This window comes from Indicator indicator, chromosome 5 (genome assembly GCF_027791375.1).
Source record: "Indicator indicator isolate 239-I01 chromosome 5, UM_Iind_1.1, whole genome shotgun sequence".
NCBI lineage: Eukaryota > Metazoa > Chordata > Aves > Piciformes > Indicatoridae > Indicator > Indicator indicator.
In genome coordinates this window covers 16,168,207-16,421,634 of record NC_072014.1, presented here as the reverse complement: position 1 = coordinate 16,421,634, position 253,428 = coordinate 16,168,207, and the positions used below count along the sequence as shown (strand labels likewise).

At 40.1% G+C, this 253,428-nt stretch overlaps 5 protein-coding genes across 51 annotated transcripts in view; 3 read left to right on the top strand and 2 right to left on the bottom strand.

Moving 5' to 3' along the window:
* Positions 1–5,431: 5,431 nt before the first annotated feature.
* LOC128967166 (alpha-aspartyl dipeptidase-like) lies at positions 5,432–12,593 on the bottom strand. The gene is made up of 8 exons (XM_054381207.1): positions 12,493–12,593; positions 12,313–12,401; positions 11,046–11,120; positions 10,407–10,486; positions 8,876–9,049; positions 7,467–7,526; positions 6,609–6,691; positions 5,432–5,627 (listed from the first exon to the last, which is right to left on the bottom strand). Exons 1-8 carry the CDS (start codon positions 12,591–12,593, stop codon positions 5,549–5,551), a joined length of 741 nt encoding a protein of 246 aa, XP_054237182.1. The 3' UTR covers positions 5,432–5,548.
* A 141-nt stretch (positions 12,594–12,734) lies between these two features.
* LOC128966980 (cytochrome P450 20A1) lies at positions 12,735–26,119 on the top strand. Of its 3 annotated transcripts, none has more exons than XM_054380949.1 (13): positions 12,735–12,806; positions 13,467–13,516; positions 13,604–13,770; positions 17,029–17,174; positions 17,805–17,972; positions 18,649–18,727; positions 20,309–20,424; positions 20,831–20,885; positions 22,214–22,334; positions 23,055–23,166; positions 23,807–23,871; positions 25,569–25,658; positions 25,816–26,119. In XM_054380949.1, the coding sequence occupies exons 1-13, from the start codon at positions 12,735–12,737 to the stop codon at positions 25,964–25,966; spliced, it is 1,392 nt and encodes a 463-aa protein (XP_054236924.1). In that variant the 3' UTR covers positions 25,967–26,119. The 3 variants fall into 3 exon arrangements, with proteins under 3 accessions (XP_054236924.1, XP_054236922.1, XP_054236925.1); XM_054380947.1 differs by having other exon boundaries at positions 17,805–17,976; positions 18,617–18,727; XM_054380950.1 differs by lacking the exons at positions 12,735–12,806; positions 13,467–13,516; positions 13,604–13,770; positions 18,649–18,727; positions 20,309–20,424 and having other exon boundaries at positions 17,038–17,174.
* Positions 26,120–43,484: 17,365 nt separating this feature from the next.
* On the top strand, positions 43,485–102,950 carry ABI2 (abl interactor 2). Of its 45 annotated transcripts, none has more exons than XM_054380750.1 (12): positions 43,485–43,601; positions 68,898–69,065; positions 78,111–78,287; positions 81,571–81,588; positions 88,063–88,160; positions 88,935–89,081; positions 90,102–90,223; positions 91,177–91,359; positions 92,591–92,749; positions 97,936–98,022; positions 98,348–98,521; positions 102,744–102,950. In XM_054380750.1, the coding sequence occupies exons 1-12, from the start codon at positions 43,485–43,487 to the stop codon at positions 102,917–102,919; spliced, it is 1,626 nt and encodes a 541-aa protein (XP_054236725.1). In that variant the 3' UTR covers positions 102,920–102,950. The 45 variants fall into 45 exon arrangements, with proteins under 45 accessions (XP_054236725.1, XP_054236726.1, XP_054236724.1 ...); XM_054380751.1 differs by having other exon boundaries at positions 90,099–90,223; positions 98,354–98,521; XM_054380749.1 differs by having other exon boundaries at positions 90,099–90,223.
* Positions 102,951–115,514: 12,564 nt separating this feature from the next.
* Positions 115,515–161,906, bottom strand: RAPH1 (Ras association (RalGDS/AF-6) and pleckstrin homology domains 1). The gene is made up of 13 exons (XM_054381177.1): positions 161,787–161,906; positions 159,460–159,565; positions 158,114–158,631; positions 133,716–133,793; positions 132,244–132,403; positions 131,977–132,098; positions 130,296–130,361; positions 128,796–128,939; positions 127,514–127,624; positions 123,458–123,556; positions 122,771–122,891; positions 121,102–121,244; positions 115,515–117,476 (listed from the first exon to the last, which is right to left on the bottom strand). The coding sequence occupies exons 1-13, from the start codon at positions 161,904–161,906 to the stop codon at positions 115,515–115,517; spliced, it is 3,750 nt and encodes a 1,249-aa protein (XP_054237152.1).
* A 90,389-nt stretch (positions 161,907–252,295) lies between these two features.
* CD28 (CD28 molecule) overlaps positions 252,296–253,428 on the top strand; it is a 9,383-nt gene continuing 8,250 nt past the window's right edge. Inside the window, exon 1 of the mRNA XM_054381333.1 lies at positions 252,296–252,359. Within this exon, the coding sequence (XP_054237308.1) occupies positions 252,305–252,359 (55 nt within the window). The 5' untranslated portion in view covers positions 252,296–252,304. The remainder of the gene's footprint in view (positions 252,360–253,428) is intronic.

Sequence of the window (253,428 nt, the reverse complement as noted above, 5' to 3'; positions counted from 1 at the left end):
TGTATATACATGTCTGTTCAAAGGAGAAAATACCATGGGCTTAGGGGAATATAGATAAAAGGCAGAGCTATAAGTGATGGTTAGCTAGTATGTTCCCTTTTGGCTACCCCTTTTTTCCCTCTACTGTCATTTTTCTTGTTATTTTTATTTATTTATAGGAACCAATGTGTGTTGTATCACCTGTAAATGTTGTCAGATACTCCCTGTGGCTGGGGAGCTGTTGAACTACCTGAGGAACTCCATCATGTGTAAACTCATTTCATGAACTTCTAGCACAATATTTCTTAACTTTGTAGAAATGGTAATACCTACTTACCCCACAAAAGGATAATCTTTACAAGTTCTGTTAGTCTCCTTAAAACTGTTTTCTCCTCATCTTTTTTTTTTTACTGGAAAAAAGACATCTTTCTTAGTGACTGATTAGTGTGCTGTGTAAACAAAGTTGTGTTGCTTTTTTTAACTTTTGTAGATGAAATAATAAATCAGACTAGTGAACAAGTGGGTCTATGCATAGTTGCAATATTGTAAGTCATCACTGTGACAGACTGGATCATCTGGAAAGTTAGGAGAAAATAATTTTCCCTGAGTCACTTGCCAAGAGAGTATTAAATTTCCAAACTTAGAGTAGTGTGGTTTTTGCAGACTCCATGAATGCAAAAATCCCCACATCTTATATTTTTAAATAAGTTATAGAAAAGTGAAAAACACTATTTTTAATCAATTATGTATCCAGTAAAAATACTAAGGATACCCTAGAAGTATTAAGTGTGTATATGAGAATGTGAAGTATGTTTTTTTCCATTATGATTTCATGAAGGGATTTCAGGGGAGCCTGTTCAAGAGTGCTTTAGAAGAATTTCAGCTCAGAATGTGAGATTTATTTGTATTATGGGAAGTTGAAAAGATAATTGATTTGGGACATTGAGTTGATAGTTTTTATAAGCATGCATCTATGTTCTGTTTAAATGCATATATGAGGTTAAGTATTTACTTGCAGGAGAAAGGGGCAGGAAATTATGATGCCTTGGGCTATCAGAATCGAGTGGAAAAATGGAGAAGATAGGTCTTTCGTAGTGTTTGGTGAGAGCAGTTTTCTTTTTGTCAGTTGCACAGCAGCGTTTGCACATGGATTTGAAAATGTCCTTAGGTACGGTTATACAACAGTTGAATTAATGTTTTTAGTAGTTTAATAAAGAATATTGAATACACTGTGTCAGTTAAAGTAAAATATAATAGAGTTGCAATAATTGGAGATAAAAGAGTTTAATGGTGAAGAGTTTCGACATTTGAATGCCATCATTTCAGTGCATCACAAACATTGGGTGATCTTCACAAATGCCTGTGACAGGTTTAAATGTGAACAGTTCTTAAGCTTTCAAACTTAAGGCTGGTTTGTGTTCAGCACAAAGCAGCAGCAGAATGAGGGGGTGAGCTCTGAGCTGCTTCATGCTGTACACAGAATGGCAGCACCTTCTGCCTTTTAATCTTTTATGTGGTCCTTGAGGATGGGAGGTATACACCATCACACACGTAGTGTTCTTGCTAGATGCCCTCTGAGAAGATCCCCATAGGTTTGAAGATCTGCACTTTGCCTTTATTTAAAATCAGCTTTAAATAAAACATACAGGTCCTAATTGTGAGCATTAGCTGGCATGTCGTTTCTTTGGTTTTAACTTATTTGTATAAATCTCTTTAAAAGTAGAAAATTTCTCTGATCGGCAGTTTAGGTTGGGTCAATTGCAGTCCATTATGCAATGCACAGTAAATCAGTAAACTGACTTGGATAATTCTTTGAGTCAGTAAAGCTTAGGATCACTTCTCCCCCCATAGTATTGGTGAAATAAGATTCTCCTTTGCTTTTGAAATAAGATTTAAGTATAAAAAATAAAACTGTTAGATGAGAGAATTCTGATTAGAATTCAGAATAAACAAATCTTAAGCAACAATACATTTGTCAAGATCTTCTCGCTGTTAATTTTTGGAACAACTCCAATGATACTTATCAAAGTTTAAGATATGCTTATCTTTGAAGCTGAGTAAAGTAAGTGGGAGTGTAAATATACGTGTCTAAAAGAAACTGAAAACTGAGTCTCTTTTCATACCTGTACATAAACGAGATCAAGTAGTTACTATTGAGCAACTTCTCCAAAACAGTTTTGAACTTGCATACCAAAGGATGGTATTTAGAAGACTCATCTCCTTTCTTTCAAGTAAAATGTGTTTAAAATTTCTCTTTTTCAGTTTCCTTTTAGTTCTTGATAGTATTTTCAGTTGTCTTTTAATCTACAGTGAAGAATCTCATCTAATTTATGCAATTTTTGGTACTATACAAGCCTTCAGAAAGTTAAACGTTTGCTGTCCAAGTTAGCATGTGAATTATTCTGTATCAAGATACTTATCTAATATTTGCTTATATGATATCTAGAAACCATGTCTTCTATCATCCATGTACTTTACCAGCACCAGCACAAAATAATAGTCCAAATCTTAAACTATCTGTACTTTTCCTGATGGCTAATACATATCGTGGAAATTCAGTTTTAGGAAGCCTGTTTGGTTTAAAAAGAAAGCAGTATTTTAAAAAACCCAAACCCCAGCAAACAAATGAAAAAAAACCAACCAAAAAAAAAAAACCCAAACCACCCAAAACCAAACCACCACCCCTCCTCCCAAAAAACAAAACCAAAACCAAATAAACCAAAAACCCAGCAAACCTCTACCAAAGCAAAACCAAAGCTATAACACCCCCATGCATACTTGAAGTTGTTTTGCTGTTACGTATATGATATATAAACAAGCTGGTTTATTTTTTAACTCTGGTATACCTTAGGTTGTCAATATTATCACAAAACTGGTTTACCCAAGTCTTCACATGCTTTAGTCAATTGGCTGCTTTATAAGGATCTTGTTTAAAATGGTATTTCTGGGTCTTAAGTGAAGTACAAACTTTCTGCACTGTAAAAATTCTGTATGAGACTGGTAACAGTCCTACATCAGCTTGCTTTAAGGTAGATATTACTGCAGGAATGATAATTTAATTCTATTTCTAATGCACAATTAAGTAGTCGTTTTAATTTTTGCCTTAGTGGGAGCTGTATACCTCACATCCCTAGACCATGTCTCCCTCCTCCTGTTTTTCTCTGCAAAATCACTAGAAAATACAGGTTCAGCAAGCAAATGCCTCACAAGGCTTTTACTGTATATGTGTTTAGTTGAAAATGTGTATCTGTGTATGAATTACGGTATGGTAAGGAACTTTAGAGATAGGGAGGGGAGGAGCAGTCAGCCTCCTTCTGCTCCTACATTGAGAATCTGTGTACACACTAACTCTGTATTGTCACCTGAAGGCACTCCTCTCTTCCACTGTTAAAAATACATGTTGCTAGGTTAGATGCTGAGGTTAGGTGCTGTGAATTTTTCTTTTCCTGTTCAAAGAATTATTTTTTTTTAAGTCACATATAAGTACATATCCTAATGTTAACCTAAGGGCTGATCTAATGTATACTGTTAGATTAAAGCACTACTTTAGGGTTATGTTTGAGCAGAGATTCAAGTATGTGCTTCAGTGCTTTCCAGGATATTTGGTGTAAAAGCTATGGCTTCAATCTTTTTAGTTTCAGTTCATGACACTTAAGGTTTAATAATCTCCTCTTGGGAAGAGCAGTAGTTTTTGTGCAGTGGTTTCATTACATACCATGTTAGACTCGTGTTTGGAAGACCTCTTTCCTTCCATCCCAAGAAATCAAATTCTCATTCTAACTGCTCCTGTTAGCACATACTTTAAAGGGAAAAACAAAAAGAAAAAAAAACCACAAACAAACAATTTGTGCTCTTCTTCACTATTATAGTCATCAGATGCCTGAATGCAGAAATGCCTGAGTAGCAGTATAGTGTGATCTGCCCATGGGCAAGTGTTGTTCACCTTACTGCAGTCTTGAACACTTCATGTGTAAGGAACTACTTGTAGTGTTTAATTAAAGGTACTCTTTGTTTGATTTTAATTCACCTTTCTGCTGCGCATCCATGGAAAGCTGCTGTGTCTATCTTTTAGTTACCATTTACCTAAATGGCCAAATAAAATCGGTGTATCATGTCTTTTCTTCAGGAGAGAGTTCCTCCAGTTGTGTGTTCTATTTTTGTCTACAGGACTTGGGAAATTTGGCAAGTATTTCCAGAGCTTAGGTCCATGATTATACTCGGCACAGGCACAATTTCCTAACATGTCTTCTGTCCCAAAAGCATGACAGTCAGTATAGGTTATGTTTAAAGCTGCTGTTTTGAGCTTGAAATAAAAAACCATCCAGCCATATGTATCATAGCTCTAACAGAACTTAAGAGGCCACTTCTTCATTTAGTTTCCAATCTACTCTTTCCCCGTTGACTGAACTGTATTTTTTACCTTAGAGTAACATTTTAAAAGAAACTTAGTGTTGCACCTGCCAGTACTGCTTTAGTCATGCATAGCTATGAGCTGTTGCTTAAAGCCGTGAAAGGGAAAAAAAAAAAACATCAAGAACTTGTGCTAGATGTTTTGATCCAACCCTTCACTATGCAGGAGCAGCTTAATATACAATTAGAGAAATGCTGCTTGTAAAACGTACCTGCCTTTGGTTAGTGTTTGCAAGGAAGCTATGATGCTACTCAATTTGCTTGATGAATTTTTTATTAAAGCTGGTAAGGGAGTGGAAGCAAAGCCCTTACAGCAACAGTTAACCATATCTTCTGATAATTCTTAGAGATTGTGCACTTATGTGATTACAAATGGACTTTTAAATGCCAAAAAATGCCTTTAAGAGTTAAAAGTTAGGTCTGAGGAGTGTTGGAAGTACCTACTTTCAAAAATGAGCCTTCAGGCACTGTAATGAATTTGCTGTCAGTCTTCTGTGCAATATCTTTTTCCCTTCTGGGTGCTTTAAGAGTACGCTGTATGTCTTACTTTGTTTTGATCAGTATGTTTAAAGAGTGTGTATATTGGCTAATGATGGATTTTCTGTACAGCATGGTGGAAGATGTTTTAAAATTTTGCACTTTTCTAGGATTTGCAAATTTGTAACCTGACAATTTTTAACATGCACACTTTTGTACATAATTAGCATTGTATATACTAAACATGAGTCTGAAGCAAATAAAAGTAATTGAATGCATAACTTCTCCCTTTATTAATAGCACAAAAAATGAAACTCAGTAGTGTGGGAGTACACTAAATTAACAATTCTTTCATTTAGCAGCAACAGCTGAGTCAGTGTCTTAATCACGTTAAAGTAACTTTTGTGCAGTGGGGAAGGAATCAAGGTGTATACATGAATGCCCAGTCCCTTTCAGACTAAGCACAATTATGATTACTCACTTATTCCAATCAAAATTGTCTTTTTTGCTGGGAAGAAGTGATGTCAGAGATGTGAATTAGGGTGGGGGGAAAAGCCTACTAGTGCATATTTATCTTTATTTATAAAGGTAAAGTTCTCCACCCACCCTGGGACTAGAACATCATCTTCCCTCCTCCTCATTGTCTTCCAGTATAGTGACTTTTGCTGCAGAAGATGCAAGGCTACAGATTCTGAAGATTACTGTCAATCAGGAGGAAACTGAAATCTGTTCCAGGCTCATGTTCAGTTGGTTTCTTACCCCTGTAAACAAGACAAACCATGCTGTGAGCTTTAAGAGGAGCTCACTGGGGATAGAACAAGGCATCCTTATTCATAACAAGTAGTTTTAACTCCCAGTATCACAGTATATCAGAGGCTGGAAGGGACCTCAAGAGATCATCAGGTCAAACCCCCCTGCCAAAGCAGGATCAGTTAGGGTAGTCTGCACAGGAATGCATCCAGATGGGTTTTGAAAGTCTCCAGAGAAGGAGACTCCACAACCCCCCTGGGCAGCCTGTTCCAGTGCTGTCACCCTCACTGTAAAGAAGTTTCTCCTCAGGTTGAGATGAAATCTGTGTTCAAGTTTGAACCCATTGTTTCTCTTTCCTATTGTTGTGAACCACCGAAAAGAGCCTGGCCCCTTCCCCTTGACACCCACCCCTCAGATATTTATACATATTGATGAGATCCCCTCAGTCTTTTCCTCTCCAGACTAAATAGCCCCAGGGATTTCAGTCTCTCTTCATACGGGAGATGCTCAAGTCCCCTAATCATCCTTGTGGCTCTCCGTTGGAATTCCTCCAGCAGGTCTCTGTCTCTCTTGAACTCCCTTCCTTGCCTGCATCCCAGGATGTATATCTTAGATTTACAAGTCAAGTTTATAAGACCAAAGATGAGAGTCATTTCCTTCTAGAGTTCAACTCATTAGGGCCAAACTGGCACACTCTGGACCTTCAGTAACAGAGCTGACTAGGGCCTCTTTCTGTGAACAGTAGCTATAGTTTGAAAACATTAAGTATCAATGGATGTAATGCCATAGCACTGACTGGCTAAGTTATACATCCTTTGTAGTGCTGTTGTACAGACTGCTCCTTTGGAGTATAAAGCAGTACTTACTTTTCCCAAAGAGAAATGGAGCAGAGGATTAAATAACTTCTGATGTGGGAGACAGGCAGCATCTGCCAGGAGTCTAACAGAAATCTCCTATTTGAAGGAAGATACCAATTTAAATGAAGCATTTACCTCAAAAACAGACGTGCTCCTGTCACTCCTTGCAAAGTGGCTTTGTCTCCTTCCACTAGCAGCATTGCACCTTCCCGCAAGCCCTGACGTAGGTGGAAACATGTAACATTATTTTCAAGCTATCTGAAAGGCTGGAATGCTTGTCACAAGCAGGCCTGTCTTAGAGCAGCTTGACATGACTGCAGGGAAGATTTTCTCATTTACCTATTTCTGATAAAGAAGCAAAGACAAAATTAGGTGAGTTATCTTGTTTTAGAAGCTGGCTTTCTTGTTTATTTTTTACTTTTAAAGGAGAAACCATTAAGGAGAAAAGTAGTGGGTTTTTTGCTACCACCATTCTTGGATCCTGTTTGGGCCTAGCAACAGCCAGCTGGATTTGTCAGAGCACAAACCTTACACTCCAAGCTTAAGCACAGGGACAGGAAACCTAGAGGTCCCACTTCCCCAGACAGACATACTGTAATTAAGAATGTATTACTGAATGAGCAAATTCAGAAGCCTACACTGATGAAAGCAAAACATGAAGAATGTGTGCAGAAAGATTAAAAGGAGGCACCACACCATCTGCATGCAGACCATTCCCCCAAAATATGGTGGACAGTGACTATAAAGATCAGAGCTGCCTGAAGTTACAGGTTTTGGCAACAGGACTCCAAACAGCTAATACGCATTTCACTTGTTCAAGCCCATTTTCTGCAAGTGAGCAAAATCCAAGGTTGAAGATCTCAGCAAGAACATAACTGGCCTTCCATGCCACTGTTCTGTAAGGCTTGGCAGGCAGGGAACCCACACTGAAAGCAAGAATGCATTTAAAATGTTTACCACACTGCAGCCATGAAGTTCATGACTGCCACTCACCAGAACTGGAGGGGTGTTTGGTTCTTCATGATACTGGCGAATTCTTTCCTCTCTTGTCTCCTGCAACAATGAGTGTAGATTTAGTGACTGAGGCAGCAAGGCAGGACATGGAGCTACCCAAGTGGCATGGCACTGAGCAATTTCATAGCATTAAACAAAGGAGGAGCTTCCTCTCCATCAGCAGGATTGACTTTAATACACATTTTACCTGTTATCAGTAGTAATTGCTGCCGATTGGTCAAAAAGTCGGAATCCCAGCCCTGAAAAGCCTTAAAACTTCCACTCAATTCATCCAGCCTTTTTTTTTTTTTTGTTTTTAGTATTCTATGTCCTCACCCTCAGAACAAGAGCACTGAGGAAGATGGTGGAAGCAAATGCCCAAGATCTCACCTACACCAAAGAGACAGTGGTGAACCATGGATTGCCACTGATTAAATATCTGCTTGTTTGTTCTCAAGTAGGTATTATACTAAAGAATTTTCTGCTGTGAACAGCTCTGTTTCCTGGGGCTTTGCTGCTGAACTGAGAAACAGTAGTTAAACCAAACCAGAAGGATTTGTTGGTAAGGAAGCAGGAACACAGCAAGGGCTTGGTGCAGCACAGAGCTTATGGTCACCTCAGAGAAACTGCAGAAGTTACCTATATGGAAAAGACCACCTGCTAGGGACAAGCTGGTGAAATGAGTACCTACAACTTCATCTGAATTCTAGAAGCACACCCTGATCTTCCCATCTCTGGGCTGTTAAATGATGCACCACAGGAGCTGCTGCTTGAGAAATTACCTCCTGACAGGCTATTCAAGAATCATCTCCTCCATACAGTGGAGATGGCAGTCTTTGTGCATGATGATTAAAGTGTTTTTCTTCCAGTGGCACTTGTACAGGTGCTTGCTCAGTACTGGACATTAGAGGGTGCATTCTCTACACTCGTGCCTATTTTCCTACATAAGATTGCATGCAATCTCAAGATCTCCCTGTTCTGATGGTTCCTTCAGACCTTTTGATATTTGAGCCTCTTAATATACTTTTCAGTTAGGTCTTCTCAAGCAGCAGGCAAAACAGACTATGGCTGGACTTCTGAGAAACATAGTGCATTGCATCTTAACACTTCAAGCTTCTCTCTCTTCTCCTCAATTCCATGCCAGGTATGAAGCAATGGTGTTTCAGACATTGCAAAATTTCTCTTTCTGAAAAACACTTTTTTCCACCTCAGTAATATTGTTGCCAACTCCTCCTCCCACTCAAAAAAAAAAAAAAGTTTTCGAAGGGAGTAAAATGGTCCATCCTCACTGACATTTGCTCTAGGGAGCAGCTGTTAGACATTCTATTGCTTTGTAAGGCCTCCCAAATGGACACTTGTTCCAGCTCTGCATTCTGGTTACTATGTTGGCTCTGGCATGCTTTACTTACACCCATGTGAGTACTTTTAACATCTGGGTCCAGGTAGTGGGGGTTAATATTAAAAGGAACTAAACCTAGGGCCTGCAGGGAAGGTGGGTAAACAATCGGCATGTCATTGGTAGTATTGATACTGATGGTTGCAACATTAGTTCCTGCGCTGGACCCCATGTAAGGGATCCCATCCTGAAAGACAAAAGCAATCATCAGTACACAGCATTGTAACTAAGAACTGCATTTTGTAACATCTTCTATCTGTCTCAGAGACTCAACAATCAGATCAGAACTTAGTCCTTCTAGCTCATCTCACTGCTTACTTTATAGGTATAAAACAGCATAATTCAGGTTTTTAGGTGGGCAATAATTTATACACATCATGGCCATCAGAGAACTAGCTGTTGCATGTCCTGCACTCACAACTCTCTGCCCCCATCACAAGAGAGAACACAGATCATCAGTGCATATATTGGACTTAACTATTACCGGGCGAGACTTGTCTACATCGAGTTACAGAAAATACCTTCTCTGTCTTTTAACTAGCTTCTGCAGAGAGTAGCATCACAGCATTAGCTTACCTGTACTGTGACCAGCTGGCTTAACACTAGTTCAGGCGTAACTACCCTATGTGTAGTACTATATACTGTGCTATACATGGAAGGATTCCACACAAACATGCAAGTATACAGATAATGCTGCACAATTTGTGAAAATAAGTTCTCTTGAGCAAGGTGATAGTAATATAATCAAACAGTTATTTAGACTTCACTGAGACTCAAATATTTACTGGCTTTTCTGCCCAGAACAGGCAGGGAGTATCTGTGTATTAAGATAGCTGAGTTAACCTTCGTGGCTGGCCCTTCCAAACATACTGTGCTTGAGTAAATCTGCTTGAAGTCATTTGACAGTTTAACATTACGAGGGGAACACTGTGGTTCTTTTCTCCTTCATGAATGGACTATTTTTGATATGCCTTACAAGATTCACCAGCCAGAATGGGGCTGCTGACTGGAAGGGCTCAATGGCACATTCATCACTCAACTCCAGGTCAAGGAGGTACCCACAATAATAACACCATTTTCAGTGTCAACAGGGCACTGTCTAAAAGGCATGTATTAATCTAACTCTATTGTCAGTTTATTAGTAGATAACCTGTAACTTGAACACATCTAGTATATATTAACAAAGTACAAAGTGAACACCTCACGCTGAAAACAGTTCGTTGCTCTTCATTGGTATTTTAAGTTGAGAGGCTTACTTCTAAGGTACTATGCAGCGTTGTACATCCCAAGGTCTTGTGGTCCTACATCTAAGAAACTGCCCTAGAAAGATAGATTTCTGACCTTAGTCTTTTCAGGCTTCAATAACTAAATGACAGCCTTATCTGACCATAGTTTTCAGTTCACCACATTTCATGAGATGGCTCAGCATTAGAAGTATATTAGAAACAAAGATATAGAATTAACTTGAATGAACAAATAGAATGAGCAGATGCTTATACACAAGACCCTGCCATTCTGACTTGGTCTAAGTTCTGTAGTTTTACCTCAAGAACTCTTTTCCTGATCTCCTGTATCAGACAGTTATCGTAGAGAGCTTTCAGGAGTCTGAATGTGTTCCCACCTCCTGCAGAAAGAGATTCCAACTTATTTAACATGCTTTCACCACCAATTTTAATTGAAGCCTTTACAAATGTGGCAGGCTCAATGATTTCTATGTTATATTCAGGGTACCCTGCTTTGAGCAGGAGTAAAACCAGAAGCTTCAGAAGAATGGTCATTGGGCAGGCCATGGGCTCCTGCCCCAAGTGATGCTGGGCATTTGAGAGCAGACACTTCCAGTACCCAGAACCATGGTATTAGGACTACACTCAGTGTGAGCATAGTAGCCCTGAATCTTCCTACACTTGATAAAGTGATGACACAGCTTTTAACACTGAAGTGCTGTTGAAACTAATAAAATGAAACTTACTGGAGATGAAGTTCCATTAATAAATCTCTCCAACTCCCTGCCTCACCACTACATTTAGAGTCTTACTATACTCAATTAAAAGTACAGTTTTGTTTAGTTTTCAATAATTTCTAGGACCAAATTTTAAATTATTGTCTCTACAGTGCCATGTCTAAGCAGGACTAACTCTGTGCACTATATAAATCCTCAATAGGAAGCAAGAGGTAAAACTTACCAATAAATATTGCTTCAGACTTCCTTACAGCTTCCACTGGATCACAAGATTCATGAATGCTGTCCAGTCCATAACCTTAAATGAAAAATATTTACCTTTGCCACTTCAGTTTGAAACAAGAATGTGGTATGTTCAGTCCCCCCTGCTCTAACCTTGTCCGTCCCCCTCCAAGACAAACGTCTCACCAGACAACCAGGGAAACTTCAGAGAATGCTACAACGCGAACCAGTGTATACATCCTACACTAGTGCAGGGCTTCTGCTGTACTAAGCAAATACCTGCTTGAAGGATATATGTGCTCAAAGAGCAGAGCCTTTCACTCAGCAGGTGAAGGCTGAGACACAAAGTCCTGCTGAATATACTAGCCATCTAGAAAACATGAGATGGCAAAAAACTGTCAGTCTTTAGCTTGGGTGCAAGTCTGAACAGGATGTACCATCATTGGTCTAGTATAAATGTCTGATCTGAGTATTTTTTTGGTAATGGTTAACATGTCTGGCTTCGACAGATTTGTCTTGCTGGGCTTCACCAAGTACAGAAACTGCCAGGAGAGCCTGGTGAACATGCACAACTGATATAGCAGCAATCTGCAAGACAAGGAGCAAAGTGTGCTGCCCAGGGAATTGAGTACTTATTATTACTAAAGCAACACATCCTAAGTTATCCTGTACAGTGATAGGTGGAGGTGTTGCTGTAGGCTGCTCTGGAAAGACCTTTGCTCAAAGCAAAGATCAGCTGCTGTTCATCATGGAAATATCTGGCTGGTTGAAGTGCATTACAGTAACGGTCTTCATTTATCAGCAGTAGCTGCATGGTTTGAGCAGAGGTTTAAGATGTACAGGAAGAGATGATCCCCCGTATAAGGAAGCTAAAAGGGTGCCACTTAATATTCAGGAATAAAAACTTCCTCCCTGAAGTGGTTAGAAGTGCTGAAGCAAGATTTCTTCCGGAGGCCTGTAATGCATCTCTGCTAGGCAGAAGTTAGCCAACAGCTCCCGGTGCTGCACTCGCTGCCACTGCTGACCCTGCCTTAAGCAAGGCCAGCCAAACCCCTCCCCACGGCTGCCTGCAGCACTAGCCAGTTCGGACTCCAGTAAAAGGCCCGGTGCAGAGATGCTCGCCTAAGGGCGCCCCCCGCCCCGTCCCTGTGCCCGCCTGGGTGCAGCCCGGCATGGACAGCCCGTGAGGCACAGCTGCCCCACAGCAAAGGCGGCATTTCCGTAGCAACTGCCCGAGGAGCAAGGCGCCCGGGGCGGGCCGGCCTTACCCAAGCTCTCAAACTTCTCCCTCGCAGTGCGGGCGTAGGCGTCGCGGTCGTGCAGCGCGTAGGGAACGAACAGCACCCGCTTCACCTTCCTGGCAGAAGAGAAGGGAGAGAGAGAGCACTTGGAGCCGTGCAGGGGTGGGCGGCCTGGAGCACACTCCGCAGCACCCGCCCAGCACTTACTCCCCGAGAAAGCTCTGAATTTGCTGCTGGCAGTGGCCCAGGTATCCCCCTCCATGCAGGGTAGAGTTGGAGACCAGCAGCAGGCGCCGCGGGCCTCCCATACCTCCCGGTGCCGCGACCGCGACTGGCGCGCTCAGTCCTGCCCGCCCTGCCCGGGCCCGGCCCGGCCCGCCTCTTCCTGCGCCGCCGGCGGGCTGCAGGGTGCGGCCCAGCCGCGCCTCTCCCGCTGCCTCGGCCCGGACATGCTGGACTTCGCTATCTTTGCCGTCACTTTCCTACTCCTTTTGGTGGGCGCCGTACTCTACCTCTACCCGGTAATGCAGCCGGCGGCGGGGGGCGGTGCAGGCCCGGCCTGGTGCCCGCTGCGGGCGGGCAGGGAGCAAGTGGCCCCAGTCGAGCCACCACCGCGTCCCGGGCGGCCCCTTCCCAGGGCCCCTGGACTTGGGTGGGGTTTCGGGTCCACCCTGGTAGTGCCCTCTGGCAGCGTCTGGGGGCTCAGGTCCAGCCGCGACGTGGCGGACGCCTGTGGGAGCGCTGCTTGTGCTAGACGGCCCCGCTGGCGGCAGGTCAGCCCGGCCCGCAGGCTCCGACCCGCCTCAAGGGCTGCGTACTCTGCAGAATCCCTCTTGGAAAGGCTTTCTCTTCTCGCCTTGCGGGTTTGCACGTGTGCAGATCTCCAGGATAAAATCTGAGTGTAAGATCCACGTTACAAACCTCACCCTTCAAATCGTTATGCAAGGATCTCTGATCTAACCAGATGACTAATCCTGGTTTAGACAGCGGGACCAGGCACACAAAGTTGATAAGCTTCATAAGCCTTAGCAGGTTTGAGGCCTGAAGATGCGGCTTGTCTGGCGTTTGTTTGATTTTAAGTAGTGTTGATGTGGAAAATCCATGGTTTCCACTGGAAGGTTGTGGGGCTTTCATAAAATCTTCAGTTCAAGGAGTTTGATGCATTTTCTTTCACTCTCTAGGCATCAAGGCAAGCATCAGGTATCCCCGGGCTGGCTCCAACTGATGACAAGTGAGTGGTTTCCATGTCCATGTAGATCAAGTTTGGTATCGGCAGAGAATGCTGTTCATGACCAGATAACTTTTTTGTGTCTATTAGGGATGGCAACCTGCCAGATATCATTGCCAGCAGCAGTTTGCATGAGTTCCTGGTGAATCTTCATGAGAAATATGGCCCACTGGTCTCTTTCTGGTTTGGAAGGCGTCTTGTCGTCAGCCTTGGCTCCATTGATCTCCTGAAACAACATATTAACCCCAACCGGTTGTGTAAGTGTTCTTTGCTTTGAGGCCATTTGTTCCTTCTGGCTTTGCTGGGCATCCTGTGTCAAATGAAGGTGGAGTTTCATTCCAAGTAGAAAGAAAATGAGACTTAATTTGCAGGTAACACAGTATTTCTGGTGTGTTGTTGGTCCTGCTTGTTGGATTTGAGTATCTGACCAAGAGCTGATCCTCTCCAGTGGCCATCAAGAAATCAGTATTCTTGTTTTTTACCTTCTCCCTGCAGGCAAATGTTTATGGAAAGCATCATGCTTATTAGTCACTTGAAAGAGCATGGTGAATATCCTGTAGCCACTTGGTACATGTTTTAAAAGCAGCTTGAAATACAATTTTAGAGGGGGAACTTTGTTAAATTAAGTCTGAAAACAGATGTGCTAGTTTGTGGTAGCTCCCTTGTGTGGTTCAGTTTGGAGGGGTTTAAGATATTATTTCAAGAAGTTTGTTAGCTTTTGGTTTTCTTTGTTGTGTAGAATTTTGTGCTGGAAACCTTTAATGATCTTCCAGTCAGTGGTACTGGTAGCTGACTTGACCATTTAGTCCTGGAATGGTATTTTAATCTATGGTATCAGCCTCTTAGGTGTGTGTTTTGCTTCCTAAGGTGATCACAGACAGTAAGTTAACTCAGGTGATATTTGGTTTTAATCAGTTTTCTTCTTACAAGATTGAATGAGGTGCTGGTTGCACACCTCTCAGCTGATCCTGTAGGCTGTCTTTAGGTATAGGTGGATATCTCAGCACCACTTTATGTTGGGGTTATGATGGGTAAGCTTCTTGTACAGTTGCACGACAGACTGAAAATAAAATGGTGACAATCTGAGAAAGGAGTAGGAGTTAATGAAAATCAGCAAGACACAGTGGATAGCAATGACACTCCAGAAGGTGGAAACCCACCCTGGAAGATCTGAATGCCCTCAAGGGTGTTTGGGGGAAATTGAGCAGACAGTCACTTTCTGAAATCTTACAGAAGCAGTGACAGGCCTCTCAGCAGGCAGGCTCTCAGAAATGTACTGAATTTGGGAGTACTCAAATATTGGGGAAAAACAAATGCAGTGCCTAGACTTCACTAGGAAATGAAGTGACTCAGGCATCTGCCTACAGAATAGTCTGGTGTCCTCTGTGTGAAGGGGTAAGCATTTTTTTTAAGGATTGGAATAAATAGGAAATGCATGTTGTGCTGCTTTGATAATTACACTTTAGACAAAGAAAATAATAAAATTGTGTTTCTGTTGCTTGGGTCATCAATTAATTAATATGGAGTTAATGGGATACAAGAAGTGAAAGAGGGAGCGAGGCTGGATTGTATTGTGAGGCTGGATGCTGGGTTGGGGAGGTGAGATACTCCCATTTATGTTAGCACTTGCCTGGATGGTGTCATGCTGGGATGTCTTGTCAACACAGGGAAGCACTGGAGTCCAGGAAAGCACTCTGAAAGTTTTGGAATGAGGAAGAAGATTTCCTTGTAGTGGAAAGAACAGTTACAATTTTGATATGCTAAAGATAAGGAAGAAATGAAGACCATGGAAGATCCAGTGGTTTTCTTTCATGTGCATCAGGAAAACTTTGTAGTTTCTGAAGCACAGCTCAGATTCCAAATTGCAAGGAGAGCAAGGCTTAGCTTCTTGGGCTTGCAGGGCTAAGGCTTGTGGCTTCTCCCAGATTTTGGCAAGGCACTCACTCTTTGGGCTAGTATTTATAGATTTCCCAAGACAATGATGGCCAATGACAAGATTAAGAGATAGAAACTTTTAATCTATAGAATCAGTTTTCTCCAAATGTGGCCAAAGGCACACACACCTGGCTCACTTTGACATCAGGGCATGTTCAGACAAGCCTGGGCAATGTGGGCAATCTCCTGGAAAAAACAGTCCTCCTGGCTCCTGCTCCATTGTCTAGTTCAGGGCATTTTTGAGGCTTTTGTCTCTTCAGGACAGGTAGTAAGTTGTCCAAGTAAGTTGTCCTCAGGTGGGAACTGTCTTGTATGTTTGTCTAGTAGCATAATGAGGCCCTGATCTCTGCTGGGAATCCTAGATAAATCCACAGTTGGTAGAATCATAGAATTGTTAGGGTTGGAAGGGACCTCAAGGATCATCTAGTTCCAACCCCCATGCCATGGGCAGGGACACTTCACACTAGATCAGGTTGCTCAGAGCCTCATTCAGCCTGGCCTTAAAAACCTCCAGCCTTGAAGTTTCCTAGTGTCTTAGAGGTTTCACTCTCCCTCTCGGAGAGATAACATATTGTGATAAAGAGTGAAAATACCCCTCTTGAAAACTCCCTGATTATTGCTTCCAAAGAGTACCTTAAAGATTCTGTCAGTTCTGCAAGGCCCACAGCAAAGTCTACAGAAAGGCAAAGCATATGCCATGCTTTATTGCACCGTTTTGCAGACACCCAATATACTTTAGCAAATGTTTTAAGTAGATGTGCCTGGTGGTGAAATTCAGAGGTTTAGAGGTTTTTGTCTACCTGAAGTGAGCCATGGATATGGAAGATGGAGGATATGTGATTCTGTCTGGTTTGTACACTGCTTCAAGTGTCTGTGGAAGGAAGATGGAAGGTAAGGTGGATAGAAGTAGAAAGCGTTCTGTAGCTTAGAGGGTTACTGTTTTCTCGAAGAGCTGCTGTGGTGGAGGCAGCCCTGACAGAGAGGTAGGTGTTAGTCTGAAAGAGCTCATCAGCAGGGAACTCAGTGCATGCAAGCAAAATTATGCAGGAGCAGCAGGGTGTCAAATCAGGTTTTCTGGGGCTGCGAGGCAAGATAAGGAGTGCAGAGCTGATGTGTTTTGTGTGTACAGCCATAGTTAGGGCCGGTGGGGTGTACCAGAATTCAAGGAGGAATGTGCTAGAGGGGCTGTAGATAGGTTAGAGGAGAAGGAGAAATAGTATGCTACTCCCACTGTTGACAGCAAATTACTGGCACAACCAGCTGGAAACTGGCAAGCTGGGAATAAGCTTCCAAGGTGTTACTACTAGTGAGTTACTTGGTAGAGCCAGCAGACAACCTCTGTGGGGGGGAGCTAATCACAGGATAGTATCCTGACACAGAGAAGAGATCCTATGAGGTCTCAGTCCACTCTGAGCAAGAGAAACTTGACACCCCAAAGAGACTGTTCCAAGGGTAAAGGAGCTATGCCTTGCTCACTGCCTAGAAGTAGCAGTACCCTACTGAAGAGGTTGCAGCGTTCATCTTCCTTTTGTGGCATGATTGCCTGACTTTCAAATGTCATTTCCTTTATTGGCTTTCAGTGGATCCCTTTGAGACAATGCTGAAGTCCCTCCTGGGGTACCAGTCCAGCCTGAATGGGAATGCAGGAGACAGCCACATAAGGAGAAAGCTGTATGAAAATGGTGTGACCATGTCCTTGCGAAGTAACATTGCTCTCATCCAGAAGGTGTGTAACTGCCTGTGTATAGCAGAGAAATCCTTGTGGCTCACAAGGGAAAGTTTAGTGAGAACAATGACTAGGATTAAGGAGCTGCCTTCAAATTGGTGCTGGAACTATAAGCACCTGAGACAGCAAACAGCTTGATGTGAATATTTGGTTTCTCTTAGCTACAGTGGGTTAAGGGGAAGGGCTGAGCTTGGTGACCTTTTATGCCAAGATACCAGATGCAGTTAAAGATACCAGAGCATCTTGATTATAGATTTATTTCCCAGGACTGGTGGGAGGAGCGAGGAATCAGCTGTTGAAACAAACAGCTGAAGAACTGTTCTGTTGACTCAGGCAGAATATGGTCTGTTTTACAGTCCGGAGCTACTAGTATTAAAAGTTTCTTTTGTGACAAGAGGGAACAAGAGAGGAGGATGGAGGGGAAGCCTATTGGGGGAAATCATTGGGAAGAGGCAGAACGTTTGAGATTAAAATGTTATTGTTTAACAATGGAAGCAAACCCTGAGTAGCTTTATTTCATAGCTGTGGCAGTGTGGTCTGCCTGAGGAACTGGGTGGGAGTCGCTTCAGAGTATATTTGGTAAATAGGCTGCTGATACTAGTGCCAACTAATGGTTCCTCCCCTTTCAAGCTATCAGAAGAGTTGCTGGCCAAATGGCTCTCTCTGCCTGAGGCACAACATGTGCCACTCTGCCAACACATGCTGGGCTTTGCCATGAAGTCTGTCACACAAACAGCTATGGGCAGCAGCTTTGAAGATGACCGGGAAGTCATCCGATTCCGCAGGCACCATGATGCAGTAAGTGTCACAAGGAGCCAGGAAATCTCCTATAACTTTTTTCCATGCCCAAAGCACATGGCATGTTTCTGTGTAGTTTAGCACAAGCTGCTGCTGAAATTTGAACATGGCTAGCACTAAGTGTAAGAGCTTGAGGGCTCTGCCTCAGTTGTCCCAGGATGAAACTCACAGAAGGATGCTACTGCTGATCCTGGAGTCATTACTCTGAGGTGTTTCTTAAAAGATACATGGGGATCTGGAACCTTGATCCAATGGCAGTTGAGAGGCATTCAGTACCTAAGTCAGTTAAACTCTACTGGGAATGCCAGTGGAACCTTCTCCTTTTCAAAGTTCTTCTAAAGGCTCTCTGACATTGTGGAGAAAGAAAAATCTAAGGAGGTGCCACATTTTGTCCAAATCTGTGGGTGACAGAATGGGAAAGAAACAGTTCAATTTTCCATTGAAGATTTCCATGCCTTGTCCCCTGCAGTTGTAATTACAGTTTCATTTCAACTCAGTTTCAGCTATCATAGGTGGAATGAGACATGATGTCCTAAAGAGGAGGCCAGTTCTGTATTCACAGGAAATCTAAATTTTATTTGATATTTCCGTTTTCCCGAATAAGGAAGACTGGAAGAGTCCCAGCAGTCTCAGCCTGCACTGAGTGATGGTGTTCTTCTCTCTGTCCTTCTTTCAGATCTGGTCAGAGATTGGGAAAGGTTTCTTGGATGGGTCCCTTGACAAAAACATGACTAGGAAGAAACTCTATGAAGACGGTAGGTTCCTCCTAAAATCATAGTATTCCTTTCACATTGGATTAATACTTTGAGTTAGCTATCATATGGAAGCACTTCATTTGTGCAGCTCTTGGCTTTTCTGCAGAGTTGGTCATTGTGCCATAAGATACCAGATGTGTCTTTACTCTCACATAAGATCATTGTTTTGGAGTTGAGTGACAAGCCTCCCACCGCACAAAATGTTTCTAGGCCTAGAACTCTAGTTCCAGGTCTAGCTCCGAAAGAGGATCCTGAAACTATCAGTGTGTGCTTGCTCCCCTTCTGTTCTGTGGCCTAGCATTGACTTTTGACCTTTCTTGGAGTTAGACAACTGTGCTAGGTGGAGACAGCTGGAGCTGCTTGGTTTGGCTGCATGGTCATTCTTACGATGCACCATTTGGTGAATGTGCTGCCAGACAGTTTGCTCATGGGCTGGAAGACACAAGCACAGAGGTGCTGCTTTGATGGATACTTGCCACATGATAGCTTCTGATGTGCTGTTCCAAGGTAACATGATTTTCAGGTCTGCTGTGGCGATGCTTTCATTTTTTCATATATTTCATAGTGAGTTATTTTTCGATTGTCCTGTCCTTTTTGTGTTAATAGTTAAACCCTTTCAGTACTGATTGGTAAGATGTTAGACAAAAGTAGCTTGTATCTAGAACTAAGGATTTGCTTGTAAATCCTCCAGACTCAGTGTTTACTTTGTCTTGCTGGTTCTGTGAGTTTCAGAGCCTGAGGACAACTGCCCTGTTAAAATGGGCTTCTGCCGTGGGCACCTGTTGAGGTCTGTACCTGAGTTATGGTAGGATGTTAGTAAGGCTTGGTATTTCAGTGTTTCTGGCCTTTCTCTGCAAAGAGGAGGAAGGAAGGATAGTTCTAAAATGAGGGAGCTGAGCTGGGCCTTGGTAAATTGAATTTCAGATCCAACTTCTGTTTCATGTTTCCTGGATAGTCTTGAGTAGGTCATTTAAATCACACAGCCAGTGGCATTAAGGTTTGTAACTTTCCTCAGTTTCCACAACAGCCACCAGAATTTACACAGCCAAATATCTTCAGAAGTGTGGACTCTCTGAGCCAAAACACTCCCATGTTTTCTCCTCCCTTCTCTGTTTATGCAGACTCTTTAGCACAGAGCCATCTTCTTGCACCATGTTTGTAGAATGCCTCACAAGATGGGGTCACCATCAGTGACTGGAGGTACTATAACACTTCAGTAATTGAACTAGTGTTGCCTGGCTCACACATTTTTCATGGAGGGCTGATTAACCATTTTCTGATGGTTCAGCACTACTTGTTACTTCACTTCCCCTAATGTGATTTCAGCTCATTGAGTACATCTCAGTTACACCTGTAAGGGTGATGTTTTGTAGGCAGCCCGTCTTACTTGGTTCCTACATTTTCAGCTAAACTGGAGATACTGCTTTGCAAATTGACAGTAACATCTAACAGAAGCTGCTTCTGTAAGTGAGCCCAGCAGGGACAGCTGGTCTGAAAATTTGCTTGGGGAGATGGATTTGCTTCTCTGCAGCAGTCAGGAAGACCAGGTTTTAAAGTAAACATTTCTTTTTGCTTCCAAAGCTCTGATGGAGATGGAATCCACCTTAAGGAAAGTTACCAAGGAGCGCCGAGGCAGATCATTCAACAGGCATGTCTTTATAGACACCTTGCTGCAGGGGAGCCTGAGTGACCAGCAGGTCTGTGCAGCTGTTATGGCATTACACAGTAAGGGAGTTTTGCTGGGAGGGCAGCTCATTGCATTGTAGCCTTTCATTATTTTTTTTACATCTTGGGTCAGATTCCTTACTATAGTTGAATTCCTTGGTTTTTTTTTCTACTCCTGCAATGTTTAATTGTATTTGACTTTGGTAGCTTTCCTTGCCACTGCTTCATTGCTGTTTTTGTGAACCAGAAGTATGTTAGTATTAAGCATGTCTCATGTACCATTCCAGTGGAAGTTCTACAGAGTCCAGTCCTTCTAGGTGTATTTCTTGCCCTCTGCACTAAAGGGATTTGATATGCTTCAGTGGAGAATGTGCTACTTCTTTTTTTATCTTTACAGTCTTACAGACTTTATTCTCTAAAGTAGATTTTATTTCCTAGATTCTGGAAGATACAATGATTTTCTCCTTGGCAGGATGCATAATCACTGCTAACTGTAAGTACAGATTGTTTGCAACTTTCCATCTTTACACTCAGCTGTCTAAAACTGTCTGTGAGGGTATCTGAGGCTAATAAAAATATATTCATTGTTCTTTTCCTCCTAAGCTACAGATGTATAGAAGCAGCTAATTTTTACATCAGACTCTCAACAGAGCTTCACAGCTGGTGAGCTGAAACTAATCTGTGTTTTACAACCTTCCCAGTCTTTTGGTGAACCTTAGAATTTCTTCCCACAACTGATGCTAAATTTGATGACAAAGCACCAAAAGACGTAAACCACAGAGATCATGTTGTAAAATAGATTATGGCACATGGGAAGGAAATTAGAGCATAATGCTGGAATCTGTCTGCTTTGAAGTTTGGGAGGATAGGTGTGTTGCATGTGTGGAAGACTTTCAAAGGAGTTACTTTGGGATTTGTGCAAAGATCATGGGGGAAAAAAGCAAAACCAACAGCAAGCAAAATAAACAGCAGGCGTGGAGCTGTGTAAAATCTCTTATGATACTGGGTTCATTATTAGGTCCTGTATCTTAGCCGGTGGGGCTGGAACTCCAAAGAAAATCTTCAAGGTACAGCTGGGTGTTAAAGAATCTGGAAAGTCAATTTGGCAACTCTGATGATACTTCTCATCAGAGAATATCCTCGCTATGTGCTCCAGGAAGACTTATTTTAAGGGCCTTGATTCCTCAAGGATTCTAGGTAGTTCTTACAAATAGACACTTAGGAGTGGTACATTTCCTTGTACCTTTAGGGAAACTGCATCTTACATTCTTATTTCTTATGCAAGGTTTCTTTTTCTCTCTGCTACTGAAGGTATCTTTTGACTAACTTACAAAGTAGATGTAGAGGAGACAAGTGCTGGCCAGCACGCTGGAGAAAGCTCTACTGTTCTTGTTTTTCCATGTCAGAAGCCCCAGATGTTGCCACCTGGAGCACACACTTGTGATATGCTGAGGAAGCCCCCTCTGATGCTTTGGACAAACTAGCCTTTCATCTGCCTGGTTGGTCTAATAATTGTGGTTCCCCAGAGTTTGCTGAGCTGTGTGATCCCTTCCCCGGAGCTGTGAGGCTGAATGGCTCAGTCTCTTGCACAGTTCCATAAGCTCCTCATAGCATTGGAAAGAGAATTTTAGCTTGCAAGGTACCTTGTTACACCGGAGTTCAGCCTCTACTCCTACCACTGAATACGGAATCAGTATAGCCTGCTGTGAACAGAGGTCCTCCTTTTCTGGGTCAAAAGGAATGTTGCAAATACAGGAAGTAAGAAAACAATGCAGTTTGTAAAGGACTGAATTTTCAGTCTTATCTTGATTTCTTCCCCAGTGTGCACCTGGGTGGTCTACTTTCTGACAACCTCGGAAGATGTTCAGCAGAATCTCTACAAGGAGATGGACCATGTTTTGGGAAAGGGGCCAATTACACATGAGAAAATTGAGCAGCTCAGGTGGGTTATGAGGTTCTCATGGTGGGAGCAGAGGCTTCATGTGCTGGAGCCTGATAGCCAGCCTATATTTGACCAGGAGAAAGCATGCAAAAGCTACTCTTTATTTTTTTCCTGAAAGTGATCAATGCACAAGATGACTTTCAGCACAGAGAGAATTTGTTGTAGGGCTCCAGACATAAGGATCAAGCTGCGCTCTTCAGGGTATCTATATGAAACCCTTTAGGATATATTTAGAGAGAAAGCATGGTATAGTCTTTCCAAAGGGTCACAGAACTAGGATGACTGCTTAACGGTGTGCCTTTATTTTTCATGCATCTGTTGGTTCAACTGAGTGTATTTTGTATTTGGATTAGCGTTGGAGTTTCAGTAAAGGAGTGTTGAGTATGTGGGCTTCTTGCTGCTGCTTGTATGGATGACAGGTGCAGGCAAAGGGCTGCTGTGTTCGTGATTTTCAGCAGTTAGTTTTGTTTAAAATATGAAAAGAAGTGTGGGAAAGAGGGATTTCAGTAATCTTCACTAAAAGTTGATAATTCAATCTAATGCTTCTGTGAATGATGCTGGGACTCCTTTCCAGAAAAAATGAAGTGCCTCACTGAGGCTTGAGACAGCTGCAGGAGCAGACTGTGACCCTAAATGCTGCTGGTCACTCAGCTTTCCTTGCTGTCACAAGGACAAGGACAAACTGGGACAGTTAAACTTACCAAGTCTTAATGGTTGCAGATACTGTCGGCAAGTCCTGTGTGAGACAGTGCGAACAGCAAAGCTTACTCCCATTGCTGCACAGCTTCAGGAGCTGGAGGGCAGAGTCGACCAACATACTATCCCTAAAGAGGTAGGGCAGTACTGGGAGAACTAGGTCACTCTCTTTTTCTGAAAGGAAATTTTCTGATTCCTGTTCTTGTAGAGGGGTGAGACAGGAAGAGCATTTCTTCTGATGCTTTTGAACCTGAGCAGCTGCTCTGTCATCTGGAAGTACAGTTTGGCTCAAAGTTTGCCCAGCAGCTCTTCTGTGGGAGAGGCTCTGGGAATTCATGTTCTCTTGCTGAGCAGATTTGCTACCACCTCTAGGTCCACTAGGAATGAATCAACTTTTGAAGGGGCTTATGGGATCAGTTGTGTGTGAAAGAACATGATTTTGGGCCTGATCATATGACTAATATTTTCCACACAACGTGGTACCTTCCATTGCAGAAAATAAAGTAATCCATACATGCATGCCAGCAAGAGTAGAGGAATGGAATCAGACCCTCTTTAATCACCACCAGTTGCAACATAGGCCTTAAAAGTTGAAATCCTAACACATGGACATGGATTGTGGAAATCTGTAGATGAATATAGCATATTAGCTTTCAAAAGTAGCTAATAAATGTGAACAGTCTACAGAATAATTGTCATCCAGCAGGGCTGTCCAGAGGTGTCTCTGTTTCTGCGTTTGTTCTGCTCTGATGTACATGTCCTAATTCTCTTTGCAGACACTTGTGCTGTATGCTCTTGGTGTGATGCTGCAGGATAGTTCATCGTGGCCATCACCATACAAGTATGTAGAATCAAGAATTTTATTGCAACTAATTCCTTTTAAAAATTTTCCATAGATGTTACAGCACAGCCTGTTTGGTTGCAGGCCTGCTTTAAGCAGATTTTGAAGATGAAAGGCAGTCTGTAAGAAAATCAGTTTATGAAGGTCTTGGTTTGTTTGTCTCCATGAATAGGATTTTGGAGCAATTCAAGTAATGATCCTCCCATGTTCCAGTCTGCGTGTGCCCGAGTGTATTTGTTAGAGTTGAACAAAAACCTCTTTTGCACACGCATTCTTTTTCAGGTTTTCTGTGAAAGAGAAACAGTGATTTGAATGGCTTTGGAGCCACTGCTTCTCATCATGAAACAGTGATGTAAGGGAGAAAATGTCAGTCTGAAGTTTCATTTTTTGCAGCGGGGTGGGAAATGCTACCTCATTACCTCTAGCTATGAAAACAAAACTGCATCCAGGCCAGAATTTCAGACGATAAAGAAAAAAATTGCTGTAACTTTCTCTGGCCTCCAGGTGGCAAATATTAACATGTATCTGACTTCACTTGGGCTGGGAAAGAAATGTGGGTCAGTTATTCTAGACATAAAGGACAAACAGCTGAGATGTGGGAGAAGGAATAGAGCCTTTGGAACAGCATTTGTCCTCTCCTGCAAGTGCATCTTGGCAAGAATTGCCTGCTAGGACACTCTGGCTAGGAAGGATATGCTGTGGCCTCATAGGAGGGACAGTGAGGGCTGCTATGAACAAAGTGTATTTATTCCAAGGAGAAGGAGGTTGATGTTTAGCCTGAGGCAGATGTGTATTACTGTGGCAGAGACAGGAGATCAGTTCTTTGTTATCTTTTCACATATCTACTCTACAAAAACGTGTGTGGCAGTTCACCCTCCCTGTGTTTTCCCTAGGCAGCTGTATTTTTTTGCTATTACAACATTTCTAATTTAGCACTACAGTTCATGGGGAATGTAAGTTTGATACTGGCTTTAGAAAGAGTTAGCATCCACATGTCCTTTCACCTTGGTAGAAACAGAGCTTGGATGTTTAAGCATGGAGCCAAAGGCTTGAAGTATATGCAGAAAGTGAAAGATCCATCCATCAGACTTCCTGATGGTGGTTATATATTTAAATGGAATGATACCTTATTAGCCTCCCTATGGTTAGTTGATAATGGGAATCTTGTTTTAACTCATGCCAGCCTTGGGTAATAGTTTTCTCACAGCCTCCACCATCCTAATGCTGAAAGCTCCTTTTCTCACTTGAACGAGTCACCAGCTTCCCTCCCCAGTACATACACATACACACACCAGCTGCTTGAAGAAAAGGGTGAGGGCAAGGAGAAAAGGCAAATGTTTTGAAAGTAAGAGAGGAAAGGACACAAGTGGGGAGAGAGAGACAAATCAGACTGTGTGTGTCCTGGAGGAGAGTAGAGGGCAGGTAGCAGCATCAGCTCAGCTACACGCTCAAGCTGAATACCTGTTGCTGAGAGGTAATGCAGGTTAGTTCCAGCCCTGTGTCACACTAACTCAGTTTATGAGGATTTTGACCAAGATGGGACACAGCTGACTGGCTGGGATCATAGATGAAGTTGCTTTCTTGTTGGAGTTGCCAGCAAGATCTAGAAAGACCAAGTTAGTGAGACTCTGTTTTGTTGGCAGTTTCTTGTGTATGTGCCTGCACAGAAAGCCTCCACGAGTTTCTTTCTTTCATAGGTTTGACCCAGAGAGATTTAATGATCAACTGGCCATGAAAAACCTCTCCCTGTTGGGTTTTTCAGGAAGCCAAGAATGCCCAGAGTTGAGGTGAGTATAGGAAAGGTCTTTGTGTGTCTCTGTGGCAGACAGGAGAGAAGAGGCTTTCAGTTTCTTCTTGCAGCTGCTGAGACAGTCCAAGATGGCAGTTGTCTTCAGTCAGATTTACATCACAGCAAGGGTTTCGTTCTTCTGCCTCTTCCCTCAGGTTTGCTTATATGGTGGCTACAGTTCTGCTCAGCGTCCTGGTAAGGAAACTGTATCTCCACCCAGTGAAAGGGCAAGTCATGGAGACCAAATATGAGCTGGTAACCTCACCAAAGGAGGAAGCCTGGATAACGGTGTCTAAGAGAAGCTAAGAGCAACCAAAACAAGGGACTGAAAGTGCCAGCAGTGAAGTTATGAGCAAGGGTCTTACAGGGAATTGCTGGTACCACACTGCTTCAGCCAAAGATTTTTACATTCAGATTTTGTTACCTTCCATGTTCTTAACCACATGCCTCCCTCATGTACTTTTTCTAACTCAACTAATAGTCATATTAAAGTAGATTTAATCTGTCTGCCTTTTTACATTTGCTTTTGGATCTCTGGTCAAATCATTGCAAAGGGAGGAACAAAATCTTGCAGTGCTATATGTATGAGATATTTGGTGTTTGCTAATCAAAGGCTAGACCTCTGGTTAATCCAACCTCTTTCCAAGAGCAGCTAGAGCTGGAGAAATGTGCCTGTCTTATCCAGTGAAATGCTTCTTACTGGGTTCCAGCTACATAAGACCTTGGAGACACAAGGACAAAGCCTTTCTTTCTCTATATATAAGTATTTTTATTCAGTGTCTTTCCTTCCTTTCAGCTATAGCTATAACTGTCAAGAAGAGAGAGTTACATCTTGTGAGAAGTATGTGCGAATGTGTGTGTGTGTGTGTGTGTGTGTGTGTGTGTGAGAGAAAGAAAGTGGGGCAGGAACTGCACCACTGATTCTCTTGCTGTGCGATCTTGCCATGCTTTGGGATTGCAAGAGAAAGAAGGACTAAGAAATGCTAGTAAACTGAGAAGAATAAATTTGGTTTGGCCCCTGAGAAAACAGAAGCATCAGTAATAATATAATGAAATGAAATAAAACCACAGAACAAAGCCCTGAGATAGAGATTCTCTGTCCTGACAGTTCTGAGGGCAGTGTCTAATCTAATCAGCATCAGAAATTGACAAATGCTTTCAATTTATTCAGCACTGGGTCAGCACAAGTCTGGTCATGCAAATACTGGAAAGAGAGAGTGCTGATTTTATAGGGCTCTGGATTAATGTTGTACTTAATAACTTAAAAGCCTTTCAAAGAATCATTTTCCTCCTCTAAAATAGGTGCTAGCCAAAGCAGCATCACGTGCCACATGTTTGCATGCCTTTCCCTGTTTCTCTCTTTCCCTTTTGGCCATCATAGGCCAGCTCCTGAAAGATTTTTCAGAGCCTTGCTGAGTGGCTTGTAAGGTAGGAGCCTCTTACCCTGTCATCTCATTGGAGTGATTGCCATATGACTTCCTTTTCAGGTTGTGTTTCTTCCACTTTTTTTTTTCCCTCTCACATAGTTTCACCCGTTACCTGATCTTTTCAAGTCTTTTCCTCATAAACATGACTGCTGTCTTTTCCAACCAAAACACAGCAGGGGGGTTTGAGCTAGATGATCCTCGAGGTCCCTTCCAACCCTAACAATTCTATGATTCTGTTAGTTCCAGTTCCTAGCCTTCTAACCATGCTGTGAAGCTATCTGGTGGAAGGTGAGGTGTTGCTCAGCCCGCAGCTGTGTATGCCTGAGCTGCTTTTGTGCACAACTACCAATGCACCACAGAGCAGAGTGTGTGGCACCCATTAAAGCTACTTTCTATTGCCTCTGCAGACATTGGGCACACACACCTGTGACTCTCACTTCTGCAGACATTCCTTCTACTGGCACCTTCCAGGTCAGGAAATCTGTTGCTTTTATAAAAGTGTTTGTGCTCTGGTATTGCTGCCAAGTGGCAGCTTTAATGCAGTCCTGTAATTTATTATGGGGTTAACGTCTAATAACAGCTTTTGTGGGTACCAGACAAGGAAAATTCTGCTCTTGGGTCAGCCTCACTTTTGGTGGAGCTGTAGAGAATCTAATCTCTCCCCAGTGCAGTTATGTTGAGGAAGAGGTGAGACAGAGATGCTGTTCTACTGTTTTTTTGTCTGCCAGGCAGAAAAAGGGTTGTGCAGTTCAGCTTGCTGCCCCTCTTGCATTTGTTTTTGTAATGAACTGCAAGAAAGCTCTTGCTAATTTGACCTCCATTTAATCAAAGGTTGGTCATGTCCCCAGATGGCAATTCATGTTAGGCTTTGCTTCACTGCTTACGCTAAAAAGGCCTGTTTTTCTTGAAGGTTGCAGATGTTTCCTAAACCTTCCAGAGAAATGAGTGTGGTAAAGGATTTTACTTTAAAGCATCCCTGGTGTGCAGAGGAGGCAAAATAGAGGCTAAGTTATTACCTTCTTGGGAAAAAATGGTACACATACTTGTTACACACACTTGTGACTGCTAGGAACTTGACAAGGAGTAGCTGAATGTCATAGAACTGAGGGGCGAAGATCTGCTTTCTGGTATTTGTGTTGTAGGAGTAAACCTTTCAGACACCAGCAAAGCTTCCCAAATATAATTGTCCAGACTTCTGTTACAGCGTTTCTCTGCCTTGCTGGAGCCGAAGAGGCCAACTGCCTTGCAACAGCCCTTCCCCAGTTACAGAATCACAGAATGTTAGCAGTTGGAAGGGACCTTGAAAGATCATCTAGTCCTCATAAAAGGCAGCCATGTTGGTTAACCAGGACTTCCCCTTGATAAAACCACGTCGACTGCTCCCAATGACCTTCCAGGTACAGAGGTGAGACTGACAGGTCTATAGTTATCCAGGTCCTTCTTCTTGCCCTTTTTGAAGACTGAAGTGATGTTTGCTTTCCTCCAGTCCTCAGGAACCTCTCCTGTTCCCCATTTCGTATCAAAGATGATGGAGAGTGGCCTAGCAATGAATTCCGCCAGCTCTATCAGCAATCACTGGTGCATCCCATCAGGATTCATGGATTTATGGATGTCTGAATTGATTAATTGCTCCCTAACTCAGTCCTCATCAACCAAGATAAACTCCTCCTTTATCCTGACTTTCTTTGAGGCCTCAGGGGACTGGGCAGTCTCCAGCAGTATAGACAGAGAGAAAGAATGCATTCAGTAGCTCTGCCTTCTTTGTATCCTCTGTCAGCAGTGCACCCACCTCATTCAGCAATGGGCCTACATTGCCTCCAGTGTTAGTTTTGTCTGCAGTGTACTTAAAGAAGCCCTTTCTGTTGTCCTTGACATTTCTTGCAAGGTTTAATTCCAAGGAGGCCTTAGCTTTCCTAGTTGCCTCCCTACATCCTCTGACAACAGTTGCTTTCCTCCCAAGTGGCCAGTCCCTCCTTCCATGATCTGTAGACTCTCTTCTTCCACTTGAGTTTGGCCAGCAGTTCCCTGTTTAACCATGCAGGTCTCCTGGCTCCCTTTCTTGATTGCCTACCCATTGTGATGCTCTGATCCTGAGCTTGGAAGAAGTGGTCCTTGAATGTTAACCAACTGTCTTTGGCCCTTTTACCTTCTATTTCCCTGTCCCCTGGGATTTCCCCTAGCAATTGCTTGAAAGGGCCAAAGCTGGCCCTGCTCAAGTCCAGGATTGTGATCCTGTTTTGGTATTCTGTTCCTACCACACAAGATCCCGAGCTCCACCATCTCATGGTCGCTACAGCCAAGTCTGGCCTCAACCTTCACTGCTTCAACCAGACCCTCCTTGTTCCGAAGTATGAGATCCTGCAGCACTCCTCTCCTAGTTGGCTTGTCCACCATTTGCATCAAGAAGTTATCATCTGTGCACTAGAGGAACCTCCTGAAGTGGTGAAGGCAGTCTGAGTAGGCCTTCCAGTAGTTCTACCCAGCCTTCTGGGTAGTTAAAATCACCCATGAGAACCAGGGCCTGGAATTGTGAGGCTGCTATCAGCTGCCTGTAGAAGGCCTCATCAACTTCCTTGTCCTGATCTGGTAGCCTGTAACAGACACAACAGTAACACCCACGCTGGTCTGCCCCTTAATTCGCAACTGCAAACTCCTCAACTGGCTCCTCATCTGCCTCCGGATAGAACTCTCATGTGAAGAGCAACTCCACCACCTCACCTTGCTGTCCTATCTTTCCTAAAAAGGACATATTCATCCATGACCACACTGCAGTCATGTGAGCTGTCCCACCATGCCCCTGGCATTGCCACCTCAACCACACACAGATTTCTAATTCTTCCTGTTTATTTCCCATGCTGCATGCATTGATGTACAGCCATTTCAGGGAGTGAGCTGAGCACACTGATCCCAGCCTAGCAGGGTAGGAGGCCTTCTGGTCTTCATTAATACTGGAACACTGCCCCACTGGTGCAAACTTGGCTACAGCCACATCCCCCTTTGAATCCTGAATGAAAAAATAGTATAATTCCATGTAATTTGTTACAAATTTTCTGTCAGCCTGCACAGGTATTGCATCCTGAAGGACTGTTTCCAGTCTGCACCAGTAACCAAGCATGCCACCAGAGTCTCAGAACTGTAGCCCAAAGTGCTGGAGAAAGCTGATCATTAGTTTGTGTTTGCTCAAAACTGCTGTCAAAAATATACCCTGACTCATCAGTTAAGGAAATGCATTGAGCATGGAGGGAAAGGAATTGGGTAAGGTGTTCTCAATCATTTGTTATGCACTGCTTGGAGTGACACTGAGGTCATAGCCACATTCTTTGTGGAAGTCTGTAAGTTTCCTTCCCTCACTGTATATGTGCTGGTCATTTCAAACAGCCTAACTATGAAGATTTAGTGCAACTCTTACCAGCCCAGCTATGGATCCATTTCCTGTGGTATGTGAATATTCATGGATCAGAATTCTCTCAAAGTTTTAATTTATTTTGATTGGAAATGTGAAATACTAGTTTTGTCCCATGTCTTCCCTCACCCCTTGTTCAGCATATACTGTGAGACGGTTCTTGTTTGACCTGGTTTCCTAAGCAAGACTTGTGTTCATAAAGTGCGCTTCCCTCCACACTGAGGTTTGGTCATTTTCTCTTTTCACCAGAAAAGAGAACTCACACTTCTGAGCCCTTGGGCCAAATCAGCTGCGTTTGACAGGGATTGGGGTTTGAAATCTTAATACTATTATGTTCCTACAAATTTTGTATGGAAAAAAAAAGACTGGGCATAGGGATTCTCTGCTAGATGTGTCACAAGATTGCAGTCAAAGCCATGCAGTGTTAGATGCCAACCTGGGGAAAAGCTTGAGTCAGCACCTTAGCAGATGCCAATCTCAGGAGTCCAGTTAATATGGAATAGGTTTTTATCAGTCTACTGCTCAGACCCACACACTAAAGATGCATCTAAGGCCCAGGCGTCCCTTCTGGCTATAACATGGGGAGGCATGTAAGCATTGGAAAAAAATGCCTTGGTCTAGGATCAAAGCCAAGAGAGGAAGGCTGCTTCTATAATATAGAGAGTTACTGCTTTTTGTGTTTCATATTTCTGCTCCACACTGGAAAGATGCTTCACAAGTTCCACTGGATGGTTTTGAAAAGCATACAGAAAAGCTGTCATTCAATTCCATGGATTCTTACTGTAGAACAAGCTTCTACAAAGGGATACAATTTCATAGAGGGTAAGAGGCTAAATATGTTGCTGTTCCTATGCAGCCTGCTGCTTTGAGGAGCAGACAGACAGAACAGGTGCCAGGAAGAGTCAGGCCATTGCTAATTGATTGCCATGTCTGTTTCTGGCTGGCAAAGCTTTTTGTGCCTTGTACTGGTGGAACTGGTGAGACAGTTAGTTACTAACGTAATTTTGAGAAAAGTAGACAGTGTATTGAGATAGTCTTTCACAAGCTCCAAAATATCCATGAGGTGTTACCCCTAGATTTTAACTAACCTGGGCTGCATAGAGAGCCGTTATTGCAAATTAGTAATATCCTTCTGTTCCCAACAGTTTGAGGACTTGCTGGTAATGGCTGTGGCATGCAGCACAGAGTTTTGGGCAGTATGTTTTATTTTCTGTCATTAAATAGAAAGGATGGTCTTGGCAACTTCTGTCTCACTTGCTGCAAAAATAAATGTTGGCTGTTGGGCAGAGTGGACATTTGCTGATTTAAAATACCTTGAGCAGCATTCATGCCAGCTCCCCCATTAGCTGTACAGTTATGTGAACCTGGGGCTGCTCTCAATCCAAACTGGGAAAGTGTATCTGTCTCTCACCTGCATAGTACCAAAAAGTTCAGAAACAAACTAAGTCACGGATGAGTAGCATTGACTTCTCACAAACTGTGCACACATTTCTCACTGACAGCAAGAGCTGTCTCACCCCTCAAGAGGGCCATGTATTACCTTCCCAAGGTTTCTGTTACTGATACAGAAGATACAGATACATCTTGATCAGCAGAGTGAAATCTACAATTTATTGACTTACTTTTTTCTGCTTGGATTCTCTTATAGCTTTGGGACAAAATGAAAACACTTTGAGGTGTTGAGGTGGTTTGGCCCTGGCTGGGGGCCAGATGCCCTCCAAAGGTATTCTGTCACTCCCCTTCTTAGATGGACAGTGGAGAGGGAAAATACAACTGAATGCCTGCGAGTCAAGACAGAAGCAATTTAATAGGATGAAAAGCCAAAGCAAGAGTAACAAAGCAAGAGTAAACAAAGATGTTATTCCCTGCTTCCCAACAGCAGACGATGTTCGGTCACTCCTGGGAAGCAGGGCTCCAATATGCATAGTGGTTGCTCTGGAAGACAAATGCCATCAACAGATATCTCCACGCTTCCTTCTTCCACTTTTATGTCTGAGCTGATGTCATATGGCATGGAATACCCCTTTGGTCAGTTTGGGTCAGCTGGCCTGGCCATGTCCCCCCCCAATCTCTTGCCCACCCCTCAGCCTATTGTGGGAGTAAAATGTTAGAAAAGCACAGCCTTGGTGTGTGGCTTAGCAGTAGCTAACACACTGGTGTGTTATCAACACCCAGCTATATCACTGGAAAACACAGCACTAGAAAGATGCTATGGGAGAATTAACTCCAGCTCAGCCAAACCCAGTATAGGAGGATACATAACTTTCACTGCTTCCCTACCTGTTTTATCAAGGGTGACAAGGGAGAAAAAACTTCCAATAAGAAGGAAAATCTTGATCGCTTGTGCATATGCCACAAGGAAGTGGAACTGTTGTAATTACTGTGGCAGCTCTTGTTGCTTCTTTTCACTTGCCCAAAGCACAAATTGCTGGAAAATATTCCAGGCATCTTTTTCTGGAGCCTGAGAGTAGAATAGAATAGAATCAAGAATCAAGAAGGTTGGAAGAGACCTCAAGGATCATCGAGTCCAACCTGTCACCCTACACCTCATGCCTATCTAAACCATGGCACCAAGTGCCACGTCCAATCCCCTCTTGAACACCTCCAGGGATGGTGACTCCACCACGTCCCTGGGCAGCACATTCCAATGGCCAACCACTCTCTCTGTGAAGAACTTTCTCCTCACCTCCAGCCTAAACCTCCCCTGGCGCAGCTTGAGACTGTGTCCTCTTGTTCTGGTGCTGGTATGTACCCATCTTGGCATTTCTCTCTAGTTGAGCTCAGGACTGGTTTTTAGCAATTGCTTTTCAGCTAAACAAAAGGCCTACTTGTCATCCCTTAAAATTCAATGCTGGGTTTTTGGTGGTAGCAGACCGGGAAGAGGAACTACCGCGTGCAGGAAAAAAAATGTTCCTCACATATGAAGGGTGGGGAAGGAAAGAAGATAAGGGTTTCCATGGCAACATTCCTTAAAGATAAGTATTTTTAAATCTCTGTGAATTTTAGCATTCAAAACACAGTTGTGTTTCCCACAAAAAGATTTGGAGGAGGGCTTGAGTGGAAAGAATTTTTCCCCTGCTTTTCAGATAATTTCTGTTTCTTTTACAGAGGAGCTTGAACACAAAAATGAAGTACATGTGATTGCTCCAATGGTAATTCTCATGTAAAGAAAAGCCATGCTTCTAGAAGGCAAAAAGCGTCAGTCATAGTTTTGTATCTGCACCAACATCTCTGGCACCAGCACTTGATCATCTCTTTAATGGGAAAAGTAGTTTAAATAGATCAATGCCAGGCCAGTAAAAAAAGTCACAAGGACAGAACTTGCAGGATTCTACATTAAAACCAGTGTAACTCGGAGCAAAGTCTTAATTAGAAATGAGATACAGATAAATGATAGTAGTGATTATAAGGTAGCCTTTTGCCTTGGCCAGAGAGGAGAGAATGCAGTGCTGGAAGGGCAGAGGAACTAGAACAGTGTGTCACCGGTGTCACTTGACTACAGTGAAACATTGCTCCAGGTGAGCAACTGATGTTCCAGTGACACTATTAGGTAGGATGTGTTTGCTCTCTGTATGGGGTATTAGTGCTGAAGCCACCTCTGAACCTCTCTGAAGCTAATCTGCTTTAGTCTCTGCAGTGACCAACTCACGGGCACTGGCATGCTCTGCTCTCATCTTCCTGCTGGCATCCAGGCAGGTCAGCTCTCTCACAAGCTTGGCAGTGAGATATCCAATGCTGTGTCTGCTTGGCTGCCAACTTTCTAGTTTCACCAAAAAAAGCTTTTTTTTTTTTTTTTTAACAGTTGCTTCCAACTCAGTAATGACTCAGACACTGCAGCAAGAGTAAAGTGATCATCTTCCCCTTCAGAGCTTTCAGCAGAAGGCCCTGGATATCCTTTTTAAAAGAGAGCTTGCTGGGCCCAGCCATCAGCTAGATTCAGTTCTTCAATTTAATTGATGGAATGAGATGCTCCAACATCTGTAGCTGCTGGCTCAGGGGCTGTGTTTCAGCAATAGACTGAATGATTTCTACAAGTACTTTGTGTTCAGGAGCCTTGGGAAGGGGAGACTGGGAGGGAATGAAGAGCCACACGTAAAAAACAAGGTGCTGTTCACATATTAAGACTCTTGTCCTGACCACCACATTTCCCTAGGTCATGAATCCAGGAAAGAACAAGTGTCTACTGGAACAGTAAAAGGAAAACCAATCATATTTGGCCATTTTGTCTTTAGGGGTGAGGGAGGGGAAGCAAATAAGGATGTCTGAAAAAGCAAAGTTCATAATACAAGGGCTTGTTAGCTGTGAGTTATTGATTACATATATCATGTTTATCCTCCCCCTTTAAGACCACTGTGGTATTTTGTGTTGCACACTGATGACATAGCTCCATGTATTTGCCTTACAGCTGAATCCTGGAAGATGCAGGAGCTCTGTGATACCTAAATAACAGCAGTTGCAGTTCCAGTCCCTGCTTAGCAGCCTTAGTATCCAGTGTGTCACAAGCTGAGTCTTACTCCATTGTTGGGTGGTTGTAAGTCAGCCTGGTACGGTGACAGAGTTCAGGGCAGCACGTGCATTAGACGGCAGTAACTGGATTACTGCAGTGCGAGGGAGAGGAAGAATGCTGCCCTGGTGCTACATACATGAGCGTTCTCACATAGCTCTAAGCTTCCACAAATGCAGTTTCCAGACCCAAACCCCCTGCCTTCTGGCAGCTTGGCTACCACCTGCAACTGTCCTTCTTGGGGAGAAAGGTATGGCAGGTTCATTTCTGAACATGCTTGGGTTTTGTCAGGTTGCTGTCCTGCTTTTGCAAGCTCTTCCAAGACTCTGAGTGGGGCAGAAGTACCTTGGGAGGAGAGAAGTCAGCCATGTGAGTTAATGGTAACTGACAGGGATACCTGCAAGAATACACCATCACATATGATGGGAAACCAACTGGACCAACAGTTGCAGCCATCCTACATTAACTGGTGAACAAGATGTTTGGGAACAGAGCGTTTGAAGCTCTTAGTCCTTCTGCTGTGCAGAGTCCATATTAAATTTGCCAGATTCACCTTGATTTGATGATACTGTTCTTTGAAAAGGGAAGAGCAAATTGTTTGCTTGCTAAGACTGCTCTAAATTAACCACAAGCATAGGCCTGGGGCTGCAAACCTTTGCATGACTGTGACTCCTATTTATGCTGTGTGATTGCATTGCATACACTGCCTATTCATATGTTGGCCTAGCACAGTTGCACTGTGGCTTTCAGTCATTAGAAGCCAAATTTTGGAAGCTGTTTAGGTATTTGGATTTTGAATACCCCAAAATGCACCTACTTGGCTATTTAAATGCCTAGATGTCTTTGTAAGTCTAGTATTGTAATGCAAAGAAGAAGGAAATGATAGGGAGGTTTTGCTGCATCAGTTCCACATCCCAGCAGTGATAACTATAGGCAGGGTCTGTTGCTTTATATATACACCATAGTTCATAGTGAATCTCTTTTGTGCTTGAGGAAGCTTGACGGTGACTTTTATATAATAAAAGCAAAATACTGCAAACATACTTCCTGCATTAGTCTTCATGTATTTTACAGCTGTACTGTTCCAGTGTGGAAAACCAAGCTGAGCAATCACATTTTCTCAGTTACCCTCAAGAACTGGAAATCCTATCACCTCTGTGTTTCTTTCTCCCACTACTGCAGCACTGGTCTTGAAATTGTTACCACAGCTAAAAATCCTCATTCTGTAAATTAAATTGTGATTTTAAAAAATTTTACAGTGCAGCCTCCTCATAAAACTTCACTAAATCTTTTGCTGATGTGACTCACTCAATTACTCATGTAGGCAGACGTTCAGATAATAAAAGTAGTTAATGGAAAACTGTGAGAAATACTGCTGGTTTCTCGGGAGGCAAGGGTGGGGGAAGGCTACTGCAGGTATTTTATCCTAAGAGCTGCTGAGTTCACTGAGCTCCCAGCCATTTTTTAAAGATAAGTGTTTCTCCGTTCTGCTTTTTCCTTTGTGTAAAAACAGCTTCAAAAATCAGATTGTCAGCAGAGGAGCAAAAGCACACCATATGTATATGTTTGCTCCTCTGCTCCTCTTCCTACAAATCAGAGATGATAGCAAATCTGTGCCCTGAAATAATCTTTTCATGCTAGCAATGCATATACTTAAACAACACTCGGTACTCTAATAAACGGGATTCTTCAATCAAGGAGTACAGCTAGCAAGTGGCTAAATGAGCCCCTTGATTGGAGGTGTCACATATCATGAGAAAGACCAGGTTTTTCTGGAATGAATAATAACAAGCCTTTGAGATTTGGTGTACAATAGGTTAGGTAATACAACAGGTTAGGTAATACAACTAGAAGGTATATTTCAATGACATTTCAGTGAGCTCACACTGGAGGAATACAGCACTTTGTGAAGCTGGTGAAGCAGAGACGTACTATAGAGTAGTAAGATAAGACCTCAGTGTGAGAGCCCCTTTATGCAATGGAATTGTACACGTATGATGGCTTCAATGAGACTTAGAATTAAGATAAAAGTGGAACTAATGGAAGGGGCGAAGGGATTAGAACTGAAGGCTAGCCGGTATTAGCAAAACAACCAGAATAGTTAACTCTTGGTTATGTGGCCCTGAGTCTGATAGATTTTTGAGGGATGTGCTGCTGCAAATGGCTGTGAGCCCCTTCCAGCAACAGTGATGGGTATGAAAAGAGAGATGACATGAGGATGTGCTCATTCTTCATGCAAGATGAGCTGGGAGGGAGACTATGGCTTGACTGTGAAGTAGAGCTCTTGGCACAGAGAAACTGCATGGGTGTTGAGACCGTGGACCTGAGAAAGTAAGCTGTCAAATTATATTTAGCAAAATACTGCAGGAAGGCACAGAGAAGGGAGGAGGGGAACTAACATGTATCTGGGCCCCACGGGTAGTGTGCACACAGAGTAGGGAATGAGGCTGTTTAGAGAGGATGAATTGCCTTGCTGTTCCTGATCCAGATAAATCTCCGTGAGGCAAAGGGTCTGCATAGAGTTGTATGATTACTCTGAACAGCAGAGCTTAGCTTCATTTATCCATCAGTAATGGCTCAACCCTAGACTCCATTAAGTGAAGGGTGACCAATCTGTGGCCTTTCAGTCACTCACCTCTGACCCTATGCTTGGGATGTCTCCCACAGCAATTTAATTCCCTAGCTGGGGAAGCAGTAGTCTGATCAGGGCTCTTGAAATGAATATCACAAGCTGCTGTACATCCCAGCTGCACACTCAGCTCAGCTCCATCCCAGTAGAAGCTTACAAGCTAAGGCTGGTATCTGACTAGCTGAGGAACCTGAATATAAATAAGTCTATCAGACCTGACATGGGGCCTCACAACATCCTTCACTCTAAATCAGATATGGATTTGATGGGTTGGCTGTTCAGTGGAATATGGTTGGATGGTCACATCCAAGGGTCGTGGTCAACAGCTCAATGTCCAGATGGATACTGGTGACAAGTAGTGTCTCTCAGGAGTCTGTACTGGGACATGTTTAATATCTGCTTAATATTCAAGGTGAGGCTTGACAGGGCTCTGGGCAACCTGATCTAGTTGAAGATGGTCCTGCTTACTGCAGAGGGGGTTGGACTAGATGATCCTTGGAGGTCCCTTCCAAACCAGACCATTCTGTGGAGATATATTCATCAATTACATAGTGTGATCAAGTACACCCTCAGCAAGCTTGCAGATGACACCAAGGTGAGTGGTGCAATTGACACACCTGAGGGATGAGATGCCATCCAGGAGGACCTGCACAAGTTCGAGAAGTGGGCCTGTGTGAACAGGCATGGGGTTAGAACAGGTCCAGAGGAGGACCATGAAAATGATCAGAGGTCTGGAATACCTCTCCTGTGAAAAATGGTTGAGAGAGTTGGGGTTGTTCTGCCTGGAGAAGAGAAGGCTCCAGAGAGACATTACTGCTACATTTCAGTACTTAAAGGGGACCTGCAGGAAAGATGGGGGACAATCTTTTTATCAGAGCCTGTTGGAACAGGATAAGTGATTATGGTTTTAAATTAAAAGAGGGTAGATATAAGGGAGACATTTTTTACAATGAGGATGGTGAAACACTGGCACAGGTTGCCCAGAAAGGTGGTAGAAGCCCCAACCCTGGAAATATACAAGGTCAGTTTTGAGGAGACCCTGAGCAACCTGATCTCCTTAAAGATATCCTTGTTCACTTGCAGGGAGGTTGAACTAGATGACCTTTAAAGGTCTCTTCCAATTCAAAACATTCTATGATTTTATGAAAATAGGCTACCCTGCCCCATCTGAATCAGGGCCATTAACACCTTGCTCCATTGTGTTCCCTGGAAAGTCCAGTCCTAGAGAGACAAAGATGGCAAAAACCCCCTTATACCTGTATGAATCAGATCAAACCTGGTAATTTGGGTCTTGTCTTATATTCCAGGATGCAGATATTGTGACTTTGATTAGTTTGTAGTAGGATGGGTACAGCTTAGACTCTCTTTCCTGCTAATTGCTCATATGAGTCAGAGATGTCTTTACTTTTAAAATAAATGAGTCCTTTACATTTCCTCTGAGAGCAGACAGCCTGGGGAGGCCTGGCTGCCTTCTGCACATAAATACTCTGCCAAATCACACTGAGGCTGAGGTGGATGAGGCTGCTGCGACTGATGGGGGGCCATCAGTTAGGTATTATTGCATCATTGAGATTTGTGCTTTTACCATACTGTCAGAAATAGCTGTGGGTGAGAGAAAGGGCTGAAATGGTCCTGTGTGTTAACCAAGCAGCAGTCCAGAACAGTTTGGAGGCAAGAGATGCAGACTGTGATAGTGAACACAAGCTGTGCAAAGAGGAGCTGCCTTCACAGCCTTGTGAAAGGAGATTACTCAACCTGATCTGTAATGGAAGGAGGAAGGATGACTTCACAGATGTCATTTATTATCTTTCCCATGCAAGGGAGTTACGATAATTCTAGGAACACCACACAATGATTTGATGGCTCTTCCAAATATGCAAAGCCATAAAAAACTTTTTAAAAATGGTTTATGTGGTAAATGTATGATTACAAAGAGGACAGGATTAACTGAGTTCCAGAGGCCAAGTTCCTGGAGTTATGAAGGTACCTAGAAATCTGAACTTTAATTACAAACAGGAAGAAACAAAGACTTCAGAAAATGGTTCTAACTGTTGTAGCTGCAAAGCAAACTTGCAAATGTGAAAAAAGAGCATAAACAGGCCAGTAGCATCTGCTCTAGTCTGTAGTGAGACAGAATAAATGTTTGAGAGAGGATGAATTTTCTCATGTGCTATAGTGGAGCATTACTTCTACTATTGTATCATTTATGTTCTGTCTCCTCAGCAGCCTGTATCAGACCTTACCTGGGGGATACCACAAGGGTCAGGACAGTTAGTCTGGGTTGACACCTTTGAGAAGGAGTACAGGCAGGAAAGAAAAACAAATTAGAGCAGTTCTTTCCTCCCTGCCTCCCTGAGTGCTTTATGGTTTGAACACTTGGAAGGAAACTAATGAGCAACTATGCTTTGTACTGGCTTGTCTTTGAGACCATTTGTTGCCTATTCTCTTTTAAAGTCTGAAATGTGAGAAAGAGATCATTATTTTTTTGTATTTAACTTGACCTCTTCCTCTTTTGAAGAGTTTTTCCCCTTGTACTGGCTCCATCCTTCCCACACAGTGTTGTGTTGAAATGAAATTCAAGAGAAAACTTGAATTCCTAGAAAATAGCCTTGGTATTTGGAATGAGACATGTCCTTATCTCTGCAATATGTCCTGTCCCTCTCTGGAGGTGCTGTCATGTTGTTTATCTGAATTTTAGTAAGGCCTTTGACACCATTTCCCACTGACTGGGACGTCTGGGCCCAAAGAGTGGTGGCAAATGGAGGTAAATCCAGCTGGTAGCCAGTCACTAGTGGTGTTTGCCAAGGCTTAGTATTGGGGCCATCCAGAAGCAGATCCAGACACCATATGAAGAGAGCAGGATGGCATGAATATGTTCAGTTACAGACCATTTTCTTTGCCAAATTTTCCCATAGGCATGAGCCTATGTACATGGTCAGTACACACACTGTAAGATTGGAGTCCTCTGACCTTTTTTCCAGCTGCATATCTATCTGCTCAGCTCCATATGATGCAGCTTTTTGTTTCTAGGGTTTAGAAAAGGAAAAAAAAAAGGTGGTGGGGGGGAAATTGCTTAGAAATGGGAACCTCATCAAACTAGAGCTGTGTTATTTATACGAGTGAGAACGAGAACAAGAACCTGCAGCAGGATCTGTCAGAGATCTGGTCTGTTTACTCACATATCCCAGTGTGGTGACTGTACTGTTCAGTTTTACATATAGGAAAGAAAATGGAAGAGGCTTTTGACTGTGACTTCTTACTTACTGTAGGTGGCCTATGAACTGCCTCATTATGACTCTTCTCTAATTAAGAATCGGTAATTCGAACTGTGGTATGTGGGACATGCACACAAAGTGCCCAGCTGCAAGATTGCTCATGACCGAAGGATTGGCTTGTCTGTACAAGTTTTTGTGAGCAGGGTACTTGGGTGATTAGTAGAGGTAAAAACCTAATGCATGCAAGAGAACTTGGAAGATCAGTGGTGTCCCTGTGTTCTTGGACTTCGACCTCCAGTTTGGAGTCTCTTGCTAGTTGCTTGCTTTTCTATTTATTGGTAACTCTCTGAACAGCACATTTAGATGAAAAATATGTTTGCTTTCTAGTCTTGAAGATACTGATCCAAGGTAAAATCCAAGGATTAAAAAAAAGTTGGAAAAGTTGGTGTGTAATACTGCAATTAGGGCTGAGGGAGCATAAAAAACTTAAAATTAGTTTAGCATATCACTTGGCAGATGGGACATCACTTATGTAAATTTAGGGAAGTGGTAGTCGGATTGTTGGTCTAATTTAAACACAATTTCTAATTATTTTTGGTATGTGTACAGAGGATTATAGGATGGCCATTATTCTGACAGGAGGGCTCTTCATATTTAAATTTAAATACACAAAAGAGTACTCCATTAAAATGTAAACATGCTGTGATAACAAGCACCTAATTATGCAGACAAGTAAGTCCAGCTACTCTGGTGAACAGCTGTGTGCACATATTTCAGAAAACGCTCTTTCTTACACAATAAAAACCACCAGCAGGGCCACTGATGGGTCAAGAGGTGACAGACCTGCAAGTGGGAGCTTCCTGTAAGAAGATTTGCTGATGCTGAGTTCAGGTCTGAGAGCAGTCGGGTTCTTGCAGGCTTCCACTAGGTACCTAAAAGCAGAGAGGGAAGATGACACAACAGTTCCTCCTCCCTACAGTCTGGTGCTGCTAATCCAAGTTAAACTCCTAACAGCACCTTTAGAGAATCTTTTTCTCTATATCTTCACATTGTTTTCTTTTTGCCAAGAGAAGGATCATAAAGGTTTACTGTGGAGCTGCCAAACAACAGCTTGACTTCACACCTGAGAAGTGAATGAAGAGAGGAAAACCTCAGCCTGCTTCTAGCCTGGCACAAATGTGAAGAGTCCTGAGAGTGTGGGCATGAACAACCCCCACAGCTGCAGCAGCAGCAGATGTGATGTGAGAGCTAAAGCTACTGTGAAGGGAGTGTGGACCCCAATGCCAAGTGCAAAAGTGTTGTTTGCTGCAGGCCCTAGGGTGAGGTGGGGAGGTCTGGCTATGGCTGATTCATGGTGGTGTTGGACAAGGCTCGAAGCTTCACACTGTACAGCAGCCCTGTGTTAGTTGATTTAGTTGACTTTTCTTTCTGGAGACTTTGCAGCAAAGGCTCAGGTCAGTTCTTTCAAAATGCACATTAACAATCAGCGGCAGGGCTGACACCAGGTCTTTAACTACAGCCAACATCAGTATTTTTGGATGCGTAACTCATGGTTTATAAACTTTGGGGATAGAGGGCACCAAAAACGAGGCTGCATGACACCTCCTCAGGCCTGTTTTAGGGCAGAGGATGCCAGCATCTGTTGTGGAGAGCAGCAGGCAGCCTGACACCACAGCCCTGCACTGGAGCATGGGTGCTCGGAGCATGGGTGCTCGGAGCAAGATAAGAAGAAATGGCACCAGGCAGATATCCCTCAGGGCAGTGATTTCCCATCTCATTTTTATGGGAAGACATGTCCAATGGCTGGGCCAAAGGCTAGGCCATTGCAATCTGTAATTCTAGAAGTCATCTGGAGGCCAAGCATCTCCAGCTGGATGCCTTTGTAACAGCTTCCACGGTGTGGGAACAACTTCCTACAGTACCAGCTCTTCTCTAGCTGCCGACTACGACAGAACATCGGTAACATGAAGGCTGGGAAAGTGATTATCAAGAGTGTCGCATCAGTGTCGCATCAGAGTACGTAATGGATATCAAGTAACCCAGAGCTGCACTAGAGACAGCCGGCCTGAAGAGCCTCATGGGAACACAAGCTGAGTAATCACAACTAACGCTCATTTCAGAGACAAATACGCTCCACTTAGAGAAAGCTGGTATACTTCTGCAGCTGTCTCCGTACCCCTCCCCTGTGCGGAGAGAGTGCAGGCGCCGGGCCATCACCTGCAAACGGACATTAAAAAACATCGACAAAAGAACGCCGGAATCACTCGTTCCAGCGGTTTATCTTACGAGATGCTCACAGGGGAGGCGGAAAGGCTGCGGGTGCCGGCTCCACCTCTTAAGCTCGGCCTCAATGCCATCCCCCGCTGCGCGCCGCTGTCCCGGACCCTGCACACCGCCCCCTGCCACACCGGAAGTGGGTGTGAGCTGCCGTGCGCGTGCGCAGAGGGTGCTGTCTGGCCGCGCCCCGCCCCCGCCGCGGTGGGGGTCTGGCGCGCTCCCTGCCCGCGGCGCGAGGCCGGGCCCGGGCGGCGGCAGCGCCGGGGGGTGGGAGGCGCGGCGCGAGAGCGCGCAAGGTGGGCAGGTGGCGGAGAGGGGTGTAGTAGGACGGTCGGACGTACGGACGGTTCGGGGTGAGAGGATGTGAAGATGGCGGAGCTGCAGATGCTGCTGGAGGAGGAGATCCCGGGGGGGCGTCGGGCCCTGTTCGACAGCTACACGAACCTGGAGCGGGTGGCCGAGTACTGCGAGACCAACTACATCCAGGTGCGGCGGGCGGGGCGGAGCGGGCCGCGCGCAGCCTAACGGTCGCCGTCCTCGCCTAACGGTCGCCGTCTCCGCTTAACGGTACTCGGCCCTGCGGCGGCCCCGGCGACGGGGAGCGGGCATGGGGCCGCTCCGGCTGGGCAGTGTCCTGTTCTTCTGTGTCGTTTGCCGTGGGACTACCTCCGCTGCCCGACCCTAGGGTCGGCGGGCGGATGGAGGGGAGCAGGGTTGTGGCACCTCCGTCGTCTTGGCGATGGGAGGTTGGTAGGTGAGTGGCACCGGCTGCTGCAGCCTGGAGAGGAGGAAACCTGGTTCACCTCCAGCATGAACTACCCCTTCGTGACGAGGCGTTTAAATATGTAATTGATTTCTAAATTAAATCTCTTAGTGAATATATTGAATATTTATTGCGAATTGTTTCCCTGTTGCTCCTTTTCATTCGTTCCTTTCCCACCTTCCACTCCTTTTTGCTGACGCTAGGAAGATGCTTCATTCCTGTAAATACAGTGTTTCTGCTTGTTAATTTAGAGCACAATGACATGTGTTTTAATTGGGATATGCCTGTCGGTTTATATTTCCCTTCTCAAGCAGGACTGCAGTATTCGATAGGAAAGGCAACTACCAAGTCATAGGTGCAGGATCTAGTAACGATTGATAGAGAAATGGGAAGAAAGAGATAATGAACAAATTGTGATTTTTGTGGTGTGTGATTTGCAGAGGTCACCACTCTGCAGCCAGGTTAGTGTTAGGACTTTGGTTTTCCTTTCTGTTTTCACTAGGAAGAGAAGTAAAATGTTGTTGGTCTACTTTGATAAGCCAAATGAAAGAGTTTCCACCAAAACGAAACAAAAAAAGGCCCCCTAAGAAGAGTCTGAGTGCATAAGAAAGAAAGGAGGGGAACATGGGTTTGTGGTGTCAGTGCCTAAAGTACAAAGGGTCTGTGCTTTCAGGCTGCTAAGTGGAGAGTGCTTGTGTGTTTCGAGAGGGCAAGCGGGGATGAGATCTGTGGCAAGATTGTTCAGCCCGTAAAAATGGGAAAGAATATTTAACCACTAATAGCGGAATACTTAACATGTCTCACTGAAAAAGCTCTGATTGTTTCTTTTTGGTTGTTGAAAAGCTGTCCTTTAGAGAGAAGACTGTGTGTATTTTGGGTTATTTACAAAACTTATCAATTAGAATGATGTTATATAGATGTATTATGTAATAACCTTTTCTATATTGAATTAGCATGACTTTTGTTCTTTAACAGAAATATATTGAAATATTTTCATAACATTATAACCTGACATACATGTATTTAAATTTATGCTTTTTTTTTTTAGAAAACTGGGAAGCTGGTATTTCTGGAATAGTACTGTTGGAAGGCTGAACTGGATGTAGCTTGGGATTTTTGTTCTTTCTCTGCCCTTTTTCGTGTTCTTTGTATAAACCAAAGTTTTAAATAGTGCTATTCACAGTATTCTGTGAATTGAGCAGCTCCATTTTGATTGTTTTAATAAAAACTACAAAGGACTCCATGCTTTTTTGTATAAATAAAGAATAAAAAAGGTGGGTTATTGCCCCAGACATTATACAGTCTGTAAGGGCAGCCTAAGATAATAAGAGATAGATACAGACAGATGGTGAGTGAAGGAAAAGAATGAGGCACTCTTGGTCAGCCTGATGGATTCTGGCCACCACAAAGCAATACCCTGACTGCTGGCAATTTATTCAAGCATTGTGACAACAGAGAGCTTTATGGGGGAGGTGAGAATGAAAGTAGGAAATTGCGTTGAGCATTGACTGTGAGGTGTAGCATGGGTCACAGCATGAACATGTCTAAATTTTAAACAAGCAGAGAAGGAGGACATCAGCCAGGCAATAGGCTGACAGACCATAGAGTAAGATTGCTGTAGAGAAGAGGAGCTTCTGGATTTAGTGATGTGAGTGTTTCAGTAATAAATCTGTCAGGGAATAAACTTCACAGTGCCAGAGATACATAAACTCCTGCACAAGATATGTATACAAAGATGGATTTTTGTTTTTATTCCCCTTCAAGAATAGGAATAGGTAAATGGATGTAACTATTGGTTAGTCGGGTATTGGTGATATTGCTTCTAATAATACTTATTCCAAATATATTCTAATTAAGTCCAAATATATTCAAAATATTGGCCTTGGATTTTGTGGTGAAGATGCGCTTGTGATTGCTTGGAGCACGTGGAAGAGATTGTCCAGAAAGTTACATAGTGAGCATGAATTAATTTGTCTGTAATCATGCAGTGTTTCATTGCTGACAGAAGGTTTTATTGTGAATATTCTTGAGATTAGAGAAGGCAGATTCAAAGTAATTGAATGTGTGATCTCTTAATGTGGAAATTGCTGGCTCATAGTAGAGTTGTGCTGGCTGTGACTCATTTCACTTTTGCTTACAAAATGCAAAATCCATTCTTGAAAGTTTTGGCAGTGTTTATCCAAATGATGATTGATACTGAGCGAGCACAATTACTTTAGCAACAGGGAATGTTATATAAATTTTTATCCTTCCCTTGAGTCAGTGATACATCAGAGCACATCAGCTTAAAATTTGGTGGAAAATGATAGGAAATGTAGCACATATGTAATAAATGGACCTGCAGCAATGAAAAAGGAAAGGCTGCTGTTTGGGAGGAAAACAAAGAGTTTTTCTATTCATTTTTCTTCACCAATTTAAAATTATTTTCGTTTAAGCTTTCTCACAAGTCAATCAGTTACCTAGAAAGGTGATATGCTTTTTCAAGAGACACTGCTGTGTTAAATAGGAAAATAAATTGCTAGAAGAAAAACTTAGTGTAATTTCAACTTGCATACTACAGCAGTTAGTTTAATAATTTTTCTGCAATTATGATTCTACTTTAATAATTCAGCTTTAAGCATAATTGCTCATTTTAATTTGCTTGTGTTACTACAGAAATCAAATAACTTCTTGCCAAGAAGGTCTTAATTTTTCTAGTAACTTGGAGAAATCATACGGTTATTTTTACATTATGCTTCTTCTAAAGATAGGCATTTTTATTTAGGAGGATGTTTTTGTGGTATCTGACATAATGTCAGTCACAGGTTAAATTCTATACTGTCTGTTCAGTGCTTTATGTAGTAGTCCTGTGTATTCTGTTACCAAGTTCAGTCTCAGTCTAAACTGTAACAGAGTAATTCTATTCAATTTATTTGATGTTTTCGATATAGAAAAATATATTTGCAGTCTATATTGATTTATCTGGGTTTTTCATAAAAAGCAGAAAATTGTTTTACTCCACAGTGTGTCATGTTCTTCCTGCATTACTTTTGTTCAGCAGTATTCCAAAGAAAATGTCTACTTATGAACTAACAAGACCAAGGAATTATGTAATTTGCACATCTTGTTACTGGTATCCCAGCATAAATCCCAACATTATTTTGGCCCATCAAGTTTCTTTGAGTGTGTCCTTGTACAGGCCTGTTCTGGAATAATCTTCTGTCTGTTTCTCATGATCATCGTTCGTTTAAAAACTCAGCTTTTTTATTTTGTGAAGCTTTCTAGAGTAACTGAATGCTTTTGTCTGTTAACTCTTTGTCGCAATACTCAGGAAAAAATTACCAGATGGAGGCATTTCAGCCAGTAACTGTCTAGCATGAACAGATTCAGGGTGGGAGGAAGACCTGCCACCAAGTTTGCATGTGAAGTTGAGTGAAAAGACAAACCTCTGTGCCCTGCTCAGCTTTCAGATGGAGCATAGGATTTGTGTGTACTATACTATCCAGATTCCTCTATAAAAGGCTCTGTATTTCTTAGTGTTTCAAGATGAATGTGCTTTATTTCTCAGCAATAGAGACCATAAAGGATGAGTGAGCTTCTGATTTTCCACTCTTCATAGTCCTCAGGTTACCATGACTGTGTTGTGTTTCACATACAGAAACAGCCTTCTGGTGTTTGAGAGGGAAAGGATGGGAAGGGGGTTTTTATTTCTGTTCTTAATATTCCATCTTCTGGTTATTAGATGTCCCTACTTTCAGCTCCTGTGGATACCTTTATTTAAGTAGATCACTTTATTTAAATAGACATAGAGGTGAAAACTACTTGTTTTTCAGTGATTTGACTACATTCCATAGATCAGTGAGTTTCATAGTTGTTTTCCACGTATCTGTTAGTTTTACGTAAACCTTCAAAGCAAAACCAAGTAGCTACAGGTTTGGAAGCATTTTCCAGTAAGTTAACAAGAGAATAAGGCATCTCTTGGCATCTGTTGGTCTTAAATCACAGAAATGGTGATCCTTTCAAATAGCAACTTCGTGGTTACAGCTTTAGTAACAAAATGTGAACTTTCTGTGGAGTTGCTTGTAATGACCAGTACTAGTATATAGCTTGTGTCCATAGGGAATTTCAGGTATTATGGTTTACAAACAAATTGAAGAGAGATCCCTGTTCTCTTTGCTGAAGATGTGTATCACCTTAACAAATGCAACAGTTTGATTTGTAAATTTAACTGTCAGAAATGTGAGTATCACAGGATAGTTCTTTTCAACCTGTCTGTCCTTAACTTGTTTCTTTTGTAATCCATCTTTGGTGATTAAACTGAGGAACACTTCTGCAGGCATGAAAGTGGATATTGATTAGCTCAAATTAATATTAGTGCAGAACTTCAGGAAGATGTTGACAAGTTGAAAGTCTTTGAAAATACTAGGAAACTGGTAAACCAGTGATAATAGATACATGGACAATATGTTATAGCATCTTGTAAGTGAAATGAATGAATACATAGGTATATCTGGCCCACCAAACTGTTGGTAGGACTTCATAAAAATAATGTAATTTTCAAATTGCAGTGGTATGTTAATCTTGATTGTCTGCCAGGTACTCACCAAACCATTCTCTCGCACTCCATCCTCAGCAGAACAACAGGAGGAAGTAAGAATAAAAAGCTTGTGGGTTGACATATGGACAGGGAAATTGCTCACTGATTATCATCATGAGCAGAACAGATTTAACTTGGGGAATATTAGTTTATTGTCAATTAGAAATAGAGCAGGATAGTGAGAAACAAATGCAAAACTAAATTCACCATACCCTCACCCCTTCCTTCTTCCCAGGCTCAGCTTAACTCCTTCATTCCCAACTCTTCTGCCTCCTCATCAGTGCTGTGGGGTAGGGGAGGAATGGGGGTTGTGATGAATTCACAACAGTTCTCTGCTGCTCCTTTCTCCACACACTTTTCCTGTTCTGGTGTGGGATCCCTCTCATGGGATACAGTCCTTCCCAAAGTGCTCCAACATGAGTCCTTCCCATGGGTTGCAGTTCTTCAAGAACTGTTCCAGTGTGGGTCCTTCCCAATGGTGTACAGTCCTGCAGGAACAGAATGCTTCAGTGTGGGTCTTTCATTGGCTGTGGTTCCTGCTGGAAAACCTGCTCCTGCATGAACTTCTCTCTATAGGCTGCAGCCAGTGGTGGGTCTTCTTGGAGCTGGTTTAGAACTGGTTCTGTCTGACTTGTGAGAAGCTCCTGATCTCTTCCCGTAGAGAAGCCACCTTGCTACCAAAACCTTGCCACATAAACCCAAGACATATGCTGGAGAAGATATCGCTTGAGTCCACTCCATTTATGCTAGCATTTACTTGTGTTGTAGAGAGAGAGGTGGTGTTCTCAGAAATCAAAATTGATAGGACAAGAGGCATTGGGAAGGGGAGTTTAGGGTTGGACATTAGGGAAAACTTCTATTCCAAAAGGGTTATCAAAGACTGGAACAGACTGCCCAGGTAACTGGTTGAATCACCATCCCTGGATGTATTTAAAAGATGTCTAGGTATGGTGCTGAAGGATATGGTGTAGTAGTGGCCCTGGTAAGAGTTAGATAATGGTTGAACTTGTTCGTCTTGAAGGTCTTTTCCCATGGTAGTGATTCTGTGTGTGATTACCACTAAATCCCCCAAAATAAGGGGAAACTAAGCTTAGCGAATAATAAGACACCACATGGCCAATGCTCTTCTGATTTCAAGAAATGACATTTTCTGCAAATTTGAAGTAATTGGCTAAGTGAGTGAGAGTCTTACTACTTTTTTCGGTGTCTCCTGTCTGGTGCTCTCTGAATGTTAAGCCTGAAAGTGGTTTCACAATCCTTTTTTCTCCATTGTCCTTTGAGGTGGTGGCAGACTGGTGTTACTGTAACAGAACCAGCTTGAAGGAGCTAGGTAGCTTCACTTGCATTGTCAGGATGTATGAAAAGTCTTCTGAAGTGATCCAGTATATGCCTATTGGACTTGTAACTATATTAAATGGTTGCACAAATTGTTATTGCATGTCTCTCTATACTCAAGTTTTACAGTGAGCTTATTAGGTTGGTAGGTTTAGGTGCAGCACCGTCCTTGACTATTTCTTTTGAGTGAGTCAATGTAGCTGGCAAAGTTGAAGTATTAGTCACTTAACAAATCTACTTTTCCTTTGCATTAACTGTACTGTGTTTTGCCAGGAAGGCTAATTTAATACATTTAATGGTGTCGGAAGTTCAGCCTGGAGTTCAGGAAGGATAGGATTGATTCTCTATTGAGTAGATGTGAAAATAGCATAAGCTGTTTTATTAGTGGTAATGGGAATTGCTGGTGGTAATACTGTATACAGAGGGAAGAAAATAAAACTTGTAAATAGGTGGGTTTCTCTATAAAGTTTTGTAACCTTAAATGTTTGTTACAAGTGGCATTCCGGTTGTTCTTTTCTGTAGTTTGATTTTCAGATTGTTGTCATTGAATAATATTGATCAAGAATTGTAATTTGGAGAAGCAGGCTTCTGCATCCAACAGTTAATGAGCTCTCTAAAATTTATTGTCTCTTGCTCATGTTTTAACTTGTGTTTGCAGCCATTAATCTTTGTGGCTTAGTGCTGTAGGTTTTAAGGCAGGAGGGGGAGCTTTGTGTAAGATAAGAGCTTCTCCAGTCAGTGCTTTAGGCAAGTGCAATCTTACTCTGTTATGTTCAACAGCATATATTCTTGGAGAAAACATTAAGTGCCATGGTTTGCAGCAAATTTTCAGTAAAGTCTATGTCTAGAGTCCATTCCAGCTGGCCTGCTTTTTCTTGGATTTTTTTTCAAATACTCTCTTTTTACACTTAAATCATGCACCTGAAATTAACCTGTTGCTTAGTAATATAAATTTTGTAAATTTTCTTGGATACTTGTACTCCATTGAGGTACTCCAACTTTATTAAGTAGAACGGCATGTATGTAGATGAAGCATGTAATCACAGCACAGTGAATTTAGAAGCGTTTTCTATTTTCGGGGATCTTACAAGTTAGGCTGGCATTTTTTACTTCATGTGAATGAACTATGTTCTTGCAAATCAGTTGTGCCAGTTTCAGTGAGAAATCTTAATTTTCTGGTTCCCAGGTATGACGAACAATTTGCTCTGTCAAATTTATAGTGATGTACTCTGAACTATGGACTTGATACATGCTATTCACTTTTCCTCCTGCTTATTTCCCAGTAGGTGCCATTGTAATATCTATTTTTACTTTCAGTTTGAAATGTAAGTGCTTATTTTATTATTGGCTTAGTGTTCCTGTATTGAAGTTTTATGCTCAGTGAATTGCAGAATGAGGAAGAAATACTGCCTGGTTGCAATTTTAGTAGGCTCTATGGTGGTTGTACACATGGGCCAAGGTAGTTTTGTGCAGAACTCATAAATCAGATTTTTTTTTTCCTTGAAGCTCAAAATTCCTGTAGGCAAATGTGATTTTTTTTTTTTTTTTAATTATGGCATTTGGAAACTTTGTTGTGAATTTACTGCTTTAATATATATGAACTCTGTCAAATTTTTTTGGGATAACTTTGGCATCTTGTATCTATTTTTGAGCTGACTACTCTTTTGTCAGCATTGATTATACTACAGATAATATTAGGTTTTAAAAACTACTTTTAGATATCAGATCATATCTATTAAATTGCTATTTCAGCCAATATTATTAACAGATTATAGGGATGCCTGATATGCTTTTTTTGAAGAAGGTTATTTCAACCTTGATGCATGCTTTCATTATCAAAATGATTTTATTCTTTTCAATTTTAAGATTTATGTTTACATGAACAAATGAATGAACTTCAGAAGAACTGTTTGTGATTTAGTGTTCTTTTATGTTTGTATTACTATCAGACATAGAATTCTCTTGGAAGTAACTGATAAACTGACTATACTGATTTTTGATATTTTATGGGAAGTATTTTATGGGCAAATTATTGTGAGGTTGATAAACATTGTTTAAAAGCAGATATTATTTTCATTATTATTTTTGCTGAATATTTTTGGTAAAGAATTAGGATAAACCTTGCAAAAATTTCTCTTGAGGTGGTTTATTTTTTTTTTTTTTAGTATTAATGTAAATAGGTTCACTGGATTTAAGGGAAAGGTGAGAAAGTGGTTTCAATTTTCATTCTATAGTTTAGGGAGAGCTTTCTATTATAGCCACACAGAATAAAAATTAAGGACTTTTGCTTTTGAGTGGCTTATGAAGGAGAGATTTGAAAAACATGACTTTCTTGCCAGTGTTAAATAAAGTTTCACTGATGGGATTGAGGGCTTCAGAAGACTGACCCAGTCTTTCCAGCAGTGGATGGCAGAGAGCAATGCGTTACCAGCTGGGTGGTTTAGGCAGTAGATTGAAGTTTTGTGCTAGGTGCAGGAATACCAAGAAACATTCATATTGAGATTTATGAAGGCCTGACCTAACAGGCTCATCCAGTGTTGTGGTGTTGAGATTGAATGGGCTACCTGCTGGACCATCCTGAAAAAGACTGGTTTACGTAGATTTGAAAACCTGCATTTAAAATTGCTAAGGGCATGAATTCTTCCTGTTGCCCACCTAGAAACCTTTGGAATGTAAAGTACCTACAAATTAAAGCAGCACCTGTCAAAAGCTTCAAATATTAGACTTTTATGTTGTTTAGGGGTAATATTGCTGAGCCAATCTCACGTCTTTCTGCTTCTACTTCTAACTATGTCCTTGTCCTGGTTCTGGTCTTCATCTGATCACTTGTGAGCCTGTTCAGTGATCTAAATCAATAGAAACCTAAATAGGACAAGAGCATCATCATTGCTTTGCTCAGTGATGGTGAGAGTGTGAAGTGAGGGAAGAGGGTGAAATGAAGGAGTGGGATGGTCCTTGCTGAGAGCAGTGGGATGTTAGATTGACTATTCTAAGGCAAGAGAAAAGTTCTTCAAGATTTCAGGCATCAAATTTGTTTATTTCAAGCTTTTGTGCAGCCGTGGTCCTGCTTTTTGGGTCAGAAAATTAGTAGTGAAAATATGAGGTGTTGTTCCTCCCCTCTCCTGATAAAGTACAAGGATATTAAACTTAGTTTGAAAGGTAATGCTTCTTTACATAATCTGTGTAATTATGGCTATGAGTTAAGGCCCAGGACTTAATGGTGTTCTCAAAAAGACAACATTTTGAACAATAAGAATATCATAGAATCATAGAATGGCAGGGGTTGGAATGGAGTCCAATTGCCCTGCTAACATTGGTATGCCTAGAGCAGGCTGCACAGGAATGCGTCCAGGTGGGTTTTGAAAGTCTCCAGAGACTCCACAGCCTCTCTGGGCAGCCTGTTCCAGTGCTTTGTAGTTTCTAAATGGTAGAGGAACCAATGAGAAAAGGTGCCATGCTGGACCTTATTCTCACCAAAAGGGAAGGGATGGTGACCAATGTGAGGCTCAGGGATAACCTTGGCTGCAGTGGCCATGAAGCAATAGAATTTAAGATCCTCAGAGCAGCTAGGAGGACGTATCTCAAGCTTACTACCCTGGATTTTAGGCATGCAGACTTTGATTGCTTCAGGGATCTGCTGGCCAAAGTATTGTGGGACAAAGCTCTAGAGGGAAAAGGGGCCCAGGACAGCTGGTCAGTGTTCAAGGATCCCCTTCTCTGTGCCCAGGAGCAAAGTATCCCCACAAAGAGGAAAGCAGGAAAGAATGCTAGGAGACCTGACTGGATGAGCAAGGAGCTCCTGGACATGCTGTTGCACAAAAAGAAACTTTATAAGGAGTGGAAGAAAGGACAGCTAGAATGGGAGGCATATAAGGAAGCTGCATGAGCTGGTTAGAAAAGCTAAAACTCAGCTAGAATTAAATCTAGCCAGGGAGATCAAGGGGAACAGTAAAAATTTCTGTAGGTATATTAATGGTAAAAAGACGACTAGGGAAATTGTGGGTCCCCTCAGAAAGGAAATGGGTGAACTAGTGACAAGTGACGTGGAGAAGGCTGAGGTTCTCAATGACTTCTTTATCCCAACCTTCACTGGCAAGGGCTCCAGCTGCACTCCCAGTATAATGGAAGGTGATGGCAGGGACTGGAAGAAGGAACTGCCCATTGTGAGGGAAGATCAGGTTCGTGACCATCTGAAGAACCTGAAAGCGTTCAAGTCCATGGGACCCGATGAGATACACCCACGGGTGCTGAGGGAACTGGCAGATGAGGTTGCTAAACCCCTCTCTATTATATTCCAGAAGTCATGGCAGTCCGGGGAGGTCCCTACTGACTGGAAAAGGGGAAACATAACCCCATTTTCAAAGAGGGAAAGAAGGAAGAACCAGGGAACTATAGCCCAGTCAGTCTCACCTCTGTGCCCAGTAAGATCATGGAGCAGATCCTCCTGGAGGCACTGCTGAGGCAGAAGAATAATGAAGAGGTGATTGGTGGCCTTCTACGAACAGGTCACAACATTAATAGATGAGGGCTGAGCAACTGACATCCTTTACCTGGACCTGAGCAAAGCCTTTGATGCTGTCCTGCATGACATCCTGATCTCCAAGTTGGTAAAGTCTGGGTTTGATGGATGAACCATTCAGTGAATAAAGAACTGGCTTGATGGCTGTACCCCAAGAGTGGCTGTCAATGGGTCCTTGTCCCAGTGGAGGCCAGTGACAAGCGGAGCCCCTCAGGGGTCAGTCCTGGGACCAGTCTTGTTCAACATCTTTGTCGGTGACATGGACAGTGGCATTGAGTGCACCCTCAGCAAGTTTGCTGATGACACCAAGCTGTGTGGTGCAGCAGACACGCTGGAGGGAAGGGATGGCATCCAGAGGGATCTGGAGAGGTGGGCACAAGCCAACCTGGTGAGGTTCAACAAGACAAAGTGCAAGGTCCTGCATCTGGATCAGGGCAATCCCAAGCACTGATATAGGCTGGGCAGTGACTGGCTTGAGAGCAGCCCTGAGGAGAGGGACTTGGGGGTGCTGGTGGATGAGAAGCTCAACATGAGCCTCCAGCACTTGCAGCCCAGAAAGCCAATCACATCCTGGGCTGCATCAAGAGAAGCATAGCCAGCAGGTTGAGGGGAGTGATTCTCCCCCTCTGCTCCACTCTGGTGAGACTCCACTTGGAGTACTGTGTCCAGTTCTGGAGCCCTATTACAGGGAGGATCTGGACCTGCTGGAGCATGTCCAAGAAGGGCCGTGAAGATGATCAGAGGGCTGGAGCACCTCTCCTATGAGGACAGACTGAGAGAGTTGGGACTATTCAGACTGAAGAGGAGAAGGCTCTGAGAAGACCTTATTGTGGCCTTCCAGTATCTTAAGGGCCTTACAAGAAAGCTGGGGAGGGACTCTTTATGGTGTAAGGTAATGAGAGGACTGGGGGGAAAGGAAAAAAAAAATAGAAATGAGTAGATTCAGATTGGATGTTAGGAAGAAGTTCACCATGAACATGGTGAGACACTGGAACAGGTTGCCCAGGGAGGTGGTGGAAGCGCTATCCCTGGAGGTTTTTAAGGCCAGGCTTGATGTGGCTCTGGGCAACCTGATCTAGTGTGAGGTGTCCCTCCCCATGGCAGGTGGGTTGGAACTAGATGATCCTTGAGGTCCCTTCTGTGATTCTAAGTTTCTTCTTAAGTTCATGTGAAACCTCCTGTGTTCCAATTTTTACCTGTTGCCCCTTGTCCTATTGCTGGTCACCACTGAGAACGGCCCAGCCCCATCCTCATGGCTTCCACTCTTTTCTTTCATATATTTTTGCCTTTTATTTATTCTGAATTTGTCAATGATGGATTTTTATGCCCATATATGAGAAGTTTTGTGTTGTGCACCGTAACTCATTTTGCTGGATTATTGTGGATATTGCTTCTATTTCACAGAAATCACAGAAACATTGAGGTTGGAAAAGCCCCTTGGGATCACCAAGTCCATCCAATAACTCTACTCTACAAATCCATATGACTTGTATCCTTTGAAATGCTTACTGCAGAAATTGGTGTTGGTTTGACTTTCCTAGCAGAGAGAATTACAGCGTCAAGTTGTTCATGTCAATTACATAAGATCTAGATAAATTTCATTTGTGGGAAAGAGGAATAAAGATTTTTGTGGTGGAGTATGTATTTAAGTGCTGAAATGATAGTGAAATTATTTGGATTTTCCCACATTGGCTGATAACTAGAGAATGGGGATTAAATGGAGTTGTAGAGAAGCATTAAAACTAGAACATTAGGTTTATTTGTTCTTTATGATAAATCAGTGTGCAGTGTTTTCTGACATGTGAGTTTTCTCACTTCATCCAGCTGTTGGTGATCCCAGAAATAATCTTGAAAGGTTTAGGCCTGTTTGTGTGCTTAAGGAAATGATGCCCATGGAGTGACTGTCTCAGAAAGGGAAGAATGAATGTACAGGAGCTCCAAGAAGCCAACTCTGAAGAGTGAGTAGAGTGCTGTTAACCTAAGCTAGTGAGGACATTGTTTTTGTGGCTTTTTTTTTTTTTTGCATAAAATTAGTCCTTTAAAGGAGGAAGAAATTCTTTCTGACTATATGTGCATCTGTATCAATCAATCAGAAGGTAAAAAATGATCTGTAGATTCTGAATCTCCGTTACAGTTGTCTGGTGGTGGTAAGCATAAAAAGAAAATATTTGTAAACTGAGGGCACTTCTATAACAACTTGATGTGATGAGTTAATAGAACTATTGATTTATTGTTCTATTCATCACTATCTTGCTGTGATCTGCTAAAAATGTAAATTCCAGTTTTTTTAAATACATTTTCAGTCTTTATTTTTAGTCAATAATTTGTTATTTAATACAAATACAGTAGGGCAAATCCAGTTTTGGTGACTGGAGCAAGAAGGAGGGATAAAAGTCTAATTTTTGTTTTCCTCATTTGTATACATGAATAATATACCAAATGCAGGGATCCTTGAAAACATTCTAGCATATTAGGAATCCTCATTTAACTAAGATTTATAAAGAGTATGTGGGTTTATAGGTTTAGGAAATATGTGTGTTATGTAAGACAGGGTCTTATGAATTATCTCATTTGATCAACAGATGGATAATTAATGCAGAGGTATAAATTATTTAGCCACTTATATGTATACAAAAATAAATTTTTCATAAAATGAACAAGTGGGTAAAATACAGTGCTGATAATCAACTTGTTCTTTGGAAAGGCTGTGCTTAGAAGTAATATCAAGAGGAGGGGATTTTGCCTTTGCTTAATTTCTTACGATGAGCTAATGCTTAGATTTTCCTTGTTTCACCTTCCAAAAAATTTGTTTTCCTTTTTTTCAGTTGTATCTTGTTTTAAGGATACAGAGAAGAATGAGAGATTTCTTTGCCTTTGTTGAGGGTTCAAAGTATTATATTTTACTAAATTTAGCTTATTTTATAAGCAGCATGTGCAACTTTTTAATCTTCAGTGTAAAATCTCAAATCACATTCTGTGTGATGTGATACCTTAAAAGAAAAACATAAGGAAGTTATTTAATTTCAGTTTTAAATAAATTCTAAAAAAAGAAAAAGAACAAAAAACCCAACCCAAACCAAAGCATTAAAAACAAGCAGCGTTTTCTTCCATTTTCTGTGCAACCCCTGAGGTTGCATAATGATAGTGGCATCAGTAGAAGTTTCTATGGACCTTTCTTTTTCTGTAAGCAGTGTGATGTGTTTCATCATTTAAGGGAGAAAGGTGTTCTGAACATAAAGTATGAATTTTAGATCTGAAGTTTAGTTTGGGGGTCTGCTGCAGTTACTATAGGAATACAACTTCAATTTGCCTTGTGATAAAGGGGACCAAAAATACATCCTTAGTGATGTATTTTATGCCTTTCTGAGAGGTACCAGAATGTGTGAAAATATCTATTATTGCTGCGGTAGTTTGATACTCTGAAATTTGTCCTGTGTAGGGAATAGCATAATAATTGTTAACTGCAGAATTAAAATTGTATAGTGGGAAGTGTTTCACCTATTTGAGACAACTGTACTCTGTATATCACTTTTCTTTGAAAATTGTGTATAAAAATTGACTTTAGAACTGTTGCGTTTGAAATAGTTTGTTAGTAGTGATTTTGTTAGGTGAGGATAAAGAAATTTCTGAACTTAAGTTTTATTGGGCTACTCTGGATGTGGCTGTTGTAAGAGGAAAATAACAGTACATTTTTAGCTTCTGCTGAGATGCATTTGACAGATGGTGTCGTCTGTCCAATCTGATTTCTTCGTGCTCTATACATATTAATTGGAGAAAAAAAAAATGGAGTTCCATAGCTTTAAAAAAATGTGTCATGGTTGATACAGAAGTGATTAAGGGATATTTTTCCAGGTCTTGGTCAGAACAGTACCAGTAGGTGCAGAAATCAGTCTCTGAACAAATCTGATAGAAATCTGGCTAGTGTGAGACATATAGAAGAAAAAAAATCTATGACTTTCTACTTGAAAGGACATTGTGGAGGGAGAGTTTGGTGCTGGCCTCTTCTCACAGGTAATTAGCGATAGAACAAGAGGGAATGGCTTCAAGCTAAACCAGGGTAGACAGGACATTTAGAAAAAAATTTTCACAGAGTGAGTGGTCAAGCTCAACCCACCAGGGAGGTGGTTGAGTCACCAACCGCGGATGTGTTTAAAGGTTGGATAGATGTGGTGCTTGGGGATATGGTTGTGCTGGTTTGAGGCCAGACAGATCCTCTCTTGCCCCAAGAGGGACAAAAGAATGACACTCACACAAATGGATTGGAGAGTGATGGAAAGGTTAAATGGAAAAGCAATTGGTGAAGCTACAGAAAACTACAAGCATAGTGGCAAAGAACATCCTAAAGCATACAGAGCTCCTTACATAACACCCAAAGGCTTCCCAATCCTTCCCTTCTCCCCACCTGAGGGTCTATCTAAACCCCCAGGGCTCTTTCTTCCCCCCTCCCACTACTATGCAAGTCTCAGGCTGTCCAGGTCTGAGACTGCCCCCCCCCCACCCCTCTTTCTCCTCGTGGCATTAGGCCTAGACAGGCCTAAGAGGCCTAAAGAGATACTCCCCCACTGTTACCCGATAAGAGAGCATCTCCCAGGGAGCAGAGAGGAAAGAAAGAGGCAGGGAATGACTCTGCAGATGGATTTATAGGGTGTGTCGGTGTGAGCCGAAAGAGGAAGAGCCCTGAGGGATTGGGTAGACCCTCAGGTGAGAGGAAGGGAGGACTGGGAAGCTTTTGGGAATCCTGTGAGGGGATTCTGTATGCTTTAGGATGTTCTTTTCCACTATGCTTTGTAGTTTGTAGTTTTCTGTAGCTTCACCAATTCGCTTTTCCATTTAAACTTTTTCCATCACTCTCCAATCCGTTTGCGTGTGTCATTCTTTTGTCCCTTTCGGGGCAAGAGATGTTCTGGCTGGCCTCAAACCAGCACATAGGGTGCAGGATTTCTGGGTAGAAATACGCCGTTTCCTGTGTCCACCTGATTGGGTGGGCATTCAGGACACCGGAGGTGTAGCTTATGTGGCAGCAACAGGAGGCACCCAGCCTAAAGCGCCACATATTCCACCCCTTATTTCATACCCGTAATTCCTGCACCCAAAACATATCACCAAATTAGGAACAATCCTTAGATGACATGTCTGGCAAAGTCCAAGTCTTCATCTGGGTGTCCTTCTGAAAGGTCTCTCCCTCGGGCTCAGGTAACAGTTCATTCCAGCTCTTCTCCCTCATCCTGGTGGAACCTCCCAGGGACGGGTGAACTTTGTAGACTAGGGTTATCAGTTGGACCTGATGATCCTAAGGGTCTTTTCCAACCTGGATGTTTCTGTGATTCTGTGGTATGTTCATGTTAAAAGTGCTTTTGTAGTAAAAAATGTTTGGTGGAAGCTGAGGTTTGAAATGTCATTAATACATGTGTGAAGATAGGCAGCTGCTAATTTTTGGGCATTGCAGGTGCTCTGTAGTACTTTTTTACAGCCCTTGTTGAATGCATTCACCTTTAATTTTCTGAAGCACCCTTTCAGCGTTTGTGGTAACTGACTTGTTCTGGACAGACTTGTGTGGACACTTCTTGTGCCATTGTATGTGCTGCTTATCTTTCATTTTAGAATTCAAATTTAAAGAGCTTTGTCTTGGGTTTGATGCCAAATAACATCTGATTCTTCATGAGGTGTGCTGATAGAGATTTGCTTCTGAATGTTGACTGGAATGTTGCTGGAGTTGTTTTTCAAACAGGCTTAGAATGTAATTTTGTGTGACATTTACACAAGTTATAGTTAAGTGCTGTCTTCAACTGACATTGAAGTATTAGAAAAAAACTTAGACTGTTTCGAAGTAGAAGCTCTTGTTTGATATTGCTGTCATTCCCATGAGATTAGTCATGTTTGTTTATTAACCTATACTTTTAATTCAAAGAAGGTACTCTGTATGTAATCTACTCTGAGTAAGTTAAAAGAACCATGTAGATTCACAGAGCTTCTGCTGAGGTGGCCCATTCCATTATTTTGGCTATCAAGTAATGTCACTGCTTTGCTTTAAGACAGCAGTCCTAAACATTTACTTCATGAATTCTCTGCTATAGTTCCAAAGGAATTTTCAGAAAAATAGTCTCTTCAGGCTCATCCTGAGTTGATGTTCTAAAACCCTGGTCCTTGCATGGTCCATGGGTAAGCAAGAAGACCCTGGTAGATCGTTTTGACTTCTGCCTTTTCTTTAACAGACAGAAACTTCTCCATGTTACTAGAAACTCTGAAATTACTGTGTCCTGCAATCATAGTGTTTTCCAGTCTGGGAAGTATAAGAATTATTGGATGTGGAGAAAGTTTGCCCAAGCTGGATTTGGTTATCAGGCATTATCGTGGCTAATTTGCAGAAAGAAATAGTATTTAACTTGTGGGGAGATGACAACATTGCAGTTGCAGTGTATTTAATGTGAAGATAAGTGCACATCCTTTTATGCATGTAAAATGTCCTTTATATTACTTTTAAAAACTGAGCTGCTGCTTGCACGGAACAGTGTCTGGCCAAGCAGCACTGCAGTTAAAGTAGGTCAAGCTTAGGAAACTGTGTGTGTAAAATGCAGATCCGACTGGAAATGATTACAGAAAATTTCATTGCTGTGGTGTTAAGTTACATGCTGCAGGTTGAATATGGCAACTTTGCCTTCTGTTGTTGAGCTACATAGCAATTGAAGGAAGATTTACTTCTAATTTTGAAGTAAATAGACCAAAACTGCTGGTTAAACTGGTAAAAGGAGAATAACTACTCGTTACAATGCCTGCAGAAATGGTTTTCTTTCCGCTTGTTTTCTGAGATTCTTAAATTGTAACAACATAGAGAAGTTTGAGTCTGCTTAAAACAAAAGCCTCCTGCAACCTTCTGGTCTTTTTACATGTTGACAGCTCTATTATGAACAATGAACAAAACTGATAAACTGAACCCCCTGTATTTCTGGCAGTCTACCCTTGGGAATTAGGCTGGGACTCTTTTGAGGACGTAACTTTCATAGTTCTAAAATGTTCAGTAGTTACTCAAGGAGTGCAGAAAAGAGATTTGGTTGGCTAACAGTCTCTGTATGAGAGGCTAGAATCCTGTTCCCACTCTGCCAATATTGTGTTTTGTCCAGCACTATGGTAACAGGAGCAAAAGGTTGTGAAAACATTCTTTGCTAGAAAAAGTGAGCAGTTACAGCTCTCAGGGGACATGTGGGGAACAAATCTCTTAAGTAGACACTGGTTCTGCTTAGCAGTTTTCAGAGAGAACTTCTGTCTTTTTCGGCTTTTTGTTGATCTTGGCAGTCTTCATCCTTGGTTCAGTTATGGATGGGTATCACTGAGTGTTACCACCAGTGTCATCAGATGGGTAGTACAGCAGAGGTCAGCTTTTAGCAGGCTGAACATGGATATCAGTAGCAAACGGACCTGTTGGCTGCTTGTTTCTAGTCTCTTTTCCAATAAGGACATGGTAAAAGTCCTGGGAGTTGTGTGGATGGTTGTGATTTTTCAGAGTCAGCCAACAGTGTATTTGCATTATAATGGTCATGTAATGCACTTTGTGTGACGGAACTGGCACGGGTGATGATGTAGCACTGAAGAAGCCAGAGACGTCAGCCTTTAGGTTATTCTGCAGTGGGAAAGGAAGGCCGTCCTCTAGAGATAGATCATCATCTGCCACTGGAGCTCTGTTAGGTTTTGCTAATTTGAGCGTAACTCTCTAGGTTTTGGAGTTCTAGTATGCTGCCAATGGTTCTTTTGCTGCCTAGAGGAGTATTGTGTGTTGCAGCGGTTGTGCAAAGGTTACTTACCTACTTTTTTATCTGAAATAAAGAAGTTGGTTTTGTTTTGTCAGATTGTGGACATGTATCTGAAGACAGTTTGTTCCTTTCAGTATGTCCGAATTGGCAGCAACTGTAAAAAGTGCCAAGTAAGAATAATTTCAAATTTAGAGTGAACTGATCACTATGTAGGAAGTGTGGTTATTTCCTAGAAATATGGTTATGCAAATTCTAACCCCCAATTAGTTTATGCCCTCTCTTCTGTCTGCTGTCTTTGAAATGGCATAATCCTGTTACCTGGTAGCCATGCCTCTGTATTTCACCAGATATGGTTTTTTTAGACATAGTTATCAAAGTGGCTAATTTAAAATACAAATTCCAGAATGATAAAATTCTGGGGCATGCTCGTGTGAGGAATCAAAACAGTGAACAGCAATTGATAGACTTGTGTCAGTTGGCTTGACAATGTGGAAGAGTTCTGAAAAATCACAAAATTGCTAATTGTGGACAGACAGCTTTCCAGTAGGTGGTTCTTTGGGCCACTTTACTTTTTTTTTTTTTTAACAGGCCTAGTGGAATGACTGCAGCACATCTCAGTGGCAGCCTCATGTAGCTGTGGTAACTGATGCAGATGTGGACTTAACTTTTGCCTGCTTCTTTTTTGGGGAGCTGTCCTCTGACTAGGATGTCTTATATGCTGCAATTGCACACTGGCAATTACAAGCTGTCCTGCTCTCTGCATTATCTGATTGCATTAGTACATGAGACTATGAACTGTGATTGTGAATTACGTGGCTGTACATCCTACTTAGCTTTCCTTGCTGTGAGATTGTAATGTTTGGCAGTGGACGCTTGGTAGCAGAACCCTGCTTCTACTGCCACAAGATATCTCTGCCTGTCATTCTAAATTAAAGCCATTGGTTGACCTCAGTCATTGCTGTGCAACGAACTGAGAATTTATAGCGGAAGGAAGAAACTGGCAAAGTTGGGAAATAACTCAGATGTTATGTAAACCCCTGTGACTGGATAATGTTTTGGGAAATAGAAATAGACATCCTGTGTTAGAAAGTGTAGATTTCATCAGATTTCTTGAGAGATAGCTTTGCATCTGATTTTTGCCAAGGAGAAAACAATTGATGCAACTAACTTTTTTTGTACAGCAGAAATTAATTACTATGTGATTGTACTTTGTTCTAACTGCTGAAAAACACTTCACTGACTTGTGAATGCTATGACTTGTTTTATCAAGTAGTTGTGAAATCAGATGGGAATTGATTTTTACTTGTGCTCTCAGTGAAAACTCCACTCACTAAAGTGTCCTTGGTGAGTGAAGAATTGTAGAACAGCAGATACATGAGAGAGTAAAGCCTGCAGATCTTTGCTGTTTCTGAGGTTCTTGCTTTAGTATATTTGTATTGGCTTAGTATTATGGTCACAAATTCGTTGATTTTTGTACTGGTATTAAAGCCAAAATTGGGCTTGCATTTGGAACTCTAGTAATAATTGTTGTTGTATGAACTAGAAAATATTCCACTTCTCTTAGCTGTGTTACTGAGAAGAGCTAACTGTAAGGTGAAGCTTGCATTGAGTAACAGAAAGAGCAGAGTCTTAAATGCACATGGGGAATAATGGGTTTGTCCAACTGCTGCTTGCAAGGGCTACATCTGATAGTGTAAACCAGTGATGAATAACTGGTAATATAACTACATGTTAACTATATTTTAGATGTTCGGTTTCTTGTGATCTATTATTATAAACTATATTAGTTTGTGTTGAACAAACCTTGTCTAGTAGATTTATATGAATGCAAGGTGCTCTGGGTGTTTTTTTGTTTTTTATAAACAGGACTTTGGCTCCATTTTCAAAGAAAAGGAACATGCTGGTTTTGATGAGAGCAGGACATTTGATTGTGAAAATTGGTCAGTTGTGATTGTGAATGAACAGAAATAATTGTGGTGATGGTTAAGGGAAACATGACAGGTTTGTTTCAATGATGCCTGCAGTATGAAAGCAGTAGTGCAAGTTATTAGATGTCAGGAAAGTTGTGTTTATCTACAGCTATTGTTAGTTATCTTTTACCTTTGGGTGTAGTAAACTGATAGTCTTGTTGTAGAATTCAAACCGGTGAGTTAGTTCTGCCCTCACTGGTAGCCTTGAGTGCTGTATTTTTAAAAGTTGCTTCTCTGTTTAGAAGGTAAGGCTTGATGTATATTTCTTTCAAAGGTAGCTTACCTAGTTGATAATCAAACCTACCTTTTGTGGCTGAGCACAGAAATAAAAAGATTAAATGAATCAACTGCAACAAACCCAAAACACTGCAACTTAATGCCTGGGACCTGATACTGACTGCAGTGGATTTTTGAAACCGAGTTTCAGCTGGCTTGAAAATAAGGAAGTCACATACAACCAAGAAATTTTAGTGACAAGTAATGTATCTCTTGGTAGTCTGAAAAACAGAACAACCTGATGTGAAACACTTCACAAAAGTGTGAATACCAGTGTTGGGTTGTTTTGGGTTTTGTTGTTGTTTGTGTGTTTGTTCTTTTCTTTTCTTTTTTTTTTTTTTTAGGAGATCTGGGAGATCTCATTTCCTTCTGTTCTAAACATGTCAGTGGTTGCTTTTGGTTTTCTTATACTTGTTTACCTGCCTGTTACAGACCAGCTGTATGAATTGCATGGTACGTTTTTCATTCTAGGACTGAGCAGTTCTGGTAGTGAAGAAGTAAGGGATGTTCTTTAGCAAATAAATATTTCATGAGGTAGTTTGTTAAAACAGAACGCTGTTGTATTTTTCACTGGCAGTTATGTAACTTTTTGGCATGATTTTGGCATAATTATTAGATTAATGGTGTTCAGTTTTCTTCTCAATCAATTTTTCTAGATTACAAAAGGACCTCAGAAAGCATTTGGATGGGTTATGCAAATACCATCTGTGCAGTTGAATAAATGTGTAAAATATTTAATTATGTATGAAGCTTTCAGTACCTTCAAGGAATTCAGCAACAATTAAAACAGAAAGGATGATATAAGAGCTCAGCCTTCTATTTTTCACAGGAAAACTGAAGTGTCAGTGTCACAGTTAGGCATGTTTCAGGCTGAGTAACACAAGCTTGTTGAACTCACTTTTTGTCATGTACATTAAATTTGAATTTTGTTTCACTAAACTGTATGTTTTGAACAGTAGCAAGAGATGCTGTGTATGTTGGGGAAGTGATTATATTGGATTCTTGACACACCTTTAAGTGGTTGCTCCATGTCGAACTGTTCAACCTCAGCTTCTACTTTCGTGTCTAAATATTACTGTTTCAGTGGCAAAGAATGCCAGTGGTGCTAAGCGCATCTACAAGAGCATTACTAGCAGAGATAAAGAAGTCGTTGTCCTACTCTACTCAGCGCTTGTCAGGCCACACCTGGAGAAATGCATGCAGTTTTGGTCCCCACTGCACAAAAATTCAGTGGTCTGTTTCGTGGCATTTAATTTAGGTCTGTGCATTGAAAACATACTTGCTACCAGTTGTTGATCATGTTGAGTGCAAGGCTTCTGACAACTGAAGGACTTCAAGGACTCTGGTTAAGGGTAATGATTAATGGTAATGACTCCTCATTTTATTACAATGAACATAGCAGAATGTTTCTTTTGTTTTCAATATTCTGTATAGAAACAATATTTTATATGTTACTGAAATTAGTGTAGAGAGGCTATGAGTTTGATTTGGGCCAAATTTGACTAGAGAATTTTGGTAGGTGTGGACATGGAAATAACTTTCTGCCTGCTTTGCACTCAGTTATGAAGCATATTGGTTGGCATTTTGGTATTCTGAAGATCAGAGTATCAGATCTTAGTCTGATGAGGGTTCTGTTTGAATTTGGTTTACTGAAATCTTGAAATAATTATCTTTGCATAAATCCCTTTTGTTACGTAGTTACATCCTCAGTTTTCAGGGTACTAGCGTATAATATGTCTGTTGCTAGATTTGAGCGTGGCAGCAGATGTCAACAATAGAATTTGATGTCAATTGTGGTGGACATCATGAGAAGCTTGTTAGATAGGGGCATATGATAAGATACTGTCTCCGGACATTGGCTTTCTGAATTAAAATTTTATATACTAAACACAATATGCAATTTCAAGCTGAATTTTAACTGGCATTTATTGTTACATATACCCAGGGAAACTTCAGATTTGCTGTAAGTATTTCAGACTTTTTCCTAGTCCAGGTATGAGACTCAATTTTTCATCTGTTGAAAGGTCATTAATTATTTTTTGGGGCGAGAGTTGTGAAATGGCTTGCCAATAGTAGGTCCAAATACTCAGTTTGACAAATCAACACATTCTGCATCTTTCAGTATACAAGGAGAAAGTTCAAACTTCAATTTTGCTGTGTCAAGCGTGAGTGGGCTTTGCTTGAGAGAATTTTGGGCTCTCTGTAAAGGCAAATAGAGCAAATCATAGTTGTTCAGTTTATCAGCCATATGTATAAAGGAAACCCCTCAATCAAAAGGATTTTTGTTTTATAGGATAGTTGTTTTATGGTATTTTCAATGTATTTGAACATGAGAAGCCAGCTCCTTGTTGAAGTGGTCTGAATTAGGGTGACTTGACTTTAGCTACGAGGTTATATCAGTGGAAGGGCTAGCTCTGAACACGTACTCGTATTTGAGCTTCTTTAAGCACTAAAACTATAGCAGAGACTCATTATTTCTAAAGTGATAGATTGCTTTCCTCTCAAACGTTTTGGCTACTAATGGAAAAAATACTGGGTTTGCTGGCTTCTACCCAGCTGTTCTGGATATAGAATGTGCTAATGTAAATCAGCCATTTTTGTTTCTATAAATAGACTTTGTCAGCAGCTGCAGAGCAAAAATGACAAGCTTCTGGTCATTTTTATTATTGCCATTCAGAAGTTGTTTGAATAGCTGTGAAAGCGTGCAGTAGTATGTGTGCCTGTTGTAGTGATACTTGCAGACTGAACTGAGGTTGTGAGCAGGCAGAGGGAAATAAAGAGTGCATTTGTAGGTCAGCAGTGTCAGAGAGCAGAGGCAAAGAGTTCTATGTTCCTTCATTCAGAAGTCCTTAAGCTGAGTTTGGAGCTTTTTTATATAAAAATCATGCTATCCCACTGGCTATAAGTCATGAGTTCATAAATGCTCTCTCCCCAGACCCGATTTATCTAACTTCTCTGTGGCTGGTCATAAGGCAGCCTTTAGAAGTGTGCTCAGCTGGTGAAGAGCATCACACTGTGCTCTTAGAGAAGCTGTCTCCTCTGCGATTGGGTCTGGTTTTGTCTGCTGCGTGGGAAAGAAACAGCTAGGCAAGAATGCTTGCCTTCTAACTGTGATAGCATTCCTCCCCTCCAGCACCATTGTGGGAGCTATTCAATGGCTGAAGAGCATCTTCTTTTCTAGAAGCAAGCTACGAAGTGGTACTAATGTAGCTTGCAAGAAAAAGGAATGCTAACAAGCAAACCAAATTGCCATTGCTGTTTGGACAGAGGAGAGGTTGCCACGGTAAAAAAACCTCAAACCTTGAATATCTTTAACATGAGCCTTTAACTGAATTCCTGGCTTTGTATTTTTATGTGTGTTGTGTTGTTTGTCTTTTTTTTTTTTTCCCCCCCTTCAAAAGCTAGCAATCTTGTACAAGGCCTCAGGAAATATCTTGGGCTGTAAGAATCATTTTACTGCAACAGAGATAGGCTTACTTTCAGTGTTTCCCAAAGTAACGTAGGATAAGATGGATGGTCATATTCAGCCTGTGCTGAAAGATATGGAGCGACTTCATATTTCCCCTCTAATAAAAGCGCATTTCTTGAGTCTTGATACCCAGTCTTCTGTCAATAATGTATAAAGGAGAAAAAGTGATGAAATACAGTATTACAATGGCAGGTGGGAGTAGAGAACGTTTGTCAATTGTTGCTTTAGAAACAGCACCATCAGCCTAAAGTGGCTAAAAATCACTTAAAAGTGACACTTAATGTAGTCTTGGAAATGCAAAAGTTTCTTGGCATCTTAATTGTATCTTTTACTAGTTCTTCAATCTCTATTCTTTGTACAAATTAGATCTTAGTAATGTTAACTGTTACTCACTGAGAAACACACAATCCTGACAACTAGACTCTTAGCTTATTATTTTTGATGTTGTTTGAAATATGTGTGTTTTAAACTTTTAGTAGATGTCTTATGGCTTGATAGCCTAAATATTTTTAAGTGCTCCATTACTAGAAAAAATGGATCATGCTAATTCTTCATGGAATAAAATACTGGCAGTGTGGAAAAACACATGTATTTAAAAAGATAAAAAATTAAAAAAAATATAAAAAAAAAAATTACCATTTTAAGGGAGAAATTATAGTTCATTTACTGAACAACCATTGTTGGTAATAATGAGGTCTAAATAGTTGGGAGAGATGAGGAATAGGGTGTTTGGCAGATCCTTGCAGGCTGTTAGATCTAATTCCAGTACAAAATTTAGAGAAACAGAGTAATTCTCAAGAGTACAAAGATTAGAAAAAAAAGAGAACAAGTATCTCAAAGTGCTTTTAAAGTATATTGCTAAAATACAGTATAAAGGTTGCACTGCAAGTATTTCAAGAAAAGGTAAGCATGTTGTATACTAGCTTAATTCCTTTCAGAAAGTATAGAAACATAGAGTATAAAGTTAGTTATCTTTTTTGAAATGACTGGAAAGGACGAAAAATGGTAACTTGGGTGTAGAATTAGTGTAACTTGTATAATTTTGTCCTTTGAAGACAGGCAAAAGGAGTTAATTCCAAGAATCTGTGTGAGAGACTTTACTAAATAAATCTTTTATTTTTGCTTTTAGTCAACAGATAAGCAGCGAGCTCTGGAAGAAACCAAAGCCTACACAACCCAGTCATTAGCAAGCGTAGCCTATCTGATCAACACTTTGGCCAACAATGTTCTCCAAATGCTGGATATCCAGGCATCCCAGCTTCGGCGCATGGAATCGTCAATCAACCATATTTCACAAGTAAGATGTTTTTCCTGATTACTTTTTTCCCCTCTCATGATTGAAATTGTACAGCAAGTAAAAGTCTGACTTGACATTGTGTGAATGAAAAACATAGTTGCGTTTGAAATAGAAGGATGCATTTTTTAATGAATTCTGGGAATGGGTCTCATTAAGTCATTGTGTATCTGTGTTAGTGTGAGCATTTTACATAGAATAAGAGATTAAATGCATCATTGGCAGGTTTATGGTTTGGAGAGGGGGCCATTCTGCGTAAGTGAAAAGCACAGAAAAATCCTAATGGAAAAACGAGAATATTATGTTAGGGCAGAGGTTAAGCTTCCCATCTCCTGTTTGGTGACTTACTGTACTTGATATTTTTTGACTACAGGCACTTAAAGGAAAGAATTATGAAATGGATGCTGGAAAATGTCCCTTGCCTTCTTTTTACTTTCCCTGTTGCTATAATAATGACATGTAATGACAAAAGCATAGATGACAAACAGTTTGCATCTGGCTTTTCTTAATAAAATGTGCTTTGCAATGACATGAACAGAAGACAAAGTTAACTTTTTAAGTTTGTGAATGACATGAACAGAAGACAAAGTTAACTTTTCAAGTTTGTGAATGGCTGCAGAACTCTGGCTAATTTTTGCAGTTTTTCTGAGCAGCAGTACACTGACTATTAGGAGGAACCTGTGTTTTGTCACCACAGTGATGAGAGAATTTTGCTTACCAGAATGGGCTGAGGATGGATAGTAGATTATGTGCCAGTGATGGATTAAAAGAGAAATTAAGAACAATGAAACAGCACTTTCTGTTTTTCTGTTACTGGGGAGTTGGTTGACATCCTTACTGAATATTTTGTGTCTTATTTGGATGATACATTTTGGCTGAGAGGATTTTCTGATGTCATGTGGTAATGTCATAAATTAAAATAAAGAATATTGTGCCATTTAGAAATACATTTGAAAATAAGAGTTGTGTAAGGTAGGAAATAAGAAGATTAAGCTAATCTATTAGTTTGCTGATGCTGAAAGGATTGCTAAACTACTAGGGGTTTGAACTGGCAAAAGTAGTGAACAATTTCATGCTATCTTAATGGGTTGAATTGCCTCACTGAGGGGTCATATGAATTGCAGAGCGGGTACAAGGGAAGGCGTGGGGAGGATTTTCCCTTCTGGTTGTAGTGGATTGCCTCAATTATCTCATGCAGCTGCAAAAATAAACTGATAAATTTGGTTTCTTCAGCTACATGCTTTCCATGTATATGCCTCTGTCTGTGTGTGCTTGTGTGTGTATGTATGTGCTTCTTCAAGGCTGGTGCCAGCTGACAAGTATTTGAGCTATTTGATATCCTGAAAAAAAAATATAGCATATGACTAAAAATAATTACGAGTTCACTGTATTTTGCATTTTATAGGTGTGGAAAGTTCATTTTGTTACACAATTTGTGTAAAGTAGCTTTTGGAGGAAGGGCCACAACATTTTCATATTTATTTTCCTTCTGAGATTTATGCAGCTTGAGATGCTGTTAAGGGATTGTACTTAACCAACAAGTGATATGGCAAACGGGTATTAATAAAAATACTAGTAACCCTTTATTAATATGAAAAATTGCCAAAACTTGTTAAATAGGATCATTGTACGGTTGGAATATATATTTACAATAGGAATGTACAGTCTTTAGGCAAAATACAACAATTTTATGCAAACCTGGAGGAAATAACATGGAAGGAGAGGATCCCCAGTAGCGAAATAGTGCTCACCCACAGTGTGGCGGGGAGAGACTTGGTAAGAACCCTTAAGCCCAAGAGGCAATGAATTAATTACTCACAGCTGATTCTACCCATGCAGGGAATGCTGCTGCTATGTTAGCTATGAGGCTTTGGGGTGCTCTCATGAGGTGCTGGCACAGCAGGTTGGAGGGGTACCACACTGTCCCAGGGCTGATCTGGCTTCCACAGACAGCAGGCGGTTTATGACGCGTTCTTCATGATGGGCACTTGCTTTGCCCTGGGTAAACTGAGGTGCAGCATGATTCCAGTGGCAAGGGGAAGCAGGCTTGGCTTCTAAGCTTGTGGCTTCTCTGGCTTGCTGTATTGTGGGCTCATGGCTTTATCCCAGGCTTTGGACCAGGCACTCAAGGCAGGGACAGGCAACTCAAGGTAGCTTCATGCAAGACGGGTCCAAGAAGGCAATTCAAGCATGGTTTGAGCAAGGCTTGAGCAAGGTTTAAGTACAAGCCTTGAAGGCAAGGCAAAGGCGACTACAAGTTAGCCTGTATATATATCTTGCCTGAGATCCATTTAGGCCAATAGGGGCAACTGAAACCAGCATATAGCTGCCCAATGAAAATGGTTCTGCCAGGTTGTGGCCATAAAAGGCAGAAACCAAAGGCCTTGTTTCTGGGGGAGTAGTGGCCAGTGCACATGCTCTTACCCCAGGTAAACAACTTGTTTATCAGACATGTCCCCTTTCTTCTTTTTCCCACATTGCCCTGACTTTTTGCAAGAAGGAGGGGGGAGAGTGGGACCATGTCTAGACACCTTAGGGCCTGTCTGGGTTTGTGCTGGGCCTGTTTTGGCCCTACTGTGACAGATGCTAGGTTACATGGTCTTTGGAATTTATATGAAATGATCGGTTATTTAAAACAGAGCAATAAATTATTAATGCCCAACACCTAGTGAAGATGTATCTGCAGAAAATCATAGGCTTCACTTGAACAACAACAAAGAAGTTACCTTTTTTTTTGTTTGTTTGTTTTTTGTTTTGTTTCGATTTTTTTTTTTTTTAATGTGTCCTTCATGTGTAGGATCCTCCCCAAGTTTTCATAGAATAAATGATATCAGAGGAGGAGACCTAATTAGAATTTGGGATATGACATGCACAAAGTGTGTTGAACCAAGGAACTTTATTAATTTGCATAGAGTACATAGAGGAATGGTACTGTATTCCGTGATTACCAGTGTTGTAGATAGTTGTATTATCTGTCTTAATTTCCATTATTTTTCACTTTTATAAAAAAGTGAATTTATTTTATCACAATTTCTCTGTATTGTCTTTTCAGGAAGCTTGATTGTACTTCTCCTAGAACAAGCTTAATACTGGGTGTAAAGTTTAGTTCATTATTTTTGGTATCACTCAAAGTGCCTCATTGCCAAATTATGATTTCAGCCAGTCTGGCTTGAAGTGATGTCATTAATGTTTAAGAGAAAACAGGTTGGTAATTACCATCTGCTCACAGTGCAGTATTGAATTAATGCTTTGTTCAGTAAGTACTGATATTTAAGTTTAGAAAAATTAAGGCAAATTATGGTATCTGGATGTGTAAACCTGGTTTTAATTCTGATTTGGAATGATGCCAAAAGAAGGAAGCAAAATAATTTGGTTCTTGGAAATTTTTTTCAAAAGTGGTTTTTTTTTTTTTTGTTCAAGTGTAGCTGAAAGTAGAAGACAGATGATAAAATATGTATTCTAGTTCTCTGTTCATTGATAGAATGCAAATTTATGTCAGTTTCTACGTTTTCTTCTAAATGGCAGCTTAAAGAGCTGAAAAGGAAGCTGATAATCATTTGTGTTTCTTCAGATTATATATATGTTCTGAATAGGGAAATCATTACTATTGAGACTATTTTTATGCAAGTAATTAAATTTTCTTGGTTTAAAAGTTAGGCTTGCTTTGATTTTGTCTGAAAGTTGGTGAATCTATTTTTATTTGCCTTCTTGAGCCTTGTCCAGAACTAGATGATATGCAGTGTTTCATATCTGAGTGAAAATCTAAATCCTAAATCAGATCACCTGTATAAATATTTATACTTGGGGGGGAAAAAAGTGCTTATTTTCAAGTTAGTATACACTGTGAAATGTTGCTAGTGTCCACATTCTTTAAATTTATCTGGCAGATTTTAAGGTTTTAATCTTTGTATGATAAATATTTTTTCAAGTTCGGTTATAGAATACACTTAGTTAGCAGGGTAATGTTAAGAATTATCTAAACAAGCATGTTATCACAAAGATGAGTTGTAATGGTGAATTATCACCAATGGCACTGCATGATAGAGAAATCTGCTTCATCCTCTTACAGAATTTGACTCCAATGGCATTGGTTGTGAGAATAGGTACTGATAGATCACTTACTTGAAATGCTGTAGCCAGCATTTGTTGTTTAGCTGAACTGTAGCAGCATGTGTGAGCTAATTGGTCTCTGCAGGGAAGCTCATGTAGATCTTCCATTGTTGTCATTAAAGGCTTGTAACTATTTTCTGTGTCTTATTCTTGCAAGTTAGAAGAATATCCAAACTCTTTCAAAAACATTAATGCTAATTTTCCACAGTATATATTACCTGTTTATGGAGCAAGTGGCTTTTCAACATTTTTGTATCATTATGACCGTTGTGTATAAATTACACACAATTTGAACTGAGGCAATTAATATCACATTTTTGGTGTAAAAATTAGATAAATAGATACTCATTTAAAAATAATAACCCTGTTTTCATGGCAATTTGCAATCAGTTTGTTTAAATTCTTTCAAATCAGATTTTTTTTTTTTTTAAAGCCCAGGGACACTAAGCAATGTTTTCTTCTAAGATGTTTTTTTTTTTAAACTGAATTTTCAAAGCCCTGGCTAATGTACTAGTAATAAATTTATAATTTTAAATGTTTTGAGAAGAGGAAGTAATAAAGGTTTATAGAGACTTTTAATTTCCAAAATTTCTCTACTATTTAGACTTCCAAGTGGTAGTTTTAACCCCAGCTGGAAACTAAACCCCACACAGCCCCCAGCTCATTCCCCCTGTCAGCAGGCTGGGGGGAAAGAATCAGAAGGGTAAAAGTTAGTAAGAGCTGTGGGTTGAGATAAAAGCAGTTGAGTAATTAAAGCTAATAATAACAACTGTAGTAGTAAATTGTAATGAAAGAGGAAATGACATAGAGAAATAAAACCAAAGAAAGAGTAGTGATGCAAATGAAAACAATTTCTCACCATCAAATGATTGATGCCCAGCCAGTTCCTGAGCAGCAGCCCTCCTGCCAAACTCCCCACAGCTTTTATATGGCTGAACATGATATGAAATGGTATGGAATATCCCTTTGGTCAGTTGGGATCAGCTGTCCTGGCTGTGTGCACCTAAAACTTTCTGTGCACCCCAGCCTACTTGCTGATGGGGTTGCTGTGAGAAGCAGGAAGGGCCTTGACTCTACTCCGTAAACACTGCTCAGCAATAACAAAAACATCCCTGCATCATCAATGCTATTCCCATCATGGATCCAAACCCACCCCATGCTAGCTACTGTGAAGAAAATTAACTTTATCCCAGCTGAAAACAGCTGAAGTACTGACTTAATACTTCAAGGAATTTCACTTGCAGATAGAAGAGAATATATCTCTAAACTCTTGAGTTCAAAGTGAAGGGGTAAATAATGTGTCCCAGAAATGGTTTAATATTTTTTCTATTTTAATCTTTACAAATATTGAGGCTATTTTTATTGAATTCATTATGGAAACTCGATATTTCAAAATGACCAGAAAAATTCTAATTAAAAAATGCAGTGGTTTATCTCTTACCCCTGCAATTAAGCTATCTCTTGGCTTATTACAGGCAGCCTAGAAAGCATATGAAAAGATGATAGTAATGAGCCTAACCTCTAACAAACTGTCATTTAAAACTTTTTGCCAAAGGTAATGGAGATATGGGGAAAAATGCGTAATAATATTGTCAGGAATTTGAAATTTCTTGTTAGAAAATAGTGTTCTGTGTTATAGAACAGAGCACAGTGTATCTCATCTGCTTTTCCTGACAGACTTTTTACACCAGGTGCTTTGTTAGTCCATGTCTAGCCTCAAGAACTTCTCAACAGAAGTTTCTGAACTGCTGAATAAACGCTCTGCAAGCATTCTCCTGTAGCACTTAAAGGATTTATGCAGTCAGTAATTGTGTTTAGGAGAAATGTTTTCATTTACTTTAGTGGCAGGTTAATCTTTGTTCCTCTCTCTGCTAATCAAATAGTCAATGTTCCTTTCTGCTGTTTTATAGATGTCTTAAGATGTTACAACTCCAGTAGTCTACTAAGCAAGAAAATGAAATTATGGAAAAAGCAGCCAACAATGCATTTTTTTCAATACAGTTTTAGGAATATGTACCAGAATTATGTGCCGTTTTTATACTCGTAGCCATTCTGTAGCCATTTGAGGTAAAAGAGATGTTCTGAATCATCATGAAAGAGAATTCTTATTAGATGGGCTTCAGGTTTTAATTATCATTCTTTGCTACTGTAGTCATGTCTTACTGATCATTGTAGTCCTTAAGGAAACTGGTTGTACTTAGAATTCTTAGGAATAATTAAAATCCCATACTTTTCATTCATGGAAATAAATTTTCACAGTGCCAAGGTACAGTTACTACTCTTAACATGCACGTTAACTATCTGCACTCACATTGTATTTGTAGATAATTGCATAAGAAAATACTAAAAGACCATCAAGTTGCAGAGGTTGAGTACTTGAAATGGAGAAAAAGGAAAAGGTCATCTTGCCAATGCTGCACTAATCGCTTTTCTTTCTGATTGTTGACTGAAATCAAGGCTCTGAGAGGCATAAACTAGTTTTGAACAACCAGGTTCAGACCGTAAGATTTCAGTGTTTCAAAAACTTTGAAAAGTCATCTAGCGTTTGAGGTACAGCTGTTAACAGCTGTGGTTAACATTCTAGCAAATGGAATCAGAAGCCTGTGAGACAAACCATACATGAGCTTGTAGACTCATAGAATGGTTTGGATTGGAAGGGACCTTAAAGATTGTCTAGGTCCAGCCCTCCCTGCCGTGGGCAGGGACTCCTTCTGCTAGATCAGGTTGCTCAAGGCCTCATCCAGCCTGGCTGTGAACACCTCCAGGGGTGGGGGCAGCCACAACCTCCCTGGGCAACCTGTTCCAGTGTTTCACCATCCTTAATGTAAAGAATTTTTTTCTAATATCTAGGCTAAATCTACCCGCCTCAAGAGTTGATGTAATGTTTCGGCATTTCTTAGAGATCTACCTATTTCACAGATGAAGTCTGAGATAATCATAGAGATTGAGTGCTTCAGGGTATTATAAATACGAGACTGTCCTCCAAGTTGTTGCAATCTCATACTGTTATCTTTTCAAGAAGGTCTGTGCTAACTCCTCAGCAGATGCAGTGAGGATTCTCTAGACAATCTCTTGGTATGACTGCTATTAATTCCAGAAATTGTTCTTCCACTACACTGCAAAAGCAAAGGTTTGTCACAGAGAAGTGAAAATATTAAATCTTACCACAATGCAGAATGGTACACTTTTGATATTCTGGCCTGGAACATGCTCTGTTTGCATTGGTGCTTGTACAATCAATATTGTAAGAGTTCGGAAGACCCGATTTGCAGTATGGTTTTGGAAGATGATATATAGATCTAGTTATCACAAGGAACTTTATCAAAACTGGTCCAAGAGAATTGTTAAGTAGTAACTGAAATACAGATGTTTCTCTTAAGCTTGTATGAATTATGAGTTTCTGCAGAGTTGATATACTGGCCAAATCTGAGTGGAGTTTTCTTGAGGGTGGTGGAGGATGTGTCCCAGTGTCACTGCCTCCATTAAATTTCAAATCATGGCTCAACAAACTCGAGCTTTCCAATGAGAGGAGTGCTGACACATCTTGACAGTGAATAATCTATTTTGTAGCTTTATTTTAAGGTAGCTGTGGAGCTTTAATACAAACTGAAGTTTTAGTCTAGCGGTACTGGAGGTGCAGAAATGCACATGACAGAGATGTATGCAGTCCTTAATTGTAGCGAAGTTGTATGATCTTGAAAATACAGTGTTGGGAAATGCTAGGTTATCTTGATAGATGGTAATTTAAGATTCCTTGTAATGCCCTGGTATTTGTGGAAATTCTTCTCTGGAATGAAAGTGTTTTTGTAAAAAATTTTGTAGTTTTAAAGGTTGTGGTGAATGCACAAGGTGACACAGGATTTTGCTTGTTTTGTTATCAGAACACAAAGGGGACAACCCCATTATGTCAGTCCTTGCCTACAGAAGAATAAAATTTTAAGAATGTGTTATGAAAATGAGTTCTCATTTGTACCTGTTCCTTGGATACTACAGGTTATGTCTCCTAACTGAAACGCCTTTATGGTGCCATTCATCACCACTGAAGTGGTAACAAATCCTATGAATATTTAGAAATCATAATGGTGGTTTTATTTTTTTATTTTTTAGCCTGTGGCTAAAATGCAAATTTTCTATAAGAAAAGCTGTTTTGTGAGTAAGGAATTATTTTTGTTTTAAATGACAGGATCAACTCCACGCACCATGATTTAACAGATTTTATTTTCCTGGAAGGGATAGGTAAACTTTTTTGTAAGTTTTTCCTAGTCTTATTACCAAACAAAATTTGAGTACATGTGTTTAGGCAACAAATTTTTGGTGGGTTTTGTCTTGAATTAGAGATTCACCTATGGTAGTCATTGTGGAGGGAGGGATTTTCAGTGTTGGCCTTACGTGTTCTAAGTGAAGGCAGGGGGCTTAACCGGTGGCTTTGTTGTGGGTAAGTTAGTACTGAGCACCTAAATTTAGTCATTGCCGTGTAGTGAGTGCTAGTTAATGACTGAAATACTTTGTCAGTTTCTCTGAGGGAAATTTTGTTCTAGGATATGACTACCAATTCCAGCTTAGCAAAGTGCTTTACAGTGTGAGAAAACCCACTTGTGTTTTGGTTTTCAGATCATAAGGTTTGGAAAGGTAGGCTTATGCTTCATCTATCTAGAGCATGTTTCAAAGACCAGCTTAGGGAGCAATTATAAAATTAAAAAGGATAATTGAAGGAATCATATAAAGCAGTGTCTGTAAATTAATGGGAACTAATAAGAATTGAAAGGAGAAGGAAGTTAACAGTAAATTGATCAAAGATGATGTAACCAAGTATATGTAGTGATATGTTTAGCAGAATACACAGAGATCTTTGAAACTTTGGAACTAATTCAGTTTTTTTTAATATACTCTGTATTCAAATGCATACAACTGTTAGTAAATACACTGCGTCTTTTGTAGACGGTGGACATTCACAAAGAGAAAGTTGCTAGAAGAGAAATTGGTATCTTGACTACAAACAAAAACACCTCAAGAACTCACAAAATCATTGCACCAGCTAACTTGGAGCGACCAGTTCGCTACATCAGGAAACCTATTGATTATACAGTTCTAGATGATATTGGACATGGAGTGAAGGTAGGTGATGTTGTTAAAACAGCCAAAATGCTGAAAATACCTTGTCTTTGTATATTTTAAAAATAACCTGATGCTTTTCGTGGTAATATACCAGGTTCTCATTGCCTGGCCAATCTGTCTAAAAACGTAAGAGAAGTTGGGTCAAATTTACAGTTGCTCTTTCCCATTCTCTTGCCCTAGTTGTTCTAAACCTTGTGACCCCACTAAATCTTTCTTCTGAGGATATTCAGGACTGTGTGTCTCACCTTCTAAAAATGCTTCTAAATACTTTCTTGTGTGATGCTGCTGATATACTGTCACTTTTCTGCCTGAATTAGCACCACAAAGTATGATCCAGCTGTAATTGCTGCTGGTTTACTTTGAAGTTCACCCAGAGAAAGGGTTTGCATGAGAAGTATTCCGTACTCCCTTTTCTTCTTTCTGTCAGTGTCAGTTATACCCATATCCTGTGATGTGCTTTGCTAAACTGAGCTCTCTACACCTTCTGTGCCATATGAGGTTTCAGAATGGAAATATGGCTGCCAAGTTCAAAGCCAGTTGGTTCTCCTATTTTGACTAACAAAAAAGGAGTTATTTCGGGGTGAAGATCATACTGAGATGCAACTAACTGGTGCCTATTGTATACAAGTGGTAGATCAGTGTACACAACAGTGGTAATATCATGTGTAAGATGAGACAGGCATTTTAAAAAGCACATCTTGCATGTAAACATAGTCTTAGGAGGTGTGAGCACATTGTTAACTTGTTAACTGCCAAGAAAACAAATACGGAAATGAGAACACTGCCAATGTTAAAGTTTCAGGAGAAGAAAGGTAAATAACACAAAATGGTGGTGTTTTTACCAGACAGACTAACAAATCTGTAAACCTGCTAAGTAGCAGTAAGGTAAGATGCTTCTTCCAGTCAACGTACGCCAGAATTTATTTTGCTTGACACCTAACTGCATTAGATTATCTAAATTGTTCAACTTGAACTGTCTGCTTTGAATAGTCATTTAAATGGCAATAGATTGCTTAACCAACTTAAAATTCAGATTCTGAACAGTTTGATTTTACTCAAGGTCTTCTCAACATCCTGTTCATTAACAGAAAGTCTTTTTTTCCCATTCCTTCCCAAAAGAGTCAACCTCAGTTTGTAACTCTAAACAGATTTTAAAAAGAAAAGAAAAGTGACTCTAAGCTTAATTTGGAAAGCCAAGCCAAACAATAGAAGCCCAGCATTAATAACTACAATTTTGACCGGCAATTTATTATCAGTCTTTGGTTAAAGTCTAGTTCTTAAAAATTTTGAGATTTCGCAGGTCAGCGGAACTCCTTCTGGATATGGATGGAACACATTAACCTGTAGGATTACTGTTGCTAATACTGTAGTGATCACTTTTTTTAAAGGAGATTATATTTGAACTTGTTAAAGAATTGCTTTGCAGCACAGTATTATCACTGACTCTAAACCATTATAAATTGGTGCCCCGCTTGCCCCAATGTAGCAGAACCACGCTGACTGTGATGCAGTGAATTATGTTCTTTTGAAAGAATATGGTTCATCAAATGGATGATGACTCAAATGTGTACTTGGATCTAATTAAAGTTCCAGTTAGCATCACAGTGCCTTAGTCTACATTTTTTGTCCTCTTTCTGATTTTTCTGCTGTCAGGATTTCCTTCTGCTTCTTGAACACACAATTAGGCATTGTCAGGACATTGAAAGAGCTAATGTAGCAGGCATTTATTGTAAGCTCTGAGAAAAATGTCAAACCGGACAGAGAATAGTACAGGACAAAAAGGGAGCATCCTTATTCAAAAAATCCGGTATGCCATGTTGAGAGATGTGGTATAGGCATTTGATCACCTATTCTTTCTGTTTAGAAATTCAAAGCACAAGTAGATACCATCTTCAGGGAAAAGGGCTTTACAATATGGTTTCTTAACAGATGAGAGGAGAATTTAAGTGCCACTGTATCATTCCAGCAATTCCTTCTCATGTTCCTTCCCTGAAGCAACAATGCTACAAAAATCTAAAGAGCCTGTTCTCCAGGAGAGACTTACTTTCATTTTTTTTTTTAATGTTTCCTGAATTAACACGGTTTTCCAATCTCTCCTTCCCTCTAAAGAGATCTTCAGTCAAGAAGATGGGGAAGGAAAAAAGTTAGGTCTGATCCATTCCAAGTGCTGCGTACTGAGGCACTGTAATTACCAGGCAGTAATTACTGTTGTGCAAAAAGTCTATGCTCATGGGCCCTCTAATGTAGCTGGCCGCTCTGACAGGTATAGGGGCACCTGGTTTTTCAGTGTAGCTTTATGAAACAGACACTGTTTTAGTTAATAGATCTCTTAAACTTTAAACTCATACCCAGGATATTTTTCTAGTAAATGAGATTGTTTCTCTTTTAATACATCAGGATCTTTTCTAAATGGGTGAAACAGAGCAGTTATGGATGCACGACTGTTGTGATTCTGCATGTTTAATATCAGATATGTAATGATATGTTTAGATTATCTGAACAGAAAACAGATCAAATTATGTTCAAATGGAAAGATTAATACTTTTGAAAACATTGAGGAAAGAAGATGGTCTTGTGCTAATAAGATACAGGACTTAATGTCAAAAAGCTAGCACATAAGTTTTAAAAAATATTTTGCTGTTTGTTAGTGTCTTACCAGTATTTTCTAAACTATGTACTATGTGGTGCAGTATCCATATGGAGTGCCGTACATATAAGATGTCATGATTTGCTCTTGATCTTTGTTCAAGAGAACAAACTTCAGGGCATCAGGTTGAGTTAACTAACAGCATTGTCTAGGAAAGAACGTATATTAGCTTATTCTAGAGGCTTTTGTTTCAACCAGTTATAAATATGCTAATGCATGTAACAATTTAAATGAACTCAGGGTATTGACAAGACTATCCTTTGACAGTTCAAATACATTAATCTCTGAAGTTAATCCATCTAGATCTCATAGTCCATTCTGAAAGAAGCTGACTTAGCACTGTAAGAACTTGAGTGAACTGTGTACATGCAATTAAGCATTAATTTTAAGCTGTTAACCTAAAGCCTTTGTGGTCAATGTGTATATTAAAAGTTTCAGTTTGAAAATCTTTTGTTCATGACACATTCTGCTTTAACCACTCGTTCTATGATCTACTGATACATTATTTCGTTAATGCTGAATGCTTAACTTTTTTCTTTCTTTTTCCTTTCTCTTCATATCCTGAAGTTCCAACTAACCTTTCAATGCTTTTTTTTTTTTCCTTACCTCTTTTATTTGCTCCATTTATGCATTAAGTGGTTGCTTAGATTTAAGGTAAGAAACCCCAGGGCTGGATTTCCATTCTTGTTCTTCTGAGACTATTACACACGGGGAGATGATTAACATGTTAGTGATTGTAGCAGAGAGAGCAACACCTGCTCTCCCTCCTGTGTATCAGACCCTGTGTTGAATGATTTCGTTGCAGGTAAATGTTTTGTGATATAAACTGATGTATTTATGTAAGAAGCTAACACAGTTAATTTTAAAAGCTTTGTGGCAAAACGCTAACTGCCTTCGGCATATCCACCACATCATTTACAAGGGAGAAATGTTGTGCTAACCTTGTGTAGACAAAAAGATACAGTGAACAGGCAACGGCTGAATATGAACCTCCCCCTGTGTAATATTCTTTTTATCCTATATACGGTGTAAGTTAAGATTTGATTTGGATTCATTTTTCAGTGTGAGATTGCTCAGATAATGAGCTCCAAAGATGCGTTAAAAAAATTAAGATCTGAATATTATTTTTTAAAGTTGCAGTATCCTTAAGTTTTTCAGAAACTTCTAGTACTGTTTAAATACCAAGACACACCTGTATATGGACATTTTTACAAATTTAATAGTTGTGTGAAATATTTAATAACTCTTAAACAGCAAACTAAGTGATTTATTTAGTTGAATATTAAATGAATCAATGAACTCAGACTGAAGTATGAATTATGTAAAATTCTCAAGGATCTCAGATTTAAATGTTAGTAGCATTAGTGGCTGCAGAAGTATCAATAAAAAGCATCAAATCAATTAGACAAGCAGTTAAAAGAAATTACATGATACTCTGTTGGAGTTCATAACACATTAATTCATAGACAGGTTATAGCCTGTACTGAGATATCGTCCTCCTCCTGAAGAGCAGCTGGTTGGGGGAAAGAGGGAATGAAAGGTTTTGAATAGCAGCTGGCATAGTTTTAAAGAGGGAACTGTGTTTTAGAACATAGGAGATGAGTATGTAGTATGAAATATTTTTCATAATTAAGTATTTTCCATGACTGGAAAAAGCTAAAAGAAAATATTCATTCCTGAAAAGATTGACTGTAAAAGCAGGTATTACTGTAGATATCCCAGTAATGGCTAGATGATACTTCTGGCAAGGTGTTTAAGTGTATGTAGCACATGTGATCACAATGGAAAATGTTTCATAGATGAGAGATTTCTTGCATGTCATTTTAAATTTTTTACATGAATGTGTCAGGTAGAGAATTTCAATTCACATAGTGTTTGACTGCTTTTTGTTAGTGGATTGCAAAATATATCTCCTCCTGGCTTTATCTTTCTGACTGTTTTAGAGAATGAGAGAGTGGCTACTAACTCTAGTTCTGTGAGAATAATAAATTTATTTTATTTACAAGAGATTAGATATGAAGTCTTTACCCTGCATTTTTTTGTGGCTGCAGAGGAGCCTTAGTCTTAGCTAAGAGTTACACTATTAAACTGACTGACTGTTGCAGGGCTAACTGTGCTTTTGTCTGGATAGGTAACTTAAATTTAAATTCTAAACAAATTTTGAAGAAAATTTCAGTTAGAAGTCAGAGGAATATTAATTGAAATTGACATTAAGTTGTTTTTGTCTCCCAGACTTGGTTCTTCAATTACTTTAGGTAGGTGGATGTTGTTTAAAAAAAAAAAGGTAAACACGCTTGCTGAAGCTTCGACTTGCAGTCATTTGTCAAGACAACGTTGAAATTTAGATATTTCACTTCCCTATCAACTGGTTAATCAACTGACAAACATATAGTTTGATTAGATATGCAGAGTAAGTATTCAACTGGCTGAGCACATCCTGAAAAGGAATTTACTTTGAGGCAGCAGATGATGAGCAAAGAAATCTGTTCATCCTGTCATCCTCGCTGTAGCATTACTGAGGTGAAGCAAGGCATGGAAAGGTAGTTTTGATTCAACTCTAAGTTGTTTTTCTGAAGTTGGGTATAGAATTGCTCAAGAAGGTTGGATAGCTGCTTGAAGTTTTTGAGTATAATCCACTGATGCAACACTTTCTAGATTTTTGGCAAAGGTGATTCTTTTGAAGTCCTTAAAGTTCTAGAAAATTTGATGTGACTATAAGGCACCCCTTAAAGATTTTAGGACTAAGTCCAACTTTAGCTTTAGAAAGTTGCTCCTCCTTAGGTTTGATTATGTGAAATATCTAGTATTCAGGCTTTTGGGGGAGAAAAAAAAAACACAAACAAAAAAACCAAACCCACTTTGTTTTGATAGTTGAACTGGCAATGAGCTGTTTTTTCAGAAAAATAAAAACGTCAGTTGAAATACTTTTTCTGCAGGCAAGTTCCTAAGCTCCTTACAGGCATGTAAATATATAGTGCATCGATGCAAATACTTATTGCATACCTGATGACCAGCTTTTATATCTGACCAACTGTGTATCTCTCCACTTTGTGTTTGAATTTTTTTGATGATGAAAATGTTGCCAAGAATTTAATTGAAAGGACTATAGGGTTTGTCAGTTTTAATGAGTTTATATCACTACAAATTTCTTACATAGTGGAGTGATAAAGAAGTTCAATCTGTTAAATGTCTATAAAAACGCAACTATGAGGGAAATTCAGTCTTATGTTAGGACTGTAAGGAGGTGATTTAATCAGTGGGATATATGAAAAAAAAATATTGCCATAAACAGAAATTGGACAAATAACTTTTAATTATTTAAAACAAATCCCCAAACTTAAAATTTTTGTTTTCTAAGGGCTCTAGTCAGCCCTGTATCATGTCTTGAAGTCATTCAGATATTACCTTTCTAAAACCGAAATACTAACGTACCCTTTTAAAATGGAATAGTCTTGTTCCACAGAGGTCCATTTCTTTACAGTTACTTTTGTGGCTGTTACTGTGCAGCTGGATCTCAGAGTGTCCTCTGGGATCTGTTATGTAGCAAAGATTTTCTTCCTTAGCAGATCTTCAGATTACAGCTCCAGTGTTGTAAGAGTTACAGCTTTGGTGAGAGATGCTTCTGTGGTCCAGATGCTTGCTAACTGACATAGAAAAAGCTTCTGCAAGATATCCTGTAAAAAAAAAAAAAAACCTTATCCAATATCTCCAAAATTTTTAAATGATCTTCCCTGTAATTTCAGTTGGTAATATTTTCGACTTCTGTGGGAAGAGGCAAAAAAAGAATTGGAAAATCAACTGCATGCATTCTGCATAGAACCTGGGTACTACTTGTCTGTTCACAGGGCTGTCTTCTTGCTTTTAGAACAGTCAGATGTTTGGGGTTTTTTCCTGAGCTTTGTACTTGAATCATTGCTCTGTTGTTTTTCTTCTCTTTTAGTATAGTGCTTAGCTGTTCTGGTAGTGGTGAACAAAGGGGAGGTGGTACTTTGTCTTTCTTGGTTGCAGGCTCTGTTTTGCCACACAGTTTCCGAAAAGAATCTGTGAGGTTTAAACTACAAACCTACCAGATTTTTGGGTTCCTGCAGTCAACCAACCAACCAACCAAGAGATGCATTCCTCTGCTTTCACCCTCTAATTAAAGCAGTTGCATCTGGATAGTTCCAGCTGTGCAGAGCTAGGGGAAACATCATCAGAAACAGTGCAACTTTTGGTAAATTCATACATGCTTCAAAAAATGTTTGTTGGTTTTTTTTTTTTCTTTAATTTGACAGCAAATGCAAATGTGACCTTGAGTTTTGTGCTTTGGATTTTAGAAATTTGTAAGAAGGATGTGTGTGGATGAAGATTTGTGTATGGAAGCTATCTTTACAACTATGTGCAAAATAGATAAGGCAGTAAAATTTTGCAAGAAAGGAGGTATTAGTGGCTTTCCTCGCCCCACCCTCACCCCTTCATGTTGCAAATTGTATAGATTTCAATTTTATTTTTCTTTCTTAAGACAGTCTGTAACCTTTTTTAGTGCCCTGCATGTTGTTATTTATACAGATCTGTGCATTTGGATCAGAACTGTTAGAACAATTTTGTATTCTTCATTTCTCTTCTGTGATTATTTGATCCTAACCAAAGGAGAAATTACTCAGGGATGTTTAACTTAAAGTAGCTGATCTTAAAGCCATCTTGAGATTTGAAGACAGCCTTGTAAACTTAAATTAAACTCTCAGTGTAAATTAAGACACCCTTATAAGCTTAAACTCTTAATGTAAACTCTCAACATTTCAATTTCAGTGTTGAAAAGTCATTTCAAAGAGTCTGAAGCAGCTTATTGTTGATGCAATTCCCCATCTTTCAGTGTAATCTTAAGGATGACTTCTTTGTGACTGAAGTCCCTTGATTAAACAAGTATCACTTTTTTTTGGTCACGTTTTTTTTAAAGCTTTCTTCCATCCTCCGTCAAGGATATGTTCCTTCTCAGTGTTAAAGAAATTAAGTCACTGGAGTTCTGTGTTAGGCAAGTATTACTTACACTTCTTACTGTATACTGTCTTTCACTTCTACTGTTCTTTCTTTTCATGTATCTTTATCACAGTGGAAGCCTGAAACTTGGTATTTATTCCTGCCATGATTGTACACAAATAATAAGAGTCTTTATGGAATTCCATATTCTGTATGGAATCTCAGTAATAACTAGTGGTTACATCACCTGTCCAGAAACAGTAGCATAGCCAAACACCTAAATGAACTGTACAGGGGCACATGAATAGTCTAAGTTTGCTGTCATCTAAAGACATCCAAAACCCCTCCCCAACTATGCTTAATGGGCTCTTTGAAATACAGCAAGTGACAATGCAGTGAGTGTTTAATTAAAGTGGTGTTTTTTCCTTTGTGGGATTTTTTTTTCGGCAACTGAAATAGGCAGGTGGGGGAAACAGGTGTCTTTGAAAGAGGAAATACAGGGGGTGCTGCAACTTTAAAAAAAAAATCAGATTGTGCTGTTTCTTAATGTTCCGTGTATAGAATAAAATACACTTAATTTTACACTTTCCCTTCTTACCTTCAAGTAGTTGTAGTTCAGTGCTTACTTCATCCCTCACTTGAATTAACTTTGGATTTCTCGTTGCTTAGAGTTGGCTTAAAGGACTTTATAGTGCTGTGCAAAAGAATTGTCTTAAATTTACTTTTGCACAACTAAATATGAACATCTGTTTTTGAATCTGACAAAAAAAAATCCCAAACCCAAACAAACCCTAAAAACTCTCCCAGCACTTAGTTTTCTTTTCCTCCCAGCAGACTGAAAAACGTGATAGCTCTGGGATTATTTGGAGCTAGGGATTCAAGTTTCAGTGGACTAGAATACAGAATATGTTACCCTTTACACTGTATTTATTAATGCACAAATCTAAACATTGTCAGGATTTTTAGCAAGTTGTTGTAGTCAAATTTTTAAAGAGTAATTTGCCTTTAATGATGTTTGCAAATACTCTTAATGCCTTGATCACTGTGATTTAAATTTTTTATATGGGAGGTAGAGGCAGGAGGCAAGACTTAGGTTTTGGAAATAAGTGCTCTGAAGTAGAGCATGACAGGAACAACAGAAAAAAATATGTAAGCATACAGATTTAAGTTTGTTGAATATCTCTGTAGCTAAGCAGTAGTTTGAACGTTCATAAATCCAAGCTGTTTAACAGAGACTTCCATGTAAGAAGACTTTGTAGTGATTCCTGTAAGGATGCATACTTTGAGAGAACTATGCTTAGCTGGCAGTGCACAGAGGAGCAAAATGCCTACATTAACAATTGTTTATGATGCCTGGATTGGTCAGTTAGTCAGGAATGCAGGGGATGTCTTTTTTTTTTTTTTCAGAAGTTAGAGTAAATTTTTTAATGTAAAAGTTACTTCATTATTACTTTATTCTTGAAGAGAGGCAGGGGCCAACAGGAATTGCATCACATCACTGCTGGGTATTTTTCTCCCCATCCATTTATTTCCTAAGAGATTAACTTGCTGCAAATTTGGTGGGGGGAAAAAAGTACATATTTTAATTTTTCTCTATATAGCTTTCTTTTTATGTTTATTTATACATAAATAATATTTACTGTGAGTTAATTTACAATGAAGACAATTACAAATGAAAACTTTTGATGTCATACTGTGAAGATATTTAAACATTAATGGATCATATTTGGAGATTGATTTCTCCAGATTTGTATGAATTACATTAAATTGTGACCTATTGGGTATAATTTAAAGTATTAAATATATTTTTGTGAAGTTATCGTTCAATAGTGTAACATGAAATAACTGCCTTTGTCTCAAGAGATGACTGGAAGGTTTAATCAAGTTTGATATGGTGTAGGTATTATCAATCATTTAATGTTTCTTTAATAGCCTAAAGGCAAATTCACTTTTTGTATATACGATTTTAAAAAAAACCTGTGTAATAGAGTCCTTTGAGCACAACTCTAGACTTCTAGCAGAGTGGAAATCGCATATAAAGTGCATGGCCTCTCAGTTTTTTTTGTTTAGACCTTCCTCTACTTAGAGTTAATTGCTCGAGGCATCTTAGTGTTTCTCACCCAAGAAACCGAGCTTAGTGAATGTTGTTCTTCTCCCCATTCTCTTATGCAGGTCAGCACACAGAATATGAAGATGGGTGGACTGCCTCGTACAACACCACCCACACAGAAGCCGCCAAGTCCACCGATGTCAGGAAAGGGAACTATTGGGTAAGTGCAGTTACCAAATGTGTAATTTGCTGTAGTGAACAGAAGGGGGGGGGGAAAGGGGAAGATTCTTTTTCTGTAGTGTTGTTTTTATTGTTGTTTGGTGGTTGTTGTCATTTGGCTTGTTTATTTGTTGTTTTTGTTTGTTTGAACCATTCACAAAGGTGAAGAGGTATTATATCCACATCCTCTTACACTGATCACGTTTTATATATCATTTAGCATGTTTCTGCCAGAAGACAGCAGGCATCAGCAGCCTTTCTGAACAGGAACCTTTTATCATTGCAGAACACTTTAGAGCAAAAAATCATTAACTATGGGGCTTTGACAAGTGGTGCTAAACAACTGGAAAATCAGCATGTGGCACTGTTCATTATTTGTGCTGTGTGTGATAAAAGTACTTTCCTGTTAAGTCTGTGAACTTGACTTTGACCTTAATAAAACATGCTAGAGCTGGGATGAATGTGGTTATTGGTATATGATTAACTATATACATACAGACCATGGTGTTTTATTTTATAACAAGGTCTGAATTGCTTTTAGAACAAGAAGGGGATGTGTGACAGGGAGTTTATTAATAGAAAGACTGAAGTACGTAAAGGACGTTGTTAAATTTTTTTTTTCTCGTCCTATGAAGTGGGTACTACAAACTTTTATGGAAAAACATTTTATCTCCAATTATTGATTGGTATGTAGCTGTCTTTTAAAGAATGAAAAATCATTGGTTTTGTCTGTGTTAGCTTAATTCATTTCTGAAATATATTTGTCCCTGTGTAGCCGTCACTCTCCCTATCGTACGCTAGAGCCAGTACGTCCCCCAGTGGTACCAAATGACTACGTGCCTAGCCCAACACGCAATATGGCTCCCTCACAACAGAGCCCTGTTAGAACAGCTTCTGTGAATCAGAGGAATCGCACATACAGGTATTCGGTGTGGTGGTGTGCAGGGTCTGTTTACTATTGTATAAGCATATGGGGAAAAATACTATGATAACTATCAAATCCGTCTGCAGTTGTACAGTGAGGCAGGCTAATTCATGACACGGACTAGGAATGTTACTTGGCATGACGGGAATGCACTCTAATAAAACTAGAATCATGAATCATGTTAAGATTGTTGACTTCATCCCCTAGTCATGTTAATTTTAGTGCTAACACTTAGTTACAATGCTTAATTACTAAAATTGTGGTCTTTCAAGCAGGTAGATCATTATATTACTTTAAAGAACGCTTACAAAACAGGAAAAAACTTTGTACGAAACTTTCCTCCTACGTGTTGAAGGAATGCGTTTATAGTATGCTTATAGTTCACACTGTTCTTTGAGCAGCCATTGATCTTAATAGATGGAGTAGCTGGAAAGAGCATTGTATTTTGAGAATACCGATAAATTTGAAATAGAATAAAGCTAAACTAGAAGGCTAGCATTTTCACTGGGATAATTAAGAATTTCATGATGTAACAGGTCTAAATACTTCCCTTGAAATTTTTGCTTTTTAAGCATTGTAATTACTTGAGGGTGGCTAAACAGATGGACTTAAAGTTTTAAGAGAATTTAATTTTACTATCTTAAAATTTCCACATTTCAATAATCTCATGTGAAAGCATATAAATCACTCTCAACAGGCTCCATGTTTTATAAGTTATGGGAAAATGATCTGTATTTGCTCAATAGGGGGTTAACAATATTGGAGTGATGTACTTTGAGCAAGGTTCTGGAAGCGTTTAATTTATGGGCAAGTTCACTGACACTAACTGGAAAACTTGTGTTGTTGCCAAAGTGAAGAGTTTTAAAAAAAAATTAACTTTATGTAGAATTACATCATTGTTTCTTTCCTCTTGTTCCCTGCTACTTTGAAATACTAAGGTGCTCTTTGAAGGATCTTATACTTAAATATGCACAGCAGCATATTCACATCCTGGGTTATTTTGGTTTCTTACAGCAGCAGTGGGAGTAGTGGAGGAAGCCACCCAAGTAGTCGGAGCAGCAGTCGAGAGAACAGTGGAAGTGGAAGTGTGGGTGTTCCTATTGCAGTTCCCACACCATCTCCTCCCAGTGTCTATCCAGGTAAACGAAAACTTCCTCTTTCTGACTCACCATTAATCTTTAGCATTTGCAAGTCTCTTAAACCCCAAGAAAAGTCTCAAAGTTCATTATCCAGAAGCATGCAAGCCTTGAAAATTGCTTGCTATTGATAGTATGAGTTTGAATCAAGTAGTATTTTTTTCAGGGAGTGTCTGATATATTTTGTCAGATTTTTTTTGCCTGGCTGTCTCCATGTGACTGAGTAGGACACAACAGCCTTTTCACTGGCCTGGGGCAAACTTCTCCCTTATGCTTTTAAGCATAAGATGGGGTGGTTGGTTTTTTTTTGTTTTTTTTTTTTTTTTTCCCCTCTCCTTTCCATTGGCTGTTTATGCAGATACATAGAAGCATGTTTTTAGAAAATTAGATGAAATGAGAGACAGGCACCAAGTATATATTTAGTACATTTATACATTTTGTTGTCACAAAAAGATGCTTGTTCTATGTAATTACCCCAGAAATAGGAAGCGATATTAGTGCTTCTTTTCCCTTGCTCAGCCCTTTCACTCTAGAAGAGTGTACAGTTGGCTTACAGTGTGATCTGAAATACATGATATTTCTGAACCAAGGAACTTGGCACTTTTTGCTTTCCTGTTTGTATTTTCCAACTTGTACAAAAGCTACAAGCAGCAGTGCTACAGAGCAAAGCCTAAATAAAGAGATTTGAAGACATCTTTCAAAAGCAATGGCTTTCATTGAAAAGTTCTGGGTTGTTCCCTTCAGATCTGAAAAGAAGTGAATTTGCTTAACCCTCATTTACCATCTACATAGGAATGAGCCTTCTTTTAACAGCTCCATTTTTCTCTCATCTCCTCGTGCATTCTATAATGCTATGCGCCTAATAAACAGCTAACACTAAACAGTCAAAGGCTTTCTCCAGTCCTTGCTAACATATCTCCTTATTAACTTCACCTCTTCCTCCTCTCTTCACTTAGCCCCTGCTGGCTCTGCTGGCACTTCTCCCCTTCCTGCTACCTCTGCTCCTGCCCCTACTCCTCCTGCTCCTGCCCCTCCCTCTGCTGCCCCAGATGCTGCTGCTGCTGCTGCAGGAGCTCAGCCCCTTGCTGATGGCTTCACCTCTCCAACTCCCCCTGCTGTTTCTTCCACACCCTCTACAGGTGAGTAGCTGCTCCAGCTGTTTGCACAGATGAACCCAGATGTGATCACACTCCAGGGCTTTTCAAAGTTACTGCGGAAGCAGGAATTTTGTGTGGCTTTTTAATTTTTTTTTTAAACTTAACTAGAAAATATCTGCTAATACCTATCTATAGGGTCATGGTTATAGTAGATAATTTAAGGCGTACTACTTTTATAAACATCAATCATTTAACTTTATAGTTTTAACATTTATATATTTTTTATAACATTTAAATAATTTTAACATTTATGTAAATATTTATTGCATTAGCACTGTGATGTGGTTTGGATACTGAGAAACTCAAAAATTGCATGCAGATGTTCTGTTTCCCACTGCATGCATGTCTCCTCAGCCACAGTGAAACATCCCTTCTTTCCTTGTTTTCTTGCAAACTCTGAAACTTACCTCTAGCACAAATGGTGAAGGCAGAACAGTTAGGGAGGGTAATAACTCATATGGGTATAATAAATTCAGTTTACTGTTAGACTGTATAAACCAGAGAACTCTATGTGAATACAGCAGATCACCTAATAGTCTTGCTTTATTTGTTGCTTAGATTCAGGATCAATTACTTTGAACAGGATGTGATTTAAATGTAGAGTGAGTTTTTTTTAGGACTTGTCTCAGTTGCCAGATACCCAAAAAGAGGGTCTTTGAGTATGCTTTCATTTATTCCTTCCTAGAAGTAGTTTCTAACATTCTCTTCTCCCTGGGTGATTCTCTGCCTATTTCCTGTACAGCACTAAGGTAGTTAGTATTGTGTTTTTGAGCTGCAGAAGATAACAGCTTTAAATCTTGGAAATGGCATACATTTAGTTTGTACTGTACATTGATTAATTGCTGGACTGCAAAGTGTTACTTTTTTGCAGGTTTATAACTAAATAAACTTACTGTTCTTAAAATATATTGTATATAATGGATAAATTGGAATTTTTTCTTTCATTTTGTATTTTAGACACCTTTATATTTTCATATTGGCTTTTGTCAGCAGTCCTCAATGCAGGCAGTTGGAGGAGTTGTTTGTGTATTGCTGTTGAGACATCCAGTGTCTTGCCAGTCTGGCAGCTGAACTGACAGCTCCTATGACGCAGACTGTCTTAAAAACCAAACCAACAGAAAAAACTTTCCAAGCCTTTGATTCTCGGATGTAGATACAAAAAAAGGCAAGCATCATTCTTCTCTCTGCTGATAACTTTCCCATTCTAACCTAGGTCACCCAGTTCAGTTCTACAGCATGAACAGGCCTGCCTCTCGACACACACCCCCAACAATAGGGGGATCTTTGCCATATCGGCGTCCTCCTTCTATCACATCACAGACAAGCCTTCAGAACCAGATGAATGGAGGACCATTTTATAACCAGAACCCAGGTAAGAAAGTTTTTCTGCTCTATTGAATTTAACACAGTGGTGAATATATTCTATCTCCCTTGCAGATCTTGCAGTTAATCTGAGGTAACTTCCAGTGTGTTGCTAGTAGCCTTGCCAAAGCTGCGGTCCAAGTACAGAGTATTCACCTTCCATTATGGCAAGCAGCTTTGTTGCCATATATGTTTTGATCTCTCAGTCCCTATTAGACATGCTGTAATCCTTTATCTATGCCATGTGTCACGTTTCTGCTTTGGTGTGGGACGTACATTTGCTTTTGCAGTAGTACATTGATTCTTCATTAATCCATCTTTATCATGTATGCTTTTTTCCTCTCATCAAGAAACTGTTCTTATACGAGGGTAAGCATTAGACACCTTAGAAACTTCAGTGGTGTGTGGTGTGGGATTGAAGGGAGCTGTGCCATCTGCTAAATCATAGAATTGCAGAATGACAAAGGTTGGAAGGGACCTCCAACCCCCCTGCTAGAGTAGAATCACCTAAAGTAAATCACCCAGGAACATATCCATGTGGGTTTTGAATGCTTCCAAATACAGAGGCTCCACAGCCACTCTGGGCAGCCTCATCCAGTGCTCTGCAACCCTCAAAGTGAAGAATTTGATTTCTTACGTGGAACCTCCTTTTGTTCCGATTTGGGTCCATTTTCCTTGTCCTGTTACTGGACAACACTGAGAAGAGTCTGGCTCCATCCATCTGACACTTGCCATTTAGATATTTATAAGTATTAATGAGATTCCCCCCTCAGTCTTCTCTTCTCCAGACTAAAAAGACTCAGCTCTTTCAGCCTTTCCTCATGAGGTAGGTGTTCAAAGCTCCTTAATCATCTCAATGGCTCTCTACAGGACTCTTTCCATTATTTCCTTGTCCTTCTTCAAGCGGGAAGCCTAGAAGTGGTTGCAATAATCCAGATGAGGCCTCATCAGGGAGAGAACTTTCCCCAGCCCGCTGGCACAGTCATCTTAAAGCATCCCAGGATGCCATTGGCCTTCTTGGCCACCTAAGCACACTGCTGGCTCATTCAGCTGGCTGTCAACCAACACCCCAGGCAACTTTCTAGCCACCCTGCTCTCCAAGCCTGTAGTGTTTCACGGGCTTGATGGTGACCCAAGTGCAGGACCCAGCACTGGGCCTTGTTAAACCTGCTACTGACCTTGGCCATTGATCCAGCCTGTCCAGGGCTCCTTGCAGAGCCTTCCTACCCTCATGCAGGTCAACACTCCCACCCAGTTAGTGTCATCTGCAAACTTACTGAGGGTGCACTCGATGCCCTTGGCCAGATCATAAAGATATGAATTGGCCCCAATACTGAGGGCCTGGAGAACACCACTAATGACTGCCCATCAGCTGGATTTAACTCCCTTCACCACCACTCTCTGGGCTCAGCCAGCCAGCCAGTTCTTAACCTAGCAAATCATTCACCCATCCAGGCCAGTTTCTCCAGGAGGGTGCTGTGGGAAATGGTGTCAAAGGCTTTACTGAAGCCCGGATAAACAATATCCACAGCCTTTCCTTCATCCACTAAGATGTTGGAGAGTGGCCTAGTAATGACTTCTGCCAGCTCCCTCAGCACTTGTGGGTGCATCCCCATTGGGGCCCATGGATTTGTGGATGTTCAATTTACTTAATTGATCTCTAAGCCAACTCTCTTCACCCAAGGCAAAATCTTTTGTCCTGACTTTCTTTGTGGTCTTAAAGGTCTGGGATTCCTGAGGGGCCAGGCATTATCTTAATGGTTGACTATCTTAAAAAGCAGGATGAGTTTTTATAAGGATTGCAGCCTCCTGTGTAGCAGGCAGAATGCAGTAGCTTTGAATCTAAGGAGTCCTTTTTCCTGTGCTTCTGGTGTGATGTGAAGGCTTTGATACCAGAGTAGGGGAAAGTTTATTTTTTGACAAAGCTGTAGAAAGATGCAGGGGACAAACTGAAAGTTCCTTGTTAGGAATTGCCCTACCACCAGCAAGACTGAATGTTGGGTTGTAAGTGCTACAGTGTGTTTGTGGTTTTTGGTTGTTGTGGTGGTTTTTGGTGTTTTGTGTTGTCTAAATTGAGCACTGAACATAAAATTAGGTCAGACACTGAAACCTGTGTTTAAGGGATTTGTTGAGGATCAAATATTACTGCTTATGAGTTATCCTTGTGAAGAGATGCTTAACTTGAAAAGCAAATTGATGGTCCTGCTGGGGACAGGGTTGTGTTGCCTTAAATGCATCATATTTGGTAAGCACATAGAAAGCAGAAGGGGAATGGGCAGGAAGGAAAGGGTAATAACAATAAAAGAAACCTTTTGGATTATCTTTGCAACAAAGAGGATTTTCAAGGATAGCTACAGAGTTTCTGGGAACTGCTGTACGTTTCTGCATTAGCAAAGGGAACATTGTCTGCAAGATACCATTGCATTGTTAAGAGGTAATCATAGAAGATGCCAAATAGACTTTAAGTAAGTTACATAACCACAACTCCATCGTGTGTACTCAAAGAAAAGATAATGATTATGGTGATTAGTTACTTGAGCTGTAAATGGCAGACAGAATACTTCAGTTACACTGGCATACTCGATACAACATAAACAAGCAGGTGTATTAAGGGACTTTTTTAATATACCAAGCAGAATACAGAATTTACTATCTTTTCAGTTATACTAAACCAACATTTTTTTGTTCTGTGCCTTAAAATGAGAGATGTATAACTGATGATGATGATAAGAACGGAGAAACTGTTGTGTCTGCACGGAGTAGTAGTGGACAGGGGCCACAACTGCTTTTCAACATTCCTGAAGAGAAGGAGAAAGCATGAACTTGTTAAGGTCTCTTTTTCACCTCTTAACAGGCAAAGTTTTACAGCTATGGCTTGTTGTTCTTTGAAGATTGTTTGATAATAAAGCAGTAATGGCTTTTCCACCCTTTTTTTTCTTAGTATGTTGACAGAGTTATTTTTGTTTGCTCACCTCATGGGAGGATGAAAGATGGTTGCCTTGCCCTCTTCTTTTGAATGCCCTTTCTAAGATAATACAATTTTTCTACTTCATGGTGAGACCTTTTTAACGACTGAAAAGAAAATATCAATAAATGCTGTCAGCATATGGCTGCCCTGAAACCACTCTTGCCAGCCCTGCTACCTAATGAACATTTTAATGTTGCAACCTTAAGATACCATTATCGAAGCAGTATGGAGCTCAGGAGAGGTTTTAAAAAGCCTGTGGGAGAAACTGGACAACTGTTGAGATGGTGGTCTGCACTACACACTGTTTGTATAGCTGAATTCTTGCTATCTAGTAGAAGGTGCTCCTGAGCATTTCTGAATTAATTTACAGCAACTGTATAACTACTAGTGATCTGTATGGAAGGAAGCTGAGAGGGAATATTGAAGCTGCTGTTAATTTAATCTTTTGAGATAGCAGAGGTAAAAATCTTCTGGTGCACTTTATAAACAAGGTAATTATTAATAAAATATTTGTTATATTGTCTCATAAAGGTCAAAACTAGCTTAGAGTCATTATATATCATATAGAGACAGTACAGTAGGATAGTCCTGCACTGTGCATAGACTGAAGCATAGGCTAATTGGTTCAAGTAAACAAGGAATTATGTCAGCTATTGTTAGCATCATCATTTTGATTAAACTATACAACTGAAACTAAACAAGGGATAAGGGATTTTTTTTTTTAATTATTTGCTTGGAGCGCTTGTCTACAGTGATTATTTTTTCTACATGGAAGGCTTCATTATTTCTTTCCAAGAAATATGTATAGCATATGAACAAAGTACACTAAAGGGATCTGCAAAACTGATGGTAGTCTTGTGTCATAGATATAAATTGTATGAATCCATATGATATTGAATAGAGGAAATGTTTTGAAACTGAATATTTTTATGGTGTATATAATTATAAAAGCAGGGGCTTCACAGTTGCACAGCAGTGCTGAATTCATTAATATTGCTGCATTTCAGAAGGACTTCCAAATTCCCTTTTCCTGTTTTTGAAAAAAACAAAAAAAAAAGCAAGTCCAAATCTTTTTCCAGCTGCTGTCATTACACTTGAAGGAATGAATGAAATGACCTCTCAGAGCATTTAAGTCACAGAAGCTGTAATTAGAAATTTCATTTTTTCTCAAGAAATTGAAATTAAATGGTGAGATAATGGAGCTTGCTTTATATGGGGGTACAAGGATATTTTTGCAACAAGAAGGACGGTTGTTCTGGTTTTGGTTATTTTGTTTTCTTTGGGGTGTATGATTGTGAAAGGAATGTAAATGTGAGAGAGGGAGAATAAATTTAAAGCACTTCAGATAATAATTGCCAAAATAAGAAAGCAGAATAAATTTTGAGACATGAATTTTAAATGCCCTGGAGTTCTTTTCATTTTCTATGATGATGTGAATTAATTCTGAAAATGACTACATCATACCTGGCAGTCGTCTTACTGGCTATGGAGCTAGTCTGAAATTTAGTTTTGTTCTTCAAGCTAAATGAATGTACTGGTACATTAAGTGCAGACTTCTCCCCTCATTGTTTTGGACCTGACTAAAGATTTTTTTTTTTCTGTATGCCACTGCTAACAAGAAAATTAGTTAGTTGTGCTTTTCCTGAGGTATGCTTTTGGAGAAATAATCTCATAATTCATTTAAAGAGTATTACTGCATTACTCTTGCAAAGTAATATTAAAACTAGATAAAACTAGTGAACTATGTGTTTTCACTAAACCAAAACTTTCATTCCTGGCTTAGATCAGTACTTTGAAACATTTGCATCTGGCTGAGGGCATCTTCTTTAAATATGAATTCACATGTATTGTACAAGACAACTCTTCTGGAGGGAGAGAATCCTCTTGCTATGTTAGTTAGGTCTGTTCATATAGTGCTATATTGCTGTAGGAGTAAACATCAACCTAAGGGAATGTTATCATCAGATCAGAAAAATACTTCAGCATGGATTCTTAATCTCAGGAAAAAGAGCTGGGTTGGAAATATTAAAAATGGAGAAGTTTCCTTGAAGTAAAGATTAGAAATGTGCTTAAATCACCTGAGCTATTTTTCCTTGACTGTCACCATATTTATCTCAGCTGCTTGGCAGACTGCTGCAGTGTCTGAGTGCTGATGATGTCTGCTTTCCTGTTGGCTGCTTCCTTGTGTTTCTAACTGAATGCCTCTCTCTTTTTAATTTCTGTGGCAGCATCCCTTGCTCCTCCTCCCCCCTCCATTCTACAGGTAACTCCACAGTTACCACTAATGGGATTTGTGGCCAGAGTTCAAGAAAACAGTAAGTTTGCTGCTTCCTTGTGCTATGATTTATTACTGGATGTGAACTGGCTTCTGTTTTGAGTGGCTGAAAGATTTGTGTGTATATGGCTAGAATTCTGTCTTCTCTATTGCCTCTGCAAGTTCATCTGGAACTGTGAAGAGAGGGAAAAGGAATTAATTTTATTGGAGGAACCTGATTGTTCCTTCTTGAAACTGAATGTCTCTAGTGTATTTCCACAACTTCTAACTGTTGGTCCCAGTGCAACTGATTGGGATAAGGACTATTATTTCAAACTGCTGTCATGATTCTAGAGACATTTTCATGGTTATGCTCTTATTTTCAGTTTCAGATACTCCTCCCCCACCACCACCTGTGGATGAGCCAGTGTTTGATGAATCTCCGCCTCCACCCCCACCTCCAGAGGATTATGAGGAAGAGGAAGCAGCTGTGGTGGAGTATAGTGATCCATATGCTGAGGAGGACCCTCCTTGGGCCCCGAGGACCTACTTAGAAAAGGGTAGGTTTAAAGCTTGTAGAGATGGTACGGTCATGTTTGTAATGTTCTGTACAGGCTCCTGCCATCCCACTTTGGGCGCAGAGTCTGCCTAGACTTCTTCTTAGCCAGTATTTGGTATTGTGGTAGAGATGCTCCTCCAAATGGTATCTTACAGAATGAAAATTAAGCTATTCTGAGTCTGATTCTTTCACCCCTTTCTCCCCAAAAGGAAGATAATGATTAGTTGGCTAATTACGTAGTTTTTTCAATCCTCCATAATCTATTTAAGACTCACCTTTCAGCAGCCTGTTTAATTCTAATAAACTCATATGAGAGAAAAGGTTAATTATTTGTTTTTGCAGTTGCACTTTGACTGTATGGGTGTGTGTGAAGAAGTGCTGTAGCATGTATTTGGGGCTCTGGAAGCTGTAATACTGTGACAGCGTGGAGCCATGCTAAGCTAGAAAAGCACTGTGTCTGTGCAGGATTGAGTAACTGAGGCACTGCTGCATGGCTGCATTTAGATATATTCCAGTTCTGAAGCAGATGTGTAGAAACATGCTGGAGTAAAACTACAGGTAAAATCAAATGAGGAGGTAAGTGGCTCTTGAATATGAAAAAATCCACTGCCTGGTGTTCTCCTGTGAAACAGGATTGTGTACCTCTTAGCAAAGAGGATTATAGAAAGCAACCAAACATCTCAGCTGAGTGACTTACAGATATATTCAGTCTGCATCAGGGAAGAAAACTCAAGAATGCTGCCACAAAGTGGCATCATGCCTTAATCCTGGTGTGGAACTTGAGAGAAGGGAAGAAATAAAAAGATGCAACAGGCACTTTCTGCCAACTCCAGCACAAAGGAAATACTACTATTCCTGAGGGAGGTAGAGGAATATGTGGAAGTTTTTGTTATTCCCCTACGTTCTCTCTAGCTGGAATAAGTGCAAGGAGTACTCAGGCTTTGCTGACAAGCTGAGACCGTTTGCCAGACAAAGTGGCTGACTTACAGGGTGTTCAACATGACTCACTTTATCTGTTGACCTCTCCACATCCCTGATTGACAGCAAGTGTCACTATTGTGTTGATGCACACAGGCTCTTTGATTAAAAGGCTGTCCAGGACTTGTAGTTTGATATTTGCAGAGAAAAGCACATAGAGTAACAAAGATATAGTAGAAATCTTTAAAGATGAGCTGGAGAAATTTAGGTTTTTAGTCAGAACTTTTTTTTTCTGCAGAAAAGCAAAAATACAGGAAAACAAACATTTGCTTGTATTGATTTAGAGTCTGATGCAAAAATATAACTTTGTGTATTTTGAAAGCTAGATGACAGTAACATTGAAGAGGTTGAGCTGTTCTTAGAAACACTCATTAAAGTAATAAATTTAAGTGCTTAGAGGCATGAAGAACTGTTAAATAGTAGGTTTAGGATACTGGAAAAAATGAGACATTGACTAGGTGTGGATTCTGTTGTAGTTCTGTGGATAACTCTGCTTATATTTGGCCCATGTCTTGAAATTTGTCTGCTTTGCTGGAGTTTGGAGAGAATTGCACGACTGGTTTTTGGGGTTTTGTTTTGTTTTTTTCCATTTAATTTTTTTTTTTTTTTTTTTGGTCACAGGGAAGCTTTAAAGTTGATGAAAACCCCCATGCTAAAAGAAGACTTTCATACTCAAAAAATGTGCATGCTTACCCTGCTGTGAACTAATAATGTTTTAGTTTGGCAAAATAATCGTTCCTGTGTCAGCTCCAGAAGTTCCTATAGATGGTATTCTGTGCCACAATGCAAAGCAACAGAACTGATGGAGGGAAACAGCTGTTCAAACACCATTACCCTCAATAAGTAGAGTAGCAATTCCTAGGATTTCTGCTTGTTTTGTTTTTGTGGCTGGCTGTTCACTTATTTACACTCATAGGAAAGCATTTCTAATAGGATTAGATTTGCGTAAGTGAGAGTGTAGAAGCTGGGACACCAAGGAGATGTCAAATACAGATTAATGTATGTTGAGATGGGATTCAGTATGATCCTGTTCTGTAAAGAGGTCATGCACTGTCAGAGATATATTTAACATTCAGACATGCTGTAGCCTACAGCTAAGGAAGGAAGTGAGTAGCAGATCCATTCTGAACATATGGAAAAACTTAGATTACAGCATCCTGTTAAATTACTGGGGATGTTGAACTTGAGGGCCCTATCACATGGCTGTAACAGCAACAGTCCACCCGCACTGTCCAGGAAGGTGCTGTGCAGTTTTTTACTGAGCTGCATGTCTGGGTGTGTGGCATGAAAAAGTAAGAAAATGGCCTGATTTTGCCAGTCAGATGAACAGAAATGGGTATCCAGAGGGGAAAAAATGCCCTTATACCACACAAAGGAAGTATGGGGTTACAGCTATCAGATTTCAGTTGGATCATCAGTCTGGCCTACGTTCATGGTCTGCTGTATGTAAAAGAGTTCAGACAAACTCTGTGTCGAAGAATCAAAGATCACTGATTGGAAGAATACCAACCTAAATGAGTAATTCTGGTTTTCATATCTGCATTGAAATGTGCTCAATAGAAACTAAAAGAGGTCCTCGCTCAGTCTCAAAGAATGTTCCCTTCTGAGTCAGTATTGCTGCTTCCTGTGTCATATGGAATCTTTTTTGCATCACTCACCTGGGTTCCTAGTAACTCATTATGTGACAAGCTCACAGCTTGAACCAATGGGATTACAGACAGAGGGATTAAACAGTCTTTTAGAAACAGGAGCATTGCCAGTAGAAAAGTAACATGCAGGAGGCTTCAGGGAATTTTATAAGAGGCTTAAGAAGTTAATTTTCATCACAAACCTAGGGAAGATTTTCCTGCTTTTGATCATGAAATAATGAATCCATTCAGTACCAAAAAGGACTCAAAGATGAGGGGAAGAAATGAATTAAAAGTCACTATGATCCTTGGATGATTATCAAGAAAATGAAGCAAATAGCACAGCGACTCTAGGAATAAATATTTTTAAATGAACAAGTGTAGAAGGCAGTTAAAAGAACTTTGAAGGACTTTAAATGAGCGTACCATGCATTCACATAGTGACTTCTGTTTTTTAAGCTAAAACTTTGCTGACTTTACCATCTATGTTTTGCTTCCTTAGAATGATGTGTCTGAAACTACTTAGAATGAGTTTCTTAATAACTGCTGGCATAAGTGTAGAGCCAGTGACTAGTGCTTCTTAAACAGAGACTGGTCAACTGATACAAATCTCTGTGCATACTCTAATTCTCTACCAGGCTTGGCTTGTATGTGTTACTTCCTAATATTGCCAGGATCCAGGTTTCCCTAGTAAATATTTTCACTGATTCCTTTGCTCCCTCAAAAGGAGATGACCTCTTTTCTTTTGAAAAGAATGATGAGGTAAAGTACTCTTAGATACTGTGCTCATGAACACATGCTGTTAATTTTCTCTTGTTGCTTCATTTTAGGGTATCTTCCTTGGTACAAGATTTTAGGATCTCTGTCCAGCATCCATTTTGTTTTCAGTGGCAGCACTGCACATTTTATTGCCAAGTGCTCAAAGCAATGACTGATGCTATTTGTTAGACTATTCAGGAGCGCAGCATAGCTAATTTTCTGTATAGAACACATAATGATAGGACTGAGAATGGAAAATCTTGCCATTTAAAGACAGTGCTCTCTTCAATATTTCCAGTGCTTTGTCCAATTTCTTTGACTTTTAACAGCTATAGTGCCTACAGTAAAATATTCTGCAGCTGTAAGAAAAATGTCCCAATGTAGTCATACGTTTTGTTTCAGAGAACCACCTTACTTTTTCCTCACTCCTAACTGGGATTCACTTACCCTGGCACTGTGTATTCTGGAAGTGACTTCTAGCTACTGGGACTGCACAGATGTCTTTTACAGATTTAAATGTGGAGGTAGCTAAGACGGGTGGAACTCTGGCACAAGCCTTGGCTTATTTTTGCAGTTATCTGAAGAGAGCTCTTATAATTCTTCCTCTTCCATGTTTTTTGTTAGTTGTGCAGAGATCTGATTTAGCACATGTATATAATACATGAATCTTGGAATAGATCTGAATGGTTATAGCCATAGGGAATTAAATCCATATCCTTGTATAATACCACACCAGAAGAGGTGAGACAGTGCAGCGCTATGAGACTGCCTTGAAAATGGAGAACTTGGTAAAAGACAGGTTGGTGTTCCTTCTCCTCACTGTACCTCTCGTAACACTCATGCTCTGTTCTTTCCTAGTGGTGGCGATTTATGATTACACGAAGGATAAAGAAGATGAGCTCTCGTTTCAGGAAGGTGCCATCATTTATGTCATCAAGAAAAATGATGATGGCTGGTATGAGGGAGTCATGAATGGAGTGACAGGGCTCTTCCCAGGGAACTATGTGGAGTCGATCATGCATTACTCGGAGTGAAGAATAGAGAACGGAACACTGCATCTGCTGCTGCAGGAGCTGTCAGGGCTTCCCAGATCTTCACCAGCCCAGATCTGGGGCCTCATCCAGTATAACTGAATGAAGGATAATTCTAACAACCGCTCTTTTTCTTATTTTTTTTCCTTCTTTTTCTTTTCAGTTTTCTTTTGTTGTTTATTTGTTTGTTTGGGGTTCCCCCCCTCCATTATAAAACAATAGTGATTTGAATTGTTTGAACAAATGGCTTCTCCAGCTGCCATCTGATGTTGAATTAAGATGACCCATTCAGTTGTTACAAACTCCTTGAGTAGCTGATAATTCATTCGAATTCTGAGGACTGCTGACAGGCTTTGGGATCTGTCTCAGGAATCCTGTGTGCACTTGTGGTACTACCCTTGGCAGCAGTGACTGCCCTTGGGATGTCCCGGATGCTTGTGGTGAAGGGTGGACACCCCTCCTGTTTCTACACTGCACTCCTGTGCAGCTGGAAGAACAGTTGTGTGCTAGCAAACACTGGGATTTTTGCACTGAGCCGTTCCTGTAACTGACTTCCAGATAGCTGGATACATCTTTAGCATAAACACTTCTGCAGCTGCTCTGCACATGTAGGCTGACACAGGGGCACACAGAGCTGGCTTTCATTCACTCACCTTTCAGTTTAGACAATTAAGATGGCTGCAGCCCAGAGGACCCTCACCCTGTTTCCTTATCTTTGAATGCCACAGATTTGTTTTGTGTTCTGCACTGATGTAAATGCCCTCCTCTCCACAGCAAGCTACTCACCATGGGTGCTGCTGCTTTAAACAGAATTCACAGATACTGTCGATGGCGAAGGCAAAACACAGTTTACAGGTCCTTTGGGGGTCTGAGGATAAACTCTAGAGGCTGTGATTTAAGGTTCAAATCTATTCATGCCTGCTTGCACTAGAGAAACTTAACCCCAGCTTTAGTCTTATGCACAATATAATCTTAAAAAATCCAATCAGGTATTGTAAATTGGCTATTTTGTACTTGATGGCTAGATTTGCATATGTACTGTGAGAGCCCTGTGCAGAGGCAGGACAAACGGCAATTGTCGTCTTCATGTCTGTTGCCAAAATCTCTTCGGTGGAAGTAAAAAGGGCTGTTGTGTGTACTGGTTTCCCATGGAAATCCAAGCAGTAACTAGTAGTAGTCTTAGCTCTTCCCCCCAGCCCTCTCCATTGTTTATTATAGAGAAATAGGTATTTTGGATCTGGGGTGGAGTAATAATACCAAGTGAAGGCTCTGTAGCCCCCTGTCTTGATAGTTTTCTTTTAATCTAGTCTCAGTTAAAAATGCTGCTCAGTGATTCTGCCCAGCAGATCAGAGTAAAGTGATGGCTGTACTAGTCTGCCCTTTGGAAGGACTATACGTTATCATGGAGTAAATGTCATGCATTAACAGAGTGAACTGATTAAAACCTCCTGTTGCAGATCTGTTAGCCTGCAAATTCAGCCGACCCTGTATCATCAAAGTCTTCTGGGCCAGGGCGTCTTTCTGGGCAGCTTTTGACTATCGCCTGGCTGAATTCCAGCTGGCACCAACAGTGGCTTGTCTAAGGTGAGGCAGTGCTGCAGCTGTCTTCTGAGGCCTGGGTGTAATCCGGAGCACTACTGAAACTCGGTTTGTGGCAGTGCTGGCAATGATACAGGTAATTGACCTAGTCCCTTTGCTTGGCAATCACTGCAATATCGAGATGGATGGTGCAGGCTTGGTGCAGACCTGGGCAGGGAGGTGCCATAGCTGCTCATGGGGGGAGAAAGAAGAAACAAACAGGTGAGGTGTGTTTGTGGGATATGGATGAATGTGATCCTCTGCTGCAAGCTTGTGAAAGAGCACACTAACTCTTGTGACAGTGTGTAAGGAACGAGTTTGGTTGAAGCCTGCAGGAGGTACAACTTTGAAGACACTGGTGCAAAGATAAAGTTGCTTTCTTCCCTGCTCAATCCATAGCCCTGCAGCAAAAGCACTGTTGTCTTCTTTCTGGAAGCTGACAGTATTATTGTTTGGGATGAGAGCCAGAACAGATACCCTTCTACCTTTCTCTATGAAAACTCGTGTCTTCTGGCAAGAGTAACAGAAGCAGCCATGTTCAGTTGCCTCAGCTCATTGTTTCTCTGGGATCACGTCTAGAAACATTGTGCAGTCACAGAAATGAGCATTTCTAATATCATAGGGTAGGTCTTAATGCTTTTTGCACAGGAAGGTGGTGCTTGCAGCCCAGATAGCAGCCCTGGCAATTGAACAGTAGTAATGCACAAGCCTTTGGTGCTCACAGGGTGACTGTTTTCCAGGAGTAGCAGGGCTTTCATGTTTTCTCTTGCCCTGGGTTGTTTGTGGTAAAGTGTGAGCACACAGTGCTCAGATGTTTTGCTAGGACATCTTAGTGAGTCACTAAATGAACTGAACCTCTCTCCCTGTGCACCTGTGCTCTAGCTGGCAGGTCGCATGTTAGTGAAATATGTAAGAGCATGTGCTTGAATACTTGTGACAGGTGGGTGAGCACAGTGTGTATTTCCACTGTGTGATACACACCTGTTACCTTAATTTTCATTCAGCTGCTTGGTCATCAGTAAGAGCAGAGTAGTATGAACTCTGGGAAGGGCTGAATCCTTGCCAAAGCTTAGCACAGAAGATGAGGCTGCAAAACCTCCAAAGTGAAATGTGTGAAGCTCCTTAACTGACTTTGGTCTGATGAACCAGGGCTTAGTTTGTTCCCTGCTGCTAACATGTGGAATTTTGTCCAAGAGCTGCTGTGGATGGAATTTTTGGGTCACCTCCTGTTGGTTTTATGCTTTATTATGCAGTAGTAATGTAAAGAGTTTTAGGCATTTTTTTAAATTTTGTACATATTTTAATTCTGTGGCTTGTTTGGGGATGATGTGATGTAATGGTCATAGACCAGGACAAGGTAAACAGGCGTTATATATTAATGTTAACATAGATTGCATGCTAGTAAAGTCTGTGGCGGTTGTGTTTCCAGGTTTGTCCCTTGTACTTCTCCTTATCCAAAAACCTCTTCCCCCAGCAAGCTTCTCTTTTAATTTACATGTTTACTTTGAAAGGGGGTGGAGAACAAAGGGGAGCAAACAGCTCAGTATTTCATGTAAGTGCACTGAGTTCTTCTGCCACAGCTGAAGGTGTTCAGTGTCACAGACTGATGAAGCAGCAGTGCGTATGCATGAGGGAGAGGTGAGAGTGCTGTATGGCCAAAATTAGTATGTTTCTTCCTTTCTGAGAGCTGCCTTAGCCCAGACAGAAGGTTTCATTGTGCACAGAAATCAGTCAACATCTCTAGCACTGTATTTTGCCTTGGTTTGTTCTATTGGAGATGTGTTGCCTGTCCTTGGCCCCAGTGACAAGGGCCTCTCTGCAACATGCCTGCTTGAGAGGCCAGCTGCCTGAGTCTGTCCCCACTTAGTGCTGAAGCAGGTTCTTTGGGTGCCTTCTTTCCAGCTAAGGTTACATATGTCTGTCTCAGTATTTTTTCCCCCTCCTTTATCTTGTTTTATTTGTTTCACTATTCCCTATGATGGATTCATGTTCTTTGTGTCTGTCACTGCCTGTTGCAGCAGAGGGCTAAGAGGGCAGGAGTAGGAGAGACAAGTGGCAAAAGGATGTGTCCCTGTGCAGTGGCTGGAGTAGGCACAAGAGCTGAAGCAATGTCTCAAGACTTGCTGGCCTGCCTAATGCCATGGGCACCAATACACTGAAGGCCCATTGCTCTCACTGGAGGCCAAGAGACACACCCTCCCCCCCCCCCCTCTGCATGGCCCTGGGTTAGATGGCAGCACTTAGTCAGACTCCTGGTAACACACACTACATTCCTGGGACGCAGTTTGTCCTTGTGGTTAATTGAGCTGGATGTTCCAGAAAGGGCTGGCGGCTGCTGCTGCTATGAACCCCAGCTCCCCACAGTCCCAGTGGTCTTCTGCTGGCTGGGTGCCAAGAAGGCTTAGACCAAGCTAGTTCTTGCTAGAGCAGTTTGTTCTCTTTCACAGCTTCTGGGCATTTTCTTTCTTTGCTGCTGACAGCCAAAATTGACCTTGGCAGTGAGGCAACTTCTGAAAATTGGCATGTTTCTTCAGGGTGTTTCAGCTGATCCTGAAAAGAAAGCAAGGCCGCAGTAGGACTGATGCTCCTTTCCTGGCAGAGCATAGGCTGCTTGCCTGGTGTGCATGTGCACATCATTGGAGCAGGTATGTACACCAATCTGCTGTGCTGTGGTGTCTCCCACCTGTGCTTGATACTAACTTAATGGGGGGCTCTTCCCAGAACTCTTACTACTTCCTAGCAAGTGTTGCAGATATGCCCCTGCTGGAAATGAGCTCTCTCTAGTTCTGTCTCTGAGCTTCAAGCAGAAGGCAGAAGCAGCACTTCCACGTTTTCCTTCCTGGACAGGAAGGGACTTTGTCCCTGTTGGTAAACTGGGAGCATTTACAATGCTTCTCCTTCCAGAAGTGGGACAGGGCATCTTGTACAACAGGGGGTATCTCTGTTCTCTGCAGGGCAAGTTGTTGGAAGCTGCTAAAGGATGCTGTTGGAAAAACCAGGGGTGTAGTGGTTCCTCGTGGAAGCAGTATTTGCATTAAGAACATAGTCACAGACTGAGGGCTGCAGCTTTGGGACAAACCCTATGCAGGGACTTCAGTTCCTGTCTTGATAACAGTAGCAGAAAGGCAAGTATTTACAATCCTAACCTCTAGGTTACTAGAGCTTCCTGTGCTTACAGATAATGTTCACAGTTCCTGCCCTTTGACATCTCTCAGTATGGAGCACAGCCACATTTTCTGGGTAAAGTGGGTTTATTCTGACACAAGGGTCAGAATAGTGCATAAAGGGAATGGTGTGTGGTTGGTTGGTTGTTTTGTTGTGGGTTGTGGTTGGGTTCCCCTCCCCACCATAGCTGAAGTAAGTGTGTAGTAAACAGTCCTACTGATGTACTTTTGATTTTGAAACTGCAAGAATACTAATACCTCACTGTATGTCCATGGGAAGGGTTGCTGAAAACTTGATGCAGCCAAGGTTTGCCCACTGTTACAAAGAATAAAGTGGAGACCATGGTGTTCTGCTGATTTCACTCCAAAAACCACAGTTGTGTTTTGTGTAATCTCCTGCCCCTGCAAGTTTGTTTTTTTTAGTACTCCAAAAAATTTTATTAGCACCTTTGCTTATTACAAGGCTTATTACAAAATAGTAAAGTGAGCAGCAGCCTGTTGGCCAGAGGTAAGCCTACACCCTGCTGAACACTGCTGTGGTGCAGTGCGTTTGTTCCTGTTTCTCATAAAACCTCAGAAGAATCCTACCATTGTTGACTAATGAGGAAGAGCTGTGTACAAATTCATTTACATTACAGCGCCTTGGTAAAGTGCTGACATGCCTGAGATTTTTTTGTAAAGAACAAGTGCTTCTTTTCACATTTGAAAAAGCGTCTTTTGCAACTTGCATGGACAAGTAGTTTCTATGAATTCTCTGGACCTGTCAGTGTCTAACATGGATTTTGTCCATGCACTTTTTCTCTGAAAGCAGATACCCCTACCCACCCCCCACTTTGGTTTGCAGTCAGAGAAGCACGCTGTGCTTTTGCTTTAGGCACTGCTGATGCAGTGGATGAGTGCAAAGCCCACTGTAAATGACTGAGCCCACAAGACTCTGGGGAGCTGTATGCCACCAGTAATATTTTTTGTGCCATTTAAACCACCTTCCAGTGAGTGCAAACCCCAATTTTTAAATTTTTTTAATTGTACTTGGAATTAACTGTTGCTGTGTACTAAACCTTCTTGTTACGAGCCCTGAATAAAAAGAAGAAAGCACACCTCGTGTTCTGTGCCACTGCTGCGTCACATTCCTTGTCTTTGGTTACAGACTTTTCAACACCGTGATGGCAGGGACAGTTGCTTGTGCCTGCAGTAGCCACGTGCCAGAGGAGCTCTGAGCACAGCACTTCCCACAGCAAAGGTATGATCATTAGCCTCCATCCACCTCTGTATTACTCCTTTCCTGTAATAACCACTAATGTAATGCTCTCGAGTCTCTACTACAAAATACGACTGATGCAGGGCCAGCCTGCATGCATACACCAGGAGGAGTGGTACAGAGCTGAATTCCCTACAGTAGAGCCCGGAGCAGGTGCCAAAGAAACACTTACCAGCAATCAACTGTTGTTGTGCAAGTAGAGCTGTACAGGCACACCTATGGAAGGAGGCAGATGCAAAAGGTGAGTGGTCACACTAGGTCATCTTTAGACCTGTAATTGGTGTGCACCATGTTACTGGTACAGCCAGCTCTGCTCTGACCCAATGGGAAAGAGCTGTTCAAAGAAACAATAAAAACCAGTTTTAGTGAGAGCACTTAAAGGCTAACTTGTAGGTCATCAGATACCTGATCCCTGTAGAGGACAACCGCTGATGTTCTGAGAAGACAATGTACGTTCTGAATTGATGAAAAAGGAAAATGGCAAGACAGAGGATTAAAACAGATTATTAAATTTAACTACATCTTTATTGAATTGTGCATATTCCATTGTATAATGATCTATATCAGGTACTCTATAATGTAGTATTCTTTTTATCCTCTCTCATGCTTAAAAAAGTATATTTATACATTTATTTATATATATTTATAACATGGCAAAGCTCCCCCCAACCTGAAGCTATCAGTCTAAAAGAGCTTTAATTTTTCTTTTTGGAAAGGGTAGAAGAGGGGAAGCAATCCCATTGAAAGATAAAATGTGCAATTTTCTTTTTAAAGCAGTAAACATGAATGTATTTACAGCACTCAGCACAAGTTTGCTGCACAGACAAATCATCATCGCAATGACGCTTTTCTTACATTTGCATCCCCACTATTATACAGAATATCACCGGTGGCTGCTAGCAATTAGTGTAAGCCATAAACCAAACTGCTCCTCTAGTTAACTTCTGTCCACCACAGTCCACTAGAAGGAGAACTTCTCTGAGAAGTTCTGTGATTAAGCCTTGTGAAAAAGCATTTAATTTTCCTTCCAGAAGTACAAGCTTTGTAGTGTTGCACCAACACCAGCCTTGGGCACAGATTCATTTGCTACTGTCCTTTGCCCCCAACTCCTTGCAGATGAGTGTTGGTTAAAGGCAAGAGATGCTCAACACTAACCGTGGGGGCCCTGTTCTCTCAACAAATAGCTGCTGAAGATCAGCAGCACTTCAGCTCCTGGCAACTTGGCCTTAAGACAGGCTCCTGCAAGCACATCTGCATACCTGGAATTTAGCTCTGAATGCATCTTTGGCATCTCAGGAAAGGTGGGAGGAAACTATTTTCCACTGTAGGGAACAGTTGGTTAAATTCCTCTGCCTCCTAAAAAAGACAAGCCACCTTTAAGTATTTAAAAAAGAGTGTGTGTGTTCCTAAATCTGTTATTCAAAGTCCATCTCAGTCATTTCACTCACTAAATCTCTGTCACAGCAGAATGTACATAGAAGCACTAGCTCCTGCTCCTCCTGTTCTTCCAACTTCTCTAGCTTTCCTCAAAGACACCATTTCTGATGAACAGGGGCTCGCTGAGCCCTTGCTGTGTTGAGTGCCTCAGAGCACCAAACGGCCATCAGCCCAAATCACTATTTTCCCTACCTTAGTGGCAATTAACTTTAAATTGTCAGGGATAAGCATGTGCTGTCATCTCACTTGCAGTTTAGTGTCCTAACCTTTTCACAACTAGACAATGCCTATGACTCACTGATCACAGGATTAGTGAGTGCCAACCTCTGCTCGTTTTGTCTGTCTTAATGGGTATTTAATGGAGAAAAAAAGAATTCAGAAAGAAAAATTAACTTCAGAGAAACTTCTTCAAATTCCAAATAAAATCTTAAAACCCACCAGCACATTACAAAAACGTCTAAGAGAGACTCCTGTAGTGTTAAATCCTATGGTTTGAAGTTTGCCCCACTTGTGCCCCCACTGCAAAGCTAAACACCAGGAGACCCAAGTGGACATTGGGAAAATACCTTCTTCCAAAAAAGATGTGAGACTCCACTCAGCTCCACAGGAGCACTGTTTGAACAAATATCTGTAATGTAACAATGAAGAAAAGAAAAAAAACCCAAACAACAAACAAATCAACTTACATGTTCTGGTTGCATCCTTACTGTCTTCTGTGAGGATTTATATTGCTTTCCTTGAGTGCAACTGATTTTAACATCCACTCTGTATTTAAGTAATGCTCATAGTAAGACCCACTTTTGATCTTATTTTGAGTAAGAAACAAATTTACCTGCAACAGTACCACTGAATGAGAACAGCTTAGTTCTATGGGATTTTCTGTAATAAGCAGAAAATTTCTCTTCACCCTTCTGTTGTTGAAATGGCACTTTTGGTTCCTTTAACTGTGGAAAATATAATTTTAACTCAGATGAAAAGTGGCTACATTTCATCTCTGAGCTAATCTGAGTTGTATCTGGGTGCCTGTGGGCATAGAAAGAAGAAATTAGAAAAACCTTTAAAAAGTGCAAGTCCAGAACAACAAAGCTTAAAATGCACTTGTTGAGAAAACGGCTCCCTCTCCCATCAGCCTGAAACCGAAGTGATCTGGGTACCTTCACTTTGTTTCCCTGACATGTCAGTCAGTCACTGCTGCCCTGCAGAAAACTGCAGTGCAAGTTCAGGAGAGGAGCTCTTTGGCTTTAAGGTCACACACCAAGTCAAAGGAAGCCGTGGTGGTTGCTGCATGGGGCAAAGCAGGAGTTTTCCTCTTCCATAGAAAGTAACAGGATATTTTATTGTCAGACTTGTGCCTAACTTCCTCCCTCAACCACGTGACTTGAAAGACTAAACACAACCTCAGACATTTAGCTATGGTTTGTTTAGGACCTGTGGTTTCTGTTGTTTTTTTGAAAAATGATCTTTAAGATTAGTGCTGATACAAGAGCCTAGTTCTCCCTTCCAAAGCAACTCTCCAAGGCCAAAATTGCTTTCCACACCTGTGCTGCAGTCACAGACAAACCTGGCTGAATGAGGGGGACCGTGCTGCTCACAGAGGTGGATGCTACTGCTGCATGGCAGAGAAGAAATGACCAGATCTGAAGCAGATTAACAAATGCAGCTGTCTCCTCTCAGCTGCCCCTGCAGCAGAGACGCTTTCCCTGACACCCACCTTAACAACTATCAAAGCCTTCAGTATGTAATGCAGCTACAGCTGTACTTAAAGAGTATTTTTGGATCAAAGCATCTGCTACCTTTGTATCCAGAGTATGAAAGCTCAGCTCTCACATGCTCATTTTAATAGTGCCAAAAGGATTACAGACTGTGTTTGTAGCAGGAAGCTTCTTGCTACATCTGAGATCTGGCCCCTTTGTTTTCTATGTAAATAAACAATGGTAGAATTATGAGACCAGTGCACATAGGGAAAAATAACTTACTTGCACATAAGGCATAAATATTTACTGCCACAACATCAGTAAATAGACTAGAAAAACAAGTTACAATGAGGGGGCTCTCATGAGCTGAAAAGGCAACCAGGTTCTCTGAACCACACTCTAACCAAATTTCAGTGCTTACCTGAGAGGAAGCAAGCTGCAGCCACCCACCATATTCCTGTACCATTACCAGCTTAGGCAGCAAGTTGTAGCAAGAGGAATACAGGGTGCCACCTTTGCTGATGTTCGTTCTTTTCTCTGCAAACCTAAGAGTAAAACTCCTGACTCCCAGCAAGTTGTGCAGCAGCCAAAAGTGGTAAGCATGGATTTGTTGTCTATGGAGAGGTATTGAGGAAATTTACTTGGGCACAGGAAAATGAGAACAAAACTCAAATGCCTCTAAAGAAATTGCATTCAAAACATTGCTCTGCTAAGCCTGAAGCCCAGAGGTACCCGCACAGAATGAACAAAATAAAAAGGGCTGGAACTGACACCAGTGGAGCTGTCCTGGAGGAAAAGAAAAGCACAACTCCCTGACAGCTCTCATCTTGCAGCACACTGCATCAGCCCAGATGTGCCTTACCAGGGAGTAGAATGTGTCCAGTTAGCTATCATCGATAACGGCTGAGGAGACACCGCTGTATCTGTGCACCTTTTGCTCCACTGGCGGGAATGAGCCCCAGGAGCTGTACACAGTATAGAGCAGCAGGAGGACCAATGTTGGAAGTTACAGCACCCATGAACTGCAGTATAGCTTAACAAGCTTCTTGTGAAGTTACCAGCTACACTGAGCATGCTTAAAATCAACCATGCAAATGCTTTTAAGGACACTTTAGAAGCACAAAAATAGTAGAAACAAAACTCTATGAACAATTAGAAAGATACAAAAAAAGTGCCTTTCCATAGCAGTGCTTTAAAAATGCACACAATGGTATATACTCTTATTGCTCAAAAAAACTAGTCTGAAATATTAAAACAACTTCCGGAGGTGCTGAAGCAGATCTTTTTAAAAAAATCATATGAAACAGGTCAGCAGAGACAGCACCATTGTTCCTCTTTTCATGATCCACTTATTTAAAACTCTATAGTTATAGATGTGTCATTTCCCCCCTCTTATTAGGAAAGCTTTTTTTCCTATTCATAAATTATTCACAGAGATTTATTATTTGGGTTGATTTTTTTTTTTTTTTTAAAAAAAACACTTCATGAAAAAAAAAAGTGAATGGGGGACACTGCTACAACAGTTCTTAAATCATCCTGAATTACTTGAGATAAGTTTACCTTTTTTTTTTTTTTTTTTTAAACACACTTGATGATGCTGTCAGGTCAAGCTGCTTCCTTTGTTTTGTTCTTTTGGAGGAAGGAACACATTTAAAATTTGCTTTTGGAGAACAGCTAAACAAATGGGAAAACCATTTGCCATCTGAGCCCTGACAGTATCCCCATGGCAGTGAGGGAAGTTGGGGTAGGTATAGTCCAACTGTTTTGGTTACTTGCCAAAGGTTGTGTAGCAGTACCCTGCAATAAATGTGCACAACAAGACCACTTTGGCCAGCCGTGCTGCCTTAGCACAGCAGCCAAATGCACATCTGTACAGCCAAGCTCCTGAGGTACAAGAGAAAGAACTCCAGTACTTGATCTGGGGATTGACTGTCAATTGGTCACAATGAAACAAACCAGCCAATACTAAACTCTGTTATTTTCTACTCATATAAGTCATTACATTATTAGCAAAGTGTTATTTTTCTCTTGAGCTTGATTTTTTCCCCCCAGTCTTCTCTCTTGACTGCTAGACTTTGTAATTAACAGGTAAACATTAAAAAACAGCTGAAAATTAAAGGTGCAGCTTTGTAATTAACAAGTTTATGCATTGGTTGCAGTCTCTGGCAGGTCAAAGAAAAGAGAGAATTCTTATTGTGCTTGACCTGAAATTACCACTGCCTTATCTTTTTCTAAACCACAAAAAGTTTCCTGATAATTTCTAATGAATTATAAATGATGCTTTAAGTATTTCCAGACATTTGTTTTTGTAAAGATAATGCACTTATCAGGCACAGATAAGGCAAAACTGTATGATGCCTATGCTTGTATGAGAACACAGAGTTCTCTACAGAAACCTACCTGTTGAGTCAGGGACATACAAGTGATGCACTGATGTGGGTCTGTCTCTTGGGTTAGCATCAGTTGCAGGTGTCCTGGCAGCTTTCAGAAGGACTTAAAAAATATATTATCTTGAGCCACAGAAACAAATAACAACCTACTATAAAGTTAGAATGCATAATGGATTGGAATAATATATATTAATCCTACTTACTGCATGTACAAATAACTTTGAAATAATTTGTAGCAATGCATATTTTAAAACTATTTGGAAGGGAGGGGGAGGCTCTTTATAGTATAAATATATTTCACTCCAGCCTACTATATATAAAATCTATTTTCTTCCTCAGACCATATTCATCTTCAGTAGTATTATGACCAGAATGTTTTGGTATCTTGCATTCCAACCTTTCACTCAATGGAACAATACACAGTTACTAGCAGAACATCTCAGCTCTGCACCAGTTACCCACTACAAACTGCCAAGAGATTTGTGGGAGTGTTTTTGTTTTGTTTTTTCTACTTCCTTTCATTAAAGTGCCCCCTACATCTCCATCTTTGTGTTAAGATTTGACTAGTTACAGAGTCCAATTCCAGATAATACAGCAACTGAAACAATAAATACGGTTCTACAAAAACATTCTGGTTATCTCTTATAATTGCAACAAAATATATCACAATATATTATATACCTACACTTATACTACATGCACAAACATGGCTCACATGGACAGACACTACAAAAAATTACCTCTCTCCCCAACCTCCCCTTTCCCCACCAATGCAGAAAAAGTAAGAAAATGGGGGTTTGGTCCAATCCATATGGAGGGTAAAAGAAATTGAACAGATAACGCCTCTCTACCCACCTTTCCCAATAAAATACCAACACCCTCAAGGCCCCAAATATGTTTGGCCTAGTCATGAAAGGGGAATGTCTTTGTATTTAGCCTTAGCTACAGTTTGAGATCACTTCTTTTGATGGGGCTATCATCCACATCCCCACCTTCTCTCCAAGTGCACAAGATCATAGGTTGGCCCATCATGGAGCAGCCCACAAGTCACAGAGAGCACCAGTACCTAGGGACTGACTACCAATCTCGTGACAGCTTGGTGTTCTGGTCCCTCTTGGGAGGCGTGGGGGGTGGCCCCCTCCGTAATGTTGCATAGCCAGATATATGACTGCCCCCAAAGCTGCTTGTCTTCTGCTGGTCAGCCAGCAGCTCTGGTGGAGGTGGAGGCAGGGCCATGTCATCCATGGTGGCTGTGGGCTCTGTTCTGGACAGCCGCGCGGAGGAGAGGGAGCCGTGCCGGGTGATGGATTTCCGCTGCAGTGTCCGGTTGAGGTCTGCCAGGAATCCCGGCTGAACGCTAAGGCTGGACTTGGGTGAAGTGGGCACTTGAGGGCCAGCTGACCCTGCTGGCTCTGCAGCCTCTGCTTGCGTCAGTCGAGTGCTGTCATTACGCTTGGGACGTGTGGGTGGTGGGGCTTTTTTCACAGATGGTTTTGACCACACTTGAGGCTGGGGATTGACAACAGCAACTTTTGGGGAGGTACTGCCTGAAAACACAGACGGGATCTCAACCGGCGGGGGAGGAAGATCTATGTCAGGTGGTGGTGGTGGAAAGTCTGAATCAGATGGTGGTGAAGGAAATTCAACCACAGATTCCTTCCCAGACACACCTGGAGCCTTGGCTGGAATCCCTCCTTGTGGAAGGACAATAGGCAGGCTCACTCCAGAAAGGTTGAGCTTTCCTGGCTTTGGAGGAGCTGCAGGAGGTGATGACTCCTTGGAAGGAGACCCTGATGGCTCTGGTGGGTGTGCAAATTTGCTGACAAGGCGGTCCACTGAAGGTCGCTTAGACTCATGGTACTCAGTGGAGCTGGTGGACTTGATGCTGGAGTTTCGCTGAGGTGTTGGAGGTGGTTTCTTCCCTCCGGGACTTGATGTCTTGCTGGTCTTTTTGACTGGAGACCCTGATTTGTCAGCGGGGGGAGAACCTGCAGAGGAAGCTGGGGAAGGAGGTGGAGGAGGAAACACTAAGCTGCTCTCTGGTGGAGGAGGTGGAAAATCTGGTGAAGGAGCAGATGTGGGCTGCCATTTGGGCTTTGCTTTTACTGCTGGAGGTGACTGTGGTGCCACAGTCAGTGGAAGGGGTTTCAGAGGCTGGGGCTCAGTGGCAGGTGGAGTGGGAGGTGGTGGGAACTGGCTAACTATCTGTTTCACCACTGATGGCACTGGAGATTGAGGTGAGGGAGGTGGCTTCACAGAGAAACTCTGCTGTTTCGGGAACGTTGGTGGGGGAGTGGGGCCGGGAGGAGCTGGGGGCAGTGGAGACACCTGGGGAGAGGTGACACTTGGTTGTTTCTTTATTGCCAGAGGCAAGGGAGCTGGCACAGGGTGGGTTACATGTGTGACCCCTGGTGATGCTGCCTTCCCACTAGGCTGTGGGGGAAGAGCTGCCATGACAGGCTTTGGAGGTGCCTGGGGTGGTGGTGGTGCAGGCACAGGAGGTGGAGGTGGTGGCAATGAGGTGGCAGTGGCCTGGCTTACATTTGGTTGAACCTGATGGATTTTAGGGGGTGGTGGTGGAGGTGTGAACTGTGGCACAGAAGGCACACAAGGTGCTGGCTTCAGCTGCGCCATGGCTGAGCCTGGTGTGGGGGGAGGTGGTGGAGGTGGTGGAGGGGGCATGACCCCATTGGGGGCCACCAGTATCTGAGGCTTTCCCAAGGGTGGGGGTGGTGGGGGGGCCTGCTGTGCAGCAGGAGCTTTGGAAAAAGGGCTGCTGTGCTGGGCAGCATTCTGCAGCCTGGTGATGGTGCTGTACTTGACAAACATGGTGGCAGGTGAGCCCGCAGATGGGGTGGCCTGGCTTGGGAGGGGGGGTGGAGGTGGGGGAGGGGGCGGTGGGGGAGGCGGAGGAGGTGGTGGCGGGGGGGGCAGCGGTGGGGACGGCTGTGATGCTGTGTAGGGGGTCGCCACTTTCGTCTGTGGGGACACGGGAGGTGCTACAGACATGAAGGGCCGACCTGCAGGCTCCATTCGGGCCTGCTGTCAAGAGAGTTTTAGTCACAGTGGAAAGGGAGAAAAAAAAAGGCAGAGAGGGAGGGAGGGAGAGAGACAAAGATTATAAAGTCAAGGTCTAAATGTGCCTGTCATTGAAAAATAAGTGGCAGATTACAGCATGCAAGAAATATAAGCAAAACAATGCAGCGAGGGACAATTCCATACAGTGACAAGCCTGGACGATGCAGCCTGAGCAGCTAGACAGGGAGAGGAGCTGGGAAGAATCAGTGGAGCCAAGCTGAACATCAAGGAGAAAATACACCACCAGCCTTGTTTCCTTTTGTGGGGCTGGCAAGGTTAGGGTTATGCAGTGAGAATCACTGGTCCTCCTCTGGGCAAGTCAAGTCACCCAGAGCACTCCCCAGTGCATCACAGGCCATGACAGAGGACATCATGCAGAGCAAGATTCTGCAGACATCTCAGGTCAACAGGACTAGAGTTAAACCATACATGGCCTCCCAGAGCATTGGTTAGGCCTTACTCTTTGGCATTACAAAATACAAAAATCCCGAACTGCTCTAAAACACAAGAGCAAGCTCTAAGAAGGAATACTGCTGAGATCCTTCTATTCCATATGTTCTGATATCCAAGTCTGGCAAGGAAAGAAAATGAGGAAAACAAGCAAGAACTGAGTTTCCTAGGAAAATGTTCCCAGAAGGAAATATTTAGAGATCTGCCAAAGAAAGTCAGTTTGGGAGAGAAAGGCTACACATGCAACTATTACACTAGGCAGAAAAAAGAAAGAAAAGACCACGAAAATCTGGGAAGGAGTCAAGGGAAAGCAGCAGGCAATGTTTTAGTCTACTTATTGGGTTTTGCTCAAGTTAAATTGTTTCTCTCAAACTATAAGCCTACATTCCTGTTAAAAAGATAATTGCATTACTCAAGTTTATAAACATCCTCCTAATACAAAGTGGTTTGGCTACAAGCCAAACAGAATTTCACAATGCACAGCATAGAAACATGCATTAGAAATGAAAAACCAAGATGGTAACTGACCACACTGGGCACCTATCCTTCATTAGTAGATACTTTGCCACTAGTTATGCTCATTTGCACTGTGTGAGCAAGTTTGCATATTGCTTTCTTGTAAACAGAGGTGCACAGAGTTCCTCTATGCACAGAACACCACCAAAAGCATTAGAGTCAGGAACAACAAACAATGATTTACAACACACATGGGGTGTGCTTCTACCTGTCACATTAGGTCTGGATGACAAGTATATCACAGTTCTGGAGCTAGAACTAGGTGTCCACATAACAAAACAGGAGAGATTTTGATCTCTTGCAGGTGTTAGTCCATAAATAACCATTCTCTCCATCACTCAGGTTAATGGATTTTTAAGTAGCACCACCTGACCTTAATTGTGCCCTGTATAAGGCACCGCAGGTATGCTGACCTTAGGTGTGCTGAACTTCACTTTTGACACCTGAGACAGCAAAAGGCAACAGCAAAAATAAAAGCGGCATAAAACAGAGAAGGAGACCAAGGCATAACAAAACAGCTAACCCTGAATTGCAAGACCTTGGAGAACTCTGCAATTTATCACTTACAGTACAGACAGTGAGCACACAGTTTGATGCCTGTTTGGAGCATCCCATTTGAAATAACATGGTCAAAAGCAAACAAAATGAGACATAATGAGATCTCCCCTGCCCAGCTGGGAAGAATGTGAACACATCAATAAAGTATTCTTTAGACAAAATGCAATCTTTCCAAATATGATGTGGATAGGTTACCTGCATTTTGGGAACTGTGGGGTTTTTGATCTTAGATGTATTTGACACAGAGAAGAATTTTCATCATATCTGTCACAACCAGTCATTTTCACAGTGAGCAAAATAAACTCTCAGGCTAGGGAGCATGTCAGGAGGGGGAGCCCCTCCCTTCTCCACAGAATGAAATTAAATTAACACATCTAGAAACATGTTCAGTGATATTTTGCTTAAAGAACCACCCTGAAAGAGATCACTGTCCTTGCTTGTTCTTGTAACTATGTGATGTCTTTCTATGTATCTTGAAAAATCCCCTATTGCCTGCTATCAGTTCCTATTGGCACATGCATCTTCATGACTATCTGAAACACTCAGAAATGCTACTAAAAATAGTATCTATTTTTTAAACAACTGTGCTTTTTTGTTTAGCTGTTTTTGCTATGAAAACAAGCTTCTGCAATTGAACTGTTTGCTATCTTCTCTCCTGGGCCAGTTCCTTTTGGATTGGTTAGTAAATTTCAGTCAGGTGTGACAGACTGCTAGAAATTGACTGACTGCTAGAAATCTCAGTATTTGTTTTTAACTTCAAGAAATTGCTGTGAGGTTACCGGCACTTGCTAAATGAGGGGAAAGCATGCAGAACTTGTTGAGCAGTTGTCACTGGCCAAGTACTACTTGTCATCTCCCTGCTGAGCCAAAGCATGCTGCCCTGCAGAAGGGCATGCTCAACAAGCCTTCATTAATTCTGCCACTTGCAGCAACCTGCCCATATGAACTTCTTAAACCATCTTTGTCACCAAAGCACTGTGAAATAACTACCTCTCAAGTAGCTAATCTGCCTAAACCAGCATGTCTCAGTGTCACTGCAAGCGCTACTACTTCTCACGGAAATTATAGTTTTTCTCAATACGGCTGTTTCCTTTTTTGCCACACAGTTTAACGTTTTCCTTGGGCCTGACATGTACAGCACATGCTCTAGTCTCACTGAAGGAAAATCTGTCACCAGGTTTAGTTAGCAATTTTTAACATAGCTTCAAATTATTCTTTTACAGGGTTCATTTCATTGGGATTCTTTAGAAGTTTTATGGCAATCCATTCACCTGTGTTACACAAGAGGAAGAGAAATACACCTTTTGAAACATGGATGGCCCTTACCAGGGATTAGTCTGAGTATTTTGTTTTTTGCATTGTTTTAACCAAATAACAAAATTCTTGGGGTTTATTTAAGTGAGCAATTGCCAGTGTCAACTTTGCTGTGATTGGAAGTATTCTCCAGGAGCCACACCAGTCAAATACCACAGAAAGGACAGAAAACTAATCAAACAACAACAGACCCACTTCAGGCTTCAATGGGTTAAAATCTTTTGTAACTCTCTACTAGCAACAGAGGATAGTAAATCTGCCTGAATTCATAGCTGCTGTCAATTTTAGTACTGCTTTGATCATATCTATGGTTACTGTTTCCATTTCCACCAAATATTAACAGAAAACATTTAAGTACTTCATAACTGTATCTGCCTTCAGGTCTGGGTTATTTGCACCTTTCAGATGGAAAGATATGGGTGGTCAACTGGAGAAGATCTTAGTGAAAGAATTTCATTAAACTTGTTAACAGCTGATCTTTATTTTGTCTTTATTCAACATTAGTTAATAGGATTCTATGGGAAGGGCTGTATAATACCATCAAAGAACAGAAGGCTTCTGTGCACACAAATAAAACAAAACCAGAAGGTTCCAGGGCTGAATTCCCTGAAAAAGTGATTCCTGAAAAAACAATTCTATGGCAGTGGATGTCACTGACAATGCAAAAGAGAAAAAAAAATCTCGAGACAGAGGTGTGTCTTGCACATTTTGTTGGGTGTTGGTTCTCAAACTAAAGTCTTCTTGTTACCTTGCTGGATTCCTCCAGTTGAGTGCCTCGTTTCCAGGCCTCGGAGAACATGGAGCTGACAATACTTTGGGAACGGACGTGTCCGGCTGGCTGGGTGTCAGAAACTCCACTGTCAGACTGATTAGAGTGATTTGATTGAGATTCTGTTTGGAAGAAAGTTAAGAAACAGTTAGCACAATGCTTTTGAATGTATGAATGAACTCTGTGTGCTTGTAATATGACTGTGTGACATTAATTGGTCATATTACATTTTATAAACATGGGATAAACATTTCATCCCACCACAGGACATTGCTCCCCCTAACTACTGCAGAAGCTCTAGCTCATATCCAGGCTGATGCTGTGCAGCAGATCCCTGGTATTAACCAAATCAGAGGCTCCAGAAAGGTGACAGCCCGTCAGATAGCTGCAATGTAAAAGCACACTGCAGTTGTATGGGTTCGGAAACACCCAGCAGCTCCTGCACTTTTGGAGAAGCCCCATTTCATGCAATGCATGCAGCCTGCTCTCTCCAGCACTCCTTCCCAGCACAACCTTAGACACTGGATATAGGCTGAGGACAGGCAAACTGCACTATTTGAGGCAGTAGCCTGATTCCATCTGCTCCATTATTCCTCAAGGGAAGAGAAGGAATTGTGTGCATCCGGCACCTAGCAAGAACAGATGATGTTCTAGGTCCACAGGGTATCTTTAAAAGACAGCAGAAGCACTGCCAAACTAATTTTATCCAGCCTGGCACCTGCTTTCTGTGTACTACCAAGCTGTTTTGGAGAAAAAAAGGCATCTAAGCACATGCTGGTCTACAATTCTGGCAGAACATGCATGGCTGGTGGGCTGTGGTGCAGCTCCCTACAAAAGAAACCCCATCAAAAAAACACCCAGCTTAGACAGAGAAGCTATCAGTAACTGAGAATTTACTGCTACACCTGGCAAGCTGTGCCACACAGCTGAACAAACATTGTCCCTTCCCAGGGAGGCCGAATTTGCTCAGCTCATCCTCACAGGCTACTTTCAGAACCTTTCCAGTTCAGTAGCATTACCTCCTGACCTGTACCTGTGATGGACAAAACACTGCCACACAGCAACCTGTTTCCAGTAATTAAACTTTCCAGGCAAAGTGTCAGTCAGTTCTGAACAGTGAAATGTGACCATATAAACCACTCATCGGGTTTTCAATTGTTACGTGCCACAACAAGCCAGTCTCACTCCAGCTGAGAGGTTAATAGGAACACAGTACTGCAAGCACACAGAGTTTGGAAAATACTGTTCCCTGTTCCTGTACCAAGTCTGTCTCTGAAGAGATTGTTTGTATCTTGCCTTTAGCCAGAGACTGTTTCATATTTTCCAATTTCAGTCAACAAGAGCAGTTGAAGAGCTACATACACATGCTATATGCATCATTAAAACATACATTTGGTTGCTTTCTTCAAACAGAATACAAGAAAGCACAACATATTCCAAATACACACTGCAGCAAGTAATGTAATAAAATAGGTTTTTATCTGGTTTTATATACATATATATAAAAGTCTATGATTGAGTATATCATAAAAGACTTGGGAGAAACAGATCATTTCCAGCAGTAGTCTCTCCTGAGGTCTCCAGATACTGGATGATAAAAAAGGTAATTAGGTAATTATTTGTATTATGAGACAGATCATATTATTACCTGGCAAACTAGATGAGCTGGATCCTGACTTGATACTGGAGCTAGACAAGGAAGTCCAGTCATATGCCGATTCTGTTCTCTTCAGTGCTTCCTGATAGTTCATGTACAGTTGCTTCCCATACTGAGCAAAATGACAAGCAAATTTAACAAACTCTATATGGTCTGTTAAGATCCACCTCTGGCTTCTCTACTCCACATTTTTTAATTCCAGACAGAAAAAACAGGCTATCTGTTACGGAGCTCAGGTAATGTTATTTTTTAATTGGTGAACTGCTGAAAGAAAACCAGTTTGTTTTTCCTAGAAGAGATAGTGTCAATCAAGAAATGGGGCAGCAGATAAGTGGAACCAACCTGGGGATCTTAGAAACAATTCTGATTTTTCTTTTTTCCCATAGGCCTTCTTTTTAAAATCTGTAAGGGAACTGGCTAAAATCTTGCCAGGAGGTCAGTTCGAACCTTGTCACTTGACAAAGGTGCAGCAGAAACAAGAAGAAAGGGTTCAATTGCTGAACTATCACAACAACAAATCCTAACAACGTGCTTGGGAGTGAAATATATAAGAAGATTGTACAGCTCACATTCAGAATAGCTGAAGAACGACAAGTTAGATGTCGCCTGTATTTTCCCAACTGCAAAGGGTTTCCAACAGGTAATGGCAACAGCATGACATTGCCTAGGGGTGATTACCTTAGCAATGCGGATGCCATTGATCCATTGGTGTAGAGTTCTTACATCATCACAGCAAAGATACTTGATATACTGGGATTTCTTCTGGATCTGAGGATGCTGCAGAAAAATTGTTAATCCTCATCAGTCAGCATCTTCATGGCTCAAAATGCAAGGAAAGCCATTTATCTGCAGAGGTCTATACAGACAAACAATGCTGGAAGCTTTTCAACAGTGTGTATTTGAGCCTGTTTAAAAATGTTTTGAGGGTATTTCAGGTAGTGGCAGTGGGGATTGCATCACAGACAAACTGGCAATATGTGCAGTGTGCAGTCATTTAAGGTCTGAAATACTAAGAAAGGGTGAATCTTTCAGTATTTTAGTGTTGTACCTTTCACCTACCATCAGAGTATTCTGTAAGGCTCTTTAGAAATCTTTACACTCTCAAGCTAAGTGGTCAGAACAGCATCAGCATGTAATAAATAAGCTTTCACAATCAGAAGTAATGAGACTGCTCAATGGACTAACTCACCACCAGAGGAAGACAACTGATATTTCACCTTCCTTTCACACCAAAACAAACACATTGGTCTCTGCTTTTGTATGAGACACTCCACAAACGCCATGCTATTAAGCACAATTAATTTACAGTTTGTAGAGTCTTCATGGTCCCCATCCCACTGATACAGAGCTATTATCTAAAACACTTGCTGCTCCGCATACACAAAAAAGATGCTATTTATCAATTCAGCAGTCAAGAAAGAAATGCAATTTTCAGAAGTCAGACACTAGAAATAATTCTGGATGGATTATTCAGCTGTTTCCTGTCCACGCTGTAGAAGTTACATGTCTCAGTTGTCAGGCTAAGTCAGAATATTCAAGCTCTTACTATCTTCCTCTGTTAGTTTACAGTTCAGTGACACAGTTTTGCTAGCTGATCATAGGTATTTAGATTTTACTGAAGACTGTCTGAAACATATAGTAAAGAACTTTTAATCTCTTTTCATAATATTTTCTCCTATTGTGTTCCAAATACAAATTATTTCAAAATTACCCTTAACATGTTTATCTCCACAACCAGAATATATATAACTAAATTATGATATCAGGTAATTGTTTTCATTTTTCAGTGCCAGCCTCCTTCACCTACATGTTGTATAACAAAAAAGAGTCTACAGAAGCACAAACAGTTACTTCACTAACAAGCTATCTTTCTGCTGAACTTGTTAAAAAATTTTGGCTAATACAGAAATAAAATAACCTCTCAGAAATCAAACATTTAGAACCAAGTATTATAAACACATGTACAAATGCTATATTCAACAATAGCACAGCACTTGTCTTGCACAATATGGTTCAAGATAAACAAGAGGCAAACAAACGCAGTCTGAACTTGGTTTGTATTTGCCATTCACATCTCCAAAAGCATATCCAGATCCAGTGATTTTAGTGTCACAAAAGTGAGCTTCCATTAAAAAACCTGCTGTACAGCTTCTATAAGTTGATACTAACATAAGTCATCAATGTAACAGGAATGCAGAATTCAATCCTGCTTAATATAGTGATTTTCTTACTCATAAGTTCCACACTGGAAACATACCTTCACTTTGTCTCTTACCAAACTAACTACATCCCGTTAATTGACTTAAATAAAATGACAATTCAGATACATTAAAATTTGAGTTTAACACTTTCATGTCCTCAATTATGCTCAAAATATCAATACTCTAAAAAAACCAAATTACTTAAGACTTAATTTGGGTTACTCTGTGTGCTCAACAAGTCTGAGAAAAAATAACTCACTATTAACTTGCCCAAATGATGTGGACAGGACATGACACGTAAGCAGAAGAAATCAATTTACTTCAAGGAGCTTGTAAATACCTACAAACACAGACATTTTTGCTTTTATCTTTGTTCAGTAAACTCTGTCAATGATCTCTAAAAACAGAAAACATTTCCAGGTTCCACGTTCTCTGTTAACATTATGTCCCCTGTTTGATATCCAGTGTCTGCATCTCAGTGAGCCTAAATGCACACTGTCCTGTCTGTTGGAAAATGGAGTTCTTTTTTCACAGTGTAGAGGCAGCCACATACTTCTCCAGTCACATAATATAGTGAAGTGTGAAACATCACACAAGCTACAGACCAGGCAAGGTAAGAGGTCAAAGGAAAACTTTAATTGCAACTGTAACCACCTCTTGTTCCTTGCACCATTTTCAAATCCATTGGGCAATTTACTTGCTGTGAAGGTACTGTGAAAACCTGTTTCCAAATAGCTCTGTAGCTAGCTATATCAGCAGGAACTAACACCATTTTCAACACAGTGTGGGAGTAAAGAGACAAGGAGATGAGTTGATGCAATTTAAAATAACTTGAAATACTCAGATTATTCATCTCATGGTTTTTTTTTTTTTTTTTTTTTGTCCTTGTTCTTTCCACCTGTCCTTTATATGCACAAGCTACTTGGTTTACAGCATCCCCTTTCCCTTAAGCTGGGCAAAAAAAGTTTCTGCACTCACACTTGGAGAAGATGGCAACTCCCAGAAGTTAGTGTTTCAAGGGGTATTATCTCACTGAATTTGAATTGTTCTACAGTATGGAGTCACCAAATTTAAAAAAAATAAAAAGAGTTTAGTGCTATGTTTCAGTGTATGATGACCAATTAATTAAATAGATTGGGACTCATCAGTCAGGAATTCAGAGCAATATAAAAAATGTTTACAAAGTCACAAGGAGCATGGAGAACAGGCAACTACTACTCACTAACCTTTCACTTTCTAAACAAGAACTCAAGGAAATGGAAAACAACTGATGGCTTGTAAAAAGTAAAAGAGCGTACAAGATATAGCCAACTGTTTTTCCTAAGCAGCTTATAAAGAAAGGCCACTGTTATGGAAACCTAGAGTGCTACATGAATCCAGTAAAGCCATTCTTCTACTGCTCTCTCATCTTCTCCATCATCCCCCTCTCCTCTCAGTTCCACATGGATCTTCTGGCAGGTAAAGGAAAACTGTTAGCTTGATGGGGAAGAAAGTGAGACATAGCCATTTCTTCTCTCTGCAACAGTCTCAAAGAATTTTCTCTTTCTTCTACTGTAGCTCTGACAGAGGCTTACTACACCTCCACAGAAGATATAGTTAAAGATAGCTTTCTCATTGCTGTTTCTTAAGGTAATTTAGATTTCTCACATGCAGAATGAAGATAATTTAGAGATCCATCCTGAAATTGTTCCCAATTGTTGTATTACTATGGGAAGCGTATTCTAAATTATAATGTCTTTCAAGATTAATGCTATGTTAATCAGCTCTTACAGTTAGGAAATGCATTTATTATAAGGGACTAAGATTAGTGAGGAAATGTTTCAGGCTCCTTTCAGTAGGAAAACTCACAAAATCTTGGAGACCTTGGAGTCCTAGTAGACAGCAAGTTCTCCATGGGTCAACAATGTGCCCTTGTGGCCAAAAGGGCCAATGGTATCCTGGGGTGCATAAAGAAAAGTGTGTCCAGCAGGTCTAGGGAGGTTCTTCTCCCCCTCTACTCTGCCCTGGTGAGACTACACCTGGAATACTGTGTCCCATTTTGGGCTCCCCAGTTCAAGAGATACAGGGACCTGCTGGAGAGAATCCAATGGAGAGCTATAAGGATGATTAGGGGACTTGAGCACCTCCCCTATGAAGAGAGACTGAGACACCTGGGGCTGTTTAGTCTCAAGACAACTGAGAGTGGATCTCATCAATGTGTGTAAATATCTGAGGGGTGGGTGTCAAATGGAGGGGGCTAAGCTCTTTTTGGTGGTGCACAGTAATAACAAACAACGGGTTCAAACTTGAACATAGAAGATTTCACCTCAACATGAGGAGAAACTTCTTTGCAGTGAGGATGATGGGGCACTGGAACAGGCTGCCCAGCGAGATTGTGGAGTCTCCTTCTCTGGACACATTCAAAACCCACCCGGATGCATTCCTGTGCACACCACCTTAAGTGATCCTGCTTTGGCAGGGGGGCTGGACCCGATGATCTCTGGAGGTCCCTTCCAATCTCTAATGTACTGTGATACTGTAATTAACAAGTTACCTTCAGCACCAAGCAGTAGTCTGTGGGTGCTTTGTATTTGTTCCGATAGTCCTGCCCATAGTAAACGCTGACATGATCTAGCTGCAGGAAGCACACAAGATCCCGCGAGACCTGGTAAATGCAAGAAGAAAATTCATCATTTACAGAGCATCTTCATAAGAAAACCACATGCACTGACAATCAGTCTACTGTTAAGGTCTAATACTAACACGAGGTCTAGTATTAGTGTTAGTATGAAAACTACCAATACAAGAAAGAAGTAAATCCAGACATTACTTTTTAACCAGGATCTCCTTTCCCAAATTATTTGGCTTTTTATTTTTGTCTGCATTTTGCCTTTTGATAAGATTTTACATCAGACTACAAATGTTTATTCAGAGCTAGTACCAGGAGAAAGTAGATAGTATTGGTTGACTGTGAACTTTTTAATAGCTGCTGGTTACGTTTCATCTTGGTAATAATCAAGGTATCCAAATTACAGCATGACTGTGAGTAAAATTCTAATGTTTGGCAGTGATTGTAGAGCACAAGCTTCAACAGGCTACTTTGCATATAGATTGTTGTAATAAAGCAAAAAGCTGTGGAAAGAACATCTGGGATATATTCAGTTCTAAAGGGAGCTAAACCACTGACAATTTCTTCTTCATTGCCAGCTGTGTGGAAAGTGGACTTCCTGTACTGGGGATCAGTTGATGCTGTGAAGACTGACAGATTCATGGACAGTTTGAACTCAGTAGTTCAGCCTTAAAATTATAACACTTTTGTAGCAGTTTTCTATTCACTTTTCTTTACTGATACAGAACATCAGTACTGAAGACACGGTATTGTATTGACCATCTGAAAAAAATGGAAGTGCAGATTGGTCTGAAAAGAATGTTTTTTATGTAATTGATGAAATGACACAGACTGCTTGTGGAGTTGGTTTGATGTTTTATGATTGGCATTTGCAGTGCTATCTGGTCCTTATCTGAATTCTGTTTAGGAAAAGACAAGCCTCTTAACTCCACCAATTGTTTTTCCTCAGATGTTTCTGAACACCCAAGCCCATGCTCACTCAAAAACCAGACCCTTTTCTTCTTACATTTTAAATCTGGGGTCATACCTTTCACATCAAGTGCTAGCACAGTAACGTACACAATGTTTGCATGATAAAGCCGTGCTTTGAATTAAGGGATATGGCACTAGGCAAGGCACCGCTAAGCCAAAATTGAAGGCAGACTTGTGCAGTGAAAGTGATTTATCAGCAACAAACAATTCAGGGAAATTCTTTAATACACCATACCTTTGCCTTCCCTTTAGGGACATAGTAGATTCCAGAAGCTCGAAGAAGAAAGTAACGTTTCTTCCAAGACTTCTTACCATCCTCTTTCAGCCACAAAACTCCCTCAATCTCTGGCACAGTTACAGAACTTCCACAGAAACATTCCTGCCGATAAATACAGTGGTTTGATAAGAGAAAGACAGAACATACAGCTTGCAGAGGCTTGTTTTTAATGACTGCAACTCAAACTCCTTATCTATGGAATGCATACAAAACAGGGACAACTTTTTTTTCCCCCCATTCAATGATATGAGTTAGATTTATTGTAGAAGCTATAAGGTAATTCAGACAAACAATGCAAGCTGCAACTGTAAGGATTTTTCTAACCACTGCTCACCAGTAATAGATCCCCCAACAGCTTTGCTGGCCTTTAAAGTCACACAGTCACCTTACAGACATAGCCTTATAAGCCCAAGTATATAGAAAATCTAATGATATATCCATCAGATACAGCTGTAATTCATTCCATGTGTACTTTGTTACTATTCAACTTTTGTTAGTGTTCTATTTTTAAAATCTAACAGAGGAAAATAAATGCTTTAAATAGGTTCCAGATTAATATGCAGATTTATGAGTAATCCTACAAGATCGGATGATTTAGACAGAATTACAGCCCTCTGCATGTCATGGCTTCAAGCTTCTTTTTGATCCACAGTATTCACATGATTGCTTTCTAAAACCTGTATTAATAATATATTGAGCATGTATATGTTACTTCAAAGCTAAACTGTATTAAGCATATCTCCAAATTAAATACCCCAAATACTTATTTTGTGTAACTACTGAAATCATAATCACTATTCTGGAAATCAAGTAGAAACTATGACACTTCTGCATAGGTTTGTCTCTACAAAAAGCATCACAAAACTGTTCAGTTCTCAGCTTAAGCTGTTTGCTGTTTATTATGTTCATACATTTTTCTCTGTTGTCCTTAGTTCTGTAAACTATTTAATGTGTTCAACAATAATTGAGTTTCTTTTCAATCACTCATTTTGTAAAATATTTGGTTGTTTATTTTGAAATGTAGTTGAAAATTTTTAACTACTCTGCTTACTAGCAAAATTTGAAATATTTACATAAAGCAGCCACAAAACCAATGCTGTAGGATTTGGTAGAAAATGAAAATTCAGAAAAGTGCTAGTAATCACTTATCTCCACAGGTCAGAACATCAGATGACAGTTCTTCACATGTCAACCGTATGTAGCCATAGCAACCTCATATTGATTATCACTATGTATGGTATTTTAGTTATTAAACAAAATGACATTTTTATTAACTGATCATATCTGAAGCATGGTAACATTAAAATAGTCATTTATCTCAGATGTAACACATTCCACTCACAGTTGTTCCAGAATTACATCTAACTCCATCCATCAATTTCAATCACCACAACTTTCCAAAGTATAGCTGCAAGCTCTGAAATGACCTCTATGCTCTTCTTGTTTTGGCAGTCTTACCTCCAGCAGCACCTCTTTATTTCTGTCTGCCATTTCAGAGGTTTCTTTCTTCCCTAGAAGATAGTTCTGTAACAAGAGAAAGCTTAACATTTCTAAGGGCATTTTGAAATGAAATAACATTTCTCATTTACCTTCCTGTAGTCCAAACTATCTTGTCAGACTGCTAAATAATACATGGAACTAAGTTATGACCACCTTTTCCAGAAATATCAGTCAGTCCATACTCTTAAGTAACAGGCTCTTAACAAAATTTTCCTGTCTGTCTTTCCACAAAACAAAGAGCTGCCTGATACATTGCATCCAGAAATAAAAACACTGAATTGAAAAATCTCATGATAAAAATATTAAAACCCCCAGGTATCTTTGGATTTGTTACACAATGTCTTTATTTATGTGTTCAAAGCAGCGAACACAGAAGGAACATACTCCTTTCTGCCTTGACCTGGCAGTTTTGCTGAATAAAGGAATTTTCATGAAGAATTGTTGAATACAGTAGTCAGACAAGTTGTCTTCTTAAAAGGAATTTAATTATGTATAGGTACTGTATCTTATTTTAATAAGGAGTTCTGCAGTTTTCTTCAGCTTGGAAAGGACTGTGACAGTGAAATCTTCCTCTTCCTAACCTCCAGATCTTAACACTGCAAAAAACCCAACATTCACAAAGTTTACCCAGTTCAATGTTTTAAACCAAGGAGTAGTATTTGGTTTATACTGGTACCTCATTCTTGTTAACAGTGCCTGCCATATGTATTGACAGTAAACGTTATCAACTACATACTTCTAAAAAGAATTGCAAGTTTTGCTGCTTCATTGCAAAACACTTAAGACCTTTTTTCAATTTTTGTTTTTCAAAAATAATAAATCAAGTGAACTGATGACGTCCCAAAGGGTGAGCATGCAAAACTGATACTCACTATAAATCAAAGAAACTACCAAAAGAGAGGCCACACAGCTATAAAAATCCATGACCCCAAAAGGGAGTACAATTAGGTAAGAGTTAAGACAGAGGTTAAGTGATATCAAATCCAGTTCTTTTCAATTCAAATTCTTCAAAGAGCAGCCTTCTGCTTTTCTATTTCTTTTACTCCACTGAACTGCTGGCAGATACCAAATCTGTAGTTTGAGGCCTTTGAAGCTATTTGAGAGAGGAAAGGGGCCTTTGTTTTCATAGTCAGGGAAGTGGAAACACAGGTGAATAGAGACAGGTCCCAGCTTACACAGGGAGAGGACATGCTCTCTTCACTTGCCATTTCTCTATGGAGTAGCTATTCTCTTAGTTTTTCCCTTTATCTTCTTGCCAGTTATGTCAAAATGCAGAGTGGAGAGGCATTGCTGTTAACAATACCTGCCAGCACCTTTGTTGCATAATTTACTTATTTGAACTGCACTAAGTATTGGTGTAAATACCATGCAACTGCTTGCCTTCATCTCCATTAAAATTACCCACAAACACATTAGCAAACAGATTGCTTTATCTCATGGTTTCCTGCTAGGGACTTGATTTCTGGCCAACCACAATGTGGATGTACACAGTCCCAAAATGTAAAGTTGCCTGGCATTTTAATACATACACAAGTATCAAAATGAAAGTATGGAAATGAAGGCTACCAAAGAAAGTAAGAAATTGCACCAGGCATGCAGAGGTGGACACACAGACATTCCAGGTGCCTCTCAGCCTCACCTGGGGATTCTTGAACAGCGCGTACTTCTCTATGCGCTCCACGAACATTAGTTTGTTCTGACTGTCTCTTGTCCAGTTCAGAAGATTTTCAACTAAATTTTCATGATCTTCAAAGATCCTTTCTGCCACAATAACAAGAGAAAAAATAGATCTGACTTGATCACATTTCCTGAGAGAAACTTCTCTGTCATCATAATTCTGAGGACAGCTACAGACAATCGTTGTATCAGTAGGTAAGGATTATAAACATCTATAATTATTACTTACCCATTTGCAATTCAGAGATGGTTTCCACCAACGACCAGTCCAAACTGTAACCACAATGCGATTTGTCCATCAGATTGTCTAATACTTGTCTCACTGTCTGCCTCTCATCCACCATCATCGTTTTTGAGCTGTCATCAGACATATGGACTCTGATCACCAACTATTAAGGAGAAAATTAAGAAAACAAGAAGTAGGATTAATTTCCCACATTTCAAATAAAACTATGGTTTTAAAGATCTTATTTTTCTAAGATTTTGTTAAAATAGTGTGAAATAGTAAGTTCAATCAAAACACTCCCTCAGAGACACGGTATCACTGACTCTTAACAAGATACTGGTCTCCTTTAGTATAAGGGAGTAAATATAAAAGTACTCCAAATACAATGGCAATATGCTCTAGTTGTGTGTTAAACAGGGGGGGGGAAATAAATTAAAAACAAACAAACAACAAAAACCTACTCCTGCTAAAGTGTCCTGTTCTGTTTATTTAACAAAGGGTCTTCGTGACAATTTTTCTCACATATATAGATGGAATAAACATAGATAGAGAGTTCTGCACAACCTTATACAGAATCAGAATTTTTCAAATTTATAATTCAAGCTTTGTTCCCCCTTCCTCCCCATTTTCTAAAGATGCTGGTTATGCAAACAATATACCTCTACTAAACCATAAAAAAGAAATCTGCTTTTAAAATAGAATGATTTTTCTTAGGCGCTTTAAGGAGGTCACTGTCCAAAAAAAGAAGGGTGCTAATTTTTTTAACCAATCAAAAATAATTAAGACAACAGATTGTTCTTGACAATCATTATGCTTCCTTTTTCACACGCTGTTCAGCTGGAGAAGTTACGATGTACTAGTTGTTGTACACTGGTTGGCTTCTTAATTCCCATCTTCCAGCCAGGACAGTTTTTCTGGTTTTGATATGTAAATGCTAAAAGTAAAGGCATTTCAAGCCACCAAAAACCTCCAAATTTAATAGAAGAATATGCTCTTTGACAATGCATCAAGTAATGTCAGTAGACCACCTCCACTTGGTAACCCGAGTCTGTAGTCTGCAATGCTAGAAATCCATTTATTACTACAAAATCCTGCTATGCATAATGGGAATGGGTCAGTAAAGAAAACAGACTCGAATTTGAAATTTTTGACTGCTTAATATACAAAGACAATTGCAAGAGGTTGGACTTTCATTTCAGGTCTGAGTTGAAGCTGGCAGTCTTCTCCATGTCCACTAGCGGCAAAAAAAGCTATTCCTTAAGAAAAACATCATGCAGTTCTATATGCTAGGATGGTGTTGATTAGGTCCAGTCTAGAGGAGGAAGTAAATTAACCACACCACTCAGGATCAGAACATCAGAGTGTTCCTATCTAAGATAACTCAAGGGTAATAGGCACAAATGAGAATAATTTTGCATTCATTTTGCAGGTGAAGTACAAAATAAAGATCTTATAGAGCAATCTAAAGAACTTACCTTTTTCACTTGTGCCTCTTTAATCTTCTCTAATGCAACCCTAATCTTCTCAGCCTTGAGTTTAGCAGCCTGTTCCTCCTAGGGGACACAATACACAGAATTCCAGTTAACACAAACTTCAGACTGGTTTTAGTGGATTTCATGAAATGAAATGCTGACTTACCTACCACCTATAAATGCTCAACTATTTCTTAGTGATGATGAAGACTGTTAATTTTAAAGACCAAGTGTAACTGTACATCTCACACTTAAAAATAAAACTGCCATCATCTCCAATAGAACACACTGGATGTACGCATTTTGTAAAACACATTTGGCATTTCTCTGTTCTTCCATATTGTAAGTAGCCTTGTTCATTGCTAGAAAATATTTTAGCATATCAGGTATTTACAGCCATAGATATGGACATTACATATTCAACAAGAGTGTACAGTTGAGTACATCCAACAGATTTTTGGTTGATCAACAGAGAACATAAACACCGCACTGAGAAGTATCAGAATTTAACAGTACACAAAGTCTGGAAAACAAACGTGTTGGTTGGGAGATTTTAAACTTTGCAATAAGTAAGTAGCTTGAACATTCCGTTTATCTTTACTAAATGCAGGCTGCATTTCTGGCTTAAAGTATTTTAAGACACATAAAGCAAGCAAGCATTTTTTTCTTTGATGCACATTTAAGTAATCTATTTTTGTTACAACTGGAAACGCATTAGAAATTCACATAATTTCAATCTACCTGTTGATACTAAAGAAATCTTTGTATTGTTAGACTACCAACACTGATTTTTAATTTCTGGATACTGGTATTTCTGCTGAAAGTGGATTTCAAATACGCAGATAACCAAGTTCCTATTCTTTTTTAAGATACCATATGCAGGTTTTACATTTTAGAAATCTTAAATTGTGGATGTTCATTGCAGCTAATATCTGAAAGTATAATAATTATTTAAAACTTTAGAACAACAAACATAAAATAAGCATATACCTCCCCCTACAAAATATGAAATCTGCTTAGAAAAGAAAAACTGAGATTCTTCTCTGGTCAGAAGTAGCACAGTGCACCACAACAACACTCAGCACGCCACAGACATTTTGTTATGAATTGCTTTTCTGTATGATGTAATTCATGGCTTCTTTACCATGTGTTTAGATGGCTGGTCTTTTTGTAAAAGATTCAGCTACCCTGAAATCCACAGAACTCAAGTTTTCCACTTCTTAGTGAATTGCTGATATTCCTATCAACTGCTAACGGGCATTCCCTGTGCTCCTTACTGTGCTCCAGAGGTTTTGCTCCCTCACACCTGTGACCATACCATGCACTGGAAAAAACATCAGCCAGACAAGACAATAGGCTGCCTTGTGAGTACATAATTCTTTCCGAACCAGTAAGTTGACATGAGCAGAAATAACGTGTGCTTGAAACATTCTCTTGGAACTCAATTACCTAGGAACGTAGGGTTTTATTAGTCTACAGGGAACTATGACTTTTTACGTGCTATAAAGACAGTGTCATATAACTTAGAAAGCTTAAACCAGATCAGCATTGTATTAAAAACAAACAGTGCCATGACACCTAGAACTATTTACATGAAAAACATATTTCAGAACTCTATTCTTCCTTAGCAATAAGTGCTCCATTTTCAGAAATAACTTATTACTAAAAATCAAGGCTTTAAATACTTATAAGTTTCTAAAAGTGATGATATGCATCTGTACATGAAATCAGCAAGAAGATTTTATTATCATATAGTTGGAGAAACTGTAATTTAAGGTTTCAAAAAGCTGCTCATTAACCCAGCCATAAACCTTTATTGCCGTACAAAGGTTGACAGCACATTTGGGTTTGCTCTTCACTAAAGTAAGGCACACAATTTTCTGCCCCATTTCACTGTACACCTGTGCAGTCCAACTGTCTACAGCAAACCCTGGCAGCAGCACTTTACAACTGTAGCACACAGACACAGGCAGCAACAAGACAGCAGGTAACAAGGCGTCAGCTGAGAGCCTCTCATATACTTGAGCAAACACAGCTAGAATATTTTTGTTATCTCAAAGTTTAAAATACGTAATTTCCTAAAATGTTTTTTAAAATAAAGACTTCAACAATTCATTATTATTGCCTACCAGTCAATTTTAATTTCCCACTCAAGTTTAATGTGTGTCCAGAAATAAGATTTTCTTTTACTCTTTAGAGTTTAACAAAGTCAGCTTAAATGTAAAGAAACAAACCAAAAGAACTATGATTTTAAAAATAAAAACTGGTTTCATTCTGCAACAATGTATTATAAGAGGTCTGAATCTACTTACAGTAAATGCACAGATGGAATCAAGACTTAGAAACTTCTAATTCTAATATTTTTTCTAATTTCTAATTATATTTTCTAATTTCTAACTCTAATAATAGTAGTAATTAGAAAGCAGATAGTAGTAAAAGAAGGACTGTAAGTTATTCAAGGCTTGCTTTAGGACTCAGGCCACTGCTGCACCATGCTGGTATGATGAATGATGTTCCACTGGAGCAAGAGGAAGAAAAATCTATTTTGATTAATTATTAAGCACATAATTCTTCAAAACTCACTGTTTTTTCTGTTTCTCTCCTAATGGCCCAAGTAAACAGTCATCCATGTATCCTTCCCATCAAAGCCATCCCAAAACTGCACTCAGGCACAAACACAGGATCTCTCCTCTCCCATACATGGAACCAGGACAACTGGTCAATAGCACAGAGTATGTACAATCCATCAGCTTGTACTAAGGACAACACTTTTATCCCACACCAAGAGAGGTGACAGGTGACAAAAGTATCTGACTGCAACTGTAAACTATTCACCACCACAAACTAGCAAGGCCAGGACACACAGCCTCATCACATTTAGCTTAGGTATTTATTTCCCCTTCGCTAGAAAATCCTTCCAGGAATAGCAGTGTGAGTGAGGTTGTCATCAACCTGCACGTGCATGGCAGGACTGTTGCCTAGGCTGTGCTTTCACAAGTGGCATCTACCTCTGTACGTCCCTGCTATGGCTGGTACACCTTGCACAGCATCGCTTCTCAGTTAGAGCAGATACTTGGGTCAAGAAGCTGATCTGGTTGAACTTAAGAGAGCAGAAAGACATCCATTGATGGTAACTGCTTGATGCAAATGGTGCATGAGCCAACTAGGAGAGGAGCACTGCTGGATCTCATACTTGCTAACAAGGAGGGTCTGGTTGAAGGTTAGGGATAGCCTTGGCTGCAGCAACCATGATGGTGGAATTCAGGATCTTGTGCAGGATCACAACCCTGGACTTCAGCAGGGCCGACTTTGGCCTTTTCAAGCAATTGCTAGGGGAAATCCCATGGGACAGGAACAGAAGACAAAGGGGACCAAAAGAGTTGGTTAATATTTAAGGATCAAGCTCAAGATCAGAGCATCCCAAGAGGCAGGAAATCAAGAAAGTGAGCCAGCAGACCCAACATGGTTAAACAGGGAACTGCTGGCCAAACTCAAGTGGAAGAAGAGAGTCTACAGATCATGGAAGGAGGGACTGGCCACTTGGGAGGAAGGCCACTGTTGTCACAGGATGTACGGAAGCCACTAGGAAAGCTAAGGCCTCCTTGGAATTAAACCTTGCAAGAAATGTCAACAGAAAGGGCTTCTTTAAATACACTGCAGACAAAACTAACACTGGAGGCAATGTAGGCCCACTGCTGAATGAGGTGGGTGCACTGCTGACAGAGGATACAAAGAAGGCAGAGCTACTGAATGTATTCTTTGTCTACACCTCAGTGAGTGCCCCCCCAGCCTTTTCTTTGCCATGCTGAACAGATCCAGCTGTGTCTCTGGATTCTACGGATGCTACAGTCTCTCCATCATCTTCACAGTGCTTTACTGAACTTCTCAGTAGCTCTGTATCTCTACTGTGCTGGGGAACCCAGAACTGAGCACACTACTGCAATTGTGACCTTACCAGTGCTGAGTAGAGAGGAAGGATCTTCTGCACCCACCTGCTGGCAACACTCCCCAATGCAGCTCAAGATACTATTAACCTTCTTTGCTGCAAGGGCACATTGATGGCTCATGGTCAACTTGGTGTCCACCACGACCTCTAGGTCCTTTTCTGCCAAGCTGCTTTCCAGCTGGGTGGTCCCCAGCATAGACTCATGCATAGGTTTGTTCCTCCATGGGTGCAGAACTTCACACTTCTCCCTGCTGAACTTCATGAGGTTCCTGTCAATCCACTTCTTCATCCTGTTGAGGTCCCTCTGAACAGCAGCACAACCCACTGGCATCACAGCCACTCCTCCCAGTTCAGTGTCATCAGCAAACTTGCTGAGGGCACATTCCGCCCCATCATCAAGATCAGTAAATAAAGATGTTAAAAAGGACTGCACTTCTAGGGTAAAATACTAGATACTACCCTCTAACTAGACTTGGTGCCACTAATCATCTACCTCTGGGCCAACAAGTCAGTCAATTTTCAGTCCACCTCACTTTTATCCATCCCATACATCAAGAGTTTGTCTATAGGGTCAGGGTTAGATAAAGAGAGGGTGCACTGGTGTGGGGCTCCAACTGGACAGTCAGAGGCAAGCTGGAGATCAGTGCTAAGGGCAGTTTTTGGTGGGGGCCAGATGTAGGGAACTTAATCTGAGCCAGAAATTAGGTTTTACACCTGCCAGATCATTAATGAAGATGTTGAAAAAAAGTATTGAACCCAGTATCGACGCCTGGGATAGACAATTGGTTAATGGCCTCCACCTTTACTTCATTCTGTTTTGAAGGTATGCTTCATGGTATGGCAGAATAGAATCTTATTCAGCAGGGACATAGATTCAGCGGTCCCCCTGAAATATTATTCAGATTAGATTTGACAAAGCTGTAGCAATCAAGAAAACAAACAAACAAAACCCAAACCACACATTTTCAGGGTATTTCAATGGCTCTTTATCCCCCAAAGCAAGAGCTGCACCAAATTATCTCCTGCTTTCTTCTGAACAGGGCCTGTCTTATTATCGTTTGAGGTCAGGCTTTTAATTGGGACTAACTAAGGCAAATAGTTATAGGAGAACAGGTACTAGATCTGGGACCAGAACAAATCAAGAAAGAGAAGAAGAAATTAAAAAACCCAAAGAACCTCCCCCAAAACAAAAACATCAAACAAACAAACACAACCAACCAATGCAGGAGGGAGAATAGGCCTTAGAAACCATGGTAAGGAAGTCTGAATGTGGAAAGAAGACTGCAACATAAAACGAGGCACTAAGACTAACTGGTAAAGGGTTTTAGCTAGACAAAAAGCTCAACCGACATGCAGAACAGAGTAGAAACATTTGAAAACACAGGTTGTTTAACAGCGTAAGCCTGCTGCTAACCACCTACATAATGGTTGTGGTTTCCAGTTACCGCCATCAAAACGTCCTCAAAAATTGGCTGTAAAGGGCTGGAGTTTTAAAATTGGGTTTACATCCTTTTCAGGTTAGGAATCAATTGCTGTGTTTTTAAAATGTATTCAAAAAATTTCAAACAGATACTCCATTCAAGAATGAGAATACATGAACCAGATTGACCTAAGATGCATGAAGCAAACTTGCCAGCTGAAGGGATTAGTGCGTAGTAACCAAAAATCTACAAAACAGGGGAATCAACACTCATTTCAGATCAATAAGACTGAAGCACTAGGTATTTGTGAAGAGAAGGCATGATTCCTTTTCTCCAGATGCCAACATACATGTGTGAAATATTCAACCATTAAAATCACCATCATCTAGCAGTTTCAGCTTCACATTAATCAGGAAGGTAGAAGAAATGGTAACTTCAAAATCCACCATGCTACATTTCCATTTCCTGTTTCCATATCCTAAATTGGGGTATATTTGAGCCTTGAACACTCTCTTAAAATTGTTTGCACATGCTTCGTATTTCACAGCTATAAGCTCAGTATTCATTTAATGGGTAAATTCCAGCCTTATAGGGAAACAAGTCTGCAGATTTGACATTATTTTTTTTTTATTTTCAATAATCAGTAACTTCTCTGATGTTTTTGTTTCTTTCCATTTTCAAGAAATGTATTTGAATGCTGTGTGAACAAAATATGGAGAGACCACCATAGATCATTTTCTGTGCTGAGAGAGGAACTCTGTTTGTACACGGCTGTAATGCAAAAGGCACTCCATGGCCAGGATTTTCACAATTAGTTATATCACCAGACAGAAAAGGTGCTGTCATTCCCACGAAGTGGCTCTAATGTCAATATAAAAGGTAAACAGATCAAAGAAGGGGAAGAATACAACAATAAGTAAGACAAATAGCTGACACACCGGAGACACAAGCAACAGCAGTATAGAGCTTCAACATGGTCCTAACAGTTAACTGATCTAGGATCTTGCTACAATTGCAAGGGAAAGCCCCATTTCTTGGGATTCCTTCTCTAATACTAGAGCTTATATAACGTTACAGCAAGATGAAGAGATTTAAGCACTTAAGTAAAGTGGTCTTCCATTTCATTATTTTACTGAAGAGATTTCCTTCCTTCTGCAGCAGGCTAGAAGAAAGCCACTAAGTATCCACATCAGAACTCTGTGCTCAGTAGTCCAGCGTAGAAGGGACAGCTGTACTGAGACTGTCCTAAACTGAATTAACAAGAAAGGCTACCTTCAAAACATCAGCAAGCCCACCAAAAGCACATGACTCAAAGGGCTACGAAGTCTAATAATCCAAGACAAAGATTCATAAATCTAAGCACTAAACTTGAAAGTCTAATAGAATCACTGATGTGTGGTTGTCCATGGCCATATGATGCAATGGACTTAACAGAATTATAGAATCATTTAGGTTGAAAATCCGTTTATGATCATTAAGTCCATAAAGCATAATATTTTATGCATTTTTTAACTGAAGTTCCATATGGTAACCAACACCCAACCCATATCTAAATAATCAGAAGGGAGGATATGAAAACACATGGAGATGAAAGAAAATTATGGTTTCTGTTTGTGTCACAGCTGATGTTAATCTATTTTCAATCAACAAAGGTTTGCTGGTTTGGTGGCTGCTTGCTTTGTTGGGGGTACAGGGATAAGGAACTGATGGGGGAAGAAAAGAAAAGAGGTATGGGCTTAAAATTTAAGCAAAACTATCACAAAAGCAGAAAAAGTTACTTGGTTTTGTCTGTTTATAACCCCCTGAAAAATGTATTGTCAAGATGCATGCTGAGCATCTTGAGAAAGAAAAAGCAGTAAACTAGTTCTAAGCTTTATGGCCAGCAAACATTAACCTTACTGTTTTGAAGGAGTGGTTTGCAGAAAGGAGTTGCATCAGACACATCTGACACCTCAGCTACTGAACACTGAAAATTTTCTCAGCAATGTGAAGCTGTATATTCTTCACTCCACTTGTGTTTTCATGAGAGATTTACATCTTTCCCATCCCTCCTCTTGAAACTATAGTTTCAAAAAGAAACACGTACAGAAAATGTTATCCTTAAACTGAATGGCAGTTTGTGCTCTTAGTGTATTACTGACCTTTATCCTCTACAGAAAATGAATTTATAACCAGGATTTGTACATACCTGGCTCATTAGACCACTGTCTTACAAGGATGTTCTCCCCACATTATATCAAGACAGTACTCAAAACTTCTTTAAAAAGAAAGCAAAACTCCCATTAGTTACTATCAGTTTATCAAAATGAACTCATATAGAAATTGACTTTTAAGGATACTACTGCCTTTAACAGTACTGAATATTCCTAAATCTTTACCACAGTTGAGATTTTTTTTCAGCTAGTGGATAGGGGGAAAAAAAAAAAAAGAGAAAAAAAAAAAAGAGAACTTCAGAACTTCTGGCTCAGTACATTTCCTTTTCAGGTAAGGCATTTTACCTGCTGACATGGCTATTAAGTATTTGCCCAGAACTTGAACATTTTGATAAATCTGCAAAAACAAACAATAAAATTAAGCCTTTAAGAGCACACCACCTTGGACAATCAAGAAAATCATGTAAGTAAATGCACAAGTTCCAGGAAAGGGCAGGGGTGGGAGGAGCATAGCACACACCAAAAGCATTCTTTCTACACAGAAATAGTCATATACAGGTGGAAAGAAGAAGCATCACCTTGGTCAGCAAATGAGAAGGCTTTCCTGCAATGTTTCTCAGAAGAAGGGAGGTTTCCCTGTCCAAATAGGAGTGCTTGTGCAGAAAGAAAGAGAAAGAACATAAGTCAAAAGAAGTCAGTATAGTAATTTTATACTGTCTTGATTTTAGAAGATAAGAGTTAAGGAAAAAAAACTGCATCATTATATTATTTCCCTCCCACTAAAAAGTGAACATTCCCAAATACTACAAGCCTACCACAGTGGTACAAAAGCAGTTGTGCTAACAGAGAACACTATTTTAATCCTCCCCTGTACAAATTGTTACAGTACAGAATTAAGAAAAAGGTTTACTTACCTGCTACTGGTTTCTTTTCTGCAAGAGAACTAATTTTTAGACATTTAAAACTATGAAAGTGACGAAACAGGCACTTGCAATGTTTTTCAAAATCCTGTCCAGTCTTGTAAAACTCAGCATTCTACTTCCATTACACAAACATAAAGCCATTAAAAACTGGACATTCTGAAGACAACTGGTTTTCCTGCTTTCTACACTGGCTGCTGCTTCCATAGTTAAAGAAAAAGATGTTACTGTAATCATAATCCAAATGTGACTTATAATGACTTCAAAAAAATAAACAAACTAACCAAAACAAAACCACCAACCAAGGACTGAAGTCTCATTTCGTACAGTCCAAAATGATATAATCCAAGAATTTGGAAACCAATTGCTTTATTTGTCTCAGAAAAGGAATTATCTGAAAATATATTTTAATCTGTTTAAAAACGGGAAGAAAATCAGTAGCAACCAGTAGAGGACTTCTCAAAAGGCAAAAATCAGTTAATGACAGTTGATACAGTGATTCTCTTCTCCAGTATCTGCTATAGATGAACAATGAAATCACCAACCCATAGGAATTTGCAGAACCACATGGACACAAGCCTAAGGAAATCAGGCTAATGCTGTGGAACTTGTCAAGATATCTCCCATGAACCACCACTGAACTGCAAATTTTGTTCCACATGGCTGCATCTGTCTCAGCCATATTTGTGTCAACTGGTCCAACACTATATAGAACGGGGCATGACAACTGAGCAGCCTACTATGCTCTTGTTTCATCATTAGCAGCACAGAATCTCCATCTCTTCTTCAGAGATGCAATTAGGTACAGTCTCCTGAAAAAAAACCAAAAAAACCCCAAAAAAAACCCAAAAAACGAAGAGACCATGTCTAGAGCTTCATGTAAGACAGTATCAAATAGTTTGGTGCACACAGTTCCTGCAGGGTGAGTTTACTTAATGTGACTGCCACATCCTGGGATGACTAATTAAACATCTCTAGCAGGCTTTAAAAGTTACAGCTCAAAGAAGATTCTACACAGTATCTGAAGCAAAACCTAGGCTCCAGTCTGAGCTCCACCTGGTACTTTACCACTAATACAGACAAAGGTTGCATGCTACAGCCTGAACATTTTTCTGCTTGCCGATTAATTGCTGTGTCTACACCCTGTGTTTCAGAAGCACAGCTGCACTGCCTAGCAACAACTTTTTCACACCTCAGCCACACACTAATGAGAGCTTTGTGATGCAGGATCTGGCATAATCAAAAGGTCTTGTGCATAGTTTACAGTTGTATGGAATTCTCAGATTAGATTTCCTGACACATATAATCACATCGTTTGGGATGGATAAACTAATACATTCTGCATTTTCTACAGACACAGGATTTCCAGGAACTTCAGTGATAGAAGAAAGGCTGTCATTTAAAGACCAGTTCACTTAGTCTGAGGTAATGCCAACATGGCTGGTGAATAATGCAGCTTTGCTTAACTTGAAGGCAGACTGATCTTATTTTTATGATTCTGCTAGATGTGTTTTTACTCTGAAATGAATTTACTCAGAAATTAATTCTAATTAACATGGATTCACTTTTCTTGGTGAACGGAGCACTGCAGTAGAAAGAACATTACAATGCATATTTGCAGCCTCCTCCTTAGGGTTTAGCCACCTTCTCTCCTTAGCCTACCAGTCAACAATAGTATCAGGACAAAGTGGGGAATACCAAATCTCTCCTTAAAGGAAATATTATTTGCTGGAGAATACTTCTATAAAGACACTCAAGGTAGATAGTTTAACCTTATTCCTATCATCTGTCATTTTGATTGTTGCCATCTTGCATTTAAGTACAGTGGAATTTTTCTCCACTAAGGAACTTTCATGCTATCCAGAAATGGGATTGCCATCATTTTCTTACAAAACAATAACCACTGGGGACACTGGTAATACTGCTTTCCAGCTCCACAGCAAAATATCAAAACAGACAACCATAGGAATATTATTCTGGAAATAAAGAATGATGGTATTTTATAGGAACATATGCTGGTCAGGAAAATGTGGGGAAAAAAGTGGTGTGATGGCAACTACCCCTGTGAATTTCAGCTGCAGAGATACCTCTAGAAACAGGAAGGCAACAGAAACAACAGAAAGTTGTTTGCTAGACACCTTTTGTGCATGGCTCCTTCCTACTGCATAACATTCTGCAGCACTGCAGATATCCAAAAGTCAAAATGAGCAGAAATAGCAAAGTAACAAGAAAGCACAAGTTCTAGGAATTACAGCTTGGCTAGACAACAACTATGTGCACATTTTAAATACATTTGACCTGCAGAAACCACTGGAGAAAAAAAAAAAAAAAGTTAAGTTTAATTTTAGAACAGCATGTTACTCTTTCACAAACCAGTGGTTTAAGACATTTGTCTATTTCAAAGGAAAGACTTCAGCTCAATGATCAAAGTCTGAGGTGAACAGATGTTGTCCTTTAATACAGGCTCCTAGGAATATTTCATTGTTCAGGAAAAGATAAATATTTTGTTACTTTTTCTAAAGATACTACAATCACATTGGACCACACAGAGGATCAAAATAGCCCACTTCTTCTAGAGTTCAATTACATATATATAAAAGCTCTGACAATACAAATGCATGACCTTTCCGAATAAATTAACCTACTTTTCTGCCCCAAGTAGTTTCCCGGATTAAAAGTAACACCTATGAAACCTAGGAAAACAAAACCAAAACATGAATTACTTGTAGGCAGACATTTCTAGTCTTGCACCATGAAAAACATCTGCTCTCCTTTCACCTGCAGCCATCACACTCACGTCCTGGCAACAAAGTTGTCTCTCCACAGCGCATCGTGTTACATCCATATAGGATATAAAAAAATGTCAATTACACAAAGTTCTGTGTGTGTTTGTATGTCTGTCCATCCCCACAATGACGTGCGTTTTCATATCCTCTTGCAGTAAGCTGACTGCTTCCAGAGCACATGGCAATCATTTCTTATAATGACCATTTTCACTATAATTTTTTTAGAGCTTGTCATGCAACCATACTACTAAAACGTCTTTGGAAGGTACAAGTGCTTTGAAACACCATGAAAGTATCTGAATTTGACAAAAGCTTCAAAGGTAAAAACATCCAGTTCTTTATACCAAGAATGCAGTCATAAAAGAGCTAGGTTGTAACAGTGTTGCAAGATTAGTGTTGCAAGATTTTTGCTGCATTCACTAAAATACTCAGGGAAGCTTACTCAACGTCAGTTAGGCTGAGTCAAAGACTTGATGCCTAACTCATTTACGAGATTCTTTGAAAGATCGCATATTTCTAGGCCAGCATTTAACTAAGGCCGCAAGCCTTAGTAGTATATAACATATGCACAGTTCAAAGCTAATTTTTACTTCTACTAGATCTTTTAATGTTGTATTTTTATATGCATTGGATAGCTTTTCCACTAAAATCCAGCCATCACTTATAGCCAGACATTTCCATATTTTTTTTTTTTAAATAAAAAATGTAAACACAGTGCAAATGAAAATACTTCCCAAAGTTATTTCCCTTATACCTAGGAAAAATTCACTTCAAAGAGATTGGCAGATGTTGAAATTTTCTACTAAAAGAGGATCGATAAAACTATTTTGTAAAGAATTTTAAACCCAACACTTACACTCTGAGATTTTGAATGATGAATGAGAGCCAGACTTGACTTATGATTCCCAGTGAACCTAACACTGCCACTACCACTAAGAGAAATTGTCATCCTTATCACATCATCAAATCATGCAATTTGCACTTTCCACAAAAATTGTTTAAGTGCAAAATCTGTTAATATAAACTGTGCTACCAGACTTGACAACAGTACACCTGGGCAGGACATAAGTGTGCTGGTGACTGGACCTCACTAACTTTGTTTCTTTATAACCATCAGAAGATACTCTTCCTTCCCTAAAAAAGCAAATATGAAATCCCCCATTGGGTATTGAACATGCATGCAACCACTTTTCATGTCAAAATTGTTTCTTTTGAGGAATATTTTTAGACTACATAAAAGTGCTTCCTCACAATATGAAGCCACAGACTTTGAACTAAGTTTCAGAAGATCCGTGTACTTCAAAAGACCTGGAAAAAGAAAAATATGGTTTTCACTCATTTTACACAAGACATATATATATAAGCAGATGTTGCAATGACGACTCCTTTCTACTGTAGCTCCCAGAAGCAAGTATTCAAAGTCATACTGAAAACTATAGATGTTAAAAATAATAGTAATTTAAAAAAAAAAAATCCTCAAAATACTGGAAAGATATGCTGATTAGAAGATTAATATTCTATAAAATAAAACACATAGCTTTCTCAAGGGCTAACAAAACAGCTGTACACAAAACTATGAAGTACCAAAATACTGTTACATTAAAAAATGAGGTCTGGTGATAAAAATATCAAAACTAACCAAAAAACCCAACTAGCATATAAATAAGCCTACTAATGTCTCCAAAATTCATTTTAGCTGGTATGGATAATAAAACATGGAAAACTAGATTTGGCTAAAGTTAACTTTTAAAAGTTCTAGATGCTGTTAGGACAAAATAATTAAAACAGTTTTCATGTGCAGTTCATTCAGCAAAAACAACTAGCCTTGATGTTTATAAAAACATGGAAGAAAGTCTTGTTTCAAATTATGTTTTAGACTTCAAAGATTTCCTATGTCATTTCTTTGAAGAAAGGAATGTAACATCCATTATCTTCAGACTCAAATACCAAAACTTCATGGGCCAGCTGCTGGATATTACGTTTCAGTGTTTTCAGAAAAACTCAACACTCCTCTTAAATAGAAAGTAACTGCTTACTTCAGAAAGTTCTTTTACAAACATACACACAAAACCAAACAATCCAACCTCCCAAAACAACAACACCTGAAATTATTTTTAAGCTAACACTGAATTACTGAGCATATCAGAACTTTTTTGTAGACAGTAATTGATGAGTGGATTTTAAGATCTTTTTAGAAGAGGTGATAGCCTCATCTACCTAGCTAGGTTCTAGAAGGCCTAACTTGCAGCTGTAGCAGGCCTCTAGTTCACAAGTAACAAGCTGCACACATTGTCTCATTTCTTCAACTCTACCTGGACGTTTTTATAAGACTTTGACAATCAGAACCATATTGAACACTGATCCATTTTCTTGTTACACATCAGTAACAATAGCGATCAGTACTGGGTTCACTCCTGCTCAGTACCTTCATCGATGGCCTGAACAAAGGGACAGAGTGTACTCTCAGCAAGTTTGCTGACAATACCAAACTGGGAGGTGTGGCTGACATACCAGAAGGCTGTGCTGCTGGAAAGAGCCCATCAGAGTGCCACTAAGACGACTAGGGAACTGGAACACCTACCTTATGAGAAAAGGCCGAGAGAGCTGAGTCTGGTTAGCCTGGGTAACGGACTGATGGGGAAATCTCATCATTTTACAAATAATGAGCAAAAACTGGGTAGGAAGTATAAGAAGGAAAAAAGACCTGGCAATCTTCTAGGGCATTTTATCTTATTGTCGTAACATGTAAATAGAAAAAAAAAAATTCTTAAATATTATAAAGGTATGTACAACAGAGTAACTTGCCTCAGTACACTAAAACAAAAAAGACCATGACAAGACACTGAGGACTTAAGTATGTAAATATCTTGCCATATTTCCTGCAAAACTTTTTAACAATTTAACATTAACACATGCACCTAATTAAACCAGCTGGTGGCACTCTTGTGCAACTATGCTGAATTTACAAATCCTTTTATAAAAAGCTTCTTTCTGTCTCTAAGAAACAAACTGAAGGAAACTGAGTAACCAGTATGCAATAGAAGGCTACACATTTGCAATAATTAGCTAAAATGGTAATTACTACAGGCTTCACCTACACCAGTATGTTGAATTCTTAGACCCCAGTTCAAAGAATTAGAATCCACTATTTTCAAAAGAGAACTCGAGAACTAAAACTCATTTGAACATAATTCTTGTAATTTTGCCCCAAAAGGGGCCAAAGACAGTAAAAGAGAACTGATGGTTTTTTTCTTTGCATACTCTTTGTGATTATGTATTTATACAGAATGTGTAAGAGCACGCAGTATAAAATGATAAACATCTAATTTTAAAAATCTGTTTTCTGGCTTCCTCTGCAATAGGAGTTACCAAGTCTAGAGGAGGAAAAAAAAAAAAAAAATCTTAGGGGAGACCTTCGTCATCTTTACAACTACCTGAAAGGAGGTTGTAGAGAGCTGGGGGGGATTCTCTTCTCCCAGTAACAGGCAACACAAGAGGAAACAGCCTGAAATTGCACTGGGGAGCTTTAGACTGGATATTAGGAACAATTTCTTTATGAAAAGTGTTGTCAGGCAATGGAACGGACTGCCCAGGGAGGTGGGTGCGTGACCATCTTTGAGGGGATTTATAAGACATGTAGATGTGGCACACAGGGATATGCTTTAGTGATGGACTTGATCATGTTAGGTTAATGGTTGGATTGGATGATCTTAAAGATCTTTTGCAACCTATATGATTCTATGATTGCCAAGAACAATGATGCTTCCGAAAAAAAGTTACACATATTTTAAGCAGCTTAGCTTACTAAATAACTAGGAAATGGGCAACGATCAACTTGAAGACTAAAAAAGCTTGACTGTAATGATACGCATGATTATCTCACTGCACTGTTGGAATACTATGACTTAAGTCACTAATGCAATTTTTGCATGCAGGCAAATTGACACAACTATTGACATAAACAGAAACATACAAACATGTCACAATAACTTACATGAGTCAATTCTGATTGATGGAATCCCCCACAGAAACAGTAAAAATGTAGAACAACAGAGGAAAGGGTGCAAAAGAGGAAAAGGGAAGGAGGAGAAATAAAAGCTTTTTGTTTGCTCAGAAGAGGCAAGAAATAAGCAGTGATGACAATTAAGCAAAGGCAACAAAATCAGATTAAGAAGTTGCAGAAGTTTTGGTGACAGTGTTACACAGTTAAGGTTTGACCGATGTGAAAGGAGTTACAGTTCATTCTTATCAAAACCTTAGAAAAGGATAACAGACATTTAGAAACTGAAGTGGCAGCATTAGATAATGGAGCTGCCTGATACTTCCACATGCAAGACATGTTTTCAGCTGATTATAAAAATTTTGTCAAGGTAAAACTATTAAGCCAGAAATTTTCCATGGGGAGTTAACTGTCATAGGATGATTACTAGTCATTTACATTAGAAGAGGCATTTCCAACACAAGAAAGGAAGGTTTATCTCATTTAAAATACACATGTTTTTTTAAAGACCTCTGCACATCTGACCATTAAATTAATTACTGACAAGGGCATTCTCAAATACTTGCTTTGCATTGGTCCATGTGAAGTTACCCAAATTGGCCTGAGCATAAGCCTTTAGAATTAGAGTCCATTAAGGTCTCTGGGAATTCTGGAACAAGACAATTAAAAAAGCTCAAGTCTGCATTGTCTCGCAGCACTGTCCAGGCCTTCAACTTGGCTGCACACTACTAATGTTGAACAAAAGACTGGCCAAGTCTGAAAATGCTTGGGTCCATGATGGGAAAGTTCAGCAGCCTTCTTTAAATTGCAATGCCTGGCTGCTGCAGAACATGTTGGAGCCAGACATGGAAAGTGAGAATCTAGAGCTATCAGATCAGCTCTGTGCTCCAAAGTGGTCAACCCTCCTCCCAGAACTTGTGCAACTCTTTCACTGCAGACAACTGCAATTTCTTAACTGTAAGTCATCAACTCCACAATTTAAGAAACACAAAACAACAAACAAAAAACCCAAAACCCAACCCAAAACAACCAGGACAAAAAAAAAACCACAAGAAATTAATTTACAGCAAGTATTTCTTAACTACTACAGATGCATGCAAATTTATCCCAGTTCCAACAATTACAGTGTAAGCCCACTGAAATTTGCTGCAATTTAAGCGTTTTAAATGTCTGTGGACATTGCAAATTAAAAACTTCTGTACCATGTGCATAAGGTGTAGTATTTGCTAGTCCATGCACTTCCCAGGTGAGGTTGGAACGTTTCCATGTCAGTTGGGTTCCTTGGGACAGAAGGGAGTACGAAAGCTAGTAAATAAGCCCAGTTTCAATACTGGTTTTAAGAAATTTAAGACAAAACCATCATAAGAAGGAGGAAGCCTTGACCTTCACTCAGCCATGTGCTATCTCTCATTTCATGTGGACAGCAGTGATTTTCACCAGTGGATGAATGGAACAACTAAATCAGAAGGATGACTTTTTCAGGGAGAACACAACAAATCATCCAAAGACTAATCACTAGAAGAGAACAGGTATATATAGCTCACGAGTTAAGAGTCACAAATTTACTATTTTGGTTAAAAGCAGACACAACCTATGAAAACAACAAAAACACATCCAACAAAGTAAGTTTCATAAAGCAATCCACTGATTTAAATCATGAGTAACTTTTACAAACACAAAGCTAGTAAATATCCAACACAGGAACTGTATTTAAGGCTGTAAATTTGGTTAACTAAAAATTAATACTTTCTTTATGTTTGGAGGCAACTTTTATTATACTATAAAGGACTACACATTAACCAACACATGCAAAACTGACATAGCTAAAAGCCCAGTTCTCAGATATTTCTTCAGAACATGAAGTCTCTTCTTTTGAGTTCAAACTCCTTTAGAAGCCTGACAAATCCCAATGTTCATTCTCTAAGCTACATAAGTATATGTAGCTAAGGAAAACTGCATAAATTCTTTTCTCCTCTTAGGAGTTTAATGTTCTGCAACTGGCTCTTGTGGTTTTAATTTTTGTCATGTGTTCCAAATCTGATTTTTGGCAACCTGAAGTAAGAGCAAACAAGTAATCTGTTGCTCATTTCCTACAGATGTAGTATTTCTCTTCCATAATCTAATTAGACACTGCAGAAAAAGGGAAGGAATTTGTCTTGGTTTTAAGTGGACTGGTGTATCTACCAAGAAATTGATTAATCGATCTTTTAAAACAGCCAATCACAGTTTTTAAGAGTGAACTCTTCACTGGAAACTGCAACTGAAATACAACTCCCTGCAGTGTTTTTGACATTCGGTAGCATCGTGAGACAAAAATTGTCATTTCTCAACTCAGCTATAGTGCCTTGGTCCAAGATCGCTTCTTCCAAGAGGCATGTTGCCTAGATTTACTTGGTCATTGATCTATGATATTTTGTCTCTTGCAGATGAATCCAGTAAGCATTTCAACCTCTGAGCAACCATTTTCTTAGCTTGTGTATCAAGGATAATTATTTTTTCCAAGATAAATCCCATCATAAACATAAGTATTCTTCTATAATGCTGTGGAATAGGCAAGAAAGAGATCTATTTTAAAATGTGGTTACTTAGAAGCACCCAGTTCAAACTGTTTTCTACAACTGATAAAATCTGTGATAGAGACTTCTCTAATCAATTCACATAAAGACACAGGAGGGGAAGCTAAAAGGATAAAAAAACGTCACTGGACTACAGCCAGCTTCCATCAGCAACTGTTGTACTGCTAGCATTACTAACTAAAGAGCACATGTTAAGAGTGTACTGGCTCAACCAACTACCACTGCCACCAGCTCACATTCTTTGCTTGTAATAGGCAAGAGTCTACTACAACTAGAAAGTGAAGGCTGATGAACCTTGAACCGTGTGCCTTCATCTTAAAAGTCAGAACAGCTGGAGAACAGAAACCATCAAGTGTTTGGTATCTCCAAAAGAACACAAAGGAATAAAAGCCAAGAACACCGCAGGCAAATTCTAACAGATATAGTATGACTGCTGGAGACAGTCATATCACTACTGCCACATGCAAGGGACTACCAGGAAAGCTTCTGAAGAAGCAGTTTTAACTGCAGATAAATGCATTTGGGACATGAGTATTTGAATCATTCAGTTGCTTATCCACAAAAGACTACATCATGACAGAAACAACAGAAAGAACACTATTTAGGCTTAGACAATGCCTTCAGTGTTCACACTAGGTAAAAAAAATATACTATAACTGTAATTTTTCAGTTGATACCAACTTTGCAGTCAGCTGTGTCCAACAAGACATATATTGTACTGTCCATTTTCCTTTTCCTTCCAGGGAGAGAAGCTTATTGATGAGTGTGAGTTGACAGGCAATCTCTGAAGATAAATATATTCTTACATATTTTGTGGTTCCTGTTACACATTAATTAGTGACCTTCTATGTGGAATAACACTACAGGATCAATCTTAATTCATAATTATGAAGTAAGTCAGAAAAATCTTGACACACTTGATAGATGTACCAGTACAAGAACAGATGCTTAGGCTCTCACTTCCCTTTCATGTATTTTAAATCTATATACCCTGACTTTTGAAGTCCATATTCCATGGATACATAGTAATTTAAATTTTTGAACATTTCCCTCAGATTCCAATTCAAAAAAATCTTAAAGGGAAAAGAAAAAAAAAAGCCCAAACAAACAAGCCAAACCAACCAACCAAAAAAAATCATCCCTTCCCATCATTTGCTTTGCAGGTTTCACAAGTATAATGTGAAAAAAAAAGTTTAAGTGCTAGTTTTACAGGCATTGGAAGAGTGTGTCAATAATCTTTTGAGTTCTTGTGCATTGTATGACAAAGATGTTTTACTGTCATGCATAAACTCCATGATGACTAGCCAAGCACATTTCATTACCAAAATACATAAGTATTGTTTATATTTCATAAACTGATATGTTTATCTCAGAAGAGGTTTTGAAAACCTCCAAAAATCTGGCAAGTGATGAGTCATTTTACATGTATTTCCAGAACATTTGAAGATGGGATGGCTCATACTTCTTATGCCAACAAAACTGGAAGCCAAAGTAGTGCTTTGGGATGGTAAACATGCAAATGTTTTCTTTACTGGTGATGTATTAAAAATCACCTTGTAACTAACAATTGGAAAAGAGGAAAAGGTTACCTAATTGTGTTTCACATTAAGTCTTTCCATTCACTACATTCAGCTTAGGAAAAGGATAACTGGAAACAGTCCAGAATACACTTTGTATAAAGACATAACAGAACTGCCAAAAATTGGAAATAATTTAAGAGCCTTTAGAAGAAACACAAAACAAATGTCTGTCATGCCTTGTTTGTTGCAAATCTGTGACTATGTTCACAAATTGAAGACTATCACCCTTTGCATCTGCTAACTACACAAAACACGTAACATCAGGAAAACTACTCAAACCTTAAGCTCCCAAAACATACGAGACAATAACACTGTTCCTCCAAAAGCTAAACCAGACCACAACTGTTCTTTAAACATACAAATAATATGTGATGTTCAGCAATCATACTGTAAGACACTACTGCCTACCAAAGGCCATATATATATTTTGGGTTGATTTCTCTGCATATAGAAACAGTTAATTGCATTTTCATACTGCGGAACATCTAGTAATCACACATATTTATGACCTACAATAACCTTTACTGGGTGAAAAAACTTCTGTATCATGCCACAGCATGGCAAGTATAATTTTAGTGACAATGGGACTATATGAGAACCAAGGCTATGGAACACAAACTTGGTTTTTCCTTATGCCCATTTCAAGTTTATTCCATTTTACCCCACAGGAGCCACCAGCCACCAGCCAATACAACTTTGCCTATGTGTGCTGAGATCATATTGCAATCATTACTGTCATGCCCCAGTGCTCTCTTCCCCCCAAAAAAATTTTTACTCTATACTTGAGCCTGCTCTGCCAAGTGAAGCAAAGAACCTTTAAGTCCTGCCATAATTATTCACCTCTTATACATCAAGTCTGAAACTATGATGAATTTAAGCAAAAAACTTAAAAAAATAACGTGTCACCACCAACTGCTAAATTATGCATTATCTTCATAAGAGAGTCTGGATCTCCCAGCTGTGCAAAGTGAGTTACTGACATAAAGAACTCTATCATGCTGGGAGGGAGTGGGGGTGATGCTGTACTGTGCCAGACCAGATGGCAGACTTCAAACTTACCTGCAAAGTTTGCACAGAGTATATGCAGTAACAACGACTGTCCATGAATGGACCCTTTCACTGATCATACATAACTAGCTACATCAGCACGATCAACACAGTTCTCTATCCTCTCCACACTACTCCCATTTGTTTAGCACAGCTCACTGAAAATAGAAACAACGTCTTGGTGGCAGAGTGACCAAAGGCAGACGGAAAAAGATAATACAGGTGGGTGGAGGGGGACAAGTTAGTCATATAGTCATCACTTCCCCTACTTTAATTCATGCTATTACATCACTCATTGAGTCTGCATGAGTGTTCCATGAGCAGAAACCAAGATTTAAATTGTATGCCATTCATTACAACTAAAGCATGGAGACAAAAAGTATCCTACCAATTTAAGGAAGCACACTGTTCAAGCAAGGACTTGGGAATTTCAATTTAGCAAAAATTATGGGAGGGGGCAGGGGTGGAAGCAACTTTTCTTATTCAGCAATGCTTACAGAGACTAGAACACAGATACTACTATCACCATGACAAGATCTCAAGACTACAAAGTCTTTGATGTCTTTGATGACATTCATGTTCACCGAGCCCAAAAAGACAGTGCTAAGACTTGTTATGAAGAGAACATTAAACAAATCATGGTCCTAAATAACAGGACTCCCAAGAATGATCATGTCATGACGGCAAGGTATCTTCAGCTCCAGGAAGTTCCTGCAGCTCAGACTACTAGGAGAAAGAGTGACAACATCACTAAGGTGCCTGTCCAATTGCTCAGGAAAGAAGATTTGAATAATCCATTAGCACCAATGCATGCATTCCTGCTCTCCCATGCAGCCTCTAGTTCTTGGCTCCAGTCCCTCTGATGCTCACCAGCACACATCAGACCCCTTTTAGCCTATTCAATTCACCCAAGTAACACAGAATGAGGCCCAGAATAAAGTGGTAATTTTTGGCATATTAAGTACCAGTAAGTGCCAAAGCTGGGGGAAGGGAAGAGATGAGACAGTGTAAATAAGAGCATGGGGGAAGAAATGATTAGAGGAAAGGGAAGTCGTATCCTCTCATTTATAGCGACTGTGGAATTGCAGCCTGTTTCTGGAACAATTGTCACTATTAGCAGACAGAAAATATACTACGTTACACATACCTCCAGTGGGCCAGTGCATGGCACTTCTTTCACAGGATTTCCCTACATTTCCAGGTCAAAGAACTCTTAAATAGACAGCAGAATTATTTTTAAAGATAGAACACTGAAGTTAATAACTGCAAAGCTTAACTTCCTTTCTCAGACAAGCATTTCCTCCTACCAAACAGTCTTCCGTTTTACTTTTATTGGAAGCACAAGAGGAAGAGCATAACATTAAGCTGCAGAAGGAACGATGACTTTTTAAAGTACCTAAACAGCCTGGGGAGGACAGAAAGGACTGGTCAAAAGGGCAGAGCTGCCAAGTCAAACTCTTTCGTAAGAGCCATAGCAGCGAAGAAAAGTTTTAAAGGTCAGCTCAACTACACTCAGTCTCAAGGAAGACAGGCAAAAAGAGGAGATAACTTGAACCACAAGTTGAGAATAACAAATCTCAAAACAGATTTGTTACGGCCACGAAGTACTTGCTTCTTTTGCTTTTTAAATCAAAACTGTGGGTTTTTTTTCCCCCTTTATGGGCACTTCTTCAAAGGTTGCTTCATCAGAGGGATGTCCTCTATTAGAAACAACACCACTGAGTCAGCTGTGTGGGTGGAAGGGTAGAATTCAACTCTACTAGGAAAAGGTGTTTTGGTTCACAACCTAGCCATGAATATTATTAAACTCCTGAACAGTAATTTTCAGCAACTAAATGAATCAAACAGAAAACAAACTTTTGTTAGCACCTTGGGTTCCTGCCCATTTATAAGGTGAATTTCATCTAAATATCAGGGCCACTGAATCCCTTAAAAACAGATGTTTTTAATCCCTCCAAACAGATGTTATTTTCCCCTTTTCCATTCACTACTGATGAGGGGAAAAAAGTTGCTCCACAGTCAAATATCCCATCACATAACATTTTTAATACTTAACTGCTGAACACCAATTATGTAAACCTGAGGAAAAATTTCTCAAGAGTTTAACACCTTCCTCAGGCTACTGAAATAAAGAATAGAACACGAGAAAACAAAGCAGCATTGTCACTGAGTGTAGAGCTTTCCACCCTCAAGAGGAGAGCAAGATTTGGCTCTCAAATTACCAACACTTTCTGGTTGCCTCCATCAAAGGAATCATTATTATCAATTTATCTGGGCAGTGAAACAATAGCCACATTCTTATGAGAAGCACTAACTGGATATTCAAAGGCATCTCTCACATGTTTGGAATAAAAGCTTTGGGGCTGATTTTGAGCCTTGCAGTCAGTGGCTAAGAGCTCAGCAACTGAGAAAGCAAGTGCAACACTGTCAGCAATACAGATTAGTTTCCTGTGAAGACAAAGCAACTTCTTGACCTCTGTCTATTGGTTCATCAACATCAAGTTATTAAAATGCAGCAGGTGGTCTGTTGATTGCTCAAGCCATCAAAAAAATGAAAGATGTGGGAGGTAAGAAAGGTGATCCTACTAGTGTCTCAAGCATATCACTCCTGAAGAAAGAGAAGCTGAGACCTAGAGGGAGATCTGCATAATCAACTGCAGAAAACATCCTGCATTTTAAAATTTAAGAAATGCAAAATTTAAGTTTTTCTTGTGCTACGTGAGTTACAGAAGCAATTAATTTAAGCAAATCATCTTCTCAGTCTAGGGAGAGACAGAAATGCAATACTGCCTAACCTTTTACATTAGGAAAAGAAAAGATAAAATTATGACAACTAACAGCTGGAGAACCCAAAAACGCAAAAATAAGCCTTGCCATGCCACAGAAAGAAAATGACTGACAAAAAACAATTATTATCATAGGCTAGCTTCAACACTTAGGCCTACAGCAATACAGCATTATAACGTCCAAAGAGAAAAGTACACATTTCTCTACCTCTGTTTTGCTTCACTCAGTACGAATCAGCAATAAAAATAAAATCAACACCAACATTTCATACAAAAAGAAAATTTATCTAAACTGTCACTCATTCATTTCTCACTATTTTAAATATTTATATGTAAGGGTGCCCTTGATAAGTTGATTATTACTGACAAGCCTGCACCATTCACTCTTTACATCAGCTGAACTTCCGTTGCAGATGGGTAGAGACATGTTTTCAGCACAGCTCACACAAATTAGTGTTAATTATTGATTAGAATAAATTCAACTTGTTGCAGTTTTCTCCCATAAAAGAGAACACGCATACTGGTACAACTGACTTTTGAACAGGCCAAATTTCAGTTTCAGAGAACAGTGGTACAAGACAGCTTCTAATTCACATTCTGTAAATTCACTGGAACATTTTTCTCCATTTCCTCAAGCAAGTCACCAGTACTTGCAGCATTCCCCAAACGTTTTTACTGAAATGTTTCCTCTCTGATGAAGCCACATCAAGGCATCAAATGAGTATCTGCTATTACTGTATTCCAAGTACCAAGATCCCAAATGAATATCAGCTATTGCTGTTTTCCAGCCCAGTTGTTTCTCTGTGTAGTCTGATCAGCTGTACCTTCTTTTTTCAACAGCTGTGTGCTCCTCAGGTTTAAAGTAAAAGCAATATGAGATGTAGTTAGAATAAAAACAATTAACTAGAAAACTAGAAAAAAAAACCATGACTGACTTAGGAGGAAATCAGGAAAACCTTTAAAACAAAAAAACAAGTACATATTCTTAAAAAAGATTCCTTACAGACAGAAACAAAAACAGAGAAAAAAGTTGCCATAGCATGTGCAGTCCATGCAAAAGCAATCTTAATCTTCCATTAATTCCACTGCACTGCACATGTTGAGCTAGGAGTGTTAGCATGGAGGAAAGGAACAACAAAAAAGTTTGAAGAAAAAACACCAAAATCTTGAATTAATAACACTCTACCTCAGTGATTGGTTGCCCTTGTGATGTTAAGTCCAGCTCCTGTGGTCTCGTCACCTTATCGATATCCAAGGAGTCCATGCTGGAAGCTGCAGAGGTTATGCTGGAACGGGAGGAGTTACTGATCGAGCGCACCTCAGCATCACTCACTGTGCCAGCAGATGCTGTCCTCCTGTGCTGAGCAGTAACTACTGGTTTGGTGTCTTCTGCAACAGACTGTTGGGCTGCCTCATCCATGCTCAGCGAGGCCTTCTCTAACTGTGCGGTGATGTCATCCAAAGATACGTTAGCATGCGATGGTTGAGTCACCTTACCAGACGAGGGAGATAATCCTTTCATGCTGCTGTGCTTAGTAGCTGGTCTGCTAGCAGGTGGTTTCTGAGCTTTGGATTCTGTGGCAAGGCGTTTCACTGCAGCGTTGTTTGCTGAATGAGACCCAATGCTGCTGAGCTCCTGCTCTATGGAACACAGATCAGCCATGAGGGCATCTAGATCCACAGTCTCTCCCTGATTCAGGGCTTCTGCAACAAACAAGAGTTTTCAGTATGTGCAGTTACTTCATTTGTCTGTGAAACTCCTCATTCTGTATCAAACTTCACAGAGTAAGGGAACAAAGGAAGCTGTACTTTCTTTTCCCATCCGTACTGCAAAATCCCTGCTTCTTGCAGAAATGTGTTTGCACCGCTACCCTTGACCAGTCCAAAAGCAATTACCTAAGTATGAAAACTATTTAGGTTAAACACATTTGCCAACAGAAGAAATCCATGGCCAGTTTAAAATGCTGTCCTGTGAATAGAATCTAAAAATACATTTGTACAATAACACATCTCAGCTCTTCAAAGAAGTGTAGGTGTTTTGCTAAGCATTTTCTCCTACAGCAATGAAAGAGATGTGACACTGCTTTCAAAAAACCCACAAAATACCATACACACACTTACACACTTAAGCTTTTAAATTAAGGCTTATTGTATTACAACCAGGGGAAATTTTTAGACAAGGAAAAACATGATTTTTGTTTAACATGAAAGAATTCTGTAGCTATATTCCTGCATCCTGTCCCATGCTCTCTCTCTCCCCATTTAACAGATAAACATCAATTCTTTCATGAGACCAGATCCCAGAATGTAGACTTCTGTATAGACTCTAGACTACAATTCTCAGATACTAGATGCTGTAAAAGATACTGCTTTAGGGCACTCAAAATTCCATGCCGTCAGAAAGCGATGTCTTCAGGAAACATTTCTCCCTTAGGCTACAAGTGTATTTCAGTGCTCTTATTTCTAACAATCTTCTAATTTGTAACTGAAACATATTCCTAAATATTTGAGAGGGAAAATAATTCCACAAACCATTCAAATTGTACATGGAGAAGCGATATGAGAAATTGGCAAGATTGGTTTCCTGACGGAGAGGTGATCTCTTCACAGGTGCCACAGGCTTGTCTGTATCCAAACTCTGAAGGGAAAGAAAAACAAAACAAACAAAAAACCAGACTGAAGATTGACAAGTAACTGGACAAGTGAGTCTTCAAGATGAATGAAAATTAATTTTCACTAAGATATTTTTTTCAAAAACTCCTGGCAAACTTTAGACTGAAAATACATGACACCATACTAGAGAGATTTATCTTCAGATATAAAGTGGAGAAAAGATGTTAAACAAATTATGGGGGTTTTAGAATTAAAAATGTTAAACTGTTAAAGTAAACTCCAGACAGTTTGTGTAGGATGTTTTTCCAGTAAAGCAAATATATGCTGGTTAAAAAGTACCTAAAACATGTTTTACTTGAAAAATAGTAATTATTACTATTATTTCACATTCTTGGAATTAAGTGTGATATGCTCTCAATATTATTAGAGCACATTTTCTATAACATATGATGCTAAATTAGCGGAAAACTGCAACAGCTCCAAAAGTTTATGATTATGAGACTCAAGGTAAGATTTCCTTCATTTAACCTGTACATAGAGCAGGATAAACTTTAATGCACTCTGCATCATTGCCAAACACTGTGCACACCTGCTGCAAAATTTGTGACTAGATTTTATAAGGCTTTTGTTAGGCCAGTAGTGAAAGAGGGCAAATGAATTCAAACGGTCTCACAGGCATCTTAAATTACAAAGCTTTTAAAAAGCACTTCCACATAGAAAGGAATCTGGATCTTACTTGCAATCCCCTCAAAATAAATATTTAGGAAATGTAAAAAAGAAGTTTAAAGAACTTGGGGATAAAAAAAACCCTCTCTTTCTACTGCTCTTAGAGGCCTGCTGATAAACAGCAACAAATGCTGAAACTACAGAATGCAGTTTGGAGGTCATTAGCTCTAATGACCCGCCTCTATTGGGACTTTATTTGGGACAGCTGTATCAAGACACGATTACTTTCCAAACGAATGAACTGAGACACAGATAACTGCATTAACTTGTTTATACAAAACCATATGAGGTCATTCAAACTTTTGGGAGAAATGTCATTTTTCAGTAGTCTCCAAAGACAGAAGGGCAGCTGTCAGGCTATGTTGCAGGCCATGTTGTACAGCAATGTGAAAGCAAGAAATAATGTGGGTCCTCCCCTTAACTGCTAGTAGGTTTGAAGAAATTTGCATGGATTAGTACACAAATTGAGACATTACCATGAAGCCTGTATATCTGCAGTGTAGCTATAAACCCCAAGTCCGCTTGGGTGTCTATGCTGCTCAAATCTGAAAGAATAGGGCAGAGCCCAAGCCTTCAAAACGGAGTTCCCACTTACAAAATTACAAAGTTCCCTCTCATGCAAAGTTACAAAACCCAACAAGAACTACAATATACAGATTCCACATCATCTTCCATTCACCTCCAAAGGCAGCATTCTTTATTGCCCTGCATACGCAAGTGTGCTATCTACATTTAGATCTTGCAGGTTGAGATTTAACAAGATGGTAACAGAGATGAGCTAACCATGTGACAAGACTTAAAATTCAGACTCAATTTTCCTTCAGTCTTTGGTTAAGATAAAGATGAGAAAATCTGCCTCCTCTCCGTCTTACTGGAACTTGAGATATCATACCTTTGCCTAAGTCTAAATGACAAAGAGGGAGAAGATTAATTCAATGAGCTCACACAGCTGAATAAAACATAGCAGGCAGTCACAGAAAAATGGCTTTTCACCACAGGAGTCTGGCATACCATGCAAAACAAGATCTGCTTGTGAAGCAAAAGCACCACAAAGAAGGAGGTGCCAAAAGAAGATGTCCTATGAACTGCCTCAATGCAGAAAGCGTACTCTGGAATAACAATTTCTCTAGGGTGTTTAAGGTCAGCTAAACATGTCAACAGTGGCAATATTCACAATCTTTTTGTGAACAAATAAATGTTCAACCGTGTGTTTGGAGATAAAGCCCACCTCTAACCAGCTAAAGTCAATGCTTCTCTATATACATGAGACAAAATACCGATTCCATAGTTGTCAGAAGGAATCATAGCCTTTGTGAAAGGTCATACTATCAGAAAATTAATTTAACAACTTTTGAGATTAAACAAGCCAATTTAGAAACTTTAAAGACCAGTGAGAGCCGGTCACATGCTACAGTCTACCTTGCTGCAAATGGCAGTGCTAAGTAGTTAGCATCCAACCAAAAGGAAACATGTAATGGTTATGAAAAATTATTCTGTAAGATGATTGAAATCTCCCTAACCTGTGTAAGTTTGTCCAGTTCCCCCAGCCAGGCCCCAAACATCTTGTCCAGATCCTGATCTTCCTTGTCACTATCTTCCTCTGCTCCATGGTCAAGTTCTTCATCTGATAATTGCTCCATCTGGAAAAGAAAAAAAAAAAATTAAAATTTGAGACTCAAATTATTTAAGTGACTAAGAAAACTGGTGTCATCTATTAAGTTTCTGGAAAGGCATTCTGAAGTCACAGCACATCTTTGTCCATAACCTTTATAAAAATTTCACACATGCAGTTTACTATTCCAGCTCACAAGTAACGACTTAGTGTGAAACCTACAACAGATAATTACCAACCCATTCTTGCAGCTCACTTCTGCCAGAACCATGCAGAAAAAGATGAAGAGTCCACAATATTTAATATTGATTGCCAGCTATTGTTGGCATAGCGTCTGGACTTTACATTACAAAAATTCCACACCTGTCCAAGGAATTCAGCTGACCACAGTTAAGCAGCACCATTCAATACAGCGGAAGTGCAGTCTCACTACACTGCAAATAGCTGACTTTAAATATCTGTAAAGAATAATGCTAAGCAGGCCACAAAATGCCAGCAACATGTCCCATGAAACTGTTTAAACCTTGGACGCTGTCCAGATTACTTCAGTGATAACTGCACCATTTTTACCCAACAAAGAAACTCCTCCCTGGAATCTTACAGCTATCAGATCCTCCTACATTCAACAAATTTGAGTGACCAAGATAAAGTCTTAACCTTCTCCAAAGGTTATTTGTTATCACAACAAAGGAAATTAATCTTTTCATAAACAAGCCTCTATTCTCTTCCTCAAACGAGTCCTCCAAGCTTCTTAACACACACCTCCCTGGGTACATCCTCCCTGTTAAAACCAAAGATCTGGTTCAGAATGAAAATGAACATGCTACGGGAATGAAAGAGATTGGCAGCAATTTGGGATTGATCAGGCATTGCAGAAGAGTAAATCATAGGGATGTACTACAGAATGTCCAGAGAGAAATGAGAACAAATCACCACCAAGAGCTACACACAAGGAAATCATGGTGTGCTCTACAGCTTGATTTGGTCAAGTCATGGGCTACGCAGTAATTTTTTTTACACAGCTTTCAGAAAGCATCAATTTTCACATCAGATTTAAAAACAAAATTTCTAAATTTTAGCATCCAAGAAAAGTCAAATCTTGGTCTGAAAGACATCACGGTGTTGCATAACTGTATGATGAGAAATGTTACAAAAGATGATAAAGGTGATCTCAAGAGAAAACATGTTTAATCCGGGTTTGACTTTATGTAACGGTTTATGATTCAAAATTACATGTTCCTTCTAATTATATATTGCTTATATTTCACTTTCCCTTGATGAAATAATCAGGGAACAGGAGACTTCAGGGGTGATCTACAATTCTGAGATCAGCAGAAGCCAACGCCTCCCACAGATACAAGATACTGTCATCCAGTTGCTCCAGGCAAAGCCATTTCAGTCTCCTCTTGAGATTTTACTTTTGTGGGAGAGCACAACATAGGTGCATACCTTAAAGGGGCAGCAGTATTAAAGCTAGCTTGGCATGGCATACTACATTGAGCAAACACTAAACAGACTAAATTCACCATCTGAATCTCATTTCTACCAACACTTGTTTTGAGTTTTGTTAAGTACTTCTAGCACTCCAGAGAAGGAAACGCTACCTAAAAATCTAAGAGTGATGCTGAAATGAAAAAAAAAAATGCCAAAATGTTTGTGTAACAGAAATGTGTCCTTACACCAAGGCTGCATCAGTTTTTCTGTTCTGTAAGTCAGGTGCACTTATCCCTGTAAGATTCCTCTCCATGAAGTCACCTGAAAGTCTTCCCACATAGAAATGAAGACAAGAGGACAGTAGGAACTCATCTCTACCTGAACTTCTGCAAAACAAACAGAAACTGCATTCCACTTCCATGCTCCTTCAAAGCTTTGCTTTACTATTCCTTAGGCTTTAACATGGACCAGAAATATTGCAAATGAAAGACAAAACACATTATATTTAAGATTACATGGTCAAACTGTTTTAAGTGTATTTGATAGCATAGCATTTCTCAATGCCTAGATACACCTGAAGTAAAGGATTTTTATTTGAAGACTAAGGGAAGCTAGTGAAAGTGTGCTTTAGGAAATATGACTGAACTGGTAAATCAAATAAATGGAAATTGTGATGTAAACCAGACAGAACTTGGTATTTACAGATACTTTACACTGCTAGCTTTTCCCTCTAAGCTATTTTTTGCCACTCCACAGTTAGACGGGACTTCTTTTGTAGTGCATTCTATGGCACTGTTCATAACTTATCTTTTCATTAAGAGAGGAGCTTGCTCCTTTTACTAATATTTATGAGGATCTAAGCTGTGGAATGAAAACAGCATTCTCCATTTCTCATAAACTGTTGCTTGATTTAGCTATTTTAACTTGGCATTAGAGACACAGCTTCAGTTCCAGTTACTCTGAAGACAGAATTAGCAGCCTAAAGAAAACTTCTACAAGTAAAGTACTGTTGTGTCAGTAAGTCTGGCAACCAAACCCTGCAGTATTTGCCAGCTCCTTGTAGTCCCCACCCAAGCTTCCTAACGTCAGCTGCATTTCCTATGAGCCTGTCAGTGTTTGCTTGCAAGAGGCACACAGAGGATAGTGTCTCACTTAAGAAACAGCTAATATTAACTTGCTAGCTCTGTAAAAGGGACCTCTCTGAGCACAAGCTCCACTACTGGAAGGAGACATCCCAAAGGACTTTAATTAAAGGAGTAATTCAATACATTAAGGCAAAGACAAAATGTTCAGATAGCAGTACCTGAACTTTTAGACATAAGTTCCAATTACAAAGCTCTACATTTTCTTTTTCAAACCATTTTCTTCCTGTTGATCATAGCAAATATACATCATACCTGAGCAATCATGACTTCACTGGGAATTATCACACCTTTCTAAGGATATGTGATTTTTATTTAAAACAAGAAAAAAAATGGTGTAAATTTCAGAGTTGGAGGTTGTGTGTGTTGTTTGCTTTCATGTTTAAATGAGATATTTAGAACTAAATTTGTTCTAAGAAATAGAACAGGAATAATTGTTCTGCTGTAACACCATTAAGCGAGGCACCTAGATGCTTAAAGTATTTGTACGGTAGCAGAGTTCAAGTAGCTGTTGCTTCTGCTTAGGCTTATACCAGATGAGGTGCCAAAATAATTTTATAATTCAAGTTATTTTTCAACCCTTCACCTTCTATTCTGTTCAAGTGTATATCAGAATAGAATTTGATGAAAATGGGCAGCATCATTCAGGGATACACAGATAAAATACAGTACCAACATGTTACAGTCTTCCAGATAAAAGTAAGGCTTCCTGCACTTAAACATGCTCTATGTACTATTGCATTATCCACTATGGACTGCATCAGACAACTTCATTACTTTGAAATGCTATTTAAACAGGAAGACACATAAGTCAGATGTCTAGTTTCCAAAGCATTTCACATTTCGCTACATTTGTTCACCTTTACATGCATGAAGCACAAAATTCTAGTATTACTTTATGAAAAATTACTGAGGCTTTCATTAGAAGTTAATGAACATCATTAACATTTAATCATGACTTATTTAATGTTTAAGGTAATAAGGGGAGAAAAACAAGTAACAATTACTCTTGCAGGCTGATTCTTAAGCAAGCTATTGCAACCGTTATTATTGCAGGACAAGCAAGAGCTAGTATGATATCAAAACATATGAGGAAAGATGAAAAGCCCATGAACAAAACTTGAAATATAAGACTTTGTCATATTCAAGAGAAGACATCCTTGAAAATTCCAAAACTAACAAATTACTGTCATCAGAAAGCAACAGCCTTGGTGGAAGTAAGTTACAATCAAACGTGTACTTAGTGTCTTTCACTTGAGACTCCTTTCTGCATAATTGCACTTTGAGATAGCAGTTCTTACCTTAAATCAACTGAGTTAAAAATGACAGTAAATTCTACTATATGAAAACTATTTCCTTATAATGAAAACATTCTGCTCTAAAAAAAAAAAAAGAGCAGTTGTGAAAGAATCATACTGAAATATCTGTTTACAACACACTTAATGATGGAAAGATTATCAGAGAAACAAAAATAGAATTCCAAGTCCAACTGGAAATGCCAACGAGCTTAAAGGGTCAGCAACAGGAATGTTTATTTACTGTAATTTCAGAAGCACTGTAATAAGCATTTTGAAGTAGAGTTGCTTAAGTGTGTTCAAAGGCAACTGACAGCATAAAACCCCAAAATGAAAACAAACCATGTTTTCACCCCCAACCTTTCTCTTATTATTTGAACACAAGCTTGCCCAAGCTCATGCTTGTAACTGAACTAAGGATTTTCTTCTAAAAACAGTTATGGAATTTGCTACAAATCTACTATAAGGATTAAGTAGACAATACAAAAAAGTTCAAAATGCCATCTGAGCAAGTAACTGGATTCCTGAGACTTAAAATCTAGCCTTGAGAAACAAAAGCAACTATTATATACCCCATTCTGGTTTAGAAGACACACTCTGTTTGGAACTGCTTTGGAAATCAGAGTTCTTCCATTTGTGATCATATGTCACAGAATCACAGAATGCATAGGGTTGGAAGGGACCATTGAAGGTTATCTTGTCCCTGCTCACTGCAGGGGGTTGAACATCTCCAACTAGGTAAGGTTGCTCAGGGCCCCCATTAAGCTTGATGTTGAACGTCATCATGCCAGTATCTATTTCTGTTTAAGAAGTTCTGTTTGACAGAATGATACAGTAGTACAGCATATGAGCACCTAAACACAGTGTGCATACAAATACTGCACTGATATTCTAGCAGGTTTTTACTTCTAATACTCATTCACTTAACTGCTTAAAAAAAATAAAGGTCACTTACATGAAAAAAAAAAATTACATGCTTTCATAAAACTGACAGCCAGAGCTCACATTCACATTTCTACACACTTTCATTAAGTTCTGGTAAATAATGAAAGGTAGTTTGGGCACTGTTATAAATATTGTAAATTATTTGTTTCATATTAATACTCTGTCCACATAACAGGGATCAAATCCAACATGCTTTTCAGTAGAAAATAAAGTCTTATGCTATAACTGAAACAAACATTTCCCTTTGAATTTCATACTGCAGCACAATAAGCCAACAACAGTGCAGATCATTTGCTTTAATATTTACATTTTTCTGAAATGAAACCGCTCCTGAAAAAGATATTTGAAGGGGAATTAAAAAGTCTTGGGAAATATTTTGTGCGTCTTCCAATGTTCTATAACCCAGTTTACATTAAGATTAGTTTAGATGAAAACCTGAAAAAAAGAGCATTTTTTTTTTCCTTTTACGTTCCAGTACCACAGGTATTGAGTAGATCCCAATGGCACACAGCCATTTCAACACCTCCCAAATTCAAAAAACTGTTACAACTATCTCAGCCAAAAATTCAGTTTCGAAATATCCCAAATAAAAATCTTACGTCAAGTGAGAGCCTCCTTCCATATACTTTTTGAGCCAACTTTGAAGTTTGCTTTTCTTTTTTTAAACCATGCTTTAGGCAATGATTTTCCAGACTTGTAGTCACACAACACAGTGGAAACACAAAAAGTGTCTGATAAAAGAAAAGGCTTTGACCACTTCAGTAAAACCAAAGAGACCTTTTATAACCAATAATCTCATACATTTATGAAATCACTCAGTTAAAATTATGCACTTATGTATTATTCAAAGGAAGCATCTGTTGCCACATTCTAAAAAACAAATAACGTCCATGCACTCTTTTTTATCAGTAAAACAAGTAAACCTATTTATGTAATAACACTTTAAAATTGAAAAATAATGAACACATGAAGAGATTCACATAGTCAGAAGTACTGTGGGTGACCCCTTGAGATCCTGAATAGCAGTATCTACCTGTCTCAATGCAAGATCCAAGAAAGACATAGTTACATCTGATCACACACCAATAGACTGAAGATCTAATCAAGGTATATAAAGCATTCATAGTTACTAATGTATTTCAATACTGGCTTACTGAATTATTAAGGAATGTAACAATCTTTGATTCAAGTCTACTACCTGGTTCCTGCCCTTTTGCCCCCCTCCCTTCTCAACTCATTAAGGATGTTTTCTTTATATCAACACATTATCTGTCACATCTGTACTGTGAAACTCAGTTGCATCCCAACTATCAAAGCAGCAAGGAATTCAGCATTACTTTGGAAAATCAACTTTATTTAACTCCTTGTTTTTTTTAAAATAAATTAATTAGTAGCAATTTGGAAATAGGGCCAACAAAAGGGAATGAACAAAGACTTATGCACATGGGGTTAAGATGCTTTTTAAAATTAAAATAGGGTGTTGAACTTTAGCAATATATCTTATCCTACTAACATAAGTCAAGAACAGAACAGGAAATATACAAGAATTATTCAAAGCAACAGGGAGAAGGAAGACAAATAATTACAGACTATGATAAAAAAAAAGTTTTAAAAGCAGTTGAGCATATTTAATTTTTAAGTGTTTTACGTTATTTCATGCAGCTGGTTTGAACTGCAGAAATCCAGCAAGAATGAAAACCAGGCTGCCTCACTGCAAGGCCTTTTTCCTCTGGTTTTGTCAAGAGCTGCAAAACTTCAGAGCTCAAAATATCCCCTCCCTTAACCCACTGATCTGGGATGTATCTTTGAAACTATGGAAAACAAATCTCTATGTCTGAAAATTCATGTTTTGCATTGCAAACATGCTACAGTCTTAATAGAAGAACAATTAAAAGCTGCTGAAAGTAGCAGTTATTCAGTCAAACACATACAGCACATTTTCTAAAGCTACCCCTAAAATTAGACACATGCCTGTACAAGAATTTGCCTTTGCCTCTAGCTGTTTTGTGTTTTAAGGCCAGTCGGACAACAACCTTCTCACTAAGCTCTTAAAAATATTTCTCTTTAGGTTATCTCTAAGTTTGTAACATAGATCTTTACAGTAACACCAGTGAACATGTAACTTACAAAACTTTTAGCAACTGCTAATTACAATTTTTTTTTAAAAAGCAACTGAAGAAGAAAAAAGTCTTAACTAGATATCAGATGGTAATATCAAAGCAAAATGTCTTACTGTTCCTGGAATCCCCCCAAATACACTAGTGTTGTATACAGTAAATACAGGTTTTCTAAAATTCAGCGCTGCTCATGAGAGCACTTTTACACCTTTCAGATTACAACAGGCTGTTCAGCAGCTACCTCCAGAGATTCTAATCAGGAAAGGCAAACACACAATGGTTGCTCCCCTCTTCCACAGATTCAGCACCAAATCTTTAGAACGAAGCAAAGTGTGTTAAGCAGGGATACAACAGAGTACACTTCACAGACAGTACAAATATGAAAGAATAAAGCTTTTTTTTTTACTAGCAGCATGAAGAAACAAAAATTTAATTCTCTATATTCACATCCACTGCAGCGGTCTCCCTTCGTATTTGCATCAAAATTGTACATTCCCCCCTCTAACTTTAGTTGACACAAGCACACACAATTTCTTAAAACAAACTGAGGATACTGAAAGATTTACTTCGAGATCTTGATTTCTAACAAAGGGAAATACTTCTGATGCCACAAACTCACCCACAAAATACCCACCCAATCCTTCGCTTGAAGGCTTGAAGAAAGAGGTAAAATGCCAAGTGGATCAAGTAGAAATTTACCATGTGTTTCACAGGGTTAGTTTCTCATTATCACTTCAGTTGCCTTAGTAGTATTATTACTATTTATATTGACTCTAACTTTCCAGAACTACAGCCTAAAAGTTTAAATTGGTCTCCACCGAGTGACCACTTGTATGTCAAAACACATTTAAAAGATCTTTCTTCTTGTAAGAGGAGACATAGCAAAACTACCAAAATGTCTAATGAAGAATCTAATTGCATCTGAAATTTGTGCTGCTGAGAAGGCACACGGTAAAACCTTTATTCCCTCCACTGTATTTCAGTGCCTGTCTCACATCTAGCCAAACAGATGTTGCCTTGAAAAGAAGGCGTTTTATCAATCATTGTGTCCCATTTCCTGAACCAAGATTCCAGCCAGAGAACCCAAGTGGGCATTACAATTCCCATAAAAAGAGCACCCTAGATGACATCATGTCTCACAGCAGATTCTTTATGAAGACAACTTGAAGATAGCTCTAAAGAGCTGCTTATCAGCTAGCTAAAATATTTTTCAAGAGGATAAAATGAAGGTGCTCTGTAAAACAATGACATTCAATAGTCACAGAATCAAACATCTTGATCTAACCAGCTAAGACTAGAGAATTTTCACTGTGAAAACAGTGTGAGATTATGAAAGCTAGGAAAATCTATAGCTGTAAATCTATATTACACTACCTTCAGTAGGCAGAGATGTACTTAAGAACATACATTAGCTCCAATTTTCCAGAATCTTCATTATGCAGTTACCGTAACACAAGCACTATTGTAGCAACTCTTCCCAATCAGGTTTAGCTTTGGAATGACATCCACAAAAAGAAAAAAAATATTAATAAGCTGATGGACAGAGAGGCAGAATGAAGTTTGATGTTGTCATTTCAAGAAGTGTATGTCTGTAAATATCTGGTTTATATAACAACCATTTTAAAATATTAGAAAGGTTTCATAGTCAAGCTAAGCTTTGTTACACAATTTCAGAATGTACAAATTCAAAGCTTTAAGGGTGTTATGTTTGACTCCAGAAAACATATACTTGGAACATGCTTATGACAGTATTAGAAGAAGACAGAAAAAAGACAATCAGGTTAATCTGTCTTAGAGATATTTAGATAAATGGCAAATTTTGATGGAGTAAATTACCATTACAAAGCATCTCTTAAACACTGAAGAACCACAGGAGACTCACAGTAAGGTCTGCTATTTCAGCCCTTGGTTTTTCTTTCAGAAGAATTCTTCCTACAAATGCTCAAGGTTACACTCCCTACATGTCACAGGCCATTAAACCTCTCCCAAGTTAAAGCTGATAGAGCCTCTCAAATAACTGAAAAATTACTAAGGCAAAATGAATTTCAGAAGCCTCTATAGGTGATTCTTGGCCCACACAGATTACAAAAAAAAGGAAATCCTTCAGATATTTCTTGCCAATTTGATCTGAGAGAGAGAGGCAGAACACATTTTGGCCAGCTCTAACCACTAGTTAGGCAGCAAGACAGACTATGCAAGCATCACAGAACAAGAATTCCCTACCTCAGACCACTGGGTTCCTTGTTCTGCTTTCACAATTCTATTTCAGAAATCCTAACACAACAAAATATTGCATTCATTGTGAAGTGGGGGAGAAGGGAAGAGGAGATGTGCAGCAGCATAAAGAGAAGACATAGCAAGAAAACTTTTCAGTCCTGAAGTTTAATAATTCGATTACACTTATTCTCCTAATGCATTGCTGCAAATGATAGGAGAACTAAGGGCAACACAGGGTAATCCTTCTGTCCCAAGAGTACACAAAGGAAGTGGATGAGAGATCCAGCAGTGTACATTTCAATGACCTGGTAGAGTCACATGTACCGATCAGTCAGCCTGAAGCTCCGCTAAAGCTTATATTAAAACTTTTAGAAATGGAAATTAAGAACTTAGACATCTGAACTTCTACTGAAACTTCCCAGTGGCTTTAAAGGTTCAAGTAAAAATGCAAGTCTTTAATATCTTTGTATGCATTTAGCATCAAAACTACACCACACATACCAGAAGATGTGATAGAAATATTTCCATTTTACAGCTAAGGACCAAGACAAGGAACACAAAGCAAAATGCTCATGGTTTGGGAAGACAGAACAAGGAAAACTGCCTACATCCACAGCTGTACCTTCAACGTTCTGCAACATTCAATAACATTCTGCATGCACCGACAGGACAGAAAATCTGATTAAAAAAGCACAGAAACATGCACGGAATTTTGCATAATCAGTTAAAGGATTCTATTTTGCAATGAGGACACTTTCAGATATACTAGTAGCAACAGTCCAAGTGATGATACAAAAGTTCTACCACATTTTTCAAATAAAGCAGCACCTAATGCTGCTGTGTCTCATTTAGCCCCCTCTTTCCCCCATAGTTGCTAATGTTGACTGAATTACAATAGATGAAACAGATGAAAGCTAAATAAATAAGTCAAACTCAAACAGTAACACACAACAAAATCAAGGCTGTCTTACTCTGTAGGAGGACCTCACAACAGTCTTCAAAAGGATTCAACCAAGACATAAGCAAAATATTTTTGTGATGCATATCAACTTTTTTACCTCTGAGGCAGTACACAGTTTCCTACCTACCCTTGCTGTTCAAAATGCAGGTTATAATTACTATTCTCTTTGCAGGCAATGCATAAAAAGGTACTTCTCTGTCAGTGCCACTGGTAAGGAAATCTAGAGAACAGGAAACTTCTTAATTCAGGATCAGCAGGTGACTGAAACTGCATGAAGGGTTGTGCACTCCATAGGAGGCTGTGTCTCAAACAATACATTAGAAGAGACACAGCGTAAAAGAATAGCTTTGTGTACATCTGCAGTTAAACTTAATGGGCACTGAAAAACACTTGTTGTTAAATGGATTTAAAGGAAATCCTTTTACTACCAACACTAAACTAAGCACTAATTTAATAATGCAACTGAAGCAGGTGAGACTACATTCTCTCTGCTCCCAGACCGATACCTTGACAGGTACCCAATCTTCAACACTGCCAGGTAGATCTCTTCATTCAAGAAAAGTACTAGAAGTCACAATATAAACTAATCTTTATGAGCTTGCTTGCTTGCCTCTTGCAGCCTCATCCATTCCAGAAAAGATCAGCAGACTAAGATGAGCAATGAATTTTGTTATTTGGTCTTATGTATACATTCCAGGAAATGTCCGAATATATTTCTCTACAACTACCTGAAAAGAGGTTGTAGTGAGGTGGGAACTGGTCTTTTCTCCCTAATAACAAGAGATAGGACAAGAGGAAATGGCCTCAAGTGGTGTAGATTGGATATTAGAATAAGATTCTTCATTGAAAGGGTTCTCCAATATTGGAATAGGCTCCCCAGGGAGGCAGTTGAATTGCCATCCCTGCAGGTGTTCAAAAGATGCACAGATATTGTGCTAAGGGGCATGGTTTAGCAATAAGCAGTGCTTAAGAAAGTAAGTGTAAGAAAATAATTTAGGTATAGGTCAAAGTATGATGGAAGCGAAAGTATTTCCTCGCAAGACTCTGAGCTACTCTATGCTTTAGTACAGTTAAAAATATTTTTTGCTTAGTGGACCTTCTCAAAGGTTAAAAATAATCATTATGCTCACTTAAGATACTACACCAGACACTTGCAATCTGTATGATGTAGGTACTATCTAGACTCAGAAGTTGTTGCCAAATCCCTTTCAACAAGGACCTAGTGACAGCCTATAAACCATAGCTCAAAAAATGGGAGTGTTTTAACATTCTTCACAAATTGTTTTATATAAACTTTTGTATCAGGGTATATATTCTCTACACGAACCTCAGCTGCAACAGGATAGAAGATCATTTAAGATTTCTGGTAAGAATTAAGATTGCATTGTGAAGAGCTGTATTTCACTGTACCTGGAACTACCATCTCCAGTTTAAATAATAATAAAATGTAAATTTAAAAAAATTGAAAACCCCATAAATCAATGACTGATACACCTGAAGTACATAGGTGTTTAATTCTTAGTATTTGAGTCATCACATTTTGTTGTTTATAGTTCACCATTACAAAACAGCTTAAGAAACACCACTTAAAGTGTTTAGAGAAGTAAGAAAATAGTCTTTTAGATGAAACATTATTGAAGAAGGAAAAAGAATATTCCGTTTAGAAGAGCTCTGATTTACTTTAAACCAACTCCTGACAAGCTGACTCAAAGAATAACACTGGCTTAAATGAAACAGATCTAAACAACGGGCTACCCTAGCTCAATTAATTTTATATTTTAAGCCACTTATAAGATCAAATTTAAGTATTTGAATTGGCAGTCAACATCCATCCTCCAACTTCATCGCAAATTTCAATCAGGGACATAAAATCCCTTTCTATCCCTATCACTCTTTTACATCACCAGCTTTTGCGTAAAAAGATGTGAGTTCACTGAGCTAACACATGAAGGTAGCCACTCTGATGGCGGGGGGGAATAATGTATGGTACTGCATCATGACATTACCAGAAAAGAAACAAATGCTACCCAAGGAGAGGTTTTTTCCATGGGAAGTTGGAAGCACTACAAAGAAAAGAGCCTTATGAGTCTAGGAGAAAGAGTGATACATGGCACTGGACAGAGCTGAGTCTGTCAAGCAGTCAAGACTGGAAACAAAGGCTGAAAATTAGTAGGAATGGGGCAATTTTCTGTGACAGGAAATGATCTCCTCTTGATCTTCTGGCAGTAAATCTGCACTGTTCCCTAGATAGAGATGTGAGGAACACAGTCTGAAGAGGCCTGTGCCACAATGAAATTTGGGAGCAATTATGCAGCATGAAAAGTAGAAAGTACAGACAAGTCCTGCATGATATGGATGTAGGTGTAAAAACACACTTATGAATCTCATAATTGCAGTAGAGCCATTGATTCAAAAGAGTACTTCATCAACATCTCCCTTGGGTCTTGCAGGTGAACAGGCACATTTTCAGATGTCCATGCATTAACAGCACAGAAAGACAACTTCCTCCTGCAGAAAGTGCAACTCACCATTTTCCTTGTTGATACTGGCAGAATCCAAGTTGTATTCTGACAACCCCAACAGGCAAGAAAATAAAATTAAAAAAAAAAAATTTTCCTTTAAAAGAAGTCCTACTCTTGGCACAGCTCTTCTTAGCACTTGCTTTTTCTTCTCAAAAAATACAAGAAAAGCCATTCCAGAAGTGATCTCAATCCACAAAACAACTTCTGTAAGACATCTGTTTGAGCAGCGTGCCAAAACCTGTAACAATGCCACCAACACTACTTCTCTAGCAAAGCCAGCACAAATCACTGAAGAGGATAAAGTCTGTGAGCAGATATAGAAAGGCAAGGTCATCACTGATTGAGGCTGAAAATACAACTTAATTCTTGTTGCCATTTTATGAGAATGTCACTGAAAATTTTGCTCTAAAGCTTCTTAAAAAACAGAGAAAACTGAAAATACTTCTCATAGCTTTTTTCCCAATATTTTATTCACTTGGGATTTTGATTTTCCTGTCAATTCAACATCATTTGTCTTTAAGTACAATTTAATTATCTCGAATCAAGAGGCCCACATAATAATTCAAAACAACATCAACAATTTGAAGTATAAAGCCGTGACATTTGTTACAGACTCCTAACAGGAACCTGTATACATTGTCTGCTGAATACTGACCTTAATCTCTACTTTATGAATCTACTGAAATTATTTTTCTTTAGTTTGTATTCATTTTGTATACGTAAGATGTGCTCTAAAAATATGTATTTGTACTAAAAAATTACATCATTTCAGTTTCTAAATAAATCTTGCCAGCAGAGAGTGAAGGGGGGAAGGAGTGGAAGGAAACACCAGTTTTGAACTCTACTTCCTAGGGAAAAAAAAAAAAAAAAAAATCACTTAAAGCAAGAAAGTAGCCTCAGCAAAAAAGTTTTATGTGAAAGGTTAGAGCAATCTACAATCCAGTAAAGCACCAACTGCTGCATACCAAAAGAAGCTTATCTGGAATGTAATTGTAGATATTAAGACCAAATATAAATATTTAACACAGAATCTTGAAAAAGTATGAAAATCAGCTTTCATAGCAAAGAGTATAAAAAGGAAGCATAAATCATGCCACTGAGGAAGCAAACATGAAACTCCTAACAGTAGAACAACGACAGAACACAGGGCTGGCAGCTGAGTCTTGTTAAAGAAGGACTTTAAACAGAAGGATTTAAATTCATGGGATTAGTCCAGCATTCCTAAGAAACGGGGCTCAGGTCTTAAGATGCAGAGGCCTTGTCTAAACAGCTCAGAACCAAGAGTCACATAAACAACTACTGTCAAGTCTGCTGTCACCACATTTGGTAGCTTTTTGAAAAATGGAACTTTCCTTGCATGTCAAACCTAAAGACAGTAGCATGCTTTGCTACTGCAACTGTGAGGAAAAAAGTCAAGCGAATCAACAAAGTCCATACTGCCACTCATTAATATAGATTTCTAGATTATTTCCACAAAGTTTCTTGATTAACACTAACCCTCATTCTAAACGAATGAGTTTTTTTATTCAGTGAAGGATAATCCTAAGCAGGCAGCTGAGTGCAGCTATCACACACACATATAGACACTGTACATTATAATTCACATTACATTTTTCTTATAGTATTCATTTTTTTTTTTTTTGTCTTTCATCTATGTCTGATGCTGTGGTCAGCATCAATAAAGTAAGGCAGGAGACATTCAATTCAGTTCAGAAAAAAAAAGAAAAGGATGGCTAAAATAAAGTTTAAAATACAGGATTTTTTTAAAGTCACATTTATTAAATTAGGCTGATATAATTTATGGCTAGTTTTAAAGCCATATGAAAGTAACACAGGTACCTGTTTTCCATGCCTTTTTTTTAATACAAAAATTGAATGAGACTTTTTAAACTCTAGGGCTTCTTAGCAAGGGTCATGCTGACTGAAAAATACTGTAGTCTCATTTCCATGCTAAGAAACACAGGTAGATAGGCACAGAATGAGATACCCCAAAGCATTCATCAGTCTGGGCAACAGATACGCTCCTATCGCAACTGAATCGTGAACATCAAGAGTCTCTGTAGGTTTCAAGAAATTAAGAATGGTACGTTAGAGGATGGCTTATGAGCTTCACCACAAAGCACCTTCCCACAGGACCTCAGCAGAAAAATGCAGGATTATTTATTTTGATAGTAACTACACTTCGATCACCATCCTTCCACCAGCCATCATCTCTTCTCCATCATACTGGATTTATTTGGAACATACTGCTTAGTAAAAAGCCACAAGGGAACTCAGCTTATCTATTTCTCAAGTTAGATAAGGGAATGACTTTCAAAATAATCCATGGAGCCCACATTCAAATTGCCCAGGAAAAGCAAAGCCCAGAGCAGGTTGTGTGATATGCTGAAGGTATTAGATCATTTGTGCTTGCCCCTTCAGGAGGAAATGCACCTACACACACACATTGGGCTGTGCTTCATTCACACAGGAAAACGAGAGGCTGCAGCATACACTTCCTCCTCCTCCTTTCCTATAATGAAGAATCCAAGCACCAAAATGTTAAGGTACTTCCAATACCAAATCCTTAATTTGACCTATTCTCAGGAACATGCTATTTGCTAGAGAAGACTACATTTAAACATAAATTGGAACAATTTTGAGAGATAAATAAATGTAGAGTATTGCCACCCATAAACAAATTAATAGCTGTGATATCAGAAAGATTTCAGCTCCAACTTTGTAGCACTGATGCACAAAACATGAAAGCGTATGCCCATACCATTATAAAGAGCTTTCAAATTAGAGACTAAATACAGAAACTGTTTTCCCTGTCGTACTTTTTCATTTAATGCTTACAAACATCGATCAGACATTTCTGGAAGCTAAAAGCTTGCTTCTCAAGTTCAGGACATTGCATATATCTGTGGAACTGGTGGTCTCAGAACCACTCTGAAAGCAAGACAAAGTCATGTCTGTGCTTGTAAATATGAATTCTTACATATATGTAACTTTATATTATTTATAGAGTAAGAAAACTCTCCTGATGTGTATTACTTATTCACTACAGTAGTCTGTAAGAATTTTTTTATTTATAACACTGAAACATTTCACCATGAGCAAAGCCACAGCTCTGTTAAAATCCACCATAGAACTGAAGACAAAGATACAAACGAACACTTAGTGCAATACAAATTCCACCAATATGCAACATTTTAAAGCAAAGGCTTATACTTGAACAGGCCTCTATTTGTAGCACAGTTTCCCAAAATCATCAGGAATAAACAAGACATTTGTCCTTTAGATGGAAGTACTCCTTTGCTAAATGAAATGGTATGAAGAAATGGCATGAAGCTGCAATGGGGGAAGTTCAGACTGGACATAAAGAAAAAACATTCTTCACTAATAGAGTGGTCAGTCATCAGAACAGGCTCCTCAGGGAAGCAATCACAGCACCAAGCCTACAGAGCTCATGGAACACATCCATGATAGCCTAAAGTCACATGATTTAGTTTTAGGTTATCCTGCAAGAAGCAGAGAATTAGACTCAGTGACCCTCACAGGTACATTCCAACTTGAGATATTCTACAATTCTATGAATATCTTATTTGGGTACAACTATAAGTCAGTTCCGTTGAAGTCGCTTCAATTTTTCATTAGCTGAAGCATACATTAACTAGTTGATCTTGGTTACCACATCTGCCAATACAAGAAATATTCTGTAGTATTCATTTAAAAATTAAGTCATGATACACTTTCAAAGTTTGTATATGGTTTCATTTAGATGAGTAAGCACAAACTGCTGGCACCACCAGCACTTCAGCCACTGCAAACAATGAAAAAGAGAAGTGCACTGACCAGCCTCAGGTGGACAGTGGAGCACCATTACTCCTAAATTCCTTCACAGCCTTCCAGTACATGCTTTATGAACTCCACAGGCTAGCAACTACATCTCAGTTTGGGGGTTTGGTATTTTTATTTCAAAACCCAATACAGATACGAGCATGCCATAATATTTTCAGAAACACCTAAATTCAAATGCTTTCATGAGAATACTTGGGTATACTTAAAAAAAAGAAAAGAAAAAAAAAGAAAAGAAAAATCACTCGTAATTCCAAGGAATATTAAGGGTTTACAAAACTCTGTCTAATGGCCAAGCTCAGTCTGGAGTAACTCGGGCAAAGTAAGAATTTTGTGCTCTTTTCCCCCTAATTCAACCCTAATTGCCAAACTCAAGACTGCAAAATTTCTTTAGAATGACACTTTAAAAATGTCTTCTGACAGACCTTTATTTAGTGCAAAGAGTACTTACAAGAATAGTCTGCTGTAGATCCCTGAAGTTTTTTAATAGAACCCTAATTGCAACTACAGACAATTTTTGGTTTACAATGTTTGAAACGATCTTTCCCTTATGGAAAGGTGAAGACGGATCCTGTATTCTATTTCCTGTTGAAGGAAGAATGACCACTTCCCATTGTCCTTGTCCAGCACAGACATTTCACTAGCACACTCTCAAGGCTTCCTTAACTGAAATAACATCTCAGAAATGCTTGGTTTTAACAGGTGTACACAGCTCAGTACTCAAACAAGGATACCAGACAACTATGTTCTCAGCTCTGGCTATAGTTTCTCCAAATACTATGCAAAAAGCTTCTTGCCCTTGAGAGCAGGGTATTTGTCTTCCTTCCCAATTTCTGTCTCTAAAGATGATATTGAAAAAAATAAATTGAGACTCAAACCCTCAAACTTTAAAAAATTTCAAGTAATCAACAGTTTGTCAAGAAACAAACATTCCTGCCTCTTTTTAATATCAAGGCTCATTTTTTTTCCTGAATTCAACGGAAAAACAGAAAGACTAACTCATAGAATACTTTTTACAGTTACTCAGATATTTTAATTCCTTCATCTTTCCCTGTTACAAATGTAGTGATACTACCAATAATCATGTTTAAAGAAGAAAAAACAACCAAACAATAAAAAAAATCCCACCAGGCACTGATGCTACAATACTGCTTTTACAGAAGCATTTTTTAGATGCATTTACACACTACCTCATTTTTTTTCCTACAGAACATAAAATTCATGTCCTCATACTAAGACAATTACATGCAATTTCTAAGATGAGAAATTAGAAAAACAGGGGTAGAAACAAGCTTATGGTGTAACACACACCGAATTCACATCATGTTCAAAGGGGAATGCCCTTCCCAACGTAAAACACTACCTAGGTTTACAGTACTGCTGCAGTCACCCAAAGCTCTTCAAAATACTTCACCCTGTGTCCACAAAGCTGATTGCCAGTGCTGTCATTTCCTTCAGCATAATTTGGAAAACAGCAGGAAACATGGCTCACAACAAATGCAGGAATACCTGACATACAGAAAATATACAGAACCTACTGGCCCTCTTGAGCCCGTTTTTCAAGTCTGACTAAGTAAGGTCTATCGTGACTTAACTACAGGGAATTTCTCCCAGGATGAAGAATTCTCTTGTGGTCAAGCATTTTCACAGATTAATATTTTTATGCTATATAAAATGAGGACAACCTCTTATTCTAGACATACATTCTTTTGGCAGGACTAGTTCACAGAAAATTAGGTCACTCGTTCCACAAGCAAATACAAACTGCATGTTGAAGTTTGCAAGCATTTTGTAGGTATTCTCCATCAACAGATATTTGGAAGAGATTTATCACAAGTCTGGCACACAACTAGGTTAATTATAAATGCAGGAGAAAAGAAGTTCATATTTGCAAACTTAGTCAAACAAAAAAAACATTGTATCATCTTAACAGCTGTGTAAGAATTTGGCAAGCCTCACAAGTGAAGGGTTTTTTTCTGAATAAACCCAAAAGAACAATTATGTTTCCTCAAAAATATCTTCTTTGATATAAAGACCTCTCTAAGATTTGGGCCAGATGAATAGACTACAGAACACAACACTGAAAAGTGGAATGTGTATCAGAATCACTATTTCTACTGCTAACACAGCTGTAATGACTTGACCACTTTGTATAGAGTGTCATTTGTGACACTTGAAATGGTCATTACTTGGATCACATTCATGTCTTAAGGGCAAATGTAAGCAAACAAGAACTAATATGCATTAATTTGTTGTATTTAAAATCAGACACAAAACAACAAAAGTAGGTGACAGAGACTAGTATGAAAGGCAAGCCACAGTCTTATTTCATTAGAACCTCAGTATTTAAAAGCAAAATAATTTCCAAGTTGTGTTTGTTTACTGCATTATGAATAGTTTATGCAGATGCAGCAGTTTGTGAAACATTCCATTGCCTGTGGTCTCATTTACTTGAATTGCTAACAGTAAGGTGTGAATTGACTGTAAGATTTTTTGTTGTTTAGGTTTGACCTTTTGCAGAAAAAATTACTACACTTAATCGAAACTCTGTCTCAAAGTGAATTAAATCAAAAAGCACCACCATGAAAGGATTTACAAAGAAGCTTTAAAAAAAAAAAAAGCTTCTATTGGTTTTCTCTCTTCCTTCAAACCTTTAAACACTCACTCAAGTGTTGCTGGCAATTTCTTCCTATTGTCTTTCTGAAGGATTTATAAAGTTTTGCTGATAGGAGCTACAGCCTAGCATACCTTAAAGGACCAGAGCATGGCAAATCAGAAGAGGTTTGCAAGCCAAACAAAAATTTTGCTGAGTTATAAATGTCATTCCACTGAGAGCTTTCTGCATGCTCTCCCTGCATCCCACCGTATCTTTGCAGTAAAGGTCACTTACAATTATTAAAATACATAAGCAAATTCTTTATGAACAACCACTGCCAAGGACCAAGACCAGAATGTAAAGAAATGCTGCACAAGACAGAGTCACAAATAGTTCCACATAACTGTTTCCACTAGTGGGAGAGGAACACTGGAATGAAATGGCACTTCCTCTTTTGAGGTCCTGACATCTACGCAGGTGATGGACTGCATCCATCTTCACCCTTCAGAATCAGAGCTGTCAATTCAATCTCAAAGGTGAGGTATTACAGGCCTTACTATTAAATCACCACCTCTGCTTTTCCTTTTCATTCAGAAGAAGCATGTTAAAATGCATTCACACAGGTGAGAGCATCTCATCTTTCACTTAAATCACAGAAGGGAGTTCACTTGACTAACTCTGAATGGTGCAGAGGAATGACTAGACAACATGTTTATGTAGCTAGGAATGCAGCTCTTTTGTGTCAAGGTATCCTGACATTAATCTCCTCTCCCCTTCTAGGAAAAATAGACCTGATGGCTGAAAAAAACATGGAAATTCTTAAAGGCTGGAAAATTACAGCAAGGTGCAACTCCAGATTTTCCACTAGTATGGCACATCAGTAAAACCAACATCATGAAATCTAATTTTAAAACAGGAAGTCTAATGCTCTAAAACATTTTCGGAATATGATCAGTGCTTTTTGATTTTAACCTTTGTATCCAAGAATACTTTCATCAAGACTTTTCAGGAAGACTTCTAGCAATGTAATAGGGCTTGTACCACACGATTTCAGTTGGAAATGTTTCATGAGGAAAAAAAGTTTTTCACACCGAGGCCTGCTAAAAGACAACCTAGTTGGTCATAAGTACAAATGAGGGAAGTTAACTTGGGGCCTTTAAGATAAGGTAATAGAGGACATAACACAGTCCACACTAAGATATGCTTGAATTTTCATAGGGCATAGATGCATTAAAAGAAGAAGAGGAGAATTATGATCCTTGTGACTCAGTGGCTGAAACGATTTGACATAATTCAAAGCAACAGTTTTTAAACAAGTCAAAGGATAACGAACCATTTCATGAAAAAAAAACTCCACCAACATCTGAGCTATATATCTATGTTTAACAATCCTCAAGCATTTCTGGTACATTTAATCTCTATACACTTTTGTATAAATTGGAACATGAAGAAGTTGATTGTCAAATTGATTTTGCAGGTTGGGATGGGACAAAAAAAAAAAAAAAAAAAATCAGACTTTAAATCAGATCAAAGACAATCCAGACATTTAATAAAGTACAAAAGAAAAATTCAGAAAAATTGCCTATGCTTGTTGGACATCACTATGTAAAAAAAATTCAGATGCCACATGCAAAAAACCCCACACAGAAGTCATTCAAAAGTTCAAGTCATAAGTCATGCTGTATGAGATGAAATATTAATAAAAGTTTTTAAATTCCACTGATTTTTATTATTAATGCAGTTAATTTTCATAAATTACCCTTTTTCAATTGCAAAGTCCTGGAAAAGCCTTTAAAACTGCTGAAGTGACTAATTCCAATCACTTAATTATGGTACAGGAGCTTCTTGATGCAAAGCTCCCACATAAGTATAAACATGTCACCACTCCCTCTCATAATCAAGTACTGGAAGGAGCCAGAAGACTTCTCCTTCCCATCCTAAGGTCAAGACTAAACTTCTGCAGAGTGCAGCAGATAATCCAAGAAGCTTGTATATGCAAAGTCAGAAAATCCAAGTTTCTCTTTATAAATCTTCTGATTCATCTAAAACAAATTAGGTTGTCTTTTTCCAAGAGGAAGTGACAGCAGAAAGAAGAAAGACAATAAATACTAGACTTACAGTAGTGTATTTGGGATTTGACATCATTGTATGCATACCAGTATGCCATTTAAACTTAATTTTACAAGTCAAAGACTGGAAGGAAAGCCTCAAAAAGCTTAAAAACAAAATTAAAACAAAGCAAAATCCCAAATGACAAAAAAAACCCCAAACAACCCTGAGAATCCCGCTCCTTTTCAAGTAAACAAAAACAAATGAGAAAAGCCCACCTTCTGTAAGGGGTGGTGGTGGGGAAAGCCCAAAAGTTAGTGGAAAAAAGTTGGTTAAGATTTCAAACATCACTGCTGCTACAGTGCTAAACATTGCTGGTCATATGGATCCAGGATGGATTCCTAGTACTCACTGCTATCACCTTCTAGCTGTGACTGTATGAGAAAGGTCAGAAAGTTATTTTTTTCTCCTTTCTATTTACACCTGTACACTTTTTGTACACTTATAAAAAGCAGTGGACAAGAGGTAGGTAGGATTACCAACCTAATCCATTACCAAGAATCCTCAAATATTTGAGTCAATAAATAAGTCTTTACAACATTTCCACACAGAACACAGAGTTAAGTTTTGAGGTTGCATTGGGGGTTTTTGGAATAAACTATTCATACAGAAGGTAGGTTTAAAATCATGCTTGTGAAACTGAAGCAACTGTTCTCATACAGCTGGATTTGGCATTCTGTTGAAAATGCTCTTTTGCATTTGACAGAAATCCTGCAACACACTGTGAAGGATGATACATACAAATGGAATAAATAAGGAAGAAATTATCTGGGTAGTTTTCCTATCATATTGAAGGAAGTCATACAGACAATTCCCTTTTACTGAACGTGGAGAAAGCCGAATAAGGGTGATGTTGACTTGCTTTCGTTTTATTTTTCAAGAACATTCTAAAGTCTTAACTTCACGTTCTGACACGGCTTGGATATGCAACAAGTGTAGCAAAAGCCTGACAAAACTATAATCAGTGCAAAGTTAGTGTAAAAACCACTCTTGAAAGACTGGTCACCAAGGTGCATGTGAAAATTTTAGTAAAGAAATTAACCAGAACTCATAATTTACAGTAGCTAGAACAATCAGTAGTGAATGACTCAACAAGTAGGTGCTAGTATGCTATAAGATCAGTTGCAGCTGTTCTGTCAGAGCTGCCAGTGGACCTTCATACTTATTAGGGGAAGTCACTGGCTGTGGTCCCATGGCAATACTGCTGAGAATGACTACCAGGAAATCATGCCTGGCTCTTAGCACTATTTCTGTCACTGTGTCTACCCATTCTGTGCAACCACTTATGCAATCTAGAGATGAAAAGGCTCAAGCACAAGCCAGAGCATGCCCTCATAATACCATTTGTGAAGAAGTACCTGTTAAAAAAAAAGGGGGAGAGGAATGCAATCTAAGACCTTGTTTATTCTTGGTCTCAACTTTTCATCTGACGTCACAGTCTTCTCTCAGAAGAAAGCAGTTGAAGAGCAATGCATCTGTGGAATCATTCACAGCCCCTGTGCTATTCTAACATCACCTCTTTCCAGTTCTATTATCCTGACAGTTTCTATTTTTTTTAAATGCAATCAAGTCACAACAAGCAAGTTCTCAGCCCCTTTTTCAATTCTTGTGCATCATCTAAGGAATTTCTCATACCTGAGAAGAATATACACAAAGCACAGGACTAACACAGCTAATTATACTCCCATGTACACTCTGAGGTGGAGAATACCAAGAACAATATACTGTCCAGTTCATATCTCCTGTGGGACAATTCTAGCCAACAGAACTTAAAAGCATGTACACAAACATAACCCTAAGTACAGAATGGAATTGAACACTGGAAAATACTTACCCAGTTTCGAATCAAGCATCATTTCAGAAGCAAGACCAATACCCAAAAAGAGGACAAGGACAAGAGAGCGACACATACAACTTTCAAAAATCAGAGAATTGGAAGAGTGCATAAAAGAGTGTCTCAAAGTTGGTAAGGACAGCATTTAATCTGTAACAGAATGCTTCCTCTGTGGCAGACCTAATTTCCTCTTTTTAAATAATATCCTATTCCTCAAGACACTGTGAGAGATCAGCAATACACAGGGGACACAAATCAATTTTTTATAGAATGCAGAGTCATAGATATCATTTCAGTGCTTATCTTGCTCACCTTTGGAAGGAAAAAGAACAGTTAGTTACAAACACATTTTCTCAACAAGATCTATAAAATATACCAAGCACAGTGGCAACAAAAATATAAAACCTATATAGTTATCAATCTGTATTCCATTAAATACCAAGCTACTGCACGCACACCTAATGATAAGAACATCATCACTATTTACTATTGCTGAAACAAATGCTTCAAACCATGTTTTCAAACTAGTTCCTGCATCTAGATAGAGAATTGTTGATGAACACATGATCAGACTGCTGCCACCCTCCAATTCCTAGTAAAATGTTACTAATCACACTACAGATTCCAGCAGAACTTCAGAAATTAGAAAATAAATATTATGTAAACTAGAGACTTCTTTTACTGGACCTTTAATTCCCCCACAAAGTAATGTTTTTATTCCCATTTTCGGGTCTCTCAAATGCTAGCACACCTTTTACTTCGCAGTCTACAGAGACATGAGGCATAGAATGGTGTAACAATTCATCTTGTCACATTCAAAATACAGTATATACTTCATAGAATTAGTGCAAAACGTTAATCATCAGAAGGTACCACATATGAAGAATAATTCAAAGTCAGAGACAATACAATGCTTTACGTCCTTCACTTGAGATCAGTCACCAGGCCAGAAAGCAAGCAGCAGCATATCAACTAAAAATTTTGTGACAATGACAGCAGACAGTCCATATATTAAATCCAAGTAACCTGTGCAGAGTGACAATGTTGTTCTCCTACACTATGTGTATTTTAAGTTTAAAGGACACACAAACATAATATACTTTTGAAGGCTCTGGGCCCAGAAGGGGAGAAAAAGAAAAAAACAACTCGTAAAATCATTCTCCAAACTCTTGGGTGTAACAGTCTATCCGAGCTTACTTTCTAGATGACATCTCTGAATATACCAACTATCCTCTACTTTAGTAGAGCACAGATTAAGCAACGTCATTTTTTAAAAAGAGAGACATCCAAGTTATCACATTTCAGAAATGAAACACGACCCAAGTTGAAAGCATACAGTCTGAAAACACTTTTGTTTGCTCTACAGTGGAATTTTGACCCCACAATGCACACTACTTGTTCCAGGAATATTACATTCCAGTTGATAAAAGACAATTTAAGATTTTACATTACAAAGTAGTAACAACTAATTCCAAGGGGTTTTGCTTTCTGTTTTTTTTTTTTTTTTTTGGGGGGGGGGGAGGGAGTTGTTTGTTTTGTGTGTGTGTGTTGTTTTTTCCCTCCCTTTAAATTACTGGTTTTGAGGAGATTCTAAAGTTTTTCCACAGATTCAAGCTAAACAGTAATACACAATATCAACCCAGAAAATTTCATTTAAGTTAATCAAAAGCATTAGAGTGGGTTTTGTTGGGGGGTTTATTTTCTATTTTATTTTTAACAGGAAAATCTCTGATTTCCACTGGCTTAATTACCAAGCGCACTATCAAGTGGAGTTAACACAGAGCAGTCTTCAGAAAGATAACTATATATTTCACCTTAAGAAGCGTGACATGAATATATGGTTCATCCCAAAGATTTCTCTCATTTTCTTACTGCTTCAATTTTCTGGTCTGACACCTGCCAGAGGGGAAGACAATGTTCACACTTCTCTAGGAGGCCCTACTTCTGCTTCCACGTTGCTAAAAATGACGCTTCTCACTTTTGCTACACTTCTTAGAATTTCTAAGGTCTCTAATCCAAAACAAATAATTCCTTTCCTTCCTCTCTGGGCAGGAATATACAGTTGTACTCTATCTGACAAATATCCTTTCAGTTTCACAGAACTGATTAGAAAATATCACTAAGTTACTTATTGATAGACATACCTGACTAGAGGCAGAAGAAAAAGTGATCTTCTTTTACACATCTTCACAGAGTTGCTCTCCTGATCTGTGATGTGCTCAGAAGTGGTCAAAGGAGTTCAAAAGCTTTAGTAAGTATTACTACCTTGCAAAGTTACTAGTGAGTGAAAACTACTGGCTTTCCCCCTTTCCCTCCCTAAATAAAATGCCACTGTTTAATAGATAAGTGCTTTTCTTAAGCCCCCAGACATAACCTGTTAACTAAAATCCAGACTACTAGAGATGTTGGTCACTGATAACACACAGCAAACTTGAGAATGTTTTTCAGGAAATGGCATGCAATCATCCACGTTTCTATCAAAGCTGGTCAGAATTACATGTCCAAGTAAAAGGTCACTTTAAGTCATGCACTCATGAGATAAGTGACAACTTCCTTGGAGAACAGAGGTCTGTAAGGCATTTGTCTTTAAAGGCTCAGAACAGCTTTAGGAGTTTTTTCAGTATGGCAATTGTTAACATTTTTTTAAAATGCACTATAAAACACGTGTGTAAAAGGCCTTTAATCACCTGTGGAGAATGATTACAGGCACCTGGGAAGTCCAAACTTGCAGTAGTATATTAAAACAGATTCCAACAATGATTAACTCATTTTAAATGGTGCAACAAGATCACAATGATTCTTCTAGCAAGAAGAAAAGCAGGAAGCAAAATTACTAAGGATAAATAAAGAAAGCTTGAAATACTTGGCTGCTGGCATGGAATCAAAAATCCTATGCAAGATGCCTCATCACTATACAGGCATGAACTAGGCAAGTCAGGATGAAATAAAAGTCTACCATACATGAGCAGCAAAACACCTAGGAATAGCCAACTGTGCAAGGGCAAAGAGTGAGGCTTTATTTTTAAGTCCAGACATAATCCACTGGTCATGCACCTCCCACAGAATAGTAAGGCACTTACTTGGGCAGTGAACATTGCCCTTGCTCCTGAAGGAAGCTAGAGTAGGTATGCCATTTATTTCACATAGTGCCTTATCCTTGCAGACAGAGTTTCAAAGTTAATACAAATTTAAGAACTTTGGATCTTAACTTATCTTTGTGTATTCTCAGCAATGATAGGACAAAACATGAGGCAATGCTCAGCTGTAATGAAATGGTTTCACATTTGTTAGAGCACTGCTCTTCCTAATTCAATACTTCTAAACCATGAAGAAGAGCAGTAACAAGCAGTAAGATCAGAAACAAAGTAGAAAAAACACACAGGACTAAAATGAATTCAACGAGTATACAGGGACAGTATTTATGCTAAACTAATAAGCTTCCTATGCCATTTTCACCTTTGGAAGGCCATCATTAAGCTGCAAAAATCATTTTCATTCATAGGATGTTTGGAAACATTCTGAAAACTAAGTTCACCACGGAGGTAGAATCCATCCAGGTCTATAAATCAGCTTGCCTAAATAAGTTTAGGTAACATTTGTCACGTAGCTATGAAAGCAAAATAATTTACAAAGTCATAGTGCAAAGTATTTCCTACAATGGATTCTGAAACTCCAAAGAGATGTCTTTTAATAGCCATAAGATGCAAACAGCAGTCTGGAAGGGAGTTTATCTTCATTCTTAAGAACGCATTTATATCCGATAGATAAAAGGACCTTTAATTTTGCAAAACTATGTAATCATGGTCTAGGAAGATGTACACAAGGATGTAGCTTCTCTTCCTCTCTCAACAGCTACACAAAAGTAGAATCTTTTACCCCAACGCATCACCCCTTCAACTTTACTAATCTGGCATGCTGTGGATCATGCCGTAAAGTAGATCACATTAATGTCTTGAGTATTTTATTAAACACACAACAGTTTAGTGATGACTAAAGAAGACCTAAGGATATTTCAGACAGGAGAAGCATAATTAAAAACAAAACAACAACAAAAAACACTCAACTGCTTCTCTTTTGCTGTTATTAATACCATTTCATTAAGGGACCTACTAAAAGAAGAGAGTAGAATACAGTTCAGTTCTTGAAGAGAGTAGAATACAGTTCTTGAGACTGGTTCAAACTGGTCAGAGATGCAAGCAGGAAGAACTGCAGACCTGTGGCTATCCATGCATAGTAAATGCATCTCTACAGAGATGAATGACTGGACGAAGTTTAGAATCGATGCATGCAGCAGCTTTACTTCCTCCAAAGGTGGTGCAGGTTTGGTTTATTAACGCGGTCTTCTATAGCATCTACAACAGAGTGTATCAGTGACGTCTTGTCATGAAGACATGGAAAGAGAAGGAAAGACAGCAAGTATATATGCAAGCTATTTCTTTCTGAACATCTGCCTTTTCAAAAACAGTGTATCACAAGGATCAATTCAGCAGCTTCAACAAGTTAAACATACAAGTACCACTACAAATCTACACACCCTCTGACAGAGAGGAAAATCTGTCAAACAATTTCAGTGTACTTAGAATCACAGAATCATAGAGTCAACAAGGTTGGAAAAGACCTCAGAGATCATCAAGTCCAACCTATCACCCAGCACCTTATTAAACCAATCGAATATGCATTTTAGACAAAGATATTTCATCATCGTCATCAATTAAACCATTTAAAAGAAGTCCAGAGTCACTTAAAAAAACAGTAATTTTTTTCATCACTGACTGAAACAACACAGTTGGGGCAAAACTGTCTTAGCACTACCTGTAAATTCCAAAATCAACTAAATTCCAGACCAGAAAACTCTAAATTCTGTGTTGTAAAGGTAACATTTTTCACAGTATGCAGTAACTCACTAGACTTCTAATGTTGCACTTAACTCAGCAGGCAATTTTCTGGCATATATTGAAAGCATTTAAACTGCAGAATTTCTATCAGACTAAGAATTCAACCATTGGAGACGGGATTATTTTATCGTCAGTGCTTGATACACATTTATTATTTGCACTTGGAACATTATTTAATGACTTCGCCTTCAAAATACAATTTTACAAGTAGATGATACAAATTTACAAATTACAGTTTCAGTAAGATTAGCAATCAGGTCTTTCGGATACTTCTGATGCCATTTTTCCTTTTACAATGGCTAAGTGGATTTCAGACAAAAAAGTAAGATTTTGAACAGAGTATCCTTGAAGAGTTTGCAGTACTTCCTCTAAGAACCTGCAGTTTTCTGCAAGTCATTTGGAGACAATGGTAGGATAGTAGAAGCAGAAACTACTGGCTCAACAACAGTTTTAGTACAGGGCAGTACTTACCAGTACCAGTTCAGACATTAAGACTATGATCACATAGCAGGAACTACCTCTCTGTGCTAATGATGGCTATTCTTAAAGCAGAGAAAGGCGACAAATGACAGAATTTACATCAAGATGAAGCCTTTCCATATATCATTGGAATGCAATAGACTATACTCTGAGCTTTTCTTTAGGGAGCAAACTACAAGAAGAGCCATGAGGTCAACAGTTGAAAAAAAAAAAACAAAAACCCAACTACAACAAGTAATTGGATTGCACATCTCAAATCTAAGCACAGCACAGCTATGTTTTTATTTTTCTTTAACCCACTATTATGGGCAGAAACACATGCCAGGAATACTACAGGTCCTACAAACAGCACAAGCTGCTGAGTCTTTGGGGAAAGGGAAGGACAAGATGAGATAATCACAGCAGTGGCAATACCAAAGGACCCTATGCCAGCCACAGGCCATGGACTTCAACTCTCAGTATCACACGAGGAGAAGTTTCTGCCAGTCCCCATGCAACTGCTCCTAAAGAGTCACGAAACAGGGGAATGATGTTACTTCTTACTCCTGTTTTTTTTTTTTTCTAATCCTAATCTAGTAGAAATCAGATATTATGATATAATAAACAGTAGGAAACAGTAAGGTGGTTTTGATCTTAACACAACTTAAGCAAAAGAACACCCTTTTAGTATAGGAACAGAACTTGCTATTTTAAATACTTAGGTATTACATGGTACAAGACCATTTCAGATGTCAAACACAATTAGAAGAACATAACATAAGCCTTCCAGTAAGATAGTTTTCACACAAGAACAATCCACATTCTGTTTACCATCTTCTCTTTGCAACATCAGTGCATCTCTATCAGCAACAACTTGAGTTCTTGAACACTTTAAAATATTTACTCAATAAAAGTAAACATACTATAACAGTTTTGCTCCTGTGTGTAGTAAATGCCTCACCAGACTTGCTTAAATATTTTTGTATAAAAACTTGCACCTTACACATTGCTCTCCTAAAGATTCCAGAGGCAAAGAAGATTCAATCACTTTTCAATTTTAAATTAATCTGATAAACTTCTGAGACTAGTAATTCAGCAACAGGTAAAAAATATGTTCTATGACAAAACGTTTTAAAACTGTATTTATAACAACTCTGGAATTCCTCCTCTCTCCCAGACCTCTCTATAGAATTAAACTAACTCATTACAAAAATGAGACCACAAAAACTATTTTGCCTAATATTTAATCTCAGTCCAGTTTCAAATTCTTGTGTATGTCATCTTCCTCCATACCATTCCTAACAAAGAGAGTGATAGCTCACAGAACAAGACATTGAGTGCTCTTCATTAATCTATTAAAAAAAAAAAAAGGATCTGGATCAAGTTGCATTAAAAGTATGCTGCAGACAGTTTCCTTAGTCTTTGCAATATTTTCAGCTACCTAAATCATCAAGGAATTTTACTTGTCTTTCTCACTTGGACCGACATTCTTAATTGGATAGTTATTACTAATTTCTAGTATTAACCTCTGGAAAATAATATGCCATTTTCAATGAGCACAGTTTTTATGTGATGATTAGGCCTGCAGACTAACAAGAAGAAACTTAAATCCCTTGCCAATCTGAAGAACAATTATAACAGGCAATTACAGTGCAAGGTTCTTCACTGGCATTCCTTAACCTTGTAGACATTCCTAAAAGTGGAGAGCATTCAACGTGTGTACTCACTCAAAATCTGACTGCCAATTATGATAGTTTTTGAATTCTGAAAACAACTTACTCAATATGACAACTTTGCTTTTGTAAATTACATTTCCTTCCAACAGAATTAACATTGAAATACATCAAACGTGAGTAGTCAGCAGAGTGATGGATTGCCCCTTTTTATAAGGCTTTTATATCTGAGACTGATTCAGCAACTCCTGTGAAACATCACAGAACGAGCATTGACCAGTATTTGGTTTGTTGTTGGATGCTGAAACACAAGTTGGACATTTCTGGCTTTGTTAAATGCTTGCAACAAGTTCTAGGTTTATTCAGCAGGGTCTTCATTCTCAACAGATGTTAACAGGAAGCCAGGAAGCACATTATTTCAGTCCTACTCGTGAACTCAGAAATAAAATTATTGTTTAACATAATAGATTATTTTGCAACCTTTGGCTTCATTTGTAGCACAAGAGATTTAGATTTTTCTACTCTTAGGAATGCAATCTGAATTACTTAATGGCTGGGATTTTCAGCACTATTCTTCTTAGTATTTGCCTAACTGGCTTAGTCACTCAGATTTAACTCTGTCCCAGTTTGATAGGTTTGCTTTCTTTCCCCTCCAGTGGCTGAAAGACATTTGAAGAAGGAAGGTATGTTGTACAACCAGTAGTAAATTATCTTAATACAGCATAAAGATGTCCAATTAAGAGTACAAAGAAATAGCCATTTGCATCTAGAAAAACTTGATGATTTTATTAAAAATCTTGATGATGAAGGAAGAGACATGTTCATATTTTTGCAAAATTCAAATAAAGAAGCACCACAATAGCTTTACAGCTAAAAAATAATTAAAAACCGAAAAACAGCGGCTTAAGGGAAGGGAGAAATGAAGCAATATCCACATATTCTGGTACTCAAATGAGACACCCTCTTGAAAAATAAAGCCTCTTAAAAGCAATCACATTGAACCATTACCCACACAAGTCAGCACAGTAGTCTCATACGCTCCTTTAAACCAACAGGTGTTCTCTATACCATGCATTACCTTATTAAGAAAGAAACCAGCTGCAATATACAGGAAGTTCAAAACAGTTTACATAATACACTCCTCCCCTGGGAAAAAAATACTTTATATTCAAATCTGAAAGCAGTGGTCTCTAGATATTACGCTAGGAAAACAGACTGAAGATTATATAAAATTTGTCAGTGTCCCTTTTTAATGTTATTTTTTTACAATCTTCTGCAAGATTAACAGCTGGTAAATGACTTTGCCTTCCAGAACTGTGGCTTATCTTTTAGCAATACTTTACCCTCTGTCATTGCATGCTGAGTTTGAAAAACAATGCACGTTGTAAGAGTCTAAAAATCAAGACATTTTAAGCAAATATCTAACTGAAAATTAAATTTTTAGGAGGGCAATAAATAAATTCCTTAGCGTCCCTTCCCTCTTTGTTCTATGAAAGCAAAAACCCTTTCTAATGTGGTTTTCTGTCATGCAATTTGAGTGTTACTTAATAACATGAAAATCGTATACTAACATAGGTCCGGAAAACAGTTCTATATTCCACTACCCACTACACCCATCCAGAAAGGGTATCTGCAGCAAAAAGCTGATTAAATAGCAAAACTGGAAGACATGGTGGTTTAGATGTATTTTTTCAATAAATATCTGTATTCTTTTTTTCTGCTCAGAAATGTTTTACAAGTTACTGCGTTCCTACCTGGAGGACAGGGGATTGAGAGGAAACAGGTGAAAAGAGGCCGTTGGTTTAAAATGGAGTGGATGTGAGTCTACAGTCTCATGAAGCAGGAGCTTCCCACTCCTCCATCTCAAGAATGGCCATATGAAACAGCACACTTATGCCAAACCAAGTGTATCTGTGCCACCCCAATAAAAGAGGAATTACACGTCACATACTGCTGTTCATCCCCTTCTGAATACCTACACCCAGGTAAAAAACATTGAAAGTCTTGAAATACTAGTAAAAATTCTAAAATGCCAAGACAGTGCCCAAACACACATGTGACTATTTTCTGCCACACAAAATAAAAAAATCCAAGAGAAATAAAATCTACACCTCACATTAACGCAGCAGAAATGAGTGTACCTATATGAATTGTCCACGGATCATGTGACACTCATGTATACAGACACTCCTCCCTCTCCTCCCACCAGCAATGATTTTTTTCCCCCCCTATAAAAACCCCATTAAATTAAAACAATAAGCCACCCTCCCCATCTTAATGAAAACCAGTGCAGACACCACTTGGAAAGCTCTTCACAGATCAGCCCGCCCTCAGTAAGTTGCATGGCTAAAAAGCTTAAAAGACTCCGGGTCTTTTGGGTTTTACACAAGACAAAACGTTGTAATGAACAATCCCAATCGATCTTTCCTTTCTGCACCAGGAGAGAGCATTTAAGCGTGTTGGGTTGCCCGGGTGGCACGGGGGACTGGCCTGCCTGCAGCTGCACAGGGTGGAGGCTCACCCAAGCTGACATTGTCTGGATGCCACAGACCACATCCCTCGCGCATCCCCGGCTCCCTGCCCAGCCCCGCACGGGCGGATCGCACATACATAGATCTCCAGCAGCCACCCGCACCGCAAAGCCCACTTTGAAAAAAATCACCCGCTGATGTTCGAGCCGTGTAGAGGCGCAGGACATGGACCGCGGGCCGTTATATCCTCGCCCCTCTTACGCTCTTTCGCCTCGGTCGTCCCTGCCCAGTCTCCGGCCACAGCAGTCCCTCAGCGGCCCCCGCCCCACCGCCGGTCGGAGGGGAAGCGGCAGGAAGCGCCGCTCCCCGCCTGCCCGTCCCCCAGTCGCCGCGGCTAGGCAGACGCCCACCGGCTCGCTCACCACAGCCTCCACCCCAAGAAAAGAAAGGACAAAAAGGCGGCTCAACCACTCACCTCGCCCCGGCTCCGGGAGAGCCCCCCGGCGGGCTGGCGGGCAGCGGCGACTCCCCACAAGACAGAGGGGCGAGGCGGCAGGCACGCTCCCGCTCGCTGCAGGCGGCGGCACCACCCGGGCTCCGCTCCGCCTGAAGACCCCCGCGGCTGCTGCTCTTCCTCCCGCCGCTAATGGTGGCCGCCGGTACCGGCTCTCGTTGCCGCTCCCTTCCTTTCCTGTTTCTTGTTTCCGTCAAGCACGGAACCGCCCGGCCGCCAGAGCACGTCCCTGCCCGGCAGAGGAGACACCGCTCCCTTCTCGCCGCTAAAACCCTAAGCGCCCGCCGTCGCCGCCGCTCCGGGCTCCCCCCGCCGCTCACTTCCGGTGCGCAGGCCGCACCTCGCTCCGCCCTGTCGGGCGCGCCGCCAGCGCCCGAGGGGTGGTGAGGGCCCCGGAGCAGTGCCAGAGCAGCGGTTGCGCGGCTGCAGCAGGGATTGGGGTGCTCTGGCCAGCGCCGCTGGCGTTGGGTCGGGGTCGGTCGCGTCGCCGAGCCCCGCGGAGCAGGTCTGGCCCGACCTGGCGGCGGGCGGGGCGCTGGCGGCGGGCGCTGGCCGTGCCTCAGGCGGCTCGCGGTGCCTCAGGCGGCTCGCGGTACTGAGCGCGCGGTGCGGCTCGTGAGGCAGCGACAGGCTCTGGGGCGTGCTGTCCGTCCCGCGGCAGTCATCCAGAGCTTCTGCCGGCAGCAGATGACTGAATCCTGGAAATGCAACCCAAACGCTCCGTCTGTGTCCCGCAGAGACGGCAGCGGCCGCCCCGGCCCCCCTTGGCCAGAAACTCCCCTGGATGGGAGTTAATCCCTGTTTCTCATCCTAGAACAGCTTAAGTGTCGAGATCACCATTTTGTGAATTTACCAAATAGATTGAAATGCTGTAGGTGCGGCTGCAAACAATGTGTGCGAGAGGAGATTCGCCTAAGTATAGCTTACTGCGGGGGCAGACGTGTGTGCTGGGGATCCAAGCACACGGGGCACGGAGAGGTGATGCTCATGCTGCCTTCGGCTGGGGGGGTGGTGCTTCCCTTTTCTAGAGCTGCTGTCATACCGTGCCAGGACGCTGGCATGTTTTACATCAGGTTTTATCCGTCAGTGGGTGACAAGGAGAAAACTGCAGTCAGCTAAAGCACAGTATTTTCCATATATTATGCAAAACCATGTTAATTGTTCTGTAAATATTAATTTACCAACAAGGTTATAGGTTAGGTCAAGAGCTACATGAAAAGGAAATGTAAAATACAAGCTAGTACACAGGAATATTATTTTCATGTGTACATACAATTAAGTAATTTGAAAGACAAAGTTCACACATACATTCTAACATGTATTGCAAAAAATCCTTGCTATATAAATAGCCTTAGCATGTAATCACCTCCAGATTTTGGACAACATAATAAAATGTTGACAGTTAACAATATCCCAGACAATCAGTGATCCGAGTTATGGATGTAGAAATATCAGACCTTTTCCACTGCATCTCTGAATGTCTTTTATGAAAAACTACATTTGTTCATCAGTAAGAGAGTACAGTAACCTGTAGTTGCAGATAATCCCAACATTCAGAGTAATAGACCAGTATTGCTACACTGCTTCATAGTTTGTGTAAATGCTCCACAATTAATAAATAAATGTCTGAGCTCACTTCACAAATGTGTTAATTACTTAAATTTTTTCTGCACTTCCTGAAGATCGGCAGGGAGAGTGAGCTGTCAGTGACTATGAATCTGATGTTATCAGCAGGTTTAGACCGTCTCCAGGTTGTATTAATCCCACCATGCTTTCTTAATGAACTGAAGGGATTAGAATGACAACACCTCCCTCAGAATCACATCAGAGCTTCAAAGAGGAAGCACAGTGAGTGCATGGTGGCACAATACAAGTTGCACTTGGGTGTGATATGGCCAGGTTCATTCTGCAGCTCCATGGCAGCTCCAGCAATGTCTAACCCAGCACAGAAGCACTACCAAGCCACATTCAGCACCTCAGCAGCTCAGAAACTGCATGGCCATGAAGAGTGCAAAACACTGTTACTCAACTGAGAAAGGAAAAAGAGGTAGTAGCTGTTTAATGCAAACTCTGCTTTTGGCATGTGGAAATGTTACTCCTTTATATCAAACTTGCTAAATTGCCCTGAACCTCCACAGACAACAGACAACACAGTTAATTTAATGCTGGATAGAGATCAGAGCCAGACCATTTTAAGCTTGAGGACCAGATTGAATCTGTGAATCCTACAGAACCACCATCCAATTACATACATCAGTTACTACTGTAGAATCATCCCCCAGGCCAGGGAAATAGTACATACCTGCATTAGATGTCAGGTAAGGTTTTCAAAGAAGTACAGTGGATTTAGTCATACGTCTGCCAATAAAATTAACAGCTAATGAAATAATAAAAATAGTTATGCCTCTGAGTAGGTTAAGAGGTCAGATTAAATCTATATCTGCTTCTAAATAAGAAAGGATAAAATGGATGATTGTTTTTCAATCAGGGCAATAATTTCATGATTATTGATCCTTCCTTCTCCCTAAATCTTATCTATCGATCTCAGTTTTAAGTACCAGGTAACCACTGCTGGCAGCTGAGCTCAACTTTGAGTCTTTCAAAAGTTTTATTTTCTGTATTTAAATAATTCTGAATATTAAAAAAAAATAAACAAAGGTTATGTAGGCTTTTGGATCATTGCATACCTGGGGGAATTTCCATTAAGGACATACCAAGCAAGGTTTAGATATATGAGAAGTCAAAATCAAAAAACCCTACAACTTCCATTTTAATTGTTTTGTTGGACCTAAAAAAGCTCAGTGACTTGTGAAGTAGAAATTTCACCTTTTGGTGAAGACCAGCTGGATCTGATCCAGACTTTATCAGTCAAAACTAGATAGATAGATAGATAGATAGATAGATAGATAGATAGATAGATAGATAGATAGATAGATAGATATAGTGCATATATAGGTACATCCATATACACATGCAGCTGTCCTGTCATGGAACTTTGAGCACTGTGATCCCTGCCAGCTCTAACAAGAAGAGCATCCTGACTGTTTCCACCTGCTTCTTTATCAAATTTTTGCCAACCAAATGTTTCAAGGTAAAAAATTATTAAAAGCTTTTCCTGTGCATCAATAGCTTGCTCAAGCTGTACTGCATCTATTGCTGCTCCTCTAGCTATAATGGTATTTCCAGATGGGAGTTATGATGAAGTATGACACTATTTCCTAGCAACAGGTATAGCACCCATAGCCATTAACATAAATAATTCAGCTTGCCCAGCCTCTATGTTAAAAATGCCTTCTCTGAGACCTTCGCTACTGTTCAGTGTACACAAGAATACCTTGAAGCGGATCTGACCTTGAAGCAACAGGTGTGATGACAACAGTGGCCCATAATAGGAATGCAGACTGGGACAGGAGCTTCTGGTGTTTTGAGCCAGCCGGCATGATACTTATTCTATTGTAGAAACCACTCATGTTCTAGGTTAAGGCTGCTAAGCTTTCTCAGGGCTACTGTTCTTAGGGCTGCTGCTATTTGCATGTGGGAATAGGTTCAAACAAAGGAGCACCATAAACATTAGACTGTAAACACCATTTTCTGAACTCATTTCATCAGTGTAAATCAGGAAAATCTTGACTAATTCCAGCTACAATACTCCTGATTTACAATGAGATGACAGCTCTGAATCCAAAGCACAGAACAATTATGAATAAAAATATAACCACTCTTTTGGCTATGCACTCTCCATTCCACTTCTGAGAACTAGAGAAGGACTGTCTTCCCATTTTTCAGGTGATGATTTAAAGCACAGAGAGAGCAAGCTACAGTAAGACAGAAAGTCTCATTCATAGCAAAGGTCTGAATTCTGCTCTTATCAGTACCAAACCAATCCCTTGCTTGGGAGATTGCTCTTCATGACAGACTCATTGACTGATACTCTTTTTATGGAAGTGCCATCATTACTTTAATACAGACTAGCAAGTAATCTGCCTATAGCATACATGATCATTATCACTCCTTTTAGTGAAAACTCAAACCACTCTATTGAACATCGCAATAATCTAGGGCTAACAGGACTAACCCAAGGCAAGAAAACATTTCCTTTTGTCCCTCAATGCAATCAGCTTATGCTGCTGAAACTGGAAGCATTTTTATCCCCTGCATTGTTGTAATCTAGCACATGCAGCTGCAAATGTGGTCTTTGCTCACAAAGCTTCCTAAATCCATTTTTCTTAATTCTGCTAACCTCTCTGCCTTGATGACTGCCTATGGTAACTGTATTCCATAGATAGGAAATATACTGTGTGAAGTAGTGCTGAAAATGTGTTCTGGAAGGTTTTGCTTTGTGAATTGGGGCATACAGGCTGCAATTAACTGACTTCACTAGATACTTGATGAAGTTTCATATTATGTAAAGTTTCCTTTTCCTCCAGGATTTATATTACCATCCATTACATTTTATTCCACACAGCTGACATTCTGGTTCCTCTTTAGTTCCTCTGAGGAAAATCCTGGCCATTAGGAATGTGTCTGAGCACCTGTGCATCCATGCACATAAAAATAGGGAAGCAACAGCACACACAAAGATTAGTATCTCACAACATACAGGGGTCTGAAGTGACTCTCCGGACTCTCCTCCCAGACTGAAGTCAGTAATTGATTTTAATGGGAGCAGGGCTGAGCTAATGCTGGCACTTTGGAAAATCCCACCCAAGGGATTTGGTGATACTGAAAGTGCTCCAGGCAGGTTAACTGTGGGGCGTTTCCACTAATGGGAAATGGCTCAATTCTCTTAATTAGTTTTCCTTCTTCAAAGGGCAATTAAAATGTATGTATTTTTATATCTTTAGAAACAAAACACTGTAAAATATGTGTATTTCTGGAGATTCTTACTGAGAGACAGATAAACAAGTGGCCTTCTGCAGTGCAGTTACAGACCTTGAGATCTATCACAGCTCCAAGATCTATTAATACTCCCTAGCTGCCTCTCTTTTTCCTTCATCTGATTTAATATAATTACAAGGGAAAAGAATGTAGCTGTGGGTCTCAATCACAGTAGTTGCATTGGCCATTCATAAAACAAAGGATTTCATCATTATCTTGGAGATAAGAGGAGCAAAATCTTTTCTCTCTTACTGTATGGTTAAATCCAAGAGAAAAAAAATCTCAGTGGTGAAGATGAATTGGAAAAGGCCCATTAGCACGGGGGGGGGGTGGGGAAAGGCAACATGAACGGGAATGAAGTGCCAACAACAGCAAGGAGGATGATGTAAACAAATGCCCAGGGACATTGACTCTGTCATGGTCAGTTTGTGGAGAAGTCACTACATGGTAAGGATAGTCTAAAAAAAGACACCAAAGCTATGGCAACAGCATTGCAAACAACTCTGCAAATAAATACAGCTTGGAGCATCTTTGCTTTCTTTGAGTGACGCCTCTGAAAATTCTGAGGTTATTCACTCATAAGAATTAGAAGTTTCCAACATGTAATTCACTCAAAATACAAATAGCTCTTCTTTTCCATACACTCATTCAAACCACACTAGAATTTTCAGCATAGGAGCAAACATCACGCATTGCTTCAAACGAGCAGAACATCCAATTTGCTGTGGCGTAATGGCAAAGGTTTGGTCATGAACATCGCAGTGAAATGACAAAAGTATACCAGAGTTTTGCAGTTATGAGAACCATTGCTTTACATAAAAAGAACAAGTCCAAAATTGTTCAAAATAATAAGGGAGGTAAGTGGAAGAGTAAGGTGGCAAATCAGCTTTGTTTCTGCTTGCTGTTTCTGCTTTGCAGCTCAGATTTGTCTTGTAGTCCTCACAAAAAGTTCTCTTCTTGCAATAACCTTTTTGACATGGCTTTACTTTATGACTTTTTAGGCATAATGACTCTGCTTGATATTAAATTACAGGAGTCCCAGGATAAGCCAGTGGACACTAGTAAAGTTCCAAGACTGGGTAAAAAGTACAGCTTTCTCCAGAAGTGCTGTGTTATTTAACTGTACCAAATATTTACAGAGCAGAACTACTCTTTTCTTGTCATTTTTGTTCATATGTGAAATAATTGACATATGCCTTGTAAATCATACATTGGGATTTACTGGAATTTCTGTCTTGAGCAGTTACATGACATTGGCTTAACTTGTTACATTTTTTTAAAGTAGTTTTAATTGGTCCAGTTGCTCTTTAATTAGTGAGTGACTGAAAATAGTTTTTGGAAATTTCAGGGTTTTTTTGAACAGCTGCATGTGAATAGACAGTAGGTGTTTGAACAGTAAGTTTCAGTTTTTTTCTCATTGTGTTTTGAAACCTTAATTTATTTAAAAGCTCTCACTCTGTAAGGCAGAAAATAAATATTTTAACATGCTTGACATAGTCTGTGTGATGTTTCTGGACTTCTCAAAGACAGCAGTCATGATTTTTTGAATAATTTTACTTATGAAGTAGGAAAAATTATATGGCACTTCAGAATAAGTTCTAAGATTTTTATTCAAGATCTGATGGGCAAGAATCCAAGCAAGCTTCATTAGTAATTCTTTCAGAAAAAAATTTCCTTCTTGAATCTTAATGTGTGCTTTTGAGGCAGATAATTTGGGAGCATCTGTTCAGGAAAACTCAGCTCCCTTAGCTCTATCAGTGTGATCTCTCTCTTAGTCCAAGAGACACATGCGTAGTGTTTTACACAGGTACACCCATACAAATAATTTATCTTTGCATGTAATTTGTACTGAAGGACTCAGGGATTACCTTTAACTAAATGAAGAGTGGGATTAAGTGAACATATGGTGTTAAGAAAGATGGAAATAAAATCCCCCTTCATCTTACTCTGCCACACTTACATTGCTTATTAGAGGATTACTTCTGAGTCTGTGTGGACAAGCTTTCTGAGGAAGGAATTGACAAGCACAAAGTTCTACAGGTCAATACTGGTTATGAGGGAAATCCTGCAAAATTAAACTGTCTAGTTAAAAGGTACTTTGTCTTCTGTCAGAATCTTCAGACTCATTTTTCACTTGTATTGTGTCAATATGTATATGTAAAGAAAGATAGAACCTACTGGTTTCTTTTGACACATCATCATGAGTAGGCAGTTTTTCTGTAAATCAGACTCATTTATAAGTGGATGCTGCCTTCTTATTAAATGCCTTTTTATAAATGTGACTGGAAGTCTCATAAATATACCTAAACTGACAGATTTTCATCCTGAAAATGAAAAAATACAGTTACTTTGAAAAGTTATTGATGATATTAGGTTTAAAACTCATTATTTTCCTGATTATTTAGCTGACAATGAGGCTTAAACCAGATTTTTAAAACTTGCAACATCTATTGTATATACCAACTAGGAACAAACTGGGTATCACAGTGTGAAAAAAGCTTCACAGGACAGAGTCCACTGTCTCCCAGCAACTGCATGCCTGTGCATCTAGCGAGTGTAAGCAGTTCATGTTTAGCGACCTCAGTGAGTTCTTCCAGACTGTAATTCAGAAGTCACCTTAATGGCACTTCTTTTCCTAGAGCTCTATGTATGCTAGGTTATTCTGCAATCTTGCTGCTTCCTCCAGATGCTCCCAAAGGTCCATTCATGTTAAATAATTTGCCTATTAGACACTCTTCACATAGCTTTCAAATCCTTGTAAAACTCATCAAAATCTAACCATTTCTTCCTCTTCTACTGACCAGTTGTCCTTTTCTCCTATGAGTACAAGATGTCTTCTCCTTGTGTCCTAAAATAAACTCCATGTACAAATATATGAAGCCACTGCATGGTACTTCCAAACCTCTTCCATGTGCACTCCATTCTGACATCTGTGAAGTTAGTAACACTACCAGAGCAACCAGTAAGAATGCAAATGTCTCAAAACAGCAATCTGGAAATGCGTTCAGTGCACAAAATCATTGTATGTAAGTGTGTAACTGCCTGGTTTTATCTTTGATATTCTTGTCCTTCCTTTCCCATTTCCTGTACTGGATATTCTTCCACTTTTTGTACTGTGTCAGCTCCTTCGTAAGATGTAGATCCCGTGTTACCTGTGTGTCAATACATGGCATAAAAAAACACTGAGAGGAGAGACAGGACCTGGATTACCATCCCCATACTGCTGCTTGGGGTGGCAATACTGACTCATGCAGGAGGCAGCAAATCCTACCTACAGCATCAGCTGCATGACAGGTCTGTGCAAGTTGGACATAGTGGACAGTTGGTCAGGTTAAAGTGGTCAGACTAGAGATGCCTAGGAATTGAGCTACCTGGCCAGAGTGACAATTCCTGCAGGGCTGCTTCATCAGTTCTAAACAGTCCCATCTATCTTCTTCCATCAGGACAAAAGTTTTGCACAGGAACCTGTGTTCTGTTACAATACAATCAATAAATGGTACAAAGGAAGCCTGTTTTTTTCCAGGGACTTACTACTGCTAATTTACAAAGGTGTTGGAGAACATTCAAGGTGACCAGCTGTGCTCCAGTCTTACCAGAAAGGGAGCCCAGGCTGCAGCTGCAGGTCTGCCCCAGGGCAGGTTGTGTTGTGGTAGCGATGTGGGTCATGGCTCCCTAAGCTGGGCTTCACATACGCTGCAGCAGGCAGGTATCCTGCATTGCCCACTCCTCTGCTAGGACTGAAGAGCAGTGGCTTGGTGGGAAGCGCCAGCTCCTGTGAGGCTGCAGCAGGATGTGGCAATGCTTTTAATGCAGTGGCTGCTTTCTGAAAAGCTCTCCTCTGCCAGAGGTGAAAAATGGTGGTGGGCAGGGTCTCTGCATCTGGGCCAGGCTGGGAGAGTGTTGATGACTGCAGCTGTGCTTCCTTTAAATAGTTTATGAGTTGTGTTCACTTTGGTTTTTGTTTCACAATCAACCAGAAATCGGCTCCAGCTGCATCCTATATGTTTTTAGGTTTTCATTTGCTTGGGTATGTTTATTCTATGGCTTTACTTAGGATCCAGCTATGACTATGTCATGGATTTGTTGTGTACACTCAAAGACAGAAGCATGAGCCTGTGTTTAAAACATTATGGTTGTGTCTGGGAAGTCAGAAAAATGGGAGTGTGATCTGTTCTGAGCTATTCTTCCACCATTGTAAACAATTTTAGGTAGCTAAATAGAAGTCCTGCCACTAAATGCAAGTGTCAAATTGCAAGCAGATCCTCAGCATGCCAGGACCACACCACTGTAGTTCCAGACTTCCTGTTAGTAACCTGGTAGTGCGTCATGTTAAGCAGTGGAAAGCAGGACTGTTGTTGCCAACTCCCTGCTCATCTGACTGTTCCTGTGCAGATCCATCTTTTGGTACATCACAGAGGACTTGCAGGAGCCCTGGGGCATAGCTTCTCTTCCAGAAGAGAATGTACCCAGAGCCTGACTTACTGCTGGTCAGAGCGTTGTACACAGGACCATGTAAGTAAGATGTATTGAAGCTCAGACCTATCCCTTGCAAACAAACGTCCTTCTTCAATAGACTTCAAAGAGATAAATTTTCGCTCTGCTGCATCCTTAGGTCTCCAATCTCCCTTAACCTCACCTATCCCCTCTCCATCTAATCCTTGCTCTCTGAGTGGTACGTCTAATTAATTTTCTGTGTCTGTTAAGCCTGAGTTGAGACATCTTTGTCTGCAACAAAATCTCCAGTGTGAAGGTTCAGACTATTTGCAACCTTCCATAAATGCTTCTCACTTTAAGATTTCAAGATCCAAATGGCTCCCTGAGTGTTGATGTATTTGTTGCCTCACTTGAACCTAAAGAATCCACAGATGGCAAGGAGATGTATGCAAGCAACACATGATGCTAATTCACTCTGAAAGTCTAAGATTAAGGCTAAGACCACTGACAGCCCATGTCATTATATGAGTATCAGTCAGAGAAAGGAAATTTTGCAGAATTTACAGCTCTAATGTATAAAAGCGTGTCCTAAGAGGAAAGTATTTTTGTCACTGTAACTAATGATGAACTAGTGTAAAGCTATATGGGTTAAAGCATATTTGTTTTCCTTTGTGTTAGTTGTCCCTCCAGTAGGGCTTTGTGTTTGAACAGTTGGCACTTTCAGTCTGTGCACAGACCTGGTGCATTGTCTCCTGCTACATGCATTCCTATTCCTTTCTGATCAAGCATCACATGGGATGAACATAATAAATCTAGATTAGAGTTGAGAAGCAGAGCTCATTTTTAATTTTCTAGTGTTTTCTAGTGTTATTTAGTTTGTGATATAGTCCATATATGGCTGGAACCCACTGTGTATTTTTAACTTTGCCTTTCCCACTGAAATATGTCTTCTGTATTAAAACAGAACAGCTCTGCAGCACGAATTCCCTTCTAAGTAGTAATTGCTGTATAAAAATGAGGTAATTCTCTCTTTTAAAAAATGTCTATACAATTATTTATTCTGCATTTAAAAAGGGGGGGAATATTTTAAACTGATATGGTTTTGTTTCTGCAAAATCAGCCTTAAATGAATGGAAAATAGTGCTAAAAGAAAGTAGGCCAAGGGTACTTCTTAATGGAACTAATTTTCTGCTAAAGCTGAAGCAGAATAGCATGAAACTAGAAAAGGTCTCAAACCTGGCTGCTTAAAGTTAGGAATCTGTGTGTCAGTGACTAAATAAAATGGCCTGGTTTTACAAAATGGTTGGCAGGCACCCACATTTCTCATTGAAATCAACAGGCATTGCATATGCTTAACACCTTGGAAAATCAGGCCACTTATATTTAGGAGTTTAAATATGACATTTGGAGCTTAAATTTCATCTCCTAGAGTTAAAATATTAAGCCAGAGTATCTAATGCCTATATCTGATCCAATGGCAGAAGACAGTTAACTAAGGTTTCATAGAGCTGCCTTTTGAGAAGATCAACAAACCCATCTAACTTGGTGACACCTGCAAACTTACTTGAGTGCACTCAATCCAGAGTGCACTCAACCCACTCTGCCTCTTACACAGATCATTGCTAAAGATATTAAACAGAACTGTCCTCAATACTTAGCCCTGGAGACCCCCACTTGTGACCAGGCACCAATTGGATTTAACCCCATTCACCCCAATTCTTTGGGCCCATCCATCCAGTTTTTTTATCCAATGAAGAATCTACCCATTCAAGCCATGAGCAGCTAGTTTCTCCAAGAGGATGCTGTGGCAGACATTATCAAAAGTTTTACTAAAGTCTAGGTAGGTAACATCCACAGCCTTTCCCTCATCCACTAAACGGGTCACCTTGTCATAGGAGATCAGGTTTATCAAGCAGGACTTGCCTTTCTTAAAGCCATGCTGACTGGGCCTGATTGCCTGGTTGTTCCATATGTGCCACATGATGGTGCTCAAGATGATCTGCTCCATAATCTTGCCCAGAACTGAGGTCAGACTGACAGGTCTGTAGTTACCCAGTTCATCCTTCTGACTCTTCTTATAGATGGGTGTCACATTTTCTAACCTCCAGTCAAGTGGGATCTCCCTGGTTAGCCAGGACTGCTGGTAAATGATTGAAAGTGACTTGATGAGCACTTCTGCCAGTAACCTCAGTACCCCTGGGTGGATCCCACTTGGCCTCGTAGACCTGTGTGTGTCTAAGTGGTATAGTAGGTCACTGACCATTTCCTCTTGGATTACAGAGGTTTCATATTCCTCTTCATCCCTGTCTTCCAGCACATGCTTCTGGGCGCTCTGGTCTTACTAACAAAGATTGAGGCAAAGAAGGTATTCAGTACCTCAGCCTTTTCCTCATCCTTGGTCACTGTGTTCCCCCCCAGCAAGGTACTAGGTCTTAGTTCTCACTTTGCTTTGAAAAAGCATCAAGGACTACTTCCTTTCAGTCCTTGAGAGCTGTATGTCTGTGTTGTACAAGGAAAAATCTTTATGGAACAGGATGAATCCGGTTTCATCTTTCTTTGTCGCATGGTGCATTAAACGAGTTCTGGTAGCTGCAGCACTACTTTGCCAATCACCACCATATGTTACAGTCTATTCTCTCACCATTAAGGAAGACTAATGGGTTATTACTCCAAACATTAATCAGAACATCATACACTGCTCTGTCATGGCTTCCAGCTTTTACAGATGCAGAATCCCAGTCTTTGCATGGTACTTTGACCCCTTTTAAGGTGTTGTGGATTCCAGCAAAATCCCAGGCAAGTCTCTACAGTGCTGAGTAGCTAGCTCAGTGCCTAGCAGCAGCAATAGCACAGCTATGGGTATGTGGATGTTGTCATCTGTAGCTAGTTTAAAGCTAAAATTGCAATTACACTGTTTCTAGAGGCTCAGTGATGCCTCTGCATCTGCACAGCTATCTCTAGTATTTCTAGCATGTAGCATGTTTGTTTTATGTGGTTGAAAAGAAAAAGTTGCTAAAACTAATTCAAGCTCTTTCAAAGAATTTTTCAGATAATTTATCTCATCACTACTCCTTATTTTTAAACATTCTAGCAAGGATGAGATTCCTACACACAGCACTTTCTGTTTCCATTTATTTCTTTCTAGCCCCAAGACCTGGTGTTCACAGCTCTCTTTTCCCTGGTTTGTCTGGTAGAAGGGAATAGATGAAAATCACTGCAATGCATGCTCTATTTCTGTGTGGTTTGAAAAAAAGATTTAAATGGCAAGTACCACAGAGAGATTGTAGGAGTTTGAATGTTATTTTTAAATGCCATTTGTACAGTGCCCATGGTAGAAAGTCCTTTATCTTCTAGAAGCCAAGACTTCCTCAGTTGTGTAAACATGCTCTCAGAAGGCAGCTCTGTGTTAATCACCACTGTGCTATACAAAAGTGGGGAACGCTGGGGTTCCTGCATCCTGCAAAGCCCTGACTCCAACCCGCTTAAATTAGGAAAGACTCTTGCTGATTTTAATAAGCTTTGGACCAGATCTTACCCATAAGCAGTAGTGAATGTATGTGTGACCCAGATTCAAGAATGAGGTCTGCTGGGTGCATTTTCCAGGTAAAGACTGAGTACTGGTGGGGACCACGATGACAATGCAGGCTCCCTAAAGTAATCTCTGAGTACTGTGCATGAATGTAATCTGCCTCGAGACATGACCTGCATCTTCAGAAATCTTTATGACATTGAGTAGTTTATCTTTCTGATACATCTGCACAGAAAACTCTATGACTAGCTTACAGCAAAAGAACTGGCCATAGAAGTAGGTTTGTGTTTGTAGATGCTGAAGAGCTGAAACTCCTGAGGAGTATGAAAAAAAGCTGAAGGTGTACCATCTCTGTGAAAACAAACAAACAAACCAGACTTCTACTTACCTTTATCCACAAAGTGATTTTGTCTAAAAAACAGAATTAAATCTCAAAAGTTCGTGTCTTGGACCAAACCCCCATTGTGGGATAGTGTTTCATTACAGAAGTTATTTATCTACCAAAACTATTTTAAGACAGGAAGCATTACCTGTGGCTAGGATTAATCATCTCTGTCACATAGCCTGTCTCCCAAATGAGCGATTAATGCGGAGTATAGCTTCCTGACAGACAAGAAGCACGGTGTGGATTTTGTTAATTTCTGTGGTAGGAAGCAAAGCCAAGTAAGTTGCACAATGCATGGCATGTTGGGACACAGTCAGTGAAAAACATCGTAGCTGAGACTGCTCATTGTGTCAGATAGCATAGATGGAAAAGCGCAAGGAAACACCTATTGCACCCCAACATCCAAGACTCCTATGCTGAAAAGGGAGAATGACCAAGATGTTGGACATTCACTGGGGAGGAGGCAGCTTCCACTTTTCCTGATAAGCCTCTGTGCTCTCTCAAGAAAAAGTGAGAGTGCAAGAAAATCAGGGCACCACAGGGAGATAGAGCAAACATATGGAATGGCAACACAAAAGATATTGGTGGAGGAGGAGAGCCAGAATGGCAAGAAAATGTGGCTCCTTGAATTGGCATTTGCTGCCTTATGTGCTCAGCCTGCCCCAGGCACCTTGACCATACACAGCAGGCACATAGACAGGGCACAGTGAGTCCTGACCGCCGAACATCCTCTCCAGGCTCTTGTCATGCAGCCAAATGGCAGATATAGTGCATTGCCCTTTGTGCACATTCACACATGAGGGCAACTTGTGACAATGAGCCAGGGTAAGATTTTACTTGTTTAACCTGAATGAGGGAGGCCATCACATTTATCCTTTGTCTCCCCAGATGAGGCTGCCTCATCTGCTCTGCTATTTGTATAGCTGTCTACACAGCAGAAATATTTGCATTTTTTTTCCTGGGCCCTGCAGCTAGTGCACCACTATTTGAGCTGGTAAGATGCCAGATTCTTACTCAGTTGTTAGACTGAGCTGATGATCTAGTCGGCTTTGTTATGTTATTGCCAGCCACAGCAGCAAGATAGCAGACATCACCCCCAAGATCATCAAAGAGAACATTCACTCTTAAGAGAAGAATAAGCTCAGTTATAAATTGCACCACAAATCTAGCAATATTATCAAATATAGCATATAGCACCACAAATCTAGCATATTATCAAAACATGAACGCTAGAAAAAGGTCAGGACATGACCTGCTCTTGTTGGATGATATGATGTGCTGCTGTTAGTAATGATATGACTGGAGCCATATGGGATCTTCAGAAAATTATGTGCTAATTATGTGTTAATGTGATCAGTTCTTATGTGCCTAATGACTGGCTCTTTAGTGCTGCTGTACAGTTCATTTCCCAGTGGATCGACTATGTCTGATTAACTTCAGAGATAAATACAGGAATTTGCCATTTGAAGAAAAAGGAATCTGTGGGCTGACTCACTTTTTCTTTTTTTTCACCTTAAAATGAGATTGGGGTGTTCTGATGAGGGAAAAGACAAATTTTAAAGTGTAAGACAATGGAAGACAACTGTCTTCTGTGCACAGCCTGAGAGCAACAGAACAGGATCAACCCAGTGCAAACATCCCTCTTTATCTTAGCAGGACATGCAAAGGTTATTTTTAATCCTTTGAGTGCTTTGTACCTTTAAGGCAGTATTTCTGAAACCAAGAAATGTTCACTGCAACATTAAGTATCGATTACTTAAAACTCAGCTCCCATTCAGTGTTTTTGTGGTATACTACTGAACGTAGGCAGTCTGCACTTTCACTCTGTTCTTCTTTCGAGGTCTCAGGTTTCAATGAACCGATGGGCAGCTTAGAGCTCTGACACACTTGTCTTCAGTCTTCCTTACATACTGTTTGGAAGGGCTGAATGGCAGCTAACATCCCTTTCAGTCCCTGGTGACATAGGCTCGGACGTCAGAGCTGTACTGGAGCAGGCAATGAAAGGACAGTGTACCCACACTGCACGACTTGAATGGCAGCACCATTCAGGTAGAGCTTCTTAGTGCATTGCGTAGATGCCATGTTTGGAGAGTGCACTCAGCACTGAAAGGTGCTGTCTGGCAGCTCAGCTTCACTTCATCCTCAGCATGACTAATGGAATAAGGTGTATTTTCTATACTACAGTAGACTTGACTACTGAAACTGTGCCTCAAGACACAGCTGGCCTCCTCTGTGTTGTTTTTTCCCTCTGAGCTGCTTTAGTCTTTTTATCCAGTTCCTTACAGGCAGCAGGCTGTGTGTCTGGGTCTCTCTGCAGATAGCATTGTTCCCTGCCTTTGAAGCACCTGTGTGTTGTCATGTGCTCTTTTCTTCACACCTCCCTGTGTAACTAGAGGGGCAGATACTTTCTAGATAAGGATTGGGAAATGACTGAATATGTATATCTATAAAACATAATCAAACAAAATGAAGGCTGGGACTGATCCTTGAAATTTCACTGCAAACATTTTTATGCATGCAAGTTACTTATTTGACTTCAGAGAGGCCATTAGTGTTCATAAAGGATATCTATGTGGAAGAGACAGAAAGGTGGACATTTCGTTTATTGTTATGATAATGTAACTACCTTGCGGCTGCTAGGAGATCATGATAAAGGCTGTCTAAGAAAGATAGCAAGTTCATGAAGTGTTTCATTTTGAGGCATGTAGAGAATTATTAGCAGAGCAGCTGTAGCTTTTTATATCGTTTCATAATGCATACGATGTGACATTTTGAAATTAAAACCCTCTTTGTGGCTTTTTGTCATGTACATCATGGACAACTGTCTGCCTTTTCCAGAGCATTCCCTGACTGATTCTGCACAAAGGATCAGACACCTTTGAAGAGAAAGGACATTTAAAGCACAAAACTGTTTTCCAAGAAGTTAGTTAGGTGAGATTGCCAAATTGAACCAAGCAGCTGTAAGGAAGAAACAGTCTGTGTTTCTGCATCCGTGCAGTGGAAGAGCTGAGACATTCCCAGGCGTGGCCCTGGCAGACTCCAGTGCCCATGTATTTCTGGAATGAATGCCAGCTGCCTCCCCGTCTTCTCACTCACACATTGCAATGCTGTACAGTCAAAGCCACTTCAACTCAGAGAGAGCTCCACAAATTATCTCAGGAGAAAGTAATCTAGGACCTTTTGCTCCTAAAGGAACCCCTGAAACCAGAGTCACATTACAAGAGCAGAAAATAGCCTTATGCCTGAAGAGCAGAATCTACAAACTGTTTATGCTTTCACTCCTCCAGGAGCTCCTGGGCATTTCACCTCAGCCATTAATTCTTACTAACACAATCACTGTAAACTGAGAACTCATTCTGATCTCTTTAAACAAAAAGATGGGCACATGGAAATACATAGTGTAACATTACTTTTTGGTTACAGGAAATGTAAATGACTCCTGCCATTAAGTTCAGCCACAAAATCTGTCTTCACAGACATGAAATAGGTTCCAAATCATTGTGGGAACTTGGGAAAACTATTGAATAATTTCTTGGTTTAGTTTCCTCATCTCTGAATAAGAAAACCTTTCTGCAGTGAGGAGCTTAGTTTAGAGATCCATGGAAAGCCTCCTCTACTCTGAAGGAAAATATGACAAGTATATGATAATGTTTTCATGTATGTGAAGAAAGCAGCACTAAGTCCAGTTGCCTTCTTGTAGGCTTGTAAATAGTCAGCAAATTCCAGTGAAGATATGAAAATCTGTGATATCTTCATACATACGCAAAGGATCTATGGAGGCTCAGTAACCAAACATGACCTTGTAGAAATATTACATTCCTATGGAAAACAAGCCTGGACACTTAAAAGCACAGCTGTAAAATCACCCTTGATGAGGCAGACCAAGAAGCATCAGATTGTTAACAGGGATCTTCAAAGATCTTGTCCACTTGGAAATGAAAATCTGTTGTTACAAAGGCGAGGAATGCACCTTTCTAGTGGATTAACTGCTGGATACCTAATGTCTTTCGTTCGTATGCCAAAGCGATAGAGGCAAGGATAGTGCCTCTCTTCTCACTCCCAAAATACTGCTGGAGATAAAGTGAGCTACTGCTTCCTGAGAGCCTATACTGCCTGCAGGCCATCCTGTCTGAACCACCTGTGAAACTAGTCATTTTGCCTTCTCTTATCCTTCCTGCAGCAGAAGGCAGGTTCATACAGGCTCCCCTGGTCTGCCCCTGCAAATCTCTGTCTCGCCCTCCAACTGCAGTAATACCTTTGCCTGAAATTTTTGTTGTGTAGGCTACAAGTCAGCAAACAAAAATTTCAGGGCTACTGGCTAGGGGTGCAAGCACCACTGCCATATTGCTCCCTGTTCCAGTGCTTGCCTATGTAGTTCAGGGACACAGTCTGTCCCTTCCCTCACCCCTCCTAGGCTCATTCCAGTCCCCACCCACCCACTCCTTAATCTAATACTAGGCATTTAGATTTTACTTGCTTTCGAAGTGAATGGGTCAGGTTATTTAGCTTAGGCTGCTGGGTTGTAATTGCAGTTCTTTGCATGCTGAGTCACCCTGGCAGCAGATGTCATCTACTTCTCATTTGAGGGAGAAGCTCACAGTGAATGAAAAATGCACTGTGCACTGCTAAAATCTTACACAGTTGCATTCAGCAAGGATGAGTGCGAGTGACAAGACAGTCAAATTGCAGGGGGTTCTACTATGAAGCAGAAATTCAGGGTAAAATCTTTTGTACAAGTTCTTGGTTCAGTTCTCCACATGGGCTTCAGGGAACTGGCTAAATATAGAATGCCCAAACCATTGGAAAAGCAAAGGAAATGGAGACCCTAGATAAAAAAAGACACTGATGGTGATGCAGGAAATACTTCTCAATTAAACCATTTCCGCTGTAGCCTTTAAAATGTTCTCAGAAGACCACAATTATAAAAAGTGAGTCATTCCTTGTCTTGAGCATAACACTGCCTGGATGATGTTCACAAGACAATTGCAAGGGATCTGTATGACAGTAGAATAAACTGTGTTTGTTTTCACAGACATGTATAAAAACACAGACCACTAGAAAATCAAAGCAACAGCCGCAACAGACCAAAGACTTTCCATAGGAGACAGAGAGCCTAATTCTCCAGGAGCCAATGACCCCAGCTGCTCTCAGAGCTGAGAACGTCACTCGCTGTCAAGACCTGACCCAAAAGAAAGGAAATCAGGGTTGCATTTTATTATTTTGGCACAACAGACTTCAACAGCTGCAACCAGGGTTAATGAACTGCAAGTCGGTTTCCAGAGGCATAAACCTCACAATGAGGCACATTTGTGTTCCTGAAAATCTATCAAAACCATTTCAAAAACAAGGTCCTTTGTATGTGGCTCAAGCTGCTGAAGTGGAAGAGACACCCTGAGTAAGTGTAGGTCAAATGGGGTTAAGCTCTCTTTCTTCAAAGAGTTATCTGGAAAGGATTATGAATCCAGCAGCAGCACTGGTCATCAAATGTCCTCAGATGTCTCAGCTGCACTGATGCTATCTTCCAGCAAAAAGCTTGGGTTTTGTTCCTTTCAATGTATTTGTTCTTGTAGGTGTTTATGGCACTTGCTGGCAGGTGATATTGGGAAAATTTCTAGACTTGTATTTGTTGAAAAGAGTTAAGTTGTTACTGGAACATTTGCCTCTTTTTTGTCTTTCCTCCCCCTTCCCCCCACCCCCCCAAACAAGAGGTAAATCAATTATGTTCTTCTGGATTTAAATTTCTGTAAGTGCAGCTTTCTGGCTGATTAAGTGAATTCGTGGTTACAGCCCTGTTTCGCTCTTCCTACATGGCACCACAAGTTGTGAAAGCAAAACTTTTTAACCTTAAAATTGTCTTGGATGTAACTGCAAAACTTCTGCCTCGTTCCTGGCCCTTTAAATCACTTTCAGACCAGTACTGTACTCTTTTATGACCTTTAAGATAAAGAGAAACTTACAAGTTGTGTCAAAAATACTCTTGGAAGTGAAAGAGGGAGTGATTGCCCATTGGAATGGGCTGCCCAGGGAGGTGGTGGAGTCATTGACCCTGGAGATGTTCAAGAGAAGACTGAATGAGGCACTTGGTGCCATGGTCTAGTTGATTGGATAGGGCTGGGTGATAGGTTGGACTAGATGATCTTGGAGGTCTCTTCCAACCTGATTGATTCTATGATTCTAAATGTTTTTACAAGATGGAATAAAAATATTTGTAGGGCTAACTGGGGGATTTGGAATACCTAGTTCAAATGACCAAGATTTGAGGCAGTATTTTCCCAGAAGGTGGCTTGGAAATATCCTTCATGTGACAGAGAAAACCTCCCAAAACCTGGGAGACTCACACAGATGAGGTTTGTACAGATTCATCCAGCTTTATCTTCCCACTCCTATGTCAACACTGCCTCTGCAGGAGCCAAGCTTTCAGGGCTCCCCACATGCTGTTGGGAAGCATATTTAATACAGTGGAGATGGAAAACACTTCAGATTATACCATGATTTTTGGATTATTTTAATTCTGTGTTGTTTTTTTAGTTTCATTTTGTTGTTGTTGTTGTTTGTTTGTGTCTGTGTTGTTTTGGTTTTTTTCCTACTGAGATCTATTAATTAGGACATTTGATTAGACTGGTGAAAATAAAATCTTAGGAAAATAGACTCCACGGAAATATGTCATCTTAGTTGGGCTGAAGAGCAAGTTAGTTTATGGAAGACTTCTGTCTTCTTTTCCAATGATATTTGCCCTTTCAAGGCTTGAGAGTCTCCTTAATATTTACCAAAATAAAAGCAAGAATATTACTGCAATCCAAGTGCTTGTAAGTAATTTAAGAAGGTGCGCAAGAGTTTTCTTCAAATAGTCACAGATTACATGGTCCTGCCTATGAAATTTCTCTGGAGAGAATGGCACAGTCTGCAAAATTTCCCTAAAGTTCCAGCATTTTATTCTGCCAAAAGCAGGACACAAGATGGGCCAGAGTGTCCTTCTCCTGACAGAGGGCTGTCGGTGGTGTCATCCTCATGATCTGGCTGGAGCATTGGCATACAGAGTCCATTGCTCCAAAGTGATCCTAAATCAAACCTGGTGCACATACAGGAGGTATCCGTATCCAGCATTTTGATTTGAGGCCTGATCATAATACAAAGACTTCTTGAAAACGTGATGCTTGAGTTTAGCAATGAGCAGCACACATTAAAAATTACTAGACCAGTTTCCAATACACTCCCTCACAGTCACAGGTACTGTATACAGTGGTCTTACATAGCTTGATTACTGTCACCTGTGAGTCCCAGGGCAGTATCTGTATTATCAGGGAAGAAATGCCCAGGAAACAAAACCATGACCCATATTCATTCCTGGTATAAGCACCCATATCTTAATTTTCTGTGATTATTTATTTTGTAGCCCAGAGTAGAAGCCTAATCAGAACTCTCTATTCTCTGCTTATGTAACAGCTTTCTCCACTCACCCTCTCCTTCTGTAGGCATTATTTTCACATATACACACATAAAGAAGATGCAGATACTCTTCTAAAAATGCAAGCTGCATAAGCCTTGCTACCTGTTAGGAGATATGGGGCAGTGAGAGACTGCAACTTGAGCAAGTATAAAGGACCCAAAGACATGTACGTTCTGATAGGACTAAGTCTGTTTGGGTACAATCAAATCAACATACAGTATGCTCAGCACTTCATTTATTGAAATGTTCTCTTCTCTTACTTGCTGTTTGAATTCAGTGCTTCTACACACCTGACTGGGTCTTTTAACAGCCAGTTGGTGATTTTGCACATTCATTCAGCTCCCAAGGTTAGATCACTGAAGCTATTTTCCTTGGATGGGTTTCATGCATATGGACTGTTGACTACCTTCTTGGTCTGGTTTCCTGCCAGTATGAACATTTTTGTCAAGGGAGCTCCCTCCTGCAGCGGTGCAAGGGTTGTAGGTGGGTGCTGGGAGATGTCTGATTTAGTGTCTTTTGTGAAGTACCTGAAGGTGTCAAAGAAAAGAAATTCAGGCTACTCTAAAAACAGCCTGCACTGTCAGCATCAAATATGAGACAAACGGCAAGATGAAATGTCTGCTTTCTTGCAAGAAGGCTTAGTAAGAATATAGAAATTCAGTCAGTGAGAAGAGAAAGTCCCCAGCGGCAGCAAATTGGGAAAGTTTATACCATGTGGCTCAGCCACTCTTGCTCTCTCATATTAGAGATGCAGAACTTAGTTTTACAAAAGTCCTAGTACACTGTGTAGTTCTCAAGAAATTAAAAAATCCATTAAATTTGCCCTAACTACTGCTTTCAGAAAGAGTGTTTTCTTCTCCTCCCTCTTCTCTCCATCTTATAAAACCAACATACAAACTTCTGATTTGTAGTGAGAGGCTCTAGTTTAAATTTAGAGCCACAGGAAGCCATTTAAACCTACAGCACAAGAAAAAACTAACACCATCATCATGGGTTTATAGGGCAGTATCAAAGCTAGCACACAAAACATCCAGTGTTTCAAATAGCTCATTCACAAAATTTGTGTACTACATTCTGGAGGGAGTAAAATCCTGTTTGCCTTTTGGGAGTTGTCACATTGAAGCCAATTGGATTACTCATTTGTTTGAGGCAAGCAAGATTTAACCCTCAAAGAAACAAAATGAATTTGCTAAATGAAAGGGATTAGGTTTTTCTATATAATGTTGTGTTAAAAAAAAATCAAACACAAAACCCAAAAACTAACAAAACCCCCATAAGCCTCCAAACCAAAAAATATCTCTCCTCCCCCTCTTTTTTTTTTTTTTTTTTTTTTTGGGTACAATTTGAAGCTAGAAGCTGAACAGGATTTCTGTGCCCTAGGCATCTTAATTTTAGTTGCTAGCTTCTTTGTCTTACCTTGTGTAAATCAGTATGCTAGTGCTAATGGATGCTTTTCAGTACATCTTATCAGGCCAAATTGTTCTTGGAGGGTGGAGCCACTGTCTTGCTTTGGGGTTTGAGGCAGGATATGCTGTTTGGTCTCAGATCCAGACTAATTTGCAGTGGGTTTAAAGTCGGGCATAGTTTCTGATTTGGCAGTGCTGGAGGCTGGTGAGCCAGCTGCAGGTTTTTGCCATTCATGGGATGTGTTGATACTGGAAAATAAGATGTTTGTGATGGTGATTTACAAAATAACAGTCAAGTGTTTGACCCTTTCTTGGAAAGAATATGAAACTTAGATTCAGGGTCTTTGGGTGAGCTCTGCATTTGGATTCTTTCAGCACAGAAGGAACATCTCTGGCTAAGTAGTTAAACACATTCTGTGAATTGGCGTGAATGAGGGAGGGACAGTGCCCCTCTGTGAATGAACAACTTCTGCATGGCTGAAGTTGAAGCAATTGCAGCCATGGTCCACTACATCTCTCACATTTTGTCATCCTTCCTGAGCACCCGAGATAAAAGTCACTGAGCAATCCTATATTTCTGTGGTCTTCCTGGGAGCTGTACATGCTTCCGCTTCATCCTCTTTCATGATCATTGTATACTCAGCTTCTGCTCGTGAGCTCTGCTGCAGTGGTGGCAGCCCCTGGTTTGAGAAGCTGGGCTCCACATAGGCAGTAGGAGACAGATCCAGTCTTTCACCTCTGCTTTTGCAGAAGCAGGGAGGGGCAGCACCTCTAAACCAAATCTGGTTTGCAAAGTGATACCATCAAGGACCACATCCAGGCGGATCTTCCTAGTTTTAACTAAAGATATGTTCTATCATGAACTTCCTCCTCTTAGCACTTATAGTCTGTTTTGAAACCTGAAAACATAAACTTGGAGCAGCATCTGTATCACATGTAATGATAATTCTCTATGGGGAGGGTCCTTAGAGTAATGAAAGGTGTATACTTCTTCTCAAGATGGGGCAATATTCAAATGAGTGAGATGAGAGTGTGGCAGAATTATAGAAACACTCTTTGGAAGATCTCTGACAAATACAGAAGTGCTTCTCTTCTGTTGATATATGTAAGAGCAGTTTTGCAGAGAGAGGAGCAGTACAGGCTTTCAGTATGAATGTTCTGAATCTGATCAGTGTAAACCTGTTACTGATTGTAATGTTGTCTCTGAATTAGTTTGTATTCCATCCCCAATTCAGAGAGACCCAACAGAAGAGCGATTTCATAGGGGATAGTCTCTTCAATCAATGATAAAAATATTTGGACATTATGACAGTTCCTACCAAGGCCAAGATTTAGCACAGGAGGATACAGCATACATAGAGAGATTTACATGCATGTTCATTCTCTACATAAATCTATCTCCCTCATCAAAAACAGCTGTGAGCTCCACAGACCCAGAGTAGCTGTAAGAGTGGAAGATTTCTAATTTCTTTTAATACTTTAGCAATAATGTTATTTATCAGCCAAATGACAGACCTCTTGGTGGCAAGAATTTCACGTCCAACCAGACTGCTATTTGAAGTAACCTGAAAAGTTTACACCTGTTAAGCAAACAAGAGAAGGAGATAAAAGTTTGCTAAGGAACAGCTGTAACCCTTGAAGAGCAAAACAAAATTCACTCTGGCAAGGTGCTGCTCCTCTCAGTCCATCTACTACAGTCTGCAGAGCAGATTGATAACTGCTGTTTCCTCCCCCCAGAAGGACTCTGGTTTACCCAGGCTGGTACCAAGGCAGAGCAGAAGGTATTAACTGAGAAGCAAGTGATGTCAAAGATGAGTGTTGTGAATAAGCTGAGTGGTCAAATTGTGCTGCAAGCTAAATTCAGCTTAGTGTAATAGATCTCTTGGACTACACCATTTTTTCTTGTTGCTGCTCAGGCAGCCAAAACCTAAGGCCTCTATTGCTGAGGAACAAACAGTGCAGGTTTGCTTTTACCTCTGTTGCACTAATTACTTTTGCCCAGCTGCTGCAGAAAAATCTGCCCTGTGGTGACAGTCCAAGTTGTCACATCATCAGACAAGATATCAAAAAAGGCATCTTTCCTCTCATGAATCTCTGAGTAACTCAGAAAGAAGAAAAAGGGAAAGAAGTTCAGTCAGGAGAAAAGCTACTGTGTTGTCATGACAAGTGTTACAATGTTGGCCTGTGGATTTTCTACCACTAGTGTAAGGAGGAAGCAGGAAAGGCTTGTCCTTGTTTCAGAGGAGCAGTTAAAGCACTGGGTGTGAGGGGATGCAGCAGCTGGAGGGAGCAAGAACAGGGGCTATGTAAAACATGGGCTATATAAAAACATACTCTGCTGGATGCTGTACCCAGTTCTCAAACAGTTACACAAGGAGAGAGCCATGCCCACTGACAGCCAGCATGGAGGGTGCTCTTGGGACTTGCTCTTGCCCAGCTGAGCACTGACCCTCCCTGCATCCCAGACAGGGATCAAGCATTTTCCCCTGCAGGGTTTTCATTTCTTGGGTCTGCTGCCCCAGGGCACAGAGACACCAGCCACTGTACAGGCAAAGCCCTCTTCAGAACTGGCCTCTTCTACAATTCCAAGCCAGACATCGGCGATGCTGTGTGGGGATTCCATTAAATTGTTTACTTTTTCTTCTAATCTACCAGAAGACTTTGCCAAGGTATCTTTAAATTCAACAGAAATGCCTCGGACCTTAGTAGTGTCCTTAGCCCCTGTAAATCACAGGAATGGTGAGCATCACAGAGTGTGCATTATCTTCTAAAGAGGCCTTTTATTATTGCAGTGCCAAGCTAGGAGAGAGCATGAAAAGAGCAAGGCAGGCAGTGACTATTATTGGAGTTGTTGGTCTGTTCAAGTCTTGAAAAGCATTGCTTTGAGCCATTGTCAAATGACCCCTGCTTTTAGTGCAGCTGGTTGGATACTCTCTAGTGTAGGGCTGTTGGGCTGAATCCAGCCCTAAGTCTTTGAGAACAGGGCTTCTGTGAAGGGTGACACACAGCTCTCTTCCACATGGGAATATCAAGACAGGGGTAGCTTAGGAAAAAAAAAGTCAAAGTATTTCTACTCTAAGTACTTATCAAGAAATAAAGAAGTGCAGCTTGTTTTCTCTGGTTTGCATTTCAACAATTGAGAGGAGTGCCACGGTAACAGTGCCAGAGCTGAACTGGCAGCCTTGACTCCAGGGCACCCTCTAGGGGGTGAGGCCACCCGGGGCTGCCCTGCGGCGCTGCCCACAGCCTGGCTGCTTGCAGGCTCCTGCACCCAGAGCTCCTGCTTATTTCCTTAGGAAATTTTTGCAATAGGTAAGAAATGCTCTTACAGCTTTTGCTTTCCTGATGCTAAATATCTGCCAGGCTTCACTGGAATAAAATAAAACAAAACCTCAGATCAAGTTCACTAATAGCAAAATCTTATTAATTCTTCATTTTTTCACCATAGGAAGGAGAGTCATGTGATCCTTGGTTATGTAGTCTCATTCTGCAGAGCAGATTTTATTTTACATTCTTGTGGCCAGACACTCAATTGCTGTAAGTAAATATAACTCAGGTTGTAGTTACTCTGATTTATACTAGCTGCAATGCTGACCCTTTGTTGATTGCATGTTAACAATTCTCTGGAATTTCTCTTGCCACAGACTGCAATAAAAAACTTTTTTTTTGCTGGCAAAACAGTATCTTTGTTATTATGGTTATGCTTTAACAATGGTTTTGTCCTTCCACAAACATAACATACAGTCTACCTAGGAGTTTTGAGAAAAAATGCTTGTGCACAATGACTACAAATAAAACAATAAAGCAAATTGTTTTCATTTCTAAGCACAATTGTTATTCCTGACTTTAAATCTGTCCATCTGCATGCAATTCATCCTCTTAGGAACTGTTGATGATTACCTACCTATTTCCTTCATTCCTGGCATCAGTCCTCCCCAGGGCAATGCCTGCTAATTTCTAATTTAACTAGCTCAGCTATTCAGCAACCCTTAGACAGGCAGAACTAGATTTCTGAATTGATTTTCCTCAGATCAGCTGCAATCAGGCTGAAGGTGAAGAGCCTGTAATCATTTTAGTGCAGAATCAATTTACAGGTCTGTGCCTGTATCTGTCATGTTGCTGGATGGTTTGGCAGGGGAAGATGTGTCCCTGTGGTAGGGCAGGGGCAAACAGCTACTCCAACTTCTACAGAATAGCTCATCTTCCTAGCCTGAACTGGTCTAGTTTTTCCTTTCATTTTTTAATCTTTCTTTCTTTCTTTCTTGTTTGTTTTCATTGCTTCAACCTCTTCTACTGTTCTGGTGAGAAATGCTAACCCAACAGTCTGAGGACTATAGGCTTGTGCTTCCCCACAAGGGGCAGCAGCCTGGGCTCACCTGGCCTGGAGGGTTTGTCCTTAGGCCAGCCAGTGTGGGCCACCCTCCATACTGTTTGCTTGTGAGGAGCTATGCAACAGCCTATGGCAGCAATGGGCAGTCGAGGAGGAGACCAGCTGTACACCTGAGCTGCTTTGAGTATCAGGGTACTCTGTGCTTTTGGTGTCTCCTCTTTGCCTGCCAGGATGCTCCCTTCCATTTATGTCCCATTCTCCCAGAGGCACATGGGAGAAGCTCAGACTCTCTGAATGCCAGATACTGTTCCATCTAAATCTGCATCTGCCCAACCAAGTAAACATTCCTTCTACCCTTCATGCCCACTCTGTTCAAGCACCACTACCTTTTACACAGCTCAAAGCCTGCTCTAGACCTGTGGAAGCCATGTGGGCAAGTGCCTGTCAAGCAGGTTGCTATGTGACAATCTGAGTCTTGGAGCAGAGACTGTCGTTTTAATTGGATGGAGGCCACTTCCCTTACAATGACCTTACCAGTGAGCATTTCCAGTAATCACCAAAAATTCTTATAGCACTATCAAGGCAGAAACAGGCCCTTTTTCACACACACACATTTATTAGTCTTCAGAAAGCAAAGAGCTAAAATCAGCAGCAGACATTACTACTTAAGATTTCCTCCCTGAATTTCTATCCTGGTAGTATGAAATGAAAAAAGACTGTGTAAAACAGAAAGTAATTAGATGCCTTAAGTTTTTGCATCTAAATTGATGCAGACACTATAAACAAGTATTAGTTTAAGAAATCTACAGGCATCTGCAATTTCAGAGTCACTTCAAATTTCTAAATCATAGAATGTACACTGCATTTTCATCAGAAGTATTAACATTGATTTCTTCCTAAATCTCTATCTAGCTGCATAATGGAATAGATTTACTACTCTCTTTCTCTCTTTGCGTTTTAGTCCTTCCATCATACTGCATGGAGGTATGATTTATTTGTCCTTGTAACAGCCCATAATTAAAGTATAGATTGATTTTACAATGTCTGACATACCTGCAGACTATGCCTTGCAAGTCAGTTTTGAACTCAGGGAGTATGATGCAGCTGGGGCTGTGTATGGTTTAGTGTTATACAGGACGAATTTATGAGAGATACTTGGAAGCAGAAATCAGATTAAAAGAGAGAATTATTATCCTTTTCTTGCCTAAATATGAATGTAAATAAGACTATACATAGATTTTCCACACTAGTCAAGGAGAAGGATTATGAACATTTAATCTAAGTGATGGCATTATTAAATTTTCACTTGGCATGTGAAAAGCTTTATTCTGTGATTTAAAAACAATGACATAGTTATTAGACCAAACTCACCAGTATTCCTTTAAATGATTGACACATGCATGGAAAATATGGAGCATTCAATTGATATATTAATAGTTCTTATTTGGGGGAAAGTTTTGAAAAATACCCCAAAATGTAATCATTTTAACAGCAGGACTAACCATCAAGAAAGCAGAGATAATATTCATTCAGTCACTGCAAGCCCATTTGAATACAGAAACCTACTCCAGCCTCAGGATTCCAAGAAATGCTTACACAGGATGAGGAGAAAATGGCTGTAAAATGTCAGCTACCTTGATGTTCTTTCTATTAAGCAAGGAAGAAGCCTGAATCTATTTTGCCTGCAGATCTGGATTTACCTGTGTCATAAAAAATATTGGAAAGTCTTTGCTGGGAGTTATTTAAAAAAAAAAAAAAGAAAAAAGTAGAGACTTAATTCAGTCCTTTTCCTGTCCAACACTTGCTGAGACTTTATTAGCCAGCATTGTTCACATCTGCTTATAGGAAGCACACCAGAGGAGCATGTGATCCAGCTGTTGCTATGGTATCAACAGAAGAAACAGTGGTGAGAACCTCTCCAGCTGACACCTGAGTTAAAGGGACATTGCCCCCCAAAAAAGATGACTTGAGCATATTTAACCTTCATTTGTCAGATTTGTCTGAAAGAATTGAGTATTTAGCACTCCAGTGAGAATTAAGAGCACCTGGAACCTTGGGTGGGGTGGGGGGGTGGAAGGATAACAATATCAATAATACTGTCATGTGATGTCTTTTTGAATGCCTCCTTAATTTAGTAGAACGGCATCTGCTTTAAACTGAGTTCTGAAAATATTCAGTAAGCCTAATTCACCATCAGTACAAGAAGGTAGTTACCTAATTCATTACAGAAATTAATGTGTAGGGGAGGGCATAACAGATAGCACCTTGATCCGACCTTTCCTTGTCTCCCTCCTCATACCTGCTGGAGTATATAGATAATATGAAGACGTCAAAACCTCATTACCCAGATACCTCCCAAAGCAATGCTGCTCACCCTAATGCCCTGCTGCTGCAGTATGCATACAGCCTACCAGAAAAAGACATACAGAATGAGATGTGGGGACTGTTTTTTGCATCTTCTTCAGGTGGAGTTATTCCAAGGGCTGTCAACTAAACAGCAGCAGAATTCCAACAAGTGTTTGTTTGGCTAAGCACAATACTCAGCATTTTGTAAGACAGCTAGCAATTTGGAGCCTGCAAAGCCTTGGAAGATTGGGATTTCCCCTTGTTTCTGCTAGTACTTCCCTTCAGTGGGTCAGTGAGAAATACTGGGATTACTGACCTGGCTCGGTTGCATGCCTGTGGCCAGCCAGACTCAGCCTGTGAAAGTGAAAACAATGCACTAAACATGGAGCATCCCATGCTCTGGGCCCTGGAAGACATCCATGAATAAGAGAGCACCTGTTTAATATGATATTTGGTCATAAAGTGGCTGTGAAGCAGTTATTCTTGCTCCTGGAGAAGTTTTCTGTTTCTGCTGTCCCATCATTGAAGTCTTGAGACTACTTTCTATGCTTGGGCATTAGTCTACAGCCACTCAACATGCTCTGCCTGAAGGGACTCCCGAGACAAAAGCCCAACAGAGGCCAAAGCAATGAGCACCAAGGGAGCTCATGTTGCTCCACCCATCCGTCCAGGAGAGGCTATAAATCTCCCCATTGAATGCCTGTCCTTCTCTGATGTGATGTGGCTGTGGGTCACTGTAGCAGTACTCAGGAGAGCCTATAGAATTTGCCACTTCTGGGCAGTTCTTGGGAAGCAGTGTCCTGATGGGTGCTAGTGTTCCCCCAGCTGGGAAAAGCTGAGGTTTAAGATTTAACCTAGTCTTGGATGAAGCTTCAAGTGAGGCTGATTTTATCATGATGCTTCCTCTATTTAAAGCATTAGCCTTGATGTTGATAACCTCTGAGAGCCACCACCATGTCCACAAAACTACTGTGTTCCTTGTAAAGACAGAGGACCAGGTGTAACCTGGACAGGCTGGAGAGCTGGGTGCAGGCAAACCTCATGAAGTTTAATAAGGACAAGTCCAGGGTCCTACATCTGGGGAGAAATAACAACAGGCACCAGTACAGGTTAGGGGCTGCCCTGCTGGAAAGCAGCTCCATGGAGAAAGACCTTGGAGCGCTGGTGGACAGCAAGTTCTTCATGGAACAACAATGTGCCCTTTTCGCCAAGAAAGCAAATGGTATCCTGGGATGCATCAAGAAGGGTGTGTCCAGCAGGTCTAGGGATGTTCTTCTACCTCTCTACCCTGCCGTGGTGAGACCACACCTGGAATACTGCACCCAGTTTTGGGCTCCCCAGTTCAAGAGAGTCAGAGAACTGCTGGAGAGAATTCAACGGAGAGCTAGGAGGATAATGAGGGGACTTGAGTGTCTCCCCTGTGAAGAGAGACTGAGAGACCTGGGGTTATTTAGTCTTGAGAAGACTGAGAGGGGATCTCATCAATGATATCTGAGGGGTGGGTGTCAAGTGGAGGGGGCCAGGCTCTTTTCAGTGGTGCACAGTAATAAGACAAGGAACAATGGGTTCAAACTTGAACATAGAAGATTTCACCTCCACACGAGGAGAAACTTCTTTACAGTAAGGGTGATAGAGCACTGGAACAGGCTGCCCAGGGAGGTGGTGGAGTCTCCTTCTCTGGAGACTTCCAAAACCCACCTCGATGCATTCCTGTGTAGACTACCCTAAGTGATCCTGCTTTGGCAGGGGGATTGGACCTGATGATCTCTTGAGGTCCCTTTCAACCTCTAATATACTGTGATACTGTGATTATGCTAATGAAAGGACAATGCATGCTGTGTTGAACAACTGCGATCAAGGAATCTCTTCCCCTGGCTTGAACACAGACAGTTTGCTCTGGTAATGTGTGGAGAGGGCTTAAAAATGTATTTCTTTTCCCTGGTTCCTCTTCAATACTATAGACTTCATGAATTAACCAGGAGAATACTTGGTACAGTAGGTGGAGTTATGAGAGGCTGTTTATGTTCAGCAGGAACACAAAAGGCTTTGTAAAACTAATCTATAAAACAAAGCCTTGCAAGGATTGTATCATGTTCAATAGTTCACTTATACATATTGACAATAAAATATGCATAATCTGGTATTATATGGATTTTTTTTTCCCCTGACAGAATATGAATAATTTAAATAATTTTTTTTTCAGCCACAGACCTCTTGCAATGACCCAGTAAAACATTATCGTCCTAGAATGCATTGCCCTACAAATTGAACCTGGAGACATCCCATTCTGCACAAGTAGTCCTGCTATGCACATGTGAGAGGACAGCAAGACTAGGCTGAGAGCTTGGATAAGGAGAAGTGGCTCTCACACGTTTCCAAGATATTTCTTATAATTGGCCTCTGAAAGTTCATCTGCTAATTCCACAGTAATGGAAGGCTTCAACTTTTAGTAACACAGAAAGAGTACTTCAGGGCAACACTCCTCAGTTCAGAAGTGCTGATAAGTCAGCTTATCAAAATGCTGATAAAGAAGCAACAGAAAAGAAGTCTGGGAACTTCTGCTGAAGGGCTGTTCAGCATGCTGGTGAAGGCAGGAAACTTGGCAGTCAGAGAGGCTGCTGCCTAGGTTGTGTCTGCCCCTTGCTCTGCCCCTAACCTCTCTTCCATTATGTCTGGCACTAAACCTTTGTTTGCAGGCTTCTTTCTGTTGATTACCTCAGACTTCCAATGTCTGCAGTTTTTCCTTGTTTTGATTAATTTTAGTTGTCCAGGACAACATCACAGCTTTCTTTCAGAAAGGCAAATCTTTGCAAGGGACACTATTGGAAGTGTGAATGTACCTGATGTCCAGTTCTTATCTTTCCTTTCTATACAGAAACAACTTAATTGCACTGTCTATTGTCATCACAAGTGACTATTTCCAGTCCAATTTTTCCCCTTCATCTGTGTATTTTTGCATCTTTGCCTTGGCTTCTTCACCTGAAACTGTCAACAAGCAGAAATATTTTTCAATAAAAAAAGCTATTTAAGCCAGGAGAATTTTCTCTGGCTTCTGCTTCTGTATATCCCATGGACGACTTCTCTTCTCACATCCTCTACACCTTTGTATTTGCCTTTCTGTGCTTCTGCTGCTCAGCCTGTGTACTAGTGTGATCTCACCTCTGCTACAGTTCTTAGTCATTTCCTCTTGCCTTATGCAATCCCATTTCCCTTCAATCTCTAGTTGCCAGCTCTGTATCCCTGCAGCAGGCTCCTACTGCCATTTCCACATATACAGTGGGAGGTTGCAAATATATTTATATATACACACACACACACATATACATACATATATATCTATCTCTCTCTCTCTCTCTATATATATATCCATATATATATGTGTGTGTGTATATGTATCAAATCAGCTCTTGAGTGGCTGTCCAGCTGCAGATTTCAGTCTCTCATTATTCAAATGGGTATATGGAATTGACATAGGAGAATAATATGAAGGTCTATATCAGCATGAGCAAACTAGTCAAAACTGACTCTGTGCATATCCTGCATGTCCCCAGATATACTCTCATGCTTATTTATAATTCCTACTTATTTGGAAACCAAGGTTATTACTTTCAGTAAACAGTTTGATTGGAAAATATCTTTTGTAGTCTTGCTGATTTAGTGAACATTGCCGAGTTACCCTAAATTATTTCCTTAGCTACATTTTTATTAAGAAGCCCAGATTGCTTTTAGAATGAGGTAGGTTCCCAGGAATGAAAGATTAACACCACCAGGGTTTCCCCGGAGATTTCAGAACATGAAAGGGCACATTTCTGGTGAACAGAAGGCAAAATCCTGTTAAGGCAATGTGTTCACAGCTCTTATAAAGGGGGGCAAAGCCTCATAAAGTGAGATCAATAAACCAAACGGTAAATCAAGTTTATGGAAGTCGTGACTGGTGGGACTACATCAAAATGATATCTATGAGGTGTATGACAGCCATGGATGAAATAACTTTTGTCTCAGGAAGGTGGGTGAGAGCAAGTTAATTTAACCTGTTGAGGAGGAGGAAAGAAACACTGAATGTTGATACTTTGGGAACTGTCTACTGCAAGGGCCTCCAGCCACACTCCTGGAATAGTCATGGAAGCTAATGGCAAGAACCAGAAGGAAGAACTGCCCATCATAAGTGAAGATCAGGTTTGTGATCACCTGAAGAACCTGAAAGCGTTAAGTCCATGGGACCCGACAGGATACACCCATGGGTACTGAGAGAACTGGCAGAGGAGGTTGCTAAACCCCTCTCTATTATATTCCAAAAGTCCTGGCAGTCTGGGGAAGTCCCCACTGACTGGAAAAGGGGAAACATTACTCCCATTTTCAAAAAGGGTAAGAAGGAAGAACCAGGGAACTACAGGCCAGGCAGTCTCACCACTGTGCCTGGTAAGATCATGAAGCAGATTCTCCTGGAGGCACTACTGAGACAGAAGAATAGTGAAGAGGTGATTGGGTACAGTCAGCATGGGTTTACCAAGGGCAAATCCTGCCTGACAAACCTGGTGGCCTTCTATGAACAAGTGACAACATTAATAGATGAGGGGAGAGCAACTGATGGCATTTACCTGGACCTGAGCAAAGCCTTCGGCACTGTCCCACACCACATCCTGGTCTCCAAACTGGTGACACATGGGTTTGGTGGGTGGACCACGAGATGGATAAAGAACTGGCTTGATGGCTGCACCCAAAGAGTGGCTGTCAATGGCTCCATGTCCCAGGGGAGGCCAGTGACAAGTGGAGCCCCTCAGGGATCAGTCCTGGGACCAGTCTTGTTCAACATCTTTGTCGGTGACATGGACAGTGGCATTGAGTGCACCCTCAGCAAGTTTGCTGATGACACCAAGCTGTGTGGTGCAGCAGACACGCTGGAGGGAAGGGATGGCATCCAGAGGGACCTGGACAGGCTGGAGAGGTGGGCACAAGCCAACCTCATGAGATTCAACAAGACGAAGTGCAGGGTCCTGCATCTGTGTCGAGGCAATCCCAAGCACAAATACAGGCTGGGCAGTGACTGGCTGGAAAGCAGCCCTGAGGAGAGGGACTTGGGGGTGCTGGTGGACGAGAAGCTCAACATGAGCTGTCAATGTGCACTTGCAGCCCAGAAAGCCAACCAGATCCTGGGCTGCATCAAGAGAAGTGTGGCCAACAGGTCAAGGGAGGTGATTCTCCCCCTCTACTCAGCTCTGGTGAGACCCCACCTGGAGTACTGCATCCAGTTTTGGAGCCCCTATTACAAGAGGGATATGGACATGCTGGAACGTGTCCAGAGAAGGGCCACCAGGATGATCAGAGGGCTGGAGCACCTCTCCTATGAGGAGAGACTGAAAGAGTTGGGGCTGTTCAGTCTGGAGAAGAGAAGGCTCTGAGGTGACCTTATTGTGGCCTTCCAGTATCTGAAGGGGGCCTACAAGAAAGCTGGGGAGGAACTTTTTAGGCTACCAGGTAGTGACAGGACTAGGGGGAATGGAATAAATAAATCTGGAAGTGGGGAGATTCAGGCTGGACGTGAGGCAGTTCTTCACCATGAGAGTGGTGAGAGCCTGGAATGGGTTGTCCAGGGAGGTGGTTGAGGCCCCATCCCTGGAGGTGTTTAAGGCCAGACTGGATGAGGCTCTGGCCAGCCTGATGTAGTGTGAGGTGTCCCTGCCCATGGCAGGGGGGTTGGAACTAGATGATCCTTGGGGTCCCTTCCAACCCTGACTGATTCTATGATTCTACGATTCTATAAAATGACAGTGACAGTCAAAGGTGAAACAATATGTAGTGGCAACACATATAAGACTGTTTATAATATCTAATGTGTCAAAAATGGAAATGAAATTTTGTGAAGAGGCTTGTTCTCCAGGAGAATACCACTCTCTTCTTTCCCATGTTTCATACTTTCTAGAGTTCATAGCGTGTTTTGTTTGCTAAGTGTATCTACCCATTGCCCAGTAAGAAGCAATATTATTTCTTCAACACAGTGAGCAGGTGATATTAGGAAAAGATTCTGAGTGTGATGGCAGAGAAGTTAAATTTGTTGAATTTTTGTACCAACTTTCACACATTGGCTTTCAGAATTGGCTCCAGTGAACAGGTACCTCTGTCAGGAACTTAAATTTCAGTTAGTTCAACTTACAATAATTAATGGTTGATAAAAAATTTGGCCTGAAATTTGGTAATAGAATGTGGTGATTTACTTGAAAAGTAAGTGGGCAGCTGGCTGGTTTGTCAGAAACAAATCATCTTTCCCCAGTACTTGCTAACTTCCTCTGAAAGCTGTTAACTGTTGCTGTTTAGCTGTGATACTCTGACTATGAAGAAAAACGTGCTAAATGGCTGTGTTCCAAGCACAGGTGGTACTGGCTTTGTTAGGACCTAACTATACACTATATGAGGCTGTGTTTTCAGTGTGCAGTAATGACTTTTATGAGACACATACAATTGGAAAACCAGGCAAGTTTTCTTCAAGTCTAGAATAAAAGCAGTTGAATTCAAAGCTAAACACAGATTCAGAACAATTGAATTTTATTTTCAAATCTCTGTAAGATTCTTTGTTTGAAGTGAACATTTGTGGCTCCCTAACAAAGAAGTAATTTAAGATCCAAATTCGAGTGTCTGCCTGATTTTTTCGCATGCAACAGTTTTGCTGCCTGACAGCTGCTTTAATCTACAGGCATTAGCAGTACATGTGATATGCTGTTCTATAAAGACTACTTATTGTACAGCAGTTAACGTATAAAGTCTGCTCAGCTGAAACAAGAGTACTGTGGATCCAGCTCCAAAGAACTCAGGCATTTAAAAAACTTATTTCTTACAGCCTATGGTTCTGAGTAAATTGTCTTTGTTAGCAGGGTTTAAGTTCAGGCTTGTTCCTCAAGCTAAGTGCTATAGAAGCTATAGCTTCTATAAAAGCTGCATAAACAAGACCAAACTGGAAGGAGCACAAATTAGTGCCAATAAGCTCTGTAACCTGTTTCTTCCCCAGAAGGTGCCTGAAGTGCACTACCATGGAGAGTTCACAACTCTGTAAATAGAGGAGTTTCAAAGATGTTATGTATTGCCCCGAGTTACTGGAAACCTCTTCTAAAGCAAAGGAGTCATCCCTTCTAAAAGCATTAACACTGGCAGATCCAGTCCAAGTTCTTTGATCAAACAGTGTCAGCCCAAAATATTACTCTGAGTGGTGCCAGTTCTATCCTGCACTTCAAGGGAACAGCAAAGCACCATTATTTGAATTACATATTTGGTCCCCAGGCTGCATTAACCTTTTAGAAAAAGGCTCTTAAATTCATATCTCTAAAAGCAGTAGATAAAGAGAAATATGAAGCACAGGAGAAAGAAGAGTGCTCTACCAGATGAGAGAAAGAATATTAGACTTTGTTTCTCCTGAGAATTCTCTCAGGTTGGTATAAAATGCTGGTGTTCAAACATTTACAGTTCAGGCTGTACAATGACACTGAGCTAACAGATGTTTCTGAATGTTAAAGGACACTATTTTCTGTAAGACTTCATGCTCCAATGGAATCTAGCCATTAAAATCAAATTATAGAATCAGGCACTCATGTAGTAACATCTGTAGGATCCAGAAGTGAGGCAAGATCCATTTATAATCATTCTGCTGGTCATAAGTCCTATATTGTATTACATCAAGATTTTCTGTAGATTCTGCAACGACAAGGAAGCAACAAAAACAAAGGAGAAAGGAGGCCTTAGAACTTAAAACCCAATGTTGAGCAACATCTGCTTTTACTACAGTCACTCTTCCGTACACACAGTCGCTCATCTTCCTTGTCTCCTGAGACAAAGACTAGATCAGATTCAGCCAGAAGGTGGCCTAATTAGATTGCTTTTATATTCAAGGTAGCACCACCTGGAGTCATTAACACTATAAATTATGGGAGTTCTCTCATGACAGAGCATTACAGTGCTTGATGAATAGGAGAAGGTGGACCTGAGTAGCTTTAGAAATCAAGACAGAAGGAATAAGAAGAGCATGGGAAGCTTTGGGGGCTGCATCTCAGCGGGCTTTATGAAACAACATTGTGTATGGAGCACAAGAGGATGGCTTAGACAACAGAAAATATCATGGAGAGTGTTTATGCTTTATGGACTTGGCATCAAGTTTTAGGCTCTAAATGTACTTCCATTTTCAAAACAAAAGGGAAAAATAAAACAAAAGGTATTTTGAATACCAAGTAACACTGCTATATGGATATCTTATCAAAATGCCCAGGCCACATGTAGTGTCTGGCTCCTTGTTTATTTTAAAAACTTCCAATATGACACAGGAGCAGAGAAAGCAGAGACGGAGTCTTTGCCTGTTACCACTGCTCTTTAGATGTATGGAAGCACAAAGATGTCACACACCAAACCCCTCAGCAGGTGACATGGCATGGCCATTTTTTTCATGGTCTGGTTTAAAAAATACGCTGGCATTTAAAAAGACATGAAAACAAGGCCTTGTTTGGATGCATCTACAAATGCACCCTGAAATCAAGCCACTATTCAAACACATCCTTGCCAGGAACCTTATTCACAAAGAGCTTATGCAAAGCACAGCTCTTAGAAGTCTGACAACTGACAGATGTGCATATCAGCCAGTCCAAATATGAACTGGGCATCAACTAGATAGAAAATTGACGTAGCTACAGAACAGCAGCAGAAAGATAGAGAAAGGCACAAATGTAGGAATGTGTCTGAGGATGGAATGGAAAATACCCAACCAAATTACTTTAACTGGTGTGTTTTTATTAGAAAGCCAACACAGCCGTAGATTAGAGAACTGAGATTCCATATACAGGATATTATTTGCATCACTGAAGTTTCCAAATGATGGAAGCATGTGATTATTTAAGATTGACAAGAACTGTCTGACCCTGCTACACCTTCCATCCCAAGAAAGAATAGATTTCTGGTTTTTTTGCAGTGTGGGAGCAGTTTATTTGAATGCTTGGGAAAAAAGAAATAAATTATATAATACTTGGGTTCCATCTTCAACATGAAATAGCTTTTTTTTCACATAACACTTAGTGGCCATGGAGATGACTCTGAAGGCCAAACTGTGCAGCCTGTCCATACCGGAACACAGTAGTAAGATGAAAAATTGTCCCAGAGGTGAATTTTGAGGAAAAAAAGAGGCATTTTGACATGATCAGGCTTCCCATATAGTAAATGATGTGGTCATTTTGAAAAATATTATTAAAGAAAATTGTGCAGATTAACTCTTTTGGTATTTTTATTTTGATTCCATTTCCCTTTCATTTCCACTGCTAAATGCTATATAGTTTGAAATAAATAATAGCCAGTTCCACTGTGTTCACCAAAGGTATTACAAAGCACAGAAGGGTTGTCATGGAGACAGAAATTCTTAAACGAAGCACTTGAATCCCTAAAATATTTAAGCAACACTTACTCTGCTGGACAAACAAAGTAGAATATTTGTGACAAGAAGCTAGGTTAGGATTTCTTATGTTGAAGTTGAAAAAGAAAATAAACCAAAATTCATCTTGAGAAATAAAACCAAGTGGCTGCTAACTGTGTTTAAATGAGAAAAAAATATGCACAGCCTTGTCTACCCAAGAACATGTCAACTCACTGCAGAAAAAGAAATAGGCATAGCTACATCTGTGATTTTCACCTGCTTCCTGGCTGAAGTGGTATGATGTGTCTTTGCTGATGGGGAAAGAAGGTTTCTCTAAGTGGCTCAAACCATCAAGAAGAATGAACTGTGTTTTCATTTTGTCTGCCATTGTTTCTTGAGTCACTGCTGATGTAGTCAGTTGGTGATATATAAAGGCATAGGTTCCTTGTGAGAACCTTTTCAGGCCTGAAACAACACAAAGAGCAGCTGCCAAAGATTGCCTTTTCCATCACACTTGATTAAGACAGTTTTGACTTGGTAATTACATCTACACTCAAAAGCCATGTTTTGTGGACAAAAACTGTATAGTTGAAGTGTACCCACCAAAGTGTCTTTATCCAGCACTGCTGAGAGGAATTAAGAAATTAATTTTGGCCAAGTTTCCAGTCTTTCCCGTTACTGTTGGTCTTTATTGCTCCTTTCAGAGAGGTTTCTTTTTCTTTTGCCTTTGCATCATCTAGAATTTCCTTTCCTCACTTTGTACTAAGTAGCAAAGGGAGAATAACAAGGAGTCAGAGGCAAGGAGCAAAGTACTGGCTGAAAAGAGGAAAACAGAAATGGAAATCTGAACTGATGTCTCAAGCAAAACTCCCATGAACCTTTACTGGGATATCTGCCGAAGTAAGGGAGTATTGGGAGGGCAGGAAATAGTCTAGAGAGATCTTTACAATATTGCAAAGCTTGTAGTTAATTCAGATCAAGTGTTCCTGGGGACAGTTTGTGGTAATGAGAAGAATGCACTGAAGGTGTAGGAGGGATACATACTTTTTGCAATATTGCTGCTTTCCCAGGCTCTTCCAAGTCTGTAGTTTTCAGAGATATATGTTTTAATTCTCAGGAGAACACCAACTGGAAAATGAAAAGGTTTGGTGTGAGACAATTATTGCAGGCCAGATAACACAAATTTGTCCATTTGGCCTTGCAATAAATCACCCCACCCCACCCTCCCTGTCCCCTGATTGATGCAATCTCCTCAAGTTACTAATAAAGGAGCCCTGCATTCCCTGAAAGCACTGAATGGTTAGGGTGTTGCAACTCTGACAACTAACGTTCTCATAATATAAATGCCTCGCCATCTCCTGTTGCTGACTGACAGAGAAAAGGAGATGGGCAGTAAGTAAGCATTCCTCATCTGATAGCTGATCTACTCCCACATAAACCATCAACAGTGATACTTGTCACCCAATGCAGGGAAATATGGGACCCAGAACTTGTCACACCTTGGCACCCTCAGAGTAAATTTGTGTCCTCTCTTAATTCTAGCTTCCTACTTCCACTCCCTTTTGCAGCCAGCTCAAACTTCCTCTCCTTGTTTTCATGGGTCTGAATGTTTCAAACTTTGCTCCACTCTTTTCTTTTTTAATTCCTGATGAAGGCTCCTCCAGGTCTTTCAGACGATATCTTTTTTTAGTACTGATGTTTATACCTACTGGTGGCAACTTGCTCCTCTTTGTCACATGCTGAACTTTAATTTATCTGTATGCTTATTCTGCTTGACAGTCTCTTTTTGACAAAGCATTTGCAGCAATGCTGCTCCCCTAAAATACACTGCCTTGGCACTCATTCTGTTGTTTTGTAGAAGGCTCTTAGGAATTTGGAAATCTCACACAGCTCAGGGAGCTGACAGCTCTTTAAAGTGCTGACTTCTGTGTATGTGCAGATTTAATGCAAGGATCCACTTCCTGAGCCATGCACAACCAGGCTTCCAGGGAAGAAGTCAGCAGGTATATAGTGACTTCACCAGCGTACCAACATCATGAGTCCTCTGGGATACTCAAGTAGTCCAGAGTAATCAGGGTGCATTGTGTTCTGGGTACAAAGGCATTCCTCTCCTACGAACTCCTGAGACTGTTCTTGCACTCTGGGGGCAGTGTGACAGACCAGCAGAATCACCTTCACCATCAGCCTTTACTCATGAGGTTAGCCTTGAACAGTTACTGCGAGGGTGACATACATCATCTTTTGGACATGCAGCACTCAGAATCAGGGTCTGGATTTCAAAACTCACATGAGTTTCTGCAGACCTTGCCCAGGTCTAAAGCCAATGGAGCTTTTGGGCAGGGTCACACTTTGACTGAGCTAGCCTTAGCACAAATATGGCACCAAGTAAGCAGTTATACCGATAATAAAAACTTTTTGTTAGTTATCAGCCTAGGCAGCACATCCAGGTCCCACAAAGCACTCTCTTCTCCTCCATGCATCTAAACACTGAAATGTTTGTGTTACGTTGATTCAGTAATGGATCACTCAGTAATCATTCATTAACTGAAACACTCATGTCCAACAGCAGCACAGTATCTCATCTTTGAACCTTTAGAAACTCTCAAGAGATGATTAAAAAGCCCCAAATGCTCCTAAATGTCAGTTTGGGAATCCCTTTGTTTTAAAGGAAACTAAAGACAAATTATTTCCCTGAAGTCCTCAGCTTGTTCTGAATGCCTGGTTAAATCAAATACAGATATGCTCTATTCTTTCTGCAAAGCTGTTTACTTGCTCAGAGACAAAGAATATTGCAACATATGTGCATGCATATCTTCATAAAAAACAACCCCCACATCCAGGTCTGTGATCAGTGGATTGTCCCAGGGGATGAGGGAGTATTTTAACAATGCTGCAGCTTGTTGGAAGATAAAGGAGAGGAAGTGGAGAAGGCATGGAGGGCAGAAAAGGGAGAACAGATTTTTCATTATAAGGATGACATTTACAAATACCATCCCCTTTGGGTGAGGTTACATTTAAGCTAGATGGCTCAGACAATATTAAAACACAGATGATGCTTTATTTCTGAAGTGCTTTTCTTCTGAAGAACCTGAAACACTTTCAGAGAAATATGAATTAAGCCTCATAGCAGAAGCATGTATGAAGCAATGATTATACTTCATTTAGTAGATGGGATGTGAAAATGAAAAGAGGTCACATGAGTGGTTCAAGGGCATACAGGAAGTCTGTGGCACAGCACAGAAATAGAATCCAGACCTCTTGACTCCTAGGCTTGTACTTAAACCATAAATTGATCCTTCTTCCCTTAAATATTCAAGAAGTTGAAAGCTACACAGCATCATCAAGTCGAAGATGTGAGTGATGCTTGCCTTACAAAATATAAGTACATACCTAAAATAGTATATGCATAAACAGGAAGAGACAGTCACACAGGGCACTACATAGTAAGTGTAGTATGAATAATAAATTTGTTTTATTCCTTAGTATGCTGCTGGAGTAGAACTTCCTGAGTTCATTCTTGCTCCCAGCTGGGAAAGGATTTTAGGAAATGGAGTTAGGAGAGGATGGTTAGTGCATGTTTGTTGACCTGGACCTTTCTCACGTCAATCAATGAGATCTTTACAACAAATATAAATAAATACGCATGAATGTTTTGTGCCCTGATAAAGATGATGCTATAAGGAGAATGCAGAAGCAAAGGATGAACTTTTTTATCTGTAGTAAAAGCTTCTATAGGGTTTTTTAAAAAATTGTTAAATTACAACAGAAAGAAACAACAAATAAGGCTGGAATGATTGCTGCTTATTGTCATGTTTGAATGGAGCAGCAGCAAAGATCATCTGTTTCTAAAGTGTAGTTCTTCAGTGCTAAATAGGAAAGGCTACTCTCAAGAGAGATTTCTGAAATGGAAAGTTGCTTGTGTTTTCACTGGTTAATGCTTAAAATTTGTGTTCTAGGTTCAGTGCACCAACTTAAAACATCATACAAAGAAAGTTAGTTTAGACAAGTCTAACCTTCCCTCATGACTAAGGGAAAAATGTCCAGCCATGTTTTCCAGTATTTGGTCGCAGCTCAGGTTCGTGTGGCAGTGGCTGTTTACTTTTGGTATGAAATGAGGCCCTTCACAGAGACCGGTCTGTGCTCTTTAGTGAGATATCTTTGCATTCCAAGACACAGCTGCATCTCTAGAACTTTTCATTTGCTAAGAAAACATTAGCCTCAAAAACAGGGAGAGACAGAAAACATTTGCCTCCTCTAAGTGCTTAGTCTTAGGTAAAGGACTAGTAGCAGTAACTTAAAAGGAAGAGAAACAGGAGGGATCTCTTGCTCCTCTTTTCAGTTTTGTCTTAATTTTTAGCTCTGACATTTAAGGCCTATTTGTCTGAATGTATTTTTGTGTTCTGAGTCTTGATTTCTAGCCTGACTGTTTTACACTGGTACTTTAAAAAATAAGTAATAGATTCCTTTTAATTGCTTGGCTCCCTTAGTGCAGGCTATTGCAGTCAGTAATTGAAACATCAAATTAAACAAGACACCAATACTTCAAAAGCAGTTGTCCAGCTCAGGGATATGCAGAAAAAAAAGCTAATTTCTGTGCAGCTCTTTGGATCTGGAAGAACTGCTTTTCATACAGGGTTAATGAAAAGCCTGGTTTATGTCTTATTCCAAAGGAGAGAAGATGTGTGGCCAGGCTGGTGTTGGGAGTCTAGTCCAAGCATATTGTCAATATGTCAGCACTCTCCTCACACTGAAGCAGTTCCTGGTTTTGCCTGTACATATATGCAACAAGATATGTATCAACAAATATGCAGGAGAGATAAACAGCCCCAGACCAAGCCATCAGAATAGCCACATCCATTAGATGCCTTCCTGGGGCAGAATTGCCACCCTTCATTAAACTGTGGCCATCACTTGCTATTAAGTTTATGTTGCTTCACTTCCAGCTGTACAGGTACACAGTGTCTAAGGATTTCTTGGGGGACGGGTTAGACTAATTTTTACATCAAAATTAATCTATGCTAGTCAGACAGGCAACTGAGGATAATTCATATTAAAGAGAAAATGCACAGTCAGATACATTCAGGTAGCAGCCAACAAAATTAAAACTCATGCATCACTGACTTCTGAAGTTTTGTCCTTTTCCAAAGCCCCATCCTGATGCTACATTGTGTGAAATGAGAGCTGTACCCTAGCTGTGCTTCATCTGTAGGCTACAGAGTAGAAAATATTGCCGATTTGCTGCTCAGTCACTCACACCTTCAAGCTTGCTGCTCATTATAGTCCTGCAAGTAGGTGAACCTCTAAGCTGAGATCCCTTGCAGTCTAATGGCAACATGAATTACTGGATTCACTAATGAGATGTTACAGGAAACTGATAGAGAAAATTTGTACAGAAAAGTAATCTGCAGAGATAAAAAGAATTGTAGAGTTGCATCTTTGAACAAAACTCATCAGAAACCTGAAATAAGGCTTTTGTCACATTATCTGTTTTTAATTAGAAGAAAATACATTACAGGCGTTTTTCTAAATAGTATGTATTTGTCTCTGTCTTACAGATAAAATTCTGTGGCTCCAAAATGGGCTAGAACCTCAGCTGACAAAAAGAAAGAGACTAAAGACACGCAAAGAAGGGTTAAAGAATATTCTTTGCTGTTGTGGTGCTGTTGTTCAAATCACTAAGGTGCTGAAAAGCCAAGGGGACTCTCTGGATGCATGTGTCTGCATCATGCACGAAGAGAATTATGATATTGTACTGTGACACATTAGTGCACTCAGAAGTAGCATCAAATAGTAAGAAAAGGGTATGCTGTATCTGATTCAGACCTGGTAGAAAACAGTACCTCAGAGATCCTTGCTACACTCAGCAGACGGGGGCTGAATAAGTACATGGAACACAACAACACTGACAAGCATTCATTCCTCTGTTAAAGTTATTGCTTTTTTTTTTGGTGCAATACCAAAAAGACAGAAAGAGCAGCAATCATTTCCTGTGGGATTTTTTTTTTAATAGCACAATTTCATTCTTTTAAAAGTCATTCAATTAATTAACTTTGTAGGTAAAAGCCAATGAATGATACTTCATTTATGCCTTGCAGCTTTAACAATCATTTTTCTTACATTAGCCACCGAGAAAATTCTTCCTTGATATTGCCATTGGGTAATGTTGTTTCCATATAGTTTCCATAAGTTGCAGAATAGCTAAAACACGTCTGTTACCCATGATATCTCAAATGCGTCCTATTACTTCTCTTGTAATCATATTTAGGTGACCTGTTGCAGATTGTGTTCACAGATTCACAGATTGCATTGGGTTGGAAGGGACCCTCAAAGGCCATCTTTTCCAACCCCTCTGCAGTCAGCAGGGACACCTCCAACTAGATCAGGGTGCCTAGGGTGCCCAGGGCCACATGAAGTCTGATCTTGAATGTGTCCAGTGACAGGGCCTCAACCACATTCCTGGGCAATCTGTGCTCCTCTGGGTTAGCCTGAAGAGTTGTGTGAAATAGAAGAAGAATGAAGAAGACCACTGAGACTTTGAGGCCTATCTCCTCAGACTTTTCCTTACTTCGAAATAACATAGAAGTATTTTCCCCTGTTACCATGGCATTCTGCAAACAGCTACAGCACACTAACTAGAAATTAAGCGGGCAAACCTCTAAAAGTCTGGCAGTTAGAACAAACATCTGCAAGGAGCTGGCTGGGCTTGGGGACATGCTGTCCTTTGCAAAAGAAACCACAGAAATTGGCAGAGATGCATTCCTTTTCTAAGGGCCTCTGCAGAGTCTAGAGAAAAGGGTATGAGGCACATTAAGATCTATATCTAGAAAAGAAGAGAGACAGGATAGTGGCTGGAAAAAAGTGTCCCATAGCGAGGAACACCAAAGTGCAGAAAGATAGAAGGGATTATAAAACAAATAGGTGAATGGAGGATACCAGAGAGGGGTGCTCTCTATTCCATAAAGAAGAGCAGGATGCATATTATATTGCAGATGGCAACTGCGATGACTAATATATCGTGTGTGATCACACAGTCATGGGCCTCTTCCAGGGAACCTCTCAGAAGGCTCCCAGGCCTGTGGTCTTGGAGAAGGGCAGGTTGTCCTGAAAAACATTACCAGCTGCAAGAGATGTGGAGAACACATAGCTGTAAACTGAAGATCTGCATTCTGGGCAAAATATTCAAGTTTGTTTAGGAAACCACTGGAGGCAGAAAGAAACAGAGTGAAACCTCCTGGAAGATTAGATCATAAATTGCTGGAGTTGTCTGGCTTTCCCTAGGCTATCCTTATTTATATTCCTAAAACTGTCTATATTCCATAGACTGTCACAGACTATGTGAAAGTTTAAGTCAGTCTTTTGGGTTAGGATGGGCATTTTTTTCCTGAATAAGCGCTACATATAATATTTATTGTTTCAGGTAGTGCCTCCTTTTCCTGGAAGAGTGCTGTTCAGTGATACCAGTGACAGTAGGGCCATTGGCTTCCTCTCCTGGGTGTCTTGGCTGAATGTGGCTGTGTCAGATGCCTTCATCTGTGCACTTCCATTCTTGCATTGTTATGTACACATCCCAGTCTCAGCTGAGGCTGTAAGCAGGAATAACCCAAAATACCACAACAACAGCTGTTTTGTTGGATTTTGTGGAACTAAAACCCAGGAGTACTTGAAATCTTCAAATAAAGCTTTTTGCCATAAAATAAACTTCTGGATGTATGAGCTCTAAGTGTTTGTGAACAAGCAATGTTTGGCTTGTAAGTTCGGTCTTTTAATGTCTGCAACTTGCTGTTTGATTTGTAATAAATATGTAGCAACTTGCTGAATACCACAATAACTCATGAAAACCTTAGTGCCTGATTTGATGGTAAGAGGGTGTGTAATTTCATTGGGAGCTCACCATCAACCTAACAGCATACTTTTCCAAGGTTCCCTTCCCTGGATAAATTGTTCCTGAGTAAAACATTCCAAAAGTTGAAGCAGTCCTTACTAAAAACTTGCATGGGTTTGACAAACCAGTGAGCAAACTACATGTAATGTGTAGTATGTTGATTTCATGAGAAAGTCAAGGAAGCTCCTTGTAGATGAAATATTTCAAAGGAAGCCAGGTAATTCCACAGGTGGCAGAATGCTGTGTGCAAATGTTCTCCTTATATATATGATCTTAGAGTAAGGCAAAGAGGTTTCACCTAGAGTAGGTTCACAAAGCTTTACCAGTGCTGTATCTGCTCACTGTGATGTGCTGCACACTTTCCAATGGCTATAGAAAAAGGGACATGAGGGGACCATGACCCTAAGCAGGATTTGCATACCACCTAAACCAATGAGGATGGATGACTAACCTGTTGAAAGCCACCAGCACTAGAATGGTCGTTGTGGTCAGTTTTCTCCTCTGCTTGAGTAGTTACCTTTAGAAGCTTTTCCTAATACTGAAGTGTCTCTTGCAGCACTGAAATCCCATCATGACCTGCCCTGCCTATGACAAATACAGAGGACATGTGATTCCTTCTTCTTTGCCCAGAGCATTTTGTGTCTTCAATGACTGCTATCCTCCACTCAGTTCCTTCTTCTCTGATTGATCACACCCTCTTCAATGCTTTCCAAATTTCTGATTGATCTTACTGCACTCCTTTCACCTCCCTCCAGCCAGGCACAGCTTTCTGGCTACACAGTACTCTAACCATCACTTGCTAATCTAAGTCACCTCTGATGCAGAACCAAGTTGAAGAACAACTTCACATAACTCTCAGTCCAATCTGCCAGTGTGTTTTTTTTTTTGGCTTTTTCATTATATTAGTGATTCATATTTAGCCTGTTATCTATGAATGGGTCCTTACAGATTTTTTTTCCTTTTGCAGTGATGCTATCTCACTTGTTCCTCACTGCATAATCACGCTGTACACTGAACCTTGTACTCTATGGTATTTGTGTAAAGCCAGTTCTACAGTTTTTTTCAGTTTTGACTGTTTGAATTCTATCCTTAAACATGCCTGTAGTCCTTCCCACCCTGAACTGTGTGAAGATTTGAAAAGCAGACTCTATTAAATCGTCCAAGTTATTAATGAAGCTAACGAGCAGCGCCAGATCACACCAGACTCCTGGGGAACTTGGAACTGAAGAGCTCAGTTTATCTTCCTATTTTGACAGCAAATTGTCTGTATAGCTACTGAGTCTTGTTTCCAATCAGTTTGATACTCAGTTTTCATCTGGTTGTATTTCTCTTCCTTGCTTACATAAAGCTCTGCCAAATGCCTTATGAAAATTGAGATATATGGTATTTAGTGCTTCTCCTTGTCAGCATGGTAAGGCTTACCTCATCCAATGATGAAATTAGATGGTTTGACATGGGCTGTTCTTTAGAAAGCCATGCTTTCCCTTCTTTCCTCTAGGTACTTATGAATGATGTATTTTCCCTGCATTTTTGCAGGAACTGAAAGAAACTCTCTATAATGTTCTGACTTTTCTTTCTCAGTTTTTAAAAGAGAAGTATTACATTTGCCCTCTTCCTTTCTTTGATATTTCACCTTTCTTGACAGAGCTACAAACAGTTCTGAAATCATATCAGGTAATTCTCCATGTAGTCTGGGCTATAATTCATCAAACTCAGCTAATTTGAATATAGTTGGCTTCTTAATGCCCTCTTCAAACCATTCTCTCCTTATCTTAGGTGCAGATCATACTACTTGCCATGGTGTCAGTTATGTTTACCTGCCTGCAGCTGGCTCCTGAAGCCCCTGAGGCAAACACACCACCACTTTCTTAGTAACATTTCCCTTTTCTGTTCAAAATTAGCCATTTCCTTTAATTTTTTCCCTTTTTCTACACAGAGTATGCCTGCAGAAGTGTTTCTTGTTACCCTTTAGGGAATTTGCTCATGCTACCTCATTTTGTGCTCTTGCTTTTGTGTTTCAACCCTATATACAGGTGCCATGATTGTATATTCATCCTCAGTAATCTTCCAGTTTCTTAGTATCTATCTTCTCTTTCTTAGCAGCCTTTCCCTTACAGCTGTCTAGAGTAAGATCCTCCCAAGAAAATCTCCAAGGGTTTTAAAATGTACCTTCTTGAGGTCTGTACACCTGATTTTGCTGTTTTCCTTCTTCAGTTTCCAAGTGAAGGCCATGGAAGCTGGAAGCAGTTTGCTCCTCTGAAAAGAAGACTTTGTGTTTTTATTATTTTGTTCACAAGGCCAGCATTTTAAATCTACACCAAGAAGAGCTCTAGTTCTCCTGTTTCTTCAGCATTATTGCTAAAACATTTTCTGCCAGACTGCATTACAGAGCGGATGCCTCTCAAGCTTTCTTATCTGTGCGTGGTATCTGATGCAAGGTGCACAGAGTTCTTTGTGAAAGTGTTCAGACGATGGTAGTGTTCCAAGCTGATGAAGTCTCTTGTGCTTTTACTCTCCTTCAGGAGAAAACAGTCTCGTATCATCAAGGTTTTCAGAAATGCTGTGGAGATGACTGATTATGTCACCCCCAGACACTTCTGGTCTTGCTGGGAAACAAACCCCACGGGCTTGTAGCTACACCCCTTAAATTGCATTTACCCAGGTGTAAATGACCTACGCAGACTGCCCACAGTGTAGCACAATCACATCTTTCTGAAATTGAGTTCTGTTTGAATGCATTTGCTACCTAACAGCAAAGATAGCTTTGAATATTTAGATGTAAACTAGAGAAGACATATGCATGTGTTCTTTGGTGAGAGAGCACGTTTAGAAGGCTTTAGGCTTTATGGTGTCAAGAGCCAAATTTAGCATATTTTCCAAGTTCTGAAGCATTTGAATTGGAAACTGATCTCAAGCCTTTTGACTGGTTCCTACGCCTACAGGATGTGAGATTATGTCTGAGAGTCATCAAAATTCAGCCCATGTCTGCCTTACTTGAATAATAGCAATGCTGACAGAACAACCAAACATGAAATAACTGATCAACCAGCTAACCCCATCCTTCCAGCATCACTTCCTAAAATGTGTTGTAGCCACATAAGCATACCACAGCCTATAGCTTGCATGCTTCACACAAAACCTGAGCACTTGCAAACATTAGGGAGTGCAGATCTAAAGTCAAAATCTACAGCTTCATATTAACAGAAGAATACATATATCTCTTACCTTACCATTGTGCTGTGTCCAGAACTAGAAACAGGATTATCTAGTTATTCCAAGACTAGGATGGAATATAGCTGAAACCAAAATGTGGGGAGACAGTCTTCTCACATGGTCCACAGTCCAGGCTTAGCAGTTTAACAGAACTCAATAGGTCAAAAAATTAGCTGGTATGAAATCCTGGCCCAGTGAAATCCATGGGAAAACTCCCACTGATTTTTCTCAGGCCAGGATTTCAGTTTGGCCAAACTGTGTCCAAATGATGACCTTATTTAAAAAGCATCAAATGTCACACATTGGTTTGTACATTAATGTATTAATATTCAGACAAACTGGAATGGTTTTGGGAAAGAAAATATACAGGGGGTGACTTTGTTGTCAGATTGAAATGGGGTCTAGAAGGCACTGTTCCCACTGTAGATGAAAGGAATACTCTGCAGTGCAGGTGGATAGTAGCCAAGCAGGGTGTTCTGTGAAGCTACAGATTTTGGGTTGAGAGCCCCTGACTCCCTAGATCCTTGAGTTTTATATTCAGCAAGAATCAATGAGCTGAAATGCTACTCAGCAACCCAAGAGGATTCCCTGTCATGCAGACTAACAGAGGCTGGTGCTGTTTGGAAGAGATGAGTCAAGTTTTCTGGAACTCTGACACAGCACCTGGGCCCCAGATGATTTCTCCCAACTGCTTATCCCATGATCGCTGCTCTCCTTCAGTGGATGGGACAATAACAAACAGGCATTCCTATTATGGTTGGAGCTTGAGTTTTGACTGTGGAGTTGTTCCCTCTGTTTTGAAACCTATACTGCTGTCTTAAACTTAAAACAGTATTTTACCACTTCAACTGATGACAGCTGAGCGACATACTGCACCTTAGACTGTCTGTTCATGCTTGACTTGCGTTATGATGTGTGCTCTTCTCACTTCCTGTCAGTGTTTACAACCAGGTTGCAGCAAGAATTTGAGTGCTCCTGTGCTATCTCTTGCCCCCCACACCTTTGGAGGCTTCTGCCTGTCTAGAACTGATGCTGATTTTAGTGCTCTGATATTAGCTTAGGTTCAACAGATTATTTTGAGCTAATGAACAAACAAAAATGAGCATAACCTACCCCCAGGGACAAAAAGAAGAGCCAAGAGCAGATGTTGAAATATCAAAGTGATGATGTCAGTTAAACCTCTTCACAAAACAGTCAAGTGGAAACACTGAAAAGGAAGGTTGCATTTTCTTCCAATACAGGTCAAATAAGCATCTCAACAATCCTTCTCCTTCCCATCATTGCAGTACTACTAGAGATTGTGTTTTTTTCAAGTAGTTTCCCTGATATAATCCAAGATTTTGCCTTCTTTGTATGAGTTACTACCCGCACACTGTTAATCCTCTTTAGGCAGAAAAAGAAGAATGTATTTCCACAATGCAATTTTCCCAGACCCAGAGATGAATGAATTGTTTATGGTAATAAGTAATTTGTTTAATTTAGTCTATTTTTTCTTTCTTGTGACTTGACCATCACAAGATCCTGACTTCTATGTTTGTAAAATTAACTGTAAATATTCATCAAACTGATTATACAAGTACATTTCAATTCATTTATTACTTGCAGACCGATGTCTTTGAAGATACTCAGTTTATTTTTTACCCCCAAGGGTATGTGGCTCTTTGCCTAATTCACATGCCATCATTTCTGACAGAGAAACTAAAACTGCTAAAACAGGAGGAGAATAACAGTGGAAGTGTATCAATTACTGAACAAATAATAATAATTATGTCCCTGTATGATGACCATCCCACCTAATATTAATCTGTGTTAGAAATTGTTTACAAAATGTTTAGGACTGACAAATAATTTGCTAAACTAACAGCAACTAACAGTAGACATGACCCCTGGAAACCAGGAGTGAGATCTGATCATGAGAATAGTCAAGAATCACTTCACTTCTATTTACAAAAGCTCTGCTCCTTACTGATTTGTCGTTTGTCCTGCAGAGCTGCTCTGTGAAAACCTACTGCAGGATATTGCATATAATACAGAACCCACATGCAACTAATCATGGAATTTGACTAACACTAACTAAAGGAAATTTGACCGAACAGGCAAAATGCTACATAGAATAATTTGTTTTGTAAAAAACATTTACAAAATTACTTTGAGTTATGAAAGAAGGACTGAATTAATGGTCATCTTTTTTATATTGCACATGGACACTTTGGGGACTTATGGGATTATTTCTTACTAAAAAGAGTGTGAAAATACCTGAAGATGTAGAATTAGGGCTAATAGAGTCATCAACAATAATCTGCTGAAGCCATGGAAAATGTAATCACATATTCCACTGTTATCATGAAACCTCAGTATGCTTGGTTACAAAAATGGACTTTAATTTTTATAAACTCTCAGATCATCCTGAAATCAGCAAAACCAGAGTTTTTACATCACTTTTAATAACCTCCAAAGCTCAATGAGATATTAAATTTTGATTTTATTTTAGTAACATCTAAAAGATTAACCAGACAGCTGCAGTAAGCAATATGTAGTTTGACCTCTACAGGGTCAAATCTTATGTATAAGGAAAAGATGAGATGGTTTTATTAGGAAGGAACCCACAGGTATATGAGGCAGCAGCAACATGAAGTGGAAGTCTGTACTAATCTGTTTCTAATCTTAATAGTTGCCTACTGGCTTAGATATACAAGTTTTCTAGGTAGTTCTGGCACATGGTATTTGGTTAGAACTCCATTTGGGGATAATCTCTGGTTTAAATGCCAAGTTTAGTCTGTATAAAAAATACACCCAATCTGCAGTCTACTCTCTCCCATGAGCCCTTAGTGGTGGTCATGCAGGTTAGTCATGCAATATGTCTGCCAAAGGACAGCACAATGCCTGTTCACATTAGCAGTGTTGGCATTACATGCCATTGGTGTGTCTGGGGAACCAGACATACTTGCTGCCCATGTCCTAAGATACATTAGAGGAGACATCTAAACGTTCAGCACCTAGGTGGCTCCCTAATGGATTTTTTGGCTTGCACCATTAAACAGAGGAGACACCTATAAAATAAAGCATGGCAGTTTTTTCTGCTTCTTGCATGGATGTGGCTTCTAATACACCATCATATAATATTTTCTCCTTCTCTTTAAAACAGCAAGGATTCCTATGCCCTGAACCTACCAAGGTCTTTGCAGGCAGCAAAATGGTTATTTTACATTTCCCATCTAAAGGAATAATTTAAAGGAATGTTGACGTGGAATAAAAGGATTTCTTTTCTAAGAAAAAATCCAGCATAAAATGGATTGTCACAATCCACATGCTTATCCAAATGAGCAAGGGGATGGGTGATTTGAAAAGTGCTTCTTCCCGCTTTGGGCACTTTTTGCAGCTAAGAGTCAGGAATTTTGCCCCCGAGTTCCTTTGTGGAAATATTTGAAAATCCTTCTAATACATCTATGATGTTTTCCTATGTAGTCCAGCACAAACATTTCCAGTGTGCTATGACTCAGTATTTTTTTTGAAGTGGCAGAAATACAATGAAAAGCCTGTTTTCCATGGTATTCTGGCAGAAAACAACTCTGTGGGCTGGTGCTGGCAACACCACAGTCTAAGAATAGGCCACTTCTCAGGCAGAAGGTTGTTGAATTTAGACATAAGATAGATTTGCCTGGGCGTAAAGAAGCCACTGTCTTCAGGGAAAGGAGTCATTTGGAAATGCTTATTCTACAAGCTAGAGTGCATTAGTGTCTATCAAAATAATTATATCCTGTGAGGGCTACTCAGCATTAAGTAATCTCAAAGAATATATTCCTTTGTACAAGCGGGGTTGCTGGGCAGCCCCTTTGACACTTCCTCAAAGGGGTTCTCATTGTATGGAGCACTCTATTCTAGTTTCAATTGTTCATAAACATGAGTAATGCTTCCTTCCCAGTTTGTGTACATGGGAAGAATTGTAAGTGGATGGTGCTTTACTGTACAAAAATGGGCCTGATCATGACAACCTGCTGAACCCAGTGGAGGTGCTGGTGTTTTCTCTAGCTAATGGTCTACCCATAAATACAAGCTATGCAGACTGTTCTCTACAGCCATGGGCAATGTAGATAATTTCCTAGAGACTTAAGTTTCTACACCATCAGTTTGATTTCATATGTATTTCACCCCAGTGCTCTGGTTTCCTGATTATCCATACTGTTCACATGATGATTTTGGCAGCAACAATTTTGGTCAATTATTTCTCTCCAAAAGGAAATGCTGGCACAGTTGACAGACCAACCAGCTCCAGGCAGGTCACACTGGATAGGTATCTCCCAGGCTTGGACTCCTGCTCTATGTGACTGCCATTCAAGCCTTCCTCCCTCAGCAGCCCTTCAACAGACCCTCAGACCTGGCAGGACCTGTGATACTCCACCTTCCCCTAGGATAAGACAGCACAGCCCTAGCAGACAGAAACCTTGTCAGCAATGCTTCGGTATCTATGTAACTTCTTTGGACAAGCTGTAGATGGCTGGAAGCTGTCGTTTTGCACAATGCTGAATTCTGAATTTGTCTGCTCAGGGTTTCTAGGCCTTAAGTTCTTGGGAAGATGCTTCTTCTTACTTAAAATAGCTTGTAATATTCCTGCGGAGCTCATTCAACTCTTTTGTTTTCAGAAGGTTAAAAGAGGGGGAAAGAAATTCATTCTTAAAGAATGAGGCATTCTGAACTACCTTATATGCAGGCAATGCTGCTTTATTGTCATGTCCTTCATGACTTTAACGGCTATTTTCCAATTTTTCCCATACCCTTCTCCTTAGGGAGGACAGAAGATTACTAGCTCGTCATTCACTGGAGAAATGGAAGAGCTAGCCCAGCTCCCTTCAGCTGCCTGGCAGCAGCTCTAAAACAGAGACTGAGAAGAGCTAAGGACTTATTTCCCAGCAAGCATTTACTCTAGCAAGGGACAATATTACAAGCATACAATACAAGTAGAATAAAGTCTATCCAGACTATTCACTCATGGTCTCTGTTACGATTCCTCATGGGAGGGAAGAAAGAGGAATATTCCTTCAGACAACTGTAAAATTTAATCTTTGTATGGAATTGTGGGATAGTCCAGGGACTTAAAAATTAATTTTCTATAGTGGTTAAATGGTAGTATTAGTCCTAATATTAGACATAATGTCCTCCTATTAGACTAGAGTCATCAGGAATAAGTGCATGATAGTATGTTGCTGCAATTGTTCTTCTAGTATGCATGTACATTTTTATTTACCTGAAAACAAGAATAAGTGCTGTGATCAATTATGGCACTATACGACTTCCAATGATTGAAAGGAGACTTAATTTATTTTAAAAGTAGCTTCTAAACTATCTACTTGTTTAGTCATACCAAATTTGGAATGTCTTTCTTAACAGCGGAACATTTGGCTCAGGATATGGGGGTCATTACTTTCTCATTCTTTAACATAAAGCCAAAGTGATAGCCTGCTTGGGATATCTTAGGACTTTTAAAAAGCTGTCCAGATAATCCTCTGAGAAACCATACTAGCTCATGTTGCACTTCTCTAAAACTCAGATCATAGCTCCTGTCAGTGCTTGATTTTCTAATAGTAGGCACAAAAAGCTGTGATCAAATACCTGGACTGTCATTTTATTTACATGTTGTGATGCAAAAAAAAAAAAAAAAAAGCTCAAGCCTATACTCTAGGTTCTTGTACACCCTGAAAACACATTTACCTCTCCTGGGCTGAAATTTCAGCCATTTTATGATGGGATGGAAGCCTTATTTTTTTCCCCCAAACATGTCCAAATTGCATTTTAGCTTTTTGAGTGCTCTCACAACTCTAGCTCCATTGATATGATGTTAATCTAGATTTCTATCACTGTGATGGCAAGCAAAGCCTGCCTGCCAGCATACAGACATCTGAATGGAAAATAGGGTAAGAATAGGAGTGAATGGTGCCTGAATTAATGATAATGCAGAACACTCTTGGGTAATGCTCAGGATATAGAAGGAGGGACAGAGAGACAAAAAATTAATAGTAAGGGCACATTAGGGGACATTTTCATGTTTGTTTGTTTGGGTTTTTTTCCTAGATAAGCTTTTACACGGTTTGTCTTAAGTGCAGAATAGCTTGCTGAAATCTATACCTTCTTCCCCAACCCTCATGATAACTTTGACAACAGAAAAAGAGCAGATAGGTGAAGTGACAAAGACAAGTATCTAAGTGATCAGAAATGAACTGTTTAAATTAGAGGAAGGGATGCAATATAGAGAAGGAGAAGAGCCATACCCTAGGGAACACAACAACGATTTGTGCCCTTTTAAAATTCTAGAAAACCAAGAAGTGCAGATGAACCAAGAGCCTTTTTAGGGGTGAGATGGGGATGGTAGCACAAAAGCCTTTCCTTATGCCAGGGATCAAACAGGAAACCATTAGGCAAAACAAAAATCATGACCAGAGGCTCTGGAAAACCTGCTACTGCTGTTCATCAGTGCAAAGAGAAATGATACACCACAGCTTGGTCTCTAGGGCACATTGGATAATTTCTCAGTGGCCCCTCTTCCATCTCTCCTCTATTCCATCACCAGTCCTGTCACTGTCTGCAGCTAGTGCCTTGGTCTGTCTTCACCATGGGAGAGATAAAAGAGGAGCAACAAAGGATGGAAAGGAATAAATGGGTTCATGGCTACACGAAAGATAGTGCACACTGTTACCTCTTGGTTTCTGTTGGTAGTATTCCTAAAGCAGAGTCTCTTCCTATGCAACTGTTTCCACAACCAGTTTTCCATTTGAGTGGTGCCCTTTTGCTACCATATGCCAGTGAAATTAATGGTAGTAGCTCTTTCTCTGGAATATACTCTGCTAATCCATGATGAGGGGAGAATATACTCTCTGTCCATTTCCAGATACAAAAAGGATCTAACAGCTACGATGCAGAATTGTGCAGCAGGCTTTATAAATGTTGTGTGGGTCCAGTTCCTGGAGCCAGAAGATGTGGCAATAGTAGTTTTCATCTCCAGGATGGGGCAGTTCAGCAAAAAGGTACTGAATTACATAACTCTGTTTGTGATTATTACTTCAAGTTAAGCCGAGACTGTCTAATTGATAACTGCTTATAGAATCATATGACTCAAAAAATATTTCCGTATATTTATCTAGAAGCCACAAAATGGACTAGGAAAGACTTCTTTCTCTTCTTTATAAGTATAAAGAAGTTCCAGAACATTCCATATTGCGGGCAATTTACACCAATTGCAATACAAAATAATATTGTTAAAATGTATAAAATTCAAATGGAATATATCAGCTAAAGTTGTTCTCAAATTGCATACACAATTTGTGATAAAACATGACCTAAAGATCTCAAATACTAAGCAAAAAAGAAGACTAGGTCATGGCTTTTCATCCCTTTCTACAATGAAGCAATTTTCTTCAAAGCCTTCCTGCTAAACACCTCTTCTGTCAGATAAATCACAGATAATGGCAGGCATTGATACATTTAAATATTTCTGCTTTGGCAGACAAAAGTAATTAGTTAATAACCAGATCACTATTTCTTGCACTGTTTGGGGGCAAACAGATGCAGAAAAATGAAAAGAACAAGCCTAGATCATCTCCTGCCAAAACATGCCAGTGTGCCCAGGAGCTGAGAAAGCAGGCAAAAGCCAGCAGGCTAAGAAATCAAGGTTTCTGCTCCTAGGAGTGAGGAGAGATGCAGCTTTCTGAGCACATAACCTCCTGAGGAGCCAGGTTCGGCCACCAGGAACCTGAAAACTGCTGTTTTCTTCTGCCATGATGATGGGAACAGAATATACATGTGCATGTATACTTGGTAAAGAAACAGCACTCCACCTCCAGGGAAATTCTTTGCTTCCTGATAGGAGCAACCCTGCAGGGTTCCAAACAGAAGTGTGCATCTCACAATACAGGGACAAGAGTCCCTGATTTGACAGGTGGGCTTCCACTATGCATTAGGTGCTGCTGAGCTTTGCAGAGGCAACTTCTTCTTCAAGCATTGCCATTAGAGTGGTTTCAGTTGTCTGTGTATCATGTGATGTGGAGGGAGGAGAGAAGTTGTGTGAGCAACCGAAAGTGCAGCCTAGCCCCACAGGGAAAGGAGGCAGGCAGGTGGCTCAGGCCCCTGGGAGACGTGGCAGTGCCTGGAGGGGGTGGGACAAGGAATTTGGCCCACCATTAACACCATGCTCCTGGGGATCCTCGTGGTGCTCAGCTTCATCCCCACTGCTGATGTAACAGGTAACAACTTTCCTCCTCCCCTTTTCAATCTTTTCCACTGTTTTTCCTCACTTTGATCATCAGAGGGAAGAAGGTCTAGCACAGCACTGAATAAATTTTGCACAAATTATCCTACATTTTGACAAAAGGAGAGAGACAAGACATGTTTCTAACGCTGTGCATAGATCAACTTTATATGAGGCTGACTTTTTCCCTGACACAAGTATCCCTCCAAGATGAGACTCAAGAGCTTTCTTTGAGTTTGACTTTTCTTTAGATGCATTTGGCCATTATATGCATAGATAGACATGGACACTTGCCCCTCTGGCTTTACAAATTTCATTCACAAGTGCAAAGCAGAGGAGTGGGGAGTAGAGGAGCTGAGCAGACCCGATGCAAATGCCCCTCTCACAGCAGCCTCAGCTCAAACATGGGAAGGTGTGAATTGTTGAGTTTCTGGGGTTGTTTTGCATTAATACTTTATAGATACCTAATTTCTTTTGGAAAATATCTTCAGCTAAAAAAAAAAAAGTCTATTTGTGATATTAAAAACCTGATTCTGAGTGAATCTTTCTGAATTTCCAGTTGTGGTTGAGAGTATTTTGTCTTGGCATTGTCTTCTTGATGTAGTGCTCCTATGTTCAGAGTTAATGCAACTTTCCAAGAGGTACATCAAAATGCAAACCAATGCAAGGGATGATAGCTTTTGCTAGGATAATCTTGAGACAGATAATTTTTCAACCCACTGGCCTGTGATCTGTTGTTATTGGGTCTTCTCCAAGCATCAGTGTTTTGTATTTTACAGTCAAGTTACAGATAGGAACAAAAACCTGTTTTCCATTTTAAAACTTTTTACATACAGAACATCTTTAAAGAACTGCTTTTTCTATTAGAAGAGATAAAATTGAATATATTTTTTCCTTATTTCTACCTTATTTTTCTGTAATTCTTTTCTTCAGTGAAGGCATTGTAATTTGGATAACACCATGATCTCCATTTTTAAAAGAGATCATAGGCTTTTTCTTCCTTGTTGTTTTCCTATGCTTTTAATTCTGTGTTTGCAATATCACAATTATTTCCACAGTGGGTC

Excerpts from the sequence above, each read along its gene's own strand:
- LOC128967166 (XM_054381207.1), bottom strand. The coding sequence starts at position 12,593 with ATGGGAGGCCCGCGGCGCCTGCTGCTGGTCTCCAACTCTACCCTGCAT. Across the intron at positions 9,050-10,406 it reads TCAGGAAAAGAGTTCTTGAG|GATGGGATCCCTTACATGGG; the intron begins GTAAAACTACAG and ends TTTGTCTTTCAG. Across the intron at positions 7,527-8,875 it reads TTAAAAGTACTCACATGGGT|GAGACAAGAGAGGAAAGAAT; the intron begins GTAAGTAAAGCA and ends TCATTGTTGCAG.
- LOC128966980 (XM_054380947.1), top strand. The coding sequence starts at position 12,735 with ATGCTGGACTTCGCTATCTTTGCCGTCACTTTCCTACTCCTTTTGGTG. Across the intron at positions 13,771-17,028 it reads TATTAACCCCAACCGGTTGT|TGGATCCCTTTGAGACAATG; the intron begins GTAAGTGTTCTT and ends ATTGGCTTTCAG. Across the intron at positions 17,175-17,804 it reads ACATTGCTCTCATCCAGAAG|CTATCAGAAGAGTTGCTGGC; the intron begins GTGTGTAACTGC and ends TCCCCTTTCAAG.
- ABI2 (XM_054380749.1), top strand. The coding sequence starts at position 43,485 with ATGGCGGAGCTGCAGATGCTGCTGGAGGAGGAGATCCCGGGGGGGCGT. Across the intron at positions 90,224-91,176 it reads TCCTCCCAGTGTCTATCCAG|CCCCTGCTGGCTCTGCTGGC; the intron begins GTAAACGAAAAC and ends CTCTTCACTTAG. Across the intron at positions 98,023-98,347 it reads GGCCAGAGTTCAAGAAAACA|TTTCAGATACTCCTCCCCCA; the intron begins GTAAGTTTGCTG and ends TCTTATTTTCAG.
- RAPH1 (XM_054381177.1), bottom strand. The coding sequence starts at position 161,906 with ATGGAGCAATTATCAGATGAAGAACTTGACCATGGAGCAGAGGAAGAT. Across the intron at positions 127,625-128,795 it reads TCCCTAAAGGGAAGGCAAAG|GTCTCGCGGGATCTTGTGTG; the intron begins GTATGGTGTATT and ends TGCATTTACCAG. Across the intron at positions 123,557-127,513 it reads ACTACTGCTTGGTGCTGAAG|CATCCTCAGATCCAGAAGAA; the intron begins GTAACTTGTTAA and ends ATTTTTCTGCAG.